The 288358-nt window shown below is 38.8% G+C and overlaps 2 protein-coding genes and 1 long non-coding RNA gene across 12 annotated transcripts; 2 read left to right on the forward strand and 1 right to left on the reverse strand.

Annotated features, from left to right (window-relative positions):
- Nucleotides 1–15704: 15704 nt before the first annotated feature.
- On the reverse strand, nucleotides 15705–19774 carry LOC139182224 (uncharacterized). The gene is made up of 2 exons (XR_011565862.1): nucleotides 19684–19774; nucleotides 15705–19311 (listed from the first exon to the last, which is right to left on the reverse strand). It is a non-coding gene; the product is annotated as an uncharacterized lncRNA (long non-coding RNA).
- A 116-nt stretch (nucleotides 19775–19890) lies between these two features.
- Nucleotides 19891–231085, forward strand: LOC139176037 (mothers against decapentaplegic homolog 7-like). Of its 10 annotated transcripts, XR_011565857.1 has the most exons (6): nucleotides 19891–20260; nucleotides 39076–39157; nucleotides 67716–67838; nucleotides 207327–207400; nucleotides 208252–208385; nucleotides 222536–231085. XR_011565857.1 is itself a non-coding variant. In XM_070786405.1 (4 exons), exons 1-4 carry the CDS (start codon nucleotides 19891–19893, stop codon nucleotides 40984–40986), a joined length of 663 nt encoding a protein of 220 aa, XP_070642506.1. In that variant the 3' UTR covers nucleotides 40987–51405. The 10 variants fall into 10 exon arrangements, 5 of the variants coding, with proteins under 5 accessions (XP_070642506.1, XP_019818682.2, XP_070642528.1 ...); XR_011565858.1 differs by lacking the exon at nucleotides 207327–207400; XR_011565856.1 differs by lacking the exons at nucleotides 207327–207400; nucleotides 208252–208385; nucleotides 222536–231085 and adding exons at nucleotides 112160–112333; nucleotides 115497–115633.
- On the forward strand, nucleotides 115702–122751 carry NRIP1 (nuclear receptor interacting protein 1). Its single transcript, XM_070786392.1, has one exon. It carries the CDS (start codon nucleotides 115852–115854, stop codon nucleotides 119320–119322), a length of 3471 nt encoding a protein of 1156 aa, XP_070642493.1. The 5' UTR covers nucleotides 115702–115851; the 3' UTR covers nucleotides 119323–122751.
- Nucleotides 231086–288358: the final 57273 nt, after the last annotated feature.

Here is a 288358-nt window from a genome sequence, read left to right on the forward strand (position 1 = left end):
TTTTCAGATCCATATATGACTACTGGAAAAACCATAGCTTTGACTAGATGGACCTTTGTTGGCAAAGTAATGTCTCTGCTTTTTAATATGCTATCTAGGTTGGTCATAACTTTTCTTCCAAGGAGCAAGAGTCTTTTAATTACATGGCTGCAGTCATCATCTGCAGTGATTTTGGAGCCCCCCAAAATAAAGTCTGCCACTGTTTCCATTGTTTGCCCATCTATTTGCCATGAAGTGATGGGACCAGATGCCATGATGTTAGTTTTCTGAATGTTGAGTTTTAAGCCAGCTTTTTCACTCTCCTCTTTCACTTTCATCAAGAGGCTCTTTAGTTGTTCTTCACTTTCTGCCATAAGGGTGGTGTCATCTGCTAATCTGAGGTTATTGATATTTCTCCCAGCAATCTTGATTTCAGCTTGTGCTTAATCCAGCCCAGCATTTCTCTTGATGTACTCTGCATATAAGTTAAATAAGCAGGATGACAATGTACAGCCTTGACGTACTCCTTTCTCAATTTGGAACCAGTCCTTTGTTCCATGTCCAATTCTAACTGTTGCTCCCTGACCTGCATACAGATTTCTCAGGAGGCAGCTCAGGTGGTTTGGTATTCCCATCTCTTTAAGACTTTTCCACAGTTTGCTGTGATCCACACAGTCAAAGGCTTTGGCATAGTCAATAAAGCAGAAGTATATGTTTTTCTGGAACTCTCTTGCTTTTTTGATGATCCATCGGATGTTGGCAATTTGATCTCTGGTTCCTTGCCTATGGAATCAAGAAATGACTAAATGAGACAGTTCAGGCTCATGGTGTTTAGCTATGTCCATGAGAAACTTTTAATGCCTTCACAATAACATTTCTTATCTCTCTTCACCAGAGTAGAACACAATGGAGCATGAGAAATGCATATGCCCAGGTTTTAACGGAGTCCATTACCGTATTAGACTTAGCTGTGCTCAGTTAACTCTGAAGGACCAAAATACTGGCAAATGATCCAATGAGTGCACTTTATTGCCAAATGTTGTCCAAATTAAAGAGATTATTGTAGCAAATGTTTCATTAGTGTTTGACTTAACAAACAAACCACTATTTTCCCTCTGAGCATGTTTTAATCAAAATGGAGAAGGCAACAGATGCTGTTTGATAGTTTTCAAACCTATACTATATTTTCTCCCACCATCAAATATACTTCAAGTTCCTTTAAAGGTGATATTAAGAATGCATCTGCCCAAATTATATAGCTCAGTTCACTTCAGAGCTTTCTTACTATTTAATGTCACTTCTCTTTCACACATCATTCAAACAGGATTAAATTATACATGCTTTAAACATATGATGTGTTGAAGAAGAAAGAGTCAGCCTGGCTTCCTGGAAAGATTAATTAAGTGCATCAGCTTTTTCCTGGGTAAAAAGAACCTGTAAATTTGGTTCTTTGATGCAGTGTTGAGCTACTCTCCTCAAAAGGGACCTGGAACTAAAGTGTTGATCATAGGTAAGTCTATCCTAAAATTAGGATGTCTTGTTCACATTAGGTAATTGAAGAAATTTGAAAATGCATGAACTAGCAGGAAAAAAAAGAAAAAAATTCTTCGTTGACCTATGGAGTGTCTCAAATTTCCACTCTTCAATTCATTCTTTGTGAATTTTCTAAGAGCTCCTCTAAAGAGTTTCACATAATAATCAGCCAACTTATTAACAGGGATTAGTGTATCTGAGCCATCTATGTTCCTGGAAGAGAGCGGGCTTCTAGGAGAATGAATGAAATCAAAGGTTTTCATATTTGTTTAAGAAATGAAACACTTGTACCAAAGTTTTTTTCGTAACACCTGGTAATTTTGCTACAGTAAACTAAAAATGGTCATATGTTTTGTGCAAATTCAATAACCTATGAAACAAGTTTCTAGCCTGGTTAAATGGTAGCAGAAACTAGGTTTAAAGAAATCCATCAGAAATATTTTATTTAAAGAATGATCTGACAACCAATTTTTTTTCCATTGTAAATTGGAAAAAGATGACTGTCATTTGATTTTGAAAAGCAGAAAATCTTGCTACATCAGTATTTTTCTAGATCATAATATAGTTTGTAAACCATTGGATTTAACTTTTTTATGGTTAAAGATAAGTGATAGGTGGAAGGTTAAGAAACACAGGGTAGGTCTATGAGTACCCAAGAAGCGTGATGATGAGCAGCATGAAATGGAAAGAGACTTGGATTATGAATAAAATGCTCTGGTTCTACCAAACATAGCACCACCTCCACTCTTTATTTGTCTTCAGTCACTGGGGCAAGATATTTAATTTGGAGGACATTCAGTACTTCCCTTGTAAAATGAGAAGAATGCTTACTTGACTTATATTATTATGAAGATATTCAAGAGATACAATGTAGGCAATAACACTCTGGAAGTTACCGAGTGATATCATGTCTTTGATTCTATGTTTATACCACTGAGTCATCATCTGATATTATAACATCTTTGACATCAGGATATATCTTACAGTCACTGTCTGTGGGTATCATTTGCCACTATCTGTATACATCAAAACATGCTCATTGGAGGTCAGCAGTTTGGAAAAAATTCAGAGACAGTGTGGAGCACTCTTTTAAGAAAAGTGACGCATCTCCAAGTCTTCCTGATGACAAAAATGATTAAACTGCACTTTTATTTTTATTTTTATTTTTTTTAAACTGCACTTTTAAAAAACAACATACAGTATAGACATCAATGACTGTGTCAAAAAGTGACTCCTGGGAGACAGATTGAATGTAAAACATTTTAGGAATATCTTAAAGAATCTATTTTACTTATATTTCACTTTTATCTATACATAGATAAAAAGAAAATATAAAAGATAATATAATATATTTTATAATATAAAAATATTTTTAAAATCTATGTATATATAAGTTCAAAGGGTTCTTCCAATAAATAAATATAAGATTAAAATTCCATGTTATAAGAAAGCATTATGTCATTTTTTATTGCAATCTTCTTTCTTAGTAGTACATGCGACAATTGATAGCGTGTTGGAAAGAAAATTGGTATATAAATATACAGTGTTACTATGAAGTTGTGAGTTAGACACAAGAGTATTTATTGGTACCAAAGGTAAGGCTTTGGTACATTTTACAGCTTTGTTTAAGCCTGGCCTTGATACCAAGGAAGAGATTATGGACATGAAAACAACTACTACAAAGAGACCTGAAAGATTCTGATGTGCATGCAAGCCATCTGGCACTAGAAAAATAAATTTTACCCCATGAGAGGAATCTGGACCTTCTTCGAATTGATAAGATACCATTCTAGCCCTAAATATTGACACATAGACCATCAGTGAAACTTCCTGGAAGGCTAATAACACCTGCAAAATAGGATTTGATGACAGGATGTTAGAGTTAATAGCTTTATGAAAGCCAGTTAGTGATGACCATAGAGGGGGGTAAAAAGCATGTTGGTAAATTCATCACTCAACATTGAGCTCAATAATCACTTTGCAAAGGAAGAAGTCTTTCCTTGAATAACCAAAATATGAACCAATGCCTCCTTCCTCCATAACACACATCTTAACCATATCTTTATTAAAGAATATATCAAATTAAATATTAGCTGGCCCCTCTTGTGGATGTCACGAAGCTAGTAACCATGGTTTGTTCATTTGGTATTAAGAGAACTTGGTATAGTGTAACACAGGGTATTTAGTAGGCAATCAATAAATTATTGGTGAAAGAATGAATATGTTTAATGTATTTTGTATATAAGAATCACACACATTAATTTTAAGCAGTTTGCAAGTAAGATTAATGATGCTGTTACAATATTACAAGTCTTAATTTACACAGTGTGAAAGATAATGACCATACCAGAAACATTAGTTTACTAATCTACCACACCCCATCTTACTCTTCTAGACTTATCAGTCCTATTCACAGTCTTGGGAATGCCAATCCTTTGTACTCAGTGAACTTTCCCTCACCTCCACTCACTGGCTCTGGCTGATAGACAAGGATTGATAGATCTGTCCCTAAAAGGAGTGGTTCACTGGCTGGGTGATAAGGTAACCAACCTTTCTCTTTGGAGAACTGAACCAATAAATAGTCTGAAGAAGGGGAGAACAAAGACACATTATTGGTGGAACACCAGAATCAAGGGCAATGGTCTCCTGAAGACAAGTGCGACAACATGTTCTTGAATTCCATACATGTTGCACCTTAGAAGTTTCTTTATTCTCAAGTTAATTGCGTAGATCATCTTTCTTCCTTAGAACTAAAAACACTTTTTCCAAGAGTCAGTACATTTTCTGTCCCAACAAGATCATGTATAGCATACTGGTTAATATTTTGACCAACTTTCCAAGAGCTAGAATACAAAAAAATATGATCAATGCAAAATTTGCCCAAATTTAATGATCCCAGATGAATTCTTGTTCATCCTACAACCTAAAATACTTCATGTACTTCAGAAACTTTGGGTCTTGCTCTCTATTGGATATTTGGTTTAGCATTCTCTCTTGATTTGACACACTTTCAGCTCGAGATGATATTTTTTTTTCTTATGACCAAACAGTCCTGTTTTTCAGGCATTCAAATCAACTTTGCTCATGCCCACTTGGAAGCAAGAGGTACATGTGATTAGAATGAAAGAGTGGGTGGGAATGGAACTGAACAGTTAATGATTCATTTGTATAGGGGATATGTATCAAACATTTTTGAACTCTTATTACTTGCTTTAAAATAGAAAGGTAGACCAACAATAAAATAATACAACAATAATAACAAGAATAGAAAAAAAAAAAAAAAAGAACCCTAGAGCAAATGGGGAATATACTAGTTCAACTTAATGCATGCTGTTTTTTAATTTTATTGTATATGCTGTTAAGATTTTTCTCAAATTTAAGTTTCAGTCATTTCAGTCAGTTCAGTTGCTCAGTCAAGTCAGACTCTTTGTGACCCTGTGGACTGAAGCACACCAGGTTTCCCTGTCTATCACTAACTCCTGGAGCTTGTTCAAGCTCATGTCCATCGAGTCAGTGATGCCATCCGACCAACTCATCCCCTGTCGTCCCCTTCTCCTCCTGCCTTCAATCTTTCCCAGCATCAGGGCCCTTTCCAATGAGTCAGTTCTTTGCGTCAGGTGGCCAAAGTATTAGAGTTTCAGCTTCAACATCAGTCGTTCCAATGAATATTCAGGACTCATTTCTTTTAGGATGGACTGGTTGGATCTCCTTTCAGTCCAAGGGACTCTCAAGAGTCTTCCCCAACACCATAGTTCAAAAACATCAATTCTTCAGTTCTCAGGTTTTTTTCTGATCTAACTCTCACATCCATACATGACTACTGGAAAAAACAGCTTTGACAAGACAGACCCTTGTTAGCTAAGTAATGTTTCTGCTTTTTATTATGTTGTCTATATTGAACATAGAAAAGCTATCTATGTTGGTCATAGCTTTTCTTCCAAGGAACAAGAGTCTTTATTTCATGGCTACAGTCATCATCTGCAGTGATTTTGAAGTCCAAGAAAATGAAGTCTCTTACTGTTTCCATTTTTGCCCCATTTTTTGCCATGAAATGATGGGACCAGATGTCATGATGTTAGTTTTCTGAATGTTGAGCTTTAAGCCAGCTTTTTCACTCTACTCTCACTTTCATCAAGAGGCTCTTTAGTTCTTCTTTGCTTTCTGCGTAAGGGTGGTGTCATCTGAATATCTGAGGTTATTGATATTTCTCCCTGCAATCTTGATTCCAGCTTGTGCTTCATCCAGCCTGGCATTTTGCATGGTGTACTCTGCATATAAGTTAAATAAGCAGGGAAACAATATGCATCCTTGATGTACTCCTTTTCCAACTTGGAGCCAGTCCTTTGTTCCACGTCCAGTTCTAACTGTTGCTTCTTGACCTGCATACACATTTCTCAGGAAGCACATAAGGTGATCTGGTATTCCTATCTCTTTAAGACTTTTCCACAGTTTATTGTGATCCACACAGTCAAAGGCTTTAACATAGGCAATGAAGCAGAAGTAGATGTTTTTCTGGAATTTTCATGCTTTTTATATAATCCAATGGATGTTGGCAATTTGGTCTCTGGTTCCTCTGTCTTTTCTAAAACCAGCTTGAACACCTGGAAGTTTACATTTCATGTACTGTTGAAGCCTGGCTTGGAAAATTTTGAGCATTACTTTGCTGGTGTGTGAGAAGAGTGCAGCTGTTTGGTAGTTTGAACATTCTTTGACATTGCCTTTCTTTGGGACTGGAATGAAAATTGACCTTTTCCAGTCCTGTGGCCATTGCTGAGTTTTCCAGATTTGCTGGCATATTGAGTGTGGCACTTTCACAGCATGATCTTTTAGGATTTCAAATAGCTCAACTGGAATTCCATCACCTTCACTACCTTTGTTCATAGTGATGCTTCCTAAGGCCCTCCTGACTTCTCATTCCAGGATGTCTGGCTCTAGGTGAGTGATCACACCATTGAGGTTATCTTGGTCATGAAGATCTTCTTTGTATAGTTCTTCTGTGTATTCTTGCCACCTCTTCTTAATATCCTCTGCTTCTGTTAGGTCCATGCCATTTCTGTCCTTTATTGTGCCCATCTTTGCATGAAATGTTCCCTTGGTATCTCTAATTTTCTTGAAGGGATCTCTAGTCTTTCCATTTCTATTGTTTTCCTCTATTTCTTTGCATTAATCACGGAGGAAGGCTTTCTTATATCTCCTTGCTAGTCTTTGGAACTCTGCATTCAGACAGGTATATTTTTCCTTTTCTCCTTTGCCTTTCACTTCTCCTCTTTTCTCAGCTATTTGTAATGCCTCCTCAGATAACCATTTTGCCTTTTAGCATTTCTTTTTCTTAGGGATGGTCTTGATCACTGCCTCTTATACAGTGCTATGAACCTTCATCCATAGCTCTTCAGGCTCTCTATCAGATCTTATCCCTTGAATCTATTGGTCACTTTCACTGTGTAATCTTAAGGGATTTGATTTGGGTCATGATGGGAATACTAGACCACCTGACCTGCCTCTTGAGAAACCTATATGCAGGTCAGGAAGCAACAGTTAGAACTGGACATGGAACAACAGACTGTTTCCAAATAGGAAAAGGAGTATGTCAAGTCTGTATATTGTCACCCTGCTTATTTAACTTCTATGCAGAGTACATCATGAGAAACACTGGGTTGGAAGAAGCACAAGCTGGAATCCAGGTTGCCGGTAGAAATATCAATAACCTCAGATATGAAGATGACACCACCCTTATGGCAGAAAGTGAAGAGGAACTAAAAAGCCTCTTGATGAAAGTGAAAGAGGAGAGTGAAAAAGTTGGCTTAAAACTCAACATTCAGAAAACGAAGATCATGGCATCTGGTCCCATCACTTCATGGGAAATAGTTGGGGAAACAGTGGAAACAGTGTCAGACTTTATTTTTTTGGGCTCCAAAATCACTGCAGATGGTGACTGCAGCCATGAAATTAAAAGACGCTTACTCCTTGGAAGGAAAGTTATGACCAATCTAGATAGCATATTCAAAAGCAGAGACATTACTTTGCCAACAAAGGTCCGTCTAGTCAAGGCTATGGTTTTTCCAGTGGTCATGTATGGATATGAGAGTTGGACTGTGAAGAAAGCTGAGCGCCAAAGAATTGATGCTTTTGAACTGTGGTGTTGGAGAAGACTCTTGAGAGTCCCTTGGACTGCAAGGAGGTCCAACCAGTCCATTCTGAAGGAGATCAGCCCTGGGATTTCTTTGGAAGGAATGATGCTAAAGCTGAAACTCCAGTACTTTGGCCACCTCATGCGAAGAGTTGACTCATTGGAAAAGACTCTGATGCTGGGAAGGATTGGGGGCAGGAGGAAAAGGCGACGACAGAGGATGAGATGGCTGCATGGCATCACTGACTCAATGGATGTGAGTCTGAGTGAACTCCCAGAGTTAGTGATGGACAGGGAGGGCTGGCGTGCTGCGATTCATGGGGTCGCACAGAGTTGGACACGACTGAGCAACTGAACTGAACTGAACTGAATGGTCTAGTGGTTTTCCTTACTTTCTTCAATTTAAACCTGAATTTTGCAATAAGGAGTTCATGATCTGAGCCACATTCAGCTCCCAGTCTTGTTTTTGCTGTCTGTATAGACCTTCTGCTGCTGCTGCTGCTGCTGCTGCAAAGAATATAATCAATTTGATTTTGGTATTGACCATCTGGTGATATCCATGTGTAGAGCTGTCTCTTGTGTTGTTGGATGAGGGTGTTTTCTCAGTGCATTCTCTTGGAAAAACTCTGTTAGACTTGCCCTGCTTCATTTTGTACTCCAAGGCCAAACTTGCATGTTACTCCAGGTATCTCTTGACTTCCTACTTTTGTATTCTAGTCCCCTATGATGAAAAGGACATCTTTTTCTGTTGTTAGTTCTAGAAGATCTTGCAGGGCTTCATAGAGCCCTTCAGCTTCAACTTCTTCGGCATTAGTGGTTGGGACATAGACTTGGATTTCTGTGATATTGAATGGTTTGCCTTGGAAATGAATGGAAATAATTCTGTTGTTTTTGAGATTGCATCCAAGTTCTACATTTCAGACTCTTTTGTTGACTATGAGGACTACTCATAAATAAAATAAAATTAAGTTTATTAATTAAAATATAGTTAAAACTCAGAAATAGCTCTTTGATCCTTAGTAAATACTGAAGAATAACACACCAACACCACTCTATCTCTTTCTAGCATGCTTTTCTGGTTGCTAGAGATTGGAAAGGTGAATGTTATAGATATTTCTCAGATTCAGGTAAAGGTATAGTTTCCCATACTACTTGGTTTCCACCAACCAGATGCACCTGTTTAAGACAAGAAAGGTGGATATGAACATCATGAGAGAGAATCTACAGGGCTATTCTGGCAAGTAAGGGGGTTGAGGAGTTTGGTTCATCTATAGAACTTTAATGGAGGACCTAGAATTTAATCTGTATCTTCACTTGTGTAAGTGACATAATGACGGTGTTTCCATTTGATTACTCCAATGTTCAGCGGTATATTTCTCCTATATATCCTCCAAAGGTAGTGGTTCCTGAGTACCAACAAAAACATTATAAATTATCTATTACATTATAATAAACTCATTTTTGTTTAAACTAGAAAATTTTAATCTTATTTTCTGAAACCAAGAACTATGCATGACCTGTGTAGTAATTGGTACCAGAAATGAGATGCTGGAAGGTACAAGTAACACTAATTTAGTAGAAGCTTTGGAGAGTGAGGGCTCAGAATTTAGTTTTTATCTGGTAGCCAAATATTTGGTTAGTCTCTCACTTGTTTACTTTTAAAAGCAAGATAGCTGTTGCCTGAGGTTATAGTGTTCAAGGAAATAATAGAATGAGCTCATAGTATCCATAGGTGTTTATAGGTGTTGGTTCATTTTTGCTAATTTTATCAAAATCTTCTGAGTTAGATGAACTCAGTAGAGATGGAAAGAAGTAAAGGTTTGCTAAAGAAGGCATTCTCTGCCTGTGCCCACTAACTGCATTAATGGAGAGTGCAGTGATTTAGAACTTGCAGTGTTGAACAACTCATCTGCTTTTTTGTACCTGAACTTGAAGAAGTCTGAAGCTGTAGCCATGAAACTACAGTGTTAGCAGGAGGTAAGGCTCTTGCTTTGTCATAAAGCAGCAGTGATACGGCTGGCAACAGATGACGAATTGTATTGTTTCCCCATATAAGCCCATTATTTCAGATACTCTCAAGGTAGCTGCCATTACTTTAAGGGCCAGAGGGAAGGGCAGAGAACAGAGCCGAGTAAATAAAAGAGGAGAATCTGCAGGCTCAAAAACCATGTCTGGGCAAGTCTTTTGACTATGACAGTTTGTACCTGGAACAGAATTGAAACAAGTCAAGTTTGCTTAGTGTTTGAAGGAATTATCTTCCCAAAGAAACCCAAAACTTGGTCTGCGACATTCTGTGATTGTTAAAACTTTAAAACAACTCCAATATTTCAAATCTCATGAAGTCTCCAAGAAGTACATCCTGCCCTCCACCCCACCCCACCCCACCCCCGTGCCCACCTCAGATATATTTGTCAAGGAAAACTGACAAGAATGAACCTTTCAGGGTAGACCCAGGAGCAATAGAGGACAAGGAAACGAAGGAGAGCATTCCAGAGAAAGAACCAGGAGTTTCCAGGTTGGCCAACAAAGAAACTTCCTGCAGTGCTGGGGCAGAGAGTCCTGGTTATTCCTGTTCAGTAGGTTTTGATAATTATTGTGAAATGGTACCTAATGTCGCCAAGGGACATCGGCTAACTGCAATGACCCATTTCTTCTCCATCATTGAAAACTTACATGTGCTGGTAGCTGAAAATATTTCTTTTTTATTTTTTTTTTCAAATTTGTTTTTATTTTTTAATTGGAGGATAATTGCCTTACAATATTGTGTTGGTTTCTACCATACAACATGAATCAGCCATGAGCATACATATGTCTCCTTCCTCTTGAACCTCCTTCCCACCTCCCACCCCTCTAGGTTGTCACAGAACACTGGGTTAAGCAATCTCTCACAGCTATTTTATGCATAGTAATATATATGTTTCAGTTCTACACTCTCAGCTCACCCCACCTTTTCCTTCACCTGCTGTATCCCACAAGTCTGTTCTTTAGCTCTGCATCTTCAGATAGGGTATATCAGTACCATTTTTCTAGTTTCCATATAAAAGTGTTAATATATGTTACTTGTTTTCTCTTTCTGACTTACTTCACTCTGTACAACAAGCCCTAGGTTCATCCACCTCACTAGAACTGACTCAATTTCATTCCTTTTTATGGTGAAAATATATCTTTACTTAACTGGTTACCAACCTAGAAAAGCCCCATCTGGGCCTCTTAGAGAGGGTTGCATACCTGTTTCTGAAACACCAGTAGCAGAGAGACACTTGGGTCTTGATCCCTTGGAGAGGCAGTGAGACTGTTCTATTTATGAAACAAAGGGGTGCATGTGGGTCTGGAAAACCAAAGAGGTGGACCATGACAGAAAATCGCTATAGCCTAATCTGCAGGTTCTAAGCTATGTCCACAAATTATTTGTAAAGCTTCCCTTTAGGATGACTTTCCCCTGGTGAGTGGAATTAACTTAGTGACTCACTTCTAATTAATAGAATAAAGTGGAAGTATCCTGTGTCAATTAGGAAACCAGGTCATAAAGGACACTGGGACTTCATCACTGCTTTCTCCTGGACAGCTCACTCTACGGGGGAGTCAGCAGGATATTCAAGCAGCTTGTGGACAGGTTCCTGTAGCAAGGGCCTGAGGCCTCCAGCCAATAGCCATGTGAGGAGCTGAGGCCTCCAGCCAACAGCCTTGTGAGGGAGCCTTCTTGAAATTGGATCTTCCACCTCCAGGCAAACCTTCAGATGACGGCAGACCCTGCCAATATCCTGACTGCAACCACATGAGAGACCTTATGTCGAAACAATCCAGCTAAGCTGTTTCTGAATTCTTTACCTACCAGAAGCTTTGAGATGATAGTGGTTCTCGTCTTAAGCTTCTCATTGTTGTGGTGATTTGTTATTTAGCACGAGGTAACTGATATACTCGCTCAATATCAAGTCTCATCTTCTTCCTTAGAAACAAAATCTTGATTTTGAGTATTATTTTTAGCTAAAATACGATATACCTCACACTCCTTCTGAATCCATCCAATTAGATGTCAGCAGGATCATTGTTAGGATGCTCCTTTCAGGAAAACTCCTTTAAAAGGTGGTAGGCCATCCACGTTCTTCCCGCCTGGAATGCAATTTGATAAGTGGGAGTCCAGCAATCAATGAAGATCATGAGGCAACTTTTAGAATGGAAGTAAAGAGCTCACAGTGACAGAATAGAAGCAATCCAGGTGCTTAGTAATGATGGTATCATCAAAGCGGCCCCCAAATGCCATTTGTGGACTTTTTACAATGGAGGGAAATCACCTTCACACTGGTTAAGTCACGGTTGGTTCTTGTTTCTGTTACCAGGAGCTAAAATGCAGTTAACTAACTGATGGAAACTGGGATTCGATTTCTTGGATATCTGGCTTCTAGGAAATAGAATACACTGAGCTACTAACAGGATAAATCATTGAGCTACCTAACAGAATAAAGCTTGGTTGGAGTGATTATTACTGTAAATTATTGAGCTATGTATCTGCTGTAAGTCTTCCTGGGACATGAGGAGTTTATACTGCTTATCAAGAATTCTCTTCCTAGGTCAGAAAAGAATTATCCAGGAAATCCTCTGGACTTTCATATGGGCATCAGTGGAAGATTTTGTGTGCACATGCATACCTACACACACACACACACACACATACTTAGTATTTTGCACACTAAATTACTGACACTTGGGCTGACCTGAATAAACCATCCTTCACCCTTACTATTCTGTGTCATTTAAGAATTATAAAGCAGCCAAAGTTAATATTCAACACGCAATTTTCTGGAGATATCTATATCTATCTATCTATCTATATTTAGGCTTCCCTGGTGGCTCAGAGGTAAAGAAGCCACCTGCCTCCAGAAGACATGGTTCAATTCCTGAGTCAGGAAGATCCCCTGGAGAAGGAAATGGCAACCCACTCTAGTATTCTTGCCTGAGAAATCCCATGGACAGAGTATCCTGGTGGGCTACAGTCCATGGGGTCACAAAGGAGTCAGACATGACTTGGTGACTAAACAACAAGAACACACATACACATACGTGTATATTAATAAAATCCACATTAGCCTTTGTTTGAAGCAGCCACCTGCTTGAAGGTGCAGCAGTAAGCATGTACTGTAGCATTCTGAGTACCATGAAAGGTCTGAAGAGCTAAGATTAAGACATTTTAGACACTCTGTCTGTAGGTTCCTGTGCAGTTTTCCGTAATGAGATTGGAGCCCTTTTATTCTGGTGGGGCATGAGTGCCAAAGACTGGCAAAACCAGGGCACTCAATTTATTCACTAGAATGAATCCTGAAAACTGGATCTTAAAAAAACAACAACAACTGAAAATGATTGCATACAAGCAGCTGAAAGTGTGGAAGGAGGAGAAGCAGACACTTTATGAAAGGCAAATATGGACGATGCTTTCTCAGTCCCTCCAAAAGAAAACATGCAGTATAGTTAAGGGATCCAAAAACCCAAGAAATCCCAATGAAGCTAAGGAAAATCTGTCAGTTTTGATGATATGTCAGCTTAATGCTGCTGCTGCTGCTAAGTCGCTCAGTTGTGTCCAACTCTGTGCGACCCCAGAGACGGCAGCCCACCAGGCTCCGCCGTCCCTGGGATTCTCCAGGCAAGAATACTGGAGTGGATTGCCATGCCCCACTCCAAGATATATGTAGTCTGCTGCTGCTGCTGCTAAGTCGCTTCAGCCGTGTCTGACTCTGTGCGACCCCACAGACGGCAGCCCACCAGGCTCCCCCGCCCCTGGGATTCTCCAGGCAAGAACACTGGAGTGGGTTGCCATTTCCTTCTCCAATGCATGAAAGGGAAAAGTGAAAGTGAAGTCGCTCAGTCGTGTCCGACTCTTAGCAACCCCATGGAATGCAGCCTACCAGGTTCCTCCATCCATGGGATTCTCCAGGCAAGAGTACTGGAGTGGGTTGCCATTTCCTTCTCCATATGTAGTCTAGAGACTATTTAAAATATAAGAAAGGATGTTCCTAGGATGCAAACACTACTACCATTTTACAAGAGACTTGAGCATCTGAGGGTTTAGGTTTTGTGGGGGGTGCAGTAACCAGTCCTCTACATATATCAAGGGATGACTCTATCTGTTTTTCTAAATTATTAAGAAATCTGTGGGGAAAAAAGCTATTAATATTGGTGCAAATTTAATTGTGTTTTGCATTGTTGAACTTTGCTGTTTGATATTAGAATATATTCTTAAATAAATGTGGTTCTGTTATACATCATTTTAATGTGCATTTCTTACTTTATTTTTTTGCTAATGACATTACTTGCTGTTTATTTTAGACTATAGAAATGATGTTAGACAAAATGCAAACCTGAGCAATTTTTTTATTTGCATTCAAAATGGGTCATGAGAGCCTTGAAGATGAGAAGAGTAGCGACCATCAGAAATTGACATTGACTGATTGAGAGGTTCATTGAACCTGATCCTCTGACAACTACATAGGAAGTTGCCCAAGAACTCAGTGTAGTCCATTCTATGGTCATTAGGCATTTGAAGCAAATCAGAAAGGCGAAAAGCTGGGTAAGTGGGTGCCTCACAAGCTGACCGCAAATCAAAATAATCGTCATTTTGAAGTGTCATCTTCTTTTATTTTACACAACAACAAGCCATTTCTCAATCGGATTGTGATGTGAGCTGAAAAGTGGATTTTATGCAACAACTAGCAACAACCGGCTCAGTGGCTGGACCAAGAAGAAGCTCCAAGGAACTTCCCAAAGCCAAACTCTCACCAAAAAATGTCATGGTCACTGTTTGGTAGTCTGTGGCCCCTCTGATCCACTATAGCTTTCTGAATCCATGCTCAGCAAATAGATGAGTTGCACTGAAAACTGCAACATTGGCAGCAGGCATTGGTCAACAGAAAAAGCCTAATTCTTATCCACAAGAATGCCCTACTGCACATTGTGCAACCAACACTTAAAAAGTTGAATGAATTGGGCTACGAAGGCCACAAAGCTTTGCCTCTTGACTTGACCTCTTGCCAGTCGACTACCACTTCTTCAAGCATCTCAATAACTTTTTGCAGGGAAAATGCTTCCACAACTAGCATGAGGCAGAAAATGTTTTCCAAGAGTACTTGAATTCCAAAGCACAAATTTTTACGCTGCAAGAATAAACAAACTTATTTCTTGTTGACAAAGATGTGTTGATTGTAATGGTTCCTATTTTGATTAATAAAGATGTTTGAGCCTAGTTATAATGATTTAAAGGGCTTCCCTGGTAGCTCAGATGGTAAAGAATCTACCTGCAATGCAGGAGACCCAGATTTGATCCCTGGGTGGGGAAGACCCCCTGGAGGAGGGCATGCTAACTATGCCAGTATTCTTGCCTGGAAAACCCCATGGACAGAGGAGCCTGGTGGGCTAAAGTCCATGGGGTCACAGAGTCAGACACAACTGAGTGACTAACACTTTCACTTCCAACTTCCTTAATGATTTAAAATTCACAGTCTGAAACCAGAATTACTTTTGCACCAATCTAATATTCTCCATAAGTGCGTGGGCCTGGAAGAATTGAAGAGCAAAACCCTGGGCTTCTATAGCCAGGATGATGTTTGACAGTAACTCACAAAGTAGTTCTGTGCTCTAAGGAAGACTTTTTAACAGTTTATTCAACTCCAAATTTATAGTGTTTTTTAAAGCTATACAGTCAGGTTACATTTACAGTCCATCACCAGAGTTAATAGAAATAAAATTAATTGTAACTACAGTATGGTTAATGGAGTAACAGTACATAAAATGTAAACTTCGCTGATTCTCTGATTGGCATAAAAGCCTAGACGCAAGAAAGTAGTCTTTATAACATAGCAGAGTTAAACACCAGTAATCAACACAACTAAAATCATAGATTACACAAGATTCAGATTTTCATCTTAACAAAATTTCCTTTAACTGTACCGTCAAAGATTTTATCTGTCCTCTAGAGACACACTGTCCCGTACAGTAGCCACTAACCACACGTGGCTATTAAGTACTTGAAGGTGATGTCCCAGGAGTGTAAAAACCCCAGTGGATTTTGAAACAGTACTTTGAATGAAAGAATATAAAATGTTTATTGAAAAGTTTTTATGTTGTATACACACTTAAATTATTAAAATTAATTTCACCTGTTCCTTTGACTTTTAAAAATGTGGCTACTAGAAAATTTAAAGGTACATCCACAGCTCACATTTGTGGCTGACTTTATATTTTTATTGGACAGCATTTCTCTTGATGTTGAAGGACTATAACTGCATAACTATAGTAGACTTTTATCTGCGTAGATTTCTGTTCTCTGTCATAGTTCATTAGTCATTAGTTCATAGTGTATAAGGTAAGTTCAATACTTCTCAACACATATTTCTGTTTTATTCACACCTTACTACTGTTAGGCAGTCTTTTCCCTCTTAAGAACCCTTTCCCACTGGCCTAGTTGGCAAATTCTTACCTTTTAATAGCCAGTTAAAGCATTCTTTTCTCTGTAAAATTTTTTCTGAACTCCCTTACTCCACACTTGTACCCAAACTAGAAATACAGATTGTCCTCTGGATTGTGAAAGTTGTTGTTGTTCAGTCGCTAAGTCGTATCTGACTCTTTGTGACCCCATGGACTGAAGCATGCCTAGCTCCTCTGTCCTTCACTATCTCCCAGAGTTTGCTCAGATTCATGTCCATTGAGTCAGTGATGCCATCCAACCATCTCATCCTCTGCCACTGCCTTCTCCTTGTCAGGGTCTTTTCCAATGAGTTGGTTCTTTGCATTAGGTGGCCAAAATTTTGGAGCTTCAGCTTCATCATCAGTTCTTCCAATGAATAGGGCTGATTTCCTTTAGGATTGATTGGTTTGTCTCCTTGCAGTCCAAGGGACTCTCAAGAGTCTTCTCCAGCACCACAGTTCAAAAGCATCAGTTCTTCGGCACTCAGCCTTCATGGTCCAACTCTCACATCTGTATATGACTACTGAAATGACCATAGCTTTGCCTATACAAACCTTTTCTATACTGTGAAAGTATCTTGCCCAATATCTACTGGATGCCTACCATTTGCAGAACACAGGGATAGGTGGGGACATATCCAGACATGAACCAAAAGGCATGGACCCTATGCCTGTAGTGATTGCATCTAGAATGGGATACAGATAAGTAAATACCCAGTCACCAACTGAAGTGAAAAATGCTATCACAGACAGATTCAGGGAGCACATCATAAGCATGCCTCTCCCAGACAACTTCTTTGTGGCAGATAAAAACACTGAGCCTGAACTATATGTATCTGATCCCATAGGAACCCTGAATTTAAAAATTAGTTGTGTGGTAAGTATAAAAGCTCAAGAGCATCTTTTTCACATCATAATTGGTTAAAATGAGTTGCCTGCAAAATACAAATTCCAGAATAGGCATTCTTCTATTACATATATGTCCCAGTATCCTTACAATGACTCTCTTAGTCAGGAAATTTAGGTATTGATTTTTTTGAAAAACAAAGTACAACAAAATAGCCCCAACACAATTAGAATGATTAAAAATGAATTCCACAAAAGGTGTGCAATTTACTTAACATTAATGAGGTATCAAAAAGAGTTCAGGCTTTCAGTGATTGAATTTCTGTGGGTTTGAGAAGATAGATGAAGAATTAAGTGAGGAGCTCTGTTAAGTTATCTAACATTTTGCAGTAGACTTTTTAACAAGAATGTTAAAAAGGGCAGGACCTGTATTTGGCTTGTTGGATTAACTGTGTAATCTTATTTACTAGGACGTTGTTTATCTACCAACCACAATGATGTAAAACCCAGTTAAGAAGCAAAAAGAATGATTTTTAAAGCATCATTCGAGTAATCCAAATATCTGTCACAAGGTCGATGCACTAAAGTTCACCTGCCTTTCTCCTTGGTGAGCACATCAGTTCCTTATATGGGACCTATTTTGTTTTACTTTAGACTGAATGGTGACAAATGAGGCTATCTGGAATCTCGGTCTGCGCCAGACTAGCAGTTGCCAATCAGAAGAGGAGGATAATGTTAGAGACAGGCACTCCGGCAAGAGAGAGAAAAGACAGCAGATTGTTAGGGAAGGGGGAGAGAGAGCAACTACAAAAGACAGAGATGATCACTGGGTCATAGTATCCTGGAGTCCTTCAGGGTGAGGACTGATGGCTTCTATTCACCCTGGGAGCATCCCTAACTCCTAAGAAGGAGCTTGATAGAGAACAGGAACTTGATGTAGTTGTTAAATTCATTATAACCTACTATCAAAATTAACTCTGAATTTTCAAGAAAAAGCCAAAAAAATGGCTTAAGAAAATAGAAACATTTATAATACGTTTCAGAAAATCTTTGTACAACAGTTAAAAACAGTTTTAAAGAAAATTAGTTTGATTCCTTAAAGGGCCACACTCCAATAATGCTGCCTATCACTTAATTGAAACAGTTGGCTCTGAATCAATCCTGGATAAACGTCGTCCTGCAGAACAGTGGACTTTACTAAGCTGCCTTGAACAGATTTCAAATGGTGGTAGATACAAATAATAAGCTCTCATTTGAGGTTGAAATATATAAGATGGCAACAGACCACACAGTTGAAATCTCTAGGGTGATGTAAAATAATTGTTCTAAAATGCACTATCACCATGAAGCAAAATCTTCCTGCCATGTGCCCAGCACTGTGCTAGGTGCTGTATTATTAAGCATTCATCTGAAAAATCGCTTTCCCTTTTAAGACTGTGAAGGTGTTCCCAAATCCTCATTCATATTTTTAAAGGTTAAATGACATTTTACACGCACAACACAACCATTACATAACAGGCATAGAATACTGTTTTATGACTTGGATAGTTCTTCTTCTTCTTTTTTTTTTTTAAGTGCACTAGCAACTTTCTTTTCAAATGCTGTCGAATCCTTAAGGATCTGAAAACCTACACACAGGAATGGAGTGTCTTATCCACTCACTTGTTTTGTGTAATAAGTGTTTAAACACAGGCATGCCATTTCGGAGTTTACAGTGAGGCTAAGCTGTACTTCAGCGTTTTTGCAGCAAGCAAAAACAATTTCTGCAACGGTCCTCATTTCCCCTGGCAATTTTTTTTTTTTTTCTTTTTCATGGCGAGTTACTAAATGCTAGATGCTAGAGTCAAAAAGAAACCTGACATCTGGGGAGGTGTTGCGGGGGTGTTAATAGTTCTAGTTTGATGTTTGGGGAGAGCCTTGAGGATAAGATTTTAAAACAGCAAATACAGGGAGAAGGGGGAAATGATGGTTTCGGATGACTCTCTCCTCCCTCCACTTTCTCTCTTCACCAATCCGTATCTCCCCCAATTTAGAGGCGGGTTCAGGGAGATCAGGCTGCAGGAAACCAGGAGGCTCTCCGGGGCTGCCGCCCTGGCCTCGTGATGTAATTGTTATTTCTTACTCGGAGCCTGAACCGGCGGAGAGCTGCCCGAGAAGTGGCAGCTGGGTGTCTTCTGCCTTGTCTTGGAGGGTCAGGTTCGGTCAGAGGACGATGTCGATTCGCGGAATGACTCCGCTGGAGACTTCGCAGTGACAAAGCAGCAGAAGATAAACCCTGCTCCCGTCCGAGGAGCTGAACCCGGCGCTCCTCAGGTCTCCTTCCCAGTTTTCTTCTCGGACTCACTCCCCGATTATCCCTGGGTGCCTTCTACATGCTGGGCGCGGGATCAGAGGGACCCGCAGTTAGCGCCCACCCCCACTCCACCCCCCCGACTAAAGCAAGACACAGATTACAAGGTGGTGGAAGTTGGGGGGTGGGCGAGAGGGAGCCCAGGAGACACGGGTCGTGGGGTGAAGTGGGAGGAGAAGGAAGCCTAAGACGTCGGCACCCAGGAAGGGACCAGGGGCGTCCCGACCCCCAGGCTGAGCCCCCTTCGCGGGCCTTTGGCCTGGGTCACGAGATTGGTCCCCACCCCCCCGCCCCGGGAGCCCCAGGAGGAGCTGTCCCGGCGCCTCCGGCGGCGGTGGGGGCTGCTGGACAGAGCCGGGAGCCGCGGGGAAGGGCTCGGGGCGCCTGGAGCACCCACCTCTCCCGGCCGCCGTGGTCTTCCCACCGCCTCGGGGCCCCCGCAGCCCCGGACCGGCCGGCCGGAGGGCGGGCGAGGAGGAAAACCAGCCAACCGAGGGGCCCCGCAGTTCCCGCGAGCCTCCGGGACCCGAGCGCGTGCCTGCCGCCCCGGTGACAATGGGAGAGAAGGGGAAAAAAGGGTTAAGAAACTTGGCTGAAGAGCTGAATGGCGTGGAGCGGCGAGGGGAGGGACTGGGCCGCGGCCGCCTCGGCGGCGGAGGGAGGAGCGCGGCTGCGGGCGGGCGGCGAGCGAGGCGCTCAAAGTCAGCCTCGCAGACATTGCAGCAGAGCCCCGAACTCGGGAGGCGGCGGCGGCGGCGGAGGAGGAGGCGGCGGCGGCGGCCGAGGCGGAGGGACTACCCGGCCCCGCGCTCGCCCGCGCGCCCGCCCGTGGCCTCGCGTCGGCCGCTGCGCCCGGCAGCGCTGCCGATCGGAGGGAAGAGCTCGCCGGGGCGCTGAGGGAGGACGGGGCAGCGGGGCGCCTTCGCGGAGTGAGCCGGCCGGAGCCCCGGCGCTCGGAGCCGCGGCGGCCTCTGGTGAGTGGCGGCCGCGGCCAGGGGGCTCGGACGAGCGGCCGTCGCCGCCGGAAACGGCCGGGAGCGCGGCCCGCGGCGGCTTTGGCGTTGGCGGGCAGGGCCTCGGGGGGCGTCGGGGCGGCGGAGGGCCCGCGCTGCGGGGCGGCGGGAGCGGACGCGGACGGCGGGGTGGGCTCGGCGGAGGGGGACGGCTTCCGGGCAAATCCCGCCTCTTCTGCCGGCTCCGAACCTCCCCGGGAACTCCGGGGGCCCGGGCAGCGGGGCCGGTAAGTTGTGGAGTTGGCCCGGGGGCTCACCGGCGCGTTCTTGGCGGTCCTGGGCCGGGGGGGGGGGAAGGCGGCCGCCGTGTGGACCGGGACCCGGGTCGGGGGGCCGGGTCGCGCCCCCGCTCGGCTGTCCCCCTCGGCCCGGAGCCCCGGGCGCTTCTCGTCGCGCCGTTCTCAGTCCTGCTGCCCCAGGCGTCCTGGGCGGCGCCGGGCGCAGCTCCCCGCCTCTCGCCCGGGTGCCTCCCTGCTCTGAGCTGGCCGGATCCCGGGCTGGGGAAAGTGGGTAGGCAAGGGGACCGCGCTCCCGGCCCCCAGCCGACCCTCGGGTCCAGCCAGGCCCGTTGGTACTTGTCCTTTCCCTCCCGAGGGCGAGGCCCCTGGGACCCGAGGCCTCAACCATCACTTTTCTCCGGAGCCAGAAAACCGGGTTCACCTCTAGAGTGAACCCCGTGCAGGTCCTGGGAGGCTTCTTTTTTCTCTCTTCCATCTGTGTGTCCTCTTCTACTACTATTGGATGTTGTCTTATGAAGGGTTTCCCGGGAAATATTCTGCAAACCGTCACAACCCTTCCAAAGTAGTTTTCCAAATTTTAATCAAGAGTTGCTGTTCCGTCTGGAGGAACAAAGGAATCAACTATGTCTTAGAGGCGAGCAAGCTCGGAGTCTGTGACACATGTTGATCTCTGAAGTATTGCAGGAGTTTTTACCTTCTATCTCGTTATTGAATTGAGTTTTGAAGATAATAGAAGAAAAACAATATAAGTACTTTTGTGTTTAAAAAAAAAATTAATAGGGCGTTTTTATGTTAGAAAAGAAGTAAGACGTTCTTAGCCACAGGGACTTTTGACTCAGTTGGTGGAACTGAGTTAGTTTGTCTCCGGTAATATAAATGATTAAATGTGAGATTGTGCGGGGAGGGGGGGGCGGGGTGGGGGGGGGGGGGGAACTGTTCTTAGAGGAAGAGAGTCCATCCAGAGGGTGAAAGTAAAAAATGGTTGTGGAGTTATAGATGATGGTTGTTTTTTACGTTTGGTGAGGGAGTGATTTGTGAAGCAGAGGGCTTTGGTAATTCATTCTTTAAAGTTATGAATTGCATTGAACCTGCTTATTAGTGAATCATGACTTTAGCAAGTGGGTGGCATCTTCCCGGTGTGATTCTTCAATGGTTAATCACTAGTTTGCCACCTTTGTTTTTGAAGAGACACTGAAATAAGTGGACTTTTTAAACAAATGGTGCTTCATCTGCCTGGCACCAAAGTGTGGGCTGCTGCCTGGAGTATGTTGAAATGTTTTCAGCTTTGAAGTAAGTTGCTCTGGTTTTGCCCAGCGGTTTGGTAATGTGGTTTGGGTTTAACTGGTTTCAGAGAGTAGTGGCTTCATCACCAGTGCTAACTTTTCTCTGCTTGAAATTAGTTCCTAAAGACAAGATTCCAGCAGTGGAACAGCCATTATCCTGCGGGCTGCAGGATTGTTACTTTAGTCTGTTTCCTACACTCTGGTGGGGAAAGACCTCTTTCCACACTTACCCCTTGAAAGTGCCCTAGGAGCATGAGTAAAATACTTAACGAAAAACAAACAAAAAGGAGGACTCCTCATTGTTGGTTTTACTCCAGTGCGCTCTCTACAGTGCCTTTGAGGTAGTTGAAAACCAGGTTTAATGCTTGGACCCACTTCCTGTGTGGGTCTCCAAACTTTTACTAATTGTCCACCCTAAAATTGTGCAAGTTTGCAGTAAAAAGACATCTGTAAAGGAGGCTGAAGGCTCCTCTGACTCGTGCAGTTTAAGAGCAAAACATCATGATAAAAAATAACCTATACCACCACCTAGAGTCTGTTTGTTAGTTTATTGCTCCTGAAGTTTGCTTAAATGGACATGCCTCTTGTGGTTCTGATACAGCCGAAGAATTATTAAGAAATGCTAACTTTAAAAAGGCAATCCAAGAGAATGATTGTTTGCATGATAAATAGCAGGTGCCAGTTTAAATTATGCATGCTACCTTTACAATAGAAAATGATGACATACCAAGTGAAGTGGGCTATTCGCCAAAAGATATTAATTCAAAAGACTTTAAGAAATTTTGTGTCTGTGCCTTAGGTAGCTCTGATTGCTTAAAGGCTCTCTGCATTGTTACCAGAGATTCAAGACATCTTACAATTTAATACCATTAGGACTTTTTTGAGGTCCAAGTGAAACAAAAGCAGTGATCAAATAAAAATATAAGGGAGCATCACAACTCCAGAAATTCTAGAAACTTTAAAGGTAAGAGAGAAGGTAGGCTATAGTGAAGTTGCAGTTTGAAGATGTGAAAAGTAAGCATCACTGTGAAATAAAGTGGCAATCTGTCCTGCTGGCAGTTTTTACATAGTAAAACAATCTGTTAAATGGGAGGATGGGAGACCTTAAGAAGATAGCTCTGTTGCCATGTGGTTTAGCACATTGTCCAGGGAGGAAGTAACATTCCTTCTTTAAACTGTGTAACCCGAGAGAAAGATGGCCTCCAAGATCTTTAATTAAATACCAGTTGAACAGGGAGAACTAGAGCACTGTATTAATTCTGTCAAACATCACTATTTTAGAACATCGAGGACAACTAAAAATGAATTAACTCATATCTGAAAGCAGAGTTTTATGGAAAGTGACAGATGAGGCAAAATATGTCAGTCTAATGGCGCAAATAGGGAGATAAGGAGATGTGTCATTCTCGGCTCCCTAAAAAGATGAGAAGGAGGAAGGTTATTATTAATTGTACAGATTCCATTGCAAACCGATACTGGAAGATGGCACCGAAGTAGGTTTAAATCAGAGTGGCTTAGGATATATGATGTTAAAGGGATTAGGTTTTAAAACTTGACAATTGTTAAGAAACTTAAAAGGTCATTTTTAAGTGTCCTGAAAGAGCAATGATAGCTTTGTGAATAAGGTTTAAAAAATAACTCTGCCCCACATAAGTTTGAAACAGCTCATTTTTATCAAGAAAAAATTATTCTCTTTAAATTGTGATAAGTTGAGTTTTGCTTTTCAAACTTTAGATTTCCAGATACAGTCAGGTTTTAAAGTATAGGTGGAAGTTTTCCAGTTGGTCTTCACCCCACCTTCCTCTCTGCTTACTGCTTTCCTGCTCTCTTATCTCCTTCTTTAAAATGAGTAGCTTCGACATCTGTGGGTGTTTTCTCCCTTTAACTTTGCCTTCATTTGTAGCTTCGCTTCTTGGCTGTGTTGGCATGAAGGTTCTTTACACTTGTGCTCTTTCCAGATACCCCTTCACATGGCTGATGCACAGTGAGGGTGGGTTCTGTTTTGGTTTGGTTTCATAGTGGTTTAGCGTTCCATGGGTACAGACTGGGGAGAAAAGCATTTTGCTGTTCTAACAAAGCCCTTTGTATCCGTCTTCCAACTAGAGAAATATTTTTATGAAAAGCAACTTTTGATTACTATGGAAAAGTCAGAGAGATGCTCTGAACAGAATGGGGGGGGTGTGGTGCTTGGAGGCACTTTCAAGATCATGAGTTTGATTTGGCGAATTGTTCAAGATGCATTTCCTTAAGTGGCAGTTTTGTGAGGGGACTGACAGAGGGGAAAATGAGCAAACTCATTCTGTAATATTTAGATTGACACAATAATCAGGATTGACACAATATTACTCCAGGAGGGTCACTAAGACTTGAGAAGGTAAAAATCGAGAGTGTCAGATGATGAAGCGGGCCAGTGGCATGGAACTGAGGGTTATATCCAGAGGTTGGAATGAAAAAAAAAAAAAAGTAAATGGAGGAGAGAGATTTTGTTTCTGTATCCTGTTTTGCATCTGGTACTGAAGCAGGGACATGAATTGCTGATGGTAATGAAGTCCCTTTTATGAGGGCAGCAATATTATATAAATAGTGGTGGTTTGAGAGGGAGAAATGGCAAGTTCCCCACTTGTGCCTGTGTGCACTGTTTTTGAATGTCTCTTAAATATATCTATAAAGTAGAAGGTCAAAATTGGATACCAGCATAGAAACAGGACTTAGAGAGTAATAGTTTATTTTGAAGGAAATGAATTAAAAATAGACCATCTTTTCTTTATTCTTTTGCGAGATGGTGTTTTCCAGGGGTCTTATTAAACATGGAAAACAGAGTGCTGAGGTTTGGGTGGTATAACTGGGGAATTCTTTCATGAGATTGCTGATAAGGATAAGTTCATGTAAATAGCCCCAGAAAGAATGCTTTATTTAAGCACATTATCTGGTGATTCAAGGGTAGGGGGACAGTTGGGACCAAAGAGACCTCTGAAACCTTATCAGGGTTTTCTGCGAACTGTAATATAGATGTCCATCTGTTGTTTTTTTATTCCTTGAAATGTAATGTTCAAATTGAATTTTTAGAGTTCTAAAAAGTAGAGTTTGTTTAGAAGAGACGTTCCCTTTTATTTTGCTACAGATAGGAATAATTTTAATTTTTCATGATAAATATAGGTTACTGAGATAAGTGTGTGTGTCTGTTAGTTGCTCAGTCATGTCCGATTATTTGCAACTCCATGGTCTGTAGCCCACCAGGCTCCTCTGTCCATGGGATTCTCCAGGCAGGAATACTGCAGTGGGTTGGGTGGTGGGGGAGGGGGGCGGTATCTTCCCTACCCAGGGATTAAAACCCAGTCTCCTGCATTTCAGGTGGATTCTTTACCATCTGAGCCACCGGGGAAGCAGGATGATATACTAATTGTTGTCACTGTTATATTACATACTCTGTACTTTGAACCTTAAAATTCCAATTGATCCCTACACAATCTTGCAAATATTACAAACAATTATTTTAAAAAAGTGATGTTTTAGGGTATTATTATGCCTGAAACATGTAATTTTTCTTAAATTCATAAAACATTGAGAACAAGAATGAGGAAAAGGTAAATATGCTACATTTTATCACTGTGTTAGAATTTTGTTAAAATTACTCTTGAACCATGCTAGGGATAACATTTAGCCTAGAGCTCTAAGAGTAATGAGGAATGGATTTGAAGGATTCAGAAGACTGATATCTCAGAAATGTAGAAAAAATTACTCTTTGAAGTTATGGGAAAAAGTACCCCACTGTGTTTACTTAGTATTGCTAAGATTTTTTTTTTTAAGCTAAACCAGATTTTAAGATAAATTGTTATTGAAGATAATGTGTGGATAATTACTTCTTAAAGAAATTTTATTTACATGTTTTTTTATCAAAATAAATTCAAGAAGAACTCCAGAATATGTTGAAACTTTTCCTAGGAAGATGCTTGTGACATCCATGCATGCATGCATGCATCCAGCCAGCCAGCCAGCCAGCCTCTTTCCTGCTCTCCCTCCCAACCTTCATCCTTCCCTCCCTCCCTCCCTTTCTTCCTTTCATTCTTTCCTTCCCCTTTGGATAAATAGCACTGGGGTTAAAAAAAAGCATTTTGTTAAGAAACTTGGAAATGAACTTGCTTCTCTGACAGTCAAGAGCTGCGTTTGAAATTCAAAGCTAGCATCCATCACTCTCCCCAATTTTTTTTAACTTGGTACACCTCAAAGAGTAAAAGCTCTAAAAAGCTTTAGACCCATCTTGCCTCTTTAGCTTGGTGTCCTTCAGCAAAAATACTTTTAAGGATGGAAGGAAGAGACCCTTATTTGCCTTAAATTCCGGGTCACTGTGTGACTAAGCCTAGAGTTTCAAGAAATACTCAACTAGAAGCCTGCTGGGAATTTGAGTCATCAGCGTAGGATACCACTGGGACCGGGACAGCTGTGACTGACCTGATGCTGGTGTTTATTCAGACCTTTTGTGAAAAGGAGGCTCTCACCCTTGGACCTGCAATTAAGAAAGTCATTTTTCAGTCACCTGTTAAATGATAGACAGGGCTACTCCTTGTTTTCAAATCTGTACTTTGCTAATAGATTGAGGGTAGCTCAGGAACCTAACAAGTGTGGGACCTGTGTTTTTTGTAGTCGGCTATGATGATTTTACTTTTAGCTTCTTTACCAGCTATGTGAGGGTACTAGGTAAAAGCACCTAGTTTTCTCTTTACAAAAGAGAGAAGCTAAATCACATAGTGGCTAAGATAACTTCTGGTAGTCGTGTACTTGTAATTGTTGAATTTTCTGTACTGAACATAATATGGGAACATGTTACCTATGTTACTGTGTTAAAAAAAAGTAAGACAGTTTAGCATTACAATAGTAACAGAGGAAACTATGTTTCTATACCATCTTAGAATAAGAATATTATTATAACTGTGATGATTTAATGACAATGTGGATAAGAGAGCCTGACATGTAACAGGACACAAGCAAAGTTTGAGAATTAGAAATTTCAAAAGAGACTGCTGTCTTGAGGAATTTTTCTAGATATTGAAAGATATGAAATATTTAAGAGATTATGTCTTTTTCTTTTAAAGCACACATTTTAAAGAATTTTTGTTTTTGATTCCCGAATTTATAGTAATCTCCAATAGAGTGGTAGATTTTTACCCTGGAAAAGAAATTAAGGAAAGGAAGGAGAACAGAAGAAGGTGGAGAACAGCAAGAAAAAGTGCTTGAAAGCACAGGAAACACTACCAAACGGGATATAAGAAATATCCTCAAAATGAAATTAATCACACTTGCAGTTTTTCGCCAAAGGGAGTATTTGCACAATGGGTCACGTAGGCTCAGGTTTGACTTTTGAAAAACATATTTTGAAAAAGCATCTCTGTTTTATTATTCCACACATACTTTCTAGCTTAAGTTGTGCTACTGAATCAATGTGTGATAACTGATGAAAGGGAAGTCCTTTATCTCTCTGGGCAACATCTGTAGATTCTGTAGAACAGGGAGGTTAGATTTCATTTCGAAATTCTGAAACCCTGACTATCAATATATGTTGTTGACAGGAAACAGTAAAGGTTTCAAGGTTGTAGCTTTGAAAGTAGAGATGATTGAGTCCAAACTTGAAATATAAAAAGTTATTTAGTTACTTGTCTGTTGCCTTTTCCTTTTTTATTGAGAGGAGGAGGGGTAGGGAAAGAAGAGGCTTGGGGGCACTTGCTTTTATGCTAGGCATAGGGCTGGCTGTTGTAGTGTTCTCCTGTGACATATAAGCATCATTTTCTCTATGTTGGGCTTCCCTGGTGGCTTAGACAGTAAATAATATACAATGAGGGAGACTTGGGTTCAATCCCTGGGTTGGGAAAATCTGGAGAAGAGAACTGCTACCCACTGCAGTATTCTGGCCTGGAGAATTCCACGGACAGAAGAGCCTGGCAGGCTATAATCCATGGGGTCTCTTAGATGGTAAAGAATCTGCGTGCAATTCAGGGGACCCAAGTTTGATCCCTGGGTCAGGAAGATCCTCTGGAAAAGGGAATGGCTACCCACTCCAGTATTCTTGCCTGCAGAATTCTATGGACAGAGGAGCCTGACAGGCTACAATCCGTGGGATCACAAAGAGTAGGATATGACTGAGTGCCTAATACTTCTCTATTTTACAGATAAGAGACCTAGTCTGAGAGAGGCCTGAGTGACTTGCCTGAGGTCATACAACTAATTTGATTGATAATAATTCGCTTTTCTATGAGAATATGACATCTTTTGAAGAGAAAACCAGTTTCTACCTGATTTTTAGAAAATCATTAAAAAAAAAAAAACAAAAAACCGTGCTCCCAGCTCAATAGCCACGGGACTCAGGTAGCCTGGCTTCTCAAAGAGCAGCCCCACGGGGAAGGCACCCTGCTTCCAACAGGTGTTTCTGCCACTGTTGGCTGTGAATTGTCACCTGACGTCCTGCTTCTGCACTTGCAGGAGGGGATGGAGTCACCAAGAGCAGTTATGCAGACTCTTGAGCTCTGGTGAAATGGACCACAGTGTTCTTTGAGGCAGAGAAAGCTACTATGTTTCTTGATATAATTCATTAAAAGAGCTTGGCATGGTCTTAATCTAGGTATTCCCAAGGCTAATTATGTTTGTGCACTTCAAGGGGCCATTGCAGCAGATTCAGAGCCTTAGCTTTTCCTGGTTGAAAAGTTAAATCTCTTGGCTATTACGGCTCTTAACATGATTTTTATTTTTATTGTCCTGTGTTTACCCCCAATAATTATAAGTACTGTGCTATGCTAATGAACTAGTCTCTGTAATACAAAAAGGAAACTGACAGTGCGTTTGTGAATTTATCAAGAGGATGCAGAAATCGAGAGACGGGGAGTATGTGGCTACATTTGGGAAGTAGACCATGGTCAGGAAAGAAATTTTTGAGTTAGGGAGATTTGCAGCACATCATGTATTTTTAAGTACACATGAGGCATGTTCTTTTATTGTTGGAACCGTAAGAAATGGAGTTATAAACCTCTCCACCTCTTTTTACTTGCCTCATTTAAAATATATGGAATTTTGAACCCAAAAGAATCAAGCTGAGTGGTTCCTTATACACTAAAAGGCAGTCAAATTGAAACGATATTGAATATATAAGATTGAGTAGTAAGGTTCATATACATACTTTTTAGTGTGTTTTGGATTTTGAATTGCCGAGTAAATGTTGGATAAACGTAAGTGTTAGTATAAAAGCTGCAAAAGAATGTTTGACTATGATTTTTTATTAAGAGAGTATTGTTTCTGGCCAAATAAGTGAGAAACTGTGTAAGCAAACAATCTGAGTATAAGAAAATCTTTCCTGAGTTCATATATGTATATAAATTCAGACACACTTAAAAAAAAAATAATTGAAATAGACTAAATCTACATGAGGTCAGAGTTTGAAGATGAACAGTTTTATTCACTGCCTGTTTTTCCCCCCTGAATGTTTGGTGTTACTGAGGCAAAACTCAAAGCAATACATTGTTCACTCTGCTAGTAAAATGTTACTCTCACCTGTCCTTGGAGAAGGCAATGGCACCCCACTCCAGTACTCTTGCCTGGAAAATCCCATGGACGGAAGAGCCTGGTAGGCTGCAGTCCATGGGGTTGCTAAGAGTCGGACACGACTGAGCGACTTCACTTTCACTTTTCACTTTCCTGCATTGGAGGAGGAAATGGCAACCCACTCCAGTGTTCTTGCCTGGAGAATCCCAGGGGCGGGGGAGCCTGGTGGGCTACCGTCTCTGGGGTCGCACAGAGTCGGACGTGACTGAAGTGACTTAGCAGCACCTGTCCTGGTAATCCTCAACTGAGCTGAATCAGTGTTATATTCTCTTATTTTTTTTGCTTTTGCTTGGGCTTTCAGGAGCTGAAGTACTTTCATAGGAGCCTTAGCTATCAGGTTGGAAAGGAATTTGACAGAAACTGTGAAATTTCTGAGTGTAAATGTACTTGTTCTAGGAATACTTTGTCCTACTTGCTCATTATCAAACAAGTCGGTGTTTAGAGGCATCTTGCTTAACAGAAAAGCACATAGGCTAGGTAGTTGGTGTAGACTGTAAATCAAATAGTGATCAGTGCTACTGCTTAGCCTTACACACCTTTTCCTTTTCTCTTGATCTTCCTCCTTTCTCTATTTTTGTTTCCTTTTTTCCCCCATTTTCCCTTTTGTTTTCTTCATTTCTCACTTAAATCTTTTTCTTTCTTTTTTTTTAATTGCTAGGAGTATCCATGTGATACAGTAGGGTAAATGCTTATTCATTTTCCAACATTTTTGTCGTTGTTAATTTAAAACTTCCAAAACATTTTTTTGTCTGTATCTTACACAGGAGGATACTGAGCACCTAAGAATAATCCCAGGGACGGGAAATCAAGTTTTGATTTATTTCACTCTTTTTTGTTTGTTTTTGCTAAGGTAACCTCAGAAATACAGAGTTTTGTACCAGGTGTTAAGGAATAGTTAATAACCTCTGATGATGGATCCAGCAATATACTAAGTCTAAGCTGACCCCAAGGGAGGACCTGTGATAATCAGGACTGGATCTTAAGAAGTGGAGTGAGCAGGGTCAATTGCATCATCCTTGTTTTTTCTTCTCATGCTGTTAAAATATGGTCTTCAGGACAGTCTTATGATTCATTTGATATTCTAGAACTTGGAATATATTTTCTAGGGTGAGAGTTTAAAAAAGAGAAGCTTTACAGTACAGGTGCACATCTGTTCATGCGGCAACCTTGTTTCTACATATTACATGTATTTTTGAATTATATTTAAAGTTCAGTAGGGCACTGACAAACCTAGACAGCATATTTAAAAGAAGAGACATTACTTTGCCTACAAAGGTCTGTACAGTCAAAGCTATGGTTTTTCCAGTAGTCATGTACAGATGTGAGAGCTGGACAATAAAAAAGACTTGTGCCTTCAAACTGTGGTGCTGGAGAAGACTCTTGAGACTCTCTTGGACTGCAAAGAGATCAAACCAGTCAATCCTAAAGAAAATCAACCCTGAATATTCATTGAGAAGGACTGATGCTAAAGCTGAAGCTCCAATACTTTGGCCACCAGATGGAAGAGCCAACTCAGTGGAAAAGACCCTGATGCTGGGAAAGGTTGAGGGCATGAGGAGAAGGGGATGTCAGAGAATGAGATGGCATCAGTGACTCAATGAACATGAGTTTGAGCAAGCTCCAGGGGATGGGGAAGGACAGGGAAGCCTGGTATGCTGCAGTCTATGGGGTTGCAAAGAGTCGGACATGACTGAGCAACTGAATAACGATAAGGGGAATTTTATTTGTAGATGAATAGAGTCAGGTATGGAGAAGGCAATGGCACCCCACTCCAGTACTCTTGCCTGGAGAATCCCAGGGACGGGAGCCTGGTGGGCTGCTGTCTATGGGGTTGCACACAGTCGGACATGACTGAAGTGACTTAGCAGCAGCAGCAGCAGCAGCAGCAGCAGCAGAGTCAGGTAACTGTAGTTAACTAGTGTGATCACAACACTCACAGGCCAGCTCTGCTTACTACCAAAGAGTAATAATCTAAAACCACTAGTGAAGGTGGTTGGGTCTGTTGGTTCTATTGGGAACATAGTGCAAAGATTATGGGCCCCACTCCTGTATTCTCCTGAGGAGAGGTACCAGATCAGAGATGACACCGTGTAGACCAGGGGTGACCAATGCCCTGAACCAGCTGCACCAAGATCCACCTCTAGAAAGAGAGCAGAAGAGAAGAAGCGTAATTGTAGCCTTTGATGTGGGCCACAGATTGACCACATTTCTGACCTTGGTGAAGCAAATTGGAATGGAATACTCTTACTCATGGGACAGAAGACAAGAGAGTGTAGGTGCTCATCGTGGTCTCCACACCTCTAAAATGATCAGATTTGTCTCTCACAGTTCCTTGAACCCCTGATTATAATAGTCCCACCTTTGTTGAATGTCTGTCCTCCTCAGTAGACTGTCAGTTTCATGAATAGGAGCTTATCCATCAATGCATTATCCATGCTGTAGGTGCCTGTTACATAGAAGGTTGCTAAAAAACATTCGTTTTACTGTACCAGTCTCCACTATTGGTGACATCTGGCTTTTGGGGGCTTCGGAATGGAGCCTTTATGCGTTAATACATAACAGCTGCTAATTATTATGAATAACTTATGCATAATAACTGCTGTTGTACCGTTTTTTTTCTTTAGTCTATTTAAGTTAGAACTTCTAAAAGGAATAATATTTCTTCTTTAAAATGTATCATCTTCTTTCCAGACATATTTATTATGAAGGAAACCATGAAACTGCTGGTGACATTATAATTACTTGGCACTTGAAATTGTTTTGTATACTAAGTTTCTTAAAAAATACACAATTTATAATATATTAGAATGCATGTTCAACAAAATCTTTGGGGGCAACATTTACTTTTTTTAAAGACAGAAAAAGAAAATATTTCTAGAGCCTCATGGGCAGTTTTCTTGACCTCACCTGCAGTAGTCATCAAGATCTACCAGCTCAGCACATTTAATTGCATTGAATTTGACTTCCTGGGATACTATAGGCATCTTACAATCTCATATCTAGTATTAATTTTGGCATTCAGTCATCTTGAAAGTTAAGAGGTATCAAGAAGGACTTGTTCAAAACCTTGTAAATCATAGAACTTAAGTAGTTTATGAAGCTCTTTTGTTTTTAAAAATTAGGATTTGCTTTTCATTAGAGGTGAATTTTCTGTTATAACATTATCGTATTCAACTAGATTATCAATGCTAAGGTAGAAAATAAAATTATTGTAGCATGGAGGTCACAATTTCTAGACTAGCAATTTTCAAATACTAAAGAAAATGTGTAGGTTATCTGGTATACACATATCCAGCACGGAGATTTAACAAATGCTCTTAAAATGACTTTAATCCAGTTTCTTGCCTGTGAAGACAAAAAATGTGTACTAAACTTTATGCATAATTAGAAGTAGATGTCTTTTGTAAGCAGAGAAGATATCTGTCAGGACTTGCATAGTTTTCTATTCCTAAGCTTATAAGTCATAGTGAAGAAGATATACAGGCTAATAGACCACTGTCCAAAGCAAGAGAGTAGAGAAATTAGCCCATTTACTGTTAATGTGGTGTATTCTACTTTGTGTTTTTATCAGTGCCCAACTGCTTTTCATTGTTCCTTAGTGTCAATCAGTGTGTTGTAGGGCGCGTGAATACTGTGCACTAGTGTAACTTTCCCACTGTTGAATTCCTCAGTGTCTGAGACCCAAACTTAATTTCTGTGTTATGAACTGACTCTTGTAATTAAGGCATAATGTCTCATTTAAATTAATATTAAGGATAACAAGATCCTATTCAGTGTCCTGGGATAAACCATAATGGAAAAGAATATAAAAAAGAATGCATATATATATATATATATATATATAATATTAGCATTAATATCTTTTGCAGTAAAAAAGGTGAATGTGACTCTGAATCATTAGCTTGCTGCTAGTCGGCTCGGTGTTTGTTTTCCGTTTGCTATGCTCGTTTACCTGCATATATTACGTTTTATACATCCTTGTGTATTTTCTTTCTGATGATGCCATTTTTATTTTTGGGCACTTGAATAGCAGTCCATTTACATACAGGTGTAAAAAGGATATTTTTAAAGATAATCAGCTTTTTCCAATGGGGATAAGTAGCCAGTTGTAGTTGCTTTCTGTAGCTTAAGTCTTTTGCTTGATTCAATACTTAAATGAAGCATCAGTAAAGCAAAAAAAAACTTTGTTTTCGTACCTATTGCCTTGGGAGTGTTGCAGAATTTAGCAGTTCCCTCAGATGACCATTGTTCCTTTTAAAAAGAAGAAAAGAAATAGTGAGTGGATAGAAGTTATGGTGTGGAAAAGAAAGATTATCTCAAAACTGATGTCAATATGCTCATTGAGTTTGCTTTAAGCTTATTTGTGTAGTGAATTTTAGTGGGTGGTAACAAGTGGTAATGCGTTAAAAATATTAGTATCCTTAACATGCTCCAGAGTGGTTTGGCTATAAATCAGAGACATGGAGAATAGAGGATCAGCGTTAAAGATTAGATAAGTTTCAGTGTGGTTCAGCTGAAGCTGTGAAATAGGTGAGTCATTTATTGTTTTCTGGTCTCAGTTTATAAAATAAGGGGGTTGGACCAACATGATGATTTGGTTCTTCTTGACTCTGTCAGAATCAGTATCACTTCAAAAATGAGGTTTTACTGTCACATGCATTGAGTAGCAGGGTGCATAGAACTAAGGGCTGTGAGGATGTTCCTTATGGTTTTTGAGCGTGGCATTTAATATTTTACAGCAAAGTTTTTAGTTTAACATAATTGAACTTGTACTAGATAGGGTTAATAGGCTAGAACAAAAGGTCGAAGCATAAGGCATTAGGCTTAATTAAGGGAGAGCAGGAGTGGCAGGAGTGTGTGACAGTTAAATGGGTTTCCCACAGACTAATGTCGGTTACAGTGCAACCATGCCTCAACTTAAGTGGGTTATTTTGTGCAAAGGGCAGCAGTGATTAGCAGTTTGACATGCCAGACACTTCTGGCCAATCCCATCTGTTTTAGAGGTTAAAAAAGCACACCTTTATGAGCTGATGGACTGATTTGTGTGCCCGTCTGGTAAAGATTAGAAGTCCAAGGCCAGTGCAGTAAACGTCAGTTATAGAATATTGTACTTTCTTCGTTGGCTCATTGTTTTAACCGTCAACTGTTTTATAATGGGGGAATAACTGCTGTTTATGGCGTTGAATGCAAGATGGGTGGGGGAACGAACAGGTGAGAGAGGAAGAAAACTATGTCCAAGACAGAATTGTCAATTAACATGTTCTGGAGCAAGTGTTTCAAATGGAGATGTGGACTACTCTACATACTTTTCATCTTATGGAGGGTTTCTGGTCTGTTCCTTACCGTTTTTGAGTTACAGTGTCCTTTTTTAGAGTTCTCTAAGTAACCTATCAGTGCAGGATATAATTTTATACTCAGAATTGATGTTTCTTTTTTTAGGTATCTCTTTTTTGGACAAGATGGATCATTTACCTCCATACCATATATGTATGTGTATATATATATGTATATATATATATATATATATATATATATATATATATATATATATCTGGTTGTATTTCTTTACTTATATAAAGTGTAGTATTTTGTTCACTGACCAAGGGAGAGGTAAGGGAAAAGAAGAGAGAAATGAAAGGGAAACTGTGAGGCTGGTACATGCTGTTAACATGAAGTGTGTCCCAACCTAGGCTTGGACGTTTTCCTTCAGTTTTGAGAACTATAAGAGAGCTGCCTTTAAAAGTTCATTTTCAGTTCAAGGTTGTAGCTCATATGAAGACATACAAAGGCTAAAATGTGGTGATAAAAATTGGTTTTAATATAGTCTAATATCCAAGGAAAGGAAAACCTAATTTTATATGTATGAAATAGAACTTTAGATAGATATTATGATCATAATTAGTGAGCTTTAAGAACATGAAGCATTCGGTCTTTTGGATGGGCAGAGGGAAGTGTTTGATAAATAACAAAATGTTGTCCTATTTATCAGAAATTATCATAAGCCTGAGATTTGAAATTAAAAATGTGACCAAGAGCACTGGAAATAATATTTGAAGATGGGGTTGGCCCCAGTATTTTATCCTTATTGAAATATATGAACCATGAATTGTTTGTTACAGATTGTGTGTGTGTGTGTGTGTGTGTGTGTGTGTGTTAGATCACTTCAGTCATGTCCTACTCTGTGCGACTGTATGGACTGTAGCCCACCAGGCTCCTCTGTCCATGGGATTCTCCAGGCAAGGATACTGGAATGGGTTGCCATGCCCACGTTAAATCCTGAATTATTTTAGAATTAAAATATCTAAAGAAGATATGGTCACTGAAAGTTATATGTGAATCATAATAGTAACTAGTATATTTTAAAATACATGTATGCATTTATTTTTGCTACTAAACTATTCCAAAGTGAACTGGTTTAACTTATAGAGAGAAGTTGAGATATGTTATTTATCATTTTAAAAGGACAAAGTGACAGCAAGGTGTTGGAGTTTGTTTAGGAATATAGTACTTAAAAATGTTTTCATCTTTATGTTCTTTGTGGAGTAACATCAGTTGAAATGATTGGGATCTAATATAGATTTACATGGAAAGAGTCCTGCCCTTTTAGGTAGGGAGAAAAGGTGAAGGGGCATACATTTTATATTATTGCTTCTTCTGGTTTTTTTTTTTTTTTTTTTTTGGCTTAATCGTTTTTAAATTACAGAGGTTTGGCTTGAGTAGTATAAAAGTGCTTTGGTATAATAGTATTAATACATTAAATGTAAGAGATTTATCTAATTTAATGGACAGTAGCTTCTAAAATGAATCTCCTGGTGATGATATATTAAACCTAAAACAAATATTTGAGGTTCTATATTTGTATTAATAGTACATTTTAAAGGTCTCTAGATCCTAACCTTTTAGTTTCCTTCTGTTTTCTCCAGTAAATTCAAGTGCCAATAACATCTAGTTTGTGTTACAATTTTACTAAAGACATATTTTGTAGGATTAACTTGTTTTTGTCTGTTATGATATTAAATGATAAAGTTTTGAAGAATACACATTGTCCCTTGTAATTTCTGGTAGTCAGTTTCTATCAGCCAGTTTTATTTCTTTACTTTCACTAATGTGGTATTATTGGCTTTGAGATATGTAAAAAGTCTGCTCCTCTAAGCAAATTAGTTGAATATACGCTTGGGTTGTGAAAAATGAAAGCAGAAATGCTTAATATACTTAGCGTTCTGTGTTTGCAGTTCTTGTCCTAAAAATTGTTACAGCTTTATAACCTGACTTTTAGTTGTTAGACATTTTTTTAAAACATTGGAAATAGTAATAGCCCTGTTGCATGTTTTGATCTTTAGTGTTGATAAGGCATAGAATTGTCCTTTGCCTCTGTTCAGGGAGATGGCCTTTAATAAGAGAGCCATAATATCAGATGGATTTAGCAAATACATGTTCTTATTATATTTTGTATGTGTACTTATAAGATCAGTGTGTACAATTATGTATGATACATTTCAGATAGAGATGTTAGAGATGGCTGCACCTGTTGACTGCATTAAGCATTGGGTCGCTCCTAAGGAGGCAGGGAGAAGGCCTCCCCACTGTCTAAGTGCATCACTCCTCCTTGGTAAATGGCGTACATTTTGCTTTTTTGTATTCTGTGACCTTGCAGTCAGTGACTTCAGCCCAGAATAGTTTCAAAGTCATGTAAATGAATGCAATTAAGGTATTGCTTATCATCTTACATAGTTCAGATGGAACTTTATTGGATAGAGAGGTTTGTTTGCTGTATGAGGAAGGTCAAAGTAAGGTTAAATTTTATTACATAAAATGATTTGGTAATGTTTTTATTTAGCTGCTGAAAAAGTAGTGTCCTAATAGGAAATGATAATGCTCTTTTTTGTTTTTAGTCATTAGGCAGTCTCTTCAGGGTTTTTTGTTATTGTTGTTGTTTCTTTTTTTTTCTCTCTATTTTAAGGTAATAAGTACTTGTCTCCTAATAAAATTTGGGGAACATATTGCCTTTAGTTATGATTCGAGGTATTTTTGAGTTACACATTAGGTGACATTCCTTGCTGCTGATGGAGGGTAGCTTAGGAGCTGCTGATCTTAGGAGTGTGCTAAAAGAGTGTGCTAAGAGAGTTTGTGTTAATGTTTGTTACCATGCCAGTTGGTGCAGAGTCCCAATTCACTAGGGCAGAAAAGAGCCCTGCCACCCAGTTGGCTGAGTGTTAGTAGGGATTGGGAGAGTATTGACTTAGATGCCAGGAGAGTGTTGCTAAGGCGAACTGAGAAAAGGGAGAAGGAGAGCGTTTGAGAATGGGAATTGAGTATGTGTATGTATGAAGCATGAAATTTTTTAAAAAGCTGAGTGTTCTCCACTGTGGTTGGCTCATGTAACTACCTGCTTTTGTTGGCTGATCCTATTTTTACTTTAGCATGATGTATTAGTTGATCAAGTCTCTGAGATTCATTGACTCATAAAGCAGACTTTACTCAGCATCAGCTCTGTGCCTTGCACCTTACTAGGTACTGGGGGATACAGAGATGAATGAAAGACTCACAGTCACAGGGGAGTAACAGGAAGCAGGATGCAAAGTGACCCAGAGGCAAGGTGGTTAGAGAGCCTGCTTCCCTAGGATATCACAGAAGCATCACTCAAAGAAATGTGCATGGTTTTAAGGAGACTGAAGGGCACTAATGAAATAATGATGAAAATGCTTTATTTGGGGAGTTTAAGGTTTAGGTTTATTTCTTTATTTGTAAACTAAGCTATAATCCTTGAGAACCAGTAATTGACTGTGGGATTATTGTTGTTGTTGTTCAGTTACTCGGTTGTGTCCAACTCTTTTGCAACCCCATGGACTGTAGCTTGCCCAGGACTCAAACCCTCATGTTCTGCATGGCAGGCAGATTCTGTACTGCCAAGACAACAGGGAAGCCCAGGGGTAGAAATTGAGAATTGTAGAAAATGTGAACCTGACATATATACAGTGGCTAGTGTGAGTGGAGTGAGGAGTCTTGGCGAATGCCCCATACTTGTCTTATCATTAACTGGGCTCACTGTCCATTGGCCTGTCGGTCAATATACAGTTTTCTCAGCCACCGCAGTGTTAAACGGGGGCTATCGGTCTTGCTAGCCTAGAACTTTTTCATACACTCTTTTGTTCTTATAAGTATAAACTGTTCCCCATGTTGATGTCATTCTATATCTAGGATGATTCTGATTCCAAGTTTAGTATTTTTTGTTTCTAATGGTCTGGGCGGGGGGATGGGGGGGTGGAAATGAGGTATTTCAACTCTTGTGTTAACTACCAAGTAATTCTAATACTTTTCTCCCAGAATCTTTGATCATAATTCCCCTTGGTCATTGACATTTACTTCTTATATATAGTTGAGAATTGATGGAAGAGTCTTTACACAGTGTATAGACAGATAAATAGTATGTTTTGATGTAAATAATTTTGTAATGCATATTTTTTTAATCAGATGTGATCAATAACCATGCCCAAGGAAAACGTCTATAATTAAGAATATTTTTTACTTGCAATACATCTTTTTTTGGGGGGGGGGTCATTTTTTCAGATTTTTTTTCAGTCAGTAGTTAAGATTTAATTGTAAAAGATACTGTTGAAATTCTTTGAGATAAGATGAACTTGAAGTAACATTTCTTTTTATTAATTTTCAGAGAGTGCTTGGATTGTGAGCGATTTAAGAACTCTGTTCTCAGGACCCATTACTTTAATACTGGGGAGAAACACATCCAGAAGGTATGTATTTTGCCTCATTGCTCCACTTTTTAAAATGTAGTTAAGCCTTTTCAGTTATAGGAAAGAAAGAATATTATGCCGTATTTAGTTTATGTTTCTTATGCTTCAGAGATTGTTAACTGAGTTGCTTGACATTTGTAACAGAGAAGAGGGATATATTTCAGTGTTGGTAAATTCTGAATTTTGTGTGAGTACAAGAAATCTGGTTTAGATGGAACCAGTTTTGCCTTTTTTAAACATCTGAGATACTTACATTTTACCTTTTGAGCACAGTACTATTTTAAAGAATGTTTTGATTTGAAAATCAGTTGTAAAAAATTCCCGTTTATCTGAAACGGTGTGAAATATATGTTAAATATTCAGGCAGTCTTAAAGTTCTTTGTGCCTACATAAAGTTCTACCTTCTAGAATAGGGACCAGCTGTCATCTGTATTTCCATCAGTCTTTCATCAGGGTCCATGGAAATAAACAACCAGGTCACCTGACTCCGCCTCTGAACATCCATCTGCTCAGTTCCCTCTGCATTATCACATGTGTGTAGGTTGGTGCAACATAGTAATTCATCTGCTCCATAGGCCCTGAGTCTCAGGACATGTGATATATTCCTGGGAAGGAAGGATTTTAAGATTGTCAGTTGGTAAACTTACCTGCTTTGTGTTTCTGTCCTTTACAACCCCAAGACCCCATGAGGACATACCAGCCAGTTTTGCTGAGGTCAGTGGTGAACACAGGTCCCCTTCAGTCATATCCCAGATTTTCTTCTTGGTGTCCTCCTTCATATCTCCTGTAAGTGTTGTGGTGGTCTTTTAAAAGACTTGGCAGCTGTCTTGCTAGACTAGAAGCTGATAAAGGAAGAATGCGTTAATACATTTAATAAGATAATGTATTTGTTAAGGTTGTAGTGATTACATGTGACTATTAACTGAAGATTGGTCAACTTCTAGTGTCAACTTCTTTGAATCCATATGACTATTAACTGGATAGTCTTCATTTATATTCACACGAAATAACACAAAAGTCAGTTTTACAGATTTTCTTATGTGATCACTTGTCAAGCACTATGAATTTGTAGAATTGGATCAATATCGTCTTTTATATTTCTATAGCACAGTGTATTGAACTTTGTAGGTTTAAGGTTATTCACTATTAGCAAAACAACATTTTCTCCCTGTTCCTGTCAGATGGAGAGGGTAAAAGCAAATAGTAAATTTAAATAAACACATTAGAACTGTAAAAGAACTTCTAAGTGAACTCTCAAATACTAAATTTAATTTTTATATATACTTTATCAGTGAAAGAGGATATGATCTGAAAGCCTGAATTTTGTGAAATTTAAAGTTATCTTTTTAAATTAAAAGCACATTACATACTTAAAAATATAAACATTCAAATAGTTCATAAGTATTAGTTATAGAGAGGTTTCCTATACTTTTTAAAGCCATTGTAATTTATCCATTTATGAAAATTCATCAAGTAATTGCAAAATTAAGAGCAGGTTGAATAGAATTGAACTGGTTATTAGCTTTTATTAAAAAGAAATTGCAAAGAAATTTAGTTGCAGGGTTGAACAGAGAAATTCTTATATAAATTTTGAATAGAAATTGCTTTTAAGTCGTTCTTTTGAAAATAACTTACGTCAAACTTTTTTAAAAATAATTTCTTATATTTTTTAAAAAACCCATTTTACTGAAGTCTAACTTCAACTTGGCACTCCTACTTGCTAGTTCAAAGATTTTTGGCAACCCACTCCAGTATTCTTGCCTGGGAAATCCCGTAAACCGAGGAGCCTGGCAGGCAACAGTCCATGGGGTCACAAGAGTTTGACATGAATGACTACACCACCACTGCCACCCTGCATAACTATATCTACCCCAGAAGGGTCGCTGGGATCTGTCCTGGTCAGTACTGCCTCCACCCAACAGAAACTGATCTTTGGCATCTTATACCTTGGATTAGTTTCGTTTGTTTTTGAACTTGATACAATTGGAATCATATAGTGTGAACTCTTTTGTGTCTGACTTTTTTGATTAACATTATGTCTTTGAGTCATCCATGTATATGTCACCCCCCCTCCCCACTGCCCAATCGTGTATATTCCATTGTATGATTATACTATCCTTTATCTCTTCTACTGTAAATGGACGTTGAATATCTTACCAGTTTGGGGCTAAAATAAGGTTACTGTGAACTTTTAAAAATCTTTTGGTAGAAATAAGCATCATTCATTTCTGATCATTTCTGCACAGGGATGGAACTCCTGTGTTACAAAATATATGTGTCTAACTTAATAGTAAATAGATACCTAGAGTGCTTTTAAGGATATTTAGGAACTGTCAATCATTGTATCTTTTACTAATGATAGCTCTTATTATGAAGTGGACTTATTTTTCTCTAGCTTTATGTGAACTCTAAAGTTGTTTTTCTAAGAATTATGAAATTTTCCTATCTGTTAAAATTAAGTAGCCAGTTTTCTAATTCCATTATGTGTTTGGTTCATGAAACTTAACATCTGTCCTAACCCCACTGAAAGCAAGTAAGACACAGAACCCTCCTGTACATACTTATAACTAAGGAAATACTGAAATGGATTTTCAAACAAATTGCTCACATCATATAATGAAGCCTTTTACTTTATTGTTGAATTTTTAGTAACCTCTTTGACTATCTAAAATCTTGGATATGTTTAGTAACAAAGTAGTACTTCCACATTTATGATGAATGTTTCTTGTGACCTTTATCTGGGTTTATATTAATCTGCTTGCTGATTAAGTGAAATCATTCACTCTAGAACATAGGTACTTGAGAAATTTTATATTAATCTTTTTCTCAGTCTTTTTTATAGAGCAGAGATGTTCTATTGAACTATAATGTTAGCTCAAATTTTAAATTTTCTAGTGAGTGAAGTGAAGTCGCTCAGTCATGTCCTACTCTTTGTGACCCCATGGACTATAGCCTACCAGGCTCCTTCATCCATGGGATTTTCCAGGCAAGAGTACTGGAGTGGGTTGCCGGTTTCCTTCTCCAGGGTTTCTTCCCAACCCAGGGATCGAACCCAGGTCTCCCGCATTGTAGGCAGACTCTTTACCGTCTGAGCCACCAAGGAAGTCCTAGTAAGGCATATTAAATAAAGTGAAAAGCTGATGAAGTTTGTAAAATATTTTATACCGATATCTACAAAATACTATTTCATTGCTTAATTAGTATAAAATCATGAGATATTTTACATTCTTTTTCTCATGCTAAATTTTTCACATTCAGGTGTATTTTCACTTTGTATCTCATTGCAGTTCAGACTAGTCACTTTTAAAGTACTCAGTAGCCACATGTGTCTGGTGAACAGTAAGGTTATAAAGTTACATCTTGGATGTTTTAATAAAGATACTTCTTTAGTTAAATTCATATCCATTAAAATATACTAAAAATTCAGTGCAAAGATTTCATGCAGATGCTAATTTGGTTATGTTTCTGTAGGTCTCAAACAACCTGTTTTTCCTTCAGTATAGGAATAAATAACATTTTTAAAATTGAACACGAGATTAATGCAATTAGCCTGCATTTTGGGGTCATTTGTGTGAAAAATGTGTCTTTCAACGGTAAAATCAAAATGTCAGATCCACATTGTCTCTCCTCCTCTAGATTATATGCTAGTAGAATTTTATTTTTTTTTTTTTAAGCATGGCTGTTTTAATTTTAAGGTGATAAATTGACATATGATGTAACTTTACTATCTTCCAAGTAGAATAATGAAGGGAGTGAAGTTGCTCGGTCGTGTCCAACTCTTTGCGACCCCATGGACTGTAGCCTACCAGGCTCCTTCGTCCATGGGATTTTCCAGGCAAGAGTACTAGACTGGGTTGCCATTTCCTTCTCCAGTAGGGCAACTCAGAAAAGGTTGTATGCATATAAATGTATCTATGACTTTTTATTAATTAGGATATTCAAAGAATACCTAAATTTTGAGGGTTAATGTTTATTCATGAATATATTTGCCAAGTGAGATGACGCGAGATCTGTAAGCTGTCTTACTTGAACTTGGGTCAGATTTTGCTACCACTTTGGTTTGTTTTAAATTTTTTAGTGTTCAGAATTTGGAATGTGAATAAAGAAATACTAATTTATGACAGTGGTCATTTGTGGAAGGCTGTCATAAGTAGTAAAGCTTATTAAGCAATACTTTCCATAATTGCATGTGTTAACAGTTATTTTGTGTTCTTAATATAAGGGGGTGTGTGTGTGTGTGTGTGTGTGTGTGTGTATGTGGTTCCTGATAGTGGCAATATTTCACAAATGTATACTCACCTCCAAACTCATCATTAAATATGTACAGCTTTTTCTAGCTAAATCTTTTCTCAATAAAGTGGTTTAAGAGAATGCTGGATGTCTAGAAGGAGCTCATAAGTATTTATAAGTGTTTGTTGACTAAATAGTTATTGAATGTGTATTTTTCACTCCCCAAATTTTGCCTTATGGACTTTCTGAGGCAGGGAGTATTTGAAGGAAGAGAAAACAAAATCTTCAATTATATTTGTAATAATACATTTGATAATTTGAATTAGTTAAAAGTAGTTTATCAAACTGATATGTATATCTCAATTAAGAGTAATATGTAGATATGAAGTTTTCTAAAAATAGAGTGTAAGTATTATGATCAGGTCTTTCATCTTTTGAGTATACAAACATGCATTTTTCCATTTTGTTATAAAATAATGGTAATCAGCTTAAGAAGTACGTCTATAAGAGATACCTTGTGTTTCTGTAAAATATAGAGATTCATTGTGTTTTAAAATTACTATGAATCAGGCAGACCTTGATGATTTTTAAGAAGTAATTTCTATATGGTGAATTAAAGGTTGTCTTTCCATCTTATATAGATATTTTCTTAATGTAGTTTTGGAAAGTTTCAGTTTTAGGTCATCTGTAATAAAGTGATCAAAGACTTATAGTACTGAGGAATGGTATTTGTTACTCTAGAATACATTCAAAGGAGGTGGTCTAAGTGTTTATTCCATTTTAGTGTTGGTAGCTTTTATGAGATGAGTTAAGCAGTCTTTCCTGCAAGTCTATTTGCAAGCTTTGAGTTTTATATTATGCCTTTATATATTCAACACATTATAACTGGTGACCATATATACAAGTATTTCTGTAATCATTTTCATTAGAATAGAAAGAATTATGAGATTTGATTTCTTACTTTTTCCACTGCCATCTGCTAAATCAAGTTTTAGTATTTCATGATTGTTATACAGTTACTGTAGTAGCTTCCTAACCACTCTTTTACCTTTTAGTGTTTATTATCTAATATGTTCTCCACACTACAGCACAATAAAACTTTCTGAAGAGATAATCATTACCCTGAACACAAAGACCTTTGCCCACAAGATTAAGGCCGGGCTCTACTTCTGCCCGGTCCTGCATCGTATTCCATTTGCCTCATCCTTGAGCATGTTAACTGCACACTTCTTATACTGCCACGGTTGTGGCTGTCTTCATCTTACTTGTGTTGTGATCTCTCTGTCTCTCTAGTTCTTTTTCTACAAAAACGCTGTGCTTCCTGTGATTCATATGATCACCCTAGAGAAAGGAACAAGCGCCCTCTTCCACTCTCTCTCAGGAGTTGATGAGTACCATTCACACAGCATTATTTTATTGATCTTTTCAGTGAGATTGTAAACTTCTAAAGGGAAGGGATCATTTCTTTTATAAATTTGGGATATACAAAGCACCTAGCTTGATGCCTCCCATATACAGGGTAGTAAGTTAAAGTGTTGATGAAAAAACAACTTCAGGGTGTATATACCCTGGAGCTTTAAAAACAATCAAAGGATTTAAAAATTCATCCTGCATTATATTATGTAAGTTATTTAAACTTATTGTGCAGTAGTTTTTGCATGCGGTTTGTGTGAAGATGAAATGATAGCGTGTGTGTCAGAAATCTGTCGGTTCCAGAGCTTGACACAAGTGTTTGTGATAGTCCCCACACTGAATTTTGTTGAGCATGTAAATTTCTTTGTCTTAATGTGAAGCATATAGAATGTTGTTCAATATTCCTTACCTGAATGACAGCAAGGTTGATTTAATGTTAGCTGATTGTGTATTCTAAGTTTCTTTACTGTTCACCTGAAACAAGAATGAAAATACAGATGCCTTTGGTGAAAGTAATGAATTACCTTTTTAGAATGATTAGTTTCAAAGATGAATGAATTTAAAAATCTTGTTAACTTTACAAAATTGATCCTTAATTCCTCATATTGAATTACATTAGGGTTAAATACAGTTTTTTTAAGGACATCTTTGCACAGATTTCCATAAATTTCCTAAAGGTGACCCCATCTGTGTCAGTTCTGTTTCCTAGAAGTATTTAAGACTAAACAGCTTACCTGGCTAGTGCAGGTTTTTAATAGGACTGAATTTGGGGAAAGTTTTTTCCTTTGTGATATAGTTCTAGTGCTAAGAGAAGTATTTTGGAATAGCACAAGTTTCTGCCTTTCAGAGATCTTTTACCCCTCAAAAGCAAAATCTGAGTGTTATGTATACATTGATAATAGCTATAAATTAGTTTAAAGAAAGAGAGATCGACATTCAAGGGGAAATGAATTTTCATGGGACCAGCATCCTAAACCACGAATGCTGTCATCACAGTGTTTTCCAGGTGGTGCTCATGGTAAAGAACCCACCTGCCAACACAAGAGATGTAAGAGATGCAGGTTCAGTTCCTGAGTAGGAAGATCCCCTGGAAAAGGCAATGGCTACCCACTCCAGTATTTTTGCCTGAAGAATCCCATGGACAGCGGAGCCTGGTGGGCTGCAGTCCCTAGGATCACAAAGAGTCAGACATGACTGAGGTGACTTAGCACACACACAGGCACTGTCATCACACATAGAATAGGCCCTGAAAATGTGGACCCATTATGGTCTTCTTCTTTAAATGCTCAGATACTGGTGACACAAAGTAGTGACAGAGACTGTATTAGTAAGAAGAGGGAATGATTGTGGTCTCTAAGTCTTCCTTGTTGTTTAGCCACTCAGTTGTGTCCAACTCTTTTGCCACCCTATGGACTGTAGCCTACCAGGCTCCTCTGTCCATGGGATTTCCCAAGCAAGAATACTGGAGTGGATTGCCATTTCCTCTTCCAGGGGATCTTCCTGACCCAGGTATCGAACCTGTGTCTCTTGCATTGGCAGATGGATTCTTTACCACTGAGCCACCTAGGAAGCCCAAGTCTTCTTATTCATAACAAACTATATGCAGCTGAATAACATTCTTTCGGCAACTAAATAGGCTTGGGAGGTTAACTTTATAGGCCGCCCAGGTGTATTTAGGCAGTCAGTATAGAGGGCCCTTACTTTGTTACCTAGGGTATAAAGTTTAGAAAATATTAAGCATTTTCTACTTATATTACAGACAAAAATTCTTAAAGACAGTCTGTATCTATTCTAATAGAGATGGATATAACCTGAGAGAGAAAATTACTAAAGTTGTATTGACAAGTATATTCAAAATATATGCATGGAGTTATTGTATTAATGCTGAGTTCTTGCTAACTTGCCATTTTCATGGTAATTTCAGGAAGTAAGAAATGGATAACATTTTTGTTTTATTTAAGTACTCCCATGAGTTTCTGTTAAGGGTGAAAATGTCATTACAGTATTTGTTAGAAAGTCACATACACTTTAACGCTAGTCTGATGAGCACAGAATATTATTGTTATATTTTTGCTTAAGTCTTCTATAATAGCATAGCTTCTCTTCCTCTTGGTTATGTTAATGAAAGATGCAGATTATCATGCTATTTTCCATTAGAAAAAGTCTGAAATGAATATATGTGAACTATTTAAAACATTCAACTTTCAAGATTTAGACTTTTTTTTCCTGACAGCCTTATCACATAATCACCAGTCACTAGCTTATAAGCTTGTATTTTAAAAGAAAACATCTATAAGGGATAGGATTCCCATTTTCTCATTGGAGGAGGCAGAAGTAGTTTGTTTTCTTTCTTGGTTTTACAAACAAAATAATTAACCCAAGGGATATATTTTTCTGTTACCTCTAATGCAGACAGTTAAAGAATAGCCACCATCATGGTCACAGTTCAATACGTGATGAGGAAAATGCTGGTCTGAGAACCATAAGATTTATATTTGACCCATAGCTCTCCACGCAGATTGTTAGCAAATTGCTTAACCTGAGTCTCAGTTTTCTGACCTGGAGGAAACAGCTACCCATTCCAGCATACTGACCTGGAGAATTCCATGGACTGTATAATCTGTGGGGTTGCAAAGAGTCAGACACGACTGAGCCACTTCCACTTCACTTCAAAATGGGGATACAATCTACATCACAGGAATATTCCACAAGTATTGATAAATGAGGCAATAAAGTTTCCTGTCACAAGTGTAACATTCTAGAAAGAGAATGTGACAATGTTGTTAATTCTATATTTTTCAAAAGAAATAAGTTTACAGATAAGCACTGTTTACTCAGTAGAACACCCTTCTAAATTAGAACTTTTTCTTCCACACATGATACATTTTTCTTTTTGTTGTTGTTTCTCCTCTACTTTAAGAATGTTTGTAAACTCTGGTCATACTTTTGAATGCCTTTCAAATTTGAACCAGTTAACATCTGCCACCTACTGACCCAATTCTCTCCACTTCCTCTAATCCGGCCCTCTGCAATACACAGTTGCTTGCTTTTGCTGGGTGATTAAACTGGCCTTAATTTGATTTTTCCAAAGATCTGGATTAATATAGGGTTAGAAAGAGCAGCTTCTAAATGCGTCTAACCTATAAAGCAAGGTGCGTAGCAATCAGTAATAATTTTTCCCTCTAGAGAACAATTAGTAAAACCCCACATGGACTTACTTTTTCTTTAATTGTCTAGCATTTATAGTTTTAAAAGTGATTTCCGTTCACACATTCAGGTTTAAAAAGCACTTTTTTTTTAGTAAGTGTGAGTTTGTGAAGTGACTCACCACACATGTAGGTACTTCAAAATGCATGCCTTTAACTACTATTTGAATTTTTAGAGATTTGTACTTTTGCTGACTGCAAGAAAATACAAGGCCTAGTGCCAGTTCTTACTGGGTCAAGATTTTATTTTAAAGTACCAACATTTCCTCAGCTTTTTTGATACTTAAAAAGTCATACAGATTTTCCTGCAAAAAGTTTTAACAGGCTTTATTCCAGTAAGAAAAATTCAGGATGCTTATGCTGTGGTAGTAACCAAAACTGTGTACAGTGACTCTTCAAAAAGACAGGAGTTGTAGTGCCAACCGCCTACCTCCATTCATTTGAAAATTTGAATATGACTTTTGATTCCCTCCAAACTTAACTACTAATAGCCCACAGTTGACCAGAAGCCTTACTGCCAAAATAGCTAATTAACATATATTTTGTACATTATATGTATTATATACTGTATTCTTACAATAAAGTAAGCTAGGGGAAGAACATGTTATTAAAAAAATCATAAGGAAGAGAAAGTGCATAAATCTGTGCTATATTCATCCATATGGTATGTTTACATCATTTCTTAAGTTGAATTGTCTGTCTACGTCAGTATTGTCTTGTATGACGTAAAACGCTATAGATGTTATGTGCATTAACACTAGACATCAGGCATGAAAAGATAATGAGAAAAATTCATATTTACTCACAGGTATAACAATTCAGGTATTGATAACAAAGACCAGTATGATTGCTTTATGGTATCCTCATGTAATCAATACAGTTATTTCACAGTAGCCCAACCTATACACTAATGAATGAATCATTATACAATTTTTATGGCATTCTCTATTAGGTTTATGTTTGTGGGCATACTATATAGTAATATAATTCTCTGAAAGCAAAGTTGTAAGAAGTGTTAAAACTAACACATCATTAATTTTATTTTAAATATCCCTCACCTTATCACCAGTCTATCATTTTATGCATTCATGACGTACTTTTTTCTTATTTTTTTGACATTTCTAGTCTATGTGGTTTGTCTGAAGCTATTTCAAATTATAAAATCTCCAAACATTTTCCAATATATTTACTGAAAAAAAAAATCCATATATAAGTGGACCCACATGAACTGTGGTGTTGGAGAAGACTCTTGAGAGTCCCTTGGACTGCAAGGAGATCCAACCAGTCCATTGTGAAGGAGATCAGCCCTGGGATTTCTTTGGAAGGAATGATGCTAAAGCTGAAACTCCAGTACTTGGGCTACCTGATGTGCAGAGCTGACTCATTGGAAAAGATGCTGGGAGGGATTGGGGGCAGGAGGAGAAGGGACGACAGAGGATGAGATGGCTGGATGGCATCACTGACTCAATGGACATGAGTCTGAGTGAACTCTGGGAGTTGGTGATGGACAGGGAGGCCTGGCGTGCTGCGATTCATGGGGTTGCAAAGAGTCGGACACGACTGAGCGACTGAACTGAACTGAACGTAGGGTCAACTGTGTTTGGTGAATTTGTTAATAAAAATTGCCAAAAGCTAGACTACTCTATGGAGAAGGAAATGGTAACCCACTCCAGTACTCTTGCCTGGAAATTCCTACGGACGGAGGAGCCTGGTAGGCTACAGTCCATGGGGTCGGAAAGAGTCGGACACGACTGAGCGACTTCACTTTCTTTTCACCCTGCATATATGGAGAAGGAAATGGCAATCCACTCCAGTATTCTTGCCTGGAGAATTCCATGGACAGTGAAGCCTGGCAGGTTACAGTCCGTGGGGTCGCAAAGAATCAGACATGACTGAGCGACTAACACACAACACACAGACTACTCTAGAAATATATTTTTGTTTAAAGAGGCTAGTGGAGGCAGTAAGAACTAGTGTATATATGTGTGTGTATTCAGCATAGCTCTGGGTGCAGAAAATTTGGTCATTTAAAAAATTTTCAAGAAATGATCACGCTAATTGACCAAGGAAATTACTTTGACCTTGTGGAGACTTAATGGGTAGTGGTTTGTGGAACGCATTATAGCAGCACACTGACCTGAATCTGAATCATGGTGTACCCTTACCCGTTGTGTGACTTTGGGCAACTCACTCCACAGCTCTGAGTTCCAGTTCCTCCATCTGTAAAAGTTGTCGTTGTTCAGTTGTGTGTTTGACTCTTTGTGACCCCATGGACTGCAGCACGCCAGGTTTCTCTGTCCTTCACTGTTTCCCGGAGTTTGTTCAAACTCATGTCCATTGAGTCGGTGATGCCATCCAATCATCTCATCCTCTGTCACCCTCTTCTCCTCCTGCCCTCAGTCTTTCCCAGCATCAGGGTCTTTTCCAGTGAGTCAGCTCTTTGCATCAGGTGGCCAAAGGATTGGAACGTCAGCATCAGTCCTTCCAATGAATATTCAGGACTGAATTCCTTTACAATTGGTTTGTTTGATCTTCTTGCAGTCCAAGGGACTTCGAAAAGTCTTCTCTAACACCATAGTGCAAAAGCATCAGTCCTTTGGTGCTCAGCCTTCTTTATGGTCCAACTCTCACATCTACACATGACTACTGGAAAAACCGTAGCTTTGACTAGATGGACCTTTGTTGGCAAAGTAATGTCTCTGCTTTTTAATAAGCTGTCTAGGTTGGTCATAGCTTTTCTTCCAAGGAGCAAGCATCTTTTAATTTCATGGTTGTAGTGACTGTCCCCAGTAATTCTGGAATCCAAGGAAAGAAAGTGTGTCACTTGTTTCCATTGTTTCCCTGTCTATTTGCCATGAAGTGATGGGACCAGATACCATGATCTTCATTTTTTGAATGTTGAGTTTTAAGCTGGCTTTTTCATTCTCCTTTCATTTTCATCAAGAGGCTCTTTAGTTCCTCTTCACTTTCCGCCATAAGGGAGGTGTCATCTGCATATGTGAGGTTATTGATATTTCTCCTGGAAATCTTGATTCCCACTTGTGATTCATCCAGCCTGCCATTTCTCATGATGTACTCTGCATTTAAGTTAAACATGCAGTTGACAACATGGTCATACGTTTATTTTCAATTCTTAGTTAAGAACAAAAACACTATTTATACAATTATTCTGATGAGAAAATATGACTTTCATTAGAGATCTTATTTATTGTCATATGACATACTCTCTAGGCATGCAGCATAAAAAAGAGGGGAAACACCTGACATCCATTTTCACTTTAGTTTGACTTGACACATTTCAGGAAACTGAATATTTGAAAAACGTTTCTGTATTGATTAAGATATAAGTAATAGAATACTTTATTAAAATAGCTTAAATAATCAGTAGATCATCTCACCCAACAGGAAGTTTGGAGTACTGGTGTTTAATTGTCATGATGATGTTATCAAGGACCCACAAGGTATTTTCCATATTTCTTCTCTACCATCGTGAGTGTTTTGACAATGTCACTCTTCATGGTTCCAAGAGAGCTATTTTTCCATGCTAGTTTTTTTTTTAGGTGGTGGAAAAACCTTTTCTAGTAAACTTCATTGGCCATAATTGCATCATATGCCTGTGCATACACCCCTTTTTGGCAGAATAAACATTGCTTGTCTTAAGCAGCTTGACCTAATCAATATTCACCTTCTAAGAATAAAAAGGTGAGCGTTTGCCAGCAAGTAAGAAACGAGGAGGTATGTCTTTGAGAAGGTTGCCTCAGGTCTGTCACAGCTAGGGAATGTCACAATTTTAGTAATTGCTCCAAATTTTCTTAGGAGATTGTGAAATATAGGGCACTCATGACTTGATTCATTCAGTATATTTATTTTTAAATGCCTGTTGTGTTCCGTTTCTTGGCCCTGAGTGTAGAGAAGTGAACAAAAGGGAAAAAAAATCGCTGCCCCCTTGGAGCTTATGATGAAATAGACAAAAATATAAAGCAATTTAATTCATGCTATCTTATGATCAAATGATAGATAAAAATTATAGTAGAGAAGGGAGCATGGAAAGTCTGGGATGGGGTGTACGTGAAGTTGCAGACTTTGTCCAGGGAAGGTCTCTCACTCAGAAAGAAGATGCCTTGAGTAAAGGCTGTGTTGGTATGGGAGCTGATGATGCAGCTCTCTGGGGAGATGAGTGTTCTTGTCAAATGCCCTGTGGCTGGCTGGAATGGGGTGACTAAGGAGGATCACAGGAAGTGAGGTCAGAGGGGAAAGCCAGGAGACAGTTTAGACCAGAGGAGTGACCCAATGTAACATTTTTACAGAATCACTGTGGCAGTTGCATTAAGTAGACCAAAGTAGACCAAAAACAGAAGCAAGGAAACAGCTTAGGAATCTATTGTAATAATCGAGGCGATAGAGGGTAACTTGAATGAAGTAGTGACTCTAGATATTTCTAAGGCAAAGCCCACAGAATGTGCTGACGAACTGGATGTGAGGTATGAGAGGAGGAGAGGCAAGGATGGCAGCCAGGGTTTGGGGCCTCAACAATTCAAAGAATGGAGTTAATATTAACTGAGATTAGAAGAACAGGGATTCAGTTACTGACACATTTAAATTTGACATGTCAAATAAATAATTGTATAAATATTTCTTGAAGACAGATCAATATGTATTTTTTAAAAGGATGAATTTGGCCATTAATAATAGGAAATGGCTTTTAAAAATGTATGTATTAAAAAAAAAACAACAGTAAGGAAGAAGAGAGTACAAAATGGGGAACTAAAGGTTTATGTGGCAGGGGGGCCAGAGCGGGGCAGAGGGATATTTTATATTCCATTGAACAAATACAGGGAAACACTGGAACTGGTTTTAAAATAGTATATTCAAAGAAGCATTTATACACTGAGCATTTATCTAGTGCCTATTATATTTTAGTTTCAAAAATTGCATGTTAAATATATTTATTCGTGTCAGTACCCCAATTTTGAAACCCCAAATCTTCTTAAAAGCACACATCAAAAAAAGAAATACACCACAAAAACCAGTGATAAAAATTTAGGATACGTCTGTTTCCTCTGAACATGGTGCAATTGATGATCCTTCTAAATACATGCATTGTTAACTGTCCAGGCTATCTTCCCCCGACCCAGCTTCCTCAGTATCATACAGCCTCTAGTTAATGCGCAGGCATATCATTCAGTAGTGAGAAAGTCAGAAGAGAGATCAATACATTACATCTTAAGGAGAGTTTATCAGGATGAATGGCTTTTCTTTTGAAGAGGAATTAGTCCAAGATATCTTTTAACCAGATTATTGCACCTATTCGCATTTAACAAGGATGCCACACAGAGGTGCGATTTTCAAACTGCATGCATCACATAAAATGCTGAGAAGCATCTTGTCAAGTACCTTTTTATAGGTACCTTTGACTTGTGTTATAGGTACTCAAGAAATATTTAGGTGGAAAATCTTACTTAGAACATTATCATTTCTAATTTATTTAAAAACTTAAAATTATGGATCATGAAGTAGACATTGCCTGATAAAATGTGCTCTATTCATATGAGGTTGTTGAGAAAACTGAATTCTAATTGTTTTGTCAGGTAAAAGTACTATGGAATAAATACAAGAAATTATTTCGCGAGCAAAGAAATGCTGCTCTTTAACTTGGATTAGGCTTTTCTTTTCACGCTTTTGCACGAGCTTGGTGAATATATGACCTTTGGCCTATATGACCAATGAGGGGAAATGTGCGTATTTAGAGGGGGAATCTGTTTGTTCAGAACTTGAAGTGTACTGAATTGCTTCAGTTTACCTATTTCCTGTGTTAAGTAATTTTTCCAAAATGACCAGTGTTCTGCAAATTTGCAGTAATTAACCTAGCATTTGTGTTTATCTTATTTGAGACCAAATTGATGGTAGATATGAATTAGCCTCATTCTTTGATTGACCAGGCTGTAAGTTTTTAATCTGCAAATTTACTTTCAAGTTCTTCGGACTGCATTTCTTTATATACTTCTTTGTTTTTGTTTTGTTTTGTTTTTGTTTTTTAAAAAGAGTTAGCAAAACCTGTTGTCTGGCAGTTAGTATTTGTTCATGTGTACAAGTTATTAAGATGCTTTACCTAAACAAAATTCTTGTCAAAGTAAAACTCTGATTTGCCAAACATAGCAGCTTACTTTTTATTATGTAAATGTGAATAATGTAAATCCAGTATAAATTTAAATCATGAAACGCAAAATCAAAGTAATGAACTGAGAACCCACCAACCAGCGTGGAATCACAACTTCACTAACACAGTTGCCTCTATCAGCGTGTGCCTCTCCTTGCCTCTGTCTCTACCCGAACTGCCTTCCCTGACCCCCAGCCACTCTTCAATTTTGTGTTCATCATTTACTTTCTTTTTAATACTACTGGTTTTTATCATGTGGTTCCTTAAATAATATGCTTGTTTTTTTTTGTTAAGTTTTTTAAAATTGGTAACATTCTATGTAAGTCTTCTGGGACTTGGCTCTTTTTCCCCGTTTACCGTGTTTCTTTGACATTTATTTATTTTGTTGAATGTAATTGTAGTTCATTTATTTCACTGCTGACTAATATTCCATTGCATGGATCTATTTGCTATCCTATTGATGGGCATCTGGGTTACTGTTGGAGGGTTTCAGTTTGCTTGTTTTACTCATTTTTGATATATGTTTTGATGTATCTATGCATTGATACAGATGTGTGTGTTTATGTGTGATTCAGCCATCATTTATATGTGTACTAGTGTACATGTGCAAACTTGAGGATACATATCTAACGGTAGAAACATAGAGAATGTTCAGCTCTCTGGAGTAATGCCAAATTGTTTTCCAAAACCTTTGGGCCAATTTACCTTCCACTAGTCATACATCAGAACCTCCTGTTGAGCCAAATCATTGCCAAAACTCAGAATTCTCAGAATTCTTAACTTTTCCTAATGTAGTGGCATCTTATCTTAATTTGTTCTTCTGTGATTGCTAATGAGGTTGAACATCTTTTCACGTGGTACTCAACACTTGTGTTTTTTTGAACAAAATGCTTGTTCATGTGTTTTGTCCACTATATACTTAAAACTATGCATTAAATGCATTTATTTTTTATATATATATTTTTTAACGAAGTTTCAAGTGAAGAGTTTATTTCATTTTATAAAAGGGAAACTGTGTATGAGTTGCTATTCATGGAAAAATTCATTTAATTTTGCTTTCCCAAGTTCTTTACTCTCTAACTGTACCCAGTTCAACTATTAGTAATCCATCTAGTGAAGACAAGGCAAAATTGCAAACACAAGGTCTTCTGAAAAATAAAACCATCTCATCTATGAATACTGTCATAGTATTTTAATGTCTGAGTTTACGCTTGTATATGCTTCCCTGGTGGCTCAGACTGTGGAGAACCTGGAGAATTCCTTGGACAGAGGAGCCTGGCAGCTACAGTCCATGGGGTCAGGAAGAGTCAGACACAACTGAGTGACTAACACCAAAGGATCAACATGGCTGTCTGGTGTGTTTCTTTAGCTGGTTCAAGCTAATGAAAAACATAGAGATTGACTTAAAAACTTCTGGGCCAAATGATGTCTCTTCTCATCTATAACAGCAGTAATACCAAATGCTCTACATGGTTTACTTCTATAAGCTTATTTAATCATCATAGCAAAATTTTGATGTATTATTTTGTCATTTATAAATCAGGAAGCTGGGGCCCAGAGATTAAATAACTTGCCTGGGTCCACAGCTAGTAAATGGTAGAAAGAGGATTTCAACCTATATATTCTAGTTTCTAAAGATTGTAGTCTTAACTCTTATGCTACAGATAAGAAAATCATGCAGTTGTTACAGTTTTAAGAAGAGTTTTCCACCCTAAAACTGGAGTAATACTCTGAAGTGCTACCATGTATGTGTTGCCAATGGAGGATAAGCTCAAGAACTCAGTATCACCCATTTTATTAAGTTAATCTGGTTACTTTAGAAATATAGAGCTAGTGTTTCTTTTAGTTTAGAATGCTATACAGTCTATAAGCACAAGGAATGAATAGTTGGTTTTAGGCTTTTGTGTGTTTAAGTATTGAGTCCTAATTTTGAGAAAAGCTAGCCCGGCTGATTCAGTCTCACAAATCAAACAACTTACTGATGTATTTAGCTTTGAAAGAATCTCATCATAAACTGTAATTAATGAACGTAATGATATATATTTTTATTCATTGGGTTCGAATAAATATAAAATTTTCTCTACTAAATAAGGGCCTTTCAGTTTTAAAGAAGATCCAGTTATTTGACCTGAGGCATAGGTCATAAAAGAATGAGCAACACAATGGATTTGGTGATATCACCCAAATCATAAGTTTCCTAACTAAATTTACTTTGGCTTCTGTGGTTGAGGCTTTAGTAGGATATTAGTGGTTGAGGCTTTAGTAGGATATCAGTGGATGTCCAGTTCACAGAGAGGCAGACAGAGAGCCTGATTCACTTACTTTTTCTATTGTTTATTGCATGCCAGTAAAAAATGTTGTAATATCATCTCAAATCCAATCTCTAAAAATTAAGTTCTCCCTTTCCCCAATACCTAGCTCCTTCTTCTGACTATCCTGTCTTTGGTATCATCCCTATCCTTTTAAATTAATTTTTCATATACAAAACTCTTTCTCCTAAAAGTTTTAATCTGTGGAGAGCCTATGGTTTAGTTGAGTCAGTAAAGTCAGCATGTAGGGTATATCCAATCACTATGTGTGTGTGTGCTAAGTCGCTTCAGTCGTGTCCAACTCTTTGTGACCCCATGGACTGTAGCCCACCAGGCTCCTATGTCCATTGGATTCTCCAGGCAAGAATACTGGACTGGGTTGCCATGCTTTTCTCCAGGGGATCTTCCCAACCCAGAGATCAAACCCACGTCTCATGTCTCCTGTATTGGCAGGCAAGTTCTTTACCACTAGCGCCACCATATATTTATAATAATCTGGTCCAACTTCTTCATGTTATAGAGAAGGCAAATGAGATCCAGAAAGATTAAGTAATAGATGTTGAGTGATCTGCTGATGTTCACATAGCTGATTCCAGAGAGAATCAGATTTGTACCTACTATCCTATGTTGCTTAGACCTTTTTATGGAAAGAAATGTTTTCAATGTATGAAGTATAGAGAAGGAGGAAGTAAGCCATTTGTCAAACAACCTCTTACAGAAGGGCAAGGATATGTATAACTATTTCATTATGAAAAATCATGTCAGGAAAAAGTTCTGTTAGTTTGTGAGAGATTGCTGATTGTCAAGCCTGGAATCAGGCTCTCTATTTTTTATATTTTAAAAGAATAACATATAGAAAAGTTGCAAGTGCAATAAAGATAAATTTTTCCCCTAAAGGTTTGATCTGATGCTCTATCATCTCTAAATAAATGAGTGTAGATCTCTTGCAAACAAGAACATTTTCATATAAACCACAATAAAACCATGAAAATCAGGAAATTAATATTGGTGCATTCAGTTCAGTTCAGTCGCTCAGTTGTGTCCAACTCTTTGCAACCCCATGAACTGCAGCACGCCAGGCCTCCCTGTCCATCACCAACTCCCAGAGTTCACCCAAACTCATGTCCATCGAGTCGGTGATGCCATCCAGCCATCTCATCCTCTGTCGTCCCCTTCTCTTCCTGCCCCCAATCCCTCCCAGCATCAGAGTCTTTTCCAATGAGTCAACTCTTCACATGAGGTGGCCCAAGTATTGGAGTTTCAGCTTTAGCATCAGTCCTTCCAAAGAACACACAGGGCTGATCTCCTTTAGAATGGACTGGTTGGATCTCCTTGCAGTCCAAGGGACTCTCAAGAGTCTTCTCCAACACCACAGTTCAAAAGCATCAATTCTTCGGCGCTCAGCTTTCTTCACAGTCCATTACTATCATCTAATCCTCAGATCTCATTCAGTTTTCACAAGTTGTCCCCATAATGTCCCTTATAGTAAAATGTTCTTTATAATAAGAGAATCCAGTTTAGAATCACACCTTGCATTTTACTTGTCACGTCTCTTTAGTCTCTTTCAATCTGAAACCGTTCTTCAGTCTTTGACTTTCAGGATCTTGGCACTTGCAGGATCTTGGCACTTTGAGGACTATTTAGGCTGGTTATTTCATAGAATGTAGGTTATGAATATTTGGCAGGAATATCATAGATGTTATCCTGTGTCTTTTTTCATCTTATAAGGTGGCACAAGATTTCATTTTGACCTATTACTATTGAAGTTCACTTAGATTACTAGATTCAGAGAATCAGTTTTTGTCAGGTTTCTCTACTGTGAAGTTACTCATTTTTCCTCTGTAATTAATAATTATTTTGTGTGAAGGTGCTTTGAAACTGTAAATATCCCTCTCCTGATCAAACTTTTATTTAATTAATGAACTAATTTATGTCACTGTGAGTTCATGAGTATATTTTATTCAGTTGATCTATACTGCATTACTGTTGTTAACTTATTTGGATGCTTATCTTACCCTGAGTTAGCCAATGGGGTCTCCTTCAAGATGGCTTCTGGGTCTTTTTGACATGTCATTCCTCGACCATATTGCTACCTCCAATTTCATTCCCACGTTACAGAGATTAACCACATTTCCTCCCTTTTTGGCACCTCCCCTCTAACAGTGAAGAACTTGCCTATTATTATCCTAAATTTGGTCAGTCTCCCATATGTGGTTGATCTGCCATTTTCATTGACCCTCCGCCACCTCACAATTCTGTTTTGAACTTCACAACCATTTACGTGGAAGCCCTCCTCAGCCCACTTGGATTCCCGCGTTGCACAGCATGGTGCATCTTTTTATTGCACCTTGCTCAGGCATTGACACCCAGTGTTGGAGCACCGCCACGGTGAGTTCTGCTCACCTAACCACCATTCCAGCGCTTGGGCTCTGTCTCCACACCACAGTGTTTCCTCCTTTTACTACAGACATCTGCCTCATCCTGCTTGGACCCTGATACCCCTTATTAGCAATGCTCCATTTCTCTTTTGCCCACTTTTAGGTAAAATGTTGCAAGATACACACATATTCTATACTCCAAATTTTTGGCAATATAGTTTGTGATATTGTAGTTTATCATTTTTTTTGTATTTGTCAATGAATGGACATTTTTAAGTATAATACAGTTGAATTTAGTAATCATATGCTTTATAGGTAACCATTTCTATCTCTTAAGAAAGCCTTCCCTACCCAGAGTTCATAAAGATATCTCTTATATTTTATTTTTAAATATTAGACACTTGTTTTCTCTGCTTAAAACTTGACTTCCTCTGGAATTTATTTTTTATGTATTATGCATTGGGGATTAAATTTCTTTTTCTCCCCCAAATGAATAACCAATTGTTTCAACACTGTTGAGTAAATTCCTCCTTACTTTAGCAATCTGCCATGCAACTTTTATTAAATATCATTTTCCATATATGTGAAGGTCTGTTTCTTCTCCCAATGGTCAGTTTGTCTCTTTTCCAGGAGCACACTAACTTAATGGCTAAAACTTTATAAGTCTCTGTACAGATAGAGCAAGTTCCTGTACTGTATGCTTTATCTGGTTAGATGGCTTGTCTCCTATGGGCTTTTGCTGTCCATTGTAAATTTTAGAATCAACTTATTAAACCTTTGGAATTCTGTTGCATTTCATTCAGTGTATTGGTTCACTTTGAGGAGAATTAGCATGTTGTAGTAGTGAGTCTTCTATTAGGAACATGGTATGTCATCCCATTTATTCAGGTTATCTTCCAATACTGTCTCCATACAGAATTTGCAATGTTTACAAGTTAATTCTTCAGGTATATTTTCATGTTGGATATTTTTTAAATGTTATTTTCTGTTTGTTACTGGTGTATAAAAACAGTTGATTTTTTTATGTGATTTATATTTAGTTACAATGAGTTAAATACTAAAATCTGTTTAGATGAAATGTCAGACATGCTCAAAAGCAGATAAATAAGATTAGAAGTCCAAGTTTTTACTCTGGAATTACTTTTGATGTTTTAATAAGTACTAAGTAGATAGTCATCTTTTTTCTTTTTTTTTTTTAATCAGCTTTATTGAAATAATTTGCTTACCATAAAATTCACCCATTTCAAGAATTCTTTATAGCCACATAGGTGCTCAGTCAACACCACCATTGAATTTTTGAACATATTCATGACTCTTAAAAAGCATCCCATGCCCATTAATCTTCACTCCCCATTCTTATCCTGCTCCATCCTCAGCCCTAGGCAATTACTCATCTACTTGCTGTCTCTGAATTTGTTTATTCTGGACAGTTCTCATAGATGGAATCTTGTAATACATGGTTTTTTGTGACTAGTTTCTTTCACTAGGCACATAATTTGCAAGATTTGTCTGATTGTAGAATATATCAGTAGTTCATTCCTTTTTATGGCTGAATAATATTTCATTGTATTGAATGTATTACATTTTGTTATTCATTGGTTGATAGACACATAGGTTGTTTCTGATTTCTGGCTGTTATGAATAGTGTTGTTGTAAGCATGTACACTACCCTGGTGGCTCAGATGGTAAAGCATCTGTCTACAATGCGGGAGACCTGGGTTCGATCCCTGGGTTGGGAAGATCCCCTGGAGCAGGAAATGGCAATCCACTCCAGTACTATTGCCTGGAAAATCCCATGGACAGATGAGCCTGGTAGGCTACAGTCCCTGGGGTCGCAAAGAGTCGGACACGACCGAGCAACTTCACTATATATCACTACAAGCATGTATATATGTTTTTGTGTGGACATAAGTTTTCTTTTCCCTTCTGTTTATAGCCTCAGAGTAAGAATTTCTGGGTTATTTAGTAGTAACTCAACTTTTTAGGGAGCTTCCAAACTGTTTTCCAAAGAGGCTATGCTATTTTATGTCTCATCAGTAATGTATAAAGGTTTCAGTTTCTTCCTATCCTCCCTAACCTTAGAATTATTCAGTCTTTTAAATATATATATATATCTGTTCTAGTGGGTATATAGTGAAATATCATAGTTTAATTTGGAGTTCTCTCATAAGTCATGATATGTGCATCTTTTGTGTGTTTACCAAACTTTCATGTATCTTTGGTGAAAAGTTCTCAAGTCTTTAGCCTATTTTTAAAAATTGATTTATCATCTTCTTTCAGAGGCCTAAGGGCTTTTAATATGCTGGATACCATTTCTTTATCGTATATACTATTTGCACAAATATTTTCTCCCATCATGAGGCTTGTCTTCTAAGTTGTATCTTTTGAAAAATTTGATGTAGTCCAGATGCTGATGTTGGTAAAGGTTGAAGGCAGGAGGAGAAGGGGACAACAGAGGAGGAGATGGTTGGCTGGCATCACTGACTTGATGGACATGAGTTTGAGCAAGCTCCAGGAGTTGGTGATGGACAGGGAAGCCTGGCATGCTGCAATCCATGGGGTGGCAAAGAGGCAAACACAACTGAATGACTGAACTGAACTGATTTTTTTTTTTAATGGGTTGAACTTTTATTATCATATTTAATAAATCTTTCCCTGACCTAAGGTTATGAGATTTTTTTCCCCTTATGCTCTTTACTAGAAGTTTTGTAGTTTCATTTCTTAAAATTTGGACTGTGATCTATTTTGAGTTACTAATTTTGTATGTTGTGAGGTAAATGTTTATACTCATCAGTTTATTTTTACATGTGAATATCCAGCTGTTCCTGCACCATTTATTAAAAAGACTTCTTTTCTCAGTGAATTGCCATGGCATATTTGTTGAAAATTAAATGACCATGAATGTGACAGTTTATTCTGGGCTATCTATTCTGTTTCATTATTCAGTTGTCCATCTTGGTGCCCGTATCGCACTATGTTGATTATTATAGTTTTATTTAAGTTTTGAAACCAGGTAAAGTCTTGGCAACATTAATCTCCTTTTTCAACATTGTTTGGATATTTGAGGTTCTTTAGACTATCATATATATATTTTAGGATCGATTTCTACAGATAAAAAAAGCAGTGTGAGATTTTGATAGATCACTTTGGGGAGAATTGCCATCTTAACAATACTGAGTTTTCCAATTCATGAACAAGAAATGCATCTTTGTTTATTTATTTAAATAATTTTAAATAAAGATGTTTAATTTCTCTTAACAGTATTTTATATTTTGAGTATACAGGTTTTGCATTTTTTAAAAATAATTTGTATTAATTTTGTATCACACCTCACAGCATTTGGGATCTTCATTCCCCAACCAGAGATTGAACCTGAGCCCCCTGCAGTGGAAGCTCAGTCTCAACCACTGGACCACCAAGGAAATCCCTGCATTTTTTTAGATTTATTCTTAAGTCTTTTATTCTTTTTTGCTACTATTGTGAGTAAGTGGAGATTTTTAAAATTTCATTTTTGACTTGTTTGTTGCTAGTATATAAAATGCATTTAATTTTTATACATGGCTCGTATCCTACAATCTCTCAAAACTTTCTTAATTTTATTAGCACTTTTTTTTTTTTGCTTGGTTAAGATAATCTGCATGCAGGATCATATTGCCTACAAATAAAGAGTTTTTATCTTCTTTTCCAATCTGCATGTCTTTATGTTTCTTGCCTAATTGCTCTGAATAGAGTCACTGGTACAGTGTTGAATAGAAGTGGCTAGAGCCATCATTCTTGCCTCTTCCCAGATGTCAGAGAGGGGAATGTATTCAGTCTTTCTCCAGTAAACATGGTATCACTTTTAGGCTTTTGTCCCAGAAAGGAAGGGTTATTTGACATTGAAGCAATCAACTAATGTATCATATTAAAATAATGTAGGACGAAACTGCATGATTATCTCAATAGACAAAGACAAAAAAGATAAAACAGAAAACAAAGGGTTTAAACAATGAGAGAGAGAGAAAAAGCTACTTTAGATATAGTGAAAAGGAAAATCTTCTCTGAGATGACAAAAAGCTGATCTCTAAACAACCTGGAGGCCTTAGTCACACAAAGAATAAAGGGAACAGGAAGGTGTTCAGCACTTGGTACTGCACTTGATTTGTTTACTTTGTAATTCCAATGTCTCCCACAGTGCCTTGCCCCTACAATTTGTTCAGACAGCAGATAGATAGTTTAGTACCTTGCTTTCTTGACAGTCACATTCTGGTCAAGTTACAGTGACATTTTCTTTTTGTTGTTGTTCAGTTGCTCAGTTGTGTCCAACCGTTTGAGACCCTATGAACCACATTACATCAGGCTTCCCTGTCCTTCACCATCTCCCGGAGCTTGCTCAAACTCATATCCATTGAGTCGGTGATGCCATCCAAACACCTCATCGTCTGTCATCCCTTTCTCCTCCTGCCTTCAGTCTTTCCCAGTGTCAGGGTCTTTCCCAGTTAGTCAGTTCTTCCATCAGGTGGCCAAAGGATTGGAGCTTCAGCATCAGTCCTTCCGATGAGTATTCAGGAGTGAATTCCTTTACAATTGATTCATTTCATCTCCTTGCAGTCCAAGGGACTCCGAAAAGTCTTCTCTAACACCACAGTGCAAAAGCATCAGTCCTCTGGTACTCAGCCTTCTTTATGGTCCAACTCTCACATCCACACATGACTACTGGAAAAACCATAGCTTTGACTAGATGGTCCTTTGTTGGCAAAGTAATATCTCTGCTTTTTAATAAGCTGTCCAGGTTGGTCATAGCTTTTCTTTCAAGGAGCAAATATCTTTTAATTTCATGGTTGCAGTCACTGTCCCCAGTGATTTTGGAATCCAAGGAAAGAAAGTCTTTCACTGTTTCCATTGTTTCCCTGTCTATTTGCCATGAAGTGATGGGACCAGATGCCATGATCTTTGTTTTTTGTATGTTGAATTTTAAGCTGGCTTTTTCATTCTCCTTTCACTTTTATCAAGAGGCTCTTTAGTTCCTCTTCACTCTCTGCCATAAGGGTGGTGTCATCTGCATAACTGAGGTTATTGATATTTCTCCCGGCAATCTTGATTCCAGCTTGTGCTTCTTCCAGCCCAGTGTTTCTCATGATGTACTCTGCATATAAGTTAAATAAGCAGGGTGACAATATACAGCCTTGACCTATTCCTTTCCCAATTTTGAAATGAAGTCTGTTGTTTCATGTCCAGTTCTAACTTTTGCTCCTTGACCTGTATGCAGGTTTCTCAGGAGGCAGGTCAGGTGGTCTGGTATTCCCATCTCTTTAAGACTTTTCCACAGTTTCTTGTGATCCACACAGTCAAAGGCTTTAGCATAGTCAATAAAGCAGAAGTAGACATTTTTCTGGAACCCTCTTGCTTTTTCTGTGATCCAACGGATGTTGGCAATTTGATCTCTGGTTCCTCTGCCTTTTCTAAATCTAGCTTGACCATCTGGAAGTTCTCAGTTCATGTACTATTAAAGCCTAGCTTGGAGAATTTTGACTATTATTTGCTAGTGTGTGAGATGAGTGCAATTGTGTAGGAATTTGAACATTCTTTGGCATTGCCTTTCTTTGGCGTTGGAATGAAAAGTGTCCTGTGGCTACTGCTGAGTTTTCCAGATGTGCTGACATATTGAGTGCAGCGCTTTCACAACATCATCTTTTAGAATTTGAAATAGCTCAACTGGAATTGCATCACCTCTACTAGCTTTGTTTGTAGTGGTGCTTCCTGTGGCCCACTTGACTTTGCATTGCAGGATGTCTGGCTCTTGGTGAGTGATCATACCATCGTGGTTATCTTGGTCATGAAGATCTTTTTTGTATAGTTCTTCTGTGTATTCTTGCCACCTCTTCTTAATATCTTCTTATCCTTTGGAAACATATATTTTAACAATTGCATAATACTTTACAATATAATTATAAGAAATCATTTGAATGTTTTATTTATTTTTTTTATTCATAGTCATGTTTCCTTCCTTCATGATTTACAACACATCTGGCATATTGTTTCATTGATTTGGATTTAAGGCTATTTTTTCCATTTATTCATATTCTATGATAGTTGTTGATTTTATACTATCTTTACTAATTTTTATTTAAGTATTCTTTTAACTTATTCTTCATTTGGTCATAAGTTTAGCTCAGAAAGGTTATAATAATGCTTTAATAGGTAAAACAATTCTAGTATGTGGCAAAATATCAAACGTGAACTGTGGATACTGAATATTGTTTCCTCTCTACATGAAAGAATGTAGACTCATGAACTTTATGTACTATTACCAAGTATTTAGCACTATCTGAATTGAGATTATGGGAAGTGAGTAGTATTAGAAAAAAGTCTGGAATTATGCTCCAGAGAACTGTCAAGGCCTTGTCTTATTTGCAAGTAAAATATAACAGGGTTTGAATTCCACTTTTAACTTCTTACTAGTTTTGTAATTCGGGAATTCGGGGTAACTTAAACTCAGTTTCCTCGCGTATAAAATGAGGATTATAATCATCATCTTGTAGAAAAGTGAAGTTGCTCAGTTGTGTCCAACTCTTTGCGATCCTATGGACTGTATTCTACCAGGCTCCTCCATCTCATAGGGTTGTATAGAGTTTTGTGCAGTACTTGATGCATAGTAACTATCCAGTAAATGAAAGCTATCTTTACCTTCTGTTGAGTCTCTCATAGTCCTGGGAGTGCTGGTGAGAGTGGTAGCAAAGCCTCTGAAGATGTTTACTTTTACTCTTGTCAAGAATTGGTCATATTCTTCAGTGAATATGGCTGTTTCGAAACTGTTTCTTATCTACCCATGTGCCAAAAAAGATATGGCCCAAAAGGTGGTATTCTAAAGTAAATTAAGTTAAACCTTTTGTCATTAACTTATAGTTATTGTACTCAAAAATATAGTTGTAATTACTTTCTTTTCCAACTTGAAAGATAATTTTTTTTTCTTTTTCAAGAAAAAAAAAAGAAATGGAACTAAAAATTGAACAGTTATAACATTGACAAGGGGCAGGATAGCGTTGTCTTGGGGGTAGCTTCCTAGTTGGTAGACTGGGAGTTTAGGGAATTCGGAAGGCCTCTGGAATATTCTAATAGGAATACTAAGTTGATTGTAAATATGGTTATTTTTAAGTTCAAGTATAAAGCACTGCCTTATAAATTATCAGAAGTGATTATTCCTGTCTCAGAATTCCTATCAGGATTTATACTCAAGGCCTAGTTTGAGTCCAGGATCTATCATTTGGGGCATGACTCTTACCCAGCACTGCTTTCTTCTCCGTAAAATGGGATAAGGCCTCCCCTGCTTGTTTCACTGAGTTACGAATAATCAATGAGGTCATGTCCATGAAAGTGCTTTGTAACTGGCATGACACCCTTTCATCCTGTCAGACCAGCCCTTTCTCACTCTTGTTTGGTAGGTCACTGGTGAGGGTGACATGATAACCCAGAAATCTGTACTGTACACTACCTCCTACGAGTGTTTGCTTTATACACATACAAGGGATTAGACAGTGGTAGACTGTTGATATTTCATCCTTTAACTTGTTTTATTTATTATAAAAGTAATACACATTTATTGTGAAGAAACTAAAAAATACAGATAAGGAAAAAATAAAAAATAAAAGTTACCTGTACCTGGAAGAATAATTACTATATTTATTTTTGTATAATTTTAAAACAAAAATTCAGTTACACAGAACATAATGTTTCCTGTTTTATCACTTAATATATAATATTGTATATTATTCCCTGAAACTTAATTCCCTTATATATATTTTAGTGGCTATGTAGAATGTAATGACATGCTTATGGCTAAATATGTGTACATATCCTCTTTTTTTTTCTTATTAGGAAAAATTCTGTACTTAGAATTGCTACATCAAGGGGCATACAACATTTTAAGAAATACAAGTTTTTAGCTTCATTGAAATGTAATTGACATAAACTGCACATATTTAAGGTATACAGTTTGATAAATGTTGACATACGTGTATACCCATTAAATCAGCACCACAATTAAGATCATGCTCTTTTGTAATCCCATCTTCCTGTGACTTTTCACAACTATTCCCAGGCAACCACTGATCTATTTACTCTCCCTGTTGATTAATTTGCGTTTACTACATTTTTATGCTTGCAGAATCACACACTATTTTTTTCTTTTTGTCTGGGTTCTTGTACTCAGCACAGTTATTTTGAAATTCATTAATGTTGTTTATATCAACAGTATATCATTTTTTGCTGTTGATTGCTGAGTAGTAAATGTTCCATTGTATGGATATACCATAATTCATTCACCTATTGATGGGAATTTGAGTTGTTTCCAGTTTTTGGCTATTAAAAATAAAATTGCTTTGGACATTGGTGTAGAAGTCTTTCTATATATGTAAAATATTTGATATTTATTACCACATTTTTTGCTGGGAAGGTTACGTAGGTAATATATTGAAATAGACAAAGCTTAATATGAAACTAGCATTTTTTTTTTCTTTTTAAGAAACTTTGGAAATATATCTTTGGGAGTATTTAGAATTTTTAGATGTAACTTTATTGGATTAACTTGATAGAAATTTGAAATTAATAGGTTACTAAGTGCTTCTTAGCAACTATCAACCTTTTTCACAGTTTGTTTTCTTGAATCATCTACTTGTATCAAGTAAATGTGTTGTCTAAGAAGCAAAAATCTGTTGCTTGCCTTTAGTGGTAAATTAGTATTTCATAAACAACTCATATTTCTCTGTGAAATGAGTCTATTGAACTTGAACAAGAAAAAATACTCAGAGAAGTTTATAGAACTTCACAAAAGATACTCCAGAATCTGGTTTGGAAGAGATGCCAAACTCTTTTTTTCCTTTTCCTAAGACACTCACTAGATTGAAGGAGGAGCGGGAATCTGAAGACTCCAAATGACATCAGAGTTACTTTTCAGCAGCCTTCTCAGTTTCCTTTCTCAGAAAGCAGAGACTCCAACCTTGGAGATGGACGGTGAGAATATTTTTCCTGAGTTCTTAAGCTTAATCATTGTGACTTCAGTATATTTCAGACAGTCCTTTTTTAGTTATAAATGAGCTTATAGTTACCAGATTTGTGTTTTGTGCTTTATCTGTGCAAATAACTTCCATTATGCAGTGTGTGTGTATGTGTGTTTTTAATTGAATAGGATATGATCTTATAACTAAGGAACTTATAGGGAAAGAATAAATATAGGTAAATAAGTATCATCAAACAATAGGAAGAGGTTAAATACCATAAGAAAGACACACAACATTCTTGAGAATTCAGAGGTGTGGATTACTTCTGGAGAGAGTAATTGAGATGCTTAAAAGAACAGCATTTATGTTAATGATGCTTTTGTTTTTTTTACCAGAAAAAAAAAAATTGTTTTTTTTAACCAGAAACCAGAGAGAATGGACAGCTAATATAAATAGCAATCTGATTTCAGATAAAAAGTTAATTATCATTTGGAGGAAAAATAGAACTATGTTTGGTTTTTGTGGGTTTATTATAGTATAAGTCAGTGATTACTTTTTGAATTATATAAAATGGTTACCTCTTCCAAGGCAGATAGTAGTAGTTCAGCATTTCTGAGAAGTGATTTAAAAATCTGATTAAATTATTACAAGTAGATTGGCAGTGCTGCAGAAAGAGATAAGTGAGTGGCTTACTCTCCTAGGACTTACCTACTTGTTTTCTAGTATAGCTACAACCTAAATGAATTTGTCATGTCTTAAGTTCTTGGACCTTACGCTACTTATACATATGGACAGAAGAACAATAAGTAAACAGGGAAAAGGCACAGTGACTGATTATTGTGCTCATAATTAGTTGTGAAGAGTTCAGCTAACTGAAAACTCTGTTTTGGAAGAGAGATAGCGGATAGATTATCCTAAATTCATGGCGTTTTATGGACCATGATGTTTCAGTAGGGGGATGGCAGCTTTGAGCCAGATTTGTTCTCTACCTGTAAGCATCATATGGTTGGCACAGTGATAATACTAATTCCTTTTTCTTCACTGTTTTAATTATGTTCAGAAAATCTAGTGATGAGGTTTTTCTTTTAATTATTCTACTTTTATTTTAATTAGTGTGTGTATTCTTTCTTGTAATTTAGGCAAGGCAATCTTTAAAACATTATACTTATTAAACAAAAACACGATAAAATTATTAGTGGTTATTGGTTGCTAGTCATTTTTTCACATATTCACTTATCTTTTTCCTCAACCTAACTTTTATTTATAAATATTCAAAGTTCTTTTACTCGGGTATAATTATGTGTTGATATCTGTTTGATAGTCTGAAATATGCTCTTATTATTTGTAGAAACATAGTTGATATTAAATCCTAATTCTTGATTTTTATTTTTTTTTAAATGAAAATTCTAATCATTCATATTCTTGTGACCATCAAGGTATAATTATGTCTTGTTTGTTGCTCTTAATTTGTCATCACCCTTGTTTTGTGGTAAGCTCCAACCACTTTGGACAGTTGGTAAATAAATTGTTATAGCCAGATGGTAAACATACATAGCCAATAAATTGTCCTTGAAAAAATGACCAAATTTAGGTCTTTGTTCTAGATAGCAGATAGATTACTTAGAATACACAGTGAACAACTTTCAAAGCAATTAAATTTGAATTATTAGTGATTAGCTCTGTCATTTATATATGTTTTCAAATATTTAAGATTTTAAAAATAATATGTTAAGTGTATTGTTTCTATAATATGTCTTGTTGAACAGTTTTTCCTTTTGAATGAGGAACTCATGGCCAAATAAGTTTGGGAGAAGTTGAATCATATTATAAAATACCTATTCACTAGGCCTTCCATTAGCCCATGGACTATCAGTCTCCAATAAGGAAGATCTTGAATATATCTAATATATGACACAATAGATTGAAGACTCTGAACTAATATATTAATGTTTCATAAGGTTTTACTATGGTTTGTCTGTAATACAGCTCCACTTTGAAACTAGTCATGTTATATTTTTAAGTATAGTAATGTCCTAAATAAGAAGTCAAAGAGGATGATTAGGAAAAAAGGAAAAGTATTTAATTAATAATAATGTAAACCATATGAAACATGAGTGTTTATAAAGCTTCTTAATGTCTTAGATCAAGATTTCACCCTTTATTGTATTTTAAAGGGTTCCATGTATTTTCTCTGCTCTGTTCATCTTAGTGTGTAACATATATAAGCTAATTTTGATAAATATTGATAATATAAAAGTTAATATCTTGGGTAGAAGTGGATTATTGGCCATAATTCAGTTTAGCTTGAAACACTGAATATACTCATTTTCTAAGTAGAGTTTTATTGTTATATCTCATGATTTCTCATTGGGAAGGGTGCTTTTTTGTACATTATTTTTTTCCTAGTTTGGTTAAATTGTTGATGACTATTTCAACAGATGTCTAAAGTGTTAAAAACTTTTTTGTCATGTATAGTATCTATATGAAGAAACAAAAATGTGAGCCAGTAATTTAGCTGATTGTAATAGTTTGGGTTACCAGGTTGGATATGAGGCTAATTGTCAACATGGGAAATCTTCCCTGAACTTTATAAAGCTTTATTTAACTTTATATAGCTCCTTAAAGTAAGGTTTTTAAGAAATACTGCTTTTAAAAAGTATTTAAACTTCTACACAAAGGTTTCAGTGAGAAACCTTTGTATTTGCTATTGGTGAAATCAAGATCAGTCCAGAATCTGGGTGAGTCATTGGGGTTGATTGAATTTCATTGCCATTAACTAACTTGGCTATCTCACTTATGCTTCCCTGGTTTCGTGGATGCCCTGGGCAAGAAAATTTGGATGTTCCGCTCAAATAAACCATTGTTAGTTCCCAACATAGCTTCCACCTAATCGTTAGCTTCCTTTCCCATGACCAGCATTTTGGTTCAGAGTTCTTTTCTCATCTGGAGCTCTTGTGCTGCTAAGCCTCCATACCGATGTCTTTGTTGCAGTCTCTCACAGGTGCTAGATCTTTCCAAAACTCCACTCCACTGTGTTACTTCTTTGATCAAAATAATTCAGTTATGCCAGTAGCAAAATGACCATAAAAAAAAATAGCAAGACTTTCTTCAATCAATCCTGATTTACCATTACAATGGGAAACATTCATATAATTAACATTTTTCTGAATTTGATGTCTATAAAAATTGATTTTCCATTAAGTTTTTTTACTTAATACTTGAGTTGATATCACTAACGGTATTTTAGGAGGAAAATTCCCACTATACTGAGCCTCTGTGTCAAGTAAGGGTTTTTTTCCCTCTACCATGAAAGGTTTAAATGAATTAATTAAAATACTTTTAACATGTATTGATTTAAGTGTCAATTCACTTTCTCTTCTTACACAGATCCTGTTTTTTTTTTTTAATTAACTGTTTCAATCTGATATTTTCCTTGATTCTCTGGTACATTTTGCCCTTCAACCATTTGGCCTGTGGTTTGTATATCTGAAATTGGTGTGATTCTATCAGTAGAGCTTATTATATACTTTATTTAGATAATTAGAATTTCTCCATTCTAGATTAGAGCTATGCTAGTAATTTTCAAACCCTATTTATTTTCTTTTTTGCATTTACCTTTAGAGAAATTGTTGACAGTATAATCTGTGCAAGCTTCTGCATACTAAGTCACTCAGTCATTGTCCGACTCTGTGTGACCCCATAGACTGTAGCCTGCCAGGCTCCTCTGTCCATGGGATTCTCCAGGCCAGAATACTAGAATGGGTTGCCATGCCCTTCTCCAGGGGATCTTCCCGACCCAGGGATTGAACCCACGTCTCTTATGTTTCCTGCATTGGCAGGTGGGTTCTTTACCACTATCGCCATCTGGGAAGCCATGTAAGCTTCTAGCCTGAAATTTTTATTTCCTGCTATTGCTGCCCTTCATCCCCACCATCTTGTGTGCTAAGCCTTTCAAAATATTTGTGGTGGAGTACTAGTTTTTGTTTGGTTGTTTTCACTTCATTATGTTAGTAACTTACTTTTACTGTGCTTTTAAAAAGCTTCTATCTAAGGCAGATTGAAAATTAAGAAACATACATACAAATTATACATCCAAATCTTTGATCATTAAATTCAAAAGACAGCAAATTACTTTGTCAAATTGTATGAAAGTTTAGATCCCCTGGAGGAGGAAATGGCAACCCACTCCAGTATTCTTGCCTGAAAAATTCCAAGGATAGAGGAGCCTGGCGTGCAGTAGTCCATGGGGTCATAAAGAGTTGGACATGACTGAGCAACTGAGCACAGAATTACTTGTAATTTTTGTTCTTTAAGTGAATTACCTATTTTCTGGAACACACTATATTGCTCTGCTACCCTGCTCAAACTGATGCTTCTCCTACTTTTAGGATGCTTTTAGCTTCTTTTCTAATTGGCAAAGCCTTGCTTGTGTTAGAGTCAATTTGCATACCACGTCTGTGGAGTGTCTTCACTAAAAAAAGTGTTGCTTGCCTTTTCATCCCATCTTCTTCCCGAGAATTTGCCCGTCCATGCTTTTTACACTTTGTTCATGCCTTCTCTTATAGTAGTATCTCATTATGTCACTGATTATATTTTTTTCTGGCAATATTGTGGTTCCACTAAAGGCTGGTGTACTACTTAGTTACTCTTCTATCTTCAGCTCTCAACATAGCAGCTTCTTTATAAATATATGTGGAGTCATTGCTTCTTATAAATTAAAGAATATATCCCCTGTGGTCTTTTTAAAAGGTCATCCTTTAATTTTTCCCCTAGTGTTTTGGAATCATTTCTGCACAGAGAACAGTGTTTATCAGTCACAGTTATAATGTAAATTCTTGAAAATTAGAAAGTAGAGATTTCATTTGAAGATTAAAACCAAGATTGTGCTTCTCAAGAAGTACTTCTTTGCTTTAGTAAACCAGCAGCAGTTTTCAAACTTCTTGCCTCAGGATCCTTTTGTACTCTTAAAATATTGAGGGACCCCAGAGAGTTTTTGTTTAGAGGGTCATATCAACCAATATTTACCATATTAGAAATTTTAAACTGAGAAAAATTTTAAAACACAGGATTACACAAGTATGCATTCCAAGAGTCATCAACAGAGTGCTTACATATCCTATAGCCCTAGACAACTCCATTGTAGACTTAGAAGAGAAAGAGACAAGAAAGCAGATAACAGTTTAGTGTTATGAAAGTAGCATTGACTTCATGTGCCTCCTGAATGGATCATGGGTTGCTTTGGAGTCCCTGGACCACACTTAGGGAACTGCTGCTTTACAAGAATTCACTTTAATTGCCAGCAGAATATTCTGTATTTTTTATTTTGATCGTGTTGTAACCTAGCTTTTGTGTTTATAGATTAATAATTTTTTTTTGAAGTATCTGTGAGGTCTATCATGTTACCCACTCTTCTATTAATGTCTAGACATAGAATGTGCTGGAGCTTATTACCAGTGTTGGCAGCTGTAAGAAGGAGATGCTTACTCAAGGAGCAGTCATTTTATTTGTGGATACTCAGTAAGGTCATTCCTAGTTATGCCCTGTCAGTACCCTGGCTTTTACGTGCTAGCCCTTTTTATGACTAATGAACTTCCAAATACTTCTTCTGTGATGATTCTCCTTACTCCAGAGGGCTTAGAGGTTTGGTCATTTTCCTATTTCACAAAGTAAAGTTTATACCATTTTCAGTGGAGTGGGAAGTCTTCCCTTCGAGACCTTTCCTTCTTCTCTCCTTTGTTTGACCTTCCCCTCCACTTGCCTCAACATGATCCCCGATGCTGGCTGTCCTTTTCTGGGAGTACAGTCTGCTCTCTGGCAGATAGTGACTTGGCCCTAGTGAATTCTGTTCTTTGTCACTCTCTACCCTCTTACCTTGGCTGATACTCTGTTAAATTCTTTCTGAGGTCTTAGCAGGACAGTCAGTCTCCTAGAGTATTTGACGACTCTCTTCAAAGTACAAGGGGACTGGGTCTTCCGGGAGTGTCCTGGGCATGCATTGTATATACCTGTCAGCTGCATGGGAGCACCAAGATGGCTGCTCGTTCAGACTCCTGTTAATTCACTGACAGCTCTATTCTGTTTACTCACCAGTCTTTTTATTGTGTGTTGGTGTCATCGTGTGAGCTGTAATTTGGGGCTTTATCTTTATGAGTGACAAACTAGAAGCACAAAGCTGACAGAATGTTAGGGACTTTTTATTTTTTAATTCTGTGTCCTAAACATAGTAAGCAGTCAGTAAATGTTTGCTAAGTTAATTTTATTTTCATTAGTGTTGATGAAACTCTGAGCTCCAACAATGACTTTATGGTTTAAGCCAGGCCTCTCTCCCTTATTGGAGAAGGAAATGGCAACCCACTCCAGGATTCTTGGCCTGGGAAATCCCATGGACAGGGGAGCCTGGCAGGCTACAGGCCTCACAAAGAGTTGGACATGACTGAGTGACTGAGCATGCACATCTGTCTTTTATAGCCAAGGGAACTCTGCTATCACACTCTACTGAAAAAGTACATGTTGCTGCCTTATAAGCAAAATCCTTGCCTGATACTTAGTGAAGATTCCTATTTGAAAGATACAAACTTCGACTCTCCAACAGAATCTGATTCTGACTCTTTGTTAAATACCTTTAGTTTTCTTGTACATCCGTACGTCATATTGCCATGTATTCTACAAACCTAGGCTTGAGACATCATAATTATTTTCTTTTTTTTACTTAATGAACTTGCTATTGAAAATACCCTATTTTGTAACACTCTAATTTATGTTAGATATATTGCTATCTAAATATTTAAACCAGGTTTCATTTTTTTTCAGAGTTGTCTTTTTCTTCACCTCTCCTGCTCCTACCTTATTTTGACTGTTTTCTTCTCTGCACTAATTTGTTTCAATTTCTTTCCCCTCCAAGCCATCAGCAGCTCTGCAACTCTCTTTTGTTTTTGTGTTCTAACATTAATTTAGTCACACCATTGCCTGTAGACCTCCTGCTGCTCACCAGATAAATGCCAACTTCTTGACATGACCTTGATTCAGAGTCCTTGGTCCCAATTGTGTTTTCAGCCTAATCTCTAGTCACATTGGGCCACTGCTTCCTGTATCCCACTAAGTAATTCCCTGCCTTTGAGTGCTGTTTTGGAACCTACAGTGACTGCCATTCTCTTCTGCCTCATTTTTTTAACCATCACTGATCACCACCCTGGGCATCAGTCAGTTCAGTCGCTAAGTCATGTCCGACTCTTTGCGACCCCATGAATCACAGCATGCCAGGCCTCCCTGTCCATCACCAACTCCCAGAGTCCACCCAAACTCATGTGCATCGAGTCGGTGATGCCATCCAGCCATCTCATCCTCTGTTGTCCCCTTCTCCTCCTGCCCCCAATCCCTCCCAGCATCAGAGTCTTTTCCAATGAGTCAGCTCTTCACATCAGGTGGCCAAAGTATTGGAGTTTCAGCTTTAGCATCAGTCCTTCCAGTGAACACCCAGGACTGATCTCCTTTAGGATGGACTGGTTGGATCTCTTTGCAGTCCAAGGGACTCTCAAGAGTCTTCTCCAACACCACAGTTCAAAAGCATCAATTCTTCAGTACTCAGCCTTCTTCACAGTCCAACTCTCACATCCATACATGGCCACTGGAAAAACCATAGCCTTGACTAGACGGACCTTTGTTGGCAAAGAAATGTCTCTGCTTTTGAATATGCTATCTAGGTTGGTCACAACTTTCCTTCCAAGGAGTAAATGTCTTTTAATTTCATGGCTTCAGTCACCATCTGCAGTGATTTTGGAGCCCCAAAAATAAAGTCTGACACTGTTTCCACTGTTTCCCCATCTATTTCCCATGAAGTGATGGGACCGGATGCCATGATCTTAGCCTGACCTTGGGCATAGCACAGCTGAAAACGTAGTTACAGCCCACTCTGTTACTGCTGGACTTACAAACCTCAGCATTAACATTTAGCACTTACACCCTGTCTCCTTTTGCACAATGACTAAAGAAAACTTCACTTGTTCACTCTCATGTTATATACTTACTAGGTATACTTTACCCTTTTCTGCCCCATTTGGGAAACCGTATCTCAGTGGTCCCCAACCTTTCTGGCATCAAGGACAGGTTTCATGGAAGACAGTTTTTCTATGGACTGGGGTAAGGGGGGGGGGATGGCTTCAGAAGATTCAAACACATAACATTTATTATGCACTTTATTTCTATTTTTATTACATTGTGATATATATTGAAATAATTATACGACTCACCGTAATGCAGAATTAATGGAAGCCCTGAGCTTGTTTTCCTGCAACTAGGTGGTCCCATCTTAGGGTAATGGGAGAGCGATGGGGATCAGCTGTAAGTACAGATGAAGGTTCAGTCACTTGTCTGCTGCTGACCTCCTGCAATTAGGCCTGGTTCCCAACAGGCCACTGACTGGTACTGGTCCATGGCCTGGGTGTTGGGGACCCCCGGCGTATCCAAATTCAAGTGAGTTAGTTTGGTTGCCACTCAGCATAAACTTGAACTCAAGTCTGTTTTTTCAGACAGGTATAATTTGCAATCTATTGGACCTTAATACATTTTATACCTTATACTAAATACTCTTTATAACTAATTATGGCATATATTATATATGATGAAAAACTAACATGTCACAGGTTACACTGATTTTAGGTTATTGCAGTTTAATTATTATAGCTCTTTTTTCGCCTAGATTATTTCCTGAGAGCTGTAGCTACTAAATTAAATTTGAAGGGTACTGCAGAGAAGACATGCACCCTCTGATGGCATTAATACCTTCTTTTTTGGCCTACATTGGAAATACTATAACGTTACAATAAAAAAAAGATGTCTTGCTGACTTCTTATAACAAGGCTGAGACTGCCTTATCTTGTTTTACTTATGTTCACTTTCACTATTCTGATATTTTCCTCATCTTACCAGTGTATTCATCATGTTAGGAATAAGAACTTTAGTAAACATATCATGCATTTTTTTTTTACTTATTTTAATTTTAGTAAGCTGTTTGCAACATGAAGTTTATGACTTAACCAGCTGAAAGCTTATTCTTTAAAAATAAATTGAAATTGAGAGATTAATGTCAATGAAAATATTTCCTTAGTCTTAACATATCACTTGCAGCAACTCTAAAAGATAAACAAATAGAATTTAAGTTTTATATGCTCTACACTACACTATGATCTAGAAAAAAAAATCCCACCCAAAATCTTTGATTGCAATGGGAGGGTTTCATTTTAAGGACTAATAGCTGCCTCATGCTTTGTGATTGCTTGCTTCCATAATTTGTTATGAAGAAAGGCTTCTAGGTAAACTGTCTCCCAAAAGCTTGTGATTTGTTCTGTTCTGCTTGGGAAGGGTTAAGAGGAGACAACATCCTGTCAAAGACCTTGTTTTTAATTTTGCTTTGCACACTGGCACAGATCCTGCTAAGAGCAGCCCAGATTAGTTCGGAAAACCTTTGAAGAGATTTAAGATGTCCTTCAGCCAGTTTGAAGGTTTTTGTCTTGCAAATCCAGTACAAGGGCGCCTGCAGGCATCTCGACCCTTGCTGTGCTGCTGATGCGGCTCAAGGTCACACTAACCCGCCCTGTGACATTCAACAACAACAAAAAATTATGCGGTGAAACTGCTTCAGCATTCAGCCAACCAACAACTTCCTTTAGTGAGGAAGTGAAGAAGAAGTCTATTTTTTCCCCCTGTTTTTCTTTTTTTGGTGGGGGGCTCTGTGAATTTTTGCTGTAGGAAATAATCCTGGATTTCTGGTGTGTGTGATGACAAGGTCATTTCTTAATTAGAACACATGTAAAGAACAAAGCTAAATGGCTTCAAAACAGCTTTGTAGTTGATGGAGAGGATTTAAATTATTTAAAGAGATAGTCACCCATGTATGATGGAAGCTGAATTCTAAAGGCATTAACTCCTTCATTCCTGTCTCCTTGCCATTACTTTGAATTCCTTTAGAAGATTGCAATGTAAACTTAAGAAAATGTATAAATGCCCCCCCTTTTTTTAAGGAGGAAACATAATTTATAAATAAAATTCTTGGATAAACTTTATAGGAGAAGTTTTCTTCCCATGCCATTCACCTCTTGGAAATTTTATCAAGTGGCTTGACTGAGGAAGCAGGAATTAGAAACTTTTTCTGCTGTTAATTGGTTTATTTTTAATTGGTTGGGGAGGGTTGAAAAAAATACTTCTTTATTACCTCACCTTCTCTTCTTCACTTTTACATGTGTGACTCGGAATTTTAGTAAATCAATTTACCTTTAAAGTAAAAGTCGCTCAGTCATGTCCAACTCTTCTCAACCCCATGGATTGTAGCCCGCCAGGCTCCTCTGTCTATGGAATTCTCCTGGCAAGAATACTGGAGTGGGTAGCCATTCTTGATTCTTGAGAAAATATATCACCTATCATTCAGTTTCTCAACTTTCAGAGAATTGGTATAAAAAGACACATGTGTTTTTCCTCAGGAAGGAGAAAAGCAATTTTCATTTCAAATAGCTTCTAAGAAAGTTGTTTGTCAACATACCGACTTTGTAAGGCACAATGAAACTGTGTGCGTAAACACTTCACAGCCATACTGGCTTCCCTCTCTTCTGTGGGACTTGTTCCTCTTCTGTCGCCTGTGAGTGCTAACTACAGGACATCAGTTGGAAAGAGTCCAAATAAACTGGCTTTCTAAGCTTGAGACTTAATGCGTATCACCTCTGTAGGATTAGAGCCAAATAATCCAAGAAATTTTTATAGTTGATACTTCTTTGGGTACAGAAGCACTTGAAGTTATTTCTTTATGCACAAAATCATGTCTGGAGAGAAAATTCAACATTATAATACTAACATAAAGCTTTCTTGGAATTTGGTTGTTTTTTTCTTAAAGAAGATGCTTCCCTGTAAGTGTAGCTAAAGTAGAACCAGGGCACATACTTCTGGAAGGTGGACATAACATACTGTGCTTATTTGAACTGATACGTTGGACTTTGGGGCCCACAGATAACGAAGCTTCCGGGGATGCCATGATGAATGGTATTAGAAGAACAGTTTAGAACTGTCTAGACTTCTTATTCTGGACCATTTTGCTCCTGTCAAGAAGCAGTATCTTTGGGTCCTCCCAGGAAAGTAAAAAGTATATACACTTTTAGGTTATGGCTGTTTGAGAGGATTTTAGGTTTGCCAAAAGAAAAGCCTGGAGGGGAAATCTATCTGCAAGGAAAGGGCAGTGTGATTCTGTGCATCCCTGCCCTTGCCTGGAGTCTGGTGTGCCCTTCTGTCATGTATGACCCACGCTCACCTGCTAGTCATTTCTAATTTACTGTCCTAATTCATCGATTTGTTATCACTAATTGTTCTTCATTTACTTCTGTGTAGTTTCCAGTACCTAAAGGGTTGAAAGGTTGCTGTAATTGGCACCCGCAGCTGCTCTTTCTTTTGACAGGGGATAATTTCGCAGCCTATGCTTTGTGTGACAGCTGCCTAATTGGGCATTCTCCCCTTGTAGCAAGCCTGCCTCCTCCAGCCTCCCTGCTGACAAATGGTGGTGGATTATAGATGAGGACACGCTGACCCATTCGACCTTGCTGAGACAGCGGGGAGGGGCCTCCTGCTACTTGAGGGAAGCTTTAGGTCATTTAGAGGACAAGGTCACCAGCCAGGTGGGGAAATGACATGATATCACATGACAGTAGCCTGATGACATGGTCAGCGTGTCAAGGACGGAGGCATCAGTATCCGTTAAACATTATTGCAGTACTTCATTGAAAGCCTGGTATTTCTTAATTGTTCTGCTGTTTTGTTTTGTTTTAAGAAAGAGGAAGAGTGCAAAATAAGACATGTTTTTAGCAGTGTTAAGGCAAGTGTGCACATGAGCACAGAGCTGGTTTAGAAAGCTTCCTCATAAGTTTCTCCAGTCATCTGGAATGGTTTGTTCTTAATTCTTATTTAGTTTGTGATCCCTTGATTATTAGCGTTTTTCAAGACTTATTTGAAAATTAAGGCAGACAAATTAAAATGAGGTATTGTGTATTGGTAAACATTTAACAACTTCCGTTCTCATGCTAACTCAGTGATTGGCACACCTTTTCATATTTCGAATAAAAGGAGAATAAGCCAAGTGAAAAATGCTTAATTGAAAGGAACCTCAAAACTCTAGACTTAGGAGATCAAAAATAGCACCACAGCATAAGTGTAAAATTTTAAAGATTTTTTTTTTAAGTAATTGTTGAGACCCAAAAATATTTTTTAATATCTTGGGATTATATTTAATGTAAAAGCTAAAAGCTAAATGAAGATCTTTTAGATATCTTTTCATTTTTGGTAATACACAAGCTCATCTTGGATAAGTAGATTTGAACTATATAATACCTTTTTAAAGTGTAAAATCTTAAGGATCCCTGCTGAGTCTATTAACCCTATGTTAATACTTGAGAGATTAAGTCCATATAAACTGTATTGGATAGTGTAAATCTTGTTTTAAAAACAAAGGACAGTTTAATGCAAAAAATACTGATCATGATTCTTATTTTCTGGGGAGAAAAAAAAAAGCTAATTATTGTTAGGTACTGTTGAATCTAAGCCCTCACTTCAACAGGAGCTAATTTCATACCCCTGAGGTACAAAACTATCAGTGGTAAAAGTGTGATGAATTAGTTCACTGAAGTAGGCACATCTGTATTTTCGTGGCTTGTGCGTGGTGTATGAGTGTGTGTGTGTGTTTAATTTTGACCGTGCTGTGCGTGTGTTTAGCTGCTCTCAAACCCTGACTCAAGCTTGGTGGAGGTTTAATCCTGTGCCCTTGTACACGTAGACTTGATTAGTAGTTGTGGTTATCGCGGCAGAAGACATACCGCCCTCCTCCTTGTATTGGTCGGGACCTGGGCATTGGGGAGTCAAGGCAAAGGAGAAAGAAAAGAGATTTTACATTAGTATTCTATGAAAGCCTTACTGTCTGCAGAACAAATTGATTGCTCCGGTGTACCTGTGCTTGGCACCACTGCTGTGAAAGAAAGGTAGGGTTGTAATCTGTTTTATTGTATTACATATTGTGACACTCCAGGAATATTTAACACGCTCTCTTTCTGTGGCACGTGCTGTAAGTCTAAGTTTTTTTAAAAAAAAAAAAGGAAATAAATGAACGGGAAGTATGGAAGAGGAGTGGGCTGTAGCTTTGTTTACTTCAGTCCATGAGAGTTCATTCGAATAAGATAATTCTGCTGAAAGCATCACTGGGAACATAACCTGATTGATAAACGAAACCCTATAAAGTGTTCTGAGGCACTAATCTGTTTCACTGCTTGAAATGTGTCAGGCAGAGATGAAATTCGAGCTAATATTATAAGGTTATAAGCACAAGATGAATGGGAGAAACCAGGGAGGTGGTTCCAAACCTAATTAGTTTAGGAAATGATTTTTAATTATTTTCCAGTACATTGTATTGTTAAAGGTCCTACATTACATGATGAAGAGAATAGGAAAGAGATTTTCATTAAAAGAAAAAGTAACCACTCTACCACCTTAAACTATATTAAGAAAATTAAGAAATGTAATTTTAACTTTACTCTTTTACTAGTTTCATTGTATAAACATTATACTATTTGATTCTGCTGTGGGAAAGGAAACTGAAATGTTTCTTCCTAGTTGTTTTTTTTTTTTTTTAATTAATTTTGTGGAATGTTTTTCAGATAGAGACTTATAGTGTAAAATTTGGGATTTCTAAATATGAATTGAACAAATGTTTTAATATTTCACAAAATGATCGAAATCCCTGTGATTGGGATCCAGGCATTCATGAGGTATTGCCGGAGCCACACGCTTTAGGTTATGTGAAAATCTGTACCATGAGGGGAGAGGTGAAATTCCTCTTGTCCAAGTCTCTTGCCACATGTGAACTGCAGGTGCCCTTTGCCTCCTCTGTCCCTGTCGTGATCTTTGATTATAATCAGAGCCCTTGATTTAGGAGAGAGAGGAAGCAAAAACAGTTCACTGGTGGATTAAAGTTGTTTTCTATTGTTTACTTTTGTGTTCTTAAAATCAGTATATAGCTTAATATTTTTTTGATTACACTTTCCCCCCATTTAAATGTGTAAATAATTGTTCTGTATGTACTACTTATACATTGTACAAACATTCCAGTACTGAAGATTGATGAAATCAGAGACCACAGACATTGGTCTCAACTTATTCCCAGATACTTTTAGAGACAAATGTGTGAATGGAGAAGGGTTTTTAAGCATTTGCTTTTTTTGTTTTTTGTTTTTATTCAACAAGTTCTTTAATTTTACCAATAATTTTGAGAAATAAGGAATGAATGTAACTATTTTTATAGTAAAGATGAGAAACAAGAAATTAAATTTCCAAGTGATTGTCTAGACAACTTGCAAGATTATAAGCATTTATTAAACAACAAATACAGTACCGAATTCTGATACAAATCATTGATTAACATTAATTGGTTGAGGTCATGTTATTTATTAAGGAAAGAAGATATTTTCAAAGAACTTCTTTAATTCAGTGGCAAAATTGACTATTAAATATTTTTTTCAATGGAATGTCAACCATCAAAATTATTGGTACTGCATTCATTCTTACACTCTGAGTTTTATTGGAGGTCTTTTTTTGTTTTTGTTTTTGAAAAAAATGTGAATTGAGAAAATGTAGAGAAAAAATAAACCATAGAACTAAGACTCAAACATTTTATTTTCCAAAATACAACATGTCCTAAACTCTTTATCCTTCAAATTTTAGTTTTTAATTTAAAAAATTTTTAGTTTTCAATTTGTAATTACCTTAAAAATTTTGAAACATTTGTTATCTTTCACCCTTACAAAAGAAGAGATGGAATGTGTATATTTAATGTATAACCAACTCAGAATGGAAAGATAATGAAGGAAATATCAAGTAGAAGAGATTTATATTTAAACTCTGTTTTCTTGTGGTTGTAGTTCTTTTGATGGAGTAGGAGATTGTTTTTTACAGACAAAAGCTATGTTCTATGTTTACTAAATTACACACGATGCTTAGCACTCTACTTGGCATCTAGAATCTACTCAATAAATACTTGTTAGTCAAGTGGATAAAGAACACTCCACCGGTCTATCCAGCTACCCTACACACTTGGTTTTTATACTTTTTCTATTTACACTTTCAGCTGTTCTCATGGTAGTAGTTTTCAGCATCTGCTTCTGTTCTGAAAGCATTCTAGGTATTGAAGGAACTAGAATTCAGTGTTTCAGAACCAGAGTAGAAACTGTTTTCGCAGAATTGTTTTTCACTCAGAGTAGTTCAGGTGCCCAACTGTGTCTTAAATTGTCCTTCCTTTCAACACAGACAAGCACAGATAGACAATCATACTTAGGATTTTTCTTCAGCTCACATTGCCTCCAGGATACCCTTTTCCCACATATGCTGGTCTGCTGTGATGGTACATTTTTCAAGCACTGAAGTCTGTGTCTTAGATGCATTCTGTGAGTCTAGGTCTGTTATGCTGACATCAACAGATGATTTTGAACATCCAAGAAAACTGCATTATAACTTTAGTCAGAGAGATTTAAATCTATGGAGAAATCAATCATTTGACTTATCATTATGACTATGACTTGAAGGCATGAGATGAAAGTCATTCATGAGGACAACTTTAAATATGTGGGTGATACTTCCCTCAACTCAGGTTAATGAGCGTATTTTTTATTGCTAAGTTTTCAACATTAGGCTTAGACCAGAGTTTTTGACTGATAGAACCTTATAGATCAGTTCATATAAAGGTACATTTAACAGATGAGAAAACTAAGTTTTAGACAGGTTGATACATGGTCACTGTTATAAAACTATTTAGTAGCTGAGTCAAAGCAAAAATACAAATTGCTATCTTTATAAAAAGTGATCACTTTTTCACATGATGTTAACTCTTTACCTAATATTATTCTCCTAAAATAATTATGTTGATACTAGCCAGTAGTAGTTATACCTGTAGCCACAGTAATTTTAATTCATAACTAAATGTTCTATAAATTTAAGCAAATGGATGTTAAATCATTATATATACTTATATATATATATCATTATACATATTTATAATGATACAGTTTCAGTTTGCTTTAATTTACAATCTGGTAATGAAATACACACACACAGAATTACTGATTCATTTCAGTTCAGTTCAGTAGCTCAGTCATGTCCGACTCTTTGTGATCCCATTGACTGCAGCATACCAGGCCTCCCTGTCCATCACCAACTCCCAGAGCTTGCTAAAACTCATGTCCATTGAGTAGGTGATGCCATCCAACCATCTCATCCTCTGTCATCCCCTTCTCCTCTTGCCTTCAGCCTTTCCCAGCATCAGGATCTTTTCCAATGAGTCAGTTCTTTGCATCTGGTGGCCAGTGTTGGAGTTTCAGCTTCAGCATCAGTCCTTCCAGTGAATATCCAGGGTTGACTTCCTTTAGGATTGACTGGCTTGATCTCTTTGCAGTCCAAGGGACTCTGAAGAGTTTTCAGCATCACAGTTTGAAAACATCAGTTCTTTGGCACTCAGCCTTCTTTATGGTCCAACTCTCACATCCGTACATGCCGACTGAAAAAACCATAGCTTTGAGTAGACAGACCTTTGTTGGCAAAGTGATGTCTCTGCTTCAGTTAATATTTAATATTTTATAGCAATATTTTCTTTAATCGTGTAATCAAGCTGAGTAGAGAAAGTGGGCAGCCAACTGGGACTTTGCTAGGTAAAGACCTCCAAGGAGGTATACTGACCAGGCATGGCCCCCTTCAAACATAATTAAATGCTGAATTGACAAATTCAAGAAACACTCTAATTCAGATTGTTCATGGAAAGATTGATCATGGAGTCATCCAGGGGCTACGAGTTTGGGTTTGCAAATAAGTCCCAACAGTACATGTCAGATGGGTATCCAAGTTAAAGTCTGAGAGGGTCGCTCCAAAAATCAGTTCCTGACAAGACTGGACTTGCCTTCATCCTACTGGGCTGGTTTTATTTCCAAAAGAGAAATAAACAAGTAAATAGAGATGTCAGAAAATCAAGTTGACCAAGTATAGGGGCAGTGGGGAGACTAGTGGGCAGTGGAGATGTGGTTTAAGAACTAGAGTCATGCTCAATATTAAGTTTATATAAAGTATGTAAGGTATGGGGATGGGGAGATGGCAGTAAACTGTTCCTAAACCCTTCCCTCCCGTTAGTAGATTAAAAAAATATGAATAAATGAAACAAAACTTCACACCCAGCTTTTTGCTTCAGCAGCTGGGCAGACCAAGGTTTGCAAGCAAACTCTTTCACCTTCTAAACTTCACTCTTTCCATCTTCAAAGTAGGGATTAGTATAAAATCAAACTCGATAGGTTATCATGATGATAAATGCGAAGACAGTGTATAGTGCCTGAACCATTATATGTATCTGGTAGTTATTTGTTTTGAGGTGTGTGTGTCCGAGTGTCAGATAGTCATGCTGCAGATGTATACTTTATACCACTGTTAACAGTAGGATTTGGCTAGGTAACCGTAATATGATTGGTAGAGCTGTTTGGGTATCTCGAAATGAATGATGCATTCTTTTCATCTTGTGTATTCAGTGTGGTGAAGCCAGGTCTAAACTCTTATTCCTATTTTTTAACCTGTTAATTTAATCACATATGTCAAACAAAAAAAAGTCTGTAACTTTAATGATTCACATTCACAAACTACATATCTTTGTCTTGATTAGTTATGTGATTTTTATTTGTGTGGACTTTATTAAAATATGTATCAAAAACTGTGTGTAATTTTCAATAACCACCTTTCCATCTAACAGTATAAACTATTGATAATTGAATCATGTGCCTCACTTTAGAATGATAGGAAATAATTTGGAAAGTGAGAACCCAGAACTGATAAGGTGAAGTTTAATTTGCTTGAATCTTAGCTTAAAAGTTTCATTTTCTTCAAATGCCTCTCTTAGTTTCTAGACTTTTGTCCCTTTAATTATAGAAATTACTTAGCATTGATAGACTTTTGGAGATCCTTAGGACACTGGGGTGATCTTTGTTAACAAATGTAAATGCCAAATAAATAGCAATTAACACAACAGTTTTCTCTGGACTGCACAAAATAGAGGAATATTAGAGATTTCTTATGATTTGACCTGTTTAAATAAAATTTTACCTTTTCATTATACAGTACAATACTTGTAATTTTAAATGAAGTGATTATTTCTTTTGATCTTTATCAAAGCATATTACTTGAAAACCTAAAGGATTTCTTAAAGTTATACCTTGTAATCATCTTTACTTGGCTTAACATGTTAAATTTAAGGGAAACCCCAAGTAATTGTGTTTGTCTGTGTGTGTGTGTGTGTGTGTGTATACATATATATATATTTCCTATGCTGCCAGTTGCTTTTTGGTATTATGTATAGAATTAAGCAGTTAGAAAGAAACTAGAATATGTATAGACATCCACTTATTCAGCAAAAATTCAGTGTCTCAGATATGCCTGTGGCAAACAGAATAAAACTAATTTTTGTCCTCACGAAACAATAAGTACATTGTAGTGGTAGAAGACAAGCAATAAATAAGTATTAAAGATAACAGCAAGGAAAAGCAAGCAAAAAGTGTTACAGAATGAGAGAAGTCCTATGACAATTGGTCTCCTGATTTCTCTGCTAGAGGAAAATGGGGAGACCCATTTACAGAAGGCCATTGGAAAAACCTTGCCTTGGGAAGTAACATTTAAGCTGAGTTGTGGAAGGAGGCAAAGCTTCCCAGGTGTCTCTAATTGTAAGGAACCCACCTGCCAAAAGGAGACTAAGAGATACGAGTTGGGTCCCTGGGTTGCAAAGATGCCTTGGAGGAGGGCATGGCAACCCACTCCAGAATTCTTGGCAGGAGAATCCCCTGGAAGAAGGAGTCTGGAGGACTATGGCCCATACAGTCACACAATCAGACAAGACTGAAGTGACTTAGCACACACACATAGGCAGGTGGAAGAAGGCAAAGGAGCAGCTATAGGAAGAGTCTTCCTGGGAGAGGCACCTACACACACGCAGGGGCTAGGGGGCCAGAAAGAACTGTCTATTCTGGTATTGAAGGAGATCTCTGTATTTAGAGTTATGCTCTCCAGATGCTCTCCAGTATAGTAGCCTTGAGCCACGTGGGGCTTGTCCAAATGAGATGCACTGTAAGTGTAAACTACACACCAATGAAGAATGCAGTTCAGTCGCTCACTTGTGTCCAACTCTTTGCAACCCCATGAACCACAGCACGCCAGGCCTCCCTGTCTATCACCAACTCCCGGAGTCCACCCAAACCCATGTCCATTGAGTCAGTGATGCTATACAACCATCTCATCCTTTGTCATCCCCTTCTCCTCCTGCCCTCAGTCTTTCCCAGCATCAGGGTCTTTTCCAATGAGTCAGCTGTTCGTATCAGGTGGCCAAAGTACTGGAGTTTCAGCTTTAGCATCATTCCTTCCAATGAACACCCAGGGCTGATCTCCTTTAGGATGGACTGGTTGGATCTCCTTGCAGTCCAAGGGACTCTTCAAGGGTCTTCTCCAACACTACAGTTCAAAAGCATCAAGTCTTTGGCACTCAGCTTTCTTTATAGTCCAACTCTCACATCCATACATGACCACTGGAAAATCCATAGGCTTGACTAGATGGACCTTTGTTGACAAAGTCTCTGCTCTTTAATATGCTGTCTAGGTTGGTCATAACTTTCCTTCCAAGGAGTAATCGTCTTTTAATTTCATGGCTGCAATCACCATCTGCAGTGATTTTGGAGCCCAAAAAAGTCAGCCACTCTTTCCCCATCTATTTGTCATGAAGTGATGGAACTGGATGCCATGATCTTAGTTTTCTGAATGTTGAGCTTTAAGCCAGCCTTTTCACTCTCCTCTTTCACTTTCATCAAGAGGCTCTTTAGTTCTTCTTCACTTTCTGCCACAAAGGTGGTGTCATCTGCATATCTGAGGTTATTGATATTTCTCCCGGCAGTCTTGATTCCAGCTTGTGCTTCATCCAGCCCAGCGTTTCTCATGATGCACTCTGCATATAAGTTAAATAAGCAGGGTGACAATATACAGCCTTGACGTACTCCTTTTCCTATTTGGAACCACTCTGTTGTTCCATGTTCAGTTCTAACTATTGCTTTCTGACCTGTATACAGGTTTCTCAAGAGGCAGGTCAGGTGGTCTTAGTATGATCAAAAAAAAAAAAAAAAGTGAAACATCTTAAGGATTTTATATTGATTTCATATTGATGCCATAATATTTTAAATATATCGAGTTAAAATATATTCAGATTAATTTTAACTTTCTTTTAAATTTCAAGTAAAGTAGTAAAGTACTAGATAATTTAAAATACCACATGTGATTCTCATTACATTTTGTTGGACAGCACCTGACTAGAGTATAATGAACAAGGGACTAAATGACATAAGGTTGGTTAGATTCTCTGGAGCCAGATTATGCAGGACCTGGTAGACCTTAGAGAGGAATTCAAACTATCTGAAGTGAGAAGGAAACCATAATGCATTTTCAGTCAAAGGAATTTACCTTTTACAAAGAGCCTTGGCTACAGTGTAAAGATTGTGTTGGAGGGGCCAGTTAGAAAGCTAATATAGTAGTGTACAACACACACAGCACTGAACCATTCATCACAACAGCTGTCAGAGAATGTTACACAAAATAGAGTATCTAATCATCAGTGAGTTTTGTTTCAATGGAGTTTCTTAAGCTATGGGTGCAGGCGTTGGTTTAGGGTTTACATGTGTAGGAGTTCTCTTTCCTCTTTGTTCATGGAATATTAAAAATCTTACAAAATTAAATTTCTACTACCTCCCGAAATACTGTAATTCGTGAAAATAGTGATACTTTAAAGTCATTTATAGTTTTAAAGATTTTTAAAATTTTTGTCAAACCTGTGATATTTTGTGATAGTTTGTTGTTCAGTCACTCAGTTGTGTCCCACTCTTTGCGACCCTGTGGGCTGCAGCACACCAGTCTTCCCTGTCCTTCAGTATCTCCCCAAGTTTGCTCAGACTCATGTCCATTGAGCTGATGATGCCATCCAGCCATCTCATCCTCTGTCACCCACTTCTCCTGTCCTCAGTCTTTTCCAACATCAAGATCTTTTTCAGTGAGTCAGCTCTTTGCATCAGGTGACCAAAGTATTGCAGCTTCAGCCTCAGTACTTCCAGTGAATATTCAGGGTTGATTTCTTTAGGATTGACTGCTTTGATCTCCTTGCTGACCAAGGGACTCTCAAGAGTCTTCTTCAGCATCATAATTCAAAAGCATTGATTCTTCAGCACTCAGCCTTCTTTATGGTCCAACTCTCACATCCATACATGACTACTGGAAAAACCATGGCTTTGACTATGTGGACCTTTATTGGCAAAGTGATGTATCTGTTTTTTAATATGCTGTCTAGGTTTGTATAGCTTTTCTTCCAAGGAGCAAGCATGTTTTAATTTCATAGCTGCAGTCACTGTCCACAGTGATTTGGGAGCTTAAGAAAATAAAATCTGTCACTGTTTTCACTTTTTCCCCATCTATTTGCCGTGAAGTGATGGGACCAGATGCCATGATCTTAGTTTTTTGAATGTTTAGTTTTAAGCCAACTTTCTCACTCTCCTCTTTCACCTTCATCAAGAGACTCTTTAATTTCTCTTTGCTTTCTGCCAATAGGGCAGTGTCATCTGCATATCTGAGGTTATTGATACTGTGATGATTTGATAGAAGCTACTGACAGCACAGATTCTGCAGGCCTATATAGCCTTTAACCCTCCCAGCTATTCTCTGTGATAGTTTGTTCTCTCTCTTTTGAAGTGAAGAAACTTGAGACACTTAAGAGTAATTAAAAAGGTGCCAAGGTTATAGGGTAGTGACAGGCCTGAGGCTGAAACTTAGTTCTTTCAGGTACATGTTGTGATACCCTTTTATGGAAACACTCCTTTTATTGATATATAGATTGTGTATGTGTGTATATTTGTGCAAGAATGTGACTTAGGTTTGCCATATTTTATTTCACTCAGAAGCTATAATTGCACTGCTGCTGCTGCTAAGTCGTTTCAGTCGTGTCTGACTCTGTGTGACCCCATAGACAGCAGCCCACCAGGCTCCCCCGTCCCTGGGATTCTCCAGGCAAGAACACTGGAGTGGGTTGCCATTTCCTTCTCCAATGCATGAAAGTGAAAAGTGAAAGTGAAGTCGCTCAGTCGTGTCCAACTCTTCGTGACCCCATGGACTGCAGCCCACCAGGCTCCTCCATCCATGGGATTTTCCAGGCAAGAGTACTGGAGTGGGGTGCCATTGCCTTCTCCCCTTTTAATTTGTATAAAACTGGAATAATTCTTCATCTTTGGCTTTTTGCTCTTATTTTACTACGATAGTACAAGTTTTGGATTATCTTTCATAGTACTGAAAAAATGCAAGACAGTATAGTTCAGATGTCTTTTTTTTTTTTTCTTTCCTGAATTGCTTTTAGTGTTTTGCTTTAGAGGGAAATTTATTTGCTGTAGAATCTGCTTCCACTTATGAGTACTTCGGGGACACTATATATAATGCTATGTGCTTTGCAGGTCTTAGTTCGTGAAATCTTTTTTTATGGTTTTATTAATTAGATAACATTATCTCCAAAGTCTTAGAAAAGTTAAGTTAGTTGGTGAACCAAGATTCAAAACCTGAACGCTTAGCTTTAGTATGTTACCCATTTTTAGGTATCTTTGAAGTTAAGTATCTTCACAGTATCCCCGTTATGATCAATGACACTGTGAACAGTATTTTTCATTATAAAAATCAAAGGACTTTTGAAATTCAAGTAAAAATGTTTAAAATTTTTTAAACTGATATTTCTTTAGCAGAATTGAAATTGATTTCTCTCTTATCACTGACAGGACTGATACTTTTTGGCAAGCTGTTTTAGTTCCTCTAGTTAATGAAAATAAAGATCAGGTAGCACTGAAGGAAGCTCTCTGTGCAGCATAAAAACCTGGCAGTTTGCTTCTAATGGGTGATCTTGTAAACAGTAGGATGGTGGTATCAATAAGCATGTGGTTACTAAGCAGCATCACATTTTTTAAAGTATCAAGTCATAGTAAAATACCTGTATATGGGTCCACTTTAAATTGCAGAGTCAGCTAGTTAGGAATTAGAAATGCCAGATTCTGGGTTTGCAGTGTTATCTTATAAACAGATCATTTAAAATACCTGAGTATCCAAAGCATTTGCAATGTGGTACTACTTCCTTGGTGGCTCAGAGGTTAAAGCGTCTGCCTGCAATGTGGGAGACCTGGGTTGGATCCCTGGGTTGGGAAGATCCCCTGGAGAAAGAAATGGCAACCCACTCCAGTATTCTTGCCTGGAGAATCCCATGGATGGAAGAGCCTGGTGGGCTGCAGTCCACAGGGTCACAAAGTCGGATACAACTGAGCGACTTCACTTTGACTTTCATACTACTTGATTTTGGAAAGGACAGATTTTGCCTAATTAACATAAAATTATATTACAGCAATTATATAAGTTAGTATCCATAGCAATAAGGAGCATAAAGAGGGGAAAAATAGCATTTCTAGAGGACTTACTGTGTTGGATGTTTTATATGTATTATTTAATCTTCACAACTCTCCTACTAGATAAGTTGGTATTGTCCACATTAAACGGAGACATAAAAAGTTTTACCTAGAATTACAGAACTGGTGGATGAGCCCTAGTGTTTTTATTTGTAAAGCTTGTGGTATCTTTAGAAATAAAAACTAGAGGGAATTTTTTATCTTACAGGTTGTTGAAAGGTATAAAAGAGCACCTTTCAGAAATAAGCTGTAGAAAATGAAACTCTTAGATTTTCTTCAGCATAAATTGTTGAGATTGACAGAGGGTAGATTGGAGTGGTGTCTGGTCCTATGAGTAGCCAATCAGATCAGATCAGATCAGTCGCTCAGTCATGTCCGACTCTTTGCGACCCCATGAATCGCAGCACGCCAGGTATCCCTGTCCATCACCAACTCCTGGAGTTCACTCAGACTCACGTCCATCGAGTCAGTGAAGCCATCCAGCCATCTCATCCTCTGTCATCCCCTTCTCCTCCTGCCCCCAATCCCTCCCAGCATCAGTCTTTTCCAATGAGCCAGCTCTTCGCATGAGGTGACCAAAGTCCTGGAGTTTCAGCTTTAGCATCATTCCTTCCAATGAACACCCAGGACTGATCTCCTTCAGAATGGACTGGTTGGATCTCCTTGCAGTCCAAGGGACTCTCAAGAGTCTTCTCCAGCACCACAGTTCAAAAGCATCAATTCTTCAGCACTCAGCCTTCTTCACAGTCCAACTCTCACATCCATACATGACCACTGGAAAAACCATAGCCTTGACTAGACGAACCTTTGTTGGCAAAGTAATGTCTCTGCTTTTGAATATGCTATCTAGGTTGGTCATAACTTTTCTTCAGAGGAGTAAGCATCTTTTAATTTGATGGCTGCAGTCACCATCTGCAGTGATTTTGGAGCCCAGGAAAATAAAGTCTGACACTGTTTCCACTGTTTCCCCATTTATTTGCCATGAAGTGATGGGACCGGATGCCATGATCTTCGTTTTCTGAATGTTGAGCTTTAAGCCAACTTTTTCACTCTCCTCTTTCACTTTCATCAAGAGGCTTTTGAGTTCCTCTTCACTTTCTGCCTTAAGGGTGGTGTCATCTGCGTATCTGAGGTTATTGATATTTCTCCCAGCAGTCTTGATTCCAGCTTGTGTTTCTTCCAGTCCAGCATTTCTCATGATGTACTCTGCATAAAAGTTAAATAAACAGGGTGACAATATACAGCCTTGATGTACTCCTTGTCCTATTTGGAACCAGTCTGTTGTTCCATGTCCAGTTCTAGCTGTTGCTTCCTGACCTGCATACAAATTTCTCAAGAGGCAGATCAGGTGGTCTGGTATTCCCATCTCTTTCAGAATTGTCCACAGTTTCTTGTGATCCACACAGTCAAAGGCTTTGGCATAGTCAATAAAGCAGAAATAGATGTTTTTCTGGAACTCTCTTGCTTTTTCCATGATCAGCAGATGTTGGCAATTTGATCTCTGGTTCCTCTGCCTTTTCTAAAACCAGCTTGACCATCAGGAAGTTCACGGTTCACATATTGCTGAAGCCTGGCTTGGAGAATTTTGAGCATTACTTTACTAGCGTGTGAGATGAGTGCAATTGTGTGGTAGTTTAAGCATTCTTTGGCATTGCCTTTCTTTGGGATTGGAATACCAGACTGTAAAATAGTTTATGAAGTCGAGCTTCTCAATCCTGATATTTTGTTGTTACCATTCTTGATTTTAGTTGGTTACATCCAGTCTTTTGTTACCAGGCCCACCACTGATAACAAAAAGGTCTAAATACTTAACACCGCAAAATATATGGTTTACCTTCTGTAATAGTAGAAGTGCTTTTTTTTACTGGCATTCTTTTTAAAGAGGTAAAAACTGATTATTGAACAGAGATTTTTAAGATGGCTTAACCATTTTTATACCTTCTCAGACATAATTTTACAAATAAGATTTGAGTCATGTCAACTGTCTGATGACCATTTTCTTGATTATACAGTAGTGATTCAAAGCACATTCTTGCTTAGTTTTGTTCCACTATGCAATTTTTAATGTGTAATTTTGTTCTTCCATTTTGCAGGTTATACAGAACTCCACTTAGCCCTTTTATTCTGAACATGGGTTCCAACCATTTCTACTTCACAGTGTTTATGCTACTGAATAATATATTTAGAACAAAAAAATTGCCAAATTTGAGAATCTTTTTAGCAGGTGAATTTTTTTTTCCTCTGTACATCACTCTTTTGAGTATTCCTACAGTGTGTAAACTTTTAAGGGGGTAGGTGGAAGATGCTTTACTTGGGAAGTCAATTTCAGTAGTAATTTTGTGACAAACCTGTGTTTACAAGTTAGATGTTTTGCAGAGAGACACTGACTTTTTGATTTGGGAATTTAAATGATACTCTCTTGTGTAAATATAATACAGAAACTTATAAACCATTTCTGTTCCTGTATCAAAATGCACAAAACTTATAAAAGTCTTCCTTTGGTGGGTCAAAGGGGGAGGATAGGATGAAAGAAGGCATTTTATTCTATCTAGAATGGGAATACATACTTAGCCCTGAAAGGAGCATCAGGCCTAAATGACAGAGAAGAAATAGAAAGGCAGAGTGATTGCACTCAGCCATACCAAGAGCATTCTCAAGAAGGGCTTCAAAATAAGGAGCTAAAATGACTAGCTCCAGGGAAATGCAATAGAATCTTAAAGAGGATCTTGTTGAGCCTAATACTTCTCAACAAGTAAAGTGAGGCACAAAAAAAAAAAATTATAACACATGGTTACTTTTTGTCTTTCCTCTGTATCTCTCATAGCCCTAGAGTTTGGGGAGTTAGTCCAGTGTCTTCTCTCTGGTGGTCCCACCCAGCTCTTGTTGAAAAGAAGTATTTCACCTCATATGCAGGAAGGATTTGAACGAGATGTAGTTGGAGAACTAGCAGTGGGACCTTCTGCCTCTTTTTCTCGTTTATTCTACCATGGGATATTTGTTATTTCTGACTCCTTCCTTTGGGCGGTTGTTGAAACTTTTGGAGCCAAGGCTGTCATCTAGGGCCAGGAGCCATCAAAGTTTATTTAAGAAGAATTGGAGACCAGTTGAAACCCAGTAAATGAATTAAAGAAGCACCTGGAACCTTAGATGTAACCTGGCCATACCTGACCCAGAGTAACCCGGCTTCTCACCCACCCAGCTTCACTAATGAACTTTGATTGCAGGCACTGTAAAGAGTGTGATGCTGCTTACAGTTAGATGTTTTGCCTATTTAGGGGCATAATTTGTTAGAGATGGTAGAGGTAGACAAATCAAGATCCCCCTTATGTGATATTTTACTATTTAGCCCTCTGAGCAAGAACCATCTGGTCTTTATTTCCTTGCCAACTTCACTACAACCCATCTACTTGCCTTTGTGCTGGGTTCCACTTTAAGAATTTATTTTCCAGTCTGTTCATACATAGAGTTGGAATACCAGCATCTCCCTTGAGATTTTATTACTGCTTATCTATTTCCCACCTTAGCTTCCTAGCATGGACACATACCCTCTTCTAACTAATAGGTGTAGTACCTAGTTTGTACATTAAGCAAAGGCAGTCTCTCTAAGCTTGCCTTTCTTTCATCCATTCATTCTCATGGCCTTGAACCTTGCTCAAGGCTCATCACTCAGGGTTTGGACAGTCCTAGTCTCACCCAGAGTTGGGCATTGATACTTGCATGATTCAGTATTAGTAACCCACCCCATCCCATCCACATTTCCCAACATAGAGAATATGAATATGGTCTTAATGTCAGTCTCAGGAGCCTTTGTAGTTCTCAATGTCCGCAGCAGCATGAATAAATCAGGTATAATTAAACACTTAGGAGTTAAAAGAGGGAAAGAAGAAAGTAAACCATTTGAGAGGTTGGGAAGGGTAGAGAAAGGCAAGAAGAAAGAAGGAATAAAGGGAAAAAAAATACATATTTAAGAACTGGAACAGCTCTTGATTATGCCCTTGGCTAGTGGCACTACAGTCATGAGCTGAACCCAGTTGATGGGTTCTGACTCTGAGGTCTTAGGAAGCAGTCTTGAATCTAATAGTCTAAGATGTGTTGTCTTAGCAAAATTACAAAATGGAAGAAATCAGAAAGATGGACAAGGAAATTGGCTCATCTGTGTCTTTCATGATTCCTTTTTTCCTTGATTGAAGGAAGCTTAATATTTTGTTTTACTTTTCATGAGAAAAAAAAATGAGTGTTCATTTCCTTTCTAATGGTCTAAAGGAATTGTTCTCTTTTTGAATATGAGAAATTGTCGTTAACGTCAGAACATTTCAGTCTCCTTTGCACACCATGTAGAATATATACATTCATATAGATTAAATAACTTTAAAGTCAGTTAAACTTCTTGGCTAATATGAGAATAAAGGTTTATCTACTTGTAAATTCAATAGAGTAGGAAAATGATAAATTTAACTGTAAAGTTCTTCAACATCAGTAAGTTTCACACCACTGCACGGATAACTTGACGAAAGGACATGTTCAGCCAGATGGCCTGTGCTGGCCTCCTTCCCATCCCCGAAAAGATATGTTATTCACTCCCAGGGTAACTCAGGGAAAGAGCTGCTTGTGGAATTAAAACACCCAATGTCCAATTAACCCCTGTTTGGTCAGTGTTTCCTACACAGTTTGGATAATTGGCATACTTTAGTTTCATCAAGGGAGGCAGCTGGTTTATCGGTTAGTTCAGGCCCTAGGGAATAAGAAATCTGAAATCCTGTTATGAGCTCAGCCCTGGCAAACTCTGTGTGACCTTGAACATCTTCTTTACCTCCTTGTGTCGCTCTCCCCATTTGAAAATCAGAGATAGGCCGTGGACGTAGACCCAGTTCATGAGACGGAGGTTCTGTAGGAAAAGTGAGGGAAGAGAGTGTTGATACTTGCAGAGGCCTTCAAACCATGGATTTGAGGGCATGGTTTGCCTCACATAGTATTACTGCAGTAGCTTAGGGATGCCGCCTTTGCATGGAACAGAAAGAAGCCTATTCAATAAAGCTCAAGCAGAGGGAGATTTATTAGAGGCATATAGTAGGCTCTTCAGGAGTCCAGTGATAGGAGAGCATTGCACTTCCTTGAAACTGGAAAACCGTTCATCAGCTCCTTGCTGCCTGTTCTCTCTCCCTTTTTGCCTTCCTCATTCTGCTTCTGTCTCTGCACCTCCTTCATTCTTTTCTCTCAGTATACTGACTCCTCTGGATGAGCTGTGAAGTATGGCCTCATTAAAGCAACCCCAAAATGAAGGTTTTCAGTCTCTGTGAATTACATATCCCAAGAGATGAAAGGAATTGGTCCTGTTTAGTCACACATTCTCAACGTGGTCCATTCCCTGGGGCTAGGGATCAGGGAGTAGATTCTTTATGGAAAAAGTCCAGGGAAGGAAAAAATGATAGGCATGTTTTGTACATGAAATGAATGACCCTTTGGCTTAAGTAAACATGTCTTACAGAATCACAAAGTTAAAGAGTTTATTAGCTAGATTATTAAAATGCAGATCTAAACTACTTTTTTAGTTTTTCAGGATATATATAGAATATGTTGAAGCATTTAACAGACAATATCAGGCATGGAGATACAAATGCCAAAGACGATGTCTCAGCTCACAAGGAGCTTTATGTGGGGTGACTGGAAAGTGAAGACAATTTGATAAAGTCCCCTAGCCTCAGCTCTGTTGGTAGAATTTTAATGTTAATCTCGTGCTTAGAAAATGCCAGGCATATTCCATTCCATATCATAGAACAGCTTGAGGAGGTAGATAATATTATTTCAATTTTACAGTTAAAGAAACCAAGCCCCAGAGTGCATTGGTCACTTGACCAGAGTTCAGTTCTGTTCAGTTGCTCAGTCGTGTCCGACTGTTTGTGACCCCATGGACTGCAGCACACCAGGCTTACCTGTCCGTCACCAACTCCCAGAGTTTGCTCAAACTCATGTCCATCAAGTCAGTAATGCCTCCAACTATCTCATCTCCTGCCTTCAATCTTTCCCAGCATCAGGGTCTTGACCAGAGCTACCCACTGACAAATGCCAGAGTCAGGAATCCAATGACTGTTCTCTTAACCACTGTGCTATGCGATCTTTCTGATAAAAGCAAGAGCAACAACAGACACAGATTTTAGAGTAGGAAAAGTAATCTAGAGTTCTACAGGTGCTATAAAGTCATTTGCTTTGCCAAATGTTTTCAAACTCATCGTTACAGTCCATGGCAATGTCAACTCACAGGGAAGGCTGGAGCTCAGAAGAACCTCACTTGGTTTTGGATGAACCACTTACTGGCTAGTTTGGCTAGTTACTCAATTGCTTGTATGTTAAAATGGGAATGAATGTAATACCAATATAATATTAACCAACCTCAGGAAAAGAATCAAAGAAAGTATAACTTGGTATTTCATTGGAGAAGAAGATAAGGCCTAAAGCACTTGGGGGAGAGAATTTTTTGTTTTTGTTAATGTACAGTAAACTCAGTAACGGGCTTCCCTAGTAGCTCAGTGGTAAAGAATCCACATGTAATACAGAAGATGCAGGTTCAGTCTCTGGGTTGGGAAGATCCCCTGAGAAGGAAATGGCAACCCACTCCAGTGTGCCTGCCTGGGAAATCCCATGGACAGAGGAGCACAGTGGGCTACAGTCCATGGGGTTGCAAAGAGTCAGACAGGACTTAGAGACTAAACAACAAACTGAGTAGGAGCCAGCAGTCTGTGGTGGAGAGCTCCCAGGAGTATTTATGTGCTACTTTGGCCCGTCAGGAATTTATAAAGAATGTCATCCTGGCAGAGGGGTGCCCAGGTGCATATGTGTGTGTATTGCTTTGTCCTTTGCTAGACTGCTTCAACCGGAGAAGGCAATGGCAACCCACTCCAGTACTCTTGCCTGGAAAATCCCATGGACAGAAGAACCTGGTGGGCTGCTGTCTATGGGGTCGTACAGAGTCGGACACGACTGAAGCAACTTAGCAGCAGCAGCAGCAGACTCCTTCAACAATGGAATTTAACTGTCTTATCTAGACCTTAACAAGGTGATGGATTTAGTCAGTGGAATAATGTTTCTAATGTTTGAAGGATAATTGAAGGATTAGCCTTTTTTTCTGTGGCCCCCAAAGGACTAACGATCAGTGTAAAGGAGACAGATTATAGTCCAGTACAAGGACGAATATCATACTGTTGCAGTTGTGTGAACATGGGATGAGTTCTCTGAATAGTGGGTAATCCTTGCTGAGCTCCCTCCCTGAGCCCCAGCACTGTGCTGAGCACTGCATGAGCATTGTGAGGTTTAGTCCCCACAGGTGCTATGAAGTTGGTATTGGTTTTTATTTATTTATAAATAAAACTTTTGAGAGTCATTAACTTGCCCAAAGTCATGCAGCTGGCTAAGTGAAAGAGCCAGAAATTAAACCCAGAGCCATCTGATTCTAAAAAATACACCTTAGAATACAATCCATGGTCACTGGAGGTTTTCAGAAGTAACCTAGACAACCAGTGTTAGCATACCGGTTATTAATGGGGTTTAAGCATTACATGGGATGATTGGTTAGGCAGGTGACCTTTCAACTCTTTCCTAATTGGTCCCATTATGTTTGTAGAATCCATTTTCTCTTAGGAAAATGATAGCTAGTGGTAGAATCATCAAAAGAAGATAGATTTCTCTATAAAAATGAGCTGCTGTGCCATTTTTATACAAGTTCATAAGTTTGTATTCCCAGTGTTATGGAGGCTAGAATATTTGTCAGTTTAGGTTTGAAAAGAAGTCAGTAGTCCCAGTGAATAAAGTATCTCCCCCCAAATCCCCACAATATTTTATGATAGGCAAGGATATTTGATTTCATAATGTAATTACTTTAAAACAAATGCTTTAGTAGCTTTTGGAGCATAGTATGATACCTTTTGTTTTTAGTACATATTAAAGACTTACTGTACATTTCAGAAAATTATGTTTTCAGACTTGTCTCCATCTACATCAAAATTAGCTATTTTCTGAACCCACATGACTTATTAGCCTCCTCAGACCTGAAAGACCTCGTTTAGATTTGATACCCTGCATGAGGCAGGTGGGGGAAGTTTAATCCTTTAACACAGGTTAAAGGAGGGAATTCCCTTGATTTGATATTACTGCTAATAGCAGCGTGCAGATATGGAAGAAGTAGAAAAGACAGTGACACGTTGACTCTTCTTGCATCAGTATTCCAGACCTGCTTGGATAATGTTTGTTTTGTTTAATTGGTTTTCACATTTTCAGGTATAAAGTCTTTTAAAAATAATTTGACCACTTTTACATATTCTAATTGAATCACTTTCTGGCAGGACATTGTTTTTATTTAGCCAGACACAGTACAAGCTCATACTTGAAACACTTCAGCAAATACAGGTTCAGATGAAAAAGATCATCCTAAGGATAGCTTTGACCAGTTTGATTTAATCTTTATCACACCCTGATAGTTCATTTGCTAAACAGTTCACCTGCAGTGCAGGAGACCCCGGTTGGATTACTGGGTCAGGAAGATCCCCTGGAGAAGGGATAGGCTGCCCACTCCAGTGTTCTTGGGCGTCCCTTGTGACTCAGCTGGTAAAGAATCCACCTGCAATGCAGGAGACCTGGGTTTGATCCCTGGGTTGGGAAGATCCCCTTGAGAAGGGAAAGCCTACCCAATCCAGTATTCTGGCCTGGAGAATTCCATGAACTGTATAGTCCATGAGGTCGCAAAGAATTGGACAAGACTGATCATCTTTCACTGTCACACAATTTAAAGGGTTCAAGTTGTGTGGCATATAATTATTATCTACTTCAGTGGTTTAATTGTCAAATGACCAAAAAGAAATAATTTCTCACTTGTGGTTAATATATGATGCAAAGTTAATTCATTCCCCATATCATTATGTCCTTTTTAGGATGAGTTTGGTTTTTCTGAGTTTTTAAGGATTGAATCTTTCAATATGATACTTCTTTCTTAAATACAGCCTTCATTGTAATAAAATTTAACAATGAAATGTTTCATATAAATAGATTTTATTCAACTTCTTTGCAGTGAGTACTTTGGGAGAGGAAAATGATGAAAAGCTTTATGATACCAGAATTTTGAAACGTTTGCTCATTCTTGTTTATAGTCTGTGAGTATCAGATCAGACCAGATCAGTCGCTCAGTCGTGTCCGACTCTTTGCGACCTCATGAATCGCAGCACGCCAGGCCTCCCTGTCCAGCACCAACTCCCAGAGTGCACTGAGACTCACGTCCATCGAGTCAGTGATGCCATCCAGCCATCTCATCCTCTGTCGTCCCCTTCTCCTCTTGCCCCCAATCCCTCCCAGCATCACAGTCTTTTCCAGTGAGTCAGCTCTTTGCATGAGTTGGCCAAAGTACTGGAGTTTCAGCTTTAGCATGATTCCTACCAAAGAAATCCCAGGACTGATCTCCTTCAGAATAGACTGGTTGGATCTCCTTGCAGTCCAAGGGACTCTCAAGAGTCTTCTCCAACACCACAGTTCAAAAGCATCAATTCTTCAGCCCTCAGCCTTCTTCACAGTCCAACTCTCACATCCATACATGACCACACAGGAAATCCATAGCCTTGACTAGACGGACCTTTGTTGGCAAAGTAATAGCTCTGCTTTTGAATATGCTATCTAGGTTGGTCATAACTTTTCTTCAGAGGAGTAAGCATCTTTTAATTTGATGGCTGCAGTCACCATCTGCAGTGATTTTGGAGTCCAGAAAAATAAAGTCTGACACTGTTTGCTCTGTTTCCCCATCTATTTGCCATGAAGTGATGGGACCGGATGCTATGATCTTAGTTTTCTGAATGTTGAGCTTTAAGCCAACTTTTTCACTCTCCACTTTCACTTGCCTCAAGAGGCTTTTGAGTTCCTCTTCACTTTCTGCCATAAGGGTGGTGTCATCTGCATATCTGAGGTTATTGATATTTCTCCCGGCAATCTTGATTCCAGCTTGTGTTTCCTCCAGTCCAGCGTTTCTCATGATGTACTCTGCATATAAGTTAAATAAACAGGGTGACAATATACAGCCTTGATGTACTCCTTGTCCTATTTGGAACCAGTCCGTTGTTCCATGTCCAGTTCTAGCTGTTGCTTCCTGACCTGCATACAAATTTCTCAAGAGGCAGGTCAGGTGGTCTGGTATTCCCATCTCTTTCAGAATTTTCCACAGTTTATTGTGATCCACACAGTCAAAGGCTTTGGGGTAGTCAATAAAGCAGAAAGAGATGCTTTTCTGGAACTCTCTTGCTTTTTCCATGATCCAGCGGATGTTGGCAATTTGATCTCTGGTTCCTCTGCCTTTCCTAAAACCAGCTTGAACATCAGGAAGTTCACAGTTCACATATTGCTAAAGCCTGGCTTGGAGAATTTTGAGTATTACTTTACTAGCGTGTGAGATGAGTGCATTTGTGCGATAGTTTGAGCATTCTTTGGCATTGCCTTTCTTTGGGATTGGAATGAAAACTGACCTTTTCCAGTCCTGTGGCCACTGCTTAGTTTTCCAAATTTGCTGGCATATTGAGTGCAACACTTTCACAGCATCATCTTTCAGGATTTGGAATAGCTCAACTGGAATTCCATCACCTCCACTAGCTTTGTTCGTAGTGATGCTTTCTAAGGCCCATTTGACTTCACATTCCAGGATGTCTGGCTCTAGGTCAGTGATCACACCATCGTGATTATCTGGGTCGTGAAGATCTTTTTTGTACAGTTCTTCTGTGTATTCTTGCATGTCTTCTTAATATCTTCTGCTTCTGTTAGGTCCATACCATTTCTGTCCTTTATCGAGCCCATCTTTGCATGAAATGTTCCTTTGATATCTCTGATTTTCTTGAAGAGATCCCTATTCTTTCCCATTCTGTTGTTTTCCTCTATTTCTTTGCATTGATCGCTGAAGAAGGCTTTCTTATCTCTTCTTGCTATTCTTTGGAACTCTGCATTCAGATGTTTATATCTTTCCTTTTCTCCTTTGCTTTTCACTTCCCTTCTTTTCACAGCTATTTGTAAGGCCTCCCCAGACAGCCATTCTACTTTTTTACATTTCTTTTCCATGGGAATGGTCTTGATTCCTGTCTCCTGTACAATGTTACGAACCTCAGTCCATAGTTCATCAGGCACTCTATCAGATGTAGGCCCTTAAATCTATTTCTCACTTCCACTGTATAATCATAAGGGATTTGATTTAGGTCATACCTGAATGGTCTAGTGTTTTTCCCTACTTTCTTCAATTTGAGTCTGAATTTGGCAATAAGGAGTTCATGATCTGAGTCACAGTCAGCTCCTGGTCTTGTTTTTGCTGACTGTATAGAGCTTCTCCATCTTTGGCTGCAAAGAATATAATCAATCTGATTTCGGTGTTGACCATCTGGTGATGTCCATATATAGAGTCTTCTCTTGTGTTGTTGGAAGAGGGTTTTTGTTATGACCAGTGCATTTTCTTGGCAAAACTCTATTAGTCTTTGCCCTGCTTCATTCCATATTCCAAGGCCAAATTTGCCTGTTACTCCAGGTGTCTCTTGACTTGCTTCTTTTGTATTCCAGTCCCCTATCATGAAAAGGACATCTTTTTTGGCTGTTAGTTCTAAAAGGTTTTGTAGGTCTTCATAGAACCGTTCAACTTCAGCTTCTTCAGCATTACTGGTTGGGGCATAGACTTGGATTACTGTGATATTGAATGGTTTGCCTTGGAAATGAACAGAGATCATTCTGTCATTTTTGAGATTGCATCCAAGTACTGCATTTCGGACTCTTTTGTTGACCATGATGGCTACTCCATTTCTTCTGAGGGATTCCTGCCCGCAGTAGTAGATATAATGGTCATCTGAGTTAAATTCACCCATTCCAGTCCATTTCAATTCGCTGATTCCTAGAATGTCGACATTCACTCTTGCCATCTCTTGTTTGACCACTTCCAATTTGCCTTGATTCATGGACCTGACATTCCAGGTTCCTATGCAATATTGCTCTTTACAGCATCAGACCTTGCTTCTATCACCAGTCACTTCCACAGCTGGGTATTCTTTTTGCTTTGGCCCCATCCCTTCATTCTTTCTGGAGTTATTTCTTCACTGATCTCCAGTAGCATATTGGGCACCTACTGACCTGGGGAGTTTCTCTTTCAGTATCCTATCATTTTGCCTTTTCATACCGTTCATGGGGTTCTCAAGGCAAGAATACTGAAGTGGTTTGCCATTCCCTTCTCCAGTGGACCACATTCTGTCAGACCTCTCCACCATGACCCGCCTGTCTTGGGTGGCCCCACGGGCATGGCTTAGTTTCATTGAGTTAGACAAGGCTGTGGTCCTAGTGTGATTAGCTTGACTAGTTTTCTGTGAGTATGGTTTCAGTATGTTTGCCCTCTGATGCCCTCTTGCAACACCTACCGTCTTACTTGGGTTTCTCTTACCTTGGGCGTGGGGTATCTCTTCACAGCTGCTCCAGCAAAGCGCAGCCGTTGCTCCTTACCTTGGACGAGGGGTATCTCCTCACCGCCGCCCTTCCTGACCTTCAACGTGGGATAGCTCCTCTAGGCCCTCCTGCGCCCATGCAGCCTTATAAACCTTAGCCAGGAAGACACTGATTAAAGGAAACTGAATGATCTTTATTTTATAAACAGATGTTAAAGATTCACTTCTAAATATCTAGGTCTTGAATTTTTCTAACAGAATGTGCATGTTTTCCAAAACCACAGAACTTCTTGTATAGAATAAAATACTTTATTACTCTTTAATTTTGTAAAAGTTTTTGTTACATTCAGGAGAGGAGATGATGTCTTGAATTTGAAACCAAACATTATAATAGCATTATCATACTGTCTTCAATCTTAAGTGAAGTGAAGTCATTTCAGTCGTGTCTGACTCTGTGTGACCCCATAGACGGCAGCCCACCAGGCTCCTCCGTCCCTGGGATTCTCCAGGCAAGAACACTGGAGTGGGTTGCCATTTCCTTCTCCAATGCGTGAAAGTGAAAAGTGAAAGTGAAGTCGCTCAGTCGTTTCCGACTCTCCGCGACCCCATGGACTGCAGTCTTCCAGGCTCCTCCATCCATGGGATTTTCCAGGCAAGAGTACTAAGTACGTTTCAATTATGACAGCCCACCCTCCATTTTATAGTCTGAGGCTTTAGGAGTTTGACTTGCGTGTTCTGCTCGGAGTGCTGTCTCTGCCAGGTGCTAGGATGTAAGACGACAAAAGTGTAATCCTTGTCTAGAAGAAGTTTACATTCCAGCTGAAGGCCATGCATACAACACAAAATAGTTTTGTAATGAGATGATTGAAAGATCTACTGAGTCTGTGAAGTCCCAGAGATGAGAAATGTGCTTCAGCCTATGTAGTTTAGGGAAGGTTGCCCAAGGAGGAAGAGGGTGCGGCCTCAGGTGAGACTTAGAGAATAGAAAAGATACCTGATTCTTTCAGCTTGATTGTGAGCCACTGGAACATCATTCTATGATACATTTTTAATCACGATATATTTTATCATCAAATGTTGATGATGGCAGGAATTGTGTGAGTGAAAAGAGGAAAGGATTCTGAGCAAAAGGTTCTTTTCTTTCTTATTTTTCCCACTGTTATGTCTCATGTGTAATGACAGGTCTTCCCGGCTGGTGTAGTGGTAAAGAATCCGCCTGCCAGTGCAGGAGATGCAAGAGATGCAGGTTTGATCCCTGGGTCTGGAATATCCCCTGCAGTAGGAAATGGCAACCCACTCCATTATTCTTGCCTGGAAAACTATGGACAGAGGAGCCCAGCAGACTGCAGTCCATGGGATCACAAAGAGTTGACTATGACTGAGGACGCACGCACACACGTGTAATAACAATAATTTAACTACAACAAAACAAATTATTCATTTTACATAAGTTCTACAGTTGAAAGCATGATCCATATCAGAACAGTAAAATAAAATATAAATAGAGGAAATATTGATATAAGAATGTAAGTAATTGATATTGGCATTGAACAAACTACTAAACAGAAGTGTCAGGATGGTATCTGTATGTGCCGGTGCACATGTCACCATCCTGTCTCCACCAAAATGAAAAGACAGAAAGTAAGAAAAATGAGGTATATAATAGAAATCCTCACAAAGCTAAAGTAGTTCATTTTTCAGTGTTAAAATGTTTCAGTTTTATTAAATAATGCTCATAGTAGCAGTTGTTTCTAATGCTCTTAATTACCTTAAAAGGTAATGATCTGAAATATTTTTAGTCCAATAAATGAAGTTAGGAAGGCACAGACCTAGACTATTCTCCCTGTTTCTTCTCCAACTCGTAGGAGCCTCTTGTAAAGCCTCCTCACTGCCTGCACCCCAGTCTCTAGCTGAGTGTCAGGTGCCATGGCTGAGGCTATACCAACTGCCCGGCTCATGGACTGAGCATGCCCCAGACCTTGGCACCAGCAAAGCTGGGTCTCAGACTGGCAGTTACTGGCAGTTTGACTTCAGTAGTGCCTGACTTCAGACATGACTTCAGACATTTGCTTGTGTGTTGTTTAGTTGCTAAGTTGCGTCCTTATGTGTACCGATGAGCAAAAGAGTCATTGTGGAAAGGCATGGGTGACGGTTTCACATTCAGAATGAAACCTTTGAAAGTAAATAGCACACCAACAGCATGCCAGTAGTTTCATCTACTTAGTTGAAAAACCCTATTTTAATGTTACCTGTTAATATTTAAAGACATGGAAATTCTCCAGGTACATTGTGCATATTCTTGTTGTTTTGCTTATTAATCCCCTCGGGCAGAAACCTGTTAGGTTCATTGACTTTTTCCCTTCCCATATACATCATCACTGTGTCTTTCTGTCCGTGGATTGTGTCTGTAGTGATAGCTCTCTGCGACAGACTAAAACCCTTAATCCAGAAAACTTTGTGTTTGGGGCCATTATGGGCAAGTCGGATATTGTGATGTTTATACTGTTTCTGGAAAATCAAAGTTCACCCAGCAGGGCAACACTTTGACCCAAGACATATTTATTAATTGATGAGTGATTCCTCTAAATAGACTTTAGTATATTTTACAAGGAATTCTGTTTTCTTTTAAAATAGAAAATATGTCAACAGATTTTGTTATCAAAGTTTGTTGTACAAATTGGTGCCCATTACTGGTAATTTTGATAAACTCATGGTCTGCTTCAGCCTGATAAAGGAAGTTCCATTTGCAGTGGTATTTAATTTGATAAATATTTTTGTCCTTTTTTTCTTTGTTATCAAGAAACTAGCAGATCTTCTAGGATAGTACAATTCTGGTATTTTCATTCAAATCTACTTATTCTCAAAAACAATTTTGCAAAATGAAAAACTGATAACTGAGAACATTTATATATTCATGTATCATAATTTTCAAATTATATAAAGCTACAGCAGATGATACTTAATTTAACAAGAAAAGCACTTCTATTATAAATTTACCCCAACATTAAGAATGCATTTTATGCATTCTTAAAAATAATTTCTTGATCAGAATGGTTCAGTAAGAACATTCATCACATAACTCTTGGTTTCATAAATGTAATTTAAGATAAATTAAGTTTTTTGCTTGAACAGCTGAAACAAAAGGCATGTTTTTATTAATCACACTATTAATTAATATACTCCATTAAGAATCATTTTTGTTGCTGCTGTTGTTAACCAAAGATTATACGGATAATTTGGAAATTATCATGGAAGACAATGGATACATTGTAAACTTTTTCTGGTTGAACCAATTTTTATTAGTTAAATCTGTATTTGAGAAGAAGCGACCCAAGATGTTGAGCAACAGACAGTTTCCATTTTAGCTGGTACAAAGGCTTGGAGGCCTAGGGGAGCACGGTGGATTCAGGAACCTGTAAGTTAAAGTAATTTCAAATTTGTCATGTGGCAGGGATCAGTTATAACATGACTACATAAATATTTAAGCATAAATATACATACACCTAAAAACTCATGATTCTGAAACATACATACACTAGTTCTTTTTTTTTATTCCGTATCCAATAGAACAGTTTTTAACAGAACATACTTTGTAACAAAAAGTGCATAAAGATCTTGTCTTCAAAGATTGGGAACATTTTTAAAACAGAGTGTACCCTGTGAGTAAAGGCAAAGTGTCTCCTCAGTATACTAAAAACCCCAGGAGCTTTGATCAAATGCCAGCTGTTACATCAGTTCTGTTGGTAATCTTTCTTACTGATCTATGACCTTGACCTTGTGCTTATGTCTGTATGTCAAATCTATTTTAGGAATGGGGAGAGTATAGTTGAGTTTAATAGGATTCATGCTCCAGTCTCAAAGGATGTATATATATATGTGTGTGTGTGTGTATACACACTATAAACAATTTCAGGAAAAGAAAGCACCATTTTCCATTATATTTCATATTTGGATAGAGATTATAAATTATTAGGCTTTTCAAATCTGATAGAAAGCACCCATTACTTTGAAGAGCAATTGGAAAACATTAGCAGCAACAGCAGTTACCCTGTTAGTTTTACATTTAAACGTTTTTTTCCTACACTTATGTACCACCAAATAATTTCTTAATAATTATGTTTCTTCAGAAAAACTATTGTTTAACTGAAGACAGTGGACAGACATTATTAATATTAATTCTAAATAAATATCACAGGTACTCTTTATCATAATTATCCTCCTGGATTTTTAAAAACCTAGAGTTAGAATTAATTTTCTTTAAAAATATTCTAGTTTCCATGTTTGCAAGATAATGCAGCACAGCATCCATGAGGGTGTTTCATTTTGGAACAGAAATTGTCTAAGCTCTTTCTCTAGCTCCTTTGATTCTATGAACTTTTTTAACTTAAAATCTCTAACTTGATACTCTTAATTTTGATTGTAAATTTCATTTTTCTATAAACTAGAGAGACAAATAAAATGAATAGTGGATTTATTGAATGCAGTTTGTAGCATAAGCCTTCTGAGAATAATTCAGAACAGAGAAACTGTTCTTTATTTTGCTGTATCATTTACAGGAGATACTTGTTTCTGTTGCCAGGACAATTATTTTACCTCTCGCATGCACTTATCTATGTCATCAAGGGTCTTAAATCTTCACTATTGTATTTTATTCAGTATATAGTCTTTAGGAGATAAGCACAAGCTCCAGTTTGAATATAAGCTCATGTTTAGTTTTTAAATAAACATCTGTTTGAAATTCTTTTCCCCAGTAAAGAAAGTAGTGAAGATAAATAACTGGAGGATTGAATGGGTAGGGTGTATGGCTATTTCAGAAGCATTTCCTTCCCCTGAAATTCACTAAAAAGACTATAAAACATATTGGACAGGGCTGTTTCTACAACTTTTATGACAGCATATCATCTTTCTAGTTAAAATGCTTGTCATTTTTATCAACTGTAATTTGATAAATTACTTTGAGTCATAGAAATAGAATTTTAGAATTGAAGAGGTCCTCAGATTCGTATGTCCTTCTGTTGAACACTTGTGTCAGTCAAGCACTAGAGTCTCCTAGTGAGTCTCCTAGTAGGGAATGTGAGTGACACTATTGCACTCCTATGGAAGCAGCTGACAGCAAGTTAAAGCTGATAGACCTGGAAGGTATGAGCAGATTTGGCCTTGGGCAAAATATGTAAGTCCCTCAGGTTGCAGTGGAGAGCAATCTGGGCAGCTGTTTTACTCATGAGTGTCTGTCGCTTCTGTTTCGGATCTCTGAAGAGTATTTACATCTGAAACGAGAACCCCTGGGAAAGGGCAAGAAGCTCTTGTGGTCTAATTTTAAATGTTGAGGCCCTCAGTTGAGCAAAATGTGTTTAGGTAAGTTGATTTTCTTGGCACCCATCAAATTGAACAATCACACAGCCATCTTTCAATAGATACTACTACAAGAAAAATTATCTTGCAATTTAAATATATACAGTAGTTTTTATTTATTTTTCAAGAAATTATAAGTATATTCTGATAAGTAAAATTCCAGGCTCCACCTTTACTGTGCCCATTATTATTCCCAGCTATAAAATGGCAATAATTGAGCATTTATTTTATTTTTTAAATTTTTTCCCAAAAGCTTTTAATTTATGACGGAAGATACACTGTAGTTTTCACCTTTCAGTGACATCCCAGGACCGTTATTTGAAATTGTACCTTTTTTTCTTGTTCTGTGATACTAAGTGTTGGATTTTATATACGCTAAAGAGGAGAGTGAAAAAGTTGGCTTAAAGCTCAACATTCAGAAAACGAAGATCATGGCATCTGGTCTCATCACTTCATGGCAAATAGATGGAGAAACAGTGGAAACCGTGGCAGACTTTATTTTTTGGGGCTCCAAAATCACTGCAGATGGTGACTGAAGCCATGAAATTAAAAGATGCTTCCTCCTTGGAAGGAAAGTTATGACCAACCTAGATAGCATATTCAAAAGCAGAGACATTACTTTGCCAACAAAGGTCCTTCTAGTCAAGGCTATGGTTTTTCCAGTGGTCATGTATGGATGTGAGAGTTGGACTGTGAAGAAAGCTGAGCGCCAAAGAATTGATGCTTTTGAACTGTGGTGTTGGAGAAGACTCTTGAGAGTCCCTTGGACTGCAAGGAGATCCAACCAGTCCATCCTAAAGGAGATCAGTCCTGGGTGTTCATTGGAAGGACTGAAGCTAAAGCTCAAACTCCAGTACTTTGGCCACCTCATGCAAAGAGTTGACTCATTGGAAAAGACTCTGATGCTGGGAGGGATTGGGGGCAGGAGGAGAATGGGATGACAGAGGATGAGATGGCTGGATGGCATCACCGACTCGATGGGACATGAGTTTGAGTGAACTCTGGGAGTTGGTGATGGACAGGGAGGCCTGGCGTGCTGTGATTCATGGGTCCCAAAGATTCGGACTGAGCAACTGAACTGAACTGATCTTTTCATTGACCCTTGGTTTATAAAGCTAATGTCATCTATTTGCATAAAATGTTTGGAGTTACAACTTCTTGATAAGCTTTTCTTGTGTTTTTTTTTTTTTTTTTTCCCCCTGTTCAACTGTTAAAACTTTCTTTCAAAGTCTGACCTTGGAGAACACCAAGAGTTCTCTGAATCATTTACCTGGATTTTTTATTGTTTAAATAAAAAGTTTCAATAATTAGGGCTTTGCAATTGTCTTAATACTTACATATTTTTCTTCTAATGCTTACTGAAACATCTTACTGTTTGTCTTTCCTTTTGTATAAATTTCATCGCCAAAATCATCTACAGTGAAATTTAGGTAATATTACCCAATAGGAGTAGCCTTTCAATTCCTTCTGCATTTCCAGGAACCTGAGCCAAGAATCCAAGTGCTCATTAAAGTGGCATTGCAGAAATACCTTTAAATTCAATACTCAAAGAGGTGTCACTTGATAATGCAGAAGAAATTGGAGGAGATTTCATGAAAACAGTTGGAAGTCATGAGGTATTCATTAGATATCATTTAAATAGATACGAAGTGACTTCATAGGTGTTAATCGTTGAAATGTGTTTTTAATGGAGAATTTGATTGCAAATGAGATACTGAATCCCTTCCTTAAAAACAGCTAGAGAAAGACTATTCTTCATTTATAAAAATAAAATCTTTTTACTTGGATTTTACCATTTTTAAAAGTGTTTAAAAATTCAGTGAACTTTCCCTTTGCTTAATTTTCAAATGGAAAATGTAAACCGGTGCTTCAGTGGAAATATTTTATTTCAGAGAATCAATAGTACACCTAGTTGGGAATTGTTACTGTGCATATTATTTACAACTGTCTTTTGTCTATTAAAACTCTAAACAAAAATTTATCTATGCATAGGGCCAAGATTCCATGGAATTCTTTTATGGTTTAGTTTGATTTTATTATTATTTTTTAATTATGCCCTGCCACGACAATAATTGTTTTACTGTATGCTAGTGAACATTGAGTAAAATCTCAATTTTTAAGAGATTTTTTATGGTTATAAACAATTTTAAATTAATAAGAGAAAGATTTCATTTATAATTTTAATACTGTAAATGGTTATACATGAATTTTATTAAATTATCTTGAAATGTATTAATCCTTGGTATACTATCAGGGTTCTTTGGACCCAGTTTTAGTTTGAAGTTGTTTGGTGGGAAGGATTGTTTTACATGACTTTTATTCTTTTTTAAAGTTTCACTGAATGTGTTTTTTAATAGGAAAAAACATTGTATCTTGCTATTAACATGTGTCTATCAGAACTTTTGATGTGGCTTCCCTGGTGGCTCAGAGGTTAAAGCGTCTGCCTGCAATGCGGGAGACATGGGTTCAATCCATAGGTCGGGAAGATCCCCTGGAGAAGGCAATAGCAACCCACTCCAGTATTCTTGCCTGGAGAATCCCATGGATGGAGGAGCCTGGTGGGCTACAGTCCATGGGGCCGCAAAGAGTCGCGACACAACTAAGTGACTTAACTTTCACTTTTCATCAGAACTTTTTATAAATCGAACATATACTAAGGAATCTTAATGATTGTTTTTTTCCTATGCATCTTTCATCATTTTGACCTTTTATGATTATGGAAATTAATTCATCATTTGTTTCCAACTGTGGGATATAAAGACTAAAATAATAAGCCAAAGGAACTTAATGAAAGTGCCTAAAAGGATAATGCAGTAGTGAAATGTTATCTTTATTGTATTATCTTCAACTTTTTAATAGCATAGCCCATTAATACTGTATTATCTTACAAGAATGTAAAAAGAAAATGTCTGGAGACTATCTTTGGTTTTTTTTTGTTTTGAATTTTTAGCAAATATAGTAGAGAATTCAGTATTTTCTATTTTCTGTCCCCAATGTTAAAGAGAAGAAAGTTGGCCTACGAAGATGCTTCAATTAGATGAATTAGTGGATGAATGCAGAGACTGATAGTAACATTCCAGACACAACTGATGATGGTGACATTGAGTGTATAAGCAACATCTCCAACCACTGTCTTCAGATGACAGCATCCTAGATGAATTTTCTCAAACCTAAGGGTCAGTGAGTGAACAGTATAGTTCTTTTCTCCCCCAGCTTAATATATAATTGATATATCACACTTTATAAGGGGTATAATGTGATTTGCTATGCACATGATTACCAAAGTAAGATTAGTTAACATATCCAACACTTCACCTAGTCGCTATAACAGTATAGTTCTAAAGCAAAAAGGAAATACAGTATTTTCCTCCTACAGTATTAAGTTAGTTGCTTAATAGCAAGGACTTCATCACTCAGTATTTTGTGACAGGAACCTCACCTGCCCTGGCTTGCTTTTATGGTGCTGACACACCCACATATTTTGAAACAGTTCAGAAGTTGACAAGTACACAAGGCTGATGTGTAATAAAAGAAATTGGAAGAAAATAAATGACATGGAAATGATATAATTGGTATTAATAAATCTGAAAATAAAAAATATTTTGCAATTCTGTAACAAGGAAGATATCTGTCCTCCTGTCCTCAGCATACTTTTGAGTTGTCAAAGTTTCCAAAGTTAACACATTGTGAATTATATTGATACAAATACAAAAAGAAGTCTAGAACCTTTTAGACATGTTTTTGAAATCTAGAATCGGTATTTACAAGGTACTTACAGGTTCATGCGTGACAGTAGTTAAGCTATCAGTTCCAAACTGCCTTGCCCATTTCAGATATGTTGTCCTTCAAAACCAGGAAAATACAGATATTAAGAATTGGATTTGCTCTCTGTAAATTCTCATGAAAAATTCTAGTGAAGTTGTTTTTCATTGTCCTGTAAATTATTCACAAACTGACTTAAATAGTAATTAAATGTTCATTGGACCCAGACAGTAAACGGTGATGACTATTATTCTTGGTATACTGAAGGTTAAATGAATTTGTTAAAATTATAAAGAGCTGATTTTGATTTAGAATGATAGTTCTAAAATCAAAATTAAGTCATTTCTTGGCATAGTAAGTGTTACACTAATTTTTTTGTTAAAACCAGAAAATATTTTTCTAAAAATTTAATGGAATCACACTATACAGATGGCAACTAAGTTAAAACAGATGTTCTTCATCCAGCTTCTAATTCATCAATGGGTAGTTTTTTTATTTTACTCCATTCACATATATAAATATGTATGTATTTTCAGTGTTCCTTAAAGAAATCTTCATTTTGCCTGTCATTGCTACCAACCTAATGCTTAAAGAAGGTATTAATATATTAATATGTTAGTTTCTAAACTAAATTTTTCCTTCTAAAGCTTTTGAGAGTTGCAAAATTTGTGAATCCTTCATTTGTTTTTGTTTTTGTTTTTTCCTGTTTTCTTCTGCCCCTCAGTACTTTTACTCCCCCTTTGTTTGGTCCTTATTACCTTCCATAAACCAGATGTTTTGGATGATTCTGTTCCCTTTCCACAGAAATCACTTAAGTATTTGCCATACAAAGTCAAGTTTCTTCCTTATTTTGTTTATGAAGAGAGTGTTGACTATTTTAAAAACGACATGTATACAAGCTCTAATAAAATCGCTATTGAAGTTAAAAATAAACCATTAGGTTCACTGACAAGGCAATGAATCACAGCATTTTATAAAATATTCTAGTTGCTAAATATGTTGCTTGTAAATCTCCAAAGAAACCTAATTTTTAAATGTGTGTTGACGCTGAGTTATTTGTAGTTGACTATACTCAGGTAGAGCGCAGCACCTGGCAGTGTTAAGTAACATGTATAAAATCAAGCAAGCCAGCCATATGTTGGTGATTCGAAAATAATGTGCTTACCTTTCCACAAAAAGAAAATGCCAGGTTAATACTAGCTTTAAATCAAATTATTTTAACCTTAAAATGTTGAAAATACAGGTTTCTATGAAAAGTTCTTGATCTTGCTTGCTTCATGTGATCGGTGCTGTTTATAGAATTTTCTTTTCAAAGAAATTAATGAAAAGTAACCACTTAGAGTTTTCCAGAAGCAATTATTCCTCTTCAGTTCTATCCTAAATTTGTTTCCTGTCCAATTTTCTACAGGGTAAAGTGTATACACATAGTCTTTTATGTGTTACAAGGCTTTCAGGGTGGCTCAGTGATAAAGAATCCACTTACCAATGCAAGAGACGTGGATTTGATCCCTGGGTCAGGAAGATCCCCTGGAGTAGGAAATGACAACCCACTCCCGTATTCTGGCCTGGAACATTCCATGGACAGAAGAGCCTGACAGGCTATACAGTCCATGGGCTTGCAAAGAGTAAGACAGGACTGAGCACACAATCATATTTTCTAAGCTAAAAATGTTGCAAGTACCCTAATTGAGTTCAATTCAGTCTCTCAGTCGTGTCTGGCTGTCTGTGACCCCATGGACCACAGCACGCCAGGCCTCCCTGTCCATCACCAACTCCCGGAGTTTACTCAAACTCATGTCCATTGAGTCAGTGATGCCATCCAACCATCTCATCTTCTGTCCTCTCCTTCTCCTCCTGCCTTCAATATTTCCCAGCATCAGGGTCTTTTCCAATGAGTCACATCAGGTGGCCAGAGTACTGGAAGTATTCAGCTTCAGCATCAGTTCTTCCAATGAACACCCAAGACTGATCTCCTTTAGGATGGACTGGTTGGATCTCCTTGCAGTCCAAGAGACTCTCAAGAGTCTTCTGCAATACCACAGTTCAAAAGCGCCAATTCTTTTGATGCTCAACCCCACATCAAACTCATTTGATGAGTCCACATCACAAGGATCTCTTTTCCTTTTTTCACACTTCTCTTGTTCCTTCCAAAGCTCCTAGTAATGAAAGGAAGCTCATTCCAGCCCCTCATAGAGCTGTGGTGCTGTAGAAGAAACTTGCCATTCATACCACTGCAGAAAAGTGTTTATGAAAATTCAAAAACTTGGTGGGCTTTGTAAGACAGTTACAGAACATTAAAGTATTTTCTCTAACTGATTAGATATTTTTAACAATATGGATTAATCCATAGGATTTCCAGTAGAGATTTCCAATTTAATAGGAATGATAATAAATTAATAAGGAAGCTCTGTAATGCATACATATGTATATTGTATATATGTGTGTATATATATATATATATATACACACACACACACACACACACATAGACACTTACAAGTGCTGTATTTTTTTGCCTATAGGTATCATAGCATAATTCTAATTCATCTTCTTAACTATTTTCTATTTATTTTTTAGAACACTGATATTTGCATTTACTGGGGAACAGAAGATGAAGAAGGAAAAGCAGTATATTCACTGAGGATTTTGTCTGCTTGCCACCTCAGCTCTGTGTGTAGAGGAATTCTGCTGCTGTTTCTTATTTGGGAGTTGCCAGCTCTGAGGTCAGACTGCGTCATAGCCTGCCTATCTTTTGTCTCATCATTGCCAGCCAGCAGTAATCCTGGTCAGAATGGAACCGTATACCTCTGTCTAATTACTGTGGAAGGTGATAAACCAACAGTCACTCACTAAAGTTAGATCTCACTCCCCTGCAGAAAACCATTCCTCAAAGTGAATAGAAACCAAGCCCTCGTGAACACTTCTATTGAACATGACTCATGGAGAAGAGCTGGGCTCTGATGTGCACCAGGATTCTATTGTTCTAACTTACCTAGAAGGATTACTAATGCATCAGGCAGCAGAGGGGTCAGGTACTGCCGTCGACAAAGCGTCTGCCGGGCGTAATGAAGACGATCAGAACTTTAACATTTCTGGTAGCGCGTTTCCCACCTGTCAGCGTAATGGTCCAGTTCTCAGCACACACACGTATCAGGGATCTGGCATGCTGCACCTCAAAAAAGCCAGACTCTTGCAGTCTTCTGAGGACTGGAACGCAGCAAAGCGGAAGAGGCTGTCTGATTCCATCGTAAATTTAAACGTAAAGAAGGAGGCTCTGCTGGCTGGCATGGCTGACAGTGCGCCTAAAGGCAAACAGGACAGCAAGGTACTGGCCTCTCTGCTTCAGTCTTTCAGCTCTAGGCTGCAGACTGTTGCCCTGTCACAACAAATCAGGCAGAGCCTCAAGGAGCAAGGATACGCCCTGAGTCATAATTCTTTAAAAGTGGAGAAAGATTTAAGGTGCTATGGGGTTGCATCAAGTCACTTAAAAACTCTGTTGAAGAAAAGCAAGGCTAAAGATCAAAAGCCCGATACCAACATCCCTGATGTCACGAAAACCCTTATCAGAGACAGGTTCATAGAGTCACCTCATCACGTTGGGCAGAGCGGAACAAAGGTCGTGAGCGAACCCTTGTCATGTGCTGCAAGATTACAGGCTGTCGCAAGCATGGTGGAGAAAAGGGCTAGTCCTGCCACTTCACCCAAACCCAGTGTTGCCTGTAGCCAACTAGCACTACTTCTCTCCAGTGAAGCCCATTTACAGCAGTATTCTCGAGAACATGCTTTAAAGACACAAAATGCAAATCAGGCAGCAAGCGAAAGACTTGCTGCCATGGCCAGATTACAAGAAAATGGCCAGAAGGACATGGGCAGTTTCCAGCTCTCAAAAGGCATATCAGGCCATCTTAATGGTCAGGCAAGAACATCATCAAACAAACTAATGGCTAGCAAAAGTACAGCATTTCAGAATCCAGTGGGTATTGTCCCTTCTTCCCCCAAAAATGCAGGCTATAAGAACTCCCTGGAAAGAAACAATATAAAACAGGCTGCTAATAACAGTTTGCTTTTACATCTTCTTAAAAGCCAGACCATACCTAAGCCGATGAACGGACACAGTCACAGTGAGAGAGGAAGCATTTTTGAGGAGAGCAGCACACCTACGACTATTGATGACTACTCAGATCCCAATCCTAGTTTCACCGATGAGAGCAGTGGCGATGAAAGTTCTTACTCCAACTGTGTTCCCATAGACTTGTCTTGCAAACACCGGATAGAAAAACCCGAACCCGACCAGCCTGTTTCTCTGGATAACTTAACTCAGTCCTTGCTAAACACTTGGGATCCAAAAGTCCCCGAAGTTGACGTCAAAGAAGATCAAGATACCTCAAAGAATTCTAAGCTAAATTCGCACCAGAAAGTAACCCTTCTTCAGTTGCTGCTTGGCCATAAGAATGAAGAAAACATGGAAAGAAACGGCAGCCCTCAGGAAGCACACAGCGATGAGACAAAGTTCAGCACACAGAATTACACCCGGACGTCTGTAATAGAAAGCCCCAGCACCAACAGGACTACTCCCGTGAGCACTCCTCCATTGCTTGCATCCACCAAAGCCGACTCTCCCATCAACCTTTCCCAACACTCTCTGGTCATCAAATGGAATTCCCCACCATATGCCTGTGGTCCCCAGCCTGAAAAGCCAGCGAATACCGCCTCGAACCACCTGATGGACCTTACAAAAAGCAAAGAATCGCAGGGGGAGAAAGCCATCCACAATGAAGGTGCACAAAACTCGGCCACGTTCAGTGCCAGTAAACTGTTACAAAATTTAGCGCAATGTGGAATGCAGTCTTCCGTGTCAGGGGAAGAGCAGAGACCCAGTAAACAGCTGCTGAGTGTAAACACAGATAAACCTCCAGGTATGATTGATAGACTGAATAGCCCTCTGCTAGCCAATAAAACAAGTGCAGTTGAAGAGAAGAAAGCATTCGGCAGTCACACAATAGGTCCTGAACCAGGACTTTCTGGGTCTGAAATAGAAAATCTGCTTGAAAGGCGCACCGTCCTCCAGTTACTGCTGGGAAATCCCAACAAAGGGAAGACTGAAAAGAAAGAGAAGATGCCCTTAAGAGATGAGAGCACTCAGGAACATACAGATAGAGCTTTAAGTGAACAAATATTGATGGTGAAAATAAAATCTGAGCCTTGTGATGACTTGCATCCGCATGCCACGGGCACGCACTTGAGCCATGAGGCTCCGGGAGCCCCCTTCTTAGGGATGGCACCTCCCATGCAGAGAAGTGCACCTGCCTTACCAACATCCGAGGACTTGAAACCAGAGCCTGGCTCACCTCAGGATTTTTCTTTCTCAAAGAATGGTCTGCTGAGTCGATTGCTGAGACAAAATCAGGACAGTCACCTGGCTGATGAGCTGGACAGCAGTCACAGAAATAGTGAACTGACACTTGTAGAATCGAAGAACCTTTGCATGGTCCCTAAGAAAAGGAAGCTTTACACCGAGCCGTTAGAAAACCCCTTTAAAAAGATGAAAAATAACATAGTCGATGCTGCAAACAGTCACAGTGCTCCGGAGGTGCTGTACGGGTCCTTGCTTAACCAGCAAGAGCTGAAACTTAGCAGAAGTGATCTTGAGTTTAAGCATCCTGCCAGTCATGGTTCAGCCAGCGAAAGTGAACCCAGGAATTGGACCAGAGAGAGCAAAAGCTTCAATGTCCTGAAACAGCTGCTTCTCTCAGAAAACTGTGTGAGAGATTTGTCTCAGCACAGGAGTAACTCTGTGGCTGACAGTAAAAAGAAAGGACACAGAAACAGTGTGACCAACAGCAAGCCTGAATTCAGCATTGCTTCTCTAAACGGACTGATGTGCGGTGCCACTCAGCCCGGCAGTTGCATGGTCAGCAGGACATTTCCATACCCAGGTGTCGGAAAGGCCCCCCGGAGTCCTCCTTTCCCTGAGCACTTGGGCTGCACAGGGTCTAGACCAGAAGCTGGGCTTGTGAATGGGTGTTCCATGCCCAGTGAGAAGGGACCCATTAAGTGGGTTATCACAGATGTGGACAAGAATGAGTATGAGAAAGACTCTCCGAGACTGACCAAAACTAACCCAATACTCTATTACATGCTCCAGAAAGGAGGCAGTTCTGTTACCAGTCGAGAAACACAGGACAGGGACATGTGGAGGGAGCCTTCATCTGCTGAAAGTATCTCACAGGTTACAATCAAAGAAGAGTTACTTCCTCCTGCAGAAACTAAAGCTTCTTTCTTTAATTTAAGGAGCACTTATAATAGCCATATGGGAAATAATGCTTCTCGCCCACACAGCGCAAACGGAGAAGTTTATGGACTTCTGGGAAACATGCTAACAATAAAAAAGGAATCAGAATAAAATGGACCTGCCATCCAACTTTGGATCTTTTTAAAACTAATGAACTTGAGATCTGTATAAATAAGCGCATGATTTGAGAAAAGCATGGTATAATTGAAACTTTTTCATTTTGAAAAGTATTGGTTAATGGTGATGTTTAAATATGCAGACTACTTTTTGCTTCATGTTAAATGTCATGAGGAAGCTGCTGAACTAGCAATTGGTTGGTTGACACCTTCTGTATGCATCAGACAACAACTGTGAGTAGCCCATGAATGATAATTCTTTTTTTAATCACAGATAATAGGCATAAATTAAAATATAAATCTCCATCCAGCAGATTAATGCATTGCTGCCTTTATTAGTGTACTTGATTTTGCTTTTCAGAAGCAACCTACATAACACGTTTTTTAAAGTCCACAGTATTAAATAATAACTCTTTAAAGGGTAATTATTGAATTAAAAAACCTAGTGCTGTTTCATTTCTCATTCAATTCCAAAACAAATTAGAAAAATATATGCTTACATTTTTCACTTTTGCTAAAAAGAAAATTATTTTTGACTCTTGAAAGGGGTTTTGTGATTCCTCAATGTGTCTTCCCTTCCCCAATCCTTTTCAATATTGTGTATTTCTTTAAACCTTGTACTACTTGGTAAAAATTGATTACAATTGGTGGAAGTTTGATAGATCTTAAAAAAAGGCAGATTTCCATTTTTGTATTTTAACTACTTTACTAAATTAATATTCGTCCTTTTACAGAATTAGGAAGGTTAACATTTATCTTCAGATGGTTTCCTAAATAACTGAAATAAGTTGTTTTTAACAAGCAAAATGGCTTTTCTTTGGACAGTTTTCACCATGTCTTATAAAAGCCACTTCTCACCATTTCTGTGGTACCTGTGAGTCTGACGACCAGGGTTTCTTAAAGCTGGACTCAGACCACCTGCGTTAGCACCATCCAGAGCACTTGATTTAAAATGCAGATTCCCAGGCAGCAGCTCCGACCTACCGAACAAGAATTCTCTACTGAGTGGACCTGGGAGTCTTCCTTCTGCATCTTAATACACTCCCTAGGTGTTTCTTCTGCACACTGAAATTTGGATTTTGAAAATTGAAACCACTGCTTATGACTTTTCTCAGAAAACAGGATTGTAAACAAACTATTTGATGCCTATATTTTCCCCAATATAGTCACACGTCAACTCAAAATTTGCAATATTGTACTTCATATTATTACTGTTATGTCTTTGGAAATCGGGTTCCGAATCCTTTTTATGACAAAAAAAAAAATTGGGTGGAGGGGACAACTTTCATATCTGGCTCAACATCTCAGGAAAAATATGTGATTACTTGTGTGTTCTAATGAGTAACATCTACTTAATTAGCCTTAGGGATGGAATAATAGGGCCACTTACCAAACTCAGGTGATTCCAGGATGGTTTGGCAACTCCTCCTGAATACATCCTTAACTTCTGTGAAAACCATTGTCCTAAGAACAGTGCTGACAAAGATGAAAATATATATTTCACACCCAAGAAAGGCACTAAACTCAGATTGCTTAAACAAAAAAGTAAAGGGCACATATACACGGCAGAGTTGTACAGTCACTCCATCAGATCTGTTATTTTAAAATAGTGATTAAAAGTAAACATTGATGTTTTCTTAGAAGAACTTAATTTATTATTGAACCACATGGGGTTTCTGTCTTGAAACACATCCATGTTTTTCAGTTCATTTTTTAGCATCCACAGTTCATTCACCAGTTAGATTTGGTTTTAATTGTGAACCCAGGTAGCAACTGACCTACCAAAAAACTGTTATATAATCAACTATTAATTAGAAGGAAATCCATTTGAAATTGTTCTACTTGAAGTTGTTTCTAAGATTTTTATATTAAAAATGGGCGTTATTTCCTAATATGATCTAAAACCCTAAATGATTATTTTTTTCTCAGAATGATTTGTAAATAGTTACTGAATATATTAAAAAATAATAGGAGTGAATATTATGCTATGTCATGAAAATTCCACTGGCCAGTGAAGATATTCATCTGCATCCCATCTTTATTCTGTGACAGTCTTACTGTCTACACTATATAAGCTTTTAAACAAGTCATTTTTTTTTCCTGCCATTATGAAAGTTCTAGAGCCTTAGAAGTATGCTAGAAAAATTACCAATGTTCCCCCTTGGTTAGGGGAAAATGGGCTTTTACAAGGGAGTGAAGTTTAGGTCAGGAAAAAGAAGATCAAGGGCCAACACTGTTTTTTTTTTTTTTTTCCATTCCTTTGGTTGGTCGGTTGGTTGTTTTTTGGTGGTGGATATTGTCAGCAAAGAAATGAAGGTATGTCGTGTATAGATAAACCTGACCATGAGAAGGCTGTTCTGATACTAGAGTATGTCCCCGATGTGAGTTTAGTGTGATCTTAAAGAAGAGTGCCGAGAAAGGGCATACATCCCTAAATGCACTTCGTTTATGCATATGTAGATGCAAGGATGCACATACACACATTTTCAAGGACTATTTTAGATATCTAGACAATTTCTTCCCAACAAAGTCACTTGTGAAAGGGTACTACAGCTCTCATTGACATCAGTAAGGTAGCGTTACCTGTTTGCTCTCTGCTGCATCTTACAGAAGAGTAAACTGGTGAGAGTATATATTTTATATATATATATATATATAATATGTATATATATATATATTGACTTGTTACATGAAGATGTTAAAATTGGTTTTTAAAGGTGATGTAAATAGTGATTTCCTTAATGAAAAAATACATATTTTGTATTGTTCTAATACAACAGAAAAGCCTTTTAATCTCTTTGGTTTCTGTATATTCCATGTACAAGTGTAAATATAATCGGACAGGTTTAAAAATTGTGCATGTATGTATACAGTTGCAAGTCTGGACAAATGTATAGAATAAGCCTTTTATTTAAGTTGTGATTACCTGCTGCATGAAAAGTGCATGGGGGACCCTGTGCATCTGTGCATTTGGTAAAATGTCTTAACAAGTCAGATCAGATGTTCATCCCAACATAACAGTATTCCATTTCTGGACACGACTTCTGTGGTTTAAGCTTTGTGGAAGAATGCTTTGAATCCAAGGGTCTTAAAACTTTTTAAATCAAGTCAACCACTTTTCAAAGTAAAGAGTTCACACAACTACTTTCATGAATTTTTTAATCCCGTTGGAAACATATACCAGGAGTGTTCCAGTATACTGGAATACAGGCACACTACCATTCATGGTATGAATTCTGGGGTTTACACAACCAATTTTGATGCAATCTGCTCAGTAATATAATTTGTCATTTTTATTAGAAATTTAATTTCTTCATGTGATGTCATGAAATTGTACATACTGCAGTGTGAATTTTTTTGTTTTGTTTTTTAATCTTTAGTGTTTACTTCCTGCAGTGACTTTGAATAAATGAAGGAAAAAATTCATGGTCTCTGGTTTGAAATGATTGTTACTTTTTGGGCTCTCTCTGATTTTCAGATTTTTCGTAAACATAAAAAGTCTCTGGTCATGAGAATAGCAAGTCTTCAAGAATGCTTTGCCATTCTTGGAAAGATAAAGAAAAAAAAAAAAAGAAGATGGTCTTAGAGTTAATGTGAGACAGGGCAGTGGAAGCATAGCTCGGAAGACCATCGGCTCACAGCCTAGCCTACCCACCCTTGGTTCTGTTTCTTGTGTAACTGGATGGTCATCATGGATTTTTAAAGTGGGAAAAACTTGTACAGTATTCAAAAATAAAGTTGATTTGATACAAACTTGTTGTAAGATAAGATGTTACTAGGTTTTTATCCAAGTTTCAATGGGCATTAAATTTTTTCTAAATAAAAGTCTTCAAACATTTTGCAAAAATGAATATGTGTATGTACACATGTATATATCAAATAACTATATGCTGTTAATATATGTATATAGGTAATGAGTTGAGAGTGATAAGCAATGTATGTGCATAGTAAGTAATAGACATCAGTTTATTTAGAAAAAGGGGAAAAACCTCTATACTTGTGAATGGATGACCTTGGGGGAGGGAAGTTACTTTTACAAATACATTAATAATAATTTTCCCAGAGATGAATCTGTATTTTCTGACACTAAAATAGGCCTATTAAAATTTCAAATTAAAATCTGAAAATTTTGCAGCTCCTCCCTAACAAGTTTATAAACATTGTCTAAAATAATATCCAAGCAATGGAAATACATATAACCGGTCTACATAATTAAAATGTTGAAAAGTTATGCCCTGCTGTCTGTACAGACACTGTCATCAGAACCAGAGATGCATAGCCATGTTTTGTTTATTGATTTAAACAGTGAAAAGGCATAATAAGTACATCATGTAATAAAAACCACCCCAGTTAGTAATTCTTCCTGACTATAAATTAGTGCGAATGACTTTTAATAATCTAATCAAATTATGATCACCCACACTATGCCAAGTTCTATTTCAAGCTTCTTAATGTAGAACTCTCCTTTACAAAGAAATAATTTTGAAAAAGTTCTTTTTCTTTTTTCCCTACCACTGCTGTCACCAAATGACCCATTTGGTAATAGAAAATAGGTTTTAAATGTTAAGCATGCCATTTTTCGTTTATTCCATCAAGCTTAAGAAGTATCTGACACTAGCACCTTTTAATGCTTGGTGGAGGAAATCTGTTGACCTCATTTAGCATTAATTCACTACTAGATTTCTCAAATTGGTTGGCATAATAATGTTTACAGCATACTAAAAATTCCATCTCCATAGGTAAGTTCAAGACCCCTGCTCTAAAAAACCAGAGTTAATGTACTCTTTAGTTGGTAGCAGAATAATTGGAAATAAAATTCAAATCCCATCAACTAGTCCTGGAGAAGTGCTGATGCCCTTATTTGAGCATCTAAAAGTAAATACATAAGCCTTTTGAACAACAGTCAAATTTTAAAATAGTAGACTGTAGTCAGAAGAGGGTTTCTCAGGCATTCTAAACAGCTTTTTACGTTCTTACTGACAAAGACCTAGAGAACCTTCTGTTTTCCAGTCTTTGTTTTTACTAAACTTCTTGAGGTAAGTGCTTTGAACTTGTAAGAAAAATTTATGATCCTTTTAGGCTATCCATTTGGCTCTTTTTGCTGATATTGCATTCACCTCTGAGGTCACATCTGGAAAAGGAAGTGGCCTAATATTGCTTGGGTTTCATGGCCTGTAGTTTTTGAACACCAGTGGGGCCCAGGAGTAGACCTTCAGTGTCGGTATGTTGTCTGAGATTGTGTTTTTCCCTAGCTAACTGATACGAAACGGTCATTTAAGGATAAAACAGTGAGATGTTGTTAGGTCGCTAAGTCATGCCCAACTCTTTGTGACTCCATGGACTACATGCCCACATGGGCTACAGTCCACCAGGCTCCTCTGTCCATGGGATTTTCCAGGCAAGAATAGTGGAATGGGTTGCCATTTTCTACTTCAGGGGATCTTCCAGACCCAGGAATCAAACCTACATCTCTTACGTCTCCTGCATTGCAGGCAGATTCTTTACCACTGTGCTGTGAGGGGGAGCCTCAGAACCGTGAGATGACTTTTCTTGTAATTAGAAAACTGCAGATTTCTCCCAGGACTAGAAGGGTTGTCTCTGGCTGTCATTGGAGCCAATCTTCCCGCAACCTGCAAATTCTTCCAAGACTCATGACACCCAATTGGATGTGCCCTCGAGCCTTTCTGCATCTTGTTGGGTGCCCCTTGACTTCTGACCCTGTCTGCATGTTCACAGTTTCAACTCATTCTCCCACAATTAAGCACCTCTCTTCCCATCACCACCAGTCATTACAGTGTTCAAACCTTCTCAATAAGAATTCAATTTCTTGAGCACATCTGCCTACTTTGCATCAGCACCTTAAACCATTTGGCATTCTCTGCCTAAAATACCTCCTCTCTTTGCCCTCTTCTCCCCATCCTTAGTCTTGTAAACTTGTATTTATCTTTAAAACCTACCTTTTCAAAGAACCTTCCGTGATTCCACCAGGCAATGTGTTCTTCAGACCGCTTGTGTAAAAGGCAAGAAGTGTGAAGTGTGTTCAAATCCTAATATAAAGCAGTTACTCGGTAAATGTATGCTCAGTCAATGAATCAATGAAAAGTGATTTCTCCTCACACAAAAAATGTAAAGCTGCGTCCCCTGCCCTGGACTGGGAAAAAGAGTAGTTACAACAAGGTAGTTTGTTGTTCAGTCGCTAAGGCGTGTCTGACTCTGCAGCCCCGTAGACTGCAGCATGCCAGGCTCCTCTGTCCTCCACTATCTTCCTGAGTTTGTTCAGATTCATGTCGTCAAGTCAATGATGCCATCCAACCACCTCATCCTCGGCCACCTCTTCTTTTGCCTTCAGTCTTTCCCAACATCATGGTCTTTTCCAATGAGTTCGCTCTTTGCGTCAGGTGGCCAAAGTTTTGGCCAAAGAGCTTCATGTGTTTCCCTGAAGCAATGCCCAGTCTTCTAGGCCACCTCTAGCCCTAAGGCTCATGATCTCCATAGGCCAAGCCAAGCATTCTGTCTAATCTGGATTCTATCAGCTGAGAAATTCCTGACAGGAAGAGCTGGTTTTTGAGAATCGGAAGGGAACTTAGGCAATTTTACCAATGTAGGTATAATTACCTGTTGTAAGATATCTTCTTACAAAGAGCAGTAAGCTTTAGAATTTTTACCTTGAGCAGAAGCTGCCAAACCTTCCAAACATCACACTGACATAGACCTGAGGCAAGAATCCATGGCCTTTCCTGCCAATCATGAATATGTTCATGTTGCAGAGGACTAGACTCTCCCTAAGTGGAGAAGGAAGTGGCAACCCACTCCAGTATTCTTGCCTGGAGAATCCCATGGACAGAGGAGCCTGGTGGGCTACAGTCCATGAGATCTCAAAGAGTTGGACATGACTGAGCAACTAATACATGCACACAAACTCCTGAACTTGAAGAATCAAAACCAGGCAGAACATGCTCTCTTGATGAGTATGGTACACCTCACTCCTTGATAAGATCCTCATCAGGGTGGGATCTGATTTAGCATTAGGCTGTTTCAGATCCTCAAGGAAATCTGGGTCTCTATGGGTGTAGAAATGCAAGCGACTGGTGCCACATGTGAACTAGGCCGCTGGCACGCATGTTCACATTCATCAGAGGGCTAACAGTGGCAATGTACCTAGAAGACCACATTCCCAGGTTCTAAGAGTATTGGAAAAGTAATACAAATACTCAGTGATTCAGCAGGTGCTTAACGAAGGTATGTTATGTCGCTGTGACAACAGGTCCCTCTCTTTCATATGGGTGAGAGGGGGCTGAGAGAGAATTTCCCTTTATTCTGATAACAAAATGGATCTAATGAGCTTTTTTTAACTTGTGTTTTATTTGTCCAGAAAAATCACACATAGCGTTTCCAACCCCCAGGTGAAAGAATAAAGTCTTAGATGAAATTACTCATTATATGTCCAAATGGCAGTGGAAAAACCAAATATAGAGCATATTTAGGATAAAGAGATTAGCTTTCAGTGGAGATGAAATAGTTCCCTTTCCCTAGCCAAGTAGAACTGATGACTCATGATCTCTATTTGATACAAGGCCATGGGGGAAAAAACAAAGGGGACATTTTTAAGTGAATGTTTTTGTAATTAGAGAAATTGTGGGGAAAGCTAGATGTATTTCGAAGGGGGGCAGACGTTTGAAGCACAGTGTCCCTAATTTTACTAAGAAAGAGGGGACCCTCCCTAAGCTGTTCTCTACTGTGAGCTCCCGTCTAGCTTAAGCAAATCAAGAAAGCTTCTAATGTGAACTATATTAATAGAATGAGAGAGTGAGTGATGTCGCTCGGTCGTGTCCAACTCTTTGCGACCCCATGGACTAGCCTACCACGCTCCTCTGTCCATGGGATTTTCCAGGCAAGAGTACTGAAGTGGGTTGCCATTTCCTTCTCCAGAGGATCTTCCAAACCCAGGGATTGAACCCGGGCCTTCCTCATTGTAAGCAGACGCTTTACCGTCTGAGCTACCAGGGAAGTCCTATTAATAGAATATAATCATACTTTTACTCTTATCAAAGGTGAGTTTCTTGTGAGTCTGGATATTTAAAATCAGGTGTGTGTGTGTGTGTGTGTGTGTGTGTGGTCTGTCTCTTCATCCTTGGGTAAGGTTGTAGACTTACCGAACTGGGATATCAGACCAGGAAATATAGAGTGATAAGAGGCTTATGAACATTTCCCCTAAAACCAAACCAAACAGCCAACCTAACACCATCAAAACATACTTATTTACCCAACTGGCCTTAATGAGCAAAAGTGAGGGTGAGTGATCATGCTAAAATTGAATTCTAGGACTTCCTTTTGTTCCAAATTATAACTAATAGTAATGTGAGAAAGTTTCCCAGAAGCCAATAATTGGCTTTGAATAGTCAAAGTGCAACTTTCTAAAATAACAGTGACATTGATGCAACTACGTGACTGGGACAATGCGGTACTTAGGAATTGTTTCTGATCATCACCAAGTGAAGTCTTACCGAAACAGGTATAAAAGCCAGAGCACAAACACATCATCTGACTTACCTGATTTCCTTCCTCCATTCTTTCCTTTTCCTCTTTCCTCTCTTTCTCTCTCTCTTGTTCTTTTTCTTTTCTAAATATGGAATAGATTTATGGAGATGCAATTCATGTACTGCACAATTTACCCATTTAAAGTGTACAATTCAATGATTTCTAGTATATTCATAGAGTCCCTGCTGCTGCTGCTAAGTCACTTCAGTCGTGTCCGACTCTGTGCGACCCCATAGACGGCAGCCCACCAGGTTCCTCTGTCCCTGGGATTCTCCAGGCAAGAACACTGGAGTGGGTTGCCATGTCCTTCTCCAATGCATGAAAGTGAAAAGAGAAAGTGAAGTCGCTCAGTTGTGTCCGACTCTTAGCGACCCCGTGGACTGCAGCCTACCAGGCTCCTCCTTCCATGGGATTTTCCAGGCAAGAGTACTGGAGTGGGGTGCCATTGCCTTCTCCACATAAAGTTGCTAGATAGCTAATATTGTTTCTGTCTGTAGATTTATCTGTTCTGGACATTTCGTATAAATAGAATCATACAATACGTGATCTTTCATGAATGGCTTTATTCACTTAAGCTTAATGTTTTCAAGGTTTATCCATGTTGTAGCATGTATCAGTACTTTCCTCTCTATTATTGCTGAATAATTTCCCACTGTATGTCTATGCCAGAGTTTATCTGTTGATGGATGTTTGGGTTGTTTTCATTTTTAGCTGTTATGAATAATTGTGCTATGAATTTTATTATTGTACTCATCAAAAACAGAGTAGACAGCTAATGAATATTTGGTTTGGCTAATGCCATACATGCAATATGAGGGTATGAAGCCAATGGAATGTAAATGTGGAGGTTCATTTCTGGACTTTCAGTTCTCTTCCATTGATTTATATGATTATCCTATGCCAACTGGACTTCCCTGGTGGCTCAGACAGTAAAGAATCTACAGTACCACACAATCTTGATCACTATAGCTTTGTAGACATTTTCGAAATCAGGGAATGTGAGTCTTCTAAATTTGTTTTTCTTTTTCAAGATTGTTTTAGATATTGTTGATTTCTTAAATTTATGTGACTTTTAGGACAAGGCTATGAATTTCTGCAAAAATGATAGTCAGAATTTTGATAGGGATTGTATTGAATTTGTATAGATCAAATAGGGAGTATTGCCATTTTAATGAAATCTTCCAATCTGTGAGCATAACGTCTTTCCACCTATTTAGATCTCCTTTGACATCTTCCGACACAGTCACCCTGGGACAACGTTGGTGTTAGCAGGGTCTTCTTTGGAGGACTCTTTCCCTGATCTATCTGTTAAGCTGTCTGCCTCTTCTGGTGATATATCCAGGTATTAGGCTCTACTATCTTCTGATTACTCTTTTTTTTTTTTTCTTTATAATGCCCTGCGCATAAATATCTCCATTGTCTGACCCAATTTCATTGAGCCCTTTAGCAAGAGTATTTTTTGAGGCAGGTCATTGAGATTTGTTCTGTTCCCCAGAGGACTCTTCATAGTTGTCTCTGATTCTCTCTAGTAAACTAGTTGACCTGTGGTTTAGCTCATTGTTCTCATGGAAATACCAACCTTCTCTCAACTGCCTAACACCAAGATCTTTGTTGTTTTCAAGAATATTTCAGACTTTAAGTTTCTCACACTCTGTTCTAAGTGAGGAGGGAGCTTCAGAACTCTCTGTTCTTATGGTCTGCTGCATCCCCTGGTTAAAATTTCCCCAAGCCACTGTTTCATTGCTTAGGCAAAGACAGTGGCCTGTTTCTCTCAAGAGTAACATCTCTGTTTTTATGAGCTGAGTGCTGGGTGGGGATGATAGCTTTGGGTCTTCTCAGTTGACTACTTGCAGTGGGGAACCTCTACCCTATGAATGAGCTGGGGCTAAGGCAATCAAAGATCCGCATTCTTCCCTGCCACACTTAGAATTGATTGCCTGCCCCTAGAGAAGAATCTCAGTAGAGGAAGAAATTCCTTGACTTTCATTGGCACTCACCTTGAAGGCATTGTGGACAAAAAATATCATCTGCTGTATCAGTAAACAAAGGATGTTATAGCCACCAAGCCAGCAGCCACCAAGCCAACTGTGCACCCTGAAGGGATTCAGGATGGAGAAAAACAGGATACTGGCCCTAGATAGTCAAGGTGCTTATCAATGGAATGATTTCAAGGAGTCCCGATTCTCGCATCTTCCCATATAGAAAAGTGCTAAATTTACTCAGCTGACTCCACAGAGGTGTCTGTTTCTATTTAACTAGCTAATCTTTTGATGGTTTGACTTCCTGGGGCTTTTATTTGTTTGTTTTGTTTTACAGAAACTCCTATATACCCTGGCTCCTCCCTTACCTCTTTAGAGCAGTCCCTCAGTGCCTCCTGGGCTTAAGGCCTCTTGTCTGCTGAATAAAACAGAACTGTCAATGTTTAGTTGGTGTATTTGTTTTTCAGGCAACAGTAGCCTCTGTTTTATAGAACGTTGCCAAGAATGAGAAATGCTGGTGACCTGGCCCTTTCAAGGAGATAATGACACCCTTAACAGAGCAGGAGAGGAGCATCCTCATTTTCTTGACCACATCCAGCTTGAAGGGACCTGGGAGGGGAGGCAGTCACGAAGAGTCAGACACGACTGAGCAGTCAGCACTTTCACAAGCTGCAGGAGTGGGGAAGGAGTAGGCCATGGCTCAGATGTTGTTAGCAACAGATAATAGATTTTCTTACATAATGTTTCTTCATTTGCTGTGTTCCTTTAGGAAAATTTTCAGAGTGGTTTTTAAAATGAATTTTACCAGTTATGTTGTTTTGCTGGAGAATGGGTTTGCAGAGCTCCTCATGGTGCCATTCCCAAAGTAAATCCCTCCTCCTTATCTTTCTGATCAACAAATAAATGCACTCAAAGCCACCTGCCTTCGGGGTAACCTACTTAGCAACTTTGTGCTGCAGCATTTTTTCCTAACCATAGGATGACACATTTCTGGCCCTGAGGACTAAACCACATGCTATTTTGAAAGACTATTTTCTTCTTTCTTATTAAACATAGTTTACCTAAATCTATTTTCTTTCTCCAAGAATTTTGTTTAATTTCTTTTCACATCCTACCCAGGATAATATACTGATTCATAACTCTTCTTGCATGCAATGCTCCACAATCAAACCCAACAGACCAACCTCAGTGCAACAACCTGCCACCACTTTTATATTCGGCTTGTAGTACTTTGAATGGCTCTTTGGTATTTAATTCAGGAAAATTATTCTTTTTTCCTTATGCTTCTTTTAAAATTAAATTTTTGAGCAGTTTCAGGTTTGTATGAAAATTGAGCAGGAAGAACAGAGCTCCCCCACATACCTCCACACCGCTGCCCACTCTGTGTCCCTTCTTACTGTCTTATATTCATGTGGTACATTTGTTACAACTGATGAACCAATACTGATACATTATTTTAACTAGTCTTTTGTTTATAGCAGGGTTCATTCTTTGTTTTATACACTCTATAGGTTTTGATGAATGTGTAATAACATGTACCCACATGAAGAGTATCATGATATTGGGTTGGCAAAAAGGTTCGGTCAGGTTTTTCCATAACATCTTACAGCAGCACCTATTTTATGAAAATCCTTTAGTTATTTATGATCAACTTGTAGAACAAGGTGGTGGTGGTTTAGTTGCTAAGTCATGTCTGACTCTTGTGATGCCATGGCCTGTAGCCTGCTAAGCTCCTCTGTCCATGGGATTCTCCAGGCAAGAATACTGGAGTGCTTTGCCATTTCATTCTCTGGGGGATCTTCCCAGCACAGGGATTGAACCTGGGTTGTACTGCAGGCAGATTTTTTACCAACTGAGCTACCAGGGAAGCCCCTTAGAACTAGGTACTCACTCATTTATTTGTCCAACCTCAGAAGCTTCTCCTCTTCCTTACAGAAACTGATGTCCTAGGAAAGTCATCCTGCTTCCATATTTCTCATCTATCTAGTCTCAGCATCACCATGTAAAGATCAAGACGCAACCAGCCCCTACCTGTGCTATTTGAGCCTGTAGGCAACAGAATCCGAAGTCACCCCTGTACTCCTGCTTGATGTTTCCCACTGCATGAGAACTCTCCCAAGTCCCCATCCCAGACTTGTGCCTTTCCCGTTCTTTCTTTCCATGAACATTTTCAGGAACTTCTCAAGAGTTTCTAATTTTCTACATCTTCCCAACACTTACCTCTAGAGCAAAAGAGATGGCATAAAGAGGGGAGAAGGATTCATCATTCTGTCACTGTGGGAATGAGGGGCAAGAAGAAAGGAGAGATTTTACCCTAGAAGGTTGTAAGTATAATTGCAGTTTCCAGCCCACTTTAAAGGAGAAGTCATGCAAACTAGGGTACAATGGAAAGGAAGACTATGGAATCAAAAGACTGGAATCTGAAGTTCAAATCCACTATTAAATCAGCATGAATTTGTCTTAGCTTCAGATTTTGGGCCTGAAAATTTGTTCACTACCTCTTGACCACTAGATTATTGCTTGGATCACATGATGTGTTATGTATGAAAGTATTGTGTAAACTGTTATTCCCCTATTCTCATTTCTAAAAAGGATATTGATGGTTTCATTCATAATAATTATATTTATTCATAAAATTTAGGGAAATTCAGAAAATTACATGAAGGAAAAAACAAAAATCACCTGTAATTCTACCACCAAGACATAAATACTGTCAGTTATCCCTATTAATATGAAAAGGTATTACGACTTTCTTCTGATCTACTAGTAATCATGTATTTGTATTTAACATTGTCAGGACTATGCTCTGTATATAGCTTATGTCCTTGTGTGGCAGACTGTGTTTTCAAAAAGTGGCTACCACATATCTTCTGGTGCCAAAACCTTGCCTCTGCATCAACACACTGAGTCTTATTTTTCCTCTGTGTATAATTGGCAGGGGCTTGCAACTACCTTGATCAATAGAATGTGATGAAAAGATGTTGCATGGCTTCTAGGGCTAGGTCATAAAAGATGACACAGCTTCTGCCTGGCTCTCATGTTTAGGACCTTGGCCCTTGGAAACCTGGAGGTGTTCTGACCAACGGTATCAGTTGCTGGATGTGTAAGTGACCTGGAGTAGGAGATGGCAACCCACCAGTATTCTTGCCTAGAAAAGTATGGATAGAGGAACCCAGTGCGCTGTAGTCCATGGGCCCTTGAGGTTGCAAAGAGTCCGACACACTGAGTGACTGAGCAAGCACATAAGTCAGCCTTCAGATGATTGCAGCCTTTGAGCTGCTGTAACTGATGCCAAATGGAGTAGAGAAAAGATGTCTCCAGGGAGCCATGCCCAAATTACAGATTCACATGCAAAATATATATTGTCATGATTTCCTTCACTTAAATTTCACAGGTACATTTTCCCATGTCTAACAATTTTTACATCAACTTAATATGGCTAAATGACATTCCATGCTGTCGATATTCTATAATTTATTAAAACGCTTCTATATTGTTGCTTTGGAGAAGGGCATGGCAACCCACTCCAGTATTCTTGCCTGGAGAATCCCGTGGAAAGAGGGGTCAACCAGGGACTGAACCTGTGTCCCCTGCAATGGAAGCACAGTGTTCTAACCTCTGGACTGCCAAGGGAGTCTCTTCTCACTGACTTCTGAATCAGAGTGAGGATAAGATATCTTTACTTTTTTGGAGACTGATTCTTGCTGTGACAGGGTGTTCTCATCTTTAATTTCCCCTGAATGGCTTGTACCCAAGGAGAAATTTGTTTTTAGTAAGGTGATGCATTCACCACCTATGGTAGGCTGAATGTGGCCCCCATGTGGATGTCCGTATCTTAATCCCTGGAACCTCTGAACATGTCCTAGTATGATAAAATAGTATTTGAAGGTATAATTCAGTTGAGGCTTTTGACATGGGAAGATATTGTGATTATCCAGATAGATATGAAATGCAATCACAAGAGTTCGTACATGTGAGAAGCCAAGGGGTTATTTGACATAGAACAGGAGGCAATGTGACCATGAAGGCAAAAACTGGGGTGATGCAGCCATAAACCAAGGCATGCCAGTAGCCACCAGGAGCTGGAAGGAGCAAGGGACAGTAGCCTCTGAAGGGACGGTAGCTCTGCGAACACCTCAGTCCTGGCCCAATGAAACTGACTTTGGACTTCTGGTCTCCAGCACAGTGAGAGAGTAAATTACTGTTGCTTTAAGTTGCCTAGTAGATACACCATTTGCATTCTGCATAGGAAATAAATGAAACATCATACAAAGGTGTTCATTTTAACACTCCAAATGCTCTTCCTCAAGTATCTTCCTAGGGTAGGTACAGTAAACAGACACAAAAGACATTAGAGCTCTTCGGAGTTTTTGTTTTATTTTTACCTGTGTGGGAAAATTTAAGTATGACGCATTCCCTGTCCTGTGAGAGTAAGAAAGCAAAGATTCTCACACTTGAGTTATTTATATCTTAAGTTAGACACACACATACACACAAACACCCGGAGCAGAGTCCAGATTCCTGAACTCCCTCAAAGTCCCCCTTAAGGTACACGCTTTGAAATGCGTCAGAATTCAGAGCGCATAAACGTGAACGTGCGGTTTGAATCCTCTCCCTTTGGAGATGTAATTGCAGTGCTGGAACGGAAAATAACAAGGACTCACAGATAATAGGGCCCCAAAGATCTCAAAGAAATAGGTTAATCTCACTGTGGATCCTAGCATGTCATAAACCATCAGTGTACACTAGCTTCTCTTTCCCTTCCTTGGTTAAAAATGTCCCTTTATTGTCAAGGTCTAAAAAAAGGCAAGACATAACGAATGAATCTGCAGTGATGTTTGAAAAATAGGCCTTGACACATTTGGAACATACCCACTGTTAAAAATCTGCTGGCTGAGAGAAGCTGATTAGAACCCCTGATGACCCGTGGGGAGTCCCGTCCAGGTGCCTCTTACCTGCTGCTTCTCAGCCCTGCCTGGGGCAGCACGGAGCTGAGAATCCATCCAGTTGCCTCTCATCTCCATGTAAACACCAGACCAGAAGGCACCACTGCTGTTGACAAAAACATGAAGAGAAGGTCAGGCTGGCTAGAAAATATGACTTGGCCTCTTTTTCTCTTCCTAAGCATTGGACTTTAGTTGGGCATCTCCAGTGATGAATGCTTCATCCTTTTCTTAAAATGCCTCAACTTTGGTAATTTTTGTGTAACTCTTCATCTGGAATCAGGAAAGATCCCCTCTACAAACTCGCCCCTGCAGCTCAGAACCAAGAGACACTTAAAATGACCACCTCTGTTCATACACAGATTTAAAATGGAAAGGATAAGTATCTTTTGATACTGATTTCTAACATAATTCCACAGTGGTAAGAGAATCGACACAATGATTTCAATCTCTTCAGATCATGAAATTTTTGCACCTTCTTTTATGTCCCTGGATATGTTCCAGTGTCTCCTGGTTTATAGTCTATGGGAACTTGAATAGAATTTATACCCTGCTCTGGGGTGAAAATTGTATAAATCTTCAGTCAGTTCAATTCAGTTCAGTTGCTCAGTCATGTCCGACTCTTTGTGACCCCATGAATCGCAGCATGCCAGGCCTCCCTGTCCCTCACCAACTCCCGGAGTTGACTCAGATTCATGTCCATTGAGTCAGTGATGCCATCCAGCCATCTCGTTCTCTGTTGTCCCCTTCTCCTCCTGCCCCCAATCCCTCCCATCATCAGAGTCTTTTCCAATGAGTCAACTCTTCGCATGAGGTGGCCAAAGTACTGGAGTTTCAGCTTTAGTATCATTCCTTCCAAAGAAATCCCAGGGCTGATCTCCTTCAGAATGGACTGGTTGGATTTTCTTGCAGTCCAAGGGACTCTCAAGAGTCTTCTCCAACACCACAGTTCAAAAGCATCAATTCTTTGGCGCTCAGCCTTCTTCACAGTCCAACTCTCACATCCACACATGACCACAGGAAAAACCATGTTGAATTGGTTCTGATTGTTTTTCAAGTCTACTATATCCTTGTACTTTTTTGTCTATTCATTCTATTAATTTTTGAGAGCTTGATATTGAAACTTAAACTTAAAAAATCATTATTTACTTAAAAATAATTGTAATATATAGTGGAGCTATAAAGATAAAAAATAAATAAAATTGAAAGGACAATTCTAATGTTCACCATCGACAAGATTCTGCATTCCATTCCCACATGGTAGACTTTAAATATATTTACCATTCACACTTTCCTCCTGAAAGTAAGGGAAAAAACTTGCCAGATTTCATTTAGCATGTCATATGTTTTATACTACAATGTATTCTGAAATAAATCACCAATGTTTTTATAAATATAAAGCATAGGAAAAGTTTTCTAGGCATGAAGTAAGTAAAAATGGAGCTATGGACACTGTAAGCTGTAGACAAAGCAGCCATGATCCCTGAAGTAGAGAGAGAAATTCTCATGAGGGGAAAAGTGATTCATACATATATTCATTCATTTAACAAAATGATTGTTAGTTCTCATACTGTGACAGCATTGTGTAAGATCTTAGAAATTCAGTAAGACAGATTTATATCTGCTCTTAAGGAATTTGAAGTCTAATTACTAAAGACTGGTAGGAGAGACAGACTTGGTGCTGTGATAGGGTTCAGCAGGAAAGCATCTAACCCAAACTTGAGGGGCAGCCAGGTTTTACAGAGGAAATTATACTTTGTTTGGAATTTAGAGGCTGGAACTAGCATACTCAGTAATTTGGAGGTAGAAGAGAATTTCAAGCATTAAAATAACTGAAATTGAATCAGAGTGGCTGAGACATGAGGCTCTGAAGGTAAAAAGAGGACTCTTCATATGCCTCTTGTAAGACACAAATTGTATTAAATGATGTTCGGCTGTTTAGTGATGTAGTCTGATTTACACTTTAGGGAAAGGTCTCTGTCTACAATGCACGAGACAGCTGTTTGAAGCAGTTGTGGCAAGAGGTGATGGTAGCATGCTGCAACTGCTGCTGCTAAGTCACTTCAGTCGTGTCCGACTCTGTGCGACCCCCATTGATGGCAGCCCACCAGGCTCCCCTGTCCCTGGGATTCTCCAGGCAAGAACACTAGAGCGGGTTGCCATTTCCTTCTCCAGTGCATGAAAGTGAAAAGTGAAAGGGAAGTCGCTCAGTTGTGTCCTACTCTTAGCGACCCCATGGACTGCAGCCTACTAGGCTCCTCCATCCATGGGATTTTCCAGGCGAGAGTACTGGAGTGGGGTGCCAAGATGGTAGCATAGGGAATGGTAATGATGGTGAGGGAAGAGACAAGTGGATGATACAAGAGATATTTATGAGATAGATCATTGGCCTTGCTAATTGAGTAGGCATGGATGAAAAAGGAGAAAGGTAAATTAAGGCTTTCTAGACTTTACCCAATGATTGGTAAAGTTAACAAAATTGTTTCAGACAAATCAATTGGAGATGTCTGAGTTATGTTGCCTGGTGACTCAGATGGTAAAGAATCTGCCTGCAGCGCAAGAGATCTGGGTTAAATCCCTGGGTTGGGAAGAGTTAGGAAGATCCCTTGGAGAAGGAAATGGCTACCCACTCCAGTATTCTGGCCTGGAGAATTCTAGGGACAGAGAAGCCTGGCGGGCTGCAGTTCATCAGATGGCAAAGAGTTGGACAGGACTGAGCGACTTTCACTTCACCTCAAGCTATGTTCTAAGGAAGATATTCAGTCCAGAGTTGGATAAACTAGCTATTTCAGGAGAGAGATTTTATAGATTCAGAGGTTGGTTAGCATGCAGTTGATAGCTGAAGCCTTTGAAGTCAAAAAGATTGCCCAGGGAACCTTATATGTTTATGAAGAGATGACCTCCTGGAGCTAAACTCTGAGAACTATGTTATTTTAAGAAATGAGAAGAAGAAAACCCGACAAAGGAGACTGGACAGTGGGAGAAAAACTGGGAAATTGTGTATTATGGAAACCAAAAGAAAAGACTATTTACAGAAATATAGTGTGATCATAAATGTTGAATATTGCCTTGATCAGTAATGAGTACATTTAATACCCAGGGCGGAGTCTCTCTTCCAATATGGTGAAATTATTTTCAGTCATCATCATATAAGAATCAATAATTATCTTCATTTTCTTGATCTGTTCTGTAATTTTAAAAAGAGCACCATTAAAAAAAAAAATGAACTTGTCTTAAAGATACTATGCAAACTCAGTCAACTATTTCATGTATGATTTAAAATTTGTACTTACCAAGAAAGTAAATAATATGTCAGAGTATATAATGTGCTTTGCCATTTTCAATTTTAAACACGAATAACAACTCTTAACATGTAGAACATAAAGATGACAGAATTAACTCAATTTCTATTTGTCATTGCAGTCTCTGTGCTGTTATCATTTATTTTGAGTCTACAAATTCAAAACATGGGAATACGTGTACTATAGGGTTGGAGACACAATGAACAAAGCACGCCTGAATGATTCTGAATCGTTATGGATTCACTCTTGGGTCCACATGTGTCTGGGGTGAATGGTTTAATTATGGATACTGAAATTCACATTCAGATAGAATATGATACTTGGTAAAGATAAGTAAGAAAAATGTGTTTATTTTAATTGTGCCTACAAATATACATAAAATATGCTATAACAGACATATATGATAATATGTATATTATTAAAATGTGAGCATAGATCTTAGATCAATAAAAGAGCTTTGGGGAGGAGTGTTTCTTTATTCTTTTTTTAAAAACTAAAAAAATTTTTTAATGTAAATTGAAGCATAGTTGATTCACGATGTTGTGTTTTAGGTATGCAAAGCTATACATGTATACACATATGGGTTTCCCTAGCGGAGAAGGAAATGACAACCCACTGCAATTTCTTGCCTGGAGAATCCCAGGGACAGGGGAGCATGGTGGGCTGCCGTCTGTGGGGTCGCACAGAGTCAGACATGACTGAAGCGACTTAGCAGCAGCAGCAGTGGTTCAGCTGTAAAGAATTTGCCTGCAATGCAGGAGTCGCAGGAAAAGTGAGTTCGGCCCCTGGGTCAGGAAGATGCCCTGGAGGAGGACACAGAAACCTACTCCAGTATTCTTGCCTAGAGAATCCTCTGGACAGAGGAGCATGATAGGGCTAGAGTCCATGGGGTCACAAAGAGTTGGACACGTCTGAAGTGACTTAGCATGCATATATATACATACATATTTATTCTTTTTCAAATTATTTTCCATTGGAATATTATAAGATACTAGATATCATAAGATGCTGAATATAATTTCCTGTGCTATAAAGTAGTGGGAGTTTTGTTGATTAATTGCTGGTATATTGCAATAATAAAAAATGACCAGACTTGGCATTTTGGGGGCTTCCCTGGTGGCTCAGACAGTAAAGAATCTGCCTGTAATGAGGGAGACCCAGGTTCAGTCCCTGGGTCAGGAAGATACCCTGAAGAAGGAAATGGCTAACCATGCCAGTATTCTTGCCTGAAAAACCCCATGGACAGAGGAACCTCGTGGGCTACAGAACATAGGGTTGCACAGAGTTGGACACTACTAAATTGAATTAGCACACAAACTTGTTAGTTCTTATTATTGCTTCTAAATTGTTTACAGAAAATGCACCTACTTATTGCCTGTACTCAATCAGCTTTCATTTTCCAGCCTTTGGTACACTACTGAAGACAATGAGTTAAGTGAGGCCTGAGAGTGACCTATGTATTCAGCCATAAGAAGGTCCTTAGCAACTTTGACAACTGTGCTTTCAGAGGAGTGGTGAGGGTGAGGCCATATCACATTGGTTTGAGAAACCAGTAGGTAGAAAAGCAGTTTGGACAGTGACCTGTCTTTATAGTCTTGTTTCCTTGAACTCCCTGGTGGTCTTTATCTCTTCCCTATCCTCCTTTCCCTTATACATCTCTCTTTCCAAACATATTGATCTTTCCCACTCTTCCCTGAACACACCAAGACCATCCATGCTTATTTGCCTTTATACCTACTATTCCTTCTGCTTGCATGCCCTTTCTTCCTGATTAATTCTTATCTCCACCTCCCTCCAAGCCCCTCCTCCACCACCACCACCACCACCACCACCACTTCTCAAAGCCAGTGATCTAATATTAGAAGCCTCCTCAATTCTCCTAGGCAAAGCTTCAGTTAATCTAGTCTGCCCCAACTTCTCCATTTCCATACCTGGAAGGACGTGATGATGAGACACAGACACTGGTGATGATGCTCTTTGGCAGATGATTGACTCATTCTGAAATTATCATAATACCGTAAATAAAACCTGTCAACATGCAGTCCTAACTCCGACCTTTCAGCTCTGGATTCCTGCCCCCTACCCCTCACTAGGATTTCTCAGGCTATTCTGCTGTGGTTCTCCAGCATTATAACCAAGAGAGACATTTCAATTCTGTAGGAGAAAGGAAGCAAGGCCAGATTTCTGCAAGAACAGTTTTGTCAGCTCAATCTAGGAAATCAGTTGAGCAAAGCAGGAGTTATTGTTGCTTTAATCTGTCCTACTTGCCCTGGAAAGGCTCTGTTGAACTTTCGAAATGAATGATTCAGATGCATCTAAGTGTTTACATTTGTTTGGGAAAGACGGAGATTTCGAGATGTAATTTGATATGTACTTTCCCCCATTACTTCAGCCTCTCTTTTCCTGTTCTTTGTTACCTGTTCAGTGACATGAAACCAGGTGGCACTTGACACTCTGAATAGCTCTAAGCCTGCCATTGTCAGTTTCAAAGTCAATCATTTGCCTGAGGTCAAGGAGGAAAACGGGCTGGTGACTTCATTTCCTAGTCCTTCAGACTTCAGGTTTTCCTCCGCTCTCCCTACACTGGTTTCTTAGTACATTTTGTTGCTGTTGTGAAGTTTAAAATGGGGCATTTATATGTCTTGAGCACAAATAATGAACTTGGAAAGACTTGCTGATGATGAAACTCCTTGAAGCTGGTGTCCTGGATGTGAAATTGGGCTCTTTATCCAGAGTATTTGTTCTCAGCCTTGTGCCAACGGAGCTCCCGCCTACTTATGCTGATTCACTGTCTCCAAAAGGAGCCCGTTTCGATATTCGCAGTACACTTCTCCTCAGTGAGTTCAACTGAATGAACAGTTGAATAAACAGTAAAAGAATCAATTTCCATAAAAGAACAGTAACATTCAATATCTTTTTAAGTGTGGTAACCTTTATGCCTTTTTTAGAAAATTCTAACAATGTGCAGCTAGTGAATGAATGAATGTCTTTTTGATAATTGAGTATTTTTCTGGGATACAAGCTCTGGATGTAACAGCTGTCCTGTCAGTAGTCAAAGCTGTTTTCCATTCTATAAACACTGACCTTTTCCTATCCAATTTTCCCCCAGAATTTGTTGATACATGTCTCTGCTTTCTCCTTTCAGTTCAGTTCAGTTGCTCAGTCCTGTCTGACTCCTTGCGACCCCATGAATCGCAGCACGCCAGGCCTCCCTGTCCATCACCAACTCCCAGAGTTCACCCAAACTCATGTGCATCGAGTCGGTGATGCCATCCAGCCATCTCACCCTCTGTTGTCCCTTTCTCCTTCTCCCAGTCCCTCCCAGCATCAGTGTCTTTTCCAATGAGTCAACTCTTCCCATGAGGTGGCCAAAGTATTGGAGGTTCAGCTTCAGCATCAGTCCTTCCAATGAACACCCAGGACTGGTCTCCTTCAGAATGGACTGGTTGGATCTCCTTGCAGTGCAAGGGACTGGCAAGAGTCTTCTCCAACACCACAGTTCAAAAGCATCAATTCTTCGGCGCTCAGCTTTCTTCACAGTTCAACTCTCACATCCATATATGATTACTGGAAAAACCATAGCCTTGACTAGAAGGACCTTTGTTGGCAAAGTAATATCCCTGCTTTTTAATATGCTATCTAGGTTGGTCATAACTTTCCTTCTGAGGAGTAGTGTCTTTTAATTTCATTGCTGCAATCACCATCTGCAGTGATCTTGTAGCCCAAAAATATGAAGTCTGACACTGTTTCCACTGTTTCCCCATCTATTTCCCATGAAGTGATGGGACCAGATGCCATGATCTTAGTTTTCTGAATGTTGAGCTATAAGCCAACTTTTTCACTCTCCTCTTTCACTTTCATCAAGAGGCTTTTTAGTTTCTCTTCACTTTCTTTCTTCAGTTCAGTCGCTCAGTCGTCTCCGATTCTTTGCGACCCCATGAATCGCAGCAGGCCAGGCCTCCCTGTCCATCACCAACTCCTGGAGTTCACCCAGACTCACGTCCATCGAGTCAGTGATGCCATCCAGCCATCTCATCCTCTGTCGTCCCCTTCACCTCTTGCCCCCAATCCCTCCCAGCATCAGAGTCTTTTCCAATGAGTCAACTCTTCGCATGAGGTGGCCAAAGTACTGGAGTTTCAGCTTTAGCATCATTCCTTCCAAAGAAATCCTGGGGCTGATCTCCTTCAGAATGGACTGGTTGGATCTCCTTGTAGTCCAAGGGACTCTCAAGAGTCTTCTCCAACACCACAGTTCAAAAGCATCAATTCTTCGGCGCTCAGCTTTCTTCACAGTCCAACTCTCACATCCATACATGACCACAGGAAAAACCATAGCCTTGATTAGATGAACCTTTGTTGGCAAAGTAATGTCTCTGCTTTTGAATGTGCTATCTAGGTTGGTCATAACTTTCCTTCCAAGGAGTAAGCATCTTATATTTCATGGCTGCAGTCACCATCTGCAGTGATTTTGGAGCCCAGAAAAATAGTCTGACACTGTTTCCACTGTTTGCCCATCTATTTCCCATGAAGTGATGGGACTGGATGCCATGATCTTCGTTTTCTGAATGTTGAGCTTTAAGCCAACTTTTTCACTCTCCACTTTCACTTTCATCAAGAGGCTTTTTAGTTCCTCTTCACTTTCTGCCATAAGGATGGTGTCATCTGTATATTTGAGGTTATTGATATTTCTCCTGGCAATCTTGATTCCAGCTTGTGTTTCCTCCAGTCCAGTGTTTCTCATGATGTACCCTGCATATAAGTTAAATAAGCAAGGTGGCAATATACAGCCTTGACGTACTCCTTGTCCTATTTGGAACCAGTCTGTTGTTCCATGTCCAGTTCTAACTGTTGCTTCCTGACCTGCATACAAATTTCTCAAGAGTCAGGTGAGGTGTTCTGGTATTCCCATCTCTTTCAGAATTTTCCACAGTTTATTGTGATCCACACAGTCAAAGGCTTTGGGGTAGTCAATAAAGCAGAAATAGATGTTTTTCTGGAACTCTCTTGCTTTTTCCATGATCCAGCGGATGTTGGCAATTTTACCTCTGGTTCCTCTGCCTTTTCTAAAACCAGCTTGAATATCAGGAAGTTCACGGTTCACATATTGCTGAAGCCTAGCTTGGAGAATTTTGAGCATTACTTTACTAGCATGTGAGATGAGTGCAATTGTGCAGTAGTTTGAGCATTCTTTGGCATTGCCTTTCTTTGGAATTGGAATGATAACAGTCCTCTGGCCACTGCTGAGTTTTCCCAATTTGCTGGCATATTGAGTGCAGCACTTTCACAGCATCATCTTTCAGGATTTGAAATAGCTCAACTGGAATTCCATCACCTCCACTAGCTTTGTTCATAGTGATGCTTTCTAAGGCCCACTTGACTTCACATTCCAGGATGTCTGGCTCTAGGTCAGTGATCACACCATTGTGATTATCTGTATCATGAAGATCTTTTTTGTACAGTTCTTCTGTGTATTTTGCCACCTCTTCTTAATATCTTCTGTTTCTGTTAGGTCCATACCATTTCTGTCCTTTATTGAGCCCATCTTTGCATGAAATGTTCCTTTGGTATCTCTGATTTTCTTGAAGAGATCTCTAGTCTTTCTCATTCTGTTGTTTTCCTCCATTTCTTTGCATTTATCGCTGAAGAAGGCTTTCTTATCTCTCCTTGCTATTCTTTGGAACTCTGCATTCAGATGCTTATATCTTTCCTTTTCTCCTTTGCTTTTCACTTCTCTTCTTTTCACAGCTATTTGTAAGGCCTCCCCAGAGCGATTTTGCTTTTTTGCATTTCTTTTCCATGGGAATGATCTTGATTCCTGTCTTCTGTACAATGTCACAAATCTCATTCCATAGTTCATCAGGCATTCTATCTATCAGATCTAGGCCCTTAAATCTATTTCTCACTTCCACTGTATAATCATAAGGGATTTGATTTAGGTCATACCTGAATGGTCTAGTGGTTTTCTCTATTTTCTTCAATTTAAGTCTGAATTTGGCAATAAGGAGTTCATGATCTGAGTCACAGTCAGCTCCTGGTCTTGTTTTTGCTGACTGTATAGAGCTTCTCCATCTTTGGCTGCAAAGAATATAATCAATCTGATTTCGGTGTTGGCCATCTGGTGATGTCCATGTGTAGAGTCTTCTCTTGTGTTGTTGGAAGAGCCTATTCAAATCTTGCAGGCATTTTTGTTACTTACTAGCAACACAGCTAGAGTTGGACTCAGGAAGGCCAGGATGAGAAAAATAAGGATCTTGCTATTTGGTAACAAATTGCTGTTTGGTGATTTTCTTTTAAGGGAAGGTATTCATGCTATAATGAAATTTGGGATACATAGTAATGGAATATAAAGATTTCAGTGCCTGTCCTTTCTTGGCCATGAAAGTAACCATGTATCTTAGAAAAATCAATTAACGTATCTGGGCCTCAGTTCTTAATGGTTATAATAAAAATATTAGATTAGGTTACTGGGGATCAACCTGTCCTTAAAAGCTCCAACTCCTTTCAGGAGATGTTAGATTGCATGCATTTGTGCTCAGTTGCTTCAGTCGTATCCAACTGTTTACGACCGCATGAACTGTAACCTGCCAGGCTCCCCTGTCCATGGGATTCTCCTAGCCAGAGTATTGGAGTGTGTTGCCATACCCTCCTCCAGGGGATCTTCCTGACCCAGGGATCCAACCCTTGTCTCCTAAGTCTCCTGCACTGCAGGTGGATTCTTTACCGCTGAGCCACTGGAGAAACCTGATAATATGTTACATATGGTTTATTTACTCTGTGTCTCTTCTGCTATTAAATATATATTTCCTTAAGGGCTTGGAGAAGGAATTGGCAACCCACTCCCTTATTTTTGCCTGGAGAATCCCATGAACAGAGGAGACTGGGAGGCTACAGTCCACAGGGTTGCAAAGAGTTGGACATGACTGAGCGACTTCACTTTCACTTTCCTTAAGGGATAGTATAAAACCTTGCCATAATTTAACTTTGCTATATCACTGATAGGTTACATTTATTATAAAGCTGATATTCTTTTACTATCCCCACTTTCAATTTTACCTCTTCCTGATTTGTCTTCTCCTACCCAAGAACAAACTCAAGAAAGCTTTTCTATGTTACCTTTTTTAATTCACCAACTCTTGTAATTTTGTTTCTTTTCTCTGAGCTTCAATGAAACAAACACTTCCTATCTTCTTTTATATTATTTTTTTTCTGTGTTACTCTAGGCTCAGAAGGTCAAGTGCAAATTTCGTGAGAGCACGACTGGCAGCGTCTTCATCGCCTCCTCATATCCTTTCTCCTTGGGCACAACTTAAGGGATCCACTGGCTATGTTCTCACCTAAACCTGGTGATTCATAATTGATCTAAATCTACTGTGGAAATCTTGTACCCCTTTTTCAGGTTCCCTATGGCTGAACTCAGCAGTGGCCACAGGACTGGAAAAGGTCAGTTTTCATTCCAGTCCCAAAGAAAGGCAATGCCAAAGAATGCTCAAACTACCACACAATTGCATTCATCTCACAGGCTAGTAAAGTAATGCTCAAAATTCTCCAAGCCAGGCTTCAGCAATACTTGAACTGTGAACTTCCAGATGTTCAAGCTGGTTTTAGAAAAGGCAGAGGAACCAGAGATCAAATTGCCAACATCTGCTGGATCATCAAAAAAGCAAGAGAGTTCCAGAAAAACATCTATTTCTGCTTTATTGACTATGCCAAAGTCTTTGACTGTTTGGATCACAAGAAACTGTGGAAAATTCTGAAAGAGATGGGAATACCAGACCACCTGATCTGCCTCTTGAGAAATCTGTATGCAAGTCAGGAAGCAACAGTTAGAACTGGACATGGAACAACAGACTGGTTCCAAATAGGAAAAGGAGTACGTCAAGGCTGTATATTGTCACCCTGCTTATTTAATTTATATGCAGAGTACATCATGAGAAATGCTGGGCTGGAAGAAGCACAAGCTGGAATCAAAATTGCCAGGAGAAATATTAATAACCTCAGATATGCAGATGACACCACCCTTATGGCAGAAAGTGAAGAAGAACTAAAGAGCCTCTTTTTTTTTTTTTTTTTAAAGAGCCTCTTGATGAAAGTGAAAGTAGAGAGTGAAAAAGTTGGCTTAAAGCTCAACATTCAGAAAACTAAGATCATGGCATCTGGTCCCATCACTTCATGGCAAATACATGGGGAAACAATGGAAACAGTGGCTGACTTTATTTTTTGGGGGGCTCCCAAATCACTACAGGTGGTGACTGCAGCCATGAAATTAAAAAACGCTTACTCCGTGGAAGGAAAGTTATGACCAATCTAGACAGCGTATTAAAAAGCAGAGATATTACTTTGTCAACAAAGGTCCATCTAGTCAAGACTATGGTTTTTCCAGTGGTCATGTATGGATGTGAGAGTTGGGCTATAAAGAAAGCTGAGTGCCAAAGAACTGATGCTTTTGAACTGTGGTATTGGGAGAAGACTCTTGAGAGTCCCTTGGACTGCAAGGAGATCCAACCAATCCATCCTAAGGGAGATCAGTCCTAGGTGTTCATTGGAGAGACTGATGTTGAAGCTGAAACTCCAATACTTTGGCCACCTGACTCATTTGAAAAGACCCTGATGCTGGGAAAGATTGAGGGCAAGAGGAGAAGGGGACTACAGAGGATGAGATAGTTGGATGGCATCACCAACTCAATGGACATGGGTTTGGGTGAATTCCAGGAGTTGGTGATGGACAGGGAAGCCTGGTGTGCTGTGGTTCATGGGGTTGCAAAGAGTTGGACATGACTGAGTGACTGAACTGAACTGATGGCTCAACTTGACATTATGACCCAATTCTGGTCAGCTAGATTTAAGCCATTGGAAGTCTACAGGGGATATTATAGGAAAGAAATCTTTTAATTTCTTAGGGAGAGCTGTCCTTTTTCCTTAGGCTTTCTTTCTGCCTTACGTCTGTGCATGCTAAGTTGCTTCAGTGGTGTTCAACTCTTTGCAACCCTACAGACTATAGCCTGCCAGGCTCCTCTGTCCATGGGATTCTCCAGGCAAGAATACTGCAGTGGGTTGCCATGACTTCCTCCAGGGGATATTCCTGAACCAGGAATAGAACCCACATCTCCTACAGCTCCCGCACTGCAGGTGGATTCTTTACCACGGAGCCACCGGTGAAGCCCTTCTTCCTGCCTGGAATACAGATAAAATGCCTGGAACAGCAGCAGCCATAGTGAAGCTACAAGGCAATCAATCAATACAAGGAAAAGAAGGAAATTTCAGAGAATTAGGCCCCTAACCTTGTTAAATGACAAAGCTAATGGCATCAACTTACCTCTAGAGTTTTGTGTTTTAAGAAAATTTTAATAAATGGTTAAAATTTCAAACTCATTTACTCATTCAGCAAATATTTATGATGTACCTATAATATCCCATAGTACATGAACTACATTAGCAAACAGAAACAAAATTTTCCTATCTTTACAAAGTTTACATTACCGTAGGGGGGAAAGAGAAAATTAGTAATATGCACAGTATTTAAGGAAATTATATACAGTATGAGAAAATGCTAAGTCTTATGGAGGAAAGAAAGAGCGGCATGTGTGGACTTGAAAGTCGCTAGGGGGCCTTCACGGGAAAAAACCCTCCCCCACTGTGGTGGTTGTTCTGTCACCAAGTCATGTCTGACTCTCTGCAATCTCATGGACTGCAGCACCCCAGGCTTGCCTGTTCTTCACTGTCTCCCAGAGTTTGCTCAAACTCACGTCCATCGAGTTGATGATGCCAGCCCAACATTTCATCCTTTGTCTCCCACTGCTCTCTTGCCCTCAATCTTTCCCAGCATCAGAGTCTTTTCCCATGATTCAGCTCTTCGTATCAGCTATCAAAGTATTGTAGCTTCAGCATCAGTCCTTCTAATGAATATACAGGGTTGATTTCCTTTAGAATTGACTGGTTTGATCTCCTTTTTGTTCAAGGGACTCAAGTGTCTTCTCCAACACCACAGTTCAAAAGCATCAATTCCTCGGCTCTCAGCCTTTTTTTATGGTGAAACTGTCACATCCATAAGGACTACTTGAAAAATCATAGCTTTGACTATACAGACCTTTGTCAACAAAGTGATGATTCTGCTTTTTAATACACTGTCTAGGTTTGTCATGATTTTTCTTCCAAGGAGCAAGCATCTTTTAATTTCATGGCTGCAGTTACCATTTGCAGTGATTTTGGAGCCCAAGAAAATAAGATCTGTCACAGCTTCCACTTTTTCACCATCCATTTGCCATGAAATGATGGGACCAGATGCCATGATCTTAGTTTTTTGAACACTGAGTTTTAAGCCAACTTTCTAACTCTCCTCTTTCACCCTCATCAAGAGGTTCTTTAGATCCTCTTTATTTTTGGCCATTAGAGTGATATCGTATGTGTATCTGAGGCTGATATTTCTCCCAGCACTCTTGATTCCAGCTGGTGATTTATGCAGCACAGCATTTCATATGATGTACTCTACATATAAATTAAACAAGCAGGGTAACTATAAGCAGCCTTGACGCACTCCTTTCCCAGTTTTAAACCAGTCCATTTTTTCCATGTCTGGTTCTAACTCTTGCTTCTTGAACTGCATACAGGTTTCTCAGGAGACAGGTAAGGCAGTTTGGTATTCCCATTTCTTAAAGATTTTTTCATGGTTTCTTGTGATCCACACCGACAAAGACTTCAGCATAGTCAATGAAGCAGAAGTAGATGTATTTCTGTAGTTCCCTTGCATTCTCTATGATCCAAGGGATGTTGGCAATTTGATCTGTGTTTCCTTTGCCTTTCCTAAACCCAGCTTTAGCTCCTCTCTGAAGTATTCAGATAATAGTATCTGATGCACATTTCCTGAATAGTTTTAGAGATGGAAGATGATAACTACTTGATGGCCATGAGCGCATAGCCCCAGCCCACTGGAGCCTAAGGATTGATAATGATAACCCCTGTGACACCACCTTGTTATCTCACCGTCAACCAATCAGATTGTGCATGACCTGGGACTCTCACCCCTTCCCTGACCTTTCAAAATGCTTTCTTGAAACCCATCATGGAGTTTGAGGCTTTTTTCAGCACTACTTCTTGTGTGGCAGTGTTTTAAATAAACACTGTACTTTACTTCACCAAAGTGAAAGTGAAGTTGCTCAGTCCTGTCTGACTCTTTGTGACCCATGGACTGTAGCCTACCAGGCTCTTCCATCCATGGGATTTTCCAGGCAAGAATACTGGAGTGGGTTGCCATTTCCTTCTCCAGGAGATCTTCCTGACCCAGGGATTGAGCCCAGGTCACCCGTATTGTAGGCAGACGTTTTACCATCTGAGCCACCAGGGAAGTCCATTACTTCACGAAAGTCGGTGTCAGTAGATGGATTTATTGCACTTGGGCAAGTGGACTCAAGTTTGGTTCAGCAATCGAAGTACAGATTTAGGGTCAGATGTGGTTGCAAACAGAACAGCAGGAGTTTGAGAAAGTGACATTTGAGCAGAGGCTTGAAGGATGGAGAGATTAGTCTTGTGGTTAACTTGGGGAAGAGCAGTTCAGACACTGGGTCTGACCAGGGTAACTATTCTAAAGTAAGAGCAAGCCCAGTCTACCCCCAAGAACCACAGAGAGACCACGTGTGGCTTGAGTGAAGTGACAATGTGTGTGCATGTGACTGGTAGATCATGCAGAACCTTGTGGTCACTGTAAGGACTTCAATTTTGTTTTTTCTGGGTGAAAGAAGTAAGCATTTGTAGATTTTGTGAAGAATTATAATATGGCCTGATCTTCATTTAACAAGATTCCCTGACCTGCTTTGTTAAAAGCAGATGTAGAGGAAGCAAGGATGGAAACGGGGAGAAGGATTAGGAGGCCCTTATGCCGCCTGCCCATGCAGGAGATGCAAGAGACTTGGGTTCAATCCCTGGGTCAGGAAGGTCTCCTGGAGAAGGAAATTGCAACCCATTCCTATATTCTTGCCTGGAAAATTCTATGGACAGAAGAGCCTGGTGGCCTACAGTTCATGGGGTCAGAAAGAGTCAGACAAGACTGAGCACACACATACACACACATGCACACACATATGGTAATCCAGTAGAAAAATGATTTTTGCATTCTTGCTTATATTAGGATGGTAGAAATAGAAGTGCAATTAGGAGCTTTCTTCTTCTGAATATATTTTAAAGCCAGAGACAATATTTTCTAATGGACTTAAGGTATCAAACCCTATCAATCCAGGATAATAAATACTCTTTAACAGCAAAATAAATGTAGCTAATATAAAATTCTAGTTTCCAATCTAAGTCAATTACATGCAAATTTAAATTTAAATACTTTTATGTTGCTGAAAAATATTTCATCTCACATGGAATGGAAGCAAAGCAGGCAATATTATTCCTTTTTAATCCTATAGGTTACCTCAAGAGTAAGTGGGAGAATTTTCCATGCATAACAGTTCATTTATTTAAGAGCAATTTGTAAATCCTCAGAATCATATAAAATTAACACATGGTTCCCTCTTACTATTTTTTTAAAACTAATTTGACTTGAACCTAAGTTAAACTTTTAGTGATAATAGCATTTTGGGGGACAAAATATGTAGAAAAGAGGGAGAATTCAAGTTAATAATTTCAGGTTCAATATATCTACCAAAAAGTCAGTAATAGTCATGTAGGTCTGCATTGGCACCCCACTCCAGTACTCTTGCCTGGAAAATCCCATGGACGGAGGAACCTGGTGGGCTGCAGTCCATGGGGTTGCTAAGAGTCAGACAAGACTCAGCGACTTCTCTTTCACGTTTCATTTTCATGCATTGGAGAAGGAAATGGCAACCCACTCCAGTGTTCTTGCCTGGAGAATCCCAGGGACGGGGGAGCCTGGTGGGCTTCTGTCTATGGGGTCGCACAGAGTCAGACACGACTGAAGCGACGCAGCCACAGCAGCAGCAGAGACATAGAAGATTTCATAGCATTCTATCATTGGTCATTTGGGGTTCCCAAGATAATGATTATGTTAAGTATATGTGTGTAGTGTGTGTGCCCAAGTTTAACCTTAGCAAATCAAGCTAGGTGAGGTGCTAAAAAGTGTAGGTGCTTGTGAGCCAAGGGTGAATTTTGAAAAAACAATGCATAAGTCTAAACAAGGTTTTAGTTTTCCATTATATTTTATGAACTTGTGCTATAAGAGTAAAGATAGTAATGTAATAGCACTGTTCTTTTGTGATGAGACGTATTTATTGGCAACCCCCAGGCTATAACAAATTAAATAAACACTACAGGGAAAGCAAAGTTATGTTCAAGTTTTTAAAAGTTAAATCTCTGGGAAAAAACACGTGTTATTAGATCTGTAGGAGAGGAAAAAGTTTTCCTTAACCCTCTTTAGGTCTCTGACTAGGTCTGAAAACTAAACTGTCTAAAAATTAAGGACCGATTAAGAGAAGAAAGCATACCCATTTTACTGAATTTTTATGAGTCTACCAGACAGTGAAGACCCAAAGAAGTGACTAGAGCAAGAGCTTTTATACAGTGTAGACACAGAAATAATGTTTGTGAAGAACTGACAAGACAGAGGAGTTTGGGCTAGGAGTTGTGAATGATAAAGAAGTAACTAGGAAGATAAGAGTTAGATGAACAAGGTTGGTTTGCATAGATTTCTCTGCCCCCAGTTCCCTGTTTCTGGTTATTTGAATGTCTTCCTTCCTCTTGGTTCAGGGAGGTTACCTTCCACCTGGAAGTTTTACGACCTGTTTCAGGGAAGAAGAGTAAGGGAGGAGCAGGCCAGAGTTGACTTCTCTGCTTCTGCCGTTTTCTTAACCTCCTTCAGCTTAAAATATTCAATATGCCAAGGTACCATATGCTGGAATAACATGTCCTGAATCTCTTCAGAACTTTCTCAGAAAATGTGTCAAAGTGTAAATTAAATTCTGGCCATTCCCCATTTACTGGCCCAAATGTGGGGTTTCTTTCTGAAATACTTAATTTTTACCTTTGTTTTTACTTATTATATATATATGGAATATTTTTACCTTTCCAAATAATACTCAACAAAAATTAAAGGCTACCTACTAAGTACTAAGTTCTGCATGCACATTAATGGTTAAGGTGAACATAATCTGTCTTCTCACGAAGTTTTTTTCTTTTTTTTTAGTTCACATATTCATGGAATTTATGGAAATGTCCACACAGGATGCAGTGAGCTAGAATATCAGAGTTTTAAATCTGAAAGCTATCCTTATAACTTACAGATGATGAAATCAAGGCAATTAAATGACTTGACCTAGGTTATGCAGTAGCAGAGTCAGGGGGAGCATCCGGGTTTTTCAAACATCCGTGTTCCACGCTTAACCATACAGTTGCAGTTGGTTGGGAGCAGAAGATAAGAGAACAGAATGGGGGAGTTCTTAAGTTCATTAGGTAAATTTCCAGCAGGACAGATACAATTTTAAAGATTAAATCAAATGAATATATAAGAACATAAATATATCTTGGCACAGACCCACTTTATCTTGAGAACCTGTTTTAGTGATGCAATCTAGCATAGATAATGTGAATCCTGTCCAGACATGTCCCGGTCTTGCCGAGTTGCTCCTCTGTCTGTACCCTCTCTAAGAAGCAAGGTAAAAGTCTCCATTAAGGCTGCTACTGTGGCGTGGAAATGGTTCCCATTATGGGAAAAGCCCAGTCTACATTCTTGTCCACTACTCAGGGGACACAGTGATGGAATGCATATTTTGTCCTTTCCCAATCTTGCTGAGAAGTAATTTAGCAAGTGATAGATAGTACGGGTCATGCTTAGTTGCTCAGTCCTGTCCAGCTCTTTGTGATTCCATAGACTATAGCCTGCCAGGCTCCTCTGTCCATGGAATTTCCTAGGCAAGAATACTAGAGCTGGTTGCCACTTCCTTCTCCCGGGGATCTTCCTGACCCAGGGATCTAACTAGCGTCTCCTGTGTCTCCTGCATGTGGTGGAAAAATTGTGGAAGCTGCAAGTTGCCCTCTGAATTCGAGGCTTGGTTTTCCAACTACTTAGTTGTGTGAAACTTGAATGAATGACTTAACCAGTCTGTGCTTTCATTTCAGTAAAAATGTGTAAAAATAGGGTAAAATGTGTAAAGATGTGTAAAAATGTAAAAAAATAGCTGTTTTGATGATTAATGTACATAAATCACTTAGAATGGTATCTGTAACAGTAAGATCTAAATAATAGATATTTTAAAAATAAACACTGGTATTTGTGTAGTCTGGATTTGGGCTAAAAATAGATACCTTCCAGGTAATATCGTGTTGTGTGTGTGTGTCTGTGCATGCCTGACAGAACCAGGGTTTCAGATCGAAAAGTCCTCCAAAGTAGTGACTCCCAAAGTAATCTTTTTTGTTTTCTCTCAATTTAAACTTTTCACCTTTCCGCCAGAGAGCGCTTAAGAAGCACATGTCTACTGGCCTAGTTCGCAAGTTAGTTGACCTTACGTAATTTTTCTGCTTTATATATGTATATATAAATATATATACATACATAAAATCAAAACCTGAAACAAGCACATATATCCTAAAAACCAGAGTACCAAGGTCTTTCAAGCATTTTATGTGGTTCTATTAGATCTAGAGTTTCTGTTGTCTTTCTCTGCACAGCAAGAGGTCTCAAAGTTTGATGTTGTATAAGATATTAATGCTAGATTGTCCAGTCCCCACAGTGCTCGCAGAACCCATGTCAGCCCCTTCAGTTAGGCACTGACACTATACATTCTTGTTTTCTGATGAAATCATTTGCTATTGTTGGTAGAATAAATCTCTGCACATATGGTTGGGGAGGATCTTGCTGGGTATATCAATAATTCTATTTCTAATATCCCTCTACTTTTTCAATGTTTGTATTCAGTATATAAAGAATCTGCTACTGGCGCTTTCTATGTGCTGTTTGAAAAAGCTGAGTATTTATTCCTTCTTGCCAACTCTGTGTTCTCCATTTTATTTAAATAATTCCAAGCCTTTATATGAGAAGAATAGCTAGAACTGAATGTTAGGTAGATTTTATCAAAGCATTACCAAGTCACGACTGATTTAACAGATGTATTAGATTAAATCCACTGAGGAGTTGTTGTTTTTTATTCCACATGAATGTCATAAAAAAATAATACAGGCTATCGAGAAATTGGAACAAATAGTTTTGCTTTTCACTTTGCCCATATGAATGACATCTGCGCATATTCAGCTATCTAAGTTTAATTAACTAGTATATCAATCATTGTCTGATTAACTATAAAGCACACATCTGTAAAAGAGCAACTATCTCTCAAAACAAAAAAAAATTACCATTGTGTGTGATAGTCACAAAGACTCCATCTACAATGTATTTAAATGAGTAATACATCTGGTTAACCCAGGCATCTAGGTTTTCTTGCAAGTCCACGCTTGCCCCACCCTCCACAGGAGTCTTCATTGGAGCAACTATAGAAGACAAGTTAGTTTTGTAAATGCTTACATTTTATCAATATGATAGGATGCTAATAAAATTACCCGTGATTGTCCTTTTCTGAATTTGTTTTACTATGTCTAAATGGATTTCAGTTCAGTTTAGTTCAGTCGCTCAGTCGTGTCTGACTCTTTGCGACCCCATGAATCGCAGCATGCCAGGCCTCCCTGTCCATCACCAACTCCCGGAGTTCACGTCCATCGAGTCAGTGATGCCATCCAGCCATCTCATCCTCTGTCGTCCCCTTCTCCTCTTGCCCCCAATCCCTCTCAGCATCAGTCTTTTCCAATGAGTCAACTCTTCGCATGAGGTGGCCAAAGTGCTGGAGTTTCAGCTTTAGCATGATTCCTACCAAAGAAATCCCAGGGCTGATCTCCTTCAGAATGGACTGGTTGGATCTCCTTGCAGTCCAAGGGACTCTCAAAAGTCTTCTCCAATACCACACTTCAGAAGCATCAGTTCTTCAGCGCTCAGCCTTCTTCACAGTCCAACTCTCACATCCATACATGACCACAGGAAAAACCATAGCCTTGACTAGATGGACCTTTGTTGGCAAAGTAATAGCTCTGCTTTTGAATATGCTATCTAGGTTGGTCATAACTTTCCTTCCAAGGAGTAAGTGTCTTTTAATTTCACGGCTGCAGTCACCATCTGCAGTGATTTTGGAACCCCCCAAAAATGAAGTCTGACACTGTTTCCACTGTTTCCTCATCTATTTCCCATGAAGTGATGGGACCGGATGCCATGATATTCGTCTTCTGAATGTTGAGCTTTAAGCCAACTTTTTCACTCTCCTCTTTCACTTTCATCAAGAGGCTTTTTAGTTCCTCTTCACTTTCTGCCGTAAGGGTGGTGTCATCTGCATATCTGAGGTTATTGATATTTCTCCCGGCAATCTTGATTCCAGCTTGTATTTATTCCAGTCCAGCATTTCTCATGAAGTACTCTGCATACAAGTTAAATAAGCAAGGTGACAATATACAGCCTTGTCATACTCCTTTTCCTATTTGGAACCAGTCTGTTGTTCCATGTCCAGTTTTAACTGTTGCTTCCTGACTTGCATACAGATTTCTCAAGAGGCAGGTCAGGTGGTTTAGTATTCCCATCTCTTTCAGAATTTTCCACAGTTTCTTGTGATCCACACAGTCAAAAGCTTTGGCATAGTCAATAAAGCAGAAATAGATGTTTTTCTGGAACTTTCTTGCTTTTATAATGATCCAGCAGATGTTGGCAATTTGATCTCTGGTTCCTCTGCCTTTTCTAAAACCAGCTTGAACATCTGGAATTTCGTAGTTCATGTATTACTGAAGCCTGGCTTGGAGAATTTTGAGCATTACTTTACTAGCATGTGAGATGAGTGCAGTTGTGTGGTAGTTTGATAGGAAAGGCAAATTTCTATATATCAGGTATATTCCTCATCTAAAAAAGCAAGGAATATTTTTTTTCAGATTGGAATTTATATCAGAATACATGAATCAGACATTTGAAAAATCCAGATGACTCTGCTAGAACCCAATACTCCAGTAGTAGCTGGCCTGGGAATTCTTTTTCAGAGCTTTTTCAAGTGCATTGCAGTGGAGCCCCTGATTAAACCTAGTCAGCCTGAAGAAAGTTGACTACACATGGCATCCTGTACTGCATGCATCTAATAATCTCCTTTAGCTTCAGAAAGTTCTAAATTGTCAAAAAATTCTTGGCACTGTGACATGATGTAGCATATATTGTAAAATAATTTACTAATAGACAAATAGCTATAAAACATTTCAGCAAAGATAGTGCATTGTTGGCAGAAAATGATTGCATTTGGCATCAGCCTCAAAGGCACAAGAGGAAGAGTGATGGTATGATGATTTCTAACTGGTATTTCTTCTAAGATCCATTTATTCTTACATTGTGATTGAGAAGCTGTATATACTATTCTTCTAAAATGTACTTTTAAAATTTAAACACACTTTAAAAATTTTATGTTTCTATTGATTGTTGTTGTTCAGTTCCTGAGTCATGTCCGACCCTTTGCAACCCCCTGGACTACAGCATGCCAGGCTTCCCTGTCCTTCACTATCTCCCAGAGTTTGCTCAGATTCATGTCCACTGAGTCACTGATGCTATCTAACCATCATATCCTCTACTGCCCTTTCTCCTTTTGCTTTCAATGTTTTCCAACATCAGGGTCTTTTCTGATCAATATTTCTATTGCTATTTAGGATTTAAAATATCTGTATCTGCTCTACCTAAAGGGCAAAATCTTATCTCAGTTTAATTTTCTTCTTCTGCATTAATGTTACCACCTTTCATGTTGAGTTTAACTGAAGTTTATTATGCTTTTGGTTTTCCTCTGCCCATCAACAATTATTTAGACATGACTATGTATCTGCTACTACTTTTTGTATATTTGGAACTACATCATGCCCTTCTTTGCTTATTTGTTAATGTGTATTCCCAGCTAATTCTTTCAGGTATTGCTTAACTTGGTAAACACTGCCAGGCTTTGATTTTCTGAATATTTGTTTATATTATCTTTTATTTTAATAAAATAATAAAATATTAATTCACTTAATTGAGTGAATTATAGGTTTGAAATAGTGGCATGCTAAGTCACTACAGTCATGTCCAATTATATTGCCCACCAGGCTCCTGTCCATGAGATTCTCTAAGAAAGAATACTGGAGTGGGTTGCCATGCCCTCCTCCAGGGGATCTTCTTGACCCAGGGATCGAACCCGCATCTCTTACGTCTCCTGCGTTGGCAGGAGGGTTCTTTATCCTAGCACTACCTGGGAAGCCCATGAAATAATTCTCCTTCTTTAATTTGGAAAATAGTACTATCTATCTTCTAGTATTGAATCATGCTCCTGAGAAGTTATGCTGATGGCAAGCTGATTTTTCAGAGGGTTTGAGCTCATTTAAAGTCTAGCTTAGCACTTTTAATTGAAGATTCATGCTTTCTTCAGGCCTGAGAAAATCTTGGTTGGTATTTATTTGATGATATATTTTTCTGCATTTTTTTCCTTCACATTCTATAATCTCTATAATCTGGACTTTAGAATTTCTGGATATACACTTTATATCAGTTAACTCTACACTTATGTTTTTCCTCCTTTGGTACATATGTTCTCCTTCATGTGAGAATATCTCAGCTCTATTTTTCAACCTATTAATTCACTATATAGTATATTTCCCTGCAATTATTGCCTACTGACTGAATTTTTCATTTCTGTTCCATTTTTATTCTAAGAGCTCTAGGAAATATGTTTTCATATACATGCAATATTCTTTCAAATCTAACTATATACTTATTCTATTAGGAAAAGGAGTACGTCAAGGCTGTATATTGTCACCCTGCTTATTTAACTTCTATGCACAGTACATCATGAGAAACGCAGGGCTGAAAGAAGCACAAGCTGGAATCAAGATTGCCGGGAAAAATATCAATAACCTCAGATATGCAGATGACACCACCCTTATGGCAGGAAGTGAAGAGGAACTAAAAAGCCTCTTGATGAAAGTGAAAGAGGAGAGTGAAAAAGTTGGCTTAAAGCTCAACATTCAGAAGACAAAGATCATGGCATCCGGTCCCATCACTTCATGGGAAATAGATGAGGAAACAGTGGAAACAGTGTCAGACTTTATTTTTTTGGGCTCCAAAATCACTGCAGATAGTGATTGCAGCCATGAAATTAAAAGACACTTACTCCTTGGAAGGAAAGTTATGACCAACCTAGATAGCATATTCAAAAGCAGAGACATTACTTTGCCAACAAAGGTCCATCTAGTCAAGGCTATGGTTTTTCCTGTGGTCATGTATGGATGTGAGAGTTGGACTGTGAAGAAGGCTGAGCACCGAAGAATTGATGCTTTTGAACTGTGGTGTTGGAGAAGACTCTTGAGAGTCCCTTGGACTGCAAGGAGATCCAACCAGTCCATTCTGAAGGAGATCAGCCCTGGGGTTTCTTTGGAAGGAATGATGCTAAAGCTGAAACTCCAGTCCTTTGGCCACCTCATGCGAAGAGCTGACTCATTGGAAAAGACCCCGATGCTGGGAGGGATTGAGGGCAGGAGGAGAAGGGAATGACAGAGGATGAGATGGCTGGATGGCATCACTGACTTGATGGACTTGAGTCTGAGTGAACTCTGGGATTTGGTGATGGACAGGGAGGCCTGGCATGCTGCGATTCATGGGATCGCAAAGAGTTGGACACGACTGAGCGACTGAACTGAACTGATACTTTTTTGTTAATTAACTTTTTTGGGGGGAGGGTCATTCTTTTTGTTATTGCTTGACTGCTATGTTATTGACTTTCTTAAACTGAGTAATGCTTCTTGCCTGTCTTTAGCTTTATTTTGAGAGTCACTATTCCTGTGCCTTTTGTATTTTCATGATCTGCCTCTAATGTATGGAGGAGGTTTTTGGAATGGATGCTTTTCTTCCAAATGTGAGAGTACCCATCATACCCAGAAATCAGTAGCTATCTGACAACTACAAGACCTCTCCAGCCCTATACTCTTCTTGAACCAGTTGTTCAAGCCCACATAGCATAAAAGACTGAGAAAGGAATAGACTAGCCCGCTGCACTTTGACTAGACCAAATTCAGATCTCCAGTTAAAATTCTTTCTAAATGCTCCAGAGTTTTTTCCAAATACTTGGCATTACTGACACGAGGCTTAGAAATCCTCAAACCTGTTACCTCCATGGCATAGGTTATAACCTCTTACCTCCTACATATGTTTTAACCAATAGTTTCCTCCAGTTTTGTTTTGCTAAGGATCTGATTGTATATGATCCCATACCTCAGAAATTCCAAAACTTTGTGGTTCAGTAAATTTATACTTTCAAAAGTACTTTCTGTATTTTTTAAAATACTTGTTTTTGGGGTTGTTATTATTTTGCGTGGTTTGGAATGAGAAGGAGAATATAAATGTGTGCTCAGTCTATCCTATATCAGAAATCATCTTTACAAGAAGAGTTTACAAAAGTGAATTTATTTCCCCCTAAGTTCAGTGGAAACACTTCCAGAGTTTATTTGGTCTTCAGCACAGGGCTTTACAAATATGAGCATGGTGAATTGTATATCGTAAGCTATCTTTCACTGCAAATATTTTCTTAGGTCTTATCATGAGGTGAAGATAATAAGGTGAAGAGAAGGTTCTTTCAATTCCTTTTTTGACCTTATACCCTGCTATTTGGGGATATTTTTCCTAGCAATGTCCTTATTATAATAGAATTTCCCCACAATAAATGTGAAATCTCTTTACAGTTTATTGTAATTGGTTGAGATATTAATTTTTAATGGAGTTCTCATGAGGACAAGGAGATATCCTTTGGGATTATGTGGTGGTTTTATCCTTTGAGAAGATGAAGTCATTTTGAATATAGAGCATCCCTTAACTTGCTTAATGGGATCATTGACCAATAACTTTCTATCGGTGACCTGACTTGACTTCAATGCTGAGTTGTTTGAAATATATGCAAGACTGTGACATTTAATTACAACACAGTTTTCAGAAATAGCATCATTACATGTTAGCCACTGGATCATGTACTTTTGGCAGTGGATATGGGCTAATTTCAATAATGCAAACTTCTTTTTTTAAACCACAGTTACAGACAGAGAGCACAGAAACTCTCTGTGTGACTCTATGTGGCTAATATCCCAGAATCATAAATGAGAGGCCATTACAGATAGTTGGTAAAGTATGCTGAATATTAACTCCATAGTTATCTCCTTCCTTCCCTTCTTATCTACCCTTTCCTTGGCAGCAGGTTGTAAATATCCATGCTGTGTATCTTTCACATTTTTGCCTAAAAATATCATATCTTCTAAGGTTCTGGAGGTCATTAGAAAAAATAAAATCATTTCTTGAGTCCATATAGCTTTTAATTTGAGTTGATGCTCCCAATATTTCTTTTAACAGCTCATTCTGACTTAATACTTTCTTATTTATAAGGGGATATCCCTATAAAAGGGAAACTAATTAAGCAACTGATACAACACTGCTGTGTTCAAGGTATTATTGATGGAGACAGATCAATCCAAAAAGGGCATTTGATTTCTACAACAAATCTAACTTTGACTTTCACATTCAGCTCAACCAGAACACAGTGTGCTTTTCCTAAATGCATGTTGGGTCTCTAATGTTAAGTCTCTCCTTAAGAAACATAGGCGTGGTACTCCTTATTCTATTTCAGCAATGAGATGAAAAAGTTTAGTAAGTTCACTCAAGTCAGACTATCAGTCATTGGTAGGTCCAAGGTTAAAATTTGGGAACTCTGGAAGAAATGCAAGGATAACTCCCCAGTGACTAAAAATCTAGTCACAAGGCTATAAATCATAAAAGAGATGGCCTCTGGTTTAGAAAACTGGAGGCTGGATGAAAATTACAAAGAAATCTCCTGAGTATCACTGGTGCTAAGATTCCCAAGTACAATTGAATGGAAATTTCTGATCCCATTATCAAATAATGTGAAGTTAGTGGTGAACTGAATGTAACTAAACCTGAAAAACTGTCCAAACACAGCCTGATAATGGATAGATTGACTCAGCTCATGAAGAAAAGACATGATTTTTCTGTGGGAAAATAATGTGAAAAAAAAATAATATTCAGTTCAGTTCAGTTCAGTCGCTCAGTCATGTCCAATCTTTGCAGCCCATAGACTGCAGCATGCCAGGCCTCCCTGTCCATCACCAACTCCCAGAGCTTACTCAAGCTCATGTCCATTGAGTCAGTGACGCCATCCAACCATCTCATCCTCTGTCGTCCCCTTCTCCTCCTGCCTTCAATCCTTCCCAGCAACAGGGTCTTTTCAAATGAGTCAGTTCTTCGCATCAGGTGGCCAAAGGATTGGAGTTTCAGCTTTAGCATCAGTCCTTCCAATGAATGTTTAGGACTGATTTCCTTTAGGATGGACTGGTTGGATCTCTTCTGTCCAAGGGACTCTTAAGAGTCTTCTCCAATACCACAGTTCAAAAGCATCAGTTCTTTGGCGCTCAGCTTTCTTTATAGCCCAACTCTCACATCCATACATGACTACTGGAAAAACCATAGCTTTGACTAGATGGACCTTTGTTGGCAAATTAATGTTTCTGCTTTTTAATATACTTTCTAGGTTAGTCATAACTTTTCTTCCAAGGAGAAAGCTTTTAAGTTCATGGTTGCAATCACCATCTGCAGTGATTTGGGAGTCCCGAAAAATAAAGTCAGCCACTGTTTCCAATGTTTCCCCATCTATTTGCCATGAAGTGATGGGACCGAATGCCATGATCTTAGTTTTCTGAATGTTAAGTTTTAAGGCCAGCTTTTTCACTCTCCTCTTTCACTTTCATCAAGAGGCTCTTTAGTTCTTCTTTGCTTTCTGCCATAATGGTGGTGTCATCTACATATCTGAGGTTATTGATATTTCTCCTGGCAATCTTGATTCCAGCTTGTGCTTCATCCATCCCAGCATTACTCATGATGTACTCGGCATATAAGTTAAATAAGCAGGGTAACAATATAGAACCTTGACATATTCCTTTCCTGATTTGGAACCAGTCTGTTGTTCCATGTCCAGTTCTAACTGTTGCTTCCTGACTTGCACACAAATTTCTCAAGAGGCAGGTCAGGGGGTCTGGTATTCCCATCTCTTTCAGAATTTTCCACAGTTTATTGTGATCCACGCAGTCAAAGGCTTTGGCATAGTCACTAAAGCAGAAATAGATGTTTCTGGAATCCTTTGGCTTTTCTGATGATCCAACAGATATTGGCAATTTGATCTCTGGTTCCTCTGCTTTTTCTAAATCCAGCTTGAACATCTGGAAGTTCACGGTTCATGTACTATTGAGGCCTGGCTTGGAGGATTTTGAGCATTACTTTACTAGCCCGTGAGGTGACTACAATTGTATGGTAGTTTGAGCATTCTTTGGCATTGTCTCTCTTTTTCATTACTGTTCTTTTACAGATTGTGTCCAAAATACAAAAAAAAATTAGAAGGCAAGTGATTAAAGAAGAAAACCTAATCCATATTAAACAGAGAAAAGAGTCAATAGAAGCAAATATCAATTGAAATAATTTTGTGTTGCAGGATGGGGGAGTCGAGGGATACTGGGGAAATGAACACATTTTCAATAGGTTTCCCATATTTGTCTACATTTGCTTCTTTTTGTCTGCTTCTCTACAAGGTTGATGTTTTAAAAAATTAATGCATATTTAACTTAAGTTCCAGGTATTGAAATTATCAAAAAGACATTTTAAAATGGTTATGATCAGTGTGTGGAAAGGATGAATTACATGTGTGAATAGATGAGGAATTTTATTGGTGACTTAGACATTTTTATAAAATCAAATTGAAATGCAAGACATGAAATATATGTTCCAAGAAATTAATTCATTCAATGGGTTTATTGACAACTTGATTGAACACAGAAAAGAATTAGTGAACTTAAAAACAGTGCAGTAGAAATTATCCAAAATGAAACATACAGAAAAAAAGAAAACAGGGAAAATAATGGAGTAGAGTATCTTGAGATTGATGGGACAAAATCAAATGATAAACATATGTGTAATTGGTGTGCAAGGAATGGAGAGAAAGAATGGGGCAGAAGAAATATTTGAAAAGATGATGAACAGAAATTTTCCAGAATTAGTGGAAGACTTTGAGGAAGCACAACAAGCCTTAAGTGGAGTACACACAAAGAAATTTCCTTCTTAGTACCTCATAGACCAAGTATCATAAGTTAAAAGTAAAAGACTATATTAAAAACTGATAAAGAAGACAACCACAAACAGGGAAATGATGATAAGAAGTCTTTTACAAACAATAAAGGCTAGCGGAAAATAGAACAACCTCTTTATTTAAAATGCTAAAAGAAAAAATTATCAGCCTGTGTTTCATGTCCTAGAATGTCTTGCAGCTGCAGGTGCACGCGTGCTCAGGCGTGTCCGACTCTTTGCGACCCTGTGGACTCTAGCTAGCCAGGCTCCTCTGTCCATGGGATTTTCCTGGCAAGAATACTCGCTGCCATTTCCTCCTCCAGGGGACCTTCCCATCCCAGGGATCGAACCTTGGGATCAAACCCACGTCTCTTGCATCTCCTGGATTGCAGGCAGTTTCTTTACTGCTGAGCCACTAGGGAAGCCCTCATAGCCTGTAAAGATAGACTTAAAAAATAAAGGTGAAATAAAGCAGTTTCAGAGTGAAAAAAAGGTATAGTTTATCTGCAGTATATCTGCACCATAATAAATACTTAAAAAGGTTTTTGGACTGAAAAGAGAGAGTAGCACAAAGAGAAAACATGTAAATAAATATTTGTATGATGTAACCATATCACGCTGACCGGAAATTTTATTCACTACAATAAGGCCAGAAAAATACATGAAGCATAACAATTCAAAACAATTCAAAAAGAAGGAATGAATCTGTCATTAATCATACGTGGCATAATTATGTGTGTATAAAACTCCACGGAATCCACATATACAAAGTAACAACTACTAGAACTAATAGGTGAATTTAGCAAATTCTCAGATATAAGGCCAATATTCAAAAAGCAACTACATTTTCTGATTATTAACAAATGTACAAATAAATTTAAAAATACCATTTAAATATCCCCCAAACCCTTAAACATCTAGAAATAAACCTAATGAAAGATCAGCAGATTTTCAAATATTACTGAAAGAAATTTTAATGTGCCTGAATAAATACCATATTCATGAACTGGAAAACTCAAGATTGTTAAGATGTCCTCTTCCCCAAAATTATTTATAGATTTGATACAATTTCAATAAACATATTAGCAGATTTTTTTTAAAAGAAATTACATGTTAGTCCAAAAATGCAAAGGACCTAGAATAGCCCAAAGTAGTATTGATAAAGAAGAACAAAGTTGATGAATTTACACTACATGATTTAAGGACTTGATACAATGTCACAATAATGATCAGTGTGATATTGGCATAATAATAGACAAATTGATGGTGAAAGAAAGTGAAGTCACTCAGTTGTGTCCAACTCTGCGACGCCATGGACTGTAGCCTACGAGGTTCCTTCATTCAGGGAATTTTCCAGGCAAGAGTACTGGAGTGGGTTGCCATTTTCTTCTCCAGGGGATCTTCCTGACCCAGGGATCAAACCTGGGTCTCCTGCATTGCAAACAGGTGATTTTACTGTCTGAGCCACTAGGGAATTGATGGTACAGATTTTTAAAAATTCAGAAATAGGCACATATATAAATGTTATGATACATACATTATATGATATAGACACATATACAAGTTATATACACACATATATAAATGTATAATACATACATATACAAATGCAAATATACTGATATCTGACCAAAATGGCAAATCAAACTAATGAGGAAGATAAGATTCTTTCTAGCATGATGCAGCAACTAACTGCTCCTTAGAAACAAAAACAACAAAAACAGAACTTCGACCTTGCCTCACTCAATACACAAAATATTATTTGGAGATGGAGCATGAATGAAAGAGGCAGAATCCTCCTTCTCCTGCCAAAAATGCCATATTGGCAAAAGGATTATTTGGAGCTAATGACACTTGAAAAAACAACTGGTATGAGAAGAACACTCTGACCTCTCTTTTCTTCCTGAAAGCAAGAGATAAAATTTCCATGTGAAAGATATCCTTCCTATACCAGGAGGAAAGAAATAGTCTCATTACCAGAGATGGGGAGTCAAGGCTGAAAGAAATCTGTGCAAACAGACCTTGTTAAAATACCTCTTATCTACCTTTAGTCTCTCTATACATTTACTTGTCTGCAGTCGTCTCTCTTTGTTCAACCTAGTTCATAAACACTTAGGTCTAGCCACTTTGTTCTGTTTTCATTTTTTATTTGAGGCTCCCAGGTACAGAGGAGCCTGGTGGGCTACAGTCCATAGGGTCACAAAGAGTTGGACATGACTGGAGCGACTTAGCAGAAGCAGCAGCAAGTACATGTAAAAATGAATCCGTATGTTTTTCTCCTGTTAATTTGCCTTATGTCAACTTAACTTTCAGAACTAGCCAGGGATTCTAAGGGAAAGAAACTTTTACCTCTCCTACATGAACTTAAATATAAAAACTATAATAAAAATCTAGAAGAAAATAAGTAAGGATATCTTTGTCACCCTGGGTTATGTAAAGATTTATTAGATAAAACTTTAAAAATACCACTAAAAACATTATTGAAATTTCATCAAAATTAAAAACTTCTGCTCATTAGAAGAAAATGACTGGACAAGCAACAGACTGGGAAAATAATCTTATCATTTTTATTCATGAATAACTTATATCCAGAACATATAAAGAATTTTCACAAGTTAGCAATAAAAAGTTAAATAGCCCAATTGAAAAATAGGGGAAAAAAAAAAAAAAAAAACTTGAACAGACACTTGGCAAAAGGAAATGTAGAAGTGAGCCATCCCACATGGGAATGGGGGAGATGAGCATATATACTCAGCATCACCCGTCCTCAGGGAGACACGATTTCAGTATAATGAGATAGCATTTTACACCCACTGGAATGGCTAAAAACTGACACTACCCAATAGTGGTGAGACTGAGGAGCAACCGAAATACTCACAGATTGGTGGTGGTGGTGTAAAATGTCACAACTATTTTGGAGAATTTTTTCCCAGTTTCTTAAAAGTCAAACATTCCATGTAACAGGAGTTCCACTCCTAGATATTTATCCAAGTGATATGAAAACATATATCCACACAAAGGCTAGTGAAAGAATGATCAGAGAAAACCTGGAAGCGATCTATGCATCTCTACTCAGAAAAATGGATGAACAAATTCTATTCTATTCATACAATGAAACAATTAGTCAGCAATAAAGAATGAGTTAGCAATATTTCCAACAACGTGAATGAATTGCAAAAACATAATATTGAGCAAAAAAAGCCAAATATAAAACACATATGCTAAGTTGCTTCAAAATAATGGATGGCAATAGAATTCAGTCCAGTGGGGTTTGACTGGAAAGGAGCAGGAGGGAAATGTTTGGGGTGGTTGAAATGTTTTATATCTGGCTTTGGGTGGTGTTCCATTGGACTATACACCACTTGTCAAAATACACATGTGAAAGCTTAAAATGTGCTTTTTAATACTTAAATTTTTAAAATCTATCTTTATTATTTTTTAAAAATTTTAACTGGAAGATAATTGTTTTACAGTGTTGTGTTGGCTTCTGCTGTACAACAGTGCGAATCAGCCATAAGTGTATATATACTCCCTCCGTCTTGAGTCTTCCTCTCATCCCACTCCTCCAGGTCATCACAAGAGGGCCAGGCTGGGCTCCTTGTGTCACACAGCAGCTTCCCACTAGGTATATATTTTACACAAGGCAGTGTATATATGGCAATACTACTCTCGCAGTGTGTAAACTACATGATTTTTCACAAAGGAAAAGAAAAAAACAACAATTTTAAGCATCATGAGTTCTTATAAACTGTCTTTTGAAACACGTGGCTTTCCTTTAATAAATATGTTTAAAGCAACACTATGACGTGTGCAGGACTTGCTCAGAGTATCTGTGGTGCAAAGAAAAGGTTAGGTCGGCACCACCTGTTTCTGGCACTCTTCTAACTAGACACCAGGCTGCCTGCTGGCTTAGTCCAGCTTTTCAGAGCACAGGGAGAGCGGCAGTAATACCCGTGAGCCTCATGCTTGCAAGATGGACACCATATGTTTGCACTGTCATTTCAGAGCTGTTCTCATCTATCTCTTTCCTCTGCCCTTTTAGCATCTGAGGTCCAGTGACCCTGAGAAATTTAATACAGGAAGGCACCATGAATAAAATGTTAATTTTTCAATCTAACACAAAAGAAGATATATGTGAACATTTATTCTTTTCAGTTGTCCAATAGCCGTTACTTATAAATTATCATCAAAAGTTTCAAACTGTGTCTTAAAAATGAATATCCATGTTTTTTAAGGATAGTTGTGAAAACCAATTAAGAACTTCTGCACAGATTGTTTAAAGATATCAATTACACATGATAGAAATTCTCAATAAAGTAGATTAATATCAGAGAAATAGCAATATGGGGCAGAATTTTCAGAAAAAAATAAATTAGTACTCAAAGAAGACACTCAAATAGGAAATTACATTTTTAAGGTGAGTTTGTGAATGGGTTACTGAGCTGGGTCTTTGATTCTGTAAAATGACCAGATTAAGATTTAATCACAAAATAATTTATGTAGACCCTGAGATTTCAAGCTATAGCTGCTAAATATGAAAAGTGCCTTTCTGCCTTCCTTGGTTTTCATTTGTGGGACTTCAAAAGAACATGTCAGCAAAACTCTGTGCTTTTGGCCACAGGCATCTGTTTATAATGTCTTATCCTGGAGATATTTGAAGTGCCTAGAGGAAGAGGGTAAAAAGTTATGCATGTAAAGGGTGATATTGTTAAGGATGGACAGAAGGAGCAGTATATTTGCAGAATGGTTCTGGGGCGTTGGGCAAGTTTTAGAATTTACTTCTAAGTATAAACCTGAAGAAACATAATTCTGTTGGCTACATTATTTTTTTTTTTCAAATTGCTCTTATTTGTGGAGCTAATCTCTTCTCAGTTCAGTTCAGTTCAGTCACTCAGTCGTGTCCAACTCTTTGCAACCCCATGGATTGCAGGACGGCAGGCTTCCCGGTCCATCACCAAATCCCAGAGCTTACTCAAGCTCATGCCCATCGAGTTGATGACGCCATCCAACCATCTCATCCTCGATCTTCCCCTTCTCCTCCTGCCTTCAATCTTTCCCAGCATCAGGGTCTTTTCCAAGGAGTCAGTTCTTTGCATCGGGTGGCCAAAGTATTGGAGTTTCAGCTTCAGTATCAGTCCTTCCAATGAATATTTAAGACTAATTTCCTTTAGGATTGATTGGTTTGATCTCCTTGCAGTCCAAGGGACTCTCAAGAGTCTTCTCCAACACCACAGTTCAAAGCTACACACCATAGTACTAAGACAATGAAATTTACAATATAATTTACTTATGAGGAAAAGAACCCACATGTAGCTTTAACATTGCATTTGCTGCCTACAGTTTTACAATCTCTGGGGAGTGAAAAGCAATCCATATGAATTTTTCAATCTACTGCCATCTTATGTATGGAAAATCTACCTCCCTCAAAACCTTAGGAAATAGCTCCTCTCTCCTACCTCATACATAGAAATTACATCTCTTCCTCATTTATTTTATTGTTTTATCCAATCTGTTACTCTCTCTTTCTTTCCTACTATTTTCTTCAGCCTGATCTAACTTTCACCTTTTTGATGTGTATAATGATAACTATATGTTCAGTTTTGGATCAGTGTGTTGTTGTGTGTGTGTTAGTCACTCAGTTGTGCCCAATGTTCGTGTGTGTGTGTGTTAGTCCCTCAGTCATGTCCAACTCTCTGTGACTTCATGGACTGTAGCCTGGCTGCCCATGGAATTCTCCAGGCAAGAATACTGGAGTGAGTTGTCATTTCCTTCTCCAGGGGATCTTCCCGACCTGGAAATCGAACCCGGGTCTCCTGCACTGTGAGCAGATTCTTTACCATCTGAGCCACCAGGAAGTGTGTTCTTCAGTTCAGTTTCAGTTCAGTCGCTCAGTTGTGTCCGACTCTTTGAGACCACATGAATCACAGCATGCCAGGCCTCCCTGTCCATCACCAACTCCCAGAGTTCACTCAAACTCAGGTCCATCGAGTCAGTGATGCCATCCAGCCATCTCATCCTCTGTCGTCCCCTTCTCCTCCTGCCCCCAATCCCTCCCAGCATCAGAGTCTTTTCCAATGAGTCAACTCTTCGCATGAGGTGGCCAAAGTACTGGAGTTTCAGTCTTAGCATCATTCCTTCCAAAGAACACCCAGGGCTGATCTCCTTTAGAAAGGACTGGTTGGACCTCCTTGCAGTCCAAGGGACTCTCAGGAGTCTTCTCCAACACCACAGTTCAAAAGCATCAATTCTTCTGCACTCAGCTTTCTTCACAGTCCAACTCTCACATCCATACATGACCTTACTGCTAAGTCACTTCAGTTGTGTCCGACTCTGTGTGACCCCATAGACGGCAGCCCACCAGGCTCCCCCGTCCCTGGCATTCTCCAGGCAAGAACACCGGAGTGAGTTGCCATTTCCTTCTCCAATGCATGAAAGTTAAAAGTGAAAGTGAAGTCGCTCAGTCATGTCCGACCCTTAGTGACCCCATGGACTGCAGCCCATGGAGAAAGAAATGGCAACCCACTCCAGTATTCTTTCCTGGAAAATCCTGTGGGCAGAGGAGCCTGGTGGGCTACAGTCCATAGGGTCACAAAAGAGTCAGATATGACTTAGCGACTGAGTATGCACATGCAAGAATAATCAGTTATGAAGAGAAATGCCACAGGAAAGTAAATATTCTTTGGAAAAGAAGTATTAGGATTTGGTGAATGAGAAGTGATGGAGGTCCAGATGGCACAGAGTAAGACAAGCAATGTCGGGTGTGGAGATCACAACATCTCAAGTGTGGCTGTTGCATTCACATTCACATATTCTATTCCTATAATTCTAATCTTTGGTAAAGCAGTATTCTCCACTTGCCATCAGCTCAGGAATGTGGAATTTGTCAGGGGTCACAAATTTAGATGACCCTGCTGATATGAAGCCAGTTTCCCTCTCCCCAGGCTCTGTGAACTTTCGAATAATACACTGTGGTCTTGACGATCTGTAAAAAGTTGTACTTATTAAAACATCGAGTAGAATAACTGGTTTTGTACTTTCAGGGCCAGAGTGAGTTTATCTGTACTTTGTCACTCAGTCTGATTATCATCTTTATTATTCAATTTAAAATTGTGAGCATCAGTGTGTATGTATGGGCGCTTTCTAACTCATTGAGGCTTTCTGCTTGCTTCTTTTGTTGCCAAGGAAATCAGAAAGTGACTCTGGGCTCCTTTATTCCCTTTCCATCAGAGTTTGTTTGTTCTTCAGGGTTTGCTTTGCTCCTGAATTAGCTTTATGTTCCATAAAACTTGATAACTCTCAGAGGGAAATTTGAAGTTCATTTTTTTGGTTGTTCCTTGCCTACTAAAATCCTAGAGCTGGGCAAAAATAGATTCAAAACTTCTACTAGCATGATATACAGAATCAGGCTTGTTCTCAGAGTATTTGAAGTCTTAGTAAGTGCTCTCTTGGTTATCTCAGACCTATGTTTCTTGCAAATGCCAACTGACTGGTGATATTTCAGCCACCTCTAAGAAGTGCTCTCAAATTTAATGAGCTTTGCTTGCTTTGGCCTGGCCTATAATAATCCAAAGCTATATGGGCTATGACTTCACCAGTGGTAATTCTGACCCATTTACCCTATACAACTCTTGTGGCCATAACATGCTACAGATATTTGAGATGTTATCCTTTATCTAATGTTAGTAAATCCTGTGTTTGAACATATTAATTTTTTTCTATAATTTTTCTTTTGAACATGTTAAGCAACTATAGCAGCATAGGTTCACTGCTTAAAAAGAACATAAAAATGTCAGAACGTAGTTGATAAGAATTAGTATCAAATGGACTTTGATATATTACCCAGGACTTACACTACTTGGAGTAAAACACTAAACTAACATGAATGGTTAGTGGCATGGTGTGATCACTCTTCTGTAACTTATCGTCAGAAACCTACTCTAAATATCCAAACGGTCACTCAGAAGCAATGGTTCTTAACTCAGGAGAAGGAGGAATGATGGGGAGGGAAGATTTTGTCCCCCAGAAGGCACTTAGCCATCTCTGGAATCATTTTTGACTGTCACAGTTGGGGGTAAGGATGTTAATGGCATCTAGTGTGTAAAGACCAGGGTGTTGCTAAACACAGCACCATTCACCCCAGCAATGAACTATCTGGCCCTAAACACCAATAACGCTGAAGAAAAACAATCTTGCTCTAGAGACTGCTTCTCAGAGAAATGGCGTTTTTTGGCAAAATAAGCAAATTAAATACAATTATGAAAGAAGGAAAACGTAGCCTGTAAGTCTACCACTTTACTACATCGATGTCTATTTGTGTGTTAGCCTTTGGTCCCTCTCTGTGCTGTATACTTTCACTGTATTTTAACTGTAGTACTCCCACCGCTTTTGACATTGGTGTGGTTTGACTTTTGAGATAAATATTCCGTATTTTAGAAAGCAAGTTAAATAGCTGGGAGAGACATAAGACTCAAGCTTGAGTATGGTAGAATTGAACGACAGTGGAATATACCTCCTAGGGCCTCACTAGGCTTCAGGATTTGTGGCCCAAGTTTTACAATCTAATATCACATTGAATAGTGATTCGGGAACCTACAAAGCAACCAAGTCAGCAGTCATTGCCACTGAGCACAGAGGAAGGGGGAAACATTTTGCGTAAAGAGGTTTGGCTGAGTTAAAAAAATTTGTAGGTAAATAAAATGACTTTATATCAAATTCAAGTTCTAAAATTTATTTTATTGCATTTCATATCAAAAATTTCCCATACAGATCACAGGATAAAAATGCACAAATATTAATAGTTACAACTGAATAGCATGGGAGTGGTTATAAAAATAACATTTTTAAAAGAAGAAAAACCCTTAATAAAACAATGATACCATAAATATTAGTAAAATTGCTGTCAAAACATCTTGCAGAGTGTATCTTTATCTTTACATAGATGGAAAGAATTAGATGAAAGAAATCTCATATTTTGATATATCTTTTAAAACGTGCATGTTTGAGTTAGTTGCAATATTTTGCTTAGTTATTAATGGTGGGTTAAACTACATTTGGAGTAATATTTTATCTTGCTAAATGTAAATGATTGACTTCTATAGAAACTTTGCTTTCATTCTGTAATGAAAGAAACATACACATATGTATACATATTTGTCAGGAGCAAAATTCAGGATGTTCCTAATTTTGAAAATGAGGGCAACAAAGTAATCTAAAACAAAAAAAAAAATTGAAAGTATGAGCTGTAACGGAATTAATAGCTCACAAAGGTTAAATATATCCCAAAGCATACATCCACACAGAATTTTCCAGTTCACCTTAGCTCTTTATGATATTGGCCAATTTAATTGCCTTTCCTGCTTTACTTCTGACTGACTTTTGGTTATTTCTAAATCAAATTTATAGTCAGAAGATGAAAGTACATTATCACTGGAACATTCAAAAATACGTGGCACAGAAAATGAAAGCCATAGTCAAAAAGGAACGCTAAAAAATGTTTGGGGCAATGGCGGTCTTAATAGAATAAGTGTCCAGCCTCCCAAATGGATACTTTAAAAGCAACACATACCCTGGAATGTGTAAATTCTGATGGTCTTTTATGTCATGCTAGTTTATGTCTTATAGTTTTCCTACTAGTGCATTTCTTTCTTGGGAGCTTTATAGACCAAAGGCTGCTTGTTACCCCACCAGCCAGCATGCTTGCACGTACACATAAAGACACACATGCATACACAATTTAGAAATGACATTTTCTCTTTTGTAACTAGGTCAACAAAATATTGTGAAATGTCCATAGGTATTGACTCCAAAAAGGGGGGTGGCACTGATTCACACTCCAGGAGAGCAATGGAGCCTGATGATCTGGTTTGTGTCCAAGATGTCAATCATACCTCCATTCACTTGAGCATAACAAAGGAGAACTTTGAAAATTATAAGTAAGTCTCACATCCCCAGCATGAGGAAAAACAGAATGGGCTCGGATGTTTCGCATTTAGAAGACAGATTTGTCTCTGTTTTGAAAATATTTTGAATCTAAATATTTTCTACAAAGTTTATTTAAAAACTATTTTCCTCTTTGCTGTGATAACTGAGGATTTATAAAGCATACATTATATGTTCTAAATTTAGTTTTTCTTAATTAGGGAGTCATCATTTTCCAGTATATGCTCCTTCTTTCTTATTTTTCCATTTTAGGCTATTGTAACCTTCCTTCATTCAAAAATATACTCCTTTTTTTCCCTCTGTTTTAGCTCCTACTTTGCAAGTCAGATATTTCCAGTCCTGTGGCTACACGCTAGTAAAGTAATGCTCAAAATTCTCCAAGCCATGCTTCAGTAATACGTGAACTACGAACTTCCAGATGTTCAAGCTGGTTTTAGAAAAGGCAGAGGAACCAGAGACCAAATTGCCAACATCTGCTGGATCATGGAAAAAGCAAGAGAGTTCCAGAAAAACATCTATTTCTGCTTTATTGACTATGCCAAAGCCTTTGACTGTGTGGATCACAATAAACTGTGGGAAATTCTGAGAGATACAGGAATACCAGACCACCTGACCTACCTCTTGAGAAACCTGTATGCAAGTCAAGAAGCAACAGTTAGAACTGGACATGGAACAACAGACTGGTTCCAAATAGGAAAAGGAGTACGTCAAGGCTGTATCTTGTCACCCTGCTTATTTAACTTGTATGCAGAGTACATCATGAGAAATGCCGGGCTGGAAGAAACACAAGCTGGAATCAAGATTGCTGGGAGAAATGTCAATAACCTCAGATATGCAGATGACACCACCCTTATGGCAGAAAGTAAAGAGGAACTAAAAAGCCTCTTGATGAAAGTGAAAGTGGAGAGTGAAAAAGTTGGCTTAAGGCTCAACATTCAGAAAACTAAGACCATGGCATCTGGTCCCATCACTTCATGGGAAAATAGATGGAGAAACAGTGGAAACATTTTTGGGGGCTCCAAAATCACTGCAGATGGTGACCGCAGCCATGAAATTAAAAGACGCTTACTCCTTAAAAGGAAAGTTATGACCAACCTAGATAGTATATTAAAAAGCAGAGCTATTACTTGGCCAACAAAGGTCCATCTAGTAGAGGCCATGGTTTTCCCAGTGGTCATGTATGGATGTGAGAGTTGGACTGTGAAGAGAGCTGAGCACTGAAGAATCGATGCTTTTGAACTGTGGTGTTGGAGAAGACTCTTGAGAGTCCCTTGGACTGTGAGGAGATCCAACCAGTCCATTCTGAAGGAGACCAGTCCTGGGTGTTCATTGGAAGGACTGATGCTGAAGCTGAAACTCCAATAGCTTGGCCACCTCATGAAAAGAGTTGACTCATTGGAAAAGACTCTGATTCTGGGAGGGACTGGGGGCAGGAGAAGGGGACAACAGAGGATGAGATGGCTGGATGGCATCACCGACTCGATGCACATGAGTTTGGGTGAACTCTGGGAGTTGGTGATGGACAGGGAGGCCTGGTCTGCTGTGATTCATGGGGTCACAAAGAGTCGGACAGGACTGAGTGACTGAACTGAACTTGCAAGTCTTGGCATTCCTGGTGGCTCAGATGGTAAAGAATCTGCCTGAAATGTGGGAGACCTGGGTTTGATTCCTGGGTCAGGAAGATCCCCTGGATATGGAAATGGCTACCCACTCCAGTATTCTTTTTTTTTTTTATTTTAATTGAAAGCTAGGTACTTTACAATATTGTGGTGGTTTTTGGCATTCATTGACACAAATCAGCCATGGGTGTACATGTGTCCCCCATCCTGAAACCCACTCCCGCCTCCCTGCCTATGCCATCCCTCAGGTTTGTCCCAGTGCACTGGCTTTGAGTGCCATTTTTCATGCATTGAACTTGGACTGGTGATCTATTTCACATATGGTAATATACATGTTTCAATGCTATTCTCTCAAATCATCCCACCCTCACCTTCTCCCACAGGGTTCAAAAATCTGTTTTTATTATCTGTATCTTGCATATAGGATCATCATTATCATCTTTCAAAATTCCATATATATGCATTAATATAATGTATTGGTGTTTTTCTTTCTGACTTACTTCGCTCTGTATAATAGGCTCCAGTGTCATCCACCTCATTAGAACTGATTCAAATGTGTTTTTTTTAATAGCTGAGTAATATTCCATTGTGTATATGTATCACAGCTCTCTTATCCATTCATCTGCTGATGGACATCTAGGTTGCTTCCATGTCCTAGCTATTGTAAACGGTGCTGCGATGAACATTGGGGTACACATGTCTCTTTCAATTCTGATTTGCTCGGTGTGTATGCCCAGCAGTGGGATTGCTGGGTCATATGGCAGCTCTATTTCCAGTTTTTAAAGGACTCTCCTCACTGTTCTCCAAACTGGCTGTACCAGTTTGCATTCCCACTAACAGTGTAAGAGGGTTCCCTTTTCTCCACACCCTCTCCAGCATTTATTGTTTGTAAACTTTTTGATAGCAGCTGTTCTGACCGGAGAATGTGGTTCTCATTGTGGTAACTCATGAGAGGTACCTCATTGTGTTTTTGATTTGCATTTCTCTGATAATGAGTGATGTTGAGCATCTTTTCATGTATTTGTTAGCCATTGTATGTCTTCTTTGGAGAAATGTCTGTTTAGTTTTTGGGCCCATTTTTTGATTCCCACTGCAATATTCTTGCCTGGAGAATTCCACGGATAGAGGAGCCAGGTGGGCTACAGTCCATGGGGTTGCAGGGTCAGACATGACCGAGTGACTAATACTTTCACTCTGCAAGTCTTCAGTTGGGTGCCCCTTTGTCCTGGATTTGTTCTGATTCTTCTCACTGCTGCTGCTGCTAAGTCGCTTCAGTCGTGTCCGACTCTGTGCGACCCCATAGACAGAAGCCCACCAGGCTCCCCCGTCCCTGGGATTCTCCAGGCAAGAACACTGGAGTGGGTTGCCATTCCTTCTCCAATGCAGGAAAGTGAAAAGTGAAAAGTGAAAGTGCAGTTGCTCAGTCATGTCCGACTCTTAGCGACCCCATGGACTGCGGCCCGCCAGGCTCCTCCATCCATGGGATTTTCCAGGCAAGAGTACTTGGAGTGGGGTGCCATTGCCTTCTCCGGATTCTTCTCACTATTTGGTAGTAAATCTAGAGTCAGTGGGCAAACTCAACACTCCTGTTGAAAACTCATTTTTTCCACTTCCAAGTTCCTTGTACTATATATCCCATGTATAATTCCAAATGACATAAAATTACACTGCTTAAAACAGATCACATCTTGTTGCAGTTATAGTCCACTTTAGGTCATCTCTTTAATGTATAACACCTATTAATTCTCTCAGTAGAGTTCACAACTGGTGTTTGTTCTACAGTTTTTCTCTCTTGTTTCATCTATGTGACAAGACATAGATCTGTTGGCCATTATTTCCTGTGAACGGTAGCACATGTCACTCTACCTAGCCAGCATAAAGTTTTGCCCCTAGTTCAGCGCATTTCCATTCAATATTTTTGGCAATCTCGAAGGAACCATGGTGCTCATCTTACTGAAAATACAAAAGATGTAGGCTGCATCTCATCTTTATTAACTGTTTCAGTCTGGTATTCCAAAAGAGCAAATGTGAATGCAGACTGTGGTCTTCTCTACAGCTAAACTGAGAACAGCTTTTTGGATTCAGCAATCCTCCCGGGCATATATTTGCATTGATTTGCATTTGGAGAAAGGAGGAGAGAGAAGGAAGTTTTATGTCTGAAGACCCAAAAGGACTTTGCTAGATGAGAATGAAGAAAATATGGAGGATAATGTAGTGTCTCTTTCTTGGATAGAATGTGGACAATGGATAGCTCTGTAAATTCAGAAACTAGACATATTTTCTCAGAAGGAAAGATAGTAGCAGGATGCAGTGTACTACTGGGAACACCAGCAGCTGTGCTGGATAAACGATTATTCTCCTTAAGGGTCAGTGGCTTCAGATAGGCAGGCACCCTGATGCCCCATGGACCTGGCAAAAAGCCAGGAGTATCTGAACCTGCATAAACAATAAACTTTTCAATACCCAAGACCCTGGAAAATGACAGAACTTCTTGGGTGGTAGGAAAACTCTGGGCCTAAGATGCTTTCTTCTTTATAATCCAGTAGCAGAGAGAATGGAGAAGGGATAGGCTACCCACTCCAGTTTTCTTGAGTTTCCCTGGTAGCTCAGACAGTAAAGAAGCTCCTGCAATGCAGGAGACCTGGGTTCGATCCCTGGGTTGGAAAGATCCCCTGGAGGAGAGGGCATGGCAACCCACTCCAGTATTCTTTCCTGGAGAATCCCATGGACAGAGGAGCCTGTGGGTTACAATCCATAGAGTTGGACACAACTGAGTGACTAAGCACAGCACAGCAGAAAGAAACCTGTACTTTTTATGCAGATATTGTTGTACTTTTATTCCACTTGCAGACTGAGGTCTGAGGACATTGAGGTTTGATAAAGAGAGAAGGAATGCTATGTTCATTACATGGGGGAAAGAAAGAAGAACAATTTGATATCTGTTAAAATGTAAACATTTAAGAAAAGGGAAGATGCTTTACAAAATCTCCCTTCTTCACTTCCATGGACATATGATTTGAAACCAGAAACATACGACAGATCTGTTAGTCTCAATTTGGAATTAGATTTGAATTTCTAGATACAATACTTGTTTCATAGTTCGATTTTTTTTTCAGTTTTTCTTTTATAGCCTTTATGCACTTGTTTCTTTCAGTCCAAATCTGATTGCTAGATGGACAATTTTAGATGTGATTTGGGCTCTGTGCATATAAATGGGCTTCCCTGGTGACTCGGTGGTAAATAATCTGCCTGCAGTGCAGGAGAGGCAGGAGATGTGGGTTTGATCCCTGGGTAGGGAAGATCCCTTGCAGGAGGGCAAGGCAACACCTTTCAGTATTCTTCCCTGGAGAATCCCACGGACTGAGGAGCCTGGTGGGCTACAGCCCAGGGGGTCGCAAAGAGCCCGACATGACGGAAGCAGCTGAGAGCAGCACAGCATGTGCGTATAAGTATTAAGCAAGGCATTCCTTTTGATTATAGCATAAACACTTTAAGATGTCCTTCCCGTGGGGGGGTTATTTGCAGTCTGTGGCTTGAGTCCCAACAGGAAACCTAATAACCTACTTGTCAAGCTGTTTTGCGAAATCTTAATAGAATAAGTATTCCAAGAACAAGACTATCAGCCTTCTCTCTCCTGTAGATGATGAGGTCACCAAAAGACTGTTCACTTGTTTTTAGCATGTGCTTCTCTTAAGCATCACTGGTTGTAGGTCACACTCTCAGAGGTCTTTTGTTCTGCAAGGACTCAAGGATCTATCTCTTCACTGAGCATGTAACCTGGCACCTTTTCTTCATGAAGCTTCCGGGAGCAAAGTACAATAAGCCACTGGCAGCAGGGTTAGGGTGGCTCCTTCCACATCTGCCTTATTCTGACAGGTCTAGCTCCAGGTCCTTTGGGGATGAAGGTTTGGGTGTTCAAGCAAACAGCTTAAGATCACCTAGATCATTCAGATGACCAAGATGTACAAATTAAACAAAGAAAATAAATAACGAACAAACAAACAAACAAAACTCAACAGCCAAACATATACCAGAGGTTAACTTTCAAACACTGATACCCCTAAGTTGTTTTAACAAAGAGCATTAAAAAAAAAAAAAAAAAAAAAACCCCAAAACTGGCCACTTTGATCAAATACGTAGAGAAAAAAATTCTGTTCAACATTGTCCTTGCCTGTGGACATGAACAACTGGATCACAAATTCTTTTTAAAACATTTCCAGTGGCCAGTGGCACTTGGGCTTTGTTTAAATGCTAAATTTGTTAAATTCACACAAAGCTCTCTAAGACTCATGAAATATTTTGTTTTGTTTTATTAAATGTTTCTGTTGCTAGCCCAAAGCATTATCTTCAAAGTTATAGACAGTAATTTTTTATGTTTAGTTTGGTTTCTGACAATTGAAATGTTTTGAATTAAACATTTTGAACAGAATAGAAATTCACAGGAATAATAAATTCTTCTTTTTTCTTGAAATTGCTGTGAAATCCTACAAAAGTATGTGAATTCTCTGAGGGTAACCAAATAGTTAAGAAGACTTTAAGAAATTCGAAGCCAATGTTTATATTATCTAAAGCTAGGTAAAGACAGTATTAGCAAATTCCAATGGGAAAACAAGGATAAATTGCTGAAAGTTGTGTTTCATTTGGGCTCCTTTAGTCATAAAGAATAGAAACTGACCCAAAGTAGTTTAATTCAAATAAGGAAAAGAGGTCTTCCTGGAATCCAGGGGAAATAGAAAACTGAAGTTACAGAACTGAGTCTGCCCTTCCCTCAAAAGAGAGTCCTCTTCTCTCAAGTTGTCTCTCTTTCAAGGACCATGTTTTTCTGGACTTCGCTTTTTAATCAGTTTTATTCTGTTTTTCTCTCACCTCTACTCACTTATTCTGCTGATTTTTCCACAGGGCCTCAGATGGCAGCCCTGGCCTTGATCTTGCATGCCCTCAGGCTGCGGTGCAAACAGTTCATTGACTATAATCCACAGAGTCTTTCAGAGTGAATTCCCAACAGGAAGAATCTGATAGCTCAGGCCATGTGAATCATTGCAATATGAGCCTCCAAGACCACCCATACTATGAAGAGATCAATCGTATTTCCTACCTTTCTATCTTTTGTATACAAGGTTGATACAATTTCTGTCATGTGCATGAAGATGGAGAGGTAGGAAAAATTGAAATGTCATTTGTGAAAACATCAACCAAGTCCTGGACATCATTCTCCAGGATTTTAAACAGGATTCACTCCTAAAAGCATTATTCATTTATTCATTCAGTCAAGCTTTCAGTGACCTATTAAGAATTTATTGCATGTCTAATATATGCTGGGGGCTTCCCAGGTGGCTCAGTGGTAAAGAATCTGCCTGCCCATGCAGGAGATGTGGGTTCAATCCCTGGGATGGGAAGATTCCCTGGAGAAGAAAATGGCAACCCACTCTAGTATTTTTGCCTGGGAAATCCCATGGACAGAGGAGCCTGGTGGGCTACAGTTCATGGGGTCACAAAGAGTCAGATATCACTTAGCAAGTAAATAATGAAACAAAACAATATTTTCCGGATACTGTGCTATGTGCTGGAATTATCTCTCACCTCCAAGCCATTTAAAATTTGTCCTACACAATTTAATACTTAAAAGGATATAAGGGAGTGTATGATTATGTTTCCTGCTTACTAGATATGTCCCCATAACTAGATTGTTTGTTTCTCATGAACATGGGCTATCATACTTTGTATTCTAGCACAAGATGGGTATGCATTCATTAAATAGGAAATGTTCCTGTGCTGCCTCTTTATCCATCCTGCTTTTATGGTTAAAATCTTGGGAAGGGTAGGTTTCAAAGATTACTAAAAATAAAGTCTGATTATAGTTGCTCAGAGTGATGTCTCTTCTTTTTCTTCATGTCACTGTTTCATCTTTCTAGAAAGAAGAAAGATATCATTTCCATTTCGTTGTTTTGAAGTCTAAAGTGAAGTATACAATTTAAAGATAGTTTGACATTCTACCTGGAATTTGACCCTGAAAATCATGTCAGATTTTAATTTTCAGACGAATGTATTCTGGCCTTGGAAAAATTATCATAACTTTTTGTACCATACTATAGAAAATGACATTTGGAAAATCTTTTCTGCAGGATAATCATCTAAAACTACTACCACCTTTCATGGTGTTTTCTTTCTCTTCATTGTGAGGAGATATATCCATGGAGATCATGCTGGCTATAGGAAAGGTGTGGAATGCCGTATGTAAGGAGCCAGCTGCAGAGTGTAAGGTCCTGAGGCTGACTGTAAAGATTATAGGTCATAACATATATTTTGTTTTTGTTGACTTGCTAAGTCATGTCCAACTCTTTGCAACCCCATGGGCTATAGAGCTCCAGGCTTCCCTGTCCTTCATAACATGTACAGCCAAGTTATAGTTTCAGCAATGGCTGAAGTTCTTTATTTATCAAATACCTAGAAAGTATTGATTATGTCCTAAGCATGGTTCTGGGGATTTAGTAATGATTGAGACACAAAAAGTCCCTTTCTCTATGGATTAGAAATTCTGAAGCTTTTCAGAAGAATGTATGGTATATTTTAATGGCTGTTTCCAAACAAGATTTTGTCTTTAGAAAATTTCATAGTCATCCTCAAATGTCTGATCTGTCATTTGAAATTATGTATGTAACTTTTAAGGTAATCATATTGATGGGCATCTATTATTTTCTTAGTACTATATGTTCCTTTAAGAAATGCAACTTTGGTCTGGTTCAAAGAGAATCCACATCCAATTATGTTGTTAGAATTATCTTCAAAGCTATTTGTGTTGGCTTTAAATTTCTATTCACAAATTTAAGTAAAACTTGAGAGATGGAGTAGGGTAAACAGACACCAAGTTTCTTAAAAATTTGATGTCATTATTTTTTTATATGCAAATATGTTTTATGTTAGTTTTTTTAGATCTTGGGTTTTTTCATTCTGAAATAAATGTGAGGCACTCAGAATCTATAGATGGAAAAGTTTCAGTGATACAGGCACACAATGTCCTCTGTTATATAGATTTTTGAAAGCTTACCGTTGCATCTTTGGGTGACGCTGGGTTCCTATTCAATTCGCTGTATCTAGTGACCTTTTGGGGAGTCTGTTCTTCTAAAGCTTTTGCAATGGGAACACAGCATATTGTGTTCCATGTCATGTCAGTCATTACTTCTTTGACTTACCTTGTGTTCTCAAGTCAATATGTTCCAGATTAATGAGGCATTTGTTCTTAATCAAGAAACTATTTAAGAATACACTTTTAATTTTAATGACTTGTTTATGATTAATTGTTTCTACATGCCCTTCTCATACTTGAGAGTACTTCAAAGCTGCTGTCTTTTCCCTGAACAGTTCCCAAACATTTGAATACTGGTAGTTGCTATGACCCAGTGGTTCCAAGGGACTGCACAAACAGGGTTATTGGTTTCCTGAAGAATATCACTCACATAGTCCCCATAGACTAAAAATCACTTTGAATAATAATAATTAAAAAAAATAATGCCAAGCAAACTGCGTGGTTATACATTATATATGTTTAATGTTCCTTTTAAATGTATGTATCTAATCAGGACCTACTATTTTACAAGGAACAGTATCAGAAATAATGAGTGAAGTAAACCCATTCTCCCACCTGATCTATACTTTGCCATTAGCTTCTTTAATGAAAATTTACTCTGTTAATTTATGTTTACTTTTTTATTAAAACAAAAGATGTGTGTGTGCACGCACATGAGTTTCATTTGAGGCTACAAACCTAAGTGATTTTTGGCCTCTTAATAATAAGAGCTCACATCTATTGATGCAGATTTTGTTCCAAGTGCATAAAATCCACCTGCTCATTTAGTTTTCTCAACTACAACTTACAGGATCCCTGTCTTTATGCCTATTTTATAGGTCAAGAAACTGAGGCACAGAGATAAGTGACTTGCCCAAGATCACAAAGTCCTAAATGGCAGATTGGAGATTGGAAATAGCAGCTGGCTCCATAACTCAGCTTCATAAACACAGTCTATAGTACTCTATACCTGAAGAAGCTCCTAGTACTGGTTTCTTAGAAAGTATCCTGTCTTTGAAATCTTAGTTATTTTGTACTGCCTGTAATGTGTTTGATACCCCTCATCCAAGGTAAGGAGAAGTGGCTGTGCTTTGCTGGAGCAGCCGTGAAGAGATACCCCACGTCCAAGGTAAGAGAAACCCAAGTAAGACAGTAGGTGTTGCAAGAGGGCATCAGAGGGCAGACACACTGAAACCATACTCACAGAAAACTAGTCAATCTAATCACACTAGGACCACAGCCTTGTCTAACTCAATGAAACTAAGCCATGCCTGTGGGGCCACCCAAGACGGGCAGGTCATGGTGGAGAGGTCTGACATGTAGTCCACTGGAGAAGGGTATGGCAAACCATTTCAGTATTCTTGCCTTGAAAACCCCATGAACAGTATGAAAAGGCAAAATGATAGGATATTGAAAGAGGAATTCCCCAGGTCAGTAGGTGCCCAATATGCTACTGGAGATGAGTGGAGAAATAACCCAGAAAGAATGAAGGGATGGACCCAAAGCAAAAACAATACCCAGTTGTGGATGTGACTGGTGATAGAGGCAAGGTCCGATGCTGTAAAGAGCAATATTGCATAGGAACCTGGAATGTCAGGTCCATGAATCAAGGCAAATTGGAAGTGGTCAAACAAGAGATGGCAAGAGTGAACATTGACATTCTAGGAATCAGTGAACTGAAATGGACTGGAAAGGGTGAATTGAACTCAGATGACCATTATATCTACTACTGCGGGCAGAATTCCCTCAGAAGATGGAGTAGCCATCATGGTCAACAAAAGAGTTTGAAATGCAGTACTTGGATGCAATCTCAAAAATGACAGAATGATCTCTGTGCATTTCCAAGGTAAACCATTCAATATCACAGTAATCCAAGTCTATATCCCAACCAGTAACACTGAACAAGCTGAAGTTGAATGGTTCTACAAAGACCTACAAGACCTTTTAGAACTAACACCCAAAAAAGATGTCCTTTTCATGATAGGGGACTTGAATGCAAAAGTAGGAAGTCAAGAAACACCTGGAATAACGGGCAACTTTGGCCTTGGAATATGGAATGAAGCAGGACAAAGACTAATAGAGTTTTGCGAAGAAAATGCACTGGTCATAGCAAACACCCTCTTCCAAAAACACAAGAGAAGACTCTACACATGGACATCACCAGATGGCCAACACAAAAATCAGATTGATTATATTCTTTGCAGCCAAAGATGGAGAAGCTCTACACAGCCAACAAAAAGAAGACCAGGAGCTGACTGTGGCTCAGATCATGAGCTCCTTATTGCCAATATCAGACTTAAATTGAAGAAAGTAGGGAAAACCACTAGACCATTGAGATCAGACGCTCAGTCGTGTCTGACTCTTTGCGACCCCATGAATCGTAGCACGCCAGGTCTCCCTGTCCATCACCAACTCCTGGAGTTCACTGAGACTCACGTCCAGCGAGTCAGTGATGCCATCCAGCCATCTCATGCTCTGTCGTCCCCTTCTCCTCCTGCCCCCAATCCCTCCCAGCATCAGAGTCTTTTTCAATGAGTCAATTCTTCGCATGAAGTGGCCAAAATACCGGAGTTTCAGCTTTAGCATCATTCCTTCCAAAGAAATCCCAGGGCTGATCTCATTCAGAATGGACTGGTTGGATCTCCTTTCAGTCCAAGGGATTCTCAAGAGTCTTCTCCAACACCACAGTTCAAAAGCATCAATTCTTCGGCGCTCAGCATTCTTCAGGGTCCAACTCTCACATCCATACATGACCACAGGAAAAACCATAGCCTTGACTAGATGAATCTTTGTTGGCGAAGTAATGTCTCTGCTTTTGAATATGCTATCTAGGTTGGTCATAACTTTCCTTCCAAGGAGTAAGCGTCTTTTAATTTCATGGCTGCAGTCACCATCTGCAGTGATTTGGGAGCCCAGAAAAATAAAGTCTGACACTGTTTCCACTGTTTCCCCATCTATTTCCCATGAAGTAGTGGGACCAGATGCCATGATCTTCGTTTTCTGAATGTTGAGCTTTAAGCCAACTTTTTCACTCTCCTCTTTCACTTTCATCAAGAGGCTTTTTAGTTCCTCTTCACTTTCTGCCATAAGGGTGGTGTCATCTGCATATCTGAGGTTATTGATATTTCTCCCGGCAATCTTGATTCCAGCTTGTGTTTCTTCCAGTCCAGCATTTCTCATGATGTACTCTGCATATAAGTTAAATAAACGGGGTCACAATATACAGCCTTGACTAACTCCTTTTCCTATTTGGAAGTAGTCTGTTGTTCCATGTCCAGTTCTAACTGTTGCTTCCTGACTTGCACACAAATTTCTCAAGAGGCAGGTCAGGGGGTCTGGTATTCCCATCTCTTTCAGAATTTTCCACAGTTTATTGTGATCCACACAGTCAAAGGCTTTGGCATAGTCAATAAAGCAGAAATAGATGTTTTTCTGGAACTCACTTGCTTTCTCCATGATCCAGCAGATGTTGGCAATTTGACCTCTGGTTCCTCTGCCTTTACTAAAACCAGCTTGAACATCAGGAAGTTCATGGTTCACATATTGCTGAAGCCTGGCTTGGAGAATTTTGAGCATTACTTTACTAGCATGTGAGATGAGTGCATTTGTGCAGTAGTTTGAGCATTCTTTGGCATTGCCTTTCTTTGGGATTGGAATGAAAACTGACCTTTTCCAGTCCTGTGGCCACTGCTGAGTTTTCCAAATTTGCTGGCATATTGAGTGCAGCACTTTCACAGCATCATCTTTCAGGATTTGGAATAGCTCAACTGGAATTCCATCACCTCCACTAGCTTTGTTCATAGTGATGCTTCTTAAGGCCCACTTGATTTCACATTCCAGGATGTCTGGCTCTAGGTCAGTGATCACACCATCGTGATTATCTGTGTTGTGAAGATCTTTTTTGTACAGTTCTTCTGTATATATTTGCCATCTCTTCTTAATATCTTCTCTTTCTGTTAGGTCCATACCATTTCTGTCCTTTATTGAGCCCATCTTTGCATGAAATGTTCCTTTGGTATCTCTGATTTTCTTGAAGAGGTCCCTATTCTTTCCCATTCTGTTGTTTTCCTCTATTTCTTTGCATTGATCCCTGAAGGAGGCTTTCTTATCTCTTCTTGCTATTCTTTGGAACTCTGCATTCAGATGTTTATATCTTTCCTTTTCTCCTTTGCTTTTCACTTCTCTTCTTTTCACAGCTATTTGTAAGGCCTCCCCAGAGCGATTTTGCTTTTTTAAATTTCTTTTCCATGGGGATGGTCTTGATCCCTGTCTCCTGTACAATGTCACGAACCTCATTCCATAGTTCATCAGGCACACTATCTATCAGATGTAGGCCCTTAAATCTATTTCTCACTTCCACTGTATAATCATAAGGGATTTGATTTAGGTCATACCTGAATGGTCTAGATGTTTTCCCTACTTTCTTCAATTTAAGTCTGAATTTGGCAATAAGGAGTTCATGGTCTGAGCCACAGTCAGCTTCTGGTCTTGTTTTTGCTGACTGTATAGAGCTTCTCCATTTTGGTTTCAAATAATACAATCAATCTGATTTCGATGTTGACCATCTGCTCAGTCGGCAATCTGCCTGCAATGCAGCAGACCGGGGTTCGATTCCTGGGTCGGGTAGATCCCCTGGAGAAGGAAATAGCAACCACTCCGGTATTCTTGCCTGGAGAATCACATGGACAGAGGAGCCTGGCTGGCTACAGTCCAGGGGGTTGCAAGAGTTGGGCATGACTTAGTGACTAAAACCACCACCATAAAACCTCCATATGGCCCTGCCCCTCAAGTAAGACCATTGAGGTATGACCTAAATCAAATTCCTTATGATTATACAGTGGAAGTGAGAAATAGATTTAAGGGCCTAGACCTGATAGATAGAGTACCTGATGAACTATGGACTGAGGTTCGTGACATTGTACAGGAGACAGGGATCAAGACCATCCCCATGGAAAAGAAATGCAAAAAACAAAATGGCTGTCTGGGGAGGCCTTACAAATAGCTGTGAAAAGAAGAGAAGTGAAAAGTAAAGGAGAAAAGGAAAGATATAAGCATCTGAATGCAGAGTTCCAAAGAATAGCAAGAAGAGATAAGAAAGCCTTCCTCTGTGATCAATGCAAAGAAATAGTGGAGAAGGCAATGGCACCCCACTCCAGTACTCTTGCCTGGAAAATCCCATGGACGGAGGAGCCTGGTAGGCTGCAGTCCATGAGGTCGTTAAGAGTCAGACATGACTGAGCGACTTCACTTTCAATTTTCACTTTTATGCATTGGAGAAGGAAATGGCAACCCATTCCAGTGTTCTTGCCTGGAGAATCCCAGGGATGGGGGATCCTGGTGGGCTGCCGTCTATGGGGTCACACAGAGTCGGACACGACTGAAATGACTTAGCAGCATTAGCAGCAGCAGAGGAAAACAACAGAAGGGGAAAGACTAGAGATCTCTTCAAGAAAATTAGAGAAACCAAGGGAATATTTCATGCAAAGATGGGCTTGATAAAGGACAGCAATGATATGGACCTAACAGAAACAGAAGATATTAAGAAGAGATGGCAAGAATACACAGAAGTACTGTACAAAAAAGATCTTCACAACACAGATAATCACGATGGTGTGATCACTGACCTAGAGCCAGACATCCTGGAATGTGAAGTCAAGTGGGCCTTAGAAAGCATCACTATGAACAAAGCTAGTGGAGGTGATGGAATTCCAGTTGAGCTATTCCAAATCCTGAAAGATAATGCTGTGAAAGTGCTGCACTCAATATGCCAGCAAATTTGGAAAACTCAGCAGTGGCCACAGGACTGGAAAAGGTCAGTTTTCATTCCAATCCCAAAGAAAGGCAATGCCAAAGAATGCTCAAACTACTGCACAATTGCACTCATCTCACATGCTAGTAAAGTAATGCTCAAAATTCTCCAAGCCAGGCTTCAGCAATATGTGAACCATGAACTTCCTGATGTTCAAGCTGGTTTTAGTAAAGGCAGAGGAACCAGAGACCAAATTGCCAACATCTGCTGGATCATGAAGAAAGCAAGTGAGTTCCAGAAAAACATCTATTTCTGCTTTATTGACTATGCCAAAGCCTTTGACTGTGTGGATCACAATAAACTGTGAAAAATTCTGAAAGAGATGGGAATACCAGACCAACTGACCTGCCTCTTGAGAAATTTGTATGTAGGTTAGGAAGCAACAGTTAGAAGTGGACATGGAACAACAGACTAGTTCCAAATAGGAAAAGGAGTTAGTCAAGGCTGTATATTGTCACCCTGCTTATTTAACTTATATGCAGATTACACCATGAGAAATGCTGGACTGGAAGAAACACAAGCTGGAAGCAAGATTGCCAGGAAAAATACCAATAACCTCAGATATGCAGATGACACCACCCTTATGACAGAAAGTGAAGAGGAACTAAAAAGCCTCTTGATGAAAGTGAAAGAGGAGAGTGAAAAAGTTGGCTTAAAACTCAACATTCAGAAAATGAAGATCATGGCATCTGGTCCCATCACTTCATGGGAAATAGATGTGGAAAGAGTGGAAACAGTGTCAGACTTTATTTTTCTGGGCTCCAAAATCACTACAGATGGTGACTGCAGCCATGAAATTAAAAGACGCTTACTCCTTGGAACAAAAGTATGAGCAACCTAGATAGCATATTGAAAAGCAGAGACATTACTTTGCCAACAAAGGTTCGTCTGGTCAAGGCTATGGTTTTTCCTGTGGTCATGTATGGATGTGAGAGTTGGACTGTGAAGAAGGTGAGCGCCGAAGAATTGATGCTTTTGAACTGTGGTGTTGGAGAAGACTCTTGAGAGTCCCTTGGTCTGCAAGGAGATCCAACCAGTCCATTCTGAAGGAGATCAGCCCTGGGATTTCTTTGGAATGAATGATGCTAAAGCTGAAACTCCAGTACTTTGGCCACCTCATGTAAAGAGTTGACTCATTGAAAAAGACTCTGATGCTGGGAGGGATTGGGGGCAGGAGGAGAAGGGAATGACAGAGGATGAGATGGCTGGATGGCATCACTGACTCGATGGACGTGAGTGTGAGTGAACTCTGGGATTTGGTGATGGACAGGGAGGCTTAGAGTACTGTGATTCATGGAGTCACAAAGAGTCGGATTCGACTGAACTGATCTGTAATGTGTTTGGGTATACCGGATGGCTCAGTGGTAAAGAATCTGCCTGCCAATGCAGGAGATGTCGGTATCTTGGGTTTGACCCCTGAGTCAGGAAGAACCCCTGGAGGAGCAATTGGCAACCCCTTCCAATATTCTTGTCTAGAGAATCCAACAGACAGAAGAGCTTAGTGGACTATAGTCCATGGGGCTGCAAAAAGTTGGATACAGCTGAGCACACATGCAAGGAATGTATTTGTAAACTTGACTCATCTGTGGCCATTGGACAAACATACTTTGTCCTTTGGACTTTCCCCAGGTGCTAAAAATGGAACAGATAAGTTAGACCCTTTCTTAGTTCATGTATTTTCTTATTCACTAGATTTATGTTTCCTCTAAACAGAACAGATAATGACATTTCAGAAATTGTAGAAAACTCTGGTGAGAAATAGAAGGTAAGATTGGTCCCCACGTTGGCCCTGAGCATCTGACACACTCATACTCATTATTTTGTGATAAGGCTGATCGTATTTTTTTATTTTTTTCCATAACTCATTTAGTTTATTTAACAACTGTCTTTTGAGCATCTTTTCAGACAAAAGGCGAAGTCCTGGAGGTATTTCAGTGACCGAACCATCGATTTCTGTCCTCAGGCTCTTCTTCTAAGAGAGAAACGTCCTTTTAAAAATTACCCAGCAAATGACACTTCCTTGAGTCAAAGCTTCCACCAACTCTTGTCACTCCAATGATTTAGTAGGAGATTTTCAGGTGCTAAAGGAGATCAGAGAGTATATTTATCTAATCTTTTTTTTTTTTCCTCTTGAGGCATGCGAGATATTTTTTATTTTTTTAAGTTGCAACATTCTGGATCTTTAGTTGCAACATGCAAGCTCTTAGTTAGAGCACGTAGGGTCCATTTTCCTGACCAGGATCAAATCTGAGCCCCACGCATTGGAGGCATGGAAGGCTGATCATATTTTTTTTTAATTTATTTATTTATTATTTATTTGGGTACATCAGGTCTTAGCTGTGGCATACAGGCTCCAGAGCATGCAGGCTCTGTAACTACAATGCATGGGCTTACCTGGCCCATGGCATGTGGGATCTTACTTCCCCAATCGAACCTACATTCCCTGCTTTGGTAGGCAGATTCTTAACCACTGAACCATCAGGAAAGTCCCAGGGCTGATTACACTGTGCTTCAGTAACTGACTTTCTTTTGGATTTCGTACTGTGTTTACTGAAGCTTACCTGGTGGCTCAGTGATAAAGAATGTGTTTGCTAAACAGGAGATGCATGTTCAATCCCTGGGTCAGAAAGATCCCCTGGAGAAAGAAATGGCAACTCACTCCAGAATTCTTGCCTGAGAAATCCTATGGACAGAGGAGCCTGGTGGGCTACAAAGCATGGGGTTGCAAAGAGTCAGCCATGACTTTGTGACTAAGAAACAACCGTGTTCACTCCATTTCAAAGGGTTGTGAGAGAAATATAACTCACTTAGCTTTTAAAATGAAGATTCTGTATGATTGTGCTCTTGTTCTAACCAGGATTCCATGCTTTAGAATCATTTAAGGTTCATTGCTGTTCTTAGTATAAAGCCCAATGGGAAAGATGGGTTTAAATTTTCCTGCCCCTGAAGACAACATCTATCATAGAAATAAAAAAAAACTAGTCCATCAGATTCATTTGCAAGAAATTGTTAAGTGTGAAGTGTGGTCTGAGTTTTTCCTTCGTAAGTTTTTCTACATGTTCCTGACAAGTCCATCAAGTTCAGGCTTCCATTTGATGACTTTAAATGGTGGGAATACTTATTTTTAATCAGCACTCTTTGCCTTATGTGTGGCAGAATCCAACGAAAACTACTTTAAACAAAGTGGGGGCTTTAGAAGACCCAGCAGTAGAAATGCAGCTACATTTGAGGCAGAACTCGAAATAGAGACCTGCCAGCCTTAGGACTGTGTGGCTCTTGCCCCTTTGATGTTCTGGGTTATGCTTTATTTCTTTCTCTCTCTCTTATTGTTTCAACTTTTCTCTTCCATATGACTAGACGTGTGGTTACTGATAGTTGGCCTCTTAGTTTCATACCGCATAGTTTTATGTCCCTAAAGAATGACTGTCAGCTCTAGTTGAAGGATGTATTGTGATTTCTCCTTTGTATCAGGCACTCAGCTTTATAAGTTTGACCAAGAAGATGAAGCCTGGGGTAGGAAATATGATGATGTCATCTTGAGTCTAGTGTTTACTACTGGGCCAACCCACTGTTGCTCTAGAACAGTCTATGATAACCTCATAAATGCAGTGAGGAAAACAGGCAATTCCCAGATGAGAAAGCTGGACAGATAACACATATGTATTGATTATAGTTAACTCCTTGCCTATACATAATAATAGAGCCTTGTCTCTCTTTGACAATAGTAACTGAGATATGAGAAGTTTAATTTTTTGTGCCAAATGGAGATGAACACTCATAAGGAAAAGAAAATCATCCCATTAAATACATATTTTGGAATACATACTTTTTATGCTCCAGATTGTGGTGGATTATAACCTGATGGGTATAATATTCAGTCCCAAGTCTACTGGACGTATGCAGATTCTTTTATAAAATACCTTTATTTATACCAGGGCTTCCCTGGTAGCTCACCTGGTAAAGAATCCTCCCACAGTGCAGGAGACCCCAGTTTGATTCCTGGGTTGGGAAGATCCCCTAGAGAAGGGATAAGCTACCCACTCCAGTATTCTTAGGCTTCCCTGGTGGCTCAGATGGTAAAAAATCTGCCTGCAATGTGGGAGACCTTGGTTCGATCCCTGAGTTGGGAAGATGCCCGGGAGAAGGGCTAGGCTACCCACTCCAGTATTCTTGCCTGGAGAATCCGAATGGACAGAGGAGCCTGGCGGGCTACAGTCCATGGGGTCACAAAGAGTTGGATGTGACTGAACAATTATCACAGCAAGTACTTTCCCTGTAAATGAATGTGTGTATTTTTGTTTTGTTTTGTTTTTAGCATTATTTATATATGTGTTTGGCTGTGTTGGGTCTTCATTGCTGCATGCAGGATCTTCACTGTGGCATGTGAAATCTTTCATCGTGGCACTCAGGCTTCTCTCTAGTTGTGGCACTCAGGCTCAGTAGTTGCCCCAGGGCCTGTGGAATCCTGGTTCCCTAACTGGAAAAAGAACCCTCCTCTCTTTCATTGGAAGGCAGATTTCTTAACTACTGGACCACCAAGGAAGTCTCCTGGATGTATGGATCTTTAATAATACATTAAAATCAAGGGGTTCAGAAGGCACATGTGTGCGCTCAGTCATGTCTCACTCTTTGCAGCCCCATGGACTGTGTCCCACTAGGCTCTTCCTTCCATGGAATTTTCTGGGCAAGAATACTGGAGTGGGGTGCTGTTTCCTACTCCAGGAGATCTTCCCTACCCAGGGATCGAACCTGTGTCTCCTGCATCGGCAGGCAGATTCTTTACTACTAGCACAACCTGGAAAGCCCCAGATATTGTAGTGATAGCAATTAAATTCTGGGAAATTGCAAATGTAACTGAATAATTAAGAAACAAGACTGGGAACAAGAGAAAATGACAGAATTGAATAAGAAAAAAATTGGGATTAATTCAATAAGATAGATTGGTCGGTTGGAAGTTAACGAGTCTTTTATGAATGCTGGAAAGTGGTATGAACTTGTAGTTTGAGTCTGAGGGGAACCAGGCTACGACGGATATTTTTTGCTTGGCCCCCTCCCCACCCAGGACACATCCTTCCCTCTTTGCTCAGTCTGTGCCCTGAGTGTCTGCTTCCTGCTAACAGCTGCTCCCAGGCTGCTTTCCTGGCTGGCCTGTGTTTGGGTTCTACCACCTGCAGACTGACTCACTGGATAGATTAGGGAGCAAGAGGAGAGAGAGGGGTCAGGGCTTTCTTCCCTGCTCCCTTCATGAGGCATCCTTTGCAGATGCAGGGGGACAGGGAGGAGGCTCCACTCAAAGCTCTGGCTTTACTGACCTGTGACAAAGCTCCTTCCTCCCCTTGCCCCTTCAGCCCTGAGAGGGGAGGGAAGAAAGAGGGGTTACACGTAACAGCTTCTGTCCGTCTCGAGTCTCTGGTGTGTAATCTTTCCTTTTTTGTTTTCTTTCCTCTGCTCATACTTGTATTCCAAGTTTCCTTCATTAAAATCTATTCATCTGAACTACTGAGGGTAACTTATTTTTGTGGCTGGAACCCCAACATTTACAAGTGAGGGAACTTAATATATGTATGTGTATGGTGCTAAGTCGCTTTAGTCGTATCTATTTGAGACCCCATGGACTATAGCCCACCAGGCTCCTCTGTCCATAGGATTCTCCAGGCAAGACTACTGGAGTGGGTTTCCATGCCCTCCTCTGAGAGATTTCCCAACCCAGGGATTGAACCGGTGTCTTTTATGTCTCCTGCATTGGGAGGTGGATTCTTTACCACTTGTACCACCTGGGAAATGCTTATATATGTATATATAGAAATGTATATAATACACACGGACTTCCTTGGTGGCCCAGTGGCTAAGACTCTGATCTCCCATTGCAGAGGGCCCGGGTTCAATCCCTAACCAGGGAACTAGATCGCACATGCCTCAGTTAAAGATCCCATGGGCCACAACTGAGACTTAGTGCAGCCAAAATAAATAAATCGATATTTTAAAAAATAATAATAAAACAAAACCAAAGACTTTGTCTTAAAAAGAAACATATATAGAAAGATTTTGTATACATATATTGTTTTACTTCTGGAGAGATTTATTTCAGAAACTGGCTTTTGTGGTTTTGTTGTTGGTTAGTTCCTGGATTGTATCTGACACTTTGCAACCCCATGGACTGTAGCCCACCATCTTCCTCTATCCATGAGATTTCCAAGGCAAGAATACTGGAGTGGGTTGCTATTTCCTTCTCCATGGGATCTTCCCAACTCAGGAACTGAACCCAAGTCTCCTGCCCTGGTAGGTGGATTCAAGTTAGTGAGTGAGATACGAGTTAGTGACTAAGTGACAACAATAAAGATATAGAAGAGGCAAAAGGTAGAAGGATTCTTTCCCAAATCACTGTCCAAATACGATGTGAATTTGACAAAGCTTCATACTTTGCTCACTGTGGCTTTTTGGTACTCAAGGCTATTGTCAGTGCTTGACCACAGAGGAAGGTTAACATGGAAGTTCAATTCCTGCCAAGTTCCCTGATGACTGGACTGACAGGAAAGGTGGGCACCCAGCACTTGACACTTCATCGTACCCTGCTCTCGAGAGGCTTATAATTTTGTGAAGGGGAGCGATCATAGTTCACAAAGGATCAGAGAGCGAGGATGTGGCGCCTGCACTGCTATTTCTGTTTAGTGCATTTTTCTCTCTCTGGAGTTTCTCATGGGCCCGGCCGTCATCTGGCGTGTGTCCAGGGTTGCTTTATTTTTTCACTCTTTCTTGCCATAGAGGTCATGTGTTGTAATTTGGACTTCGGTCTACAGTTCATGTTACAGCACAGGCTGTAAATTCAGTCAACAAGCCTTTGTTGAACAGAGAGTACTTTAAGCATTGTGTGAAGAACCCTGAACTAAGTATTTTAATTGGGAAGGGTCACTGACTAATACAACATTTCTAATCTTTATGGGCTCCGGATTGTGCTGTCTGTCAGTGCTGGGTAGGGTGGAAGAAGTTTGCGGGCCAAGGCCTGGCAAAGTTTCAGACAAGCCTGAGACAAGGCTCTTCGGCCCACGTGGGGCTGAAATCCCAGGTGGGCCACAGAGATGAAGGCCACAGGAAGCGACTGAGCCAGAGACTCAGGAAACAAACACAGAGCAGTTATAATTAGCAAGGGACAGATGTTAGGTAAGGAAGTGGGTTTAAGGACCAGGAAATGCAAAAACAGTAAGGACTTTCCAGTCTCGGGGATGGTGATGCGGGTAGCATCTGAAATCCATGTAAGCCTGACTAACTGGAGATTTAGAAGATAAGAACTCCCCCTGGTCTGGGGATTGAGGGGCAGAGAACAGATTCTATCCTCGGCTTCCTTTATGACCCTCTCGGCATCACTCAATTCTAAATGGAGACTATGTTTTGTTCAGAACATTTTAGATGAATTTGTTTGTAACTTGTCTGAACTCTGACTGTGGCTTATACCCTGTCAGACCCCTTAAGACATTTTTCTTTCTGAAATAGCAGATGTTTCTGAAGTAGGTTATGCTGTCACTCACAGGCTCACTGAGATAATGAATCTCAAAACACCAAGCAGTGGGATTTCCTTGTAGTTAAGACTCCACACTCCCAATGCAGGGGGCACAGGTTCCATTCTTGGTCTGGGAATCAAGATCCCACATGTCACTGGGTGTCGCCCCAAACAAAAAACAAACCAAAACAAAAACCCACCAAGCGATGTGCCTGCCATGGGGTGCTGGTGATGTTGTTCAGTCGCTAAGTTATGTCTAGCTCTTTGCAACCCCATGGACGTTAGCCTGTCAGGCTCCTTTGTCCGTGGGATTTTCCAGGCAAAAATACTGGAGTGGGCTGCCATTTCCTTCTCCAGGGGATCTTCCTGGACCAGGGATCAAACCCATGTTTCCTGCATTGGTAGGCAGATTCTTTACCCTGAGACACCAGGGAAGCCCCGCCAGGTAGTGAGTACTCAGTAAATGGCAGTGATTTTGACCATTCAGTCATGTGATTGCCATTTCTTTTTGTACTGCTTGCCCTGCAGTGTCCATCACATGAGAGTCAAATGCTTGTGCCTCACACAAACCTCTTAATTATTTTGAAAAAAAAAAAAAAAAATGAACATGAAATTGTCATTTCATCCTAACATTGGATTCTAGACAAATTCATCTCTCTTTTTTTTTGACCTAAGCATACACCATAAATGCTTCTAATTTCTTTAGCTAATTTTAGATGTAAGCAAGCCTCTGTTTCTTCATTCTCAAACCTTTCAAAAGGCAAGTACATGATGTTGCTCTAACTAGTCATCATCAATTTAAAGGCTGGATCAGTGGAAATCCCCATGCTTGTAGAGCTGATGAGAGCTGGTCAGATTTTAGTGCCCAGAATTTGTTTGGTACTGCCCTCAGATTTTTTTTTTTTTTAACGCAAGCAGTATCCTGACATGAAGACAAAGTTCACTTGACTGAATTCCTGGAATCTCTTTTGGTTCCTTTTTTAAAAAATATAGACACTGTGTTAGAAACTGGACAAACTTCAAGAACAGTTGCTATTTTTATAAACATAGTATGTGTCCTCATCCATCTCTGCTGTTTCACACCTTATTTCCTTCAGAACTCTCAGATAAATGCCATCTGGCCCGCGTGATTTGTTGCACTCTGCTTTCTTCGATTGCAGCATGCCTTCTTCATTGGAAACTCTAATCTCTGTCTCTCTTGTGAAAAAGCATTCTCAGAAATGTGAGTTTCCCCATCATTTCCTAGAGTTCCATGCTGCCAAGGAAGCAAACAAAAACCCTCTTTGCATTTGTGTTCCTCTGACATTATCATTCCTTCCTGACCAACCACAATATCACATCTAGTGGTTTATATGCCAGTGAGTCTGATATGTGTTCAAGCTGCATTTCTCATTCGTATGTCTGCCTTTTATTCACCAAAGCCTTCACTTTCTTCTTGTGGAAGTGGTTCTGTTCAGTCATTTCTGGGGGCTGTATTCTTTGATATATTCAGGTCTTTTCTGCTGGTTGTCTGTTTTTAATGAACAGTTAAATTCTTTGGATTGATGTTTTGGGCAAGAAGAACTAATGAATGATTGAGCTCCCTTTGGCCATCCGAGTCCGTGATTCTGGAACTTTTTCACTCACATACTTAAAAAAATAATAATTAATTAATTAAATTGGCTGCACAGTGTCTTAATTGCAGCACCCAGGATCTCCACTGCATCAAGTGGGATCCTTCATGGCAGAGCACGGGCTCTCTAGTTGCAGTGGGCGGGCTCAGCCACTGTGCGGCATGTAGGATCCTGGAACCCCAGTTTGGGATGGAATTTTGGTCTCCTGCACTGCAAGGTCGATTCCTAAACCCTGGACACCAGGGAAGTCACCCACATACTTTTACTGCTTCTTTCCAAATTATCTTGATTAAAATGCAAATAGCACCGCTGGTAGTTTTTGCTTTGCAAAGCTAAATCATTTGGTTTTGGATTTTGGCCTTGCTTCTTCTCAGTGGCAAGTTGTTGGCTGCATTAACTTCAGTTTTCGTATTTGCAGAATGGGAATAGTAAAATTATCTAACCCTCAAAGTACTTATGATAATTAATATTCTTTGGACATTATGAGTTAATAGACATAATATGCCTAGAAGGTGCCTGACACTTTATAAGTGTGTAACAACTGTTAGGACTGTGTTATTATCCTTGACTCAATGGACGTCAGATTAGTCACAATATCAAATACCACCTGTCACAGAACTGAAGTCTAGATAAAGGATAGTGTAGTGTCATGATGAGAAAGAAAAAACACTTAATATAACTATGAATAGGAATCAGATATATCTCACAATATTATTGGGGAGAAACATGTAAACTTAAAAAAAATGCATGGAAAAGCCATTATTTATGGTACTGATTGGTAGTAAGTTTTTCTAATAATCTTGTCATTAATATCCTGAGTAAAAAGATATAGGCTTAAATAATTATTTGGACGAGGACATTTCTCCTCCACTCCATGGTGACCATATATTCTCCTGAGCAAATCATTCTACTTAGTAGTTCTTTCTGATAGGATAAATAAATAAATGCAACATTTTGGCCTCAAGTAAAGAATTTTGCCGCTTGGAGACCTGGAAGCTCACAAAAAGGCGTCATGCATCATTTTTGTTGCTGTTGCTGTTTAGTCACTAAGTCATAGTTACCTGAGTCTATTTTTAACCACTCTCCTGGCATGGGATCTCTGGTCACATGGAGCCTCGTATCTTCAGTATTTTATTTTAATTGAAGTATAATTAAGGTACAATATTATGTTAGTTTCAGGTATATAGCACAGTGACCCAACATTCAAATGCATTATAAAATGATCACCATGTCACGTCTAGTAACCGTCCAGTGAGTGTAACCATCTGTCATTATACACAGTTATGACAGTATTGCTGACTATGTTCCTTATACTGTATGTTACACCCTTTGTTGTTGTTTTTGTTTAGTAGCTAAGCCATATCCAACTCTTTACAACCCCATGGACTGTAGCCCTTCAGGCTTCTCTGTCTATGAGATTTCCCCAGCAAGAATACTGGAGTTGGTTGTCATGCCCTCCTGCAAGGGATCTTCCCAACCCAGGTATTGAACCCTCAAACCTGTGTCTCCTGCTTGGCAGGGGGATTCTTTACTGCTGAGCCATGAGGGAAGCCTCATGTTATATCCTTGTGACTTATTTATTTTTAATTGAAAGCTTGTGTCTCTTAATTTCCTCCACCAGTTTCATCCAGCCTCTCACCCTTCTTCCCTCTGGCAATCACTGAATTTCTTTCTGTGACTCTAAGTCTGTTTCTGTCTTATCTTGTTTATCTGCTTGTTTTGCTTTTTAGATTCCACACATAAGTATGACAGTTCACCATTTATCTTTCTCTCTCTGACCTGTTTCATTTAGCACAATATCCCCCTGGATGTTGAAAATGGCACAATTTTGTTCTTATTATGTCTAAGTAATATTCCAGTGTGGGGGATGTGTGTGTGTGTGTGTGTGAGACCTCTTTATCCACTTATCTATGAAAGGACAGCATGTAGGTTGCTTCCATATCTTGGTTATCATAATGTTGCAATGAACAAAAGGGTGTATATATCTTTTTCGATTACTGTTTTTGTTTTCTTTGGAAAAATATCCGGTAGTGAAATTGCAGGATTGAATGGTAGTTCTAATTTTAAATGTTTTGAGGAATATCCATACTGTTATCCATAGAGGCTGCAGTAATTTACACTTCCACCAGCAGTATACAAGGGTACCCTTTTCTCCACATCCTCCCCAACACTTGCTATTTGTGGTCTTTTTGATAATAGCCATTCTGACAGAGGTAAGGTAAGATCTCATTGTGGCTTTGATTTGTATTTCAAGTTTGTATTTGTATTTGACTTGTATTTCCCTGATGATTAGTGATGTTGAGTGTCTTTTCACATGCCAACTCTCTTCTTTGAAGAAATGTCTATCCAGGTTCTCTACCCACTTTTTAAATCTGATTGTTTGGTTTTTGCTATTGAGTTATACAATTTGGATATTCACTCCTTATTAGATATAGCTGGTGTCTGTAGTCTTGAAGGTTGAGGTCATCCTAATGTGGAGAGAGTGAGGGATGAGGACTTGGAGCCTCTGTACTTGCCTCAAGTGCATTCATTTAAGTTCTACAACTTGTTTTCTGATGGGCCAGTCATTATGAGGATAATCCATGGACTCTGATTCATAAATTATTTATGTGTATATATATTTAGTCAAATATATATAACCAAATATTTGTTATTTGTTGCTTAGTCACTCAGTTGTGTCCGACTCTTTTGCAACTCTATGGACTGTAGTCCGCCAGGTTCCTCTGTACATGGATTCTTCCAGGCAAGAATACTGCAGTGGATTGCCATTTCCGTCTCCAATAATCAAGTATACCTAATACAAGAATATACAATAAAAAGGATATAAACCAAAGGTGTCAGTCTGGGTGCAGTCTAGGTTAATCCCACAATTGGTTTAGATTTCTGAGCTAAGCTGGGCTGCCCAGTATTATTCCAAGGCTGAGCTAATGAAATCTTTTCCTTGTGATTGGGAATATGAGGCTAATAACTTTTGGGGCAATCTCTCCAATTATTTCAATATAAGGCTTCTTTGTTTGATCTAAAGGACCCCTAATTTGCTTGAAGTGTAAATTAGCCCATATCTATTTGCAATTAAAAGGTGACTTGAATGATTGCTTTTACGAGTTATTTATTATAAAGCACATCGTTTCCCTGCTTTAATTTGTGTCTCTTTCTTATGTTGATGATGAGTGGGTGACCATGAGCGTTTAATGCTTGGCTGGGTCAGAAATCTTGAAGTCTTTTGCAATGCCAATTTTGAAAGCTTCTATATTAGGAATGGGAAGATGTTGCTTCCACAACCCCTTTATGGGAATATAACCAGAATTAATATTGTAATTAAACACTGTATTTTAGGTTTGCACTGGTGGCTAAACATCACGGGAGCAGATGTTCTTACAATGTTTAGAAACTACACTACTTGATGTGTCAGGCTCTAAGGAAAGCAGAGATGTCTAAATACCATGGCTCAAACAGTCCAGAAATATCAGAGTAACTGGGTGGATAAGCACAAAGTTACCAAGAGCCTCAGATCCTTCCCATCTTCTTGCTGTGCTCACTGCCAGGGCACATTTAATCCTTCCAACAATCTTATGAAGAAGGAATTTGCATTCCCACCATATTAAAGAAGGAAATGATAGAAATTTAGGTTCAGAAAGGTTTCATGTCTTGCTGAAGGTCAAAGAGATAGCAAGTGGCAGGGACAAGCTTGGAATCCAGATATGATTTTAGAGCCAAATTCTAGAATACCAGATTCTAGTGCTCTGGCCCACAGATAACACAGGCACCTCCAAAGCTAGGGGAGAGTTTTTTCTTGTTTTTCAACATTTTTTCTTTCCCTCACCCCCACCCTTCCTCTCACTCCTTCAAACCACCCCTCACTCTCCCCACACACATGCTTCCCCACAAAGAATCCTATGTGGCAACCCGGGAGCATTTCTACAGAAGATGATAGTACACAAGGAGGACTATGCACAGAGACCCGAGACCCAGAGCAGGGACCTAGAGAGCAAGCAGCCTTAGGGAAGCAGCCAGGGAAAATGACTATCAACTGGCTTGTTTCTGAACATACATGGACTCTCCCTGGGGCTTTGTGGAAATAGTCACAGAAGATGTTAAGAGGGAATCCAAGTTCCTAAGTGATTTGAATGTTACAGGTGATGTGACCTTATTGGCCCTCGTATGCTGATGGAGTTCAGAACCACCCAGCTACACCACTAATTGTCACAGACGGTGCATTCCCTGAACCTCCCCCAAGCTTTCTAGGTCTCCAAAATGGAGGGGCTGCATGAGATAATCCTCTTATTTATTTTTTTAAACTGCGTATAAGGACTTCCCTAGTAAAGATGGTAAAGAATCTGCCTGCAATGCAGGGGACCTGGGTTTGATTCTTGGGTCAGGAAGATTGCCCTGGAGAAGGGATATTTTTAAAAAATCTTAAGTATATGTATTTGATTTTACTTTTTAATATTTATTCAGCTGCACTGTGTCTTAGTTGCGGCACCCAAGACCTTCCATCTTCTTGCCATATGAAGGATCTTTAGTTGAGCTTTACAAACTCAGATACAAATGTGGGATCTAGTTCCCTAACCGCAGATTGAACTTGGGCCCCCTGCATTGGGTACATGGAGTCTTAGCCACTAGACTGCCAGGGAAGTCTCCCTAAAATTTATTTTAGCTTTAAGAAGCTATGAGCATATAATTTAGTTTCAACCCAACTTGGGAGGGGAGGAGCAAATGCATTGATACTGAACATGATTCTGTGAAGAGGACCCCAAGGCCAACGTGAGGGCAGGAAAGAACAAACGGAAAGTGACGTGGCTCAGGACTAAGCAACCATCTAGAAAGGTCACAATTTTGAAACACTGTGAGTCAATGTTTGTTTCCATTTCTTTAACTAGAAAATCCTAACATAACCAAGGAAGTCGTGATTGTAATCCTTTTTCCTGGGGCCACTTGCTCTGGCCTGGTGTCTCTTACTTCTATAATTGGCTCAGGCTCCTGGGTCTCCAACCACTGGAAGATGAATATGAAATAAACCTAACAGGAAGTTATTATTCTCTCTCCTCAGTGATGAATATCATGGGAGTCTTTCTAGATGTTAAATAAATAATGGAGTTATTTATATGATCATATTTTTATTGTCCATCTGTCTATCCTTTTATTCATTCATTCAACAAGCATTCACATAGCATTTACTATGTATTAAACACTCTGCTGGATACTGGAGAAAGGGGATCCAGAAAAATGACACATTTTCTGCCCTTGGGAGTCTAAGAATCCAGTCGGTGGCAGGCAAAGAGCTAGTTTAAGCCAATGTGCTAACTGCTACAATTGAGCAGTGAATTAAGTTGTGTGCATCACAGAGCAGAAGCACTTTATAAAACCAAGGCGACTAGTAAAGGCATTCAGGAAAAGACGAGCCTGAGTTGGATCTTAAAGTACAAATATGAATTACCTGGAGGAACAAGAGCAGAGGTATTCCTAAAAACAGACCCATAGGAAGATATGGGAAGGGTTTGCATGGCACACTCTGGGAATAGCAAGCAGTTTTGCATGAGTCGAGCACACACGTTATTAATAAGGAAGAAGAAAAAGACGGGACCATTTTGTGTTGAGGCTGATGTAATATGTTGACTGGCCAAGACTTTATCCTGAGGATAACAGAGAACTGTTAAATCAGTTCAGATGGGTAAATGACTTATTCTTCAAGAGAATTATGAAAATAAATTATCCTCAAATTAACAGTCCATTTGTGACTTCTGGATGTCAATGTCATTGACAATTCCTGGATGCATTTAAGAGAATCTTCCTGTACACTGGCCCATATTCTTCAGTTCTTATCATCACAGATTTCCCCAGGAGCGTTTTAATACCCTAATGACCCTGCCCTACCTCAGTTCAATTAATTCAAAATATCTAGGCCTGGGACCCAGACATCAAGAATATTTTAAAGTTCTCAGGGGATAGCAAAGCACAGCAAAAGTGGAAACTGTTGTGCTAATGGTGTCCTGCAAAGCCAGCAGGACTCTGTAAATTCAGTCTGTCATAGACCCTGTTGAGTCTCAGCTCATCTTTGCTATCCGTTAAGGTATACACTAAATCCTGTCAGGTTTCATTCTATGTTTTTAAAGAAGAAGTTCCCAGGGAATTGCATGGGAATTCTCTCTCTCAGTTTGATTGTAATTTATTGTTGGAGGCAGCAAAATTAACTGCACATTTCAGTATAGTGAGATAGTTACTCTGATGTCACCGCCTGCGTATATTGCTATGGAAGGGACACTTGCATTCAGAGAAGTAGAAGGAGGTGAGATGTGAAGGAAGAGCAGTATTGAGGCAGAGCACAGAGTCCCGGGAATCAAGGGCAAACGAGGTCTTCCAGGAGGACTGATCAGAAAGTGCAAGGCAAGAAAGCATGAAAAAGTGTGGCAAAGACCCAGGGTTCTCATGGCTCCTCGTTCATACCACTTGTAGAATATGCCTCACAGTGCTGTGTAGGGTTGATTTCACATGGATCTAGTCCTATTTCTCTCCTATGAGAACATTTAGGATAAGTATGTCCAGAACACAACATGGTCTTACCATATAATAGCCTCATAAAATGAAGTGGTTTGTAGGAAAAGAAAAAAAAAATATATATGGAATTCAGTCAGACAGAAGGTTGAAAACAACTAGTTCAAATAAAGAGTCATGACTTAAAGAAGAAGAAACATAAATATTCATGGAAATATATTCACAAGATAAATTGAAACCAGAAGTTATTCTCACGAGTGTAACACCTGCCTAAGTGAGCAATGTCCACATGCCCTTCACCTTCTATTTAATACCTGATTTTTCCCTGGACACTTCTAAATGCAGTGATTTGCTCTTGGTCAACATCCTAATCAATATGATCATGTCTCTCAAATTTCATCCTTTACTTTGAAGTCACCCTTTGACTCATAAGGAATTTCCACCCTTCCTTACAGCTGTTGAGAGGGGAGTCCTCACAAGAGGAAGTAGCCCCAAATGCTCTCCCCACTTCCTTCCTGGCATGTCACTCCTGGGTCTGGGTCATCCAGCTGCATCCAGGAGTCCCAGAGGATGTTGTGAAAATTACATACAGTGTAAATGGTCTAGGTCACAACTTCTTTGGAGCCGTATCTTCTAGTTTTCACATTAAAATTAATCAGAAAGTCCAAGAACTTAACAGACATTTGTTGAAACTGGCATCAGTGAAAAATATTTACTATGAATGTATTCATTGCATATCATTTCAAGGTTCTCACTATTTTCTGTAGTTTTCTCATTAGACAGGTACAAAAATTATTAAGGTAGACAAGCAAGTGGTATTATCTTCATTTTGTTAAATTGTGACAAAGGTGCTTTCTTAAAAGATTTTGGAACAGATATTCATTCCCAGATTGGGCTTTTTTTTTAATCAAAGCACCCATAAAGGGTGTGCACTGAAAAAGAAAATGGACACATACATCATTTGCTTTATTAGAAAAGAACACTTAGGGGTTGCATGCAATAACAACCTAATATGATGGTGGTTCAGGAAGCTTTTCTAAGCTAGCTAATTGGATTGGGTTAATATTCAGCTGACTTTTCCATACTTTTTTTTCTCAAAATCTTTGGCATTTAAAGTTGTCAAAATAATACTTGAAGCAATAAAAACAACCTTTAACAATCTATCTCAAATAGGATAGTGTTTACATGTCAATCCCCAACTCCCTGTCTATCTCTCCACCCCGCTTCACCCCACCCCATAACCATAAGTTCCTTCTTCAAGTCTGTAAGTCTGTTTCTGCTTTGTAAATAAGTTCATTTTTATTCACTCTTTTTTTAGATTCTGCACATATGTTATATAATATGATATTTCTCTTTCTCTGTCTGACTTACTTCCTAAATTTGCCACTATTACTTTAAGAAAGCTAGTCTTACACTTATTAAATAAATCTAGTCATGCCTTGACATGTGCAAGATTTTCTGGAATTTTTTTTTCTTAATATTTTTGATCTGCGGTTGGTTGAATCTAAAGATGTGGAACCAGGGATATGGAGGGTTGGCTGTACATATTTAAGCCTGTACAGCTGTCCTTTTGGCTTCATGTTTGAGCTTTAACATTCTGAAAATTTCAAATATAGTCTACCCATGGTTCCCATGAGGTTCATTGTGTTGATTCAACCATTTCTTTATTTTTTCCACATCCCCCACCATTTTCAGCAAACATCTCTTAATTCCTCAGTCCTTTAAATCTTTCTGATTTAAACCACACTTGAACTCCTGTTTGAGCAAAACAAGCAAACAAATAAAAAATGGTGTAAAATTAGTTGTAGAAATTGCCTTAAGATAAGACTGTAAACAGAATTATTTTTAAATGTCTTAGGTTTATCTTTTCCAGATATGCCAATCTCAGGGCAGAGATCGGTTAGGAAAGAGCTTTTGTGACTGCTCTTTCTCTGAGATTCAAAAAATAAAATAAATTCTGATGCTCAATTCCAAGACAAGTGATAAAGATCAAAGACTCATTTTATTACAATATTTTTATTTTTATTGAACAGATTCACTTTGTATCTTGGCTTGCATTTGGAATGTTTACCTTTTAATAAGTGATCTGTTTAAATGTGGATCAGAGAACAAGGGTTTCTGTTTTACAGTTCAACTTTTGACCTTGGGGGATGAATGGGTGGAGGCTAAGAGGAAAAGTCCACTGTGTTTTTTCTGAACTTTTTACCCTTAAAAAAAATGAGCAAGTTTAAAGTTCACACAGTGCACAAGAGGTCTCCACTGGGGATTTCTGGTATTATTAACTTCCTGACCTCAGATAATTAAAAAGAAAGAGCAGAGCCACCTCAGACTATGACTCAACTTTGAACTTTTAACCTTCCAAGTAAAGGATTTAAATTGTAAATGGTAGACCTTGGAAGCTTTCTTATTGCTATTAACTTCTTTCATCCCTTGTCATGAAGTTATAATTTAGGCCAAAAGCAGAGCCCAATCTTTCCTTTTTATTTACTTAACCTCCTTTAGCAGAAAAGACTGAGAACACCACTTACCTAGAAATGACAGGTATTCTGATGAAAGAAGTTAGACTCAAAGGGTCATTGAATTTTGGAACTAGAAGCCACCCTAGATGGTCTATCCGGGCTCCTCAGCTGTGAAGAGAATAGAGAACCAGGGAGGCCCAAGAATTCCTTACCCTCAGGCACGTCACGGGAGAACAGAAGAGCTTCCCTGATTCAGTAGCTGTGTTTGCTTCTGTTGTAGAGGGATTCAAGCATGATTGGGGGTAAGAAATATTTCCCTAGGTAGCATAGGGGTCTAGAGAATCTGCGACTTTTATTTTTATGTTAAAATTCATAAAGTGATATGGTTGCCTGCTCAGGGAGAGGGAAGGATGGGGGGAAAGGATAGTTAGGGAGTTTGGGATGGTCATGTACACACTGATATATTTAAAATGCATAACCAATAAGGACCTACTGTATAGCACAGGGAATTGTGCTCAATGTTATGTGGCAGCCTGGATGGGAGGGGGTTTGGGAGAATGGATGCATGCATATGTATGGCTGAGTCCCTTTGCTGTTCACCTGAAACTATCAAAATATAGCTAATTGGCTATACCCCAGTGAGAATCCCAGGGACTGGGGAGGGAGGCGGGCCTGGTGGGCTGCCGTCTATGGGGTGGCATAGAGTTGGACATGACTGAAGTGACTTAGCAGCAGCAGCAGCAGCAGCAATAAAATAAAAAATTAAAAAAGATAAAAATCATAAAATGGAAACACACACACACACACACACACACACTAGTTAGAGAGGCCAGAGGCCCGTGTTCTTCATAATTGTTTTGTGTAAGCTTGAAAACTTATTTAACTTTCCCAAGTCGTGATTTGCTTGGTTGTCAGATGGAATGTAGTTGGGAGGCGGTAATAAGTCCGTAAGACTCCTTTGTGTTATGACATTTTTTGGTTCAATGGCATCTCAGCCTTAAGAATTCCTGCTACGTTCATGTGTAAACACTGTATAGATACACAATTCTCAGCAACAGCTGGGTTTTCTTAACACAGAGGGCAGGGCCTATATGGTTGTGATTTTTGGGTGATTGGTTACATGATGCTGGGTTTGGCATTGAAGATGAGGCTCTCCTTGCTTTAAGAAAAGACAAAAATCTCAAAGGAAAAGTGGGAATATCATGTAATGAGACGTAAGGACCAGGGAAAAGAACAAAAGAACCAGGACAAAGAAAGGAGGGAAGACCTGGAGAATAGGCATTAGAAAGGAGGGCAAGAAAGACATGGAAGCCCCCTCAGTTGGATGGGGGCTCAGCCGGTGCTTATGCTTCTGAGAAAGCCCACAAGGATGTTGCGAATCTGGGGGAGCCACATGCTCTTCACACCAAAGCTGAGACAGGCAGCTCTTGCTGGTGCCCTTACAACACACCGCGTGTAACAGAGCCAGTCATCCCGGGGGCCGCTCTTCCATCCTGCTATTTGCTAACACCTTTATTGCCTCCAGTTAGTTACTCACACCGCTCTCATTCCCATCTGTCAAGGAGAGCTCCCTTCCAACATTCTGTCCTTCTTTGCTTCTACAGAAGAGATCCTCCTGGTGTGATTGCAAACCTCAGAGCTGATACAGAGCTTCGAGATGAGGCAAGTTTGGAGTGGGGTGAGCAATGATTTTCTCATTTCCTGGTTCCAAGAAGCAAGGGGGATGTGACTGTAAGATCCTTCCTGAAGCCCTCCTGCTGAGATAGCTGTAGAGGGGAGAAGGGAATGAGAGCACCATGGCTGGCTGGCTAGAGACCTGTCTGTTCAGGCCCTCTATAACCAGGGCCTGGGGTCACTGCCTGGATAAAGTGTCAACAGCTGTAATTGACTCTGATCACGTCACAGACATTTACCCACCCAGCTCTCCCGCTAGCACTAACCTACTTCTGCTTCACGACTTCCTCTGTTCTTCTCCCTCCTCCTAGGGCCGGACAAGGCAGGTGATTACTATTTAAGCAAGAGATGGCACTAATATGAATATCTCTGGTCAGGTGATTGATGTCACAGACCAGTGGGCTGCAAATAACTCTGCTTCGGGGTTTTTGGTGGGCAAAATTACCCAGTTGTTTTCCCTGCTCGGTAAGGCCCATACATTCACTTAATTCTTGCCACATTCCTGTGGAGATGTCCGGTGTGCCTTCATGTTAACCTCAAGATCCCCTGAGGAGGGAGGTCACAGGTCACCAAGCAGAGCAGGGACTGTCATCATAAAACAAGTCATATTGCCTCACTGACACTTTGATCAACATCTAGAAAGGAAAGAAATAAGGGCTGGGTTTTGTCTGCCACCTACTTCTGCCTACAATGGAAAACATCACAATGCAAAGAAGAAATGTTGTACTTGTGAAATTAAAAAAAAATGTTTATGCCTCTATTCTCAGTGATGGGCTAGAGCAAATTACTGATGGCTCAATTCAGGGTGATGATGATAATGTTTGTTAAAATTTACTCATTTTTCTTTTTTAAAAGTATCTGTACCTTAAGGCAACAGAAGAAGAACAGAGAGTCAAGCACAACCCAGAGTTCCAGTGCCAAATGAGTCAGTATGTGAATTATCTGCAGTGAAGACTCACCTCAAGACAAGCCCAAAGACCCCCCTGCAGGTAGGAGAGTCCGAGTGCTGTGACGTGTGGCCAAGCCCCACACCCCATTTCTGAGCTGCTGCAGCCACACTTGAGGTCAGTGGGAGGGCAGTGGGCACTAAATACCTTTGCTGCCTCTCCCAACAATCCTAACTCAGCTGACAAACGAAGACCTTGCTCCCAGAGGCAGTGGAAGCCTGATGGATTCTCTACAGCTGCCTATTGTCTCTGGCAATATGACCTCTTTTGGCATGATTGTTTGAATTGATGATAACATTTTTTTTTTAAGTTCTTACTGAAGTTTTTACTCTTAAAAAAAAAAGAGCAAAAATGAACAAGAGTAAAGTTCACCCAGCACACAAGAGGTCTCCCAAAAAGTCCTTGTTCTCTGTCTTCTTTCTCTATACATTTAGAAAAAAAAAATAGATCTGCATTTATCTGTCTGATATTTTTCCTTTGGTTGGAGGCACCCCGCTGGCAAGCAGAAGTCATCTTTGGTGATTAAGTAGAATATCTACCCAAGTGCCAGGAGCTCCAGAAACCTTAATGGCACTTTGGCAAGCATGGCAGCAGTAATTGTACAGCAGGTACAATGGATGGGGGATGTTGGGAGTGCAAAGAGCTGTAATCTTCTCCCTTCTTTCCCCCAGCAGCTCTGAAAAAAGTGGACTAGGATCTAAATTAGGTGTTCTTTTAGATTACAATTTGTCACACCTAGTGCAAGTGACATCTTCAGGCTGCCAGATTCCAGCTGGAAATTTGCTGGTGTTTAGAGATGGCAGTTGGCTCATTGATTCATTGAATTGGTCATCCAAATAACATGGATCATGCCCATCAAACAGATCTGTCAGTCTTTGGACACAGAGATCGTTGGATGATCCCTGAGATATAAAAGAGTAAGCTTGGGATTATCACCGCTAAATGACTGTTTATTACGGACTTCTAGGCATAGGGCATACCCTAGATGTTTTCCGACCTTTACCTTTGATAGAGTATTGAAAACTAGATTTGATGTTCCTTGTGAAGGATTAAAGAAACTGGTTCATCATACCCCCAAGAGGAAAATTAGGAGTTTCCCCCACAAATTTATAGCAGCCATATAGGTGGACCTTCTTCTCATCTCCCTCGCACTGCCTTGAGTTGAGGGAAATGGAGTTGGGCTAAAGTTGTGCTAATTTATGTACTGCGTGCATGCTAAGTCACTTCGGTTGTGTCCGACTCTTTGTGACCCCTGCACTGTAGCCCTCCAGGCTCCTCTGTCCATGGGATTCTTCCGAGAATACTGGAGCGGGTTGCCATGCCCTTCTCTAAGGGATCTTCCTGACCCAGAGATCGAACCTGTGTCTTCTATACCTCCTGCATTGGCAAGTGGGTTCTTTACCACTAGCACCACCTACAAATGCAAGGCATCATATGGATAAAAGATCAATTGAACATGGGCCATCCTTGACCTAAAGGGAGAAAAACCTTTTCACATGTAATTGCAATATAAGGATAATTCTGGTAACAGTGGTATGAGAAAATGGACAGTCTATGGTAAGTTGTTTATAAGATCCCAGAAAGAAAAGTTATTTCCTGAATATAAAAAGATAGATATAAACATAAGTTAAAGATAGTAATATAGAGTTTTTAAAAATGCAGGCACTGCTTTGTAAATGTTAGAAAACAATTGAGACAAGAATTCTAAAAATTGAGCAAGCAAGATGGATTAAGCTAATATAGTAAATAGTAATTCCTTAGACTCTTGAAAATGGTAGTGTTTGAAGTTTGCTTTTTTTTTTATTAAAGATTACAGGAAACTAGAGGCTTTTGGGTAATGTTTAAGTCATTGGGAATTGATCTGACATTTAATGGCAGAACGTTGACTGTCTAAGGTCAATGGGTCAGGTCACCTCCATTACCTAACCTTAGCTGGTCTCTCTTTCCATGACATATCAGAGTATTGATCTGGGTTATTATGTGAGGTTGGGCATGGAGTTCTCTATCTTTATTTTAAACTTCTTAAAAAACAGAGTCTAACATATTATATCCTGCCATGATTTGCATTTTTATGTGATCCCACTGAAGGGGTGTGCTCTGTCTCTTATTTGTCCTTCAACTTTGCCTGTACTCCCTTGACAAAACTTGAGTCTTCTTCTGACACTCTCTACCCAATGTCCATTCACTGGGGGTCTTTCTTAGCATTCTGTAGGCTTTTATTTTATGTTTTGCCTTCAAACTTCATTGATCCTCCAAACTTCAGTGATGCTACAAGAAGTGTAGTCAGTTTTGATGTTCACTGAGCTGTGATACTGACTCGAATAAAATTTGCTATCTATATTGATAAACCTGCCTTTACATTTCAGACCCATTTTCAACAGAAGTGTCCTAGCTTAACTGTGATATATATTCAACCCTTACTTATATACTTTCTGTTTGGACTCTGTTTGAAGATTGCTTTTTTTCAGTCTATCTGTTAGTCATGTTTTATCTGAATGTGGAAATGCTGGGCATTGGCTTCATAGGTTCACACTCAGTCTTAGATTTGAACAATGAAGGAATGATATTTTTTATATTGAAGTATAGTTGATTTACAATGTTTTGGTATACGGCAAACTGATTCATTTATGTGTACATATATATATATGTGTGTGTGTGTGTGTCTGTGTGTATATATATGTATATATATATTCTTTTTCACATCCTTTTCCATTATAGGTTACTACAAGATATTGAAAATAGTTTCCTATGATGTACAGTAGGAGCTTGTTGCTTATTTACTTTATATACAGTAGTGCATATCTGTTAATCCCCAACTCCAAATCCATCCCTCCCTCCCACCCCGCTATTTGACAACCACAAGTGAGTTCTCTGTGTTTGTGCATCTATTTCTGTTTCATAAATAAGTTCATTTGTATCATATTTTAGATTCCACATGTAAATGATATCATGTGGTATTTGTCTTTGTCTGACTTTACTTAGTATGATAATCTCTGCTGCTGCTGCTGCTAAGTCACTTCAGTCGTGTCCGACTCTGTGCGACTCCAGAGACGGCAGCCCACCAGCCTCCCCTATCCCTGGGATTCTCCAGGGAAGAACACTGGAGTAGGTTGCCATTTCCTTCTCCAATGCATGAAAGTGAAAAGTGAAAGTGAAGTTGCTCAGTCATGTCTGACTCCTAGCGACCCCATGGACTGCAGCACCCCAGGCCCCTCCGTCCATGGGATTTTCCAGGCAAGAGTACTGGAGTGGGGTGCCATTGATAATCTCTAGGTCCATCCATATTGCTGAAAATGGTGTTATTTTTTTATTTTTTATAACTGAGTAATAGTCCAATGAAAGAATAATTTAATTTAATTTCTAACACTAAAATATAGTGTTAGACTAAATATAGACTAAAATATGTTAGTATTAGACACTAAAAATATAAATATTTTTATCTTTTCCAAACAGCTTTCAGATATATTTTCTTATTTTACTCTCATAACTCATCTAGGAAATAAGAGTATACACTAATTTATGAGATCAAGAAAATACATTGTCATTACAGATGAATAATATATAGGAATACTTTGCTCTGCAAAGGGCCCAGAACAATTGATTCTTGAACCTGCATCTTACCCTGTGCTGTGCTCACACTCTCTGTTGTGTTCAACTCTTTGTGACCCCATGGACTGTAGCCCACCAGGCTCCTCTGTCCGTGGGATTTCCCGAGCAAGACAACTGAAGTGGTGCCTTTCCCGCTTCAGGGATCTTCCCGACCCAGGGATCGAACCTGTGTTTCTTACATCTCCTGCATTGGCAGGAGCCAATGGGCAAAGGGCCCAGAACAATTGATTCTTGAACCTGCATCTTACCCTGTGCCGTGCTCACACTCTCTGCTGTGTTCAACTCTTTGTGACCCTATGGACTGTAGCCCACCGGGCTCCTCTGTCCATAGGATTTCCCAAGACTACTGAAGTGGTGCCTTTCCCGCTTCAGGGATCTTCCCGACCCAGGGATTGAACCTACGTTGCTTACATCTCCTGCATTGGCAGGTGGGTTCTTCATCACTAGTGCCACCTAGAAAGGTGTGGTTGAGATTACAAGTTGTCCACCCCAATCTGCGCTCCACTGCTTCTGAAGTAAGATCATGTCATAATTGGGATGAAGCGTTCCAGCCAACGACTGTATTTTCCTGCTTCCTCTGCCGCTGGTTGTGACCCTAACACTAAGCTCTCTCCAGAGAGTGTGAGCAAAAGTGATAGATGCCACTCAAGACTTGCCTTGAAAACTTGCACGCTCACTTCTACAGCTTTTATTTTTCTTTCCCATGGACAGGATGGACCTTAAGAACCACATGTTGAAGATGGAAGGATTAGTCTCATTCGGGGTGGGGTTCCTGCATGACTGAGTGGAGCGGGGTCTCCCCACTATCTCCTTTCCCTCTCAGATTGTTAGTTAAAAGATAAATTCACTTGTATTTTATTTCAACCACTACATTTTCAGGGATATTTGTTTAGTAGTTTAAATAATATGGACAGCTACTTGATCTGACTAGGAAAAACTTCAAGAGCATTTAGGTCAGGGCTGATGATGAGACTGAAAATGATCAAGTCCTGACTTTTCACCCTCTCTCCATCATATATTTGATGGGGAGGAAAAAGGTTAGGAGCACAGGAGAGAAGGATGAAAGATAGGTAGGTCAAAGGTGAGGGAGGCAGTGTAGGGCAAGAGTTGAACTACCGAGATGTTTTCACTTCCTCAGAAATGAGTGAACTAAAAACGTTTTTTTGAACCAAAGAGGGAGGCAGCTGGGGGAAGTACGGAGCTGGAGATTGGGTTTAGCAGATGTAAGTTTATCGAATGGATAAACAACAAAGCCCTTCTGTATAGGCATCTATATTCAATATCCCATGATAAACCATAATGGAAAAGAATATATTTGTGAGTCACTTTGTGACAGAAATTAATAAAGCATTATAAATCAGCTATAATTCAATTAAAAATTTTAATTGAACAGAAACACCCCCCCACCACCTTTTTAAAAAAATACATATAGTCTTCATTGAGTATTCTAAACTCATGGGATCTTACCAGCTAATAAATTCTAAATTCCTTGTGTTTGATTCACTCTTTGTTCCAGTGAGTCAAACACCAAGAATTTAGCCAGGGTTCTAAAATAAGCACTAGGAGAGCAGTCGCACTGGATTGCTAGTGTTGCAGAAAGTAACCTTCACGATCACTTCTTAAGTCTTTTCCAGTCAAATTGTGCCTTTTTTCTGTAACATGTGTCACTTAGATTTTATCTTAGTAGGTCATCTCAAAAGTCTCGCGTGCTAGAATCCAGAGAAATAGAGAGATAAGCATCACCAACACTTATTGTTGATACAACTACTTAATATCGTCCAGAGATTGCTCACACAAATGCATTCACATGAGAACAGGGCCAGATAGAGACTTTAAAGGGCTCTCACAGGTGAAACCATGGGGGCAGTATGTGCCTTAACCCACAGTCATCACTGCCCTAATAGTATCTGACCTGAACCTGGCAGAGCTTCAGAAAAAGCCATGTGTTCAGGCTAAAACGAGAATGAGAAAAAAGGAGAACGTTGCTCTTTTCTAATGTGGTAAATAGGGCATGAAAGTTTTATAGTTTGCTAGTAGAACCAGTTTTACAAGTTTCCTATTTACCCATAGGGCTTACTTAGCCTTAAGGGGGAAAACGATGTTTTTAGTCAGAAAATGCCTGAAGATTTTTGGTAGAATGTTTGAATTTGGTACACAGAATGAAGAGCTAGATTAAAGTTGTTATGTCTACATTTATTGGGACAAAGTGGAAACTAGAATTATTGCATTAAAATTTTGTGCATGTGTGCCATGCTTCCCATGTCTGTTTTTGGCAAGGGGAAGTGAAAAAGAAGGCTTCTTATGTGTCCCCTTAAACTCTGTAGACTTAGCGGGGCCCAAACCCTCTCCATTGAAAATCTGAATATAACTTCACAGCTGGCCTTCCCTATTCAGGGCTCTGCATCCACAAACTCAGCCAGCATGGATCATGTAGCACTGTGGTAGTGGCTTAGTTGCTAAGTCATGTCCTATTTCTTGTGAACCCCATGGACTGTAGCCCACCAGGCTTCTCTGTACCAAGGATTTTCTAGGCAAGAATACCGGAAAGGGTTGCCATTTCCTTCTCCAAGGATCTTCCCAACACAGGGATCAAACCTGGGTCTCCTGCATTGCAGGCAGATTCTTTACCAACTGAGCTACTGTAGTACTGTAGTACGTATTTATTTTTAAAAAAGATCCATTCATAAGTGGACCCGTACAGCTCAAACCTGTGTTGTTCAAGGGTCAACTGTATTACTTTGGTAGAATCCTCAGATTGTTCATTTTAAATATTAAGAAGTGATTATTCATTTAATGGAGCCGGGTCTTTGACTTTTCTCGGTTTGGAGAAGAAATAACTTTAAGAAATTCCCCACCAGGTATCAATATGTGTGCCCCTCTGGGTGAGTGTGTGAGAGAAAGACAATGACAGAGAAATGACACAGAGAGAGGAGACAGAAACCATGATGTCTTAAGGTAATAAAATCACCTGCAAAGCTGTTGAACAATAGTATATTTGCACATCAAGTTTCTTTTTCCTTCAAGTTTCAGTATCACTCAGCTGAGTTGACTTCTCAGTATGTCTGCTCTTGCCGACAGTTCTGAGGAGAGAGCAGAGCAAGAGACAGACGAGGAGAAAAGGACTCTATGTATGTTTATACGTACAGTTCATCTTATTCATTCCTCTGTGTTCATTCAGTTAGTGGGAAGAACTCTCATATCAGTTCTTTCCTTTAACAACTTCTCTGTTTTGACGAAGATGAATCAACGTCAGCTTTTTGTGACCCTTAGGGAAATATTCTATATCTAGTGATGAAATTGATTTTATTAAAGCTAGTGTGAAATCTCTGATTCCCCAGGAAGACAATTATATTTTTCCTCACTGAAGATTGAATCAGAAAAAAATAACCTGAATAAATATTATATTCAATTTTAAAAGATATAAATAGAGAGTATGCAGGGATTATCTTTAAACTTCAAGCTGGGAACTAAATACACTTACACATTGACCTAGAGGAGCCTGGTGAGCTGCAGTCCATGGCATTGCAGAGTCGGACACGACTAAGCAACACCAGTATTTTACATATTCTTAATTGAGAATAGTGATAAAATTTATAAAGACTCACTAATAGAGTGTTATCTGCTCATAAATTTCATTACACTTAAATAACATTTTTTTCTGAATCAGGAACAAAGTGTCTTTCTTCCTTCCTTTGTTTGAGGAGCTAAAATAAGTTTTTGTCCTTAACTTTTATCTTAAAGCTCTGCCTATGCAGCTCATAGCCGGTTTTACAAGATATCTTTAGGTCTTCTTCCACAAGGACCTCTCTGATATTTAGAGCCAATCCTGGCAGGAGTTTTGAAGTTTTAAAACAATCACAAAGTTTTCTTGTTTCAAATGATTCTCCAGGACTGTGAGAACTCAGGTATGCTGGAAAGGTACTTGAAAAGAACAAGAAGTTCAAGATGGCTTTGTTCTATTCAAATTAGAGTAGCTGCTTTACTGCTACAAATATTTTCTCCCCCAGTAAAAGCTGTTTCTCTGTGTTTTTCCCCATCCCCCAAACTTAGCATTTTAGATCACACATGCACACAAGAAATGTAGCAGTCCTATCAACAAGTAGTCCATATTTTTGTTAAGTAAACTGGGGAAATTAGAACTGATTTCTTATTACTGAAAAGATGCTGTTGTCAGAATAAATGACTGCTTGAGCAAGAAGGGGAAATTCAGCCGCTTGTCACCCCCCGCCCCATCTCTCAGGGCAAGGCTGCATTCAGGCTAAAAATGAAAGGCTGACCAGTTGAAAATGAAGAGTCTTTATATATTCTTTGGGACTCAATTCTTATTTCATTGTCTCCTAGGAAGGAGACTGTGTTTTCCCTCCCAAGCAACGAGCAGCAGAGGGTATCTTTTCTTGGACAAGCTGAAATTTGTCTCCTTGTCAGAGGACACGGACGAGGTCAGAGAAGACGTCTGCCTCCCAGAACCAAAGTGCAGAAATGGTGATTCTGGTTCATGACAAGAATGACGAGTTCTCATCGGCAGAGCAATCTAGCAAGACACCATCTTGCTCACTGGACCATAAATTGCAGCTTTGATTTAAAAATTATATACAGGACTTTTTGAGGCATGCCAAGGACCCCTTTCCCATTTTAGTGTCACCAGTGGTTAGTTTGCTTATTACATGTGACATCATTTTTTAAGAGCCACGAAACTATGCAAAGAATAGAAAGACCATAATATGGTCCAAGGGGATACCACTGCTCAAAAAGCAAAAATGCCAGTGGATTAAACATGTCCTCTGCATGGGCAGAGGGGCCCTGTGGGCTACCGTCCATGGCGTCACAAAGAGTCAGACATGACTGAGTGACTAACACACTGCAGGGATTAAAAATAGTAAACTATTTGAAACCGAAGGAATGTGATTGGAATATTTCTACATGTCTTTTCGCTCAAACTTTTTATTTTGAAAAATTGAAAATGTACAGAAAATTGCAAGTACATGCATATGTCCTTAATGTTGGTGGTGTTGTTTAGTCACTCAGTCATTTCCAACTCTTTTTACAACCCCGTGGACTGTAACCTACCAGGCTCCTCTGTCCATGGGATTCTCCAGGCAAGAATCCCACTGGAGTGGGTTGCCATGCCCTCCTCCAGGGGATCTCCCTGACCCAGGGATTGAATCGCATCTCCTGCAATGTCTCCTGCATTGCCAGGCAGGTTCTTTACCACTGCTGCTGCTGCTAAGTCACTTCAGTCGTGTCCAACTCTGTGCGACCCCAGAGATGGCAGCCCACCAGGCGCCCCCTTCCCTGGGGGCGTTCCAGGGAAGAACACTGGAGTGGGTTGCCATTTCCTTCTCCAATGCATGAAAGTGAAATGTGAAAGTGAAGTTGCTCAGTCGTGTCTGACTCTTAGCTACCCCATGGACTGCAGCCTACCAGGCTCCTCCGTCCATGGGATTTGCCAGGCAAGAGTACTGGAGTGGGGTGTCATTGCCTTCTCTTTACCACTAAGCCACCAGAAAAGATACAAATAGGGTATCCTCTATCCATAGTGGCTATTTGGCACTTGGAAGCGACTAGTCCATTCTGAGCTGTCCTGTTCTATATGCCTTTCTAAAATTAAATACTTCCTAGAGTTTTCTGAAAAGTGAGTAGAATCTTGGCCCCTAAACCAAGCAGATAAAAATTATATATATATGTATAACATATTACATATGCACAAATATACATGGATTTATATTAATAAATATAAAGAACATGTATATGTGTATCTCTGAGTACATATGTTTCTCCATGGATCTAGTCTTCATTTTCAGTAAATCACTGAGGAAAAGGTGATTGTTTAGAAAGGCAGGATGAAAGGGTAGTCATTCAGCTTTTAAAATGTTATTCATATTTCTCCTAATGAGTAAATCAAAGCTTTATGATAGTTTTATTTATTCTCACATGAAGTATATAATAAAGTAGAAATAACAGACTATTTCTTTTTTGTAAAATAAAACAAAAACATGTATCAAAAATGGAAAATTTAAACACCAAGACAATGGTGATAATGATTTTACAAGAGAGTTTAGATCTGAAACTTATCTGTTTGAAATCTTTTTTCTTCCTTTTCCTGCTCCAATGCAAGCTAAAACATAAATATAGAATTGTTAAATTCATTTGTAATGAGGTCTAAATCCAATATTCAATATCCAAAGATTCAATACATTGTTGGTAAAAGGGGGCTTCCCAGGTGGCATTAGTGGTAAAGAACTTGCCTGCCAATGCAGGAGATGGAGATATGAGACACAGCTTTGACCCCCGGATCGAGAAAATCTCTTGGAGAAAGGCACAGCAACCCACTCCAGTATTCTTTCCTGGAGAAGCCCATGGACAGAGGAGCTTGATGGGCTATGTTCCATAGGGTCACTAAGAGTTGGATGTGACTTAGCAAGCATGCAGTTACATACCCAAAGGAATGCTGTTTGCTTCTAATTAATCCCTCTCTTTGCAAGATGATTTTTCAAGATTTTTTTTTTTAAGTATACTTTTATTACTATCCACGGAAGTGTTACGTCATGCTTCTTGGTAAGTAGATTTGAACCTTGAAGCTGACAAACTTGTTCAAAACCAAACAGGATGATGAGATTGATAAAACTGCCTGTATTAGTCTGCTTAGGCTGCCATAACAAAATGTCATAGATTGGGTGGTTTACACAACAGAAATTTATTTCCCACAGATCTGGAGGCTAGAAGGCTCAAGATCAAGGTGCCGTCAAGGTAGGTTTCATTCTGAGGCCTCTTCTTTAGGTTGTATGGGGCTGCCTCATACACACAAGTGACTGTGTGCTCACTTGGCCTTCTTTTAGTGTGTAAGCTTGGAGAGAAAAAGAGAGAGAGAGATTTCTTCCTCTTCTTATAAAGCTACCAGTCCTATCACATTAGGGTCCCACCTAGTACTTGAGCTTAATTTCCTCCTGTAGAGGATGAGATGGTAGGATGGTATCACCAACTCAATGGACATGAGTTTGAGTAAACTCTGGGAGTTGGTGATGGATAGGGAAGCCTGGTGTGCATGACTAAGCGACTGAACTGAACTGAACTGAAGTCCTCCGGAAGATTATCTCCAAACATAGCCAGTTTGGGGAATATGATTGCAACATGTCAATTTTTGAATGATACAATTTAGTCCATAGCACTATCTGAATTTTTGACCCTCCAAAAGGCATTAGTCATTAAAAAAACAAGGCCAGTTCCATGCATATGTTCGTTTATGGCTTAAACAGCCTAAATGAAAGCGAAAATATGATATACCAGTGTTGTTTGAGAAAATATTCTAACCACTCCTCTTTTAGTTTCAAATCTATAAGGTAAGATATTTCTTTTGCAGGAAACTTGAAAAATGGAGAAAAAATGAAGAAAATTGAAACTATAGTATATTATTAAAACTCTCTGAGAAGCATTTTTGAGAGTGAAAGAAAGTGGAAGTGAATGTGAAATCGTTCAGTTCTGTCTGACTCTATTGTAGCCCACCAGGCTCCTTCTTCTTCCATGGAATTTTCCAGGCAAGAATATGGTAGCCTGCCAGGCTCCTCTGTCCATGGGATTTTCCAGGCAAGAATACTGGAGTGGGTTGCCATTTTCTTCTCCAGGAGATCTTCCCGACTCAGGGATGGAACTCAGGTCTCCCGCATTGCAGGGAGACTCTTTACCCTCTATGCCACCAGGGAATTTTGACAGTACTTTTTCTAAATATATATAAAATATATATGTTTATTTCTAAATATATATAACACATATTTATATATATATTTCTCAAGCTTGGAATTATATATCTGAGAAATATTACATCATGTTTTTTTGTACTTAAAATTTTATTGTGAAAATTTTTCAGAAAAATAATTTGGGGAATTACTGTTGTTTTCATTTTTCATTGTTTTATATGAGACCATGGATTTAGCCTTGTTTTCATTTACTCATCTTTGTGCATAAATATTTGGTGCAGGTCTAATTATTTTCTCAGCATAATTCCCAAAGAGGAAAATTACTAGGTCAGAAGATGTCAATAATTTTTGATACTTGATTCATATTGCTGAATAGCTCTCCAGCAATATTGTATCACATGAAACTCTTACATGATATTTGAGAGGGACAAGTTCATTTGCCAGCACTAGTCGTTATACTTAAAAACATCTTTCTCAATTTGTAAAAGAGTCTGAATCTGGTTTCATTTTGCAACTGAGAATTGACTGTGTGTGTGTTTATTAGACTTTTTCTCCATTTGGAATTGTCTATTCCCATTTTTGCCTGTTTTTCTTTTCATGGAGTCTAAGTTTCCTTAGTAATTTGTTTTTCTGTTGATTTATTATTGTTCAACTGTTTGTCATATAACACTGCAGTTTATTTTTGCCAGGTTTGCTTTATATTTGTCTGTATTGGGTCTTGGTTGTGGCATGCCGATCTTTGTTGAGTCATGTAAGATATTTTGTTGCCAAGCACAGACACTAACTGTGGTGGGTGGGTTCGGTAGTTGCTGCCTGCAGACTTGGCTGTCCTGCAGCACGTGGGTGGGATCTTAGTTCCTCGACCAGGGATTGAACCTGTGTCGCCTGCATTACAATGTGGATTCTTAACTAGAGGACCACCAGCCAAGTCCCCTGCCAGGTTTTCTTTTGACTCTTGATTTTGTGTATTTATTTTATAGAAATTTTCACAACTGTAGTAAATCTATCGATCTTATCCTGCCTGGAAATGATTCTCAAATTTAATGTGCATCACGATCTCTTAGTATTTTCACTAAAACAAGGATTTCTGGGCTCTACTATCAGGGAATATTTTTCAATAATCTTTTGGTATGGCTCTGGCAACCATTTCAGCAATAACCCAGCTGACTTTAAATGAAGTAATTAATGAATCACACTGCGAAATATTGCCTTGAAATTTCTTACTTTGCATTAATACTTAGATAAGGCTTCTCATGATAATATCACATATAAATGAAAGTGTGAAAGTGTAGGTCACTCAGTCGTGTCCGACTCTTTGCGACCCATCAACTGTAGCCCACCAAGCTTCTCTGTCCATGGAATTCTCCAGGCAAGAATACTGGAGTGGGTAGCCATTCCTTTCTCCAGGGGATCTTTCCAACCCAGGGATAGAACTCGGCTCTTCTGCATTGCAGGCAGATTCTTTACCATGAGCCACCAGGGAAGCCCAATAGCTATCTATATTTTCTCTTGTTTTCTCACATAGTCATTTTTCTACATCTATCTACTTAGTTCTCCTGGAATTTATTTTACTATATGTTGTATCCCAAAACTTGAACCGTTTTCCTAGCACAATTCGTTGAACAGCAACATGTTTCCTCAATAATTTATAATTCCAACTTTATCCTTTACTACAATTTTATAAATATTTGAGCCCTTTGCTGTACATGTTTTTCTGTCCCACTGAATTGTCTATTCTGGATACTGTTTTCATTACTGTATCTTTTTACTGTAACTGTTACTATGAAAAATATCCTGTTCTCAGGATTCTTCTTAGAACTATTTTGGCAATTCTCACCTATATAATTTTAAAACAGTTTGTCATATTAAAATAATTTTTAAAAGTTTATTGGAGCTGTATTTAATATATAAAATATATATATTTTATATCACATCTGTGCAGCATTGTAACTTCTCACCTAAAACTAAGCCCCAAAGGCCACACCTACTAATACTATCATCTTTGGGAATGAAGATTTCAACACATGAATTTTAGGGGATAGAAATATTCAGATTATAGCAACCACAAAGGAAGTTTGGAACCTGTATGGAACTCTGCAACCTCTATGGAAACCCTTGTCTCTTTCCAGCCTCTTATGGCTTGCTGGCCAACTTTGGTGTTCCCTGGCTTGCAGTTGTATAATTCAATTGTCACATGGCATTCTCCTTAGTAATGTATATGTGTATATATATAATTATTAAAACTTTAGAAAATCAGGATATATTTTTATTAATATAAACTCCTAAGCTATTCCAATCAATATTAAAACATGGATACTGATACAGGTTTATTAGATTTTCTCTGTGTAGCCCTCACGTATATACATATATTTGTATACATGAAAATATAAAATTTTTCTCATGCTTTGTACTATTTCGCAAGATTCCTAATACTCCACAGTTACTAAGGTAGGCAATGTTGTCATAAGATGTCACAAGAGGTCTGAAATGAGACAAGCATTTGCAGTCTATAACCTAATATATCTTTTTCCTTCAGAATTTAGAAAATAATTTTATTTTTTCTATGATTAAGTAAAAAGCTGTTAAAATTCTATTTCCCTTCAAAAATTTCCAGTATAATGAAGACTTCTGAAAAGTTTAAAATTTTCTATGCCAAGCAGGTTCCCTGTATTTAAATATTTATGAGTATATGCAATATATGTCCCCTCTAAAACACAAATAGAATATATTTTATTATTTATTAAGAAAAATTTTGATTAATTAAATAGATATTAGAATTGTACATCACTTTAAGGTTGTTTGATTCAAAAGAGTATTTGGTTTCAGTAATAACTTGCATTATGAAAATACTTCAAAATGTGATCTTATTTCCTTCTCATAATCTATCCTCAGGAAAGTAAACAGGAACCATTAAAGACGAACCTAGTGCTTCTCAGGGTTACTTCACTGACTCAATCCAACTCTCAAGTGTGCTGGCCTTTTTCCTTTTAAGGACAGAGAAGTCCTGTCTGTGAAGACCATGGTGTCATGCACAGGGAAGCCGCAGCCAGGAAGAGGAAAATCATCGCCTGACCAGGTGCAATATTGCCCCCATCAGGAGCATCTCTGTAATGGAAAGTTGCAATGACTTGTCCAGCTGTTAAAAGAGCAGGAGTTATCTGTTTTGTATATAAAAAAAGGACTTACTGTGTATAGCACAGGAACTCTGTTCCATACTCTGGAATGACCTAATGGGAAAAGAATCTAAAAAAGAATGGATATACGTATAACTAATTCCCTTTGCTGTACAGCAGATGCTGACGCAACAGTGTAAATCAATTCTACTCCCATAAAAAATTTTTCATAGGTTATATTAGCTAATAGTATAATCTCTAAATAAGGAAATGGCTGCTATAAACTAAGAATAAATGAGCTTTATTTTCAGGACATAAATAAAGAAAGAACAGGGGTGCAATCAGGCCAGAGAAAGAACTTTGATCTTCATAAACCAACAGACAACAAATGTAGGAGAGAAATCATTATTTTCTATCAAAACTGGAAGCCCAAATGAATCCTCCCTGATTTAATGTGCAGATTCTGTTATAACGGGTGCCAGCCACAGGGGTTTTCCAACTGTCTCATGATTCTTGAGCAACCTTGCCTTTTCATTTGGCTCTTAGCTGAGCAGGCTGTGGGCTTTCTTGTTTAAATTAGGGAAACTCCCCTCTCCTGAGCACTGGTTGGTGGGAGAACTCCCGGACTTAGGAAGGGGAGCTGCTATACTTGACTCTAAATGACCCTGAGACTTTGGAACCTTCTGGATAGCACAGTTGCTTACTCTCTTTTTATCAATCTGAAAACCCAGTCAAGCGATACATTTCCAACCCCCTGACTGTCTCATGACCAGCTTGTAGGTATTAGGTCAAACCGTCCAGAAGGACTGTCATAAAGTTGTTGATTGGACTCTGTCTCAGGACAAGTTTATGGTGTCCTGGCAACCTTTATGCTCACATCACCAGCTCTGAGAGGTCAAGGGTATTATGTAGAATCGTAATGTTCTTAAAACTGAATCATGAACTGGGCTATGAGTAGTCTGCTTGTCCCTGATCTAACAGAGAGCATGGCAAATGGCCCAGCTATGTATGCACGTCCCCAAAGTTAAGACGGTAGAAATGAGAAAAGGGTTAGTCAAGGAAGCGAAAGCTTCTACAAAAGCCAAGTCAATACCAAAGAAGCTGTCCATCTCTCTACTGTTGTCGCATGTGCCCAAACATTCATCTAGGTTTTACTTCTTCTTTTCCAATTTGGATTCCTTTTATTTCTTTTTCTGCTCTGATCAAGACAGTATGGTACTGGCACAAAGACAGAAATATAGATCAATGGAACAAAATAGAAAGCCCAGAGATAAATCCACGCACATATGGACACCTTATCTTTGACAAAGGAGGCAAGAATATACAATGGATTAAAGACAATCTCTTCAACAAGTGGTGCTGGGAAAACTGGTCAACCACTTGTAAAAGAATGAAACTAGAACACTTTCTAACACCATACACAAAAATAAACTCAAAATGGATTAAAGATCTAAATGTAAGACCAGAAACTATAAAACTCCTAGAGGAGAACATAGGCAAAACGCTCTCCGACATACATCACAGCAGGATACTCTATGACCCACCTCCCAGAATATTGGAAATAAAAGCAAAAATAAATAAATGGGACCTAATTAAACTTAAAAGCTTCTGCACAACAAAGGAAACTATTAGCAAGGTGAAAAGACAGCCTTCAGAATGGGAGAAAATAATAGCAAATGAAGCAACTGACAAACAACTAATCTCAAAAATATACAAGCAACTCCTACACCTCAATTCCAGAAAAATAAATGACCCAATCAAAAAATGGGCCAAAGAACTAAATAGACATTTCTCCAAAGAAAACATACAGATGGCTAACAAACACATGAAAAGATGCTCAACATCACTCATTATCAGAGAAATGCAAATCAAAATCACTATGAGGTACCATTTCACGCCAGTCAGAATGGCTGCGATCCAAAAGACTACAAGCAATAAATGCTGGAGAGGGTGTGTAGAAAAGGGAACCCTCTTACACTGTTGGTGGGAATGCAAACTAGTACAGCCAATATGGAGAACAGTGTGGAGATTCCTTAAAAAACTGGAAATAGAACTGCCTTATGATCCAGCAATCCCACTGCTGGGCACACACACTGAGGAAACCAGAAGGGAAAGAGACACGTGTACCCCAATGTTCATCGCAGCACTGTTTATAATAGCCAGGACATGGAAGCAACCTAGATGTCCATCAGCAGATGAATGGATAAGAAAGCTGTGGTACATATACACAATGGAGTATTACTCAGCCATTAAAAAGAATTCATTTGAATCCGTTCTAATGAGATGGATGAAACTGGAGCCTATTATACAGAGTGAAGTAAGCCAGAAAGAAAAACACCAATACAGTATACTAACACATATATATGGAATTTAGGAAGATGGTAACAATAACCCTGTGTATGAGACAGCAAAAGAGACACTGATGTATAGAACAGTCTTATGGACTCTGTTGCAGAGGGAGAGGGTGGGAAGATTTGGGAGAATGGCATTGAAACATGTATACTATCATGTATGAAACGAGTCGCCAGTCCAGGTTCGATGCACGATACTGGATGCTCGAGGCTGGTGCACTGGGATGACCCAGCGGGATGGTATGGGGAGGGAGGAGGGAGGAGGGTTCAGGATGGGAGCACATGTATACCTGTGGCGGATTCATTTTGATATTTGGCAAAACCAATACAATATTGTAAAGTTTAAAAATAAAATAAAATAAAATAAAAAAAATTCAGCTAGGTTGATCTGGAGCAAAATAAAGACAAATGTTATATATGTAGTTTGTTCTAATATAAATGTCACTGTTACAGGACACGAGCTCTCTAGGAGAATCCTTCTGTTTCTATTAATCACACTTTCTTTTGAAACGATAACTAAATGTAAGTGATGTCATTCTACTGCAGATTTTGCTTTACAAATAGGCTTTGAGCATTTAATTATATATGATGGATGTTAATATTTCTATGTTGTATGTGAGAAAGGTTATTATAGTACACAATGTAGTAAAATATTTGTTTTATGGAAAGAGAAATACTCAATCATTTTAATTTACATTCCTGGGCAACTTGGGTCATTCTGCCCCAAGAAGTTCTATTTTCTAAAGAATAGTCTATGGGGTGACTTCCTCATAGATTCAGGTTATAGCATGAAACACACAACCAGGAGACTTTTGCCATGCATAGTACCTTAATTTTCTAGAACAGGACAAAAGACAGTTATAATAAGTAATTTTGAATAAAACTCTGATTTACTATATTATTTTTAAAGACCTCTGTGAGTTTGAGATAATTAGCCCAAATTTTATGCCCTGATATGGTATGAAGAACAAAAAGGAATCTGCTAGTGAAATAGTTTTAAATGCAATTTTAAAACAATACATTTAAGACTAATTTTTTTTCCTATGATCAAGGAAAGACAAAATACCAAGTTGTCTTTAGGAATATATGTTGGTATGAATGCATTTATTTCAATTAAAGAGAGATATGATACATAAAAAATAATGATAGAAGATTAAATGATATCTTAAATACAGGTAGAGAAAGAGATCTTTCTCCCTGTCTGTCTCTCTCTCTCCTTTTTTTTTCTTTTTGAGCCAATAGGGGAGAAATTAGAGTGGCCAGCAGGGGGCTTCTTTTAGTTTTCTCCTTTAAGCACTAAACTGAAAATATGTTTGAGTCTTGAGTTTTATACACAGGGAATAAAGTCTAAACAAAACATGTTTTTCTTCTCTTTATTGTCCTTTCCTACTTCCCTTCTCACCACTATTTTTTCTCAAGACCTGTAAAATGTGATCCCTGATGTTTAGGTGGGCCACTGCTGGCTCTGCATCCACCCCCATGCCCAATTAAAATTTTATTTTTGAAAACTTCCTGGCAGGCTGGGGAGATTTGGATGATAGGCTTCCAACCAGATATAAATTAAAATTAAATTAAGAGCAAAGGAGTATAGTCTAGTTTGATGATTTAAATGATAGAGAAACTAGTTTCACCCTGAACCGTTTGGGAAGGACTTTCTGAAATGATGGGCTTGAATAATAGTATAAAAGTTAATGAATGGCCATGTAATGTGACATTTTAAAAGAGTATTATGTTTTTGCAGGAATTTGAGAGTGTGTGAAAGGCCTCCAGAACTAATAAGCAGATTCTGATCCATTTGGGAACATAGCTCCAAACCATCTTCCCATCCTGTTTGATTTGCAAAAAGTTTTACTTGTTTTTTACCTTCTTGCGGGGAGGGGGGGCATTTCATAAATGTAGGCTCAATAACTTCACTGATAGTATATAACAATATACCAGAGAGCGAACTAGAGGGAAAATTGTGGCATTTTTGTGTTATCCAATTGAAATCTCAAGATAAATTGAAACTGACCTCCTATAATTTTTCAAATAACCATTGGGTCCTGACAGAGGAGGCAAGCAAGATATCTATAAGCATTTTGAAGTCAGTAATTTCAGGTTCAATACCCATTGTACAAAATTATGTTAGGATTTTGTTTAACCCTGAGAAAATGAAACTTCAATTGTCAGGGTAATACAGGTAATACAGAACATGTCATGTGTCATGTTTCCCAAACTGGGACTTGGGTTTCTGAAACCTCAGGATGAGCCTACAGCTTCTTTCTGTTGTACTGATTTACATGGGGATTTGGGAAAAAAGAAGATAAGTAAATTAACTGTTAAAAGATTTCAGATACTTTTATTCTAACCTAACAATACCATGATATGCAGTGTGATATAAAATTTAAACGATTTGTCTAAATAAAGTATGAATCTTCAAGAAATTTTGAACTTGCAGTCAGTTCAGTTCAGTCATTCAGTCATGTCCGACTCTTTGTCACCACATGGACTGCAGCACGCCAGGCTTCCCTGTCCATCACCAACTCCTGGAGCTTCTCAAACTCATGTACATCATGTCAGTGATGCCATCCAACCAGCTCATCCTCTGCCGTTCCCTTCTCTTTCCATCTTCAATCTTTCCAGCATCAGGGTCTTTTCAAATGAGTCAGTTCTTCGGATCAGGTGGCAAAAGTATTGGAGTTTCAGCTTCAGCATCAGTCCTTCCAATGAATATTAAGGACTGATTTCCTTTAGGATTGACTGGTTGGATCTTCTTGCAGTCCAAAGGACTCTCAAGAGTCTTCTCCAACACCACAGTTCAAAAGCATCAATTCTTTGGTGCTCAGTTTTCTTTATAGTCCAACTCTCACATCCATACATGGCTACTGGAAAAACCATAGCTTTGTCTAGACAGTCCTTTGTCAGCCAAGTAATGTCTCTGCTTTATAATAAGTTATCTAGGTTGGTCATAGTTTTCCTTCCAAGGAGTAAGCGTCTTTTAATTTCATGGCTGCAGTCACCATCTGCAGTGATTTTGGAGCCCCCCCAAAATGAAGTCTGTCACTGTTTCCATTATTTTCCCATCTATTTGCCATGAAGTGATGGGACCAGATACCATGATGTTAGTTTTCTGATGTTGAGTTTTAAGCCAGCTTTTTCACTCTCCTCTTTCATTTTCATCAAGAGGCTCTTTAGTTCTTCTTCACTTTCTGCCATAAGGGTGGTGTCATTTGCATATCTGAGGTTACTGATATTTCTCCCGGCAGTCTTGATTCCAGCTTGTGCTTCATCCAGCCTGGAGTTTTGCATGATGTACTCTGCATATAAGTTAAATAAGCAGGGTGACAATATACAGCCTTGACATACTCCTTTTCCAATTTGGAACCAGTCTGTTGTTCCATGTCCAGTTCTAACTGTTGCTTCTTGACCTGCTTACACATTTCTCAGGAGGCAAGTAAAGATGGTCTAGTATTCCCACCTCTTGAAGAGTTTTCCACAGTTTGTTGTGATCCACATAGTCATAAGCTTTGGCTTAGTCAATAAAGCAAAAGTAGATGCTTTTTCTGGAACTCTTCTTGCTTTTTCAATGATCCAACAGACGTTGGCAATTTGGTCTCTGGTTCCTCTACCTTTTCTAAATCCAGCTTGAACATCTGGATGTTCACTTTCTTGCACTGTTGAAGCCTGGCTTGTTGAATTTGGATCATTACTTTGCTAGTGTGTGAGATGAGTGCAATTGTGAGGTAGTCTGAACTTTCTTTGGCATTGCCTTTCTTTGGGATTGGAATGAAAACTGACCTTTTCCAGTCCTGTGGCCACTGCTGAATTTTTCAGACTTGCTGGCATATTGAGTGAAGCACTTTCACAGCATCATCTTTTAGGATTTGAAATAGCTCCATTGGAATTCCACCACCTCCACTAGCTTTATTCGTAGTGATGCTTCCTAAAGCCCACTTGACTTCACATTCCAGAATGTCTGGCTCTAGGTGAGCGATCAAACTATCATGATTATTTGGGTCATGAAGATCATTTCTGTATAGTTCTGTGTATTCTTGGCATCTCTTCTTAATATCTTCTGCTTCTGTTAGGTCCATACAATCTCTGTCCTTTATTGTACCTATCTTTGCATGAAATATTCCCTTGGTATCTCTAATTTTCTTGAACAGATCTCTAGTCTTTCCCAGTCTATTGTTTTCCTTTATTTCTTTGCACTGATCACTGAGGAAGGCTTTCTTATCTCTCCTTGCTATTCTTTGGAACTCTGCATTCAAATGGATATATATTGCCTTTTCTCCTTTGCCTTTTACTTCCCTTCTTTACTCATCTAGTTAGACAACCATTTTGCCTTTTTGCATTTCTTTTTCTTGGGGATGGTCTTGATCACTGCCTCCTGTACAGTGTCATGAACCTCCATCCACAGTTCTTCAGGCACTCTATCAGATCTAATCCCTTGAAACTATTTCACACTTCCATTGTATAATCTTAAGGGATTTGATTTAGGTTATACCTGAATGGTCTAATGGCTTTCCCTACTTCAATTTAAGTCTAAATTTGGCAATAAGGAGTTCATGATCTGAGTCACAGTCAGCTCCTGGTCTTGTTTTTGCTGACTGTATAGAGATTCTCCCTCTTCATCTGCAAAGAATTTAATCAATCTGAATTTGGTGTTGACCATCTGGTGATGTCCATGTGTAGAGTCTTCTCTTGTGTTGTCGGAAGAGGGTGTTTGCTGTGACCAGTGTGCTCTCTTGGCAAAACTCTGTTAGCCTTTAACCAGCTTTCTTTTGTACTTCAAGGCCAAATTTTCCTGTTACTTCGGGTAGCTCTTGACTTCCTACTTTTCCATTCCATTCCCCTATGATGAAGAGGACATCTTTTTTGGGTATTAGTTCTAGAAGGTTTTGTAAGTCTTCATAGAACCACTTGGGCTTCCCTTGTGGCTCAGCTGGTAAAGAATCTGCCTGCAATGCGGGAGAACTGGGTTCTATCCCTGAGTTGGGAAGATCCCTTGGAGAAGGAAAAGGCTACCCACTCTAGTATTCTGGCCTGGAGAATTCCATGGACTGTATAGTCCATAGGGTCGCAAAGAGTTGGACACGACTGAGAGACTTTCACTCACTCATAGAACTGCTCGACTTCAGCTTTTTCAGCATTTCTGGTCGGGGCATAGACTTGGATTACTGTGATATTGAATGGTTTGCCTTGGAAACGGACAGAGATTATTCTGTCATTTTTGAGGTTGCATCCAAGTACTGCATTCTGGACTCTTTTGTTGACTATGATGGCTACTCCATTTCTTCTAAGCACCACTACAGATTGATCATCCTCTGCCCTGTTCCCTGGAGGCAGATATTTCATTTTGGCATAGTGGTTGATTCAGTAAACTTTTATACATCAGTAAAATTGGTCACAGCTTTTAACAATTAAAGAATTCTTAGAAAATTAAAAAATATAAAGTTGAATATTGCCTTACATCATTTGTATGGGTAAAGTATAAGTACTACTATAAGTGTTTTTGTTGCAAGTCTTGGGATCTACCTGAGAGGAAAAGAAGACAGAGGGGTTGGGAGCAGAGATATCAGGACTATGACTAAAACATAACTGTGATTTATATGTGCTGGCATAGCTTTGTCCTCTACCATACCTTAGTTCTCGGGGTTATCCTTCAAAACAGGGAAGAAATGCATTTTTATTACTGGATGATTTAACCAGTGGCCAGGATTATGACTTATAACCTTGGATTTTAAGACTGTCTATGGGCATAATTTGAGCCTGAAATTTAATAGATTTCCTCTCTGGTCCTAAAAGAAGAGGTCAGTAAGGGAAGACTTCTTTTATCTAGTTGTGGTTTATAAAACAGTTTCTGAGGATGACTTTGCAGTGCCACTTACTTAGTCACAATTACTCCTCAATATCTATCAATACAACTACCCTAAGGAAAAGATGTTTTTATTTTGAATCTCTTGATGAGCATTAAGAGAAATGTGCAAAAATAAAACTCCCAATATTCTTTCTTTTAAAAAAATACTCTATCAGTTTCCTCTTCTTAAAATTTCATCTTCTTCTGTGAATAAAAATGAGAAATGAAAGTTAATGTGTGTAATCATGCATTCATTGAATGGGTTATCCATTGAATTTTTCTTGCCTGATTATTATATTGTTTTGATAAAAATATTAAGAGGAAAATGAATGAAAGGTGGATCAGTCAGTTGTAGGGCACTATTTTTTTTTTTTTTAATTTCTTATTGGTGTGTAGTTGCTTTGCAATGTTGTGTTCTTTTCTGCTGTATAGCAAAGTGAAACAGATATATATATATATATACACACACACACACATACACACACATATATCCCTTCTTGTTTTTAAATTTCCCTCCCATCCAGGTCACCAAAGAGCACTGAGTAGAATTCCCTGTGCTATACAGTAAGTTCTCATTAGTTATCTGTTTCTGCATTTCTGCTTCTTTTTTGGATTCTGCCATGAGAATGTGCCCTGACTAGCTTGCAGGAGAGGTATATGAGAAGCTCAATGAAGGACCAATGAAGGAGAGTTTTCTTAGGGATACTACCAAGATAAACTAACCACAACTGATCAGTTCACTGACAACCGAAGCATGAGTGAGCCTAGCTGAGATCAGCCAACCCATTCTGGTTGAGAAAAAGGAATAAGTGGCTGTTGTCTTCAGCCACTAAGTTTGGGATGGTTTGTAATGCAGCCATAGCAGATTGATATTGGATCATTTGTTCCAGACTTCCCATTTCAGAGATGAGATACCTGAGACTGGGGATTTACATTTCACCCCACTTTATGAAGCTACTTGATTTTAAAGTTTTATGAAGCCCCAGATTTTAGAGTTGATAATTCTAGTGATCATTTAAGTAAAAGCCCAAACATCTAATTATTGACAAACTATTTAAAGCTTACTAGATAATTCCAGATAAAAGAACAGTAAATAATGCTCTTTGGAATTGTTTTGATTAGTATTATCTTTAAGGTTAAAGAGTTTGTTTTGGCCAAGCTGTAGTCTTGCAGAATTTTCATTCACACAAATTCATTCTCTTGTGCAATGTAAAAGATTCATTTAGTGTGCTGAATAGTGGCTGCTTTTGGTACTTGAGGGAATAGGCCTGTGAAGTGCCTTGCAGCTGTCCTATAGAGATTGGACTAGTTTCCAATTGGTTTCAAGTTGCAATTCAAATTATTGTCTTTTGTATATAACAACAACATTGTTTTAATTCTTGACCTTGCAAAAAATATTGAAAAGAAAAAATTTTTAACTTTGGAACTGGAAGAAATGTTGCTGTGGAATATATGTAAGTGTAACACCATATGGGTCAGGAAAGTTCTTTTCAATCCTAAGTCAGGCTTTTGGATCTAATTTATAGGGCTTTTTACTGAATTACACCTTTCCCATGGCATTGCATTCGTATTGAGAAGTGTATATTCAGAAAACTAAGAGCTTGATATTTAACATGATTTCCTTTTGTTAAGCATATGTCCTTTTTAACTCTTTATCTAGTAGGTTATTAATTATGTCAATTATTTTTTCTTTTTGGTCTCCGACATAAGAGATGATTGCATGCATGCTTAATTGTTCAGTCATGTCCGAATCTTTGCAACCTTTGGACTGTAGCCCACTAGGTTCCTCTGTCCATGGGATTTTTCAGGCAAAAATGCTGGAGTGGGTTGCCATTTTCCTCCTCCACGGGGTCTCCTCAACCCAAAGATCAAACCCATGTTTCCTGTGTCTAATGCATTGCAGGCGGATTCTTTACCCACTGAGCCATTGGGAAAGCCCTAGGAGCTGATGAATAATCTTTAAATGAATTTTTCTTTCTTCTAATGCTGTGTTGCTTTAAGGACCAGCTTTTCAAAATATACAGCATTGGAATTAATTCACTCTGATGTTCATTAGTTTACTTTTTTTTGCCAATGTCATTAGTTGGCAACAATAAATCCATATTCCTGTTCTGAAATAAGTTTATTTCACTAGTCTTCCTCTCTACAAGCTTAGGTCATTGTTTTATGCCTATGACAAGGTTCAGAGGATTTAAAGGAAAAACATGTAAAGTAAATAGTTTGGTGATGAAGAGATCTACCTTAAAATTTAAACAGCTATGTTTTTCTGTCACTAGAATTCAGAATAGGTCATATTAATATCATTGTAATTATTTAAAGCATTTATTGTAAAGATCCTTGTGAATGCATTGGGCCTATCCAGATAATCTTGTATAATTTCTGCATCTCAAAAATTTTAACTTAATCAGCAAAATCTTTTTTGCATGTAAGGCAACATTCACGGGTTCTGGGAATTGGGATATAAACATCATTGGAGACATGTTACCTACTATATCCTTGGATTTAGGGGTCTGTGTGTTATTATAGCATACCATAGTGTATAGCTGAGTGCCAAAAAATTGATGGTTTTGAACTGTGGTGTTGGAGAAGACTCTTGAGAGTCCCTTGGACTGCAAGGAGATCCAACCAGTGCATCCTAAAAGAACTCAGTCCTGAATATTCATTGGAAGGACTGATGCTGAAGCTGGAACTCCAAAATTTTGGTCACCTGATGCAAAGAACTGACATTGGAAAAGACTCTGATGCTGGGAAAGATTGAAGGTGGGAGCAGAAGGGGACAACAGAGGATGAGATGGTTGGATGGCATCACCAATGCGATGGACATGGGTTTGAGTAAACTCTGGGAGTTGGTGATGGACAGGGAGGCCTGTTGTGCTTCAGTCCATGGGATCACAAAGAGTTGGACAAGACTGAACAACTGAACTGAACTGAATAGTGTATACTGAGTAATGTATTAATAGAAGCCACTGGAAACTAACAACACAACTTCATTGCACATTAGCTACAGAGGTATAAATATGCTTAAATTGGTTGTTTAGTAGATTCAGATAGTCTCAAGCTTCCTTTATCTTTATAAGGTTACAAATTACAGAACTCACTTATGAAAGATATGCACAAAATGCACAAAACTGATAATTATGTATCATTCTCATGTTTTTGGTTTCTAGGCTTGCCAGACAAAGTAAACACCAAATAATACCAAAACAAGCTTATTCCTATTTGGGTATTTTTATATTACACACTACTTACTGTATAACTGCATCTGAAGGAATTATAACAGATATTATGTAAAGTTTCTGAAATGAGTGAGAATGTATTTCTAAAGTGTATTTAATTATATCAATAACCACATTTTATTTATTGGGTTATTTTCTTATGTCGCCCAAAAGACCTTTTAATCTATAAATAATATCTTATGCTTAGCTGCTGCTGCTAAGTCGCTTTAGTCGTGTCCAACTCTGTGCGACCCCATAGATGGCATCCCACCAGGCTCTGCCATCCCTGGGATTCTCCAGGCAAGAACACTGGAGTGGGTTGCCATTTCCTTCTCCAATGCATGAAAGTGAAAAGTGAAAGTGAAGTTGCTCAGTCGTGTCCGACTCTTTGTGACCCCATGGACTGCAGCCCACCAGGCTTCTCTGACCATGGGATTTTCCAGGCAAGAGTACTGGAGTGGGGTGCCATTGCCTTCTCTGTTATGTTTAGCTACCATTATGTAATTACTTTCAGGTGGAATCTTGTGATGTGGAAGCAGTCATGAAAAAAACAATTTTTTTATGAGACAGTTATATTCAAGATATGAGCAGATCAAGTCAGATGATTAGGGTACAAGTAGCAAGACTGCAAATGAAATTTTGTGGGTTCAGACATTATTGTTTCATATAAGAGAGGAAGCTAATGAGTGTGGGGCCTGCCCTAATTTTTTATTTCAACTCCAGTAGATCATAAATTCAACCATTCATTTATTAGTTGATTCATCCATTTGTTATTTTAACATACCTTCAAGACCCACTAGGGTGATAGTGTAGTTCATTTATAAAGATATAGGCTTTGGTGACAGATTGACATCTAAGTTTTAATCTCAGTTTAACTATTTACCAACTGTATCCAGTTGGGTAAACATGCCCTCTCTGATCTTTAGTTTTGTGACTTACAAGTGTAATAATAATGTCTACATCTGAGGACAAAATCACTCCAAAATCACTGTAGATGGTGACTATAGGCATGAAATTTAAAAGATGCTTGCTCCTTGGAAGAAAAACTATGACAAATCTAGAGAGCATATTAAAAAGCAGAGACATCATTTTGCCAACAAAGGTTCATATACTCAAAGCTATGATTTTTCTAGTAGTCATAAATGGATGTGAGAGTTGGACCATAAAGAAGGCTGAGTGCCAAAGAATTGATGCTTTTAAGTTATGGTTTTGAAGAAGACTCATAAGAATCCCTTGGACTACAAGGAGATCAAACCAGCCAATCCTAAAGGAAATCAACCCTGAATATTCACTGGAAGGACTGTTGCTGAAACTGAAGTTTCAATACTTTGGCTACCTGGGCAAAGAGCCAACTCAATGGAAAAGACTCTGATGCTGGGGAAGACAGAAAGCAATAGGGGAAACGGGGTGGCAGAGAATGAGATGGTTAGATAGCATCACCGACTCAGTGGACATGAATTTGAGCAAACTCCAAGAGATAGTGGAGGACAAAGGAGCCTGGTGTGCTGCAGCCCATGGGGTCACAGACTTGGACACAACTTAACAACTGAACAAGAACAACACCATCTAAAGATTCTGTGAAATTTAAAGATGATATGCACCAAAACTTTATAAATTATGGGCATTCAACAGATAATAATAGAAACTGCGATTGTTATCTACCAGCAATCAAGATTCAAAAATGAAAACCACATAGCTCCTAGGTAAAAATAACTAAGGAGAAACAAATAACCACAAAGCACTTAGAGGTATGAGCAAGCTCTGGATCAGGGAGAAGAAAGAGATTTAGTTTTGGGGGGGGTGTCACAAAAGTGTCAACATGATAGGTGACATTTAAGAAGGTTCAGGAAAAGTGAATTAGGTGTCCAAGAAAGAGGATATGGGAGTAGTATGTGTAGTGACAAATATGAAAGAGCAGGGAACATACAAGAAACTTCAAGTAATTTGGTTTCTCTAAAGCAAAAGGCTTTCTAAAACTCTCCCTGCTCCACCATTTTGCTTTTTCAGGATTTATGCATAGCATCATTTGCCTAAGGATCTTCTAATATATGTCACTCGGAAAAACTACCTACTCTTTTTCTCATGCTCCTTCTGTATCAATATATATCCCAACCTCATAGTTTCTAACACTTTTTCCAAAAACTGTTAAATTTGTTTGTCTTTCTTCTCTACTAGGTTGTAAATTTTACAAGTTCTTTGACTATGCCTTATTCATCATTTTATTTAAAAGAATAAATATTCAGTAATTAGAACAAATATTTCTCGAATGAATAAATGAATGATTGGGCAATGGCAGGAGCCTAGAAGAAGTATGAACGAGTTTGCTAAGCTAAGTATTTTGTATTTTTTCCTATGGGTAGTGGAGAGGCATGCTCAGGAAGGAGAATGAACTGAATAGCTTCAAAAAATGAATTTTAGGATATCATAATTACCCAAGATAAGAGCTAAGGGAGAATGGTGGAGATCAAGGGGAAGTGACATATTCAAGATATATTTATGATTTAGAATAGACAAATTTTTGGAGTTATTTGGTAATGGACATAATTTAAATTCCTGGCAGATGATAATTTTTTGATAAATGGTTCATATTGAACATGCTGAGTTGGAAGTTTCTATGCAGTTCCTGTCAAGAAGCAGTTGTAAGTATTTCGTGGGAAGTGAGGAGAGTGGCTAGTGTTGGAGAGAAATGTTTAGCAACATAGGTGAAATTTAAACTGTAAAGATGGTTGGGGTCATCAAGGAAAGTACTCAAATTAAGAAGAGAAGGTAGCCAAGCAAAGGATCATGAGTAAACATCAACATTTAAGGGGCAAAAGGAGAAAACAATGCTGGAAAAGCAGATTGGGAAGGAAAGGTCAGAAAGCAAAGAACACTGGGAAGATTTTGTGTAATTTAAACTGAGTTTCAAGAAAGTGGGTGTCATTAAACAAAATAAAATAAAGAAAATCATATGACTTTTTTGAAGAGCAGCTCCTGAAATTAGCAACTAAGTTTGTGGTGGTCTTTTCTGCCATGTTTCTGGTAATTAGAGAAGCCAGATTAAAATGCTTCGATAGAGACATTCAGAGAAGGAGGATTCTTCATACAGACTCCTCTTTAAAGAATACTTTGACTGAGGGATGAAGATAGGGTAGTCAGTAAAAGATCAGACAAGGTCAAATATGGATCATTTTAGTACGAGTGAGTGTGTGTGTGTGTTTGTGTATGAGTGTGTGTGTGTGTGTGTGTGTGCGTGTGTGTGGGCTCAGTTGCTTCAGTTATGTCTGACTCTGTGCAACTCTGTGCAGCTGCAGCCTGTGAGGCTCCTCTGTCCTTCGGATTCTCCAGGCTAGAATACTGGGGTGGGTTGCCATTCCCTTCTCCAGGGGATCTTTCTGACTCAGGGATGGAACCCACATCTCTTGCACTGGCAGGCAGGTTCTTTACTGCTGAGCTGCTAGGGAAGCATTTTGATCATAATTATCAAGATATCAAGAGAAATAGATATCACGATATCAGTTATCAAGATATCAAGAGAAAAAGCCTTTGTAAAACAAGTGATTGAAAATACAAGATAAATATAGGATTATTGATGAAGCAAGTGTTATAAGGCAATGAAACAGGACAAGTAGAAAGCATTCTGACAGAACTTGAACTTCTCCATAAGCCTAAGGAGAAGGAAAGAGAATTGTATAGGTAGCATTCGTTATGATGTGATCATAAAAATGATGACTCTCTCTGTAACTGTTTAGGGCATTTATCTGGAGGTCACTTTCCCAGTAAACATCTACTGAGGATGTGCTATGTGATTAGCACTAGGATAGGTGTTTTCACATTTATACCATTATTTAACCCGAAGATAGATCTTTGATCCCAAAGACAGGTTTAACAGGGAGGCTGTAATGCAGATGTGGGCATAAACTTTTAGAGGAAAATATCTCAGAAGTTTTTCAAGTTGCACCTTCCAGCTGTATTTCTTGGTCTCTGGATAAGTTGGCCTGTCTTCTGACTGTAAGAAATGACGCACCTAGAGTGATATGTGCACATGTAGATGCGGTAGTTGGGAAGGATTGCATGGCATGACCATATTTTGTGGCCTTTAGGTCACAGTAATTGCCTTTTCTTTAGGGTCTGGATGCCTAACAAGTTCGCCTCACTGGGCTGGTTCTAGAAAGCCATTCATAATGGCAAAGAGCCTAAGAAAACATGGACAAAATATAGACATAAACTGTGAAGATGATGACCAAAGTTTCTTATTCAAGTTTCTTAATTTTCTTCAAGAGGTCGTGGTCGTCTTCATGTGAGATTTAGTTTGAGCCTGGAATCAGAAAATTGTAGTTTGCACCTGAAATTTCATTTTGTTCATGTTAGGACAATGAGAAACATTTTTGAACTTTCTCATTCAATTGAATACAAATTAATTAATAGATGAGAATCCTATTTCCTAAATAGTGTTTGGGCTAACATATTCTTATTTCATTGTTTACTTTTCAATGGTTTATTTAAGATAAAGAACTGATTTTAGCTTACTGAGCCTTATACTGCCATATTTATTTGTATAATGGTTACTTTTTAGGCTTGTTTTAATTCAGCGAAAGAGTGTATTTTTTCTATTGACCTTTTTACCTTTTCTATATTTCTCCTCTGTTCTTGTGTCCCTTTTCCCCCTTTCAGTAGGCATTCTCATTTATTTACTATCTTTAAAACTTCTAAGCCCATTATTTTTGCAGAATTAAGTGTTTAATCACTGTATGTAATCCACTTAATAAATGGCTAGACTTGGAGACTTATATATCTAACTTAAAAGGAGAAAGTGAAGAGAAAAGGAAGAGAAGGGGAAAAGATTCCTATGGGAAGAACAACTGGGTTTTTTCAGGAAAGATAAATGGATTTTTAGGAAAGATAAATGGGTTTTTAGGAAAACAAATGGGAGATAAGAAAGTCTGTGATGTTTGTTTATTCAGGTGTGAGTGGTCCTTTTCCTATTTTCTTCCTAGCCATAAAACTCTCCCCTCACCCCTGTAGAGGAGGGATTTATGATAAATGAATTCTTTGGGGAGAAATCTTTTTAGACAGAGAAAGGAAGTTCAGAAAAAGATTCTACATGTTGTTATATTCTGGATCCCTTAATTCTCTGTTTGAAACTTCCCATAAGTTTCATAAATAAACTGAGCTGTCTGATTGCCCCATATTCTACTGAACCAGTCTTTCAGCCCTGGACATAGGACTCTCAGTACAGTTAAACTGTTGTAGCTCATTTTGGAAGGCAGTGGTTCAAGTGGGGCTGGGAAACCCACTGAAGCTAGGCCTTTAAATGGTGCAAACATTAGCACTTAATGAGGGATATTGCTATGGAAACAAAAGAACTATAAATATCAATGGTGAGAATAAACTATAAACCCAAGGATTTCTTTCATTTTTATTTTCTATTCAAAGTGTCTTTAGATGGTATAGTGAGGATGTAGTGACAGTGTTGCAGTCATGGTTATTTCCTGGAGCAGAGATTGGAAGATGCTGGTGTTCTAGTAACATTTATGAATGATCTTCACTGTTATGCTGGTGAATCTTTTGTAGTAAGTCATTCAGCTTCAGCTTTCACTGCTTTGGGAAAAAGGAGGTTTTAGTCCTCAGTGACGCCAAGTCAGGAGGGTAGGAGTAAAACTAGAAATATTAATTGTTGACAAAATATGCGAGACTGAATGATCCACTTTAGAAAGAGGCAAAAACAGCTGAAAGAGTATAAGTATAACACTGGAATCTAGTAACCCACAAGAATGCAGTCTAGATTTTCACCAAAATATACAGTTTTTTCTCTACAGTCACCCAATTTTGATAAAAAAAATCTGGTCAAAGTAAAATCACTTTGTTTACAAAATAAGACTAATCTCATTCCCAGATGGCACTAGTGGTAAAGAAGCTGCTTGCTAATTCAGGAGATGTTAGAGACAGGGGTTTGATCTCTGGATTGGGAAGATTCCTTGGAGTAATGGCAATCCCACTCCAGCATTCTTGCCTGGAAAATTCCATGGACAGAGGAGCCTGACAGGCTATAGTCCATGGGTAAGCAAAGAGTCAGACAATAACTGAGTACTCACTCACTCACTCATTAAATTTGGCTTGGTTATTTGCATAAATGTGGCAAGAATGGAAATTGACTACAGAGACCTTTTAAAGTTTGCTCTACTGAAACTTTTAAAAAACCTCCTGACTCTAGGAAGTCAAGCCAAGAACTCACCATCAGACTTCATTGGCAGTATCTGCAGATTTGGGTGTATTTGTCTCTTTATGAGGGTCCCCAAGTAGTCTACATTTTCAGAATCTGTTAACAAGTGACCATCCTAATTCATTAGTAAGGCTTGAAATCCTATGAATCAGATACAACACCAGTTTTGTGTGTGTGTGTTTTTTTTTTTTTAAGAGGGCAGTGCAAGCACTGGCTTTAAAAGTCAACCTAGTTTCTTAAGACTGTCTTGTTATAACTGATGTTATGCACATTATTTCAAATATGACATTCTTCTCAAAATCTTGGCAAATAACTAATGCTTTCAATTATTTCCTGTTACAGAGAGAAAATATTCTTATAGAATTTATGCACATAACTATATTGCCAAAGTTTCTGCATTATGGAGGGATCAGGCAACAAGAAAAAGATAATTGCTTCATTTTTACTGACAAAGATATAATCTATTCAATTATTAAATATAGCTTAAGAGAAAAGAGAAAGAGGTTCTTTATGTCAAGAAAACAGAACATTAAAGAACCAGTAATACTCTGAGAAAAAGTCATAAAAGAAACCATAATCCTTCTTCATCAATTCTTTCAGTTCCACATAATTAATTCTTACTCTGTTTGATCTTGGGTTAGTGGTTTTATGAACTCATTAGCTTTTCCATTAGTTGTGGAAATTCGTACTTAATCCAGTGTATGATCTTAAAGTTATTTAAGCAATACCGTTAGATGCTTGTACCTCAGAGTACCTGTCATAGTCCTTTTCTTGAGTATCTGAGACAGTCCATTTTCAGGAAGACAAAGCACTTCAGCCAGGAGCTGGTTATAAGAGTTTTCAGAAAAGAACAGAGTAAAACAATAACTAGCTGTGAATCATGAAAGGCTTAAAATGACTGTAGTTAAAGATCTAATCACAGTTTATTATAATTGAAAAGGAAATTTAGATAATTTTTCACATACAACTTTTTAAAAAATTTTAAATTCATATTGGATTATGAAGTGAAGTTGATGCGACTCTTTGAGATCCCATGACTGTATTCCTACCATGCTTCTTCATCCATGGAATTTTCCAGGCAAGAGTACCGGAGTGGGTTGTCATTTCCTTCTCCAGGGGATCTTCCCAACCTGGGGATCAAACCCAGGTCTCTGGCATTGCAGGCAGACTCTTTACCCTCTGAGCCACCAGGGAAGCCTACCCATATTAGAGTATAATTGATTAACAATATTGTGAAAGTTTCAGTTGTACAGGAAAGTGATTCACTTATACATATGCATACATCTATTTAAAATGATAACTGGAATCATGTCTGATAAAACTATATCAAGATATATTGTAGACAGTAAGGACATTGTCAAATTTAAGGACATTGTAAAATTTCTAAAAAACTTTTTATATAATGTCTGACATTCTTGCATCAATAATGTATACACATACAGATATAACCTAGGAAATCTAAGTATATCTACATATTTGACAATGCTTCTCATTTGATTTAGTTTTCCAAATAAACCTAATTAGTTTAGCATCCCTGTTTTTACAAAGGAAGAAAAAAAATCCTTTGAAATTTTCCATGGACTTTCTGGGAAATGTTAAGGTCAATTTAAGATTAGTAAAATTTTATTTAAAATTTGATTTGGAGAAGTTATCAAAAATGTCAAAAGATTAGAACACTTGATTAAATAGGATCACAGATCAATATGAAATAATACTTAGTGATCAATTCAACTAAAGAGATAATAAAAGATTTTAAAGAGAACATAGGAGGTGATATGATTATTCAAACAAACAATTTAGCTCTTTTAACTTTTAGATAACTTAGAAATTTTGGTTCTTTTGTGAAAGGAAGAGAAGCAAAACAAAGGAGAAAAGGAAATATATAAGCATCTGAATGCAGAGTTCCAAAGAATAGCAAGGAGAGATAAGAAAGCCTTCCTCAGTGATCAATGCAAAGAAATAGAGGAAAACAACAGAATGGGAAAGACTAGAGATCTCTTCAAGAAAATCAGAGATACCAAAGGAACATTTCATGCAAAGATGAGCTCGATAAAGGACAGAAATGGTATGGACCTGACAGAAGCAGAAGATATTAAGAAGAGGTGGCAAGAATACACAGAAGAACTGTACAAAAAAGATCTTCACGACCAAGATAATCACAATGGTATGATCACTCACCTAGAGCCAGACATCCTGGAATGCGAAGTCAAGTGGGCCTTAAAAAGCGTCACTATGAACAAAGCTAGTGGAGGTGATGGAACTCCAGTTGAGCTATTTCAAAACCTAAAAGATGATGCTGTGAAAGTGCTGTATGCAGTATGCCAGCAAATTTGGAAAACTCAGCAGTGGCCACAGGACTGGAAAAGGTCAGTTTTTATTCCAATCCCAAAGAAAGGCAATGCCAAAGAATGCTCAAACTACCACACAATTGCACTCATCTCGCATGCTAATAAAGTAATGCTCAAAATGCTCCAAGCCAGGCTTCAGCAATACATGAACCGTGAACTTCCAGATGTTCAAGCTGGTTTTAGAAAAGGCAGAGAAACCAGAAATCAAATTGCCAACATCCTCTGGATCATTGAAAAAGCAAGACAGTTCCAGAAAAACATCTATTTCTGCCTTATTGACTATGACAAAGTCTTTGACTGTGTGGATCACAATAAACTGTGGAAAATTCTGTAAGAGATGGGAATGCCAGACCACATGACCTGCCTCTTGAGAAACCTGTATGCAGGTCAGGAAGCAACAGCTAGAACTGGACATGGAACAACAGACTTGTTCCAAACAGGAAAATGAGTACGTCAAGGCTTTATCTTTTCACCCTGTTTATTTAACTTCTATGCAGAGTACATCTTGAGAAACGCTGGGCTGGAAGAAGAACAAGCTGGAATCCAGATTGCCGGGAGAAATATCAATAATGTCAGATATGCAGATGACACTACCCTTATGGCAGAAAGTGAAGAGGAAATAAAAAGCCTTTTGATGAAAGTGAAAGAGGAGAGTGAAGAAGTTGGCTTAAAGCTCAACATTCAGAAGAATAAGATCATGGCATCCGGTTCCATAACTTCATGGGAAATAGATGGGGAAACAGTGGAAACAGTGTCAGACTTTATTTTTTGGGGCTCCAAAATCACTGCAGATGGTGATTGCAGCCATGAAATTAAAAGACATTTACTCCTTGGAAAGAAAGTTATGACCAAACTAGATAGCATATGCAAAAGCAGGGACATTACTTTGCCAACAAAAGTCTGTCTAGTCAAGGCTATGGTTTTTCCAGTGGTCATGTATGGATGTGAGAGTTGGACTATAAAGAATGCTGAGCACCGAAGAATTGATGCTTTTGAACTGTGGTGTTGGAGAAGACTCTTGAGAGTCCCTTGGACTGCAAGGAGATCCAACCAGTCCATCCTAAAGGAGATCAGTCCTGGGTGTTCATTGGAAGGATTGATGTTGAAGCTGAAACTCCAATACTTCGGGCACCTCATGCGAAGAGTTGACTCATTGGAAAAGACCCTGATGCTGGGGAGGGGATTGGGGGCAGGAGAAGAAGGGGACAACAGAGGATGAGATGGCTGGATGACATCACCGACTCGATGGACGTGAGTTTGGGTAAACTCCGGGAGTTGGTGATGGACAGGGCAGCCTGGCGTGCTGCGATTCATGGGGTCACAGAGTCGGACATGACTGAGAGACTGAACTGAACTAAAGTGAAATCAGGACATGATATGGACAACATAAAGCACAGAAAATTATTCTGGTAAGACACAGTATATTTATTCTTAGGTGAATGACTCAAAAAGTAAGGAAAAACTTGAGCAGACCAATAATCCAAGAAAACTTTGTCATTTTAACAGATAAGGAAACTAAACTTTAGTTTGCACTAGATTAATACTGATCATAAAGCTCCTTATAATAAATCCGTTTAATCTTGGTCAGGTCAACCAAATAAGCTATTCTCGCTTGCTCTCTTATTTCTCCGATTTCTTTTCTCCTAACTCTTTATAACTTTCTATTTCCATTCAGGCATTTGTCTTTCATTTTCCTCTTTCTTGTTCTGGATCAACCTCATGAAAGCCTCTAAAAAATTACTTTAGGGAAAGATTTCTCTCTCTGTTTTTAAAATAACAATCTACATTCTTTAAATATTTTGCATAGAGCTTTCCCCTTCAACCTTATTAGTCTTAGTTTTATCTACACATATTGGTTATGATTCTTAACTCTTAGTAACTTCAGTTTCCAGAAAAAAAGAGCATGTAGGCAATGTGATCTGTCTGCTATAAACCAGCAGCTTTTAGTAGATTGACAAGTTTGTGGGTATATGTTCAGTTCGATTCAGTTCAGTCCCTAGTCGTGTCTGACTCTTTGGGACCCCATGAGCTGCAGCATGCCAGGCCTCCCTGTCCAACACCAACTCCTGGAGCCTGCCCAAACTCATGACCATTGAGTCGGTGATGCTATCCAACCATTTCGTCCTCTGTCATCCTCTTCTCCTCCTGCCCTCAATCTTTCCCACCATCAGGGTCTTTTCAAATGAGTCAGCGCTTCGGATCAGGTGGCCAAAGTATTGGAGTTTCAGCTTCAACATTAGACCTTCCAATGAACACCCAGGACTGATCTATACATTCAGGCATGCTCAATTGCTTGAGTCCTGTCACAACTCTTTGTAGCATTATGGACTGTAGCCTGCCAGGTTCCTCTGACATGGGATTCTCCAGGCAAGAATACTAGAGTGAGCTGCCACGCTCTCCTCCAGGGGATCTTTCCCACCCAGGGATTGAAAGAGTGTCTCCTGAATTACAGGCGGATTCTTTACCACTGAGCTACCAGAGCCCACTGAGCTACCGATGAGCCCTTATGGGTATAGAATTCCATAATTTAGAGGCAAATGCCTCTTCATAGTAAAATATCTCAATATAGCAATAAAGAATATGTTTACTAATAGATTCAAGTAACTTTACTCTCTGTAAAAATAAAAAGCCCAAGATAGATAAGCTTTATTTTATGTTTAGTAATTAATGTTTAGTATTTTGTTTTATTAACAAGGCTATAGATAATCAATCGATATCAATCACTTAACTTAGTATAACCTTAAAGCTTCAATTTACTAAAAAGATTTTTGGAAACTATTTCTAAGCATATATATTATGAAACACAATTATTGTTATCAGAACCATGATTAAAATAAAATCTATAAGTTTTATAATCTTAAACATCTAATAGATAATGCATAAGCCTACTTGACTAGTAAACCCAATTAGAAGGTATTTCTTCCTCTGAGTGCATGCTTCTACTTTAGCCCAATTGATAGTGGTAGGGAAGACATAAAATAGCTCCTATCAAGCTCTGAATATCAGATTAACTAGACCAACTTCTGATCATTTATAGGAGTATGTGGAAGAGGGTCTGACCATTTGTTATCTCAGTAAGGAGGATTTTTTTTTCCAGAGGTCATCTGGCTTGTTGCATAAGTACAATTTAACTGTGGATGGAAGGGTTTAATGGTGGATTTGGGATTTAAATTTTTATTCTAAATCTGATTTTTACTGTTCAATTTTTGTCAAGGTAATGTTTTAGGCTAGAATTGATACTTTTGTTCTTCATTCAGTTTGATCCTTCCATAGGTATAAACAGGAAATTTGTATAAGCATGAGAACTCTCTGCTCTCTGAAAATCCTTTTAAATATGAGAGTTTTTCCAAATCAAAGGTTATATATACTGGCCATTGTTGACTTAAGGTCTCCAAAGGTACAATTATCCCAAAGTGAAAGTGAAAGTGAAGTCACTCGGTCATGTCTGACTCTTTGTGACCCCATGGACTATAGCCCACCAGGCTTCTCCATTCATGGGATTTTCCAGGCAAGAATACTGGAGTGGGTTGCCATTTCCTTCTCCAGGAGATCTTCCTGATCCAGGGATTGAACCCTGGCCTTCCGCATTGTAGGCAGACGCTTTACCATCTGAGCCACCAGAGAAGAGTCAATTATCCCAAAGTGTGACTCAAAACCAACAAGCCTTATGGCTTAACTATGTTCAAGAGGTACCCCCCTTAAAGGATGCAGCCCCTATATCCAAAGTTACTTCCCAAAGATGGCCATAGAGAAAGAAACGACAAAATCAAGAGCTGGCAATTTCTATAGGACACCAGCTGTAAATGGGATGACATAACTTTGTTGTCATGGGTCGGTATTGCCAAAGCTATGGGTTTACTGGTAATCATGTATGGATGTGAGAACTGGACGATAAAGAAGGCTAAGTACTGAAGAACTGCTGTTTTCAAATTGTGGTGTTGGAGAGGACCCTTGAAAGTCCCTTGTATTGTAAGGAGATGAAACCAGCCAATCCTAAAGGAAATGAACCTTGAATATTCATTGGAAGGACTGATGCTGAAGCTGAAGCTCAAATACTTTGGCCACCTGATATGAAGAGCCGACTCATTAGAAAAGACCCTGATGCTGGGAAAGATTGACAGCGGGCAGAGAAGGGGACGACAGAGCATGAGATGGCTGAATGGCATCACTGACTCAATGGACATGAGTTTGAGTAAATTCTGGGAGTTGGTGATGGACAGGGAGGCCTGGCATGCTGCAGTCCATGAGGTTGCAAAGAATTGGACATGACTGAGTGACTGAACTGAACTGAACTGAACTCAGTTGGATAGTTGGTCACTTCTTAGTGCAAATCCAGCAAATGGAAAACTAGAGAGATAATGCTTTCACTAGATTCAAGCCAAGCTCTCAATACGCAAAATGAGACAAAGAGAACACATTAGCTCTCTCTGGAAGGAAAATGATCTACAGTAAGAGTACTCGAACCAAGAGGAAAATACCAAAAGTAATAGTCATCCAGGTCTTTTCTCCTGCTAATCTAAATTTTGGAAAGAGAAGACAAGGGGTGGCTCTTATTACCTTTGCTCACTTAGTCCCTGAGCAGAAACCTAGGAGTCTGACTGGTAAGGAAAGATACTTTTTTTTCTGCCTGGTCAGAGGTCCCAAAATCTTAACTGCAGTCTCCAGAGTGATCAATGGGTCCCAACCATTGCATCTTCATCATCAAACTGTTGCGGAGGAAGGCTTTTTCCTCTACCTATTTTCATTATGGGACTGAAAGTGAAAATGTTAATTGCTCAGTTGTGTCCTACTCTTTGGGGCCCCATGGACTGTAGCCCACCAGGCTCCTCTGTTCACGGTCCAGGCAAGAATACTAGAGTGGGTTGCCATTTCCTTCTCCAGGGGATCTTCCTGACCCAAGGATCAAACCTGGGTCTTCTGTATTGCATGCAGATTCTTTACCATCTGAGCCCATCAGGAAAGTCCCATTAAGGGACTAGGGCACTGCAAATTTGACAGAAGAAAAAAAAAATAGCAAGAGGAAAAAAAGCTTATTTGTATGGACATGCATGAGAGCACACAAATGAAGTGGCTCATTAAACAGCTAAGATTAGGGACTTTTATATCTAACTTAAAGAAAGGGAGAGGTGAGAAAAGGGTTCTGGGAAAAATGGATGGGTGTCTTTAAAAAAAAATAAAGATAGGTTCTTAGAGGAAAAAAACCCAGGAGATAAGGAAGTTTGTGATAATATTTGTTTATGCTTATGCAACTAGTCTTTTCCCACCTTCTTCACTGCCATAAAAATCTCCTGGAGGAGGGATTTATGATAGTTTAATTCTTTGGGGAGGATCTGCCTTTAGGCAGATAAGAGAAGTTCAGAATAAAGGTTCTTCACAGAGGTATATTCTGGATCTCTTTTCACAGTCCGTTTCAGCTTTATACACATGAAATTCCATGTCTGTCCTACTCCATAATGCAAGACATAATTCCTGAAAGTCTCATACCTGCCAGTGGGGTTCCCTGGTGGCAAATGGTAAAGAATCTACCAATGCAGGAGATGCAAGAGACATGGGTTTGATCGCTGGGTTGGGAAAATCCCCTGGAGAAGGAAATGGCAACCCACTCCATATTCTTGCCTGGGAAATCCTATGGATGGAGGAGTCTGGCAGGCTACAGTCCTTGGGGGATGGACACATCACAAAAGGGTTGGACATGACTTAATGACTAAACAACGAATAACAGGGACAGTGAGGCCTACTGTATTGCATATACCTTGTAATTATATTATATATAGCACATATTTTTAAACCACTGGATAGTTGTCCTGATTCGGTTTTCATTTTATGTTTATGTGTTGCTAAACCAAGGAACCTGATTTAAGCAAACTCTGGGAGATAGTGAAGGACAGGGAAGCCTGGTGTGCTGCAGTCCATGGGGTCACAAAGAGTTAGAAATGACTTAGTAACTGAACAACAACAATTTTTAAACCATTATGTGCTGTAAGAAATACATGAAAAACATCAGAAACCCTGGCTTACTCTTGTTTCTCACAAAGTTGTATAATCTAGTCTTTTCTTCGAAATTTATTTTTTTCTTACATAAAATGAAGATCAGTCAGTTCAGTTCAGTTACTCAGTCACGTCCGACTCTTTGGGACCCCATGAATCGCAGCACGCTAGACCTCCCTGTCTATCACCAACTCCCGGAGTTTACCCAAACTCATGTCCATCGAGTCAGTGATGCTATCCAGCCATCTCATCCTCTGTTGTCCCCTTTTCCTCCTGCCCCCAATCCCTCCCAGAATCAGGGTCTTTTCCAATGAGTCAACTCTTCACATGAGGTGGCCAAAGTACTGGAGTTTCAGCTTTATCGTCATTCCTTTCAAAGAACACCCAGGACTGATCTCCTTTAGAATGGACTGGTTGGATCTCCTTGCAGTCCAAGGGACTCTCAAGAGTCTTCTCCAACACCACAGTTCAAAAGCATCAATTCTTTGGCGCTATCCTTCTTGACAGTCCAACTCTCACATCCATACATGACCACAGGAAAAACCATAGCCTTGACTAGATGGACCTTTTTTGGCAAAGTAACGTCTCTGCTTTTGCATATGCTATCTAGGTTGGTCACAACTTTCCTTCCAAGGAGTAAACGCCTTTTAATTTCATGGCTGCAATCACCATCTGCAGTGATTTTGGAGCCCCCAAAAATAAAGTCTGACACTGTTTCTACTGTTTCCCCATCTATTTGCCATGAAGTGATGGGACCAGATGCCATGATCTTAGTTTTCTGAATGTTGAGCTTTAAGCCAACTTTTTCACTCTCCTCTTTCACTTTCATCAAGAGGCTTTTTAGCTCCTCTTCACTTTCTGCCATAGTGATAAACTATTCCTACAAAAATGATGAAAGACAATGAGATAAAGGAGAATGAAAGAACTTGGCATAGTGTTTGGTACACAGTAGGGATGAAGGTCAAATATTTTGGCCATCTGATGCTAAGAGCTGACTCACTGGAAAAGACCCTGATGCTGAGAAAGAATGAGGGCATGAGGAGAAGAGGGTGACAGAAGATGAGATGGTTGGATAGCATATGGACTCAGTGACATGAGTTTAAGCAAATTCTGGAAAATAGTGAAGTACATGAAAGCCTGGTGTGCTGCAGTCCATGGGGTTGCAAACAGTTGGATACAACTTAGCAAATGAATGTGCTCAGTTGCTTCAGTCATGTCCACCAGGTTCCTCTGTTCATGGGATTCTCCAGGCAAGAATACTGAAGTGGGTTGTCATGCTCTTCTCTGGGGGGTCTTCCCCACCTAGGGATTGAACCCAAGTCTCTTGCATCTCCTGCATTGCCAGGTAGGTTCTTTATCACTAGAGCCCGGCTGCAAAGAATGGCAGTAGGAAATGGCAACCCACTCCAGTATTCTTGCTGAAAACTTTCATGGGCAGAGGAGCCTGGTGGGCTGCAGTCCATGGGGTCTCAAAGAGTCAGACCCAACCAACTGAGCACACGTGAGGTGAGGTAGCAACTGAACAACAACAACAACAGCAGGGATTCATTAAATTTCAGTTGAATCTACGCTAGTTAAACCCAACTCTTTATGATGTCATGAACTAAACCATTATACTTTCCCCCTGTTTCCATTCATTACTTGTCTTACTTTTAACAGCTTTAAATGTAGCAGAGATTTAATAGTGTATTTTACTTTTTCACCTAACATTAAAAGTGAAAGTGATAGTCGTTCAGACTTGTCTGATTCTTTGCGACCTCATGGACTATACAGTCCATGGAAATTTCCAGGCCAGAATACTGGAGTAGGTAGCCTTTGCCTTCTCCAGGGGATTTTCCAAACCCAGGGATCACACCCAGGTCCCCCACAGGTGAGTCCTTTACCAGCTGAGCCACCAAGGAAGCCTGTCATCTAACATCATCTGATATATATTTACACTGCTTTTGTGACCATGTTGTCTCTCTTAAGGTCACTATGCCATGTTGTCACTAAAAATCAGTCAAGTGGAATCATACACTCATTTGCAAGTGCTAGTTATTTATTTGGCAGGGTAGAAGCTTATACTTTTAGATAGTAAATTAATGGCTAAGTTAATCTTCCTTTTTTAATTAAGAAAAGTCAACTAAGCATAAATGTTGATTAAACAGTGATGGTCATGAAAGCAGCATATAGAAAATGTATGTTACACAAATTACTTAGCCTGTGTGTCTTCATGAAGAGCAAAGAGAAAATCAAGGTGATTATTTGAAATATATAGGAACCAAGTCTAACAAAACAATGTCTACCTCAGCTACATTTGTGAATTTTGCTGAGATTATCTGTATAATTGCTTCAATAATCCACTTAGGTTCTTAACATTTTACCTAAACTCTCTTTGTTTCAGTCATTAACAGTGCTTATTTTCCCTTCACTGTTATATATGTAAATATTGAGAAGATAAATAACAGGATTACTAAGCTCTTTATAGAAGTACTGAGAAGAAAGACAAAATACAAAAATGAAGTTTTAAATTGTTCACATTATTTTGGATGGGAATGTTCTTGTTGTTCTTGGTCAATATTTCTTAATCTTAGAATAAACCTTAGATAATCAATCTCCTAAATCATTTCTACAGGATGTAAATTCGTCTGCTCTTCCTCCAGTTAACTTATTTATTTTAGAGAAAACTCAATGTTGAATTCGAGACTTTACCAGGTTAAAAAGCAGCTTAAATCCAGTGATGAAAAGTATTAGCTCTCATTTGCACTCACTATCAGTTTGAATTCAAGTATTTGTGAACCGCTAGATATGTTTGCTTGTCTTCCTGTTGATCTTATGATCAAACAAGAAAGGGGTATAATGTTTATTGTCTAAATGCCAAATATTAATTAAAACATTTGATAGGTACAGACACTAAAGACAAGTAACAAAAAGAAGACATTTTGTTCCTCTGCAAGAATAAAATTGCTTGCATTCCATTCATTTAGTATTCTCCGTTTGGTAAGGACTCTTTTCCTCTTACTTTCACAGTTTATATTCAAACATCTAGATGCATTTTTCAGATTGCCTTTGGAGACTGCCTGTGAGGATAGGGATTTGCATTCAATTTCAAAGATCATAGAATCTTGTTACAGAGAACATTCATACTACTATGAAATGCAGCAGTCTATGTAGCTCAGACATTAAAGAATCTTCCTGCAATGCAGGAGACCCCGGTTTAATCCCTGTGTCAGGAAGGAGAAAGGAATGGCAACCCACTCCAGTATTCTTGCCTGGAGAATCCCATGGGCAGAGGAGCCTGGTGGGCTACAGTCCACCGTGTTGCAAAGAGTCGGACACGATTGAGCGACTAACACTACTGCTATATGAAAACTACGTGTCACTTGAAATCTCAGTTCTTAAATAAGAAGGAGCACATCTGGTTATATTCCTTGTGCTCTCCATATGCCTACTGTCTGGAAACTTGCAAAAAATTATCTTAGCAAGTAATCAAACAGCTAACTAGTCAATACTAAAGGCAATCAACCCTGAATATTCAGTGGAGGGACTGATACTAAAGCAGAAGCTCCAATACTTTGGCCACCTGATGAAAAAAGCTAACTCTTTGGAAAAGACCTTGATGCTGGGAAAGATCGAAGGCCAAAGGAGAAGGGGATGGCAAGGGATGAGATGGTTCGATAGCATCACCAACTCAATGGATGTGAATTTGAACAAACTCCAGGAGACAGTGAAAGATAGAGAAGCCTGGCATGGGGCAGTCCATGGGGTCTCAAAGAGTCAGACACAAATTAGTGTCTAAGCAACAACAACAAAACTACAATAAAATCTCACCTGTCATTGATTCAAAGATGTAAAACAACCCTAAAGAGATGAAATTTAGAGGCATCAGTTTTGTAATACAAGCTTGTAAGAATCTTGAAACTATGAGTAAAGGCAATTTTTAAAGAATTGATACTTCTGACCTTTTCATTACTTGGGAGTTGACACCTCCGAACCAGTAGGGAGCAGTTCATATTATGAAGGATTTTACTGCACATTACATTATCTGCCAGGGCCACTCTTCTTCCAGACATCCATGTGACCTGCTTCTTTATTTTCCATTAATCTCTACACAAATATCCCTAGATAAAATAGCATTCTTACCATTTCCAGAGGACATTCTAGCTTTCCTCCTGTCTTGTATTTTCCTCCCTTGGCCCTTAAGACCTATTTGACAATGTGTGTGTTTATTCATTTACTGCCTCTCATCTTCAACTAAAATGTAAACTTTATGTAAAACCAAGGACCTTGCTTGTTTTGCTTATTCTTTGTTCCCAGTGCTGATAGCAACTCCTGGCACATAGAATGTACACAATATATATTTGTGGAGCAAAGGAACAAAAGAATTTGCTTGACTCTGATGCAAAAAACAAATGACTAAGGAAAAGACATAAATTGGTGAATAACCAGTAGAACATTACACAGTAAAAGGACTCTTTCTATTTGTGCCTGATGTTCTTAAATCTATTTGTTGTTTGCTTTTTATTGGACTTGAAACGTAGGCATTCAGCCAGAAGGCTGCATGCTGACTAATGAGAGAGCGATACAGATCTAGTCCAGTAATATTCATATATTTTATATGCATTAATTTTTCTCTAGTGACATTTTAATATATTTTGGTGAAGATATTCCAAAGATAATGAAGATATGTAGAGTGATGAGTCTTGAAAGTGATGAGTCTTTTTTTTCATTATCAAAGACAAATACAGGTATGTTAATATATGCAGAGCATTGAAAATAAGGAGAGAAAATGAGAGAATCCTAAGTAATGGAAAGAAATTAAAGCTCTCCAGTAATGAAAAGAAGGCCAAACTGAAAACATAAATCTCTAGACTCAGCCAGGATTTAAACTGATGTGGAAGTGAGTGGACCAATGGATTTCATGATGGGATTCATTTTGAAAAAATGTCATTTCCATTGCCGAGTAGAGTTCATGATTTAGTGAAAATTCCATCTTCAGTCTAATAGCATGAGCCAACTTCTGTCCCCATATATTCTGATATGAGGAATGAACCAATTCCTGTGCTTATTTGTGAGATTCTAAGAATAATATCAAGAAGGGTGGTCACAGCTTAAGTGAAATCTTGGTGTATTTGTATTAGGTCTTATACTATAGACTGGAACTTCTATGTAACATGAAATTAACAGAATAAAGACTATTTAATTCAAGACTGCTTTAGAATCCGCCCAAATGACTGAGAAAGATATCAACTAAGTCATAATGCACTCCTGATGGTCAGACTATGAGGTATGAATTGGTCCTAGCAGATACTCAGAATAGCAAGGCAATTGGGGAATCTACTCAGGTTGAGCCAAACTAAATCTAAGTCAATTCAGAGAGATATCATCAGTTTTGGGGTCTGGACTTTAAAAAACAACTAACACTGATCAATTTTTTTAAATTGACCGTGTTAAAGTGAATCTAATTAGAACATCTCCTCTAATACTGGCTATATAATAGCAAAATCAGGGCAAATAGTTCACATAGTTCACACAGTTTGTACCTGAGAGTATGGATAATTCAAATAAATCCAACTACTTTATTGGGAGGATGGGGAATCTCTGGATGGTTAGCTTAGCAGTAGCAGCTGATACAAATAATGCTACATTGGTCTGCTATATATTGGGTTCCATACATTATACAGTAAAAATTAACTTCAGTCTTTTTTCAAAGCTTTAGGGGTTGGGCTGTTTAATTCAGGCACTAATAAACTGATTTCCAGTTCTTTTGGTAGGAATAAGTGAATATTCATAGAAGTAGATAAATAAAAATGGAAGCCGAAGAATAAATGTAAAGACAGACATGCAAAACTGCATAATAGTGATTGTCATGGAGCTGAGATTTAGATCAGCAATGGGACTGCTTCATATTGTTTTCGATAACAGTCTCTTATATGGTTTCTGTTGAAAGTTGTCTACTCTATAATCTGAGGGAAGGGACTAAAAACCACAGTTGAGTCAACAGGTTTTTTGAAACTTAGTGGGTAAAGTTGTCACACTCAGAAGGAATATACTTTAACAAGATTGTTATAAATCATGATGCCACCCCCTTGAGAGAGCTTCTCTGTGTGTTTCTGCCTACAAATTTTTCAATTATTTTTATAGATTTACCCAGGCTTTGAAAAGTTGGCTTGACACTCAAATTAAAAAAAAACAACAACAAAACTAAGATCATGGCATCTGGTCCCATCACGTCATGGCAAATAAATGGGATAAAGTGGAAACAGTGACACATTTTATTTTCTTGGGCTCCAAAATCACTTTGGACAGTGACTACAGCCATGAAATTAAAAGACAATCCTTGGAAGAAAAGCTGTGACAAACCTAGACAGTGTATTAAAAAGCAGAGACATCAGTTTGCCTACAAAGGTCAGTATAGTCAAATCTCTGGTTTTTCCAGTAGTCATGTATGGATGTGAGTGTTGGACCATTAAAAAGGTTGAGTGCTGAAGAACGGATGCTTTCGAATTGTGGTGGTAGAGAAGACTCTTGAGGGCCCCTTGGACTGCAAGGAGACCAAACCAGTCAATCCTAGAGGAAATCAACCCTGAATATTCATTGGAAGGACTGGTGCTGAAACTGAAGCTGCAATCCTTTGACCATCTGATACAAAGAGCCGACTCACTGGAAAAGATCCTAATGCTGGGGGAAAACTAAAGGCAAAAAGAGAAGGGGCCAGCTGAGGATGAGATGGTTAGATAGCATCACTGACTCAATAGACATGAATCTGAACAAACTCCAGGAGATAGTGGAGGACCGAGGAGCCTGGTGTGCTGCAGTCCATGGGGTCACAAAGAGTTGGATGTGACTTTAGTGACTGAAAAACAACTGCACATTAATGTAGCAAGATGTCACTGGTTTCAAACTCTAGCCAATATTTCCATTTGCTCTAATCTGAATTTTCCCAAAGTGATTCACTTCCAAAAGCAAATAGAGAGCATGAAATAATAAATCATGATCTGAAATACAGTATGCATTTAAAAAGCTTATTCTTTTATCTTATCGAATGAGTGAAACTTTTGCCAAGATAAATAAAATATGTTTTCCACATGATATTTAATCATTATAATATTCTTTAAGTTAAAGTTAATTTAATTTCATTGTTATTAGAATGAAATATACAGAATGCAGAATAGAAGACAAAATAGAATTAGGTCTCAATAAACTTCCAAATCTGCTTTCCTTACAGTTGCATATGAAAAGGGAAAAACAGCAATATAAAGGCTTGTTTTCCTGAAACACCATCTGTTATTTTTGTTTAAATTAAGCTCAGTGCTCTAAAGGTTATGGATACTGTACAGTAATTAGCACCATTATGGGAAATGTTTTAAATTTTATGTATTAGACTTCCTCAATTATACAAACATAGAATTCCTAAATGATCTCTCTTTTTTTTTAGTAATTTAATTCATATATTTATTTTTGGCTGTGCTGGATCTTTGTTGCTGCTAACATCCCTAAGAATAAGGCGCTCTTTTTATTTTTACTTTATAGTTGTGGAAACTGAGACACAAAGAGATGAAATAGGTTGCATATAACTGCACTTTAGAGGCAGAGAAAGGTTTTGAAGTCACATGGTTTAATTCTAGATTCCATTTCCTTTGCTATTGCAGGATACCATATCATGTTTTGGAAATTTAAAACCTTTAAGAATTATGGACAATATTCAGTTTATGGTAGTCACATTTAGGAAAAGGAGGAAGAAACATATAAAGTGTCACTTATTTATTTATTTCCCTTTCATCTAATTTATTAAATGGTTTTAAAAATAATTTTATTTATTTTTGGTTGTGCTGGGTCTTCATTGCTGTGAGGGCGCTTTCTCTAGTTGTGACGAGCCACATCTACTCTTTAGTTGTGGTGTGCGAGCTACTCACTGTGTTAGTTTTTCCTGCTGTGAAGCATGGGCTCTAGGGTGCAGGGGCTTCAGCTGTTGAGGCACTTCGGCTCAGTAGCTGCAGCTCCCAGACTCTAGGGCACGGGCTCAGTAGCTGCGGCACTCAGGCTTAGCTGCCCTGAAGCATATGCGATCCTCCCGGATCAGGGATTGAACCAGTGTCTCCTGTATTGGCAAGTGGATTCTTTACCACTGAGCCACCAGGGAAGTTCTACTAAACAGTTTTGAAGCAACTGATACATTATAAATATTTTAACATATTACAATTAATCTTCCTTAAAAATAAAGTGAAAAAATTGAGACTCCCAAAACTTATTTCAAAACTTACTGAAGTTTAATGAGAATGTCCCTTTTCTGTACAACACTTTGTTCATTTCATGCTATCTTTAGATTCCCAGCTTCATGTTATACATTGCATGGTGTGTGTGTTAGTCTGTCACCTGCATCCAACTGTTTGCTACTCCATGGACTGTAGCCCAACAGGCTCATCTATCCATGGAATCCTCCAGGCAAGAAAACTTAGTTGGGTGGGTTGCCATTTCCTTGTCCAGGGCATCTTCCCGACCCAGAGATCAAACCCCAGCCTCCCACATTGCAGGCAGATTCTTATATCTGAGCCACCAGGGAAGCCCACATTACATGATATATTGTGCTATATAAGATAGTCTACAAATTCTAACCATTGTACTCAGGAACTTGGTTACCTTCTCTGAAAGTTCTGTCTATATATGAGAATTATGTATCCAAACATGGTTTATACTAGAACAAACTTTGCACAGACAGCTCTTACCATGAAAATGAGATGCATCCCTAAACAACCGCTCCTCACCATTTTGGATGCTTTGTCTTCACCTATGTATTCTAGCCATCACCACTTCCCTGTGCTACTATCCCTTCCCCTTGACTTCGTCTACAGAGATATCTCCTCTGTTTTAAAAGTGTCTTTTAAAATTCAGATTCAAAGACTTCCCTGGTGGTTCAGTGGTTAAGAATTTACCTTGCAATGCAGAGAATGCAGGTTCAATCTCTGGTTGAGGAACTAAGATCCCTTATGCTGTGGAGAATTAAGCCTGTGCATCACAACTAGAGAGTCTGTGTGTAGCAACAAGAAAGATCCCTCAGAACAAAATGAAGACCTCACATAACCACGTACAGCACACTCAGACCCAATACAGCCAAATAAATAAATAAATATATAAAAAAATCAAAATTCAATAAAATAGAAGAAATATATCAAAAACATTAGCAATAATACATGGTGCTCTACAATTTAATCTGCTTTACCTTTTGTTTTAATACTTGTTATAGGTCACTGCAGATGATGACTGCAGCCATGAAATTAAAAGACGCTTACTCCTTGGAAGGAAAGTTATGACCAACCTAGATAGCATATTCAAAAGCAGAGACATTACTTTGCCAACAAAGGTCTGTCTAGTCAAGGCTATGGTTTTTCCTGTGGTCATGTATGGATGTGAGAGTTGGACTGTGAAGAAGGCTGAGCGCCGAAGAATTGATGCTTTTGAACTGTGGTGTTGGAGAAGACTCTTGAGAATCCCTTGGACTGCAAGGAGATCCAACCAGTCCATTCTGAAGGAGATCAGCCCCGGGATTTCTTTGGAAGGAATGATGCTAAAGCTGAAACTCCAGTACTTTGGCCACCTCATGCAAAGAGTTGACTCGTTGGAAAAGACTCTGATGATGGGAAGGATTGGGGGCAAGAGGAGAAGGGGACGACAGAGGATGAGATGGCTGGATGGCATCACTGACTCGATGGACATGAGTCTGAGTGAACTCCGGGAGTTGGTGATGGACAGGGAGGCCTGGCGTGCTGTGATTCATGGGGTCACAAAGAGTCGGACACGACTGAGTGACTGATCTGATCTGATCTGATAGGTTAAATTGGTTAAATAGGTTAAATCCCCTACAAATTCATATCTTGAAATCCTAACCCTGAATACATCAGAATGTGACCTATTAGAGAGATTTAGAGACTTAACAGAGAAAATCAAGATAATCACTAACAACAGATTATTATCTGTTGCAGATAGTATCTGCAACAGACAATAATCAAGTTGCAGTGAGCTTATGAAGGTGGGCCCTAGTCCAATACGACTGTTGTAAGAACAGGAAATTTGGACACAGACACAAACTGAGTGAAGACAATATGGAAAGACAGAGAGAGAAGGTAGTAGTTTCCAAGCCAGAGACAGCGTATGGAACATAGTTTTCCCTCAAAGCCCTCAGAAGAAGTCAACTTTGCTGATGATATGTTACCTCAGACTTGTCAACCCCAGAACTGTGAGACAATACATTTCTGTTGTTTAAGCTACCCAGTTTGTGATGTTTTGTTGTAGTAGCCCAAGCAAACTAATACAGTCCTTTTAGATTAAAATGAGCAAAAAAACTGAAACAGCCTGGCCAAAAATTAGAATTTAAGGAAGGAGACTGGGATCCTTCATAGATACAAGGAAAGTTGGACAATGAAGACCTGACCTACAGAGACTAGAGAGACCCAGAAACTTGGGCAGCATCTTCCTGTCTCTTTCTCTCTGTCTCACAGACCACATCATCTCTTATTCCTTTTTCTTTCCTGCAGACAAATCATGTTTTTGAACACAACTGTGAGAAAGCCTACAAGGGTACAGGCCCCATAAACTAACAAATACTTATTAATATCAAGCTTAAATCTCAATTCCAAACCCATAGGAGACATAAATCTGATAGACATGATATAAATCAGGTGTCTATCCCTATGTCAATCCACTACAGCCAGAGAGGCAGGACTACAGAGGCAAATAAGGCTTTGGGGAGCAGGACCACATTACCACTGTTACGGGGTTTGAGCATGTATGTCTTCATGGGCCCCATCATCCTTAAGCAAAATTATTAACATTTATGTTTGGGACTTCCTGGGTGGTCCAGTGGTTAAGAATCCATCTTGCAAAGCAGGGGGCATAGGCTCAAGCCCTGGTTTGGGAAATAAGATCTTGCATGCTGTGGACCAACTAAACCCTGTGCTGTAACTACTGAACTGGCACACTCTGGAGCCTGTGCCCTGGAGAGCCTGCCTGCCACAAGCAGAGTCCCTGCACTGCAACTATAGACCCCACAAGATGCAATGTAGACCCTGCGTGCTGCAGCTAAGACCCGCTGCTGATAAATAAATAAATGGTAGGTGGTTTAGTCACTGAGTCATGTCCGACTCTTGAAACCCATGGACTGTAGCCCAACAGATTCCTCTGTCCATGGGAATTTTCCAGGTAAGAATGCTGGAGCCGGTTGCCATTTCTTCTCCACAGGATCTTCCTGAGCCAAGGATTGAACCTGAGTCTTGGGCAGATTCTTTTACCACTGAGCCACCAGAGAAGCCCAAAGAAATAAATAAATAATATTAAAATATCAAATGCTAGTATGAAAAATCTTTTTAAAAATAATGTTTTTAGGACTACATTGACTTAAATACTTTATTATATGTTAAAACATTTCTTTGACATGAAATTAACTTTTCTCCTGATTTTAAAGAATTAAGACATTTTCATGGGCCTCAAAAACTATCATCCTATAGTGTGCCTGCTGTGCCTAATATGACTATTTTTCATGAAGTGAACTTTTTAGGCAAAGATGGGGTAGGTATCTATAGCTACACATTCCTATTTAGGTAGGTTTTTCAAAGTCTTTTCTCATCACTTTTCCAATGGACACAAGTAACTTGTTTTGTTGTTAATACAAGTAATATCAATGCTGGGGAGGGTATTTTTTCCTTGTGTGTTCCTCCATCTAATGCCTTTCAGATTTATAATTGAGAGTTGTTGACTTCCACCTCCTGATTCCCATATGCTCTCAGGGGTATAGAATAACCAGGATGCTTCTGGTAGAAAAGACTTGGGGTAAATTATTTAAGCTCCTGGACAGAGCTAAGTATTTTCAAATCTCTTCTCCAGGACATAGGGTTATATTTTATCAGCTATATCCATGATAACATCTCACTGAAGCATATGTCATTAGCCCATCTTTCATAAGTAAAATAAATCAAGAAGTCCATTGATTCACTAAAAATACATATATCTTGCCTTTTAGATGACATTTAATTATGGGTCAAATTGAACAACTGTAGAGGTGTATTTTCTGTGCTAGATGCCTGAAGGGGTTTTGAAGGCTTATTTGACTTCTCTACTATATGCCACTTTTGAGCTCTTTCATCTGTACTGTCTATGATGATAGAAATGAAATAACAAAGACCAGTGTGCAATTATCTCCTGAGTTTCAAATCTAATAGGTTGGACAAATCTAATAGGTTGGACAGAGGTTGAGTATGACCATTGCACCTAAGCGACTATTTCATGGAGCTTTCTAGCTGGATTACTATGAGGTGACTGAAATATCCAGTGAAGCATAGCTTTAGGGCAATTCACAGTTCTTACAGACATGTGGGTTACTGAAGTAGCAGTAGTATCAAAGAAATTGGGTGGTCAATTTGGAGAAATCAAATCAAACTAAGACTCAGTAGAATGCAACAAGTTGCTCGGTGGAGTCATTGCATATGTTAGTTTGTGCGTGTGCTGTCGTGTCTGACGCTTTGTGACCACAAGGACTGCAGACTGCCTGGCTCATCTGTCCATGGAATTTTGCAGTCAAGAACACTGAAGTGGGTTGCCATTTTCTACTCTAGGGGATCTTCCTGACCCAGGGATCCACCTTGCATCTCCTGCATCAGCAGGTGGATTCTTTACCACTATGCATGCCATCTCAGAAGCTATTGCTGCTGCTGCTAAGTTGCGTCAGTCGTGTCTGACTCCGTGTGACCCCATAGACGTCAGCCCACCAGGTTCCTCCGTCCCTGGGATTCTCTAGGCAAGAATACTGGAGTGGGTTGCCATTTCCTTCTCCAGTGCATGACAGTGAAAAGTGAAAGTGAAGTCATTCAGTCGTGTCCAACTCCTCGCGACCCCATGGACTGTAGCCCACCAGGCTCCTCCTTCCATGGGATTTCCCAGGCAAGACTACTGGAGTGGGGTGCCATTGAAGCTATTAGGTATTGGATATTCATTGTCATTTTAGGCTATGCACACAAACATGCATTGCATTCACCCTGAGAACTGCCATCTTTCACAGCATCTTTTATTGGATGTTGAAACTTTGAGCTTTAAAATAACTGGAACTATACCAACTATACTATCAGCTCTTCTGGGCCTCCAGCTTACCATCTGCAGATCTTTGGACTTAGCTTCTGTAACTACATGACCTAATTTCTTACAATAAATCTTTTTATACATAGACATATATCTAGCTGTCTATCTACCTACCGATCTGCTACTGGTTCTATTTCTTTGGGGAACCCTAATACAATGAGTATATACTAAGTAAAGCTCGATCTAAGTTTCTTTCTTGTAATATATTTGCTTTTCGTATTTATTTTTAATAATTTACCCAAAGTGGAACTAACTTATTGAAGGCTCTCAAAAGGACTTATTATAAGGAAATAAAATGAAAGAGATGGCAACTTCCATGATCAGGCATCTTTTCAGAGCAGATATCATTGTTTCAACCTAATCATCTATTTTACACTGGACTGAATTAGAGCTTTCAAACTAGTTGAGCAATAACACATTTCTTCATGGTGAATGAGGTACCATAAAAAGTTGAAACTTAAATGGAAGCTGAGGGCTTGTGGGGAGAGCCGGCAGGATGGGACACCTGCTCTGAAGGTCTATAGCAGAAGTGGCATTCTCCAGCATTCACTGGAAATGGGCTTTGTCCAGGCACAGGGATGCTCTTGTATGGTGTCCCAGGCCAAAGAGATGAACTTGTCACCCAGGGCACAAGTGGTTAACAAGCTGAAAGAATAGGGGACTGCTACTGGAGTGGTAGCTGAGGCATCATGGCACTCTGAGTACAAAGATGGCTCCCAGATCTTCCTGGGAAGGCTTCCTTAAGAGCTGACCGAAGGAGGTATGCTCTGTGTAATTCTCCCAGCATGGAAGATTGTTAGCATCAGTCTCATGTCGGGCAGAAAGACAGGGAAATCTAAAATATTCCATTTAAGCTGCTATGAGGACCACCTTGACAATTTTCATGGAATCAAGATAAAGGGAAAAACTATCTGAGTCGACCGTGTGTCCAGCTACCATCCCCCTCAGGCCCCAGAGGATGTGGGTGATGCTACCAGAAAGCTCTGGGAGAAAGGCTGTGGGGATCAGACACCCACATCTGGTTTATCCAATAGTTCAGATGATGAGGCACTCTCAGAAGGGCATGAACAGAAAAAAGTCCAGAGAACAAAGAAGATCATAGTGAATACTGCTGTTGGAGGTAAAGACGAGAATGGACAGATGAAGAAGCCATTGTCCCTGCCAACCAGAGGCCAGATTTAAAAACAGAAGGATGCTCAGGCTCTCATAAGCCTACCAAGGTGAAGTCAGAGAGTCTAGAGAGGGCTGCTGCTGCTGCTGCTAAGTTGCTTCAGTCGTGTCTGACTCTGTGCAACCCCATAGACGGCAGCCTACCAGGTTCCCCCATCCTTGGGATTCTCTAGGCAAGAACACTGGAGTGCATTGCCATTTCCTTCTGCAATGCATGAAAGTGAAAAGTGAAAGTGAAGTCGCTCAGTCATGTCCGACTCTTAGTGACCCCATGGGCTGTAGCCTACCAGGCTCCTCTGTCCATGGGATTTTCCAGGCAACAGTACTGGAGTTGGATGCCATTGCCTTCTCCACTAGAGAGGGCACAGAGCCCTAACAACCAAGTACCCTGAGGCCAGCACTGCTGCTGCAAATGACAGAGTCCTGCAGCGTTCAGAGGGACCTGGAGAGGGGGCTGAAGAAGGAGAACACAGGTTCTGAGTTGTGCCCTTGATCAGTGGCCAGAGAGAAAGAGAGCCGGAAAGTGACAGAGGTGAAGCTCAGATAGATTTTAGCTGATATGAAGGAATAGCCACACACATTCTCCAATCCCAGTAACCACAGGTCAGACCAAGGCTGCAACCTACTTAGATCCTCAGATTTTGAAATGAAAGGTTATATTTAAAATGCTCTGGAGCTGGAGCTTGCTATTAACTTTATACAATTTCTGGGGCAGAATTTCTTTAAATATTTGAGCATCTGTTTTGGTTTTATTTTGTTTTCTTACAATCATTCAAAATTTTACAATGGTTGAAATTACATAACCAGATTTGTATGGCTCCTTTGTTGAACTCCTGAAGTTTTGACGCCTAAGATTTGAGTAGTGCTTTTTAGGGATCCACCATATAGTAATCCCCTCCCAAAGTAATTAGCTTAAATATTATCATTTTCTATGTAGCAGGATGTGCAAGAGTCAGAAGCACTAGGTGATCTCTATAGTCTTTTATAGTTCTAAACTCCTTAGGTAACTATGGGAGAATTTCAGCCACCATAGAGGGAACTTGTTAATATCATGTGGTTTTTCTAGTAAGCAGTAAAACATATAAGAACTATTTAGGATTGTGCTTCTATATAGTTTTATGTATCAGTAGTCATAGATTTTTTTTTCACTGTAACTTCAGCTAATAATAAAGGGTAAATGATTCTTACAGAAAGCAGTATCACTTGAGATACATGACTAATCATGGTATATTAAAAAGAGATTATCTCTACATAGTCTTGCTATTCTTCTCTACTTCGTGTGTGTTTGTGTGTGTGTGTGTGTGTGTCTGTGTGTGTATCTCAATGAGGCTTCCTTCATGGCTCAGCAGTAAAGAATTTACCTGCAATGCAGGGGCCACAGGTTCCAACCCAGGGTCGAGAAGATACCCTAGAGTGGGGCATGGCAACCCACTCCAGTATTCTTGCCTGGAGAATCCCCATGGACAGAGGAGCATGGCGGGCTATAGTCCGTGAGGTCACAAAGGTTCAGACATGATTGAAGTGACTTAAGCATGCACATATATATATATATATATATATATATATATATATATATATATAAATGTTCTAAGCAAGTATGATATTTTATTCTTTCTCACAAGAAGTTGTTTTATCTGTTAGGGAGCTTGGGATATGTAAAGTGATATAGCATAATTGGAAATGCAAAGTGTTTCTGGAATTCTGTTAGCATTTGATGTTTGATTGATGAGCATTTCATTCCCATTTGCAATTTCATATTCTGCATATGGACAGAACTGCATATATGAACTTGCAAAGGTTACTGCTTAGGATGGAAACCTTAAGCTAACCCTTAGGAAATTGCCTGTCCATTTTAAATAAGAATAAGTTCCCAAGATTCTAATATCTTGAATGACTTTGAATATTGTGACTTTGGACCAATCATTTTTTAAATATAGGAATTCTATGGCCTGAAAGTTTTGTCAAAAAATTCTACTTAAATTGCACTAGTACATATGAAGTTACCAGTACTATAAGCAATGAGCATATTGCTAATCTGCACTTACTCATCATTGGAAATTTCTATAGTAGACAGTTACTATGGATTTAAAGATCTTTATTAGGGTGGGGAGGGGATAAAAAATAAAGATCTTTATTATTATAATATTTTAATAAAATAACTAAAAATAGAAAAACACTTTTAAATCCGTTATTAGAAATTAAATATTTTATTTTCCACATTTATTTCTAATCTTTGCTACATGCATGCATATTTAACATAGTTTTAGGCCCTTCATTTACCCATTTCACTCATTCATCCATTCAATGAATATTTCTTAGGCCTATGCTAAACACCAGGGGCTATAACATAGTTGGGAATAAAAAAACGTGTACAATGCAATGCCTAACCAGAGAAAGTCAAGATATAGTGGGAGTGACGCATGTGTTAACAGTTAAATTGGAAGTATACAGGATCTTATTTGCAAAGCAGAAATAGAAACACAGAGGTAGGGAACGAATGTATGGATGGACGCACTGTATTGACCTGAATGGGAGACAGATCCAAAAGGGGGAGGGATGTGCATATGTATGGCTGACTCATTTTTTTTGTACAGTAGAAACTAACACAGCATTGTAACTAAGCTCCAGTAAAAATTAATTAGAAAAAAGGTATGTGGAGAGTGCCCTGAAATAATAAAAGGAGATACGAGTGAGTCAGTGGGGGGAATGAGGTAAGAAAAGACACTGCAGGCATGGGTTCCAATGGGTGCAGAACCGAGGGAGACGCAAGTGGTTCAGTGTAAGTGGCAGCACGCAGCCCTGTGACATAAGGCCACTGAGAAGAGGGGAGATACAAGTGCTTGCATGTCCTGCAAATTAGTCAAGCTTATATTAACTTGAAGGCATCATTGGTTTTAAAGGGAAAGAGGCATTTTGAAAAATATATTTTTGGAAAGAGCACCTGGCAGGGAGGTGGAGAATGAAGTAGACTGGGGAGGCACGGGGCACAGAGAGATGAGTAGGGAGCCGATTGCAGTAGTTTAGGAAAGAGGTCGTGAGAACCTGAACTGAGACATCCTGGGACACGAGACAGAGAGGAACCCAGGATTCTAATAGATGCTTAAGAGATAATTCCAGGGGAAAAGGGAATGAATCCCACATTTTCCACTAGAGCATATAGGAAGAGGAGCAAAGTCTATGTCGTAGGGAGGGAATGGAGGAACAGTGGTGGTGGAGACAGATTGAGTTCCTTTTGCTCCTTGTCATTCAAACAGGTTGATGGTGGCCCATTAGGAAATTATTGGTAACCAGGGAGTGAGAAGTTCACAAGAAAGATGAGGGAGAAGACCAGGTAGCACTACTAAGTTGCTTCAGTCGTGTCCAACTCTGTGCGACCCCATAGACGGCAGCCCACCAGGCTCCCCCGTCCCTGGGATTCTCCAGGCAAGAACACTGGAGTGGGTTGCCATTTCCTTCTCCAATGCACAAAAGTGAAAATTGAAAGTGAAGTTGCTCAGTCATGCTGGACTCTTAGTGACCCCATGGACTGAAGCCTGCCAGGCTCCTCCGTCCATGGTATTTTCCAGGCAAAAGAGTACTGGAGTGGGGTGCCATTGCCTTCTCTGAGGTAGCACTAAAAGTAAGAAAATATAAACAGCACTTTCAAATATTATCTCTTGCTTATTACATATAAAATATACAGCTTTCCATAATTCTAATGACTATACAATATGTCATATAGTGAATATAGAATAATTTAATTAAACATACAGAAATGTTTTCTTCCTGCATTAAGCATATGCTTCCATGCATTGAGCATGTACTTATTTTGCTATTTCTTATGTTATTTATTTTTATGTAATTTTATGTTATTTCTCCATGGGATAAATTTTTAAGAATTGAGTCATTGGGTTGAGGATCACAAGTGTCTTCAGCTTTTCAGTTTTTCTATGTCATTGATTACCATTTATACATATGATATAAGTGAGTTGATTCAGTTCTAAAGAATTTGGTGAGTAAAATAAAATGACAAAATTCTTAACTGAAATGCATAGCTCTGATGAACATGGCCAGATTTATGTCATTTGTGTATGTGGTACATGCTCAGTCATGTGAGGCTAATCATTTTTCTCAAATATCATTCTTTTGAAATAAAGATAGACCTAGAGTTAGCAAGACTTTCAACCAAAGCCATATTGTGAGTCCATAATATTCTTGTTTGTATGTGTGTGATACACTTGTTTATCTTGCTATTTAAAATTCTAATAGAATGAACAAAATACTTATTTTATCAGACATTGGAAGAACTAAACTTTATTCTTAATTCTGTGAGGTGGGAGTAAAACCAACTGTATTAACTTGAAACTTCATCTATGGAGTCCTTGATGACTTCTTAGATCTCTTCACAATAGAGCTGTCTCTGATTAGGAGAGTAGGCAGGTTGCAATTTTGATGCTTTGTGTTCTTTGGAGGGAATGATGCTAACGCTGAAGCTCCAGTCCTTTGGCCACCTCATGCAAAGAGTTGACTCATTGGAAAAGACTCTGATGCTGGGAAGGATTGGGGGCAGGAGGAAATGGGGACGACAGAGGATGAGATGGCTGGATGGCATCACCGACTCAATGCACATGAGTTTGAGTGAACTCCAGGAGACGGTGATGGACAGGGAGGCCTGGCGTGCTACGATTCATGGGGTCGCAGAGAGTCGGACACGACTGAGAGACTGAACTGAACTGAACTGATTCATATTGTATAGTTCATTTATTGTCTAAAGCATGTGACATTAAATACCTGTAGATTCTTAATTGAAAATGAGCCATAAATTAAATAACAATCTCTGTTATCAAAGATGATTGTTTAATAGGAGTACATAATTTGGGGTGAATCCATTACATAAAATTCAATAATTTGTGTTGAAATAATTAAGCTGACTTGATAGGCCTAATGTTGATTTTATTGTATTGTCTCTCCCATATCCCCCTAGTGTTTTGCTTTTCATTTATATGAGAGAAATAAGACGCATGATATGAGTTTGGCTCATGTGTTTGAATATGGTTCCACAGGGAAGGTTTGATAGAGCTGAATCTATTGCTTTTTAGAGACCTTTTATTTTGAGCAGCTGCCTTAATAGCCTTCATTTTGTGACATCAAATGAGACATATCTCTGCAATAGGAAGAGAGAAAGATTTCGACTGAGTGATGTTTTTTGACTGAAACTTAAAATTGCAAAACCTGAAACTGAGATAGATACTGCTGTAGTTACATTTTTGTAAAATGTGACAGACACAATTTTTTTTTATCCTAATATTAAAGTGAAGTCACTCAGTCACGTCCGACTCAGTGACCCTGTGGATTGTAAACTGCCAGGTTCCTCCATCCATGGGATTTTCCACAGAAGAATAGTGGAGTGGGTTGCCATTTCCTTTTCCAGGGGGTCTTCTCAACCCAGGGATTGAACCCAGATCTCCCGCATTGCAGGCAGACTCCTTACCATCTGAGCCACCAGAGAAGTCCATCCTAATATTAAATTATTCTTTTAATACCTAGGGGTTTCTGTTTTGTCTCACTCAAATACATAGTCAAACTCTTTCCTTTCCATAGACAAGGAAATCATTTGCTTTAATCATTTGAGCCCTTATTCAGAAGGCATCTCAAAGGGCTCATTGACAAAAATAGATTTCAAGGCCACACATTCTGAAGGGCAATTCAGTCCCTCCTTTCCTCTCATGTCCTTGTGTCCAAATGAAGAACCTCAATTCATCAGTTGTTAATGTAATAAAAGGCACAAAAGTTCATCTAGTTCATCTAATTGTGCTTCACAAGTAGGCTAGGATGGACTCACTCACAGCTTTATTCGTGAGATGGGGCAAAAGTGGTTTTTAGCCTATTCAGATGGTCCCCCAACCTATGGTGGTTCAGTTTACAAATTTTTTACTTTGCAATAATGTGAAACTGATAATAGATTCAGTAGAAACTGTACTTCAGAGCTCGAATTTTGGTCTTTTCCCAGGCTAACAATGTACAATGATATTTTCACACGATCCTGGGCAGTGGTGGCAAGCCACACTTCCCAGTCAGCTATGTCACGAAGGTAAACAATCACTGCACTTCAGCCATTCTGTACCCATATAGTCATTATTTTATTTTTTTAATTTACTCATTTTTAATTGAAGGAAAATTTCATTGCAATATTGGTTTGATTTTTGCCATACATCAACATGAATTAGCCATAGGTACACATATGTCCTCTTCCTCTGGAAATTCCCTCTCTCCTCCCACCCTATACCACCCCTCTAGGTTATTAAAGAGCTCCAGTTTGAGATCCCTGAGTGCGACAGCAAATTTCTATTGGCTATCTATTTTACACATGGTAGTGTATATACATCTATGCTACTCTCTCCACTTATATTGTGCGCTCCTTCCCCACCCCCACCCTTGTTCATAAGTCTGGTCTCTATATCTGCGTCTTCATAGGTTCCCTGCAAATAGGTTCATCCGTACCACCATTCTAGACTGCATATATATATACATATACATTAATATATGATATTTGTTTTTCCCTTTCTGACTTACTTTACTCCCATATAGTCATTCTTTATATAATTTTCCATACAGTATTCAATATGTCTCAGGATATATTCAACGCTTTATTATAAAATAGGCTTTGTGTTAGGTGATTTTAAGGGTAAAACTTGTGTCTCTTAAGTCTCCTCCATTGGCAGACAGATTCTTTATCACTAGTGCCACCTGGGAAGCCTCTTGGTTAGGTGATTTTGCCCAACTGAGGCTAATGAAAGTGTTCTTAACACATTTAAGGTAGGTTAAACTAAGCAGTGCTCTTTGGTAGGTTGGGTGTATTAAGTGGACTTCCCTGGTGGCTCAGACGGTAAAGCATCTGTCTGCAGTGTGTGGGGGACCTGGGTTCAATCCCTGGGTTGGGAAGATCACCTGGAGGAGGAAATGGCAATCCACTCCAGGACTATTGCCTGGAAAATCCCATGGACAGAGGAGCCTGGTAGGCTACAGTCCATGGGGTTGCAAAGAGTTGGACACAACTGAGTGACTTCACTTTCACTTTCATTTTCAATTTTGATGGATTTATCAGGATGTAATCCATTTTAAGTCAAGAATTTTAATACTGAAGTCAACTGGAACATAGCAATGACAATATCAACACTTTTCTGGCTTTCTTTGTGGCTTTGAGTTTAGAAATTAATAAGTTTTCTAAAAGCAGTGGTAACATACTAAAATGATACATGGCATTCCAAGCTATATTACATAATTACAGTGGATATGATTAATATCCATTGCATTAATGCTTGTTCTATCAATATCTCTTATGGCTAATTGACTCAATTTGCTAGTTGCTTGGGTATGTTCAAGAAATAATCCAAATTTTCTTTGCATTTCAGTTAAGGAACTAGTCAGAGAAAATTAATTTTGATTTGTTGAGAGGCTAAAGTTCTCTCAAGTGACAATCTCCTTGGTCTTCTAAACTAAACCCAAAATTGAGTTGCAATACATTTTTTGATGCTTTGCTTCATTTGATTCTTTTAATTTTAAATTAAAGGACAATCTTGGACCATAAATACATAGAAGATAAAAATATATTGAGCTTAGGAGTGTTGTCTGCTCAGTGGTTGAGTATTTCAAATTTTCCTCTATTAACAAGCTTGAGAAGAATAGCATATAATAGAGGTAGCAATGGAAACCAACACAGGGGAAATCTGACACAACTCTGTCTGAATATCATTAATACCCTATAGGCCGACTTCAAACTAGCAATATTTTAGGAATGGGACATTTCTTTTGTGGCTTGTTTACCCCAATGAGATGAATTTGGAAGGGGGTAGGTAGGCCTGAAGAATCTTTCTCTGACAAGGCTTTCCTTTGGGGTCTGCTTACTTTTGAAGCCAGGCATGTTAGTAAGAAAAGCTTGAGTAACAGGATAAGTTTCATATTTAAACTCTGGAAAGTTTGATATGCTTTAATAAGCTTGAGCATATATTAAACTTGTACAGGGAGCCAAGTTTGAGGAATAAGGGCACAGAGCAGAAATAGATTTGGATGAGGTATTTTTATATTTTAAGGGGATACTTCTCAGGATTAGTTTTACTTTTTATTTGATTTAATATGTAATAAGTAATATTAACAAAGGTGTCAGACTTTTGAACTTAACTGATTACAGATGACTCTTGAACAACGTGGAGGTTAAGGGCATTAACCTCCAATCTGTGATTTTATACCCTTGGATTCACCCATCCTCAGCTTGTATAGTACTGTAGTATGCATTTATTGGAAAAAACCCATGTATAAGTGAACTCATGCAGTTCAAACCCATGTTGTTCAAGGGTCAACTATATTTTCACAGGATTGGGCATTATTTTTATCCTTACCAATTTTAGTAAGCAAGGATTAGCTGACAATATGGTAATTGTTGAAATAATGTGTTAGTGCCAATAACAAAGCCTTCTGTTACAATGCTAAGAATTTATTGGATAAAAGGTTCTTGCATTTTTTATTGTCATTTTTTCCCTCACAGTGCTTTTGACACATGCTTGCATGTTACTTCAGCTTCTTGTTGGATTTCTGTCAAGTAGGATTTTTTTTTCAGTACAGGCTTACTTCACTTTATTGCACTCTATTGCACATCACAAATAATCATCGTTCTACAGATTGAAGGTTTGTGGCAACATTGTGTTGAGAAGGTATTGGCACAATTTTTCCAACAGCATTTGCTCACTTCAAGTCTCTGTGTTGCATTTTGGTTATCCTCACAATATTGCAAACTTTTCATTATTATAATATATGTATGGTGATCTGTTTTCAGTGATCCTTGATGTTATTATTGTAATTGTTTAGGGGCATCACCAGCCACTCTTATTTAAGATGAACTTGATTGATAAGAGTTATGTGTGTTCTAACTGCATCACCAGCTGGCTGTTCCCTGTCTCTCTCCTTTTTTGCAGACCTCCCTATTTCCTGAGACACAATAATATTCAGTTCAGTTCAGTTCAGTCACAGTCATGTCCGACTCTGTAATCCCATGGACTGCAGCACGCCAGGCCTCCTTATCCATCACCAACTCCTGGAGCTTACCCAAACTCGTGTCCATTGAGTCGGATGCCATCCAACCGATCCATCCCATCCTCTGTTGTCCCCTTCTCCTCCCACCTTCAATCTTTCTCAGCATCAGGGTCTCTTCCAGTGAGTCAGTTCTTCGTGTCTAAGCCAATTAATAATCCAACAATGGCCTCTGAGTGCTCTGGTGAAAGGAAATGATTCTGTCTCTCACTTTAAATCCAAAGCTAGAGATGATTAAGCTTTGAGACGAAGGCATGTTGAAAACTGAGTTATGCTGAAAGCTTGACCTCTTGTGTCAAACAGTTAGCCAAGTAATGAATGCAAAGGAAAGTTCTTGAAGAAAATTAAAAGTGCTACTCTAGTGAACACACTAATGGTAAGAAAACAAGACAGGCTTATTGCAAATAAAGAAAAAGTTTAGTGGTCTGGATAGAAAACCTAACAAGCAACAACATTCTTATAAGCCAAAGCCTAATCCAGAGGAAGGTCCTAACTTTTTCAGTTCTGTGAAGGCTGAGAGAAGTGACAAAGCTGCAGAAGAAAAGTTTGCAGCTAGCATAGGTTGGTTCATGAGGTTTTTTTTTTTTTAATTAATTAATTAATTTTAATTGGAGGATAATTATAATACTCTGGTGGTTTTTGCCACACATCTACATGAACCAGGCAGAGGTGCACATGTGTCCCCCCTCATCTTGAACCCCGCTCCCTTTCCCTCCCCATCCCATCCCTCTAGATTGTCCCAAAGCACCGACTTTGAGTGCCCTGATTCATGTATCGAACTTGCACTGTTCATCTGTTTTACATATGGTAATATACATGTTTCAATGTTATTCTCTCAAAGCATCCCACCCTTGCCTCATCCCACATAATCAAAAAGTCTGTTGTTGTTTTTTTTTTTTGGTAAAGGATGTAATCCTTTACATCTGTGTCTCTTTTGCTGCTCTGCATATAGGATTGTCGTTACCATCTTTCTAAATTCCATATATATGTGTTAGCATACTGTATTGGTATTTCTCTTTCTGACTTAATATGCTCCAGTTTCGTCCATCTCATTGGAACTGAATCAAATGCATTCCTTTTTATAGCTGAGTAATATTCCATTGTGTACATGTACCACAACTTCCTTATCCATTCATCGGCCAATGGACACCTAGGTTGCTTCCACGTCCTAGCTATTGTAAACAGTGCTGCAGTGAATATTGTGGTACATGTGTCTCTTTCAGTTCTGGTTTCCTTGGTGTGTATGCTCAGCAGTGGGATTACTGGATCATATGGCAGTTCTATTTCTAGATTTTTAAGGAATCTCCACTCTGTTCTCCATAGTGGCTGTACCAGTCTGCATTTTCCCTTTTCTCCATATCCTCTCCAGAATTTATTGTTTGTAGACTTGTTGATGGCAGCCATTCTGACTGAAGTGAAATGATACCTCATTGTGTTTTTTATTTGCATTTCTCTAATAATGAGTGATATTGAGCATCTTTTCATGTCTTTATTAGCCATCTATATGTCTTCTTTAGAGAAATATCTGTTTAGTCCTTTGGCTCAATTTTGATTGGGTTGTTTGTTTTTCTGGTATTGAGCTGCTTGTATATTTTGGAGATTAATTCTTTGTCGGTTGTTTCATTTGCTATTATTTTCTCCCATTCTGAAGCCTGCCCTTTCACCTTGCTTATAGTTCCCTTTGTTGTGTAAAAGCTTTTAAGTTTAAATAACTCTTATTTATTTATTTTTATTTTATTTCTATTATTCAGGGAGGTGGGTTATAAAGGATTTTGTTGTGATTTATGTTAGAGTGTTCTGCCTATGTTTTCCTCTAAGAGTTTTATAGTTTCTGGTCTTACATTTAGATCTTTAATCCATTTGAGTTTATTTTTGTGTATGGTGTTAAAAAGTGTTCTAGTTTCATTCTTTTACTTGTGGTTGACCAGTTTTACCAGCACTACTTGTTAAAGAAATTGTCTTTTATCCACTGTATATTTTTGCCTCCTTTGCCAAAGATAAGGTGTCCACAGGTGCTTGGATTTACCTCTGGGCTTCCTGTTTTATTCCATTGATCTATATTTCTGTCTTTGTGCCAGTACCATACTGTTTTGATAACTGTAGCTTTGTAGTATAGTCTGAAGTCAGGAAGGTTGATTCCTCCAGTTCCATTCTTCTTTCTCAAGATTCTTTTGGCTCTTCAAGGTTTTTTGTGTTTCCATACAAATTGTGAAATTATTTGTTCTAGTTCTGTGAAAAATACCATTGGTAGTATGATAGGGACTGCACTGAATCTATAGATTGCTTTGGGTAGTAAACTCATTTTCACTATATTGATTCTTTCAATCTATGAACATGATATATTTCTCCATCTATTTGTATCATCTTTGATTTCTTTCATCAGTGTTTTATAGTTTTCTTTACATAGGGCCTTTGTTTCTTTAGGTAAATTTATTCCCAAGTGTTTTATTCTTCTTATTGTAATGGTGAATGGGATTGTTTCCTTAATTTCTCTTTCTGCTGTTTCATTGTTAGTGTATAGGAATGCAAGAATTTCTGTGTATTAATTTTATATCTTGCTGCTGCTACTGCTGCTAAGTTGCTTCAGTTGTGTCCAACTCTGTGCCACCCCATAGATGGCAGCCCAGTAGGCTCCTCTGTCCCTGGGATTCTCCAGGCAAGAACACTGGAGTGGGTTGCCATTTCCCTCTCCAGTGCATGAAAGTGAAAATTGAAAGTGAAGTCGCTCAGTCATACCTGACTCTTAGCGACCCCATGGACTGCAGCCTACCAGGCTCCTCCTTCCATGGGATTTTCCAGGCAAGAGTACTGGAGTGGGTTGCCATTGCTTCTACCCATTTCCCTTGTTCCTTACAGAACTGGTCTAATTGTAGAACAGTATTATACTTAAGAGAGCCTCCAACTGGCCACCGTTTGCCATCCTCCAATGGATACCGTGGCCATGCAGCATCACATAGGAAGACCAGGTGTGTCCCCTTTAAGCCCTGGGGATCAAATCTACCCCAGTTTTTCAGGATACAGTTCAAAGGAGTGAGGCTGGAATTTGGAGAGTATATAACTTCATTGTTAACACTAGAAAGTGGGTACTCTTTCTGCCCACTTCTGATGCCTATGTCAGAAGCTTTCTCTGTCTCCTTTATATCCTGCAACTGTGCTATATTCATTGATCAGCTCTAGTAATTTTCTGGTGGTATCTTTAGAATTTTCAATGTAGAGCATCATGTAATCTGCAAACAGAGTTTTTCTTCTTCTTTTCCAATCTAGATTCCTTTAATTTCATATTCTTCTTTGATTTCTGTGTCTAGGATATCAAAAACTATGTTGAATAGTAGTGGCGAGAGTGGACACCCTTGTCTTGTTCCAAATTTTAGAGGAAATGCTTTCAAATTTTTGCCATTGAGGATAATGTCTGCTATGGGTTTGCCATATATGGCTTTTATTATGTTGAGGTAAGTTCCTTCTATGTCTGCTTTTTGGAGAGTTTTTATAATAAATAGGTGTTGAATTTTGTCAAAAGCTTTGTCTGCACCTCTTGAGATAATCATATGGTTTTATCTTTCAATTCATTAATAACGATGTGTCACATTAAGTGATTTTTGAATATTCACATTAAGTGATTTGTGAATATTGAAGAAGCCTTGCATCCCTGGAATAAATCCCACTTGGTCATGATGTATGATCTTTTTAATATGTTGTTGGATTCTGTTTGCTAGAATTTTGTTGAGTATTTTTGCATCAGTGTTCATCAGTGATATTGGCCTGTAGCTTCCTTTTTTGTTGGCATTTTGTCTGGTTTTGGTATTAGTATGATGGTGGCCTCATAGGAAGAGTTTGGGAGTTTTCCTTCCTCTGCAATTTTCTGGAAGAGTTTGAGTAAGATAGATGTTAGCTCTTCTCTAAATTTTTGGTAGAATTCGCCTGTGAAACCGTCTGGCCCTGGACTTTTGTTGATTGGAAGATTTTGATTACAGTTTTGATTTCTGTGCTTGTTATTGGTCTGTTCAGATTTTCTATTTATTCCTGATTCAGTTTTGAAAGGTTATACTTTTTGAAGAATTGTCCATTTCTTCCAAGTTGTCTACTTTATTGGCATATAGTTACCCATATGCTCTTATGACCTTTTGTATTTCTGTGTTCTCTGTTGTGATTTTCCCGTTTCCATTTCTAATATTACTGATTTGATTCTTCTCCCTTTTTTTCTTTTCTTGAGGAGTCTGGCTAATAGTTTGTCTTTTTTATTTATTTTCTCAAAGAACCAGCTTTTTGTTTTGTTAATATTTGCTATAGCCTCCTTCATTTCTTTTTCTTTTATTTCTGCTCTGATTTTTAAGATTTTTGTTCCTTCTGCTAACTTCAGGGATTTTTTGATCCTTTTTTCTAGTTACTTCAGATGTAAAATTAGGTTGTTTATGCTCTTAGGTTGTGATGCTCCTCTTGTTTCTTGAGGTAGGCTAGTATTTCTATTAACCTCCCTCTTAATATAGCTTACTGAATCCCATAGGTTTGGGGTTGTTGCATTTCCATTTTCATTTGTCTTCATGCATATTTTGATTTCTTTTTTGATTTATTCTGTGATCTGTTGGCTATTCAGAAATGCGTTGTTTAGCCTCCATATGTTTGTGTTTTTCATAGTTTTTTTTTTTTTTTCCTGTAGTTGATCTCTAATCTTACCTCATTGTGATCAGAAAAGATGCTCGAAGTCATTACAATTTTTAAAAAAATTTACCAAGGCTATATCTGTGGTCCAGGATGTGATCTATCCTGGAGAATGTTCCATGTGCACTTGAGAAAAAAGGTGAAATCCATTGTTTAGGGATGAAGTGTCCTGTAGATATCACTTAGGTCTAAACTGGCCCATTGTATCACTACAGCTTGTGTTTCCTTGCTAATTTTCTGTTTGGTTGATCTATCCATAGGTGTGAGTGGGATATTAAAGTCTCCCACTATTATTGTGTTACTGTTAATTTCCCCTTTCATACTTGCCAGCATTTGCCTTATGTATTTTTGAGGTGCTCCTATGTTGGGTGCATATATATTTGTAATTGGTATATCTTCTTGTTGGATTGATCCCTTGATCATTATGTAGGGTCCTTCTTTATCTCTTATTATGGTCTTTATTTCAAAGTCTATTTTATCAGATACAAGTATTACTACTCCTGCTTTCTTTTGGTCTCCATTTCCATGAAATATCTTTTTCCAGCCCTTCACTTTCAGTCCGTATGTATCCCTAGGTTTGAGGTGGGTCTCTTGTAGACAGCATATCTAGGGGTTTTGTTTCTGTATCCATTTGGCCAGTCTTTGTCTTTTGGTTGGAACATTTAACCATTTACATTTAAGGTAATTATCGATAAGTATGATCCCATTACCATTTACTTTGTTGTTTTGGGTTCATTTTTATAAACCTTTTCTGTTTCCTGTCCAAAGAAGATCCTTTAGCATTTCTTGAAGATCTGGTTTGGTGATACTGAATTTTCTTAGCTTTTGCTTGTCTGTAAAGCTTTTGATTTCTCCTTCATATCTGGATGAGACCCTTGCTGGTTAGTGTAATCTTGATTGTAGGTTTTTCTCTTTCATCACTTTAAGAATGTCTTGCCATTCCCTTCTGACCTGATGAGTTTCTATTGAAAGATCAGCTGTTATCCTTATGGGGATCCCATTGTGTGTTATTTGTTGCTTTTCCCTTCCTGCTTTTCATATTTGCTCTTTGTGTTTTATTTTTGTTGGTTTGATTAATATGTGTCTTATGGTGTTTCGCCTTGGATTTATCCTGCTTGGGACTCTCTGGGTTTCTGGGACTTCTGTGGTTATTTCCTTCCCCATTTCAAGGAAGTTTTTGACTATTATGTCCTCATGTATTTTCTCATGCCCTTTCTTTTCATCTTCATCTTCTGAGACACCTATGATTTGAATATTGGGGCATTTAACATTGTCCCAGATGTCTCTGAGGTTGTACTTATTTCTTTTTATTCTTTTTTTCCTTTCTACTTCATATATTTCCACCATTCTATCTTCCACCTCACTTATCCTTTCTTCTGCCTCAGTTATTCTACTATTGGTTCCCTCCAGAGTGTTTTTAATCTTAGTTATTGCATTGTTCATTATTGATTGACTTTTCTTCATTTCTTCTAGGTCCTTGCTAAACATTTCTTGCATCTTCTCAATCCTTGTCTCTAGTCTATTTATCTAACAAAACTCCATTTTGTTTTCAAGATTTTAGATCTTCTTTTCTATCATTATTCTGAATTATTTTTTAGGTAGACTCCTTATCTCCTCCTTTTCTGTTTGGTTTGGTGGGTTTTTATCATGTTCTTTCACTTGCTTAATATTTCTCTGTCTTTTCATTTTGTTTAGATTGCTGTGTTTGGGGTGCCCTTTCTTCAGGCTGGAAGGTCAGAGTTTCTCTTAATTGTGGAGTCTGCTCCCTGTGGGTGGGTTTGGACCAGTGACTTGTTAAGGTTTCCTGGTTGAAACCTTACACACACTTACGTCTGTGTTCTGGTGGGTGGAGCTGGATCTCTTCTCTCTGGAGTGCAATGAAGTGTCCAGCAGTGAATTTTGAGGTGTCTATGGGTTTGGTATGGTTTCTGGCAGCCCATCTTTTAATGTTCAGGGTTGTGTTACTTTTTTTCTGGAGAATTAGTGTGGTGCGTCTTGTGCGTTTTGGCTTGGAGCTTGGTTTCAGTTGGTGAAGCTTGGTTTCAAGCTTCAGTTGGTGGAACTTGGTTTCAGTGTAGGTATGGAGACTTTTGGGTGGGATCTTCTCTATTAATGTTCCCTGGAGTCAGGAGTTCTCTGACATTCTAAAGTTCTGGAGTTGAGCCTTCTGCCTCTGGGTTTCAGTTGTCATCTTACAGTAGTCTCAAGACTTCTCCACCCATACAGCTCAGAAGACAAAACCCCTAGGTTAATGGTGAAACAATTCTACACAGCTAGGAATACCCAGAGAGATTCATGGAGTTATATAGAGAAGAGAAGAGGGAAGAAGGAGATAGAGGTGACCAGGAAGAGAAAAAGGAGGGTCAAAAGAGGAGAGAGAAATCAAGCCAGTAGTTAAATCCATAAGTGAAAGTGGATACTGAAGATTAGATTCTTAAAGGTACAAAATTGATAACAAATATCAAAAAGCAAAGATTAAAAACCTAGAATAGAGGTTAGACTTTCAAAAATACAATATAAAAATGAAAAACAAAATCTATCACAAAAATTAAAATATATATATGGAATTTGTTTTTAAAAATAGGGTTTTTTTTTTTAAGAAAGGTAATAATAGGGTATAAAAATGAAAGTTCAAGGAGTAATAAAGAACTAAAAATTTTTAAAAATTAAAAAGTGATAATAGTAAAACTATATCTTGGAATTTCTCTGGAGCTTTTGTGGTCAGTGTGTGGTCAGAGCAGTGTCATATAGTCCCTTGTTCCAGCTTGAACTGGTTCTCAGGGTCTATAGGGGCCCCTCAAATGTCTCCAGTATTAAATGCAGGGTTTTAATCTGTTGCATCTGTCACTTCTGGGGTGGTTCCCCTTTCTTTGTTTATTTTGACTTCCTCTGTTGGCAAGTCTCTTTAGTGTCAAATTTCTGCCACTGACATGAGTGGGTGAAGGTGGCCATTTATTTAGGCTCATTTGCTCAGTTTTGCTGAGGAGAGGGAGGGACACTGCGAACAAATACTGCGGGCATGTATGGGTAGTGCTCACAGTGAATGGGCCACACTGGGACTGCCATGGTCCAGGGTGGCATGTACTTCCCAGTCCACACTGCTCAGGCTCCAGGTGCTCCACAAGGGCACTGTCCCAAGTGGACCCAGTGTTTAGTTCACTTACCAGTCCTAAGCCGCTCAGGTTCTCCAGTGCTTTGCAAGAGCACAGACCCAGGAAGGCCGTGCATTCTGTGCCCTTCCCAGGTCCAAGTGCTCAGGTGACTGAATGCTCGGTGAGCACACTGTCCCATGTGGGCCCTGCATCTTATTCACCTTCCTAGTCCCAGCCACTGTTTCCCAGGTGTGCCACGTGTCTTCTGGGGAGCTGATCTCAGGCTGTGACACTCCTGGCCAGTGTGAACCATCCAGGATCCCAGGAAGATGTGATTAGCAACTGCTCACAGTTTGGTGAAAGATGCGGTCTCTGGGTCTGAGATTGCAGTGGCCCCTTGCCTTCCACTTCTGGCTATTGCACACCTGCCTCTCTGCCTCTGGGGAGGGAGGCCCCCCGAATGGCAGCCAGCTTTTTCTCCTCTGGTATTTGATAGGTCACAAGACTGTGTTCTGTGAACGTGCCAGGGGTCACCGACTGGCATTAGAGCCTTTTGCGGGAGAGGTCCTTCTATTTATTTTTTTGTCTCTCTGGCAATCCCACAGTTTGGGTTGCTATGTCACATTAGCGCCTTCAGATTGTCATCAGGGCATTCAAGCCCAGTCCCTACCATGAGGACCAATGATGCAGCCCATGCCTGCTTGTCAGCCCCCACTTGCTGCTGCTGGTTGCAACTGTCTGAGCCACTTATCTTCTAGTAGTTGCGGTTGGGTGCGTTCTGTGTTGTTTCTTTCTTTTTCCCAGTTATGTTGCTCTCCGAGATTCCAAAGCTCCCCACAGACTCCCCTGTTGGAGGGTTTCTTATTGTGTGGAAACTTCTCCTTCACGACACCCTCCCTGGGGTGGGTCTCCATCCCTAAATCCTTTGTCTCTGTTTTGTTTTTTTTTTTTGTCCTAGCTCCTTTTGAAGAGATTGGACTGCCTTTCTGAGTGCCTGGTGTCCTCTGCCAATGTTCATAAGTTGTTTTGTGGAAGTTGCTCAACATTCAAATGATTTTTTGATGAATTTGTAGGGGAGAAAGTCTTCTCTCTGAAAGAAGCTATGTCCATAACATAAGAGTCAAAGGTGAAGTAGCAAGTGCTGATGGAGAAACTGAAGCAGGTTGTCCAGAAGATCTAGCTAAGATAATTAATTAAAGTGGTTATACTAAGCAACAGGTTTTCAATGCAGATGAAAGATACTTCTATTGGAATCAGATGTCACATCTAGGACTTTCACAGCTAACGAAGGAAACCAATGCCTGACTTCAACTCTTCAAAAGACAGAATGACTCTTGTTTGGGCCTAATGCAACTTGAGACTTTGAGTTGAAGTCACAGCTCATTTACCATTTTGAAACTCCCAAGGCCTTAAAGAATTTTGCTGAATCTATCTGCTTATCCTCTGTTAACAAAATAACAAGTTGTGGATGGTGGCACACTTATTTATAACATGGCTTGTTGAGTATTTTATGCTTGCTGTCGAAACCTATTGCTCAGAATAAAAGGATTCCTTTCAAAATATGAGTGCCCATTGACAATGCACCTGATCATCAAGAGTTCAGATGGAACTGTACAATGAGATTAATGTTTCCATATCTGCTAACACAAAATCCATTCTGCAGCCATGCACCAATAAGTGATTTTGACTTTTATATCTTATTATTTAAGAAGTAAATTTTATAAGGCTATAGCACTAGTGGTAAAAACAAACAAACAAACAAACAAAAAAACCCTTCCTGCCAATACAGGAGATGTAAGAGATGGGTTTGATCCAGGGTTTGATCCTTGGATTGGGAAGATTCCCTGGGAAAAGAAATGGCAACCCTCTCCAATATTCTTGTCTGGAAATCCCATGGACAGAGGACCCTGGAGAGCTACCGTCCATAGGGTTGCAAAGAGTTGGAATGACTGAAGCAACTTAACACACACACACACTATAGATACACACACACACACACACACACACACACACACACACTATTGATTCTTTGCTGAGAAAAGAATCAATAGTAAATTGATTCTGAGAAAAGTAAATTGAATAAACTTTTGGAAAGGATTCACCATTCTAGATACCTTTAAGTGCATTTGTGATTCATTGGAAGAAGTCAAATATCAACATTAACAGGAATTTGGAAGAAGTTGATTCCAACTCTCATGGATGACTTTGAGGGGTTCAAGACTTCAGTGGAAGAAGTGACTGCAGTTGTGGTAGAAATAACAAGAGAACTGGAATGAGAAGTGGAACCTGAAGGTGTGACTGAATTGCTACAATCTCATGATTAAACTTTATGGATGATGGGTTGCTTCTTATGCATGAACAAAAAAAAAATTGTTTCTTAATATGGATCTACTGCTGGTGATGATGCTGTGCAGATAGCTGAAAAGACAACAAAGGATATAGGATATTACATAAACCCAGTTGATAAAGCAGCAGGGGATAAGAGGATTGACTCCAATTTTGAAAGAAGGTCTACTGTGGGTAAAATGCTACCAAATAGCATTGCATACTACAGAGAAATCATTCATGAAAGGAAGTCAGTCGGTGTAGCAAACTTCACTGTCATGTTATTTTAAGAAATTGCCATGGCCATCTCAACCTTCAACAGTCACCACCCTAATCAGTCAGCAGCCATCAGCATCAAGGCAACACCTCCATCAGCAAAAATACTAAGACTCTATAAAGGCTCCGATGATGGTTATCATTTTTTATTAATAAAGCATATTTAAAGTATGCATATTTTTATACAGAATGCTATTATACACTTAATGGACTATAGTATAATATAAACGTGATTTTTATATGTACTAGGAAACCATAAAATTTGTGTGACTCGCTTTATTGCAATATTCATTTGATTGCAGTGATCTGGACCCAAACCCACAATATCTCTGAAGTATGCCTGTATTTGTGTTACCACTGATACAGGAAAAAGCAAATCATTTTAAACATTAAAATGTTACTGAGATTTCAAAGACAGAAGACATTTTTTTCCTATTTTTCTTTATGATACAGTGTTTGTAAAGTAGCATTCCCAGAATAATAAGCATTCTTTGGGGAAATAAGTTTAGTAAATAGCCAAGTAATTTCTCACATAAAACAGACAAAGAAAAGTAGTGCTATCTGGGTTAAACTATCAAAAATATCACGGCAACAATAACTACCCATTATCTTGACCAACCAGAAGTTACTCATTTTTTATTCATACTGATCTAGCTATATACTTCAGTATAAAGAGGGACCTTTTTCATTGTTCTATTGGTTATGAATTAAGTCATCAATTTTTTTTCAGACTTTTATCTTAATGGTTTGAAATAAAGAGTCAGATGCATGGCTTTTCAATTTCTTTTACTACTTTATTTTATTACTTGGTTATTTAAGGTCAAAAGATTTCCATTTCCAAAATACATAAGAGAAATAATAAAGCAATAAAATGTAGACTTAGATAATATGGACATTTTTCTTAAAGGTGTCAACATGATTTACAAATTATTAAAAAGGCAGTAAAATTTGAACTCATGTAGCATAAACTTTACCTTAAACTGTCAGATACATGATTTTAAAGCTATTTTATTAATATATCACTGATAATTATTTTTCTTATCTACAGAGAGGTAAAATGAAGTAAAAGCTAGTTGCCCAAGAAATCACTGGAATTGGAAACACTAGATGTTCATGTGTTAATTTTGTTTCATTTACCTGACGTCTGTATTTCTTCTGTGATATGTAAGGTCAAGGCTATATAGTCAAAGAGCTGAAGGAAAGGTGAGGGCTTTCTCATTGAACGAAACTCCAAACATCATTTTTACTTATCTACCGAATGGAGCATGAGGTGCCTCTGTGCTTCCCAGGCGGCTCAGTGGCGAAAGTATCTGTCTGGTAATGCAGGATATGCAGGAGATGTGGGTTCTGATCACTGGGTCTGGAAGATCCCATGGAGGTGATACGGATAGCCCACTCCAGTATTCTTGCCTGGAGAAACCCATGGACAGAGCAGCCTGACAGGCTACGGTCCATAGGATCACAAAGAGTCTGACATGACTGAGCAATTGAGCACACGTTCACACAGAAAATAATTGGTTTAGTTTTCAGTTAGCTAGAGTAATCCTGGCTGCAATGCTCTCTTCTTTTGATTTTCTCTTCAAAGTAGGATTTCCAAATCTCTACAAAATCTGAAACAGTGGTTCTCATATAAATAATTTACCATCTCCATAGAATTCCCGTCATAATTTATTTATAAAAAATGTATCTAAATTTCTAAAATAGTTCTTTATGAAAAGAATATTCCTGAAGGAAAAATAATCGGCACATCCCTCAGAGAAAATGCCATTAAATAATGTATTATGGGTACAGACATTTTCCTTGTCTTTGTGATTTTTCCATGATAAATTTCATAGCGAAATCATTTCAGAATAGAAGAGCATCAGAAATAATCAGTGCAGAAGTGGCTCTGTTGAGGACTGTTAAGTGAAAGCCACCAAATGAAGCACTCATCCATGTTTGCAAAACCATTTTCATCCCCAGGAGGCTTGCAGCACTTGGCATTTCTAGAAAACTACAGCAAAAGTGGTGTGAGAGAGTATTGTGCTTTTTGCCAAGTAATGCTTCCTAAAGGCGATAGACACTCCAGAACATAATGGAAAATAAATAATGATAATAGTATGTTCCATCATCACTATATTCTCTAATACTTAGTGTTAAATATATATAAACATATAAGCCAGTTGTGATAATAACTACTTTATTAGCACCTGTTATCAAAAATCTTTGAAATTAAAGTTTATAAGACAAGGGAAAAACAAGACTGTGCTTCTTAAAATGATATTTTGAAATATCCTGAACCAATGTATCCTAGTGGAGAGTACTTACACGGCAAGAGTATTTGGGTAAAGAGCTTGAAACATTAGGACACAGCAAAATGGTTTTGAAATGTTTTCTTGTTCAAAATACATTTATCAGAACACTTAATCAACCATCTTATATCTCATGCCGGCAGTGTTTCCTGGTGGCTCAGATGGTAAAGAACCGACCTGCCAATGCAGGAGATGTAAGAGATGCAGGTTTGATCCCTGGGTTTGGGAGATCCTCTGGAGATAGAAATGGCTGCTGCTGCTGCTAAGTCGCTTCAGTCGTGTCCAACTCTGTGCGACCCCATAGACGGCAGCCCACCAGGCTCCCCTGTCCCTCAGATTCTCCAGGCAAGAATACTGGAGTGGATTGCCATTTCCTTCTCCAATGCATGAAAGTGAAAAGTGAAAGTGAAGTCACTCAGTCGTGTCTGACTCTTAGCGACCTCTTGGACTGCAGCCTACCAGGCTCCTCCATCCATGGGATTTTCCAGGCAAGAGTATTGGAGTGGGGTGCCATTGCCTTCTCCGAATTCTTGCCTGGAGAACCCCATGAACAGAGGAGTCTGGTGGGCTTCAGTTCATGGGGCCACAAAGAGTCAGACATGTCTGCGTGACTAAGCACACAAGTGGCTTATGATTGTATGTTGGGTAATTTTTTTTAATCCATGCGGCAGTAGTAAAAGAGCTGCTTAGAAGAGTGGATAAATTCTGAGATCTCCCCTTCCCTGTATTGAAATTCCTTTGTAAAGCAAATGCCAGTCCTGCAGGCTAATAATAAGGAGTAGAATTTGTTTGTTCATTAGATATGCAGCAGTAAAATGGGTAACATAGCTATAGAAATATAATTGCAGCATGTTTGCTTTGCACAATATGCATACAAATATTGCCATTTGCATGTAACCAAATTAGTAATGTATAGTAGAATACACATAGTCTTTTGTAGGTTTCTCTGACCTCTCACTGGCACTCATTTCAGACAATAATTACCATATTAGAAATGGCTTTATCTTTTGCAATTATTTTAAATTTTAGACATAATCCTAATACTTTTAATATCTCGAAAAGCCTTTTTCTACTTAAATTTTAAGACAATAATTTTCCCCTGGAGGACTCATGCTGGGGAATTTCACCTGTTCTGAAACAAATGCTTCACTGGAATAAGTCTCATCTTCTAAAGAATGTCAGAAAACAAGCAGCTGCTTATCTCTTTTGGCTTAAGAGCAAAGAAACTCAATGAGAGAAACAAACAGAAACTAATCTAGTGATGCTTTTAGAAAATGTGCTAACGACAGAAAATTATATAGGTCATCACTGTTGTCATCATTATCATCATCAACATCATTATGTGTAGCACTTCCTATGTATTCAGCTCTGTTCAAATAGCTGTACCTGTATTAACACAGAAGCCTTTGAAGTAAGTTATATTATCATCCCTATTTTTCACTTGAGAGAGAGGAGGCACTATCGGTTAGGAAACTTTTCTAACTACTCAGAGAGCAGGTGCTAGAACTCGGATTTGATCCCAAGCAGTCTGGCTTCAGAATCCACCTTTAATTGTTATGTTTTAGCTTTGTACTTTGATGTAAGTTTCTATTCGATTGTTTTGTCTAATTTTGCTTTTTGGACACCACACGTTCATTTCAACTTTGGTATTGTTTTCAGACTTTTATCGGGGCCTTGAAGAAATTTTAAATAATAAACAATTGCAGTTGCTACAGAATTCTCAGCACATTATCTTTTGAAAAGTTGTATCAAGCCTACATTTTATTCTGGCCTAACTTTTTCTGAATCACCAGTCACAAGATCTGAATAAGGCTCATCTTATATTATTGCCATGTTCAGCTTTCTAGAAATAACCATTGTAGCACATGATCTGCCTTTCTTATGGATTCTACTGAACGATGAGCTTAGATACTTGTTCAAACCATTTTATTTGCCTTCTCCTTTAATATTGTCAATCAGTAAATGAGGAGGCAGAATTTTCTTTTGTGTATGGTACAAATACTCGGACTTCATACTTGTAAAATGTGCTTTTGAATTTTAGCCCACTGTCTATTAAAAAAAAGCCAATAAGATGTGCTTGTGTTATAGCTATTTTATAAATTGGAAATATCTTCCAAGTCGATAAGTGTTGTGTTAACTTTGTCTTAAAATATTTTTAAAATTTGAGTTAAGAGAGGCTGAATGATAGAATTTAGTAAGAAGCAAAAGGAAAAAATGACCTCTGATCATTAGATTTAATGCCGTTGAATTTTTGACATGGGTGTGATGGCCTTGTCCACTGTTAATGACTAAATTGATCTATTTCTTGTTGATTTGGGTTTGTGTGTGTGTGGCAGTTTTAAGGATCAATTTTTGCCTTATTGTTCAGGTTGTCATGTAGTTTATTTGATATTGTCACTGAAAGATAAAGGATTGTTCAACTGTCAATCAGGGATATGTCTCAGATAGACAATAAGAAAGTTAGAACATTGAGTTAAAGAACTCATTGATATTGAAGAACATAATACTTTAATATTTTGTTTAATCAGATTGGCTACTTATATTTACAAAATTTTGTAGATTTGTACTTGTTAAATGCCTCTTAGTATATAGTGATGATCTAGATTCCGTACCAATGCCAAGTCAGGCAGAGAACCTGATAGCTTTAGGTTTATAATGTAGGACCAAGAAATAAAGCATGATTTTAAAATGTAAGTTTAAATAATGAATATATTTATATATGTGGAACAAAAAAGTATAACTGTATTTTGTGATATCAAGAATCAATTGATAATATTTAACAAAGGGGGTTAGAGAGACCACTTTGCCTTCTTTCTAGTCAGAGATAATTCACCATGGGGCATGTTTTTATAGAAGTTGGAAAGAGAGGGAAATAGCTATTAGTAAGCTTTATTTGGGATAATAAATATATTCTAGGACTAGATTTTAACATGGGAATACACACGGAAATAATATCACAGGAGGCACAGTAAAATGTGGACCTGGCAAGAGACAGAAATTAACAGAAGGGGAACTCTATTTCATTTCTTTCCAGTCTGGCATTATTTCTTTCCTTCTACTAACTCTAAACTTGTTTGTTCTTCTTATTCTAGTTTCTTTAGATATAAAGTTCAACTGACTATTGAGAGATTTCTTGAGGTAGGCCTGTATCACTATGAAATTCTCTTTTAGAACTGATTTTGCTGCATCCCATAGACTTTGGAAGCTTGTGATTTAATTTTCATTTGTCTTAATGTATTTTTTAATTTTCTCTTTGGCTGTTTAGTAGTGTGTTGTTTAGCCATCACATGTTTGTGTTTTTTCACTTATTTTCTTGTAGTTGATTTCTAATTTCATACTGTGCTGGTTGGAAAAGACGCTTGAAATTTCATTCTTCCTAAATGTATTGAGATTGTTTTGTGGCCTAATACGTGATCTCATCTGGAAAATGTTCCATGTGCACTTGAAAAAAATGTAAATTCTGCAGTTTTTGGATTGAATGCTCTGTATATATCTATTACGTTTATCTGATATAATGTATTGTCTAAAGCCAGTGTTTCTGTATTGATTCTTGTAAGGAAGATCTATCCATTTGATATAAATGGGGTTATTAAACTTCCTTATGATTATTGTTTTATTATCAATTTCTTGTTTTATGTCTGTTAATATTTGCTTTACATATTAAGGTGATCCTATGTTGGGC

Source organism: Bos indicus, chromosome 1, assembly GCF_029378745.1.
Source record: "Bos indicus isolate NIAB-ARS_2022 breed Sahiwal x Tharparkar chromosome 1, NIAB-ARS_B.indTharparkar_mat_pri_1.0, whole genome shotgun sequence".
NCBI classification, from domain to species: Eukaryota; Metazoa; Chordata; class Mammalia; order Artiodactyla; family Bovidae; genus Bos; species Bos indicus.

What these genes read in the sequence shown, in the direction of transcription:
- LOC139176037 (XM_070786405.1), top strand. Translation starts at nt 19,891, where the DNA reads ATGGCGTGGAGCGGCGAGGGGAGGGACTGGGCCGCGGCCGCCTCGGCG. An exon ending in GGGAGAAACACATCCAGAAG is followed by an intron (nt 39,158 to 39,837) that starts GTATGTATTTTG and finishes TACAACCCCAAG; the next exon opens with ACCCCATGAGGACATACCAG. An exon ending in TGTCCTCCTTCATATCTCCT is followed by an intron (nt 39,944 to 40,881) that starts GTAAGTGTTGTG and finishes CCTACTTGCTAG; the next exon opens with TTCAAAGATTTTTGGCAACC.
- NRIP1 (XM_070786392.1), top strand. Translation starts at nt 115,852, where the DNA reads ATGACTCATGGAGAAGAGCTGGGCTCTGATGTGCACCAGGATTCTATT.